The 277,174-nt window shown below is 40.2% G+C and overlaps 9 protein-coding genes and 5 non-coding genes across 15 annotated transcripts; 7 read left to right on the forward strand and 7 right to left on the reverse strand.

The window, feature by feature from the left end:
• The first annotated feature begins 18,787 nt into the window (after nucleotides 1-18,787).
• On the forward strand, nucleotides 18,788-31,579 carry xpc (xeroderma pigmentosum, complementation group C). Its single transcript, XM_053317465.1, has 14 exons — nucleotides 18,788-18,877; nucleotides 20,698-20,988; nucleotides 21,127-21,223; nucleotides 22,243-22,327; nucleotides 22,423-22,580; nucleotides 22,685-22,805; nucleotides 22,916-23,005; nucleotides 24,479-25,333; nucleotides 25,888-26,048; nucleotides 27,032-27,113; nucleotides 28,687-28,818; nucleotides 28,999-29,168; nucleotides 29,663-29,756; nucleotides 30,018-31,579. The coding sequence occupies exons 2-14, from the start codon at nucleotides 20,880-20,882 to the stop codon at nucleotides 30,351-30,353; spliced, it is 2,490 nt and encodes an 829-aa protein (XP_053173440.1). The 5' UTR covers nucleotides 18,788-18,877; nucleotides 20,698-20,879; the 3' UTR covers nucleotides 30,354-31,579.
• A 1,108-nt stretch (nucleotides 31,580-32,687) lies between these two features.
• arih2 (ariadne homolog 2 (Drosophila)) lies at nucleotides 32,688-51,224 on the forward strand. The gene is made up of 15 exons (XM_053317669.1): nucleotides 32,688-32,800; nucleotides 38,327-38,872; nucleotides 41,608-41,675; nucleotides 42,040-42,112; nucleotides 42,638-42,779; nucleotides 43,865-43,986; nucleotides 44,410-44,519; nucleotides 45,165-45,282; nucleotides 45,463-45,513; nucleotides 45,860-45,881; nucleotides 46,839-46,990; nucleotides 47,533-47,676; nucleotides 48,155-48,223; nucleotides 48,383-48,508; nucleotides 49,163-51,224. Exons 2-15 carry the CDS (start codon nucleotides 38,606-38,608, stop codon nucleotides 49,232-49,234), a joined length of 1,536 nt encoding a protein of 511 aa, XP_053173644.1. The 5' UTR covers nucleotides 32,688-32,800; nucleotides 38,327-38,605; the 3' UTR covers nucleotides 49,235-51,224.
• A 2,031-nt stretch (nucleotides 51,225-53,255) lies between these two features.
• Nucleotides 53,256-65,312, forward strand: impdh2 (IMP (inosine 5'-monophosphate) dehydrogenase 2). Its single transcript, XM_053317792.1, has 14 exons — nucleotides 53,256-53,682; nucleotides 56,360-56,408; nucleotides 56,845-56,946; nucleotides 57,052-57,126; nucleotides 57,433-57,639; nucleotides 58,069-58,156; nucleotides 58,824-59,023; nucleotides 59,382-59,472; nucleotides 59,810-59,905; nucleotides 62,597-62,740; nucleotides 63,021-63,165; nucleotides 63,414-63,557; nucleotides 64,566-64,649; nucleotides 64,903-65,312. The coding sequence occupies exons 1-14, from the start codon at nucleotides 53,585-53,587 to the stop codon at nucleotides 64,922-64,924; spliced, it is 1,545 nt and encodes a 514-aa protein (XP_053173767.1). The 5' UTR covers nucleotides 53,256-53,584; the 3' UTR covers nucleotides 64,925-65,312.
• An 8,557-nt stretch (nucleotides 65,313-73,869) lies between these two features.
• LOC128357542 (uncharacterized) lies at nucleotides 73,870-75,600 on the reverse strand. The gene is made up of 2 exons (XM_053317906.1): nucleotides 75,014-75,600; nucleotides 73,870-74,452 (listed from the first exon to the last, which is right to left on the reverse strand). The coding sequence occupies exons 1-2, from the start codon at nucleotides 75,531-75,533 to the stop codon at nucleotides 74,136-74,138; spliced, it is 837 nt and encodes a 278-aa protein (XP_053173881.1). The 5' UTR covers nucleotides 75,534-75,600; the 3' UTR covers nucleotides 73,870-74,135.
• Nucleotides 75,601-77,011: 1,411 nt separating this feature from the next.
• On the reverse strand, nucleotides 77,012-80,838 carry LOC128356766 (uncharacterized). Its single transcript, XM_053316892.1, has 3 exons — nucleotides 80,777-80,838; nucleotides 78,315-78,821; nucleotides 77,012-77,434 (listed from the first exon to the last, which is right to left on the reverse strand). The coding sequence occupies exons 2-3, from the start codon at nucleotides 78,814-78,816 to the stop codon at nucleotides 77,127-77,129; spliced, it is 810 nt and encodes a 269-aa protein (XP_053172867.1). The 5' UTR covers nucleotides 78,817-78,821; nucleotides 80,777-80,838; the 3' UTR covers nucleotides 77,012-77,126.
• dalrd3 (DALR anticodon binding domain containing 3) lies at nucleotides 80,702-87,998 on the forward strand. Its single transcript, XM_053316891.1, has 13 exons — nucleotides 80,702-81,031; nucleotides 81,932-82,239; nucleotides 82,720-83,039; nucleotides 83,159-83,217; nucleotides 83,371-83,472; nucleotides 83,571-83,635; nucleotides 84,016-84,074; nucleotides 84,212-84,294; nucleotides 84,561-84,687; nucleotides 85,465-85,523; nucleotides 85,636-85,752; nucleotides 85,858-85,926; nucleotides 86,266-87,998. Exons 1-13 carry the CDS (start codon nucleotides 80,798-80,800, stop codon nucleotides 86,383-86,385), a joined length of 1,722 nt encoding a protein of 573 aa, XP_053172866.1. The 5' UTR covers nucleotides 80,702-80,797; the 3' UTR covers nucleotides 86,386-87,998.
• A 34,605-nt stretch (nucleotides 87,999-122,603) lies between these two features.
• Nucleotides 122,604-226,677, forward strand: celsr3 (cadherin, EGF LAG seven-pass G-type receptor 3). The gene is made up of 37 exons (XM_053316886.1): nucleotides 122,604-128,331; nucleotides 147,781-148,118; nucleotides 149,838-150,126; nucleotides 167,352-167,574; nucleotides 172,375-172,490; nucleotides 173,211-173,299; nucleotides 173,625-173,639; nucleotides 174,022-174,179; nucleotides 176,991-177,154; nucleotides 178,083-178,208; nucleotides 179,369-179,538; nucleotides 179,851-180,036; nucleotides 182,331-182,441; nucleotides 182,631-182,799; nucleotides 192,658-192,799; nucleotides 194,756-194,876; nucleotides 196,829-197,012; nucleotides 198,232-198,333; nucleotides 198,434-198,528; nucleotides 198,943-199,152; nucleotides 204,334-204,532; nucleotides 206,688-206,876; nucleotides 206,963-207,149; nucleotides 208,147-208,314; nucleotides 209,300-209,426; nucleotides 210,682-210,888; nucleotides 213,694-213,868; nucleotides 215,361-215,473; nucleotides 216,282-216,361; nucleotides 217,309-217,435; nucleotides 217,715-217,834; nucleotides 219,970-220,067; nucleotides 221,334-221,425; nucleotides 221,655-221,828; nucleotides 223,520-223,714; nucleotides 225,135-226,206; nucleotides 226,650-226,677. The coding sequence occupies exons 1-37, from the start codon at nucleotides 122,619-122,621 to the stop codon at nucleotides 226,675-226,677; spliced, it is 12,072 nt and encodes a 4,023-aa protein (XP_053172861.1). The 5' UTR covers nucleotides 122,604-122,618.
• Nucleotides 226,678-236,065: 9,388 nt separating this feature from the next.
• wdr6 (WD repeat domain 6) lies at nucleotides 236,066-243,267 on the forward strand. Of its 2 annotated transcripts, none has more exons than XM_053316888.1 (7): nucleotides 236,066-236,102; nucleotides 236,422-236,533; nucleotides 237,442-237,606; nucleotides 237,699-240,483; nucleotides 241,451-241,528; nucleotides 241,763-241,879; nucleotides 242,253-243,267. In XM_053316888.1, the coding sequence occupies exons 2-7, from the start codon at nucleotides 236,464-236,466 to the stop codon at nucleotides 243,184-243,186; spliced, it is 4,149 nt and encodes a 1,382-aa protein (XP_053172863.1). In that variant the 5' UTR covers nucleotides 236,066-236,102; nucleotides 236,422-236,463; the 3' UTR covers nucleotides 243,187-243,267. The 2 variants fall into 2 exon arrangements, with proteins under 2 accessions (XP_053172863.1, XP_053172862.1); XM_053316887.1 differs by having other exon boundaries at nucleotides 236,074-236,178.
• Nucleotides 243,268-249,449: 6,182 nt separating this feature from the next.
• LOC128357560 (solute carrier family 26 member 6-like) lies at nucleotides 249,450-274,524 on the forward strand. Its single transcript, XM_053317924.1, has 18 exons — nucleotides 249,450-249,828; nucleotides 249,977-250,116; nucleotides 250,749-250,859; nucleotides 251,170-251,318; nucleotides 252,767-252,931; nucleotides 254,551-254,703; nucleotides 256,090-256,172; nucleotides 256,456-256,603; nucleotides 257,993-258,106; nucleotides 258,253-258,330; nucleotides 258,731-258,826; nucleotides 258,965-259,071; nucleotides 260,065-260,134; nucleotides 262,962-263,051; nucleotides 263,461-263,619; nucleotides 265,329-265,383; nucleotides 270,148-270,269; nucleotides 274,486-274,524. The coding sequence occupies exons 1-18, from the start codon at nucleotides 249,683-249,685 to the stop codon at nucleotides 274,522-274,524; spliced, it is 2,025 nt and encodes a 674-aa protein (XP_053173899.1). The 5' UTR covers nucleotides 249,450-249,682.
• On the reverse strand, nucleotides 270,417-270,489 carry trnar-ccu (transfer RNA arginine (anticodon CCU)). The gene has a single exon. It is a non-coding gene; the product is annotated as a tRNA-Arg (tRNA).
• trnar-ccu (transfer RNA arginine (anticodon CCU)) lies at nucleotides 272,265-272,337 on the reverse strand. The gene has a single exon. It is a non-coding gene; the product is annotated as a tRNA-Arg (tRNA).
• On the reverse strand, nucleotides 273,336-273,408 carry trnar-ccu (transfer RNA arginine (anticodon CCU)). Its single transcript has one exon. It is a non-coding gene; the product is annotated as a tRNA-Arg (tRNA).
• trnam-cau (transfer RNA methionine (anticodon CAU)) lies at nucleotides 274,321-274,392 on the reverse strand. The gene has a single exon. It is a non-coding gene; the product is annotated as a tRNA-Met (tRNA).
• A 2,008-nt stretch (nucleotides 274,525-276,532) lies between the features above and the next one.
• Nucleotides 276,533-276,605, reverse strand: trnar-ccu (transfer RNA arginine (anticodon CCU)). Its single transcript has one exon. It is a non-coding gene; the product is annotated as a tRNA-Arg (tRNA).
• Nucleotides 276,606-277,174: the final 569 nt, after the last annotated feature.

The raw sequence follows: 277,174 nt of genomic DNA on the forward strand, positions 1-277,174 counted from the left end.
GCAGAAATTCCAGTGTTACAAACTTTGAAAATGTTTCTGTTAAGGATGCAACACACACTCACACACACTGACTAGCTCTGACTATGTGTTTATAAAGTTTTAAATCCTCCACATAAATTTAGTTCAGCCTTGTCCTGGGCTCATTAAAAGTTACCTGCTCTCAACAACATGTGGACCTAGCAGAGGAGAGCCTGTGACCTATTTCCAGTCCCCACCCTTAGTTTAAGAAACTCTGGCTTCACGTTTATTGCAGCCAGGTGTTTAGTGCACTTGAGTTTGACATAATCATTAGGTTGGTCTCAGACAATTAAACAATGAGATAATTAAGCTCAATTAATGACTAATGTCTAATGTCTCAGAAACTGTTATGTTCTTGCCTGAAGCGAAGGTACAGAGATGGCAGCAGGTGGCTGAGTGTAGCACAGCGATGGAGCATCCACTTAGCCAAGTTACACCTACCAACTGTGTGTGTGTGTGTGTATGTGTGTGTGTGTCTCTTCATTTCCGTGAGAGTGTGTCAAAGACTGACTCTAATCACCCGGATTGTGCCACTTGTGTTTGCCATGACAGTGATTGTAATTGCAGCAGCATTTGGCTCCAGTGCTAATAGAAGTGTGATGAGCAGCCAGGCGACCACAGAGGCCGACCGCTTCTTCAGAAATGGACATCAGAAGGTCTTTAATATGACACAGCGGTGGGTTGAAAAAGAAACACGTAATTGCGGTTTGATGTTCTCTTTTTCTTATCTGCGATGAAAGTTCATCTGAGAAGACAAGGTGAAGGAGGCCAGGGGCTTTCAGAAAAGTCCAAAAAAAGCTGCACAAAAACGAATTTATTCAAGATCAAATCACAAATTGGGGTTAGGCAGAGTGTATAATCTTGACATGAATCACTAGAACACATCATTGCTCAACAGCCACTTTGCTTTGGCCAGTTTAAGCTTAAAGGACCATTCCATGCTGCTTCCTTCACAGGCTGTTATGGCTGTTTGGAGCTCAAATATTCAAAATGGGCTCAGAGTGGAACTGTGGAAAAGAACCAGTTGGTAAACTGTAGATTGGGTATCTAATCAGGAAAATGTCTAGATGCCTTCATGTGGAGTTATTCTGTTCAACTTAGTAGAGACTTTGGGGTTGACCTAGCATGCCACAAGGATTAGGTTTCCCATCTGGCCTGGCAACCTCTCAGGATACCCCTGAACAAGCTGCAGGATGTGACTGGGGACTGGACTGCTTTGCTTGACCAACTGCCATCACAGCCCAGACAAGGTAAATGGTGGAAAATGGCTTCATTTTAATGTGATTACATGAACTAGGAATCATGTATCATGTTTTACTGCCAACAATTTTCCAAGGCAGTCATGTTGAAATACGTTTGAGGTAGGCATTTGTTTTCATTTATTTCAGTACAGTACACTATGAAATTCAGCTTGTGTACATTTGAATCTCGCTTGAGATCCCTCATAATTTGATCTGTCATTGGGCTGAACATTATCCTTGTCTGGTAGTGCAGTTGTAAACAGGGACTATTTTAAAAAACATCAACTCTGAACCGCAAGTTTTTTAAAACTAGATTGTCTATTACGTTGTCTTTTTTATGATGTCTGAGTTCGCTGACTTGTGGATATAAATCTTCTTTTTTTGACAGTCAAATCCCAAACATCTGATATCAGTTCTTAATTAAATGCACCACCAAGCACATTTTCAAAACAGTTTTGTTTGTTTGCAAGTGCACAACAATAATGTAACTTTAACACAAATCTGAACTAGATATAATGGCCATTGTAATTGTATCTATTGTCTCTCAATTGTTGTTAATTGTCTCAAGCTAGTTTCAGGTTTCTGCCTCTTTATAAAAAGAAACTGTAATAGCTGCATGAAAGGTTCAAAATAAATCAAAAATTGTGGCATGATATAAAAAATTGTCTGTGATAATATATGTAAGTATACTACTTTAGAGTGGTTCCAATTTTCTTGAATCAAAACTTAATGTGCCTTTAAGACCTATAAACTTGAAAAAGAACTATATCATTTAATTTTTAAAATACTTAGTAGATTCTTTTCTTCTTCTTTTTTCTCTGAGCATGACACAGCACAGGTCCAGGAAATATTTTAACTGCTCAGTCTTTCCTCTGATATTTTATACAGCAGTCTCATGCTGCTCCAAACACTCAATCTCTCCTAAACCCACAGGTTAACTCAGAAATGTCACACAATTTGTTATAACTGCAGTATTATCAATCAAAATGTCGAGGGGTGCAAGCTGTTTATGGACATTTCTTACAATCAATCCCGAGTTTCTTTTTTACAGCTGTTCTTTTCAAGGCTGTCTAAGCGGGGGAGACAAGCCACTTCGGTGTGTCATTCACAACAGTTGAGACAGCGACGAGAGGATCAACGGCTCAACTGACCCACAAAAGGTTAAAAATCTGATTTTCTGCTCTCTTGTAAATGTAACCAATGACTCATACCAGACTGCCTTCAAAGCTGGCTCCCACTTCCAAACAGTTTCTGGGCAAATGACCAATGCTATCAAAGAAAAAAGCTTTGATTCCCATGGCATATTTATTGATCATAACACTGTCTTTTGATATGTGCTGCTAGAAGGGGAGCTCTCCCCTGAATATCAATGACGTCCCACTGACAGGCAGATAGAGTGGGAATATCATCAAGGGCCTATTCATATTTCATGTCTTTCTATTGCAGCCTATTCTCTTCTGTTGTGTTTAATTCTGCATTGCACTTTTCATTTTGTTGCTGTGGATTTTTTTTATTGACTAGTTTCACCTTTTCTTAACCCACAAATGTTTTGCATATAATCACCAACCATGTCACAGTCAGACATAGTCAGGTAGTTTGTAGGAAACATAAAAACCTAATTCTCTCTCACTTAACTATTTTAATTTCCATTTTATAAGCACGACAATACACAATACACATCTTCCTGTTCAGGTCATACATAGACATATAATTAACAATTACAATGAATCTCTCTTCAGATGTTCTTGTTCTCCTTTCTTGCTATTCTCACTCTCTCTTTTTAATTTTACCATGTGTTTGAATACTCATTTAGCTATCTATCAGACATCTTGGAGTCTGATTCACGCTAACCCCTCTCCAAATAAAAAGAAGCTCCTCAGGCCCTGTTGACTAGACCCCTCATGTAGCGGTGGGGTTTCTTCTAAAGGGGATCTGACTTGCAACATGCCTGCCACCTTCTACAGGCTTGGTGGCAGCCTGCAAGTGATTCCCTAACCCAGCTGTTCTGACCTGACCCACCCCAGATCCACCGCTTTGTCCTCAGAGCCCAGAGATGCCCTCCATGAGCAATGTAGCTGTTATTTTTTCTTTTTCTCAGTCTTTCTTCCTTTCATTAATACTGTCTCCTTTTTTGCTCTCTCACACAGAAAACCCACCCACACACGCCACACACCTACATACCTATACACACAGGTAAGAAAATCTGAGCCAAACATTATCCTTTTTTTGCTTCTTTGTTGTATTGTTGTGTCTTATTGTTACTGCTGTTTTGCTTTTGTTTGGGTCTAGTTCTCCCTCTTGTCTTGTGCTGTGTCATATGTGTCTGTAGGTAGCTTCTATTGCACATCTGACCAGTGTTCCTATTTCATACCTCAATTTACAACCACCTGGAATCAATGCAGGACCCCACCTGTATGATCAATGCACTGAGAAACAAGATTAAAATAAGTTTGTAATGTAATTGTTCCAGAATGACTTTACTAATAGTTTTTAGTTTAGAAAGCATAGCCGATACTTTTGTCCAAATGTATATTTCCGATAAGGTGAATTGACCTTCCTCTTTTTAGATTACTTGTTGCAGAAATGAATACCATACATAATCATGTTTTTTCCAACTCTGCTGAGACGTGGGGATATTTTTCTTTGCAGATTCTGAGAAATTAAAATTCCCATCCTTTCCAGATTGACTGCTACGTGTTTGATTACAGCTGTAAAATCTTGGTTATGCTTCAGCGCTCCCTGATGCATCATCTTCACATCCGTATTCACAGTGCAGAGTCACCTTCTGCACATTATGTCTTTTTTACAACAGTTGCCAGTGCATTTGTGCCAACCAATAAGTCTTGTTCAGTCATATACATTTATAAACTCAAAACAAAAAACAGAGAAAACAAAATGAATACATAGAAATGCTTTATTTTGGACATATTTGATCCAACAGATTGCTTGTCTGAAAGTGGCAGTTCACGGAATTGTCTTTTTTTATTATTAGCCACTCCAAGGATGGCAATATTGGTTTATCTATTGGACCCCCACTTGGGTCCAAACTGAAATATCTCAACTATTTGATGATTTCCATGAAATTGTAAAAACTAGTGATCCCTCAATTTTTCATCAGGAATTTTAAATTGCCCAGCAACTTTCTGTTTAGCCCTGATTAGCAAATGCATGCTAAAACTAAACATCTGCATGTTAGTATTGCCATTGTAAGAATGCTAGCGTTTGTATTTAACTCAAAGCATTAGTAGTTAAATGAAAACTCTTGTCTTTTTTCATTGTGTCTAAGTAAAGCACCAATTACCATGGCTTAAGGCTAAAGCCAGTGCAGAAGCACTTTAAAGTGCAATGCCACCCATGGCCGCTAGATACTGGCTCCAAAAACTCCCTGTCTCCAAATGACTTCCTTTCAAAAAAGTATCAACTTCTTTCTAGAAATAATAGGTAAATCCCTTTTTTTAAACAAGTCACTATGGTCTTAATTGTTTAATTTGGGCCCTCTAAGAAGTGTGCTTATGGTCATTTTGGAAATTATTTTTCCATTAATAGGATTTGAAGACTAGTAGGTTTTGATGTCTGCCATGTGGGTGTTGATTGACAGCTGCGATTGACAGTTTGCTCACCTGCTGCTCTCCCCAGCTCCAGGCTATCGCCATCCCACAGCTGCTTCGTCATCACTCCTCTGTCTCCACTGTTGTGGTGCATGGGTGCACCAACGACCTCAAGATGCAGCAATTGGAGAGACTTAAAAAAAAGATTTTGTCTACCTCATAGAGAGTGTTTTGAACACTAACAAATAGTGCATAGTATCAGGCACAGTGCCTACCCCCCTTTTGTTTAAGTAAAGTTTAACATTAAGGCACATCTGGCTTAAGGGTTACTGCTATAACAGAAACATCCCCTATGCCGACATCTTTACCACCTTTTACAACAGAGTAGATCTTTCAAATGTGATCTTCTACACCAATATCATGCAGAATCTTATCTTTTATCTATGAACATTGAACTCTGTACTCCTGCAAGGCATTCAGACAGTAAGTGAGTCAATATTCTAAGCATAAAAATATGATGCATGCATAAAATAGACATAACTGTAACCTACCAGCTAGACCAGTCAGCCATCGGGTTGCTCACATCTTCCTCGTGGTAAACTGTTAGGTCAGCTGCGGCCACCTGCACTCTAAAGCTGGCACTGCTAAATGTCAGATCCTTATTTAACAAAACCTTCATTGTTAATGACATTATATGTAACAACAAACTTGATTGAATTATTCTCACTAGGACCTGGCTGGATGAGACTGGTAACAAAGACCTGATAGAAACATCACCTGAAATTTTCAATTCAGTACAATACAGATACAATTAAGGGACTGAGAGGGAGAGGGGTGGGGGAGAGGGTGGAGGGACATTGCTACCCTCTATGTTGATGACCTAACTAATAATATTTCCTTTGGCAACTTCTCATCCTTTGAATATGTTGCTGCCATCTTTAAATCTGTATCCCCTACCCTATTAGTTATGCTGTATCACCCTCCCAAGATTAAGCATGGCTTCTTTAGAATTTAGTGAGCTGCTCCCCAAAACTTCAATTGGATTTGACTGCATTGTCATCTCAGGGGACTTCAACATCCATGCTGATAACCCCAGTAATTCAGACACAAAACAGTTCACTGATCTGCTTGACTCATTTGAATTCTCACAGCATGATGTAGGACCTACTCACAAAAAGGGCCACATGCTTGACCTGGTTATCTCTAAGGGTCTGAATATTAGAATTACATCCATTCTAGATGTTGCAGTCTCAGGCCATTTCCGTATTTTTTAATATGACCTGGCTCCCTAAGCATGTCAGTGTAGTCAGAACCATCGATAATCATTTTTTTCCATGATAGTACAATAGGTATGTTTACCAATCAGTATGCTGATATGGCACCCTCTAACCTTAAATCTGGTAACTTCAACATCTGTTGAGGGGTCTCACATGGCTCAGTTCCAGGTCCATTACTGTTCTATCTACGCTGCCACTTGGTTCCATCATACAGAAGCACATCATAGCTTACCATTCATATGCTGATGATACACAATTCACCTTCCCATGACAACCTCAGCCTTAAAACTTGTAAACTGTATCAATGACTCTAAAATTTGGATGACCAAAAACCTTGTGCTAATTGCACAACAAAGGCAAGACTGACATCATTGTGGTATGCAGTCAAGTAGAGGTCAGAGAGAGGAGATTCAACAATTCAAAAGTGATCTTGCTGGGTGCTTGCTAGGTGTTATTTTGAAGTCAGAACTTAACAACTACTGTCCTACTTATTATAAGTAGGACAGCATTTTAACACCACAAAAACTGGTTCATGCATTCAGCTTCTCTAGGTTAGACTAATGTAATGGCCTTTTTGCCAGACTTCCCATTAAGACTGTGGGACAACTCTAGCTCATCCAAAATATTGCAGTTCACTAGGACAAAAAACAGAACTTTTTACTCCAATCTTTAATCTAAAAAATCTAAAATACAGAATTGATTTCAAAATACTGCATTCTGTCTACAAATCACTTAATGGTCTATCTCTTAATGGCCTACTCACTGCTCAAAAACCCTTCTTTCTTTATCTCTCTGGGTGTATGTGATTGGGTGTGTTACACAGACATTCGGCATGTCTGGTTATGTTTGTATGGGTTGGGCAGGGCATGATTTTTTTTTTAATGAATTTGTTTTGTTCATGTATTTAAATATGTATAAATTTATTTTATTTTTGTTCAAATGTGTAGTGTGTAAAGCACATCAAGATTATTTGTATATGTGCTATGCAAATACATTTGACTTGACGTGACTTGACTGTCCAAAGATATAAACTCCTTGGATATGCCTGTTTCTGTGCTTTTCTTTCCATGTCCATCCATGTTTGTTACCACATCTCATGCTCACCTCCCAGTTATTCTCTGTCTTCCATACAAGCAGTTGTTGTCATTTTCCTTAAACATAAAACAGTTCACTTGCTGTGCACCATAAAGTGCCTGGATCCATATTACTGGTTGTAATGATAGCAAAACTGCTGGTATCACTACAAATTGCTTGTTTGATATAACATACAATCATGATGGACCATTACAGTGATTAAATCTTATCTCTTCCATGTTCATCCTATTTGCACTTGATCCGTGAAGGGCAACCAAGCTATTCGTTGTGAGGCATATGGCACTATACAGTGTCCATTATTACCGTAAAGAGACGTTTAAGATGTGAGAGAAATTATATTTGCCTGCAGTCCTTCAGTGATATGGAGTCATACCTTTACTGTTGTATGCATAAATATTTCTGCTTGTAACAGCAACTGAGAAAATGTTTGTTCACCAATTCAGACCTGAATCATTTCAGATGCCATAGTACATTTAAATTGGGGAGGGTCTACTTATTCCATGGTTTAACACAATATCAGTAGCTTCAGTAATTGTGAGTCCGTGTGAGTCTGAGGACATGAAGACTGTGGAAATATTTATCTATGCTCAATTCTTCGAAAGGGCCGTTTGTGGATTAAGGATGTGGATTTTTTTAGCACTAGGTTTTAGGTTAGGTTAGACACCCAAAACTATAGGTGTGTTTTACATGTAAAATAGGATCTGGGAAGATGTAGTGACATTATTTGATATTTGGACCTGAGTGGCTGTCGTCACCATGAATCTCTTATCTGATCCTGTCTTCAAACACCTGCTTCTCCTTTTTAAAACTCTCATACTCAAAACTCACACTGTTTTTTCTCATTCTCTATCATTCTTGCAGTTCTTTTCTCCACACCCTGTAGCTCTTATACTTCCTTCTCCCATCCTCCATTCTCTAACTCCAGCCTCACTACACTGATCTTCTTTTTCCTTTCTCTATACTACTCCCTTCCACCTTTTGAACGATATGTCGATTAGACCATATTAAGCCTGTTATAGGTCATCGACATCATGATTTGGTCTAGCATTTAGACCATATCACCATGTTTAAGCTCTGAAAGAGTAAACTTAAATACTTGTCATTGTTTGTGGCATAATCATGATAAAAATGTAAAGTCAGGGAAATGGTATATTGGCCTTCAAAACCAAGATGAGTCCATTTTTAACCTTTGTTCTCATTTATGGAATCCTTTCTTATCTCCCACACTCTTCTAACATGTAGATCAATAAATACCATTTGCTGTAATCTAGTTTACTATAACCCTAGTCAAGTAGCAGATATATGGTTACATATTACAACCCCCACCAGAAGCATGCAACATCCACAACTTAGATCTAGTCCACCTATCATGGCCATGTAGCCCAAAACTGCTCATTAGAAGGATGCCTGTATTTTGTATTAAGTCTGACAAAATGTTGTTCTGTGATAATATCCTGTTTTTCGGTTTCTACATATTTAAAGAGTTAGTCAAGAGTTGTCAGTGGTCAAAAGTTGTTGTAGGTGATTCCTACTCAATAACCTAATGTAGCTGTTAGCTAGCTTTAAAAAATATATATTGCTTTTCATCTTTCAGAGCAAACTGTGCCTATTTTTCTTGGGCAGGAGGCATGTTTAAATCAAAGCAACTTTTTTTGATATCTTAACTCCAGGCTGCAAAATATGCATGAGGCAACTCAGAGATGTTCATGTGGATGTTTCTTTTATTCCTGCAATGAGCACATTTATGGTTGTTTTTGTCTCTGTTTCAGACCTGCCTTCTGACAGAAAGTGACTCTATCAACTAACTTGCTTGATAGGCAGGTCGGCATTGTTGAAATTTGGAAGGTGGCACACTGGTTCCTCCGTGGCCAACAATTATGTAAATCTTTGGAGGACCACAAATCCAGCTTTAATGGTTTACATTATAGTGACATCCAAATGCAGTGAGGGTTCTTGGAGCTCCCTGTTATTTCTGACAGACCTTAGGACAAGGGCAACCATGTTCTACTGAGAGTTACAGTGTGCTGAGTTTTATTGCAACTGATCACCACTGCAGGCAATTTAACTGATGAGTTATTCTACTCTACCTCAGGGAATGCTAATCTTTTTGAATTTTAGGCTTGTTCAACATCCTCAGAAATGTTTTTAAAGAAAGGTTATGTCTGCACTTATGCTACATTCTGTTCATTGAGTAAAATGCTAATGACAGCATGCTAACATGCAAATATTTGGTCATAAACCAAAGTGTTAAACACATTTTTTTTTAATCCTGATGATGATTATGCTAGATGAAAAGTTAAGAGATAATAAGAAACAATGAAGTGAAGTTTGAGCTGAGGAGCAAGGGTCCATCACCAGGCCTTCAGAGGTACTCAGCATCTAGGAGGAAGACACCACATTCCTCCTAGCTTGCTTGGGGCTGAATGGAGAGAGGCTCCAGCAGCAGGGAGACTGTTGCTGCCTATGAGGCGTCGTCCATGTTCAGGGGTCCAGTCCCAAAAAGCATTGCATTCCCCTAAAACAGTCTTCCAAGAGCTGTTGCACACACTCTGGGCTCTCCCTCACCTGACGCTAACAGTACAGGGGTATCTCCCTCATCTGCAAAATATTACTGCTGTTGATCTCAGTCTTTACAATCAGGTAGGCCTGTTTCATCCTCATCGACGACAACATTTTCTTCTAAATCTTCCTGACTAGCTGTCATTGCTGCAACATGGGCTAAAGAAGACATTCGATACAAGGAGCAGCAAGAAAAGTTTTACTCAGACTTAGCTGCAGGAATACATGTTAGGACAAGCTGGTCCACCAGGAATTGTGCAAGGAATTGCAAGGAATTGCCATGCATTGCGCAATCTAACATGGAGTGATTCACCCTGCGAGGATGTTGGTAACATGTAACGATAAACCTACGCTTTCATGAGAGCCAAAATATATTTTACACACTCATAACTATTCACAGGTAGACACACACACACACACACACACACACACACACACACACACAGACACACACACACACACACACACACACACACACTACATATATTGAAATATACTGCTCATTGAGTTCTTAAGCATACACTTTATGTTAACATGGGGGACAAAATAGTTCAAACTGTTAATGACTGGTGTCGATCTGGTGTTTCCCCTCTATAGTAGTACAATTAGTACAATTGCAGTCAACATAGTTGTTGGGGAGCAGCAGTACTGAGAGAGGAAATAAACACTCTTTTGAACAAGAGAGCAGTATGAGTGGTTCCCAGCAAGGCGAACAAAGGTTGGTTCAGCCGTTATTTCATTGTTCTGAAGAAAAGGGATAGGATTTCGTCCTGTTCTAGACCTGCAAGTGTTAAACAAATACCTACAGACTACAGACCGAAAAGTTCTATATTGTGGACGTTTTGACGTTATTTCAGGAACTGCTGGATAAGTCTCTCTCTCTTTCCACAATTAAGGTCTATTTGTCTGTCATGTTGGCTTTGATGGAATGATGCCAGGCACTCACCCACTTGTGTTAAAGGGAGTCTGCCAGCTAAGGCCTGTGGTTAAGTCCAGCACCCCCTCATGGGATTTGAATTTGGTGCTTGAGGCTCTTCATGGTCTCCCATTCAAGCCAATTGAATCTGTAGATATGAAATTTCTTTGATACAAGACCACACTGCTTCTCACTTTGGCCACCACAAAGTGGGTGAGCGGTATCTATGCTTTGTCTGTGCATCCCTCCTTTAGAGAGTTCACTTCGGATAGCTCCAAGGTTACATTATTCATTGAGCTAACCCCCTTCTTTTGTATCTAAGAGGCAGGGGAGGTTGCATTCCCTACGCCATGTGCATGTGCTTTACATCTACGTAGACCCCACTCATAGTGTATATTTATGTGACCAGTTGTTGTCTCTGTGGCTAATCCAGCTAGTGTCAAAGCACTGTCTAAGCAGTGGCTTTCTCATTAGATTGTGATGGCTATTTCCCTGGCTTACAACAACAGCAAAGGTCTTCTGTTGCCTCATGGTGTGAGGGCACATCAGTCATGGGCATGGTAACATCATGGGCTTTGTTTAAAGAGATATCTATGAGTAATATCTATGCTGCAGCCAGTTGGTCTTCACCGCACGCGTTAACCATTTACAGTTTTACTGTTTCGATATGACAGTCCCATCGTCAGCTCATTCTGTCCTTTCACCGGGGTTTATGATGTGCAAGAGTGCTGGAGGCTTGACTCTGGTTCGGTGGCTGCTCTGCAGGGTAAGAACACATGCCATACCAGATGTGTTGTACCAAATAAATCAACTGCAAGAGAACGAAATGTTATGACTACAACTTCTGTTTCCTGAAGGAGAGGAACTACGTACAACACCATGTTGACTCGCTTCAGCCGGGCTCGGTGAAGATTAGCTATCAAACTGAGGAATGACTGTGGTGACAGGAGTATATACAATATGTGCAGGACCTCACAAATGTCACCAAGGGTCATTTGCCTTAAAGGCAGGAATAGAGAAATCCAATACAATGTGAGTTGTACCTCGTTTCTCTCCTTCAAGGAACAGAATTTATAGTCATAACATTTCGTTATTACAATTCATGCTGTGGGAGACATGAATATGTGTACCAAATTTCAAACCAAATTCATATAATAGTTTTTTTTTAAATGTAATTTATTCGTAAAGGAAAAATGTACAATATTAAACATAAATGTCGCCATTTGATGTATTGTACCAGAGTTACCAGAGACATTTCACTCAAAACCATAAATTAACCTCATGGTGGCACTAAAGGAAATGTCAAGAGATCCCCAAAGACATCAGTATACATCATCTGGACACCATGGATATTTGTACAAAATATTGTGCCAGTACACCCATTAGATGGTGAGATATTATTTAAAAAGAAAGATATTGTTGGATTTCAGACAGCTGGGGTTAAAAGTTGAGTAGTAGATTATGAAATGGGGAAATAATCAATCATTTTTATAAATAACACTAAATCTCTTTTTTTTATTTAAAAAGTGATATAGTGTAGATATATTTTCAACTGTTGCATTCAAATGTCAGGCCAGGTAAGACGTAACCCACTATTCTGGCCTGCCTTGGATCATCTTAATGTTCCATGGTGTCGTATCGGTTGGTATCACACCCGCCTGGTATTGCAAACATTTTAAAGCAAACTTTCAAAATATAATTAGAGCCATATACTGTATGCTGTGTCACTTCTCATTCTTCTTTATTATCCAATCTTTCTCTTTCACTCTATTTAACTCTTGTTTTTTTAAAAAAAAACATGATTAAATCAGGGAGTTCAGAACAAACCCATTGGACTTTTAATGGCCTCCAGAGAAGCAAATGATCCTTAACAGTGATTTTACTTTTAATTTTGTAATCAGGAATGAGGACCGAGGGCAATACTCAATGGTGTCTCTTTTGCATCTCCTTTTCTTAGTTTTTCCTCCCACACATACTCACTCCTCCTTTTTCTCACCCCTCTATCCCTCACTCTCACCAGCTCCTATCTTCTTACATATCTAGGCCTTTTCTCTCATCTGCCTCTCTTTGCTTGTCTTTTTCCTGTACCATCATTCCTTCTCTTTCTTCTTCCCCTCCTGTGTTTTCTGTCACCTCCTTCACCTCCTCTCACCACTCATTTTGCTTTTCCTCCCTTTCTTTCTACTATCCTCCCCTTCTGTCTTAACTGTCTTTTCCTCTTTGCACTCATTCTCCCCTGCCCTTTCCCCTCTTCATCTCCCCCTCGTCTCCTTCCTCTCATCTCTCCTTACCCCCGTTAACTAGCCCTCCTTCTTACCCATTTTTACCATCCATCTTGCACTCTCCCCCTCAGGCTCCCACCTTCACCTCCTCCTTCTTCCCTCCTCCTCCTCCTTCTTTGCCCAGCCTGACGTGGGACCAGATCAAGGCACTGTGTTGCCGGGAGTAACGGGGATTGAGAGCGACGCGTTGGAATGCAACTCCAGCCGAGCCCCTGAGAACAGGAGGAGGAGGAGGAGGAGGAAGGGGAGGTCGAGAGCATGTATTTCCACTTTATCCCTGTGAAGTGTTTCTCCCAAATAGTCTTTCTTGTTCTGCCCTCTTTTAATTTTCACCTTCATCTGTCACCTTTTTGTGTCTCTATGTTTTGTCTGGAAACATTTTGGGGTCCTTCCCCTCCTCCATCTCTAAAGGGACGTTGCCAAGAACCAGTATTGGTTGGTATTTGGCTGTCTCTCCTCATCTCCTCTTTGACTTGTTCACCTTTCTCTTTCCTCATCTTTTACATGTTTATAGCTTCATTTGTTTTTCATTGCTTCCTTTCATTATTGCTTAATTTGATTTGTCTTTTCCTCTTCTTTTCTTTGTTGTCTCTACTCTCTCGTTTGACTTTGGGGGGCTTCTACAGTATTTACCGTCTGTCGGTCAGGCCGCACACCCAGCCGTCTGTTTGTCTGGCTGTTCGCAGTGTAAATGCCAGTGAGAGAGACGGAGGGAGAGACAGGGAGGGCAAATACATGCAGATGCAGATGGACGCACACTCAAACATGCACACACACATTCCCTTGCTCAACCGTGCCACCACACACACACACTCACACACACACACACACACACACACACACACACACACACTCTCTCTCTCTCTCTCTCTCTCTCTCTCTCTCTCTCTACTTTATCAGCAGAATGAAAGTGCTTTCTGGCGGTATTTGAATGAGACAGAAAAGAACCCTATTCAGCCCCTCTGCCCGGCTTTTATTAACACTGCCCGTCACTGAGGCGACATAAGCCTCCCCTCTCTCACACCCAGCCTCTCTGTCTACACACACACACACACACACACACACACATAAGCAGAGGGAGGTCTCCTGCTCAGGTATGATGATGCCCCCTCCTCATCTCCTCTCCCTTTTCTCTCTCTCTCATCCCTCTTTTTCGTTAGCTCCTCCTCACTCAGGGGCTTTTGTTACCTCACCCCCCTCCTCCCCTGCTTTTTTTTTTCACCACATCTCCCTCCCTTCTCTCTCTCTCTCTCTCTGTCTCTCTCTCTCACTCTGTTTGCCTCTGTCGCTGAATGGAAATACGCACAGATGCGTAAAGGGGCGGTCAAACTTCACATATCCACCGGTGGCAGCAGCAGCATCACCGAGCCCCTCTCTTTGGGTAAGAGGACTGAGCAGAGGACAAACTACTATCTTGGACAAGTGTTGAGGCCTCAAGCAGAAGTGGCGAGAACCCCGAGTACAAGCCTGGAGCCCACCTGTTTGAGGTCGGACCCTGAAGGCTGGGATCATCCGGAGCCCCGGCAGACCCGGCCGGAGGACTTAGGGACAGAGGCTTGGGAGGACCCTGCGGTGTCCCGGCTCGGATGCTCGGACGGATGCTCGCTTCTTTTTCATCCAGTTTTTTTTTTTTTTTTTTTTTTTTTTTTTTAAATCCAGGGCTGCTGTTCGTCTGTGGCGATCCAGAAATAGCAGCAGCCTGTCTAGAGGTTGTGTGAGGAAGCGTCTGAAGAGGTTTATTTGCGGTAGTTCTTTTGTTTTCTGCGACGAATTTGCCAGTGTTGTGTCATTTTTTTTGTGTGTGTCTATCTCGTCGCCTCTATTTTGAGTTTCCAGCTTTGATGCCACTTAGTCTGCCGGAGTCGTACTACTAATTAGCGGCTTGATTGACAGCTGGGTAATTGGATTTATTTCATATCCGCTCCTTGAAGTTGTGAAGCCTCTTAAGGCGCGACAGGAATGGCTTCTCAGGCTTTATTTCTGTAGAAAACAACAGGAACATACCTGCTTCTATACTTATGGGAGTTTATTCTAATTTTAATGCAGTCACTTGCCAAATTCTCAATCCTTTTCCAAGTCATTCCTGGAGCCTGTGAGGCCCAAGAATGCAGGACAGATCAGGTTATGCAGTTCAGACAGAGGAGAAGGATTATTTAATATTTCAGTTGTAACCTCCACTGCAGAAATGTCTCTCTTATTGAGTCTGGTATCATTTTTAAAAATCTTCTCTCCATTTCCTTCAAGTGCACCGCCACTTGTTTTAGGAATGTTCCAGAAAATGTGGCAAAATGAAGAGGATCAGCGCCCTGTATCAAAGACTCTTAAACCACACTGCAACAAGTTGGTTGAAACTGTTCTCACTCTCACCTGCAGATTTTTCTAAATTGTTTTTTTTTTAAACATTCATAAAACTTAATCTGGTTGTACGTGTTTGCAGCATGTGGTTCCTTACCGAGAGGACAACAGGTGCCACAGAGCTTATTGGTGGAGGAGTTGACCCCTCCCCTTTAAGAACACATTTTTAAATGAAGGTTTTCATTTAATCCTAATAATTGGCTTTACACCAACACAAAATGCCTGATTTTATGTTTTTGTGGCACAGGTCTGGAAAATGAAAATTGTGCATATGTTTAGAAATGTCGACATTCTTCAACATAAGTAGAAAAGGTGTTACATACAGGCTTCAAAGTTTATGTGAATGTATGCACAGAGCAAATGTTTTAAAATATGACCAAAATCTTGGTGTCAATATTAACTTTTTTTCAATACTTACAGATACTTGTTGCCAAGGAGGAAACAACATCTCAGCTGACCAAAATATATTTTAAATGAATGTCATCGAAATGTACTCATGTCTAGGTATAGACATCCATCAGGGGAACACGTATGTGGGTTCTAGGTTAAAACATTTGCGTTAACAAAGGGTTCTATTTGTGACCTTGGAAAAGCTAAAGGGAGGGAGAGTGAATCTGAGTCATGCTCTGGTAGCAGTGGAGATGGGTGGATGTTTAGATAGGGAAAAGGGCAGACACGCTCTAACCGTGTATGCAAAAAAGATTCAAAGTGACTTTCTGTACTATCCAAAACATGGTAGTGTGTAAAGGTTAACAGGTCAAGACTCTTCAGATTCATCCTATAGCAGGATGTCTCAGTCTGATCATTGTGGGCTGAGAGCTGTACTGCTGCCTCGGAGACAACACTGTGGGGAAAGAAAGCCCATGTTCTGTGCTCATTGGGTGGACGTCACACCCGTTGCCACACCTCAACAGCAGGTGGCATCACTTGTCCTTGATGAGGCTTCACGTGCTCTCCCTCTGACTCACACAGTGTCTGTCTGCTGGTCAGTCACTCGATCAGTCCTTGGCCTGCTGTGATGCTGTATTTCCAGTATAGCGAGTATATAGGTCCATGTGTCATTTCCTATCAGCTCTGTCGTCCTTTCTAGGTGTCCGTGTCCTTTGCCTGCTGTTATCCTTTTTTCCAGTTTTGTGGGTCCTGGGAGTTAGTATTCGGATGTCTTTCCATCTATCATCTCACTGTGCGTGTGTGTGTGTGTGTGTGTGTGTGTGTGTGTGTGTGTGTGTGTGTGTGTGTGTGTGTGTGTGTTTGTGTTTATGTGTAAATGTACTTGCTCTTAAAATCCAGTCTTCCCAATGCCCAGTGCGCTGTATGGCTTTTTATTCCTATCTGACTGTACTGATGGTTCATATAGGGATGGAAGCCATGCACCGCGCTGGAAGCACAGCGCACTGGACCATGGATTTAAGCCCTGTCACCTCTCTCTTTCTCTCTTTCTCGCTCTCTCTCACATACACACACACACACACACAACACAGGATGCATGTATAAGCACAGTCTCAAGAGCCTACATGCTCAGAGAAGGCAATGAATGGATGCACACGTCCAGGAGGCCATGAAGCGAAAACCTGTCACACATTCAGAGAAATGGATGCACATGCACTTCACACATAAACATGCTTTCATTTATGTGTATGCATGCAATAGGTATGCATATGTATGGTTATGGTGCATGCATTACGCACACACACATACAGGGCACTCACACAGAAATGGTCCCCTGATCCCATCAGGTCCGTACTGCAGCGAGTCAGTCTGAAGCTGTCTGACTGTATCAGCTGACAGACGGCTTTCTGAAGTGAAACACACACATCTGCCACAGAATCGCATCAAGATCGATACGGATGACAACAGAGTCCAATGAAAATTAAATTGAAATGAAATGAACACAATTGATCCGGACTCAAGACGCAGAACTCGATTCAGGGAAACCACATAATCTTGTCAAAAAATAACAAGATAAAGAATGAATTTAGTCATGGTCCTCTACCCACTTAGTTCTTTTTCGGGGCCCAGTGGAAAGAAGACATTTCCCTGCATGCACTGTGTGGAGGGCAGTAAAACATCCAGGGCATGGCTCACACAGAGAGATAACCATAACCACATTTTCACATCCAAAGCCAATTAAGAGTTTGAAGTCCTTACACAATTATGACATAATTATAAGGAAACATGCAAATGGGATGGGAATCTAATCAAGGACTCTTTATTTATTTATGAAGGTAGACTAAGACATTGTGAAGCTCAAGTTTCAAAAAAGTTAAATATATATCGTGGTGTGAAATTACCTACTGCAAATCAGGAACAGATAGAGACTTCAATCTATCACATCTGTTTAGGGTGACCTGTAATCATAAGTGGAAATTTAGAGTGGCTCCTCTGTGACTGTGTATTTTCAGCCATAGCTACCAAAAATCATTATTAGCTAGGTGATTTTATCAGATAGGCTAGATAAAGATAGATTGACCAGAGTTGTCTAATGGTCTTACGTTCCTGTTCAAACTCCATTAACTCTTGTGGTGAAGTAAAACCTGCACCAGAAATCATAAATTATCCTATTCTTTTCCTGTTTTTGTCTGATTATTGCTTAATTTCCAACACATTCTACCAGGTCCACAGACTCTACACAAGAGAAAGTGACACAAACCACTGATAAATTAAATATCAAAAGAATACATTGACACTGAATGTCTCTTAATTTATATGTTGTAACTTTTTTTTTTTTTAGAGTAAACTTATCATGGGACAGTAGCCCTGACATTAAAATTCTTAAAGGACATTACTGCTTGGCCTTCCATCGTTTCTGTCAAGTGTACATTACACCTCACGTAACATAAAGCATACTATACTATTTTATATTTTCAAATCTTTCATTATTTTATACGGGCACTGATTTTCATCCATAACAAAAATCAAAGCACTGATGTGTGGCGTTCATGTCCAAAAAAAACAACGATCAAAGCTCAAGATGAAACTTTCATATCAGAGGAGCTGGAATAGAGTTAATGGCTTCACATGTAGCACAACAACGCCCCTTAGTGTTAAAAAGTGGTATTACGTTGCTCCAACATCAACCTCTGTAGATGTATATAATGCTTTAAAGTTTTAAGTTAGCAGCAGAGATATTAAAAAAGTAAAAATAATAAATAAATAGTTTGGGAGTTTAAGCAGAAGACAAGTTTGGCAGTAAGGGGCCGAACGGTCAGGGCCTGCGACGACCACGAAGAAGAAAAAACCGGACGTGACGTTAGAGTCCTGTCGCCAAAAACAACCGGTGCTCAGTTTGTGGTGTTATGAAAGCTTCTGAATGAAATGTTGGATAACTGCTATTTCCTTTACCCTTATACAGCCCGTGTGTACATCACCATGTGAAGAGTATAGGGACTTCCGCTCGTCAAACTTAGCCAAAATACTAAGAAACAGGAAAAAGTGTTTTTGATCGAGAACAGTAACAGAAAAGACACAGACGATATGGGAAAGCGGAGAGAGTGTGCAGAGACACCAGCCGATACAAAGAAACTAAAGCAGGGGCTCAAAGCAAAGAGCAATGGAGCGAAGGGAAGAGCGAAGAAGGCAGATGCAGGTAAAGTGAGGACTGATGCATCGCGCTAACATGTCACTAATGAATGCAATATGCCACCACAGTCTGCTGCAAAGCGAGCCTGTGTTTCCGTTTAATCAGTGACCGTGTTAACTGGTGACTCTCAAGTTGTCGTAATGACGACAGCTGCTGAAAACACCAACAGGGCACGTAGGTGACCCCCCTAAAAGTACGAATATGTACTTAAAATATACTTAACACTGATATAAGAAAACTTAAAGGGCCGCTCTTTGTGTTTACTCAGCAGATACCATTCATTAAGAGCAACGCGGCGCCTTCTGCTCATAGTCACCAGATAACACGGTCACTCGTTCAACCGAAACACCTGCACGTTTTGCACCAACAAAATAAAGCAGAGATCGAAAAAAAACAAAACAAACGGGTGTTAAACAGTGTAGAAGAACTCTGTATCTGACCCTATGGATAGAGTTGCAGACTTGTATTTGATAAATGACAGTAACAATAGAAACCTTTTGATACCTTTCCATCATAAATATTTATATATGATCATATTGAGATCAGTTGACATAGATGTAGAAAGATCAATAATAGATGATCAAGCGGATATTTAATGTAGTGACCTACTCTGTTGTCTTACATGATTTTAAAAAGACAGTTCACATGTCAACATAAAAGCTTAAGTCACTAATGTAATGTTGCAGTTTTTTGGGTTTTTTTTTTTTTTTACAAGTTGCCATGAATCATCAATTTGCAGAGCAGAATTTTGTGAATATGATTCCAGTAAAAGTGAATAAACAGCCCTAGTGAGGGATGATTCAGTTTACTTTGGAGATAATTTACCTTATTCATGTCATTATGACCTCAATATGTATAAGTACTGTCAAAATGCCAGGCGCCTCAGTGATTACAAATAATAGTTGTTGTTTTTTTTTGTTATTGTATCTACCAGGAAGACACTTTTACAGTGAGCCATTGTTCAGGTGCATGGATGGATGATGTGCATGGTTACTGGAGTGGATACGTTGGCCTACATGCACATCTGTGCTCCACTTCATCAAAAACATGACACGTTATATGAAAAAAGTTTCTCCATAGGTGTGATTTTTATCTGTTTAACATGGGATAAGTCACACAACAAGCTCAGTAACTATTTATGCATCGTCATCTTCCTGCTGGTTTGTCTGCCTTTTGTTTTGCTGTTATTTTGCTTAATTTGAATGTTTCTGATGATGAGTCTTCCTGTTGTTGTCACAGTTTCACAATTCACGGGTTGCTGTTCCTTTTTTCCCCTGAAATTAAAACAACAGCATTATCGCAGATGTGCTTTTTGCTGCTATTTGAATAGCAGCATTATTGTTACTTGGGTGTGTTTCAATACAAACAAATGAGACCATGATTGAAAAGACTGGTAGTCTGTTTCATGACTGGTGAGTCATAAATTGAGATAAACCTTACTGCTTCCTGTTGTGAAGAGGACCCCGACCACCATCAACACTATTATGCTGTGGTTTTCCTCTTGTACATAATCATCTTTTCCTGTGGCATTTAGAACATTTTCTCTGGATAAAAGCAGCACAACATCACTATTTGTTTTAATTTTATTCTGTTATATATCACGCTGTTGCTCATGATATAAAAGCATGTGCAGAGGCTGGTAGAGAGAAGATACTCTACCAGTGATCTGGTTCATTTATACTAAATATTAAATTAGAAGGATTTCAACTATTATAAGCCATAAAAAAGAGAAGTGGAAGACTGAAAGTATAATTTGACGCCTTTAAACGACTAATTTTTAATCAGTATGTAAGCTAACCTGCTAAAAAACATTTCTTTGATCACAGATGAAGATGAGGAGATCAAGAGGAAAGTCAAATCCAAGCCTCGTTCCTCCACGAAACAAGCTGCAAGAAACACCTCTTCTACCACATCTACCACCACCACCACCACCAGTGCTGTCAAAACCAGTAAATACTTCCAGTCACCAGTGAAGGAGGAGGAAATTGACAGCGAGGATGACTTTGACATGGTGACTTCACCACCACCTAAGGTCAAGATGACTGCAAAGAAACCAGAGAAGGAGGAAGAGGAGGAGGACAGTGAGGAAGACGAGGATGATTGGGAGGAAGTGGAAGGTAAGCGAAGGGTCTATAGAAAACAGCATTGCCTGTTGTCGGTATGAATTTCAGTCATAATAAAATACTGAACGTTATAACACATTGGGAAAGAGAGTTGAAAATAAAATGTGTTTTTTGTGTGTGTGTTTTGATTAGAGCTGGCTGAGCCTCTGGGTCCAGTTGAGCCAGCAGAACCTGTCCTGCCCTCTCATCCAGTAGAGATTGAGATCGAGTCTCCAGAAGTCAGGAAAAAGTGAGTTAAACTCATGATTTCATTGTGTTTGTACTGAAAATACACGGGGAAGATTGTAAAGCAAAGATATTTATGTCTAAACCACATAGTTAATGTAATTGCAATGTATTCAAATATAGACCAGATTTAGCTCATGCCAGCTCATGGCAATTTGAGTCATGGCAGAAGAAAATAAAGACTGGCACAAACTGAACAGGGTTTAAACCCTAATAATTTAAAAAAAAGTAGATTCGTCACAAATTCACAAATATACACAGCATATTACTGGAGGTTTTTAAGTAGCAGTTAAAAGGTGCTCAGTTTCAGAAAAATATTTGCTGCAGTAGATGAGAACTGCATCTTGAAAATCGGCAGAAATATGTTGTCTACATTTGTGAATTGGACTTGACCCGATTTTGCAAACTGTTCATTCATTGGATGAGCTCTTTTCTCCTTTTCCCAGCAGGCCGTGCTCCATTACACATTTTAAGAACAAACAAATTAATTAATATATTGCAGTTATAAGTTTTAAATATACAACCATGGAAGTTGTATAATACTGAAATAGGAGTCGATTTAATTTGCAGTGATAAGAAAGAACTGGACCACAAGAGTGACCATTACTGAGAAATTCACAGCAAGAAAGTGGTATAAATACATTATGGATTATTTTAAGTTGACATTTAAGTCATGAAGTTTTCTCAGTATTTTGCGGCATCAATGTCATCTGCGTACATTGCATGACTGATATTGACCGGCTCATGACAGAGAAGGGAGAAGGAGGGCCGCACACTCGCTTGTGACGGCCGGCCTACCGGGAATTGCCCCGTCCTTCCCGATGGCCACCCCGCCTTTGCTAGAGAGTACCCTCAGGGTTCATGGATTTATTTCATGTGAAACTGATTGAGCTCTTAGCCACTGCTTACATATTATTAAAAACATACATTGAGTTGCAATGGATGTACAACTGTATATATCTTTTTAAATGTGTGTTGTCTGTTGATTTTACTTATTGTTTCTAATCATTGTTGATTGACCAGGCAGAAGAGGCAGGCTGAGTTTGAGGCATATCTGAGGCGAATGATGAACCGATTCAAGAAGGACGTGCTGGTGGACACACACAAGGTGAAAACACACACCTGTGCTGTAAACAATCTTCCGTGCTGCTTCTAATCCTTTGTGTGATTTTGGTCACTACTCACTTCTGATTGGTCTCTCAGGTCCACCTGATGTGCCTGATAGCCAGTGGGATGTTCCGCAACCGTCTGTGCAGTGAACCAGACCTGCTGGCCATCACTCTGTCACTGCTGCCGGCCCACTTTGCCGCAGTGGCCAAGGAACGCATTGACCAAAATTACCTCTCTGGACTGCTCAAATGGTGTGTGTGTGTTAAGCATATTTAGTATATTCATGTCAGGATGTGTAAAACACTGTGGGCATCAATATCCAAATCTGCTTTTTGTCTCTCCCTCTCTCCTTCAGGTTTAGAGCAACATTCACCCTCAACCCCAGCCTTACCTATGAGGAGCGTCCGGACCCACGGGTTCTGCTGGAAAGGAGGTTGGCCAGCGTCTCGGCGAGAAACCACCAGGAGATGACTCATGTTGGTAGTTTAATTCAAGACTACTCAGTGCAACACAGCCTTGGCATGTTAACACAAAGGGAGAGTAAGTTGAAATAATTCTTCTCCTGTGTATTTTATGTTTCCTGCAGCTGTTCTTATTGGTCCTGAGGTCTTTGCAGCTCTTCTGCCGGTTGGTCCTTTCCCTGCAGCCAATTCCTCTCAAACCTCCATCAATCAAGGTACTGACAGTCTGTTACACAACTCTTAAAAGGATACACATGTAATTTCAGCAGCCATATTTAGTCGAGGGCTGCAGTTTAATGCTTTGCTTGATTGTTAGCAAGTAATTGTAATCGACTCTTCTAAAAGACATGAGAAAACAGCAATCATCTATTGAAAGGATTCCACAGGCCTCTCTGCACTTTACAATTGAGATCCACATACAATATGACCAAATGGGCCAAAGGATCAAAGCTTCAAAGTAGTTTAATGTGAAAACTACCTTAAATGGAGCGCACAAATGGCTTTGCTGATCTGTATTGGTACCAATCCTGTGCTATAATTAGATGATAAAAGGATGAATTATTGAACACAGAGAAAAGATTTTTGATGCAAAATCAAATTGAATCTTCTTCAAAGGAAAAGTTTCTCTGATATGGTCAAAGTTTTTCTGTGTCTGTGGCCCATTCTTTAAAACATTTTGTACGTTTTCAGCACTGAAGATGCATTTCCCAAAACAGTTCATAAATGCAGCTAAACACTGTACAAAAAACTCACCCAAAACCTTTAAGCCATGTTTCAAAATTACAGTATTGTGTCTGTGAATAAGTCATTGCTACCAAAATTACAAGTTTCTTTGCGATTATGTTAAACCAAGGTGGTTGAAATGTTTAGATGTTTTGTCAGAATGACAGGGGACTCTGAAGCAGTGTTTCTCATCATCTTTCCAAACAGTCTTGTCCATCATGTTTTCACTGACACTGAATGCTTAATGTACCAGACTGTTATTTTTCTGAAGCTAAATGACTGCTATTGTGAATGAAAGTGAATACTCAATAATCATGAGACATCCACCTCCCCTGTTTGGCCACAGATTCTCATCCACCACCACTCATCCAACACTCTTCCTTGCAATACATGAAGAATAGTCTTTTATGCCGCAACCATCCTTTGCACACTTCTTCTGTTAAGTCATCATAGCAAGCAAAGACATTTGATTGATTGATTGATTGATCACCATCCAGTGTTTATCTAAGCAGGTGTCTTACACAATATAAGAATTCTAACATTTTTTGAGAGTAAAACTATTCAACTGAGGGGTAACAATCTATTCTGATCACAAAAAACGTATACAACCAATAACCTTTTAAAATTGTAGAAAATTGTACATAATAAATTTGTCTAAATGTGCTAAAACATTTGCAAGTGGTAAAAAAAAAGAGTGAGAAAACCTCTCTGATGAGCATAGCTATCAACTTTTTCAAGAACTTCACATATTATTTTGATGCATTATTATTATTGCATAGTTTCATTTCTAATCATAGCCAAAATTGCAAAATTCATCAGGGAAACGTCTGAAATCCTTGGTTATTCTACAAAGTGTACACATATTTCCCCAGCATATGTCGGTTCATTACAAACTGATTACAAAACATTAGCTGAGTCTTGTGTTTTTACAAATAAACATACTGTAAATATCTTTTCTTCTCCAGGGCAAAGGGGCTAAAACATCTCCCGGTGCCTCAGGAAAGAACCAGGGGGCATCCAAGGCCAGCCCACCGGAACCAAAAGTCTCTCCCGGCACCAAGAGACCAGCTGGAGGCGGGAAGACCAAGGGAGACAGAGGAGGAAAGAAAGCTAAGAGGAAAGAAATAAAAGAGGAGGAAGAGGAGGAGGCGGCTGCAACGTATGGCCGTCAAAAGCCAAAGAACTCAAAACGTCGGAGTGTCGCCTCAAAGGTCAGCTATAAGGAAGAGAGTGAAAATGAAAAGGAGGATGAGGGGCTCAGTGATGAGGAGGATTTTCAGCTGACCAGTGAGGACGACAGCGATGATTTTGAGGACGGGGCCGGATTCACAAAGGCGTCGAAGGGGAAAGGGAGCAGCAAAGCCAAGAGCACCACAGCCTCAAAGAGAAAGAGCGGCGGAGGGAAAAACCAGGTGAAAGATGAAGAGGATAAAGAGTGTGAAGAAGAAGATGACGATGATGATGATGAAGAAGAAGGAACGAAGACCAACCGAACAAATCGAAGGGGCGGGAAAAGGAGAGAGGGGCCTGGAACAGATGAGTGGTTGGAGGTGTTTGTGGAAAAAACGTCCTCCTGGGTTTGCATAGACGTGGAGCACGGTGTAGCCATGCCTCAACTCTGCTCCAAGAATGCAACAGCACCGGTGACGTACGTGGTGGCAGTGGACGGGGATGGTTTCGTGAAGGACCTGGGGAGAAAATATGACCCCACCTGGATGACTTCGTCCAGGAAGAGAAGGGTGGAAGAAGAGTGGTGGGAGGAAACGCTTGTGCCGTTCCTGGGACCGGAGGACGAGAGGGATGTGAAGGAGGACAAGGAGGTGAGACAGACGCATGAAAGGATCTACTGATTTACTTCACACTGCATCAGATGTTTCTCCTGCCCAGTAAACTATTGGCACTGGTACTTTATGTAAATGTTATAACTTAAATTATGATAATTGAAGGTAGAAACTATTATTGACTGCAAATTGAAAAAAAAGCTACTACAAAACTAAACGATTTGCTTTCTTTATCCAAAAAACAAAAAAGTGGATCTTTTCTGTTGGACAGACATGATACAATAACAGCACATTGCTTTTAAATAGTAGAGCTGTTTAAAAGCTGGTTAGAGCACCCGCCTCATATATTGAGGCTACAGTCCTCACTGCAGGCGACCCCGGTGCGAATCCCGTGCCGAGGGGTCCTATCCTGCATGTCATTGCCCCCTCTCTGCCTCCCATTTCCTGTCTTTCTCTACTAACCTGTACATTAAAGGCAAAAAGCCCCAAATATATATATATATAAAAGAAATTAACAAAATAAACCAGATAAGCTGAGTTGCTGAGCTGGAGATGTATTTACACCATCCATCTTCCCCATGTTTCCCATCCAGATTGAGAAAAGGCTGCTGAACAAACCCCTGCCCATCTCTGTGGCGGAGTATAAAAACCACCCACTGTACGCCTTAAAGAGACACCTGCTGAAATACGAAGCCATCTACCCCCCAACAGCCACTATACTGGGATACTGCCGAGGAGAGCCAGTGTACTCCAGGTCAGTAGTGAAACAGTTGGGTGTGGATCTTAATTAAATTACTCCTCAGGATACATTGTAGGACGTACTTCATACACTATCACCTGGGATAAACTAGTTTATTCTCATTGTGAATGCTACTTTGTAAAGAAGTATGAAAGGGGTTGTTTTTGGGAGCAAACTGGACATGATGTGTATCACAGAGCGTACATGGAAACATTTGCCATAAATGTGTCAGTTTGTCTGTTTGCTACTTATGGGTCATGGGTTAAACTTCAACTTATACTGGAAACTGGGGTATCATTGAAGTTTAATGGTATTTGGTATGTATAGGTTGTTGGTCATTTGTAGTCAGATCTGTAGTCAGTCAGATAATCTCATTGTGAGAGACAGAACAGGTTCAGTCTGGACTACTGGTACTCTGAAGAACTGAAGATGTCATTTATAGGTGCTTTGGTAGATGAGCTAAATTGGGACAAAGCAAACACTGACCTGCATGTTTGATTGAATTGTGTTAGTGAGTATCAGTGGCCACCTGGTGGTGCTGTTTTATTAGATAACCTATTATGTGCTTTAAGCTGTTTTCACCTGCAGATTGTGATCTTCTAGCTGTGAAATACATCTGCTATTGACTGCTGATGTTTGTTAGACCCTGTTCACAACACAAGTGCTTTAATCTTGAAATCCACCAAAAATGCATCCAAAAAACAGTTTGGTAAACACTGAGGTAAATAAGATAAGATAAACTTTAATGTCCTGAGGGAAATTTGTCTTGGGCAAAAGCGCTACACAGCTGCAGTCAAGTAATATATGACAATACAAAACAGTTGAAATAATAAATAACTGACAAAACAATGCAGTGCTACACCCAGTGCAGTCACAGTGAAAGATATTGTACATGACCCATAATAAAAGAAGTGAGAATTTATATTTTTGTAAGAATCTCAGTGTGATAAAGACATTGTCTCTTATTCTTATCTCATTGAAATGTTCCTTCTCTGCAGGGATTGTGTGCACACTCTCCACTCCAGAGACACATGGCTGAAAGAAGCACAAACTGTCCGATTAGGAGAAGAGCCATACAAGGTAAGAGTGAAAACTTTTCTCAGTTTCATTTTTATTGTTTATTTCTTTCCCCTTTTTTCTCCACCAGCTGTGATTTCTCTTTTCCGTTTGTTAGTTTCTTGGTCACTTCTGTTTCCCCTTGGACATTATCTCGCACTAACGTCACTCACTGTAGCCAAATCAGTTCAGCTGTTTTATAATTTGCATGATCCGTGACTGACACCAAAAAAAGAGGAACATCAGGAGCAGTTAAATTCAAATCAAGACTCTACTCATGTCCATATAACCACAACACACAGATAATCAAAGTTAAACACTACCTTTTCCATTATGACAATGAAGTGAATGAGGCCTGATTGCAGGGTGCAAATTTAACTTTTTTTTTATCTGGCAAATGGCTAGTAATTGTTCAAGTTTTACCATCCACTGAATAGATTACCATCTAATTTTTTGTCTGGTGAGGGATGGAAATCTTGCAGCCACTTACATATTTTACCAGCATTTGGCAGGTGGCAAGTGCTAATTTTGTGCCCTGCTTGGTTGATTTTTGCTGTGTGTGATGTGATTTCTAGTATGAGTGCAGAAGATAAATGTTTACCCCACTATGTAGCACATTATTCAGTTTCATTTAGTTCTTCTTCATCCAGGGATTACCCCGAAACACCACTCATGACATGAATGTTTTCCCTCTAATGGTCAACTACTGTAATATTCCCTTTCACACAGGGAACAGAGTGGATGACCTCTGTGGAGAATTTCCACAAATTGATTTTACTAAGATGTCTAATGCCTGGGAGATATCACCTCAGAGTGCCAAATCTGATGATATCACTTGTTCAGGACAGCTTCTCTGACAAAATTCCTGTCCCAAACAAATGACCATGTATAACTAAGTTAATTTTGTGTCTGTCGGTTACTTCCAGCTATACTTTGGGGAGCAATGATGCAATTAAATCTCAGTTTGTTTTAATCTGATCTATGAACAAAGTTGCTGAGAGAGAGTGAGGGTCATGCATCTTGATGTTATAGCAGCTAAGCACAGATTTAGATTGTAAATGGTTGCATTTTTATAAACTTAGGTTTCAGTATCTTGTCCAATGACACTTAGACATGTGGACAGGAGGAGTTGTGGCTCTAACCACCAAGCAGATGCAAACATGAACATGTAAAAGTTTGACTTTGTAGAAAGAAAGCAGAGGAAGTAATTGCTCTACTTGCATTTTCATATGCTCTGACAGTGAAATGATCTGCTCTTAGTTTAGTTTTTGATGTTCAGACTAACCTGTGTGTAGTGACAGGACGACATATGAGGTATCCACCCTTATTTACTTCTTTGAAATGCAGATCTCTGCACAGCACTGGATGCTCTATATACTCTTGACTGTTAAAAAAAATCATGCATACATTGCAGAAGCCAGTAGTAGAGAAGGCTTAAGCAGTACATGCTGATAGATTAAACTCTCTATTGGCTGGTGACTCATAAACAGAACAGCCCACGGCAGGAACCGTGGTATGAAACTTGGTGGTTGTGTGACAAAAAAGTAGGTAATGGCAGAATACATATAATGTCTTCCATTGTGTCTCTCTCTGTCAGATGGTGAGGGGCTTCTCTAATCGTTCCCGTAAGGCCAGGATGATGTCTGAGATGAAGGACCAGAATGACCTGGCTCTGTTTGGAGAATGGCAAACTGAACAGTACCAACCGCCTATAGCTGTGGATGGAAAGGTAGCTCTTGTGTATTAATTAAGAACACTGAACTAGGATGATAACTGTGAGGAAATAGGGTCATTGAAGCCCTGACAGTGATACATTTATGAAAGTATAACCAATTGATAAATGTTACAAACAATCAATTAAATATAATTAACAGTCCACTATTGTTTACGTGCTATTTGCTCCATTCAGGTTCCCCGTAACGACTATGGTAACGTCTACCTGTTCAAGCCCTGTATGTTACCGGTGGGCTGTGTCCATGTCAGGCTGCCCAACCTGAACCGTGTGGCCAGGAAGTTGGACATGGACGCCGCGCCCGCAGTCACAGGCTTTGACTTCCATGGAGGATACTCACACGCTGTGTAAGACAACGCTGTGACAATCTCACTGAGACAATCCCACTGAGACAGGATTAGTTAAACACAAGGAAGACTGGGAATGTTTTCCATTTGGGAGCACATCAGTTGGTTTAGTCCCATCACATCAGGATCTATGCCAAAAATGTTTACAGTGTGTAGAGAAAATTCATATCAGGCTCTTTCATATAATTTACTTTCAAGTATAAAGTGCATTATATATTATCTTATAGATGTATTATCATGCTACATGCTTAGGAACATTTTCCCTCTTTGTTTTTGCTCTCTCAGGTAAAACTACTTCATCTTAAATATTTGTGTAATATTATCAGAATAGTTAGAATATAATTATTTGTCAAACACCCCATCCTCTGCATTTTGTGAAATAAACTCTCAGGAAGTTAATTAAAAAAATGCAGTTATCATAAAAATATGTTAAATATGGAAATGTGAGAGATTTTTTTTTTTTGTTTAATTCACATTTTGTTTGTGTGTTTCAGCACGGATGGTTACATTGTGTGTGAGGAGCATGAGGAGGTGCTCAGAGCGGCCTGGTTGGAAGAACAAGAGCTTCAGAAACAAAAGGAGAGAGAGGTTTGTGTGTGTGTGTCGTGTGTGTGTGTGTGTGTGTGTGTGTGTGTGTGTGTCTGACGGTGTTAATTTGTTTAATTGCAAACTAATTGGTGAATTTATTAGATGCTAATAACTTTATATGACCATGCCTTGACTGATTTTGCAGTCTGTGTGAGGACTAATAAATAAGAACCACACTAATTTTATGTATAAGCTAAACCAGTTATTAAAAGTCCTTGCAGCACTAAATCACCACATTATTTTCACTCCTCCACTTTTTAGAAAAGAGAAAAGAGAGCTATCTCCAACTGGACTCTGCTTGTGAAGGGGCTCCTGATCAGAGAAAGGCTTAAACAGCGTTACGGCAAGAAGAACCTGGATCCCGTGAGTCTCGCTCACACTCAAGACGGTGGAGACGAGAATGGTGGACTTTCCTCTGATGAGGAGGTGATTGAGGGTGGAGGTTCTGTAGCTATGACGGCATCTGAAACTCTGGCAATGTCCTGGCCCCAAAACAGACAAACAGAGGAGGACAGTGGGAGCGTCAGTGGGTTGAAGAGGACTAAACGAGGGAAGAAAGGGCAAGAGAAACATTTGTTCCCCTTTGAGAAAGTGTGATGTCACAAATCGAAAACTAAAAGCTAGCAGAAATAATTCACGAAACAGCTTGAGAGACAGGAGACATTTCTAATACTCCGCAGCACTGGATTTACTTAAATCAAGATTATATGATCATATTCTGACATCTGCTGAAATTTACTTAGAAAGATGTTGACAAATCTTGAAAGCACTGTGTGCCATATGTGGAACAGGTTTGAAATAATTGTTGCAGGTTTGTTCAGGACTGAGACTTTTTGGCAGTAACACTATAAGGAGGAGAAGAAGAGGCAAAGATGGGAGGATGACATAGGAGATGAATGATTTCAGTGAACTTATCTGTGGATCTGTTTCCTCCATTGTGAGCATTCTGTACATATTTCCATGTTCTGTGTTAACTCTTTGTATGAGAGCTTAATGGAAGTACACAAATTAATTATGTGTATCAAATCCAGCACAGATCTGTGTTTTAAGGGTGTCAACAAAACAAACTTAATCTGAATGTAAGAACAGGGATGTGCCCCTTACAGTTCCAGATGTGTATTTGACATTGCATGAAGACACACCACTTATCACTTCACCTGGACAGATGTGATACACTCAGCCCTTCTGCAAGTATTCATTGGAAAAAGGTATAATACTGTCTCTGCCAACATTTCAAGGCTGTAAAAGATTCAAGCTTCACAGAATCTCCACTACATGCTGCTAATTCATTATAAGCTGATACGAACTCAGTATCTTATCTGGCATCTCATATGTTGTCTCAACTCCAGTTAAGCACGTTTCTTGCCCTTGCCAATGCTTAACAAGTGGCACAAATTTGGAGCACAGCCATTGTTACTGGCTGGAATGTACACCATGTAAACTGACTCCCTGAACACAGAAACTTGTATTGTAAATCCAGGTTTGTCACATTCCCAGCCATGTCTTTAGCTTGCTACGGTTCATATTTGACTTGATATGACTGATTTGGGGTTATAGATGGTTGTCATGAGTGCTGCACTTCCTCCTTTTCTCTCTTTCCTTATTGGGCTTCCACATCTCTGGAGGTTCAATTGTTGTATTCTGTACTATTTATCACGTTTAGCATCTACAACTCTCAAATCCTTTTCACACTTCTGTGACCATTTCACACCTTGTGTCTGTATATGTGATAGTGAAAAGCAGATGATGGCTGTATTTAAATTAGTAAACCGTTTTTGTATGAATTGTATTTTTGTAAGAAATGTTTGAATACCAGTAAAATGCCGAACACCCAAATTGAATGTTGTAGTCTTTTTTACTATCAGTGTGTTTGTGTTTGCAGTAGATCATAAAATACCTCCGAGTATGTCAAAAAGTAAACCCCAACCAGGGTGCAGCAGCCTGCTACACACACACACACACACAAATGCCAGAGATGGTCCAGTTACACCCTCATCACTGAATATAAATAGCACCTTCTGAACTTTGCATATCTCATATTATCTCAAGATATTTTTGTATAAGTGTGATTGTGTTGTAACTTTGGTTTACATAAGTGTAAAATCTAAAATTTAAAGCCTCAAACAAACAAAACAGCAGCTCATTGTCTTAAAATTGAAACCGCTTGTGTTCCATTTGCCTATAAGTGGCCATTTAAATATATCTACAGACATAAAATATTTAGATGTACGTTACATTGCAGTAGGAATTATACACTGTCTGCAGTATGAGCTGATAACATGAAAAAGGACTCTTTATAATGACCACTTAAGTATTAGTATTGATTTACAAAAACAATGTAAAGAGAATGTGCAAGTGTTCACAGTTGTGCAATATAAGATTAAAAATCTTATGTTAATATAATATGTAGTGTCTATGGATGGGATAGAGAAAGGTGTGAGGTGTTGTTGATGGGGTTGGCTGCAAAGTGTTAGTAACATACAGAGCTTTAAAAAAACTCAAAATAGGGTTATTCAATCCTCTGAATGTCTAGATTTAGATGTGTAATTTGCTTGAGATAAAAGTGAAAGAAAAAGGTTGCAACAGTCAAGCAATGTTGAAATATAGATGGATGTGTTTAGTGTGAGGAAAGGGCATTGGGGATGGAGAGAGTTTGAAGTATTTTCCTTCTGTTTTTGGCACATTTATATGTGTGTACATTTACTATATGCTGGGAGTATACAGTATATCTCTAAGTCTTTTTGGGTTTTTTTTTGCTAAATGCAATTTCAATGAAATAAAACCAATCAGACCTCCTTCCGTACACATGTATGTTAGTAAAAAAGTAATGATGTTTCTTATTGTGATACTGTTGAATTAATGGGCTGCATGGACTGAAGAAAGCTTGAGAAAAGCGGACGTGACGTCAGTGATAAGTACCTCTGTGACCGTCTATCTTCCGCCTACCACACCAGCGAGCAGGGTGTAAATCGCTGTTTGGATTTCCACACATACTGAAACACTTGTGGCTGTGACTGCGGGCCGAACTGACGCTGCTCCGAGAGGTAAATACCACCGACTTTAACCAGGGGGAATTAACGCAGCTGTTGTTTGTGTGTGTCTGTGTACCCCGGAGCTCCGGAGGGCCTTGTTTACATCTCAATCCCCGGTCTAGAGTGGGCGAGAGGCGGAGGCACAACGAGAGGGGACGTTTAAATGGAGGGTGGGTGGGGGGGGTGCTAACCATGCTAGCTCGGGTGTTGTATATTCTGTTTTTTAGAGAATAAAAACTTGCAAATGTCTTCATAAAGTACCCAACAATGTAAGTCGGCAGAGTCGCGGATTTGGCATACCGTTACCAGCTGCCAGCAAGCTAGCCAGAAAGCTAATCCGGCTAACGGTAAATTAGCCAGCCGTTTGGTGGATTTGACTTTACGGCCGTTTATAGTTACACCGACACGCCGTTATCCAGCAAAAACCAAGCTGCTTTTTATGTTGCTTAATCCCGTCGCGAACCCCTTACCTCCCATCCCCCAAGACGTGCTATCAGACCTGTGCTGAGTCGTGGTGATACATTAGCCTAGCAAGATGTGTGTCACCCAGTTTTCAGCCTATTTTTAGCCCAGACCGGGCGTCAGTCGCCGGGCTGGCACTGGGGCCGGCTGGCTGGCTTTCCCGGCTAACCTTGTTTTCTATCCAGGTGGATATTTGCGAAGTCACATTTGAAACACGGTGCCAGCAAACTGCTTTGATCGGTGACTTTAACTCACCGGCGTGGTTAAAGATCTTGATGTAGTGTGCACTATGTTGTTGGTACTGTAGCACTCACAGGTTCATCATGAATGAAAAGTGCGATCCTAATTAAGTTTATTATTATTATTATTATTATTATTATTATTATTGTTATTGTTGTTGTGTCGAAATAAACGTACATTGTAGTTTGTATCTTTTACAGACTATACTTTCTGACTGAAGTTACATGATTCCTTAAACTCCTTTTTGATGGTGGGGAAACTTTTGCACAGGATATCATAATTAGCTATCCCTGTGCATTAACCAAACACAATGTGATAAAACTGTATGTGTGTGGAAGGGCAACCCTATTTCTGACCAGGTCTTGAAATTTGGCTGGACACTGGTACTACAAAGCCATGCTGGAGAATACCTTCCACAGTTCATAGGACATTCACATCATCTATGTCGGTATGGGAACATCCTGTGTGATTTGTGAAGCTGGAGTGCAGAATTGTTGTCATTTTAAACTGACACTTTTTAAGTATTTTAGGAATAATCTTAGGAATATGAAATCAATCCCTCCAAATGATCACAGTTGTGGACTGAAGACACACAGATATGTTGACCAGTTGCAATTTATGTCATGGGTAAAGTGTCTTTTATATCGGTAATCCAGTCATGCAGCACTGCTTTGTTGCTGTGTAAATGTAGTTATCTCCACCTAAGACTATCTTTCTTATGCCCTTCTGTGAACGATGTTACTCTCTGGTTTGCCACCTAGTTAACTGCAGGTGGGGTTTGTGTGTCTCTCCGTCATCACCCAAAGCGAAAGCATCCTCAGCTAATCCTCTAAACTGTGAGATTAAGCCTTAACCCATGTTGTGTGTCCCGCATGTGTTCAACAGAGGGGTATTGCACAAAAGTAGAATAAATAAATCCAGGATAACTGAGCAAGCGCAGCTTGATCTAGCCTGCCCGGCGCATCTTGGCTTAATTGGTTGCACGTTCGCCAAGCCAGGATGAAAAGGCGCGGCTATGTCAAGCCAGGTGTAGATAGCTGGGATAAGTGCATGTTCACGGCATTCTCAAATAGACCCATGGCATCGATCACAGAATCACAGATTGGAAAATGGAAAGGTGTCGCGCTTCATTCTTCACGGCCGCTGAACAACAGCTCCTGATGGAGTTTCATGATGAGGTTAAAGAAATTATAAGAAAAAAAGGCAACACAAGCACTGTAATCAAGGAAAGGGAGAAAGCCTGGCAGACAATCGCGGACCGGCTCAATACGTAAGTAGTGCAATTAATGTGCAATTAATGGGTTAAGTATAGCTCAGTGGGTAGAGCACCTGCCCCGTGTGTTGCGGCTACAGCCCTAGCTGCAGGTGACCCCGGTTCAAATCCCGCACCAAGCACTCCTATCCTGCATGTCATTCCCCCTCTCTGTCTCCAGTTTTCCTGTCTCTCTCTACTAACCTGTACATCAAAGGCAAAAAGCCCAAAAATATACTTAAAAAAAAAAAAGTACAATTAATACAACAGTGCTCCACTAGAACTGTCAAAATTACAATTAAAGGACTAAAGAAGTTACTGTCCAAGCCCACTAATCAACAGTTGTACACTTTGATTTAAATGTGGCAAGTAAAAGTGCATGCTACTCAGGAAATATAATTAAGTGCAAACAATTATTATAATTAGGTGTAGGGCAGGGGGAAGGCACATCTGCAGCTGCAGGATGCACTTCTGCAGATGAGGGGACGGCGTTGCTGGACTCCAGGCTTGAGGTATCATGTCAATTTTATGGAACTGTCTTGCTCATTTAGCCCATAATGGATATGGAGTCAGTGATTAGGTGCTAATAGAAAATAACGTGTAACAGGACCCAGATGCTGCTCAGCCTCAGAAGCAGCCAAGTAATATTGTGAGTATCGGCTAGTAAATAGTACAAAGTAAATCTACTGTACATTATACACAATAATGATACCACATGAATGACTATAAAATGACTGTTGCAATTAAACAGTCAACAGACTTTAATGAAACTACAATATAATTTATCTGTAATATTTTAATGCAGGATAATTGAAATGATGCAACATATTTAGAAAGACCGTGGAAATGCTGTAAAACCCATTAATTTGTCACATGATTGACAGTAGAACTGCCAGATGAATCCCTGAGAATAATCTTAGCCTGGTTGTTAGCCTGGTCTGGAGCAGGCTAGCTGCAGAGAATAAATTACCATAGTAACTGGGCCAGGATAAATTTAACCTGCTTTCATGCAACCGATTTGAGGCTAAATTCAGCCAGGATACCTAATTTATCCCGGCTTAATCCCTTATCCTGGTTTCGTGCAATACCCCTCAGATCTTCAATGTAGTAGCATAGAAAAATACAGGCTATGTGAGTTAGAGCTGATGTTAAAAACTAAAATCCTGCCTTTGTGAAGCAGAGACAGGGAGCACAAGCAGGGCTGCAGACTTGACCAGACAGAGGAGTGGATCCTTAGGAAGGAAATAAGGAGGAGGATTTTAATTGTTTACATACAGTAAAAAAACAAAATAGTGAGTCAAATGGTGAGTAAGATTTTTGTAGCTGTGATCTAATCGAGCGTGCAGGCTAGGCTGGAGGGAGGGACCTTGGACCTAATCATGTCTAGTCAGCCATGTAGTCTGCAATGACAACTATCAGTTTGTCCACAGACCGCACTGTCTAGCAAATATGTCATGCAGAGACCTTATGTTTGAGACAACATGTCCCATTTTGATAATTTTGATAATATGTAGTGTAAACCTTTTTTTTTATTTAACAATTATATCAGAAACTATTGCATGGTCAACTTGCAAAGGCAAATAGTTCAGGTTTTTAAAGATACGTGCACGTAATCTGTGGGCAGAACAGGAAGCCTTTGTTATTCTCCACAGAGTGACGGCTGGTTTTTGAACACCACCAGAAAATTTGCAGTTTTATTTATGGAGAATGAAAGGAACTCCAGACTCCTAGCGATTACCTGCTGTGTTAGAAATTGTACCTTTTTTATTTATTTAGAATAAGCAAAAACATGAGCACGGCTTGATACTTGATATCCTGCTTCTGTTTTACTCAATTGAAAAGAGTGGTTTGACCTTAATAGAGTAATGATTCACTACACCGTTAACATGAAATTAAAAAGGACGGAGTGATATCAAAATGTGGATGTATGCAGGGTGGGAAGTGCATTTTTAAAAAATGGGAACATCTACCAGTGGCTTTAAAAATTCACCAGCCAATCAATAGTAAATCAATATTTTGTGTCTGAAATCTACATGCCACTTTCATGTTTTGCCAGCATGTGGCTGGTGCTAATTTCCCACCCTGAATGTGTATTGGAGAAACTGGAACCCAGAATAGTGAAGAGATCTTTGTCATCAAAGCTGGCTGGCTTTAGTTAACAAGCTCTTTTTTTAATTGACATGCCGTAGGAACAGATGAATATTAAAAATCATCAGCTACTAAACTACTTGCCAGTCAAACATATCTCCCAAAAGTGCTCAGTGGAGTCAGGCGCAGTCTAACCTATTTTAAGGAAGTCACCATAGTTCATTACTCAGATAATAAAGTATATTGAGCATATTTTTCTTTCAAAGTAAAAGAACTGGATCCAGATAAAAAGAAGTGAAGCAAATTTAAATGTGCACAACGTAACTATTTTTTTAATAGATACTGGCGCTGTAAGAAATACTGCACATACATGGCCGCCTTCAGATATTTTCTACACTGACCTTTTGGATACAGCTCTGTGTGTGTGTGTGTGTGTGTGTGTGTGTGTGTGTGTGTGTGTGTGTCTCAGCAGTTTCCATTAACCTCCGCAGTAGTGATAATGCAGATGGCTGGGCTTCCTGTCAGTGAATGAGTTAGTAATTGGTTCTCTCCAACAAATAATAAACAGCGTTTGGAGGAGGATTGGTTGAAAACAGTGGAGATTCATCATGTTGTTAGTATCTCTGAATTGATGCTGCTTTGTTCTGTAAACGCATCTTAATGTTGTCAGACTACGTCGATATGTTGATATTGTCAGGACACTATAGATGTTATACAGCCATGGCACAGTGCTCGGTTTGACCTCATCTGTCACCTATTACATTAGTGTTTCCTGATTATTGATTTATTGTGAATGCAGCTAATGTGCTGTAGCTGTCTTGTAAATGTACTGTACTGCAGTGAAGTATATAAACTGATTTGAAAAGTGTGGAACTAGGGCTGGGCAATTAATCGAAAATAATCGAAACTCGACTTAATCGTGCTCATGTCATTTAATCGTGGTGTTCACTGTTGCCATGACAGTAAAGTTTGCATATCTTTAAGGAATTTGAAAACTTGTCTCCCGTTATCATTTTAACCCAAACCATGATCTTTACATAGTTCTAATCAAGTAAACTAGACATTAACCACAGCGCCACACCTTAAAACATCATTATTTTCACTCCCTAAAGATACTATTACAAAATATCATGTGAGGGCAGTGTAAAATACAAAACAAAAGAAACTGAAAATACATAATTGGTCATCAACGGTGGAGATAATCGTTCATTAATCGTAATCGAGGTTAAAAGTTCAATTAATCGTGATTTTGATTTTTGCCATAATCACCCAGCCCCATGTGGAACATTTACAGGAAATGTGGGCCAAATGTAGAGAAAACATTTTTATCAACTCCAGTTAGTCATACAGTCTAATCTAACAGAAGACCCACTGTTATTTGACTTTTCTCTTTGCTTTCTTATGTTTTTTTCCATTCCTCCTTTTCTTTATCACTTGTTTCTTATTGAACTCTCACTCTTTTGCATCTTTTTCTCTGTCCCCTCTCTCTCCCCCAGTCTTTTTTCTCTTCAGATCACTCAGTAACCAACTTCCAAATGAGTGACGGCGAGTGCGACTTCTTCTGCTTCTTCCGCTGCTGCTGAGCGCGCTCTTAACGCGCCTCAGGCCGACAGGAAAAGCCAGGGTGCCTTTTGAACAGCGACACGACCGGACGGGCAGTGGCGAGGGCAGGTGAAGGTGGAGCTTCGTACGAGCCATTTCAACCGATAGGACCGTTGGGATCCGACAGGTAGGCGGGCCGTCTACCTGTGCGGGTGGTTGACTCAATTGACTGGATGTCTGTGGACATGAACAGCCAGGCGTCGGACAGCAACGAGGAAGACTTCGGGGTAAACTCTGAAGAAGAGGAGGACGAGGACGATGGAGGAGAAGAGGACGACCAGGGCGACATCGCCGGGTACTATGAGGGCGTGGCCAGCGACGTGGAGCAACAGGGCGCCGACTCCTTCGATCCGGAGGAGTACCAGTTCACCTGTCTGACCTACAAAGAGAGTCAGAGGGTGCTGATAGAGGAGGTGAACACTGTGGCTGCTGCACTGAAGGTGAGTGTGTGTCTGTATCAGGACTATGTGAAATATAATATAATAATATAATAATATAAATGTTTCCAAAAGCAGGATCAGATAAAAGGACAAACACCTTATTTTCTCATATATTGGTCTTTTTATGCAGCCCCTTCAGTTCAGCCTCTGTCTGAAACAGGCCTTATTACACCTGTCATTGATCTTAAGGGCCACTGTATGCTGACTGAGTAAAACAATTCAAAGCAAAAATAATGTTAACCATTCTTTTTGCTGTATGTTGCTTTATTTAGGACAAAATAGGAGCTACCACCACACTGATGCAGTTTTGACTTAGAAAAAAGTCGCACCTGTTCTCGTTTAAGTTGAATGTGCACTTTAGTTCTTCTCACCGACATATTTTTGTGCCTCTGTCATCCGAGGATGGCATGAGTGTAAGATAGTGATTTGATTACAGCTCATTAATGCTAATAAATCAAATCATTCTTTCATGCTTGCAAAGTAATTTCACAAATTAAATGTAAACGCTGAACGATGACCTCAGTCTACCTTTCAGGATAAATGACGACAGATAAATGTGGCAACAGAAAGTAAGATTTGTAAGATTTCTGTTAAGTTGCACCACAGTGTGTTTGAGGGCATATGCCGCTGTCTTACTAAAGCTCACTTTTTTCTGTTCACAATGGATTGACAACTTTTAGACATGTCAATGTATTTTGCAGTTTTGTGGCTGTAGAAAATGCAAACGTAGCATGAATGGAAGGCCATGACAAAAGTTGAAGATGCCTACCTCCTATTTATACATTGTGTTCAGATTTGTACCTTTATATTTTTGTGCATGGCTGCACTAAATTGAGGTTATAGTTTTTATAATTATCAGCCTGAAACACATGAGGACAAAGTAAAAGCTCACTAATAGTAATCTCAGTTTAAGAATATGTTTTTTTAAGTGGATTCACTGATATTCATGCATCATTATGTAATCAACAGTAACAGTAATCATAAGGTTATATCATCTTGAATTTGGACTTTCATGCTTACACTGAGTTTGTATGCCTCTGTGCCAGCCAGATGCATTATGTTTTCAAGTCAGTCTGTCTCATTCTTCTGAACGTGATATCGCTGGGACACCTTGAGAGAATCCCTTACAATTTGGTCGTCCACTTGGGCTCAAGGATGTACTGATTACATTAGTCGCAGATCAAAAGTCATATTCTCAAGAACACTTTGTCCCAGAAACACCTAAAGGGAATTTCATTACATTTGGCACAAATGTCCACTTGGAGTCAAGGATGAACTGATAAGAATTTGGTGGTCAAAGGTCACACAAATGTCTAATAGGAGAAAATGATGAAGTGATGACATTTTAAAATCCAAAATGTCAAAGGTCAGTCAAAGGTGTCACCATCATCTTGTGCAAGAACACATTTTTGGCCATTATTCAACTCAGCAACAGAAGGGGAGACTGACCATATTTCACATTTAGTCAGATACTGAATTGGTGATGCTGATCTTGGGTCCTATATACCTATATGGTTCAGAATTGTTTTTAAGGTTCTTTTAGTTGTTTATAAAGCCCCAAATGTCCTGGCCCCCTCCTATATCACAGACTTTCTAACCCCTTATTCTACGTCCAGGTCTCTCAGGTAGGCTGACCTGGGGCTCCTGGGGGTCCCCAAGATCTAAACTTAAGCTCAGGGGTGATTGCACTTTTTCGGGTTCCAGCCCCTAGACTGTGGAACAGTATCGCCCTCCCTATCAGATCTGCCCCCCCCCCAATCGAATCTTTTAGGTCCAGGCTCAAAGCTTACTTTTATTCACTCGCCTTTTGCTGCTGCTGCTGTAAGGCTTTACTTCACACTGGCAGCTGCACAGAATCACACCTCCAGCTCCCCGTGTGCAGAAGTGAGCAGCTCCCAGAGGAGCAGTCGTGTGTTTGTTGATGGCAGTAGGTGAACGAAGGGAGCGCTTATCAGTCATTTTACTTCATTTGAATCATTTACCTCCAGGCTTTTCTAACAATACAAGGTCTGGCTTGTGGTGCTAATGTAATCCTAAATACTCCCGAGTTAACTTCCTGCCTCATCGAATATTCACTGCACAGTTACAGTGGAGAGAATACATCAAGTCATCAGCAGGAACTCTGTTTTTCTACTCTGATAAATTGAAGCAGAGAACCAGAGGGGCGTTAATGGAGTCAGTTCAGCCTCTAAACCACTATATTGTATGTATAGAATATAAAAAAACTATTAATTATTAGTTTATTTAATTTAGTCAAAATGAAGTCCAAGATTCATATGGCTTATTTTGTCCCTTCAATGATCAGTAAAACAAAGTGTGTTTGGCAGTAAAATGGAGAAGAGGAGACCAATCTTCACATTAATCAAATAATTGTTTTAAGCAGTCCATATTTTCTTTGATTATTTTATTTTACATTTTTTAAATATATTTTGATTTTTAAGGTTACTTGGTATGCAGCCAAAATATATGTACTTAGGAAACTGTGTTATCAGTGGTTGCAGTGGGCTTAGGTTTCCTGCTCATCAGCAGTACTGTCAGCTTTTCATCAATTAAAGTCAAAACAAGCCAAACTGTGGAGAACTGAGAGCTGTGCATCATTACAGACGAGCTGACTGAAGTGAGTGACGTCTGTCTTGACACTCATGTAACATTTCAGTGGTCTCTCTCTTTCTCTCTCTCTCTCTCTCTCTCTTTTGTTTTGTGACTTTCTCTCTCTTTCGCTCTCACTCTCTCAGGTTTTACCAGCAGTAGCAAAATTGATCCTGGTGCATCTTCACTGGCAGGTTACACAAATACTGGACAGGTATGTCTCTTCTCCTCCTCCCTAATTCCTGCCTCTTTCATTTTCCAGTCCTGCAACCCATCTTTTTCATCACCATTCATCATTCATCATTCATCATTCAGCCACCCTTCCTTCCTGTTTTGCATTTTTATTCATGCCTTTCTCAAGTGTGTATCACCTTTTTTAGCCGTTTTCTTGTACTTCCTCTTTCTTTCTATCTTCTGTTATCTTCCTCCACCACTTGTTTTTCTCCTATTCTTATTCATTTATTTGTATATTACCTTTCATTCTTTTCTACTGCAATTTAAAATTTTCTCTCTGTCAAACACACACACACACACACACACACACACACTCTCCTTGACTCTGTCCATGTTTCCCACAGATATAAGTCCAACTCGTCTCTGCTGTTGTCAGACGCGCTGGTTCAGCCCAGCAGCACATGCAGATCAGTCACTGTGAGTAACAAACAGGAACAAACGCTCTTTCACATGACTTGCTTACATGTTTTTATATCACTCACATGTTATTTCAAAACTGCTTATGGGTGCCCTTTGTCCTTTGTGTGGACACCATGATTAAAACCTTGCAGACCATACACATGCATTAGTAAACATTGTGTAAAAGCCATAATAAAGCCTTAATGTCCTTTTGAGACAGTGTTTATTGCAGGTATAATGAGTAGTTTGAGCCTGGAATCAATAATCAGTCATTGCATGTAGCCACTGATTCACTGCTGTATTCACAGAAAAGTAACTTTAAGGCCACACAGTCATCTGGTTGCTATGACGCAGCAGTACTGAAACAACTGGTTGATTTTAGCTGAGTTTTATGTAACATGTCTCTAATCTTCCTAAATATTAGAGCTACAGATGTTATTTATCTTTGTTTTTACTTTATTTTGAGTGTGTTTGTGTATTGAGCTCCCCTCCAGGTTCTCCAGTACAGTGTTTGCTAATTATCCATGTGTTTGTGTGTTTCAGGCCCCTCAGTCCCTCCAGTGTGGTGTGTGTCTACAGGTCGTACGGAGAGATTCCCTGCTGGCACTTCCCTGCCAGCACTCCTTCTGCAAAGGATGCTGGGAGCAGCACTGCACTGTACTGGTCAAAGATGGCATGGGAGTGGGTAGGTAGAGAGTGTGTGTGTGTGTGTGTGTGTTTGCATGTGTCTGTGTAGTGATCAAAGCTGGTATGAGAGTGGGTGACTCACACTTGGTTTGATCTGAGCTCCCAAGTGTCTCTTCATGTATCGTTACATCTGTCCTTCTTGTGAGTGTGTGTGTGTTTATTCACTCAAGGTTTTTATCACAGTTTCAGTCTCTGATCTTTTTCGAAAAAGTTTATTTTAGCCTCCGCTTTCCTCCCAGACTTGCAGTGTTTGCAGACTGGTGTTTAATTTATCATGACGAGCTACGACAGTCACTTAATTATATTGTTTTTACCGTCAGCAAAGCCTGCACATCCTGGTGGGGTTTTTAATGCACAGGTTCATATCTGTTTACGTGTTTGTGTGCGTGTGTGTGAGTGGGTGTGTGTAAAATCCAAGAGTGACATTTGACTTTGAAGATAAGGAAGGTGTAATCTGAGGTTTTGGTGGCTCCTATCTGGTGTAAAATTTAGCAGGCAGACGAGCTCCTACAGCAGCCTTATGATTATTAGACTGTGAGACTGTGTGTGCGTGTTAGCAGGAGAGCAGATGGATGTGTGGGTGTGTTCACAGATCAGTAATACGTTTTTGTGCAGTATGCTCTATGCTGTATGTGTGTGGTAAAGTGCATACAGCTTACCAGACTTCTTGTCCGTTAGTTGTGAGTGTGTGGGAGCACAAGCACTTTATTGTGTGTGTGTGTGTGTTGTATGCAGCAAGTCGTGGTATGTCCCTGTGCTACTTTCAATGCCTCTGATAAAGTCAGAGCCCTTCTAAGCCTGATAAGTGTTTCTCTATCAGCTGGTTGAAGGACACTTTTATAATGAAAGATGACCCCAATATGATTTCTGGGTCACTGTAACACTAGAAACCAGTCCACTAAAACCAAACACAGCCACAGTGGAATGTTTCCAGTCATACGCAAACTTTTAAGTGACGGATGTCATTTTGTAAAGAAATGCAAACCGTAATAGTTTCAGCCTTTTGTATGTGTATCCTCTATGTACATTTTCAGTTTTCAGGACTTTTATAAAAACATTGTGTGTGTGTGTGTGTGTTTCCAGGTATCTCGTGTATGGCTCAGGACTGTTCCCTGCAAATGCCAGAAGATTTTGTCCTGCCACTGCTGCCAGGAGAGGAGCTGAAGGACAAATACAGACGCTACCTCTTCAGAGACTATGTCGAGGTGTGTGTCTGTCTATGTGTGTATGTGTGTGCTGAATCTGCATGTATAGCGAAATGCGACGTCAGAGGTATGTGGAGAGGGAGTGAGAAAGGGAGAAAAAACTCAGTAAGTCTGTTTGTTTTGACAAGTGAATCTTTGATACTCATTCACACGGCATTAAAACTGAATCATCACTCTCTTCACTGTCTGTTTTGCTAGCTGGGTTTTCATCTAAATGTATTTATGCAAATGATTACATTATATAAGTTTTCATCAGAACAGTTTTCCTGTAGAAAGCCAGTCTACCCAGCTGCTTTTTATGTCTATTTTTTTTATCTTTGAAAAAAACCCTGACCTAGCAGTTAACTTGTCCATCCAACAAAATCAAAACAAATTATCTTCTGACAGCCTTGATGTATCTTTGTCTCTCTTTCCAACCTGCAGAGTCACTTCCAATTGCAGTTGTGTCCGGGTGCAGACTGTCCCATTGTCATCAAGGTGCAAGAGCCGCGGGCTCGCAGGGTGCAGTGTAGCCGCTGCAGTGAAGTCTTCTGGTAGGACACATGTACACACACACATACACACACACACACACAGCATGCAAATATACAGGAGCTACACTGATAGATGCATAGATATTTGGTCTAAATGGTTTCATCTTTAACTTGTAATATTTATGTCACAACTACAACTGCGGGAGTAATCATTTTATTTTTGCTCGCCTTTTTAACCCAATTTAAGCTTTGTCATAGTCAGTCTGACATGATGAGGTTCTGTGGCCTGTCTGCAGCCTGTGAAATATGGTTGTATTTGAATATCGCACTGAATCAAGAATTGAATGTGTAATTGCTATCCTGAAGCAGTTATTTTTCTTTGTACTTCCCTTATTTAAAGACTTTGTGGTAACATCGGTATGCTCCATGACATTTTATACAGCCCAAGAACAAGTTACTTTAAGTGGAAGTAAGTGGAGTAAGATTTTTAAATAAGGAACTTGTTGTGAAATTTGGCGTGCAGTTGACAAAAACAGAAAAAACTAAAACAACAACAAAGACTGAACAGATATCTGCATGTTATGTTATTTTCTGACAAAAATGAAGGCATTTTTTAAATGTGAATAATGAGGCTGTTACGTTGTGTCCTTGTAAACTGTACAAATGTGAGTCCTTTTTTGTGAATCATCTTTTCTTCTCTATCAGTTTTAAATGCCGTCAGATGTACCACGCACCCACAGACTGTGCAACAATCCGGAAATGGCTGACCAAATGTGCCGACGATTCAGAGACGGCTAACTACATCAGCGCACACACTAAAGATGTATGATGGATTTGCATGCACACACACACACACACACACACACACAGTTTCATACATCAGTTTTATACACACATAGGGCAACAGACAATCTCACACAATTTGAAAACACTGTAAAACATTATTTACATTATTAATCCTAAGCCATCTGTGAAATGTGAATTGATTGTTTTTCTCCCTCAGTGTCCTAAGTGCAATATCTGCATTGAGAAGAACGGAGGATGCAATCACATGGTGAGTCAGAGCTGAAAAGTCACACTTTCCCAGAACACAGGATATGCTAAAAATATATTTTGATTCTGTGAGCTGAAGTCTGCAATTTTATAGTTTGACACTTTAATTCTTTGACACTGAATTTCTGGAAAGATATGTTATCTGTTGTTTGCTTCTCTTAACATATTTTCTAATTAGTATGTGTCACACCAGATGAGTCACAGCAAGCAATTTACTGTTTTTTCATAAAAACATTTAGTTGCGTATTTGCTCAGATTCATTCACTTGTATTGATTTGACGTGTTTAGTTGTTTTCAGGTTTCTGGTTCACTAATTTGACATCCTACTATGTCTCTTTTCATTTCAGCAATGCTCCAAGTGTAAACACGGTAAGTAGTGCATCTCAGAATTTTGTACCTCCAGTATAATCCAGTGAAGCATGAAATCACTGTTCTGCGAGGCACTTTGCATCCACCTAGTGGTGTGATATATAAGAGGAAAGACTAACAGAACTTAGAACTTAAAATTTCAAAGTGAAAGATAACACATAATGCTGCCTTCACATGGATTCAAGCAGACGATAGACGGCAAATTGGTTATCATTTTAGTGGATGAGAGCAGGATGGTAAAATTATGAGGCCAGCAGTGAATACCAGCAACGGTAATCACAGATAGCATTGCTGTCAAAAGTTGGAGTATTTTAGCATTTGCTGTCCTCTGCAACGGAACTTACAACCGGATGTTATTTACAAACAAGAAAAACTGACATATGGCAGGCAAATATGTCAATTTATTAAGTTTTAGTACATTGGTCAGTTTATTGCTTGTTTATTTGCTTGTTGGGGAGCTGCTGGCCAGGTCCTGCCATTCTTTCGGACTGTTGATTTTTTCCTGGGTTGTCTGTCTGCCTGAATCCATGTAAATTGTAAAGGCTTTTCCTCGTCTTTGAATCTTTGGGCTGATGGCAGCTGAGTCATAAAACAGCATACAGTTTAGTCAAATACTCAAAAAAAACCATTTGGAATAAGTCGTAAATATGTCCCTCAAGTCACAAACGTCTTCTTCAGTTATCATATTTTGTAAATCGGACCACAGATGTTAAATCCAGCTGTGTTTCATGGTCTGGAAACATTTTTAAATACATTACCAACCACAGTCTATTATCAAGCAGTTTAGAGGGGCTGTAGACTATTTTGTAGAGAACACAGCTGATGTTTTAGGCTGTTGTGTAAAAGTAAACTTGTAAACAGTGTTAGTTACTGTACATGCTGTGTAATCCTTGTTACCAGTAGGGAGAAACAGTTGAGCTTCCATACATGCTTTATATGTGTTTTGTCCCCTTACAGACTTCTGCTGGATGTGTCTTGGTGACTGGAAGACTCATGGCAGTGAATACTACGAGTGCAGTCGCTACAAAGAAAATCCTGATATAGTGAACCAGAGTCAACAGGCTCAGGCCAGGGAGGCCCTCAAGAAATACCTCTTCTACTTTGAGAGGGTGAGGGTGTTTGTTTTTTGGATTTCCATTTCCATTTTGATTGAATAGCATCAAATAAAACATATTTAATAGCACAATGCTCAGTAAAACTTCCTGGATAAAAGTAATTGACAAAACCCTATTGGTGTTTTTGGTGTGTCAAAAACCATTTCATCCTTTACTTTTGTATACCTTTCTACACTAATGCTGAAACTGGAGGAGAAATCTGTTGATCGTTGGTGGAATTCCAAGCCTCAAAACCCGGTTTTAGAGATACTAAAACCAAATGAACTCACAATTGTTATTTCAAATGTCTTTGATCAGAGGGAGATAAACGTTAAACAGATTTCCTCCTGTACTCTTGTATGAAAGATTTGAGTTACAGTTATGTAAAACAAAAAATGTTCTCAGGACCTCAGACACTACGCTCACTTTGCTCATTTCTAGAGAATTTTATCAGCACAGTTTCAATCCAATGTAGCGCTAGATATTCAAGGAAAAATACTCTTTATCTGTCCCATCTTTCATTATTTGTTTTATCTTTTGTCCTTTTCCTCCACTAGTGGGAGAATCATAACAAGTCTCTGCAGTTGGAGGCTCAGACATACCAGAGGATCCAGGAGAAGATCCAGGAGAGAGTGATGAACAACCTGGGAACTTGGATCGACTGGCAGTACCTTCACAATGCTGCAAAGCTACTGGCTAAGGTACTCACAGACTGAACAGTGTCTGCATGTGTGTTGTCGATGCACATAAGATGAATACATAGGTTAACTGACAAATTTGTTCAATTTCAATTTAAAACTTAAGATAATTCCTGCCTGCGGAGAAACAAAGAACAGTGGGCCTGATGGCTGACTTAGCTGCTAACGCTCACACATTTGAGGAATTCTCATTACCACAATAAAATCAACTTTATCACACCTCTTTTTTTGTTAAATGTTATGGGAAAAGGACAGATCACCTGATTCACTTTCTCTCTCTTGATTGGATGATTATAAAACATTGCAGTGAAGATCTGTCTTATGATTTGTCTGTGTCAATTTACACACTGACTTCATTAAAGGTTTAATATGATTATTCAATTCATATTGAGTGAACATTTTTCAAATATTTCCGCACTAAATACAACATTTGTGTGTGTGTGTGTGTGTGTGTGTGTGTGTGTTGTGTTTTTGTTTCCAGTGTCGCTACACACTGCAGTATACATACCCCTACGCCTATTACATGGAGTCCGGCCCACGCAAGAAACTGGTGAGAAACACACACACTGCCTATTCTCTATTACAGGACACACGTAGTTCAATCCTTACCTCTCCTACAGCCTGTTTTGAGTCCAATAATAATTGTCTTAAATTATGCTTTTCTTTTGAAACAGACTAATTTGATATGTTTATCTGTCCTTGTCTGCAGTTTGAGTACCAGCAGGCCCAGCTGGAGGCAGAGATAGAAAACCTGTCGTGGAAGGTGGAGCGGGCGGACACCTATGAAAGAGGAGTGGTGGGAGCCGAGGGGGAACTCAGTGCCAGTGACAGAGGGGTGAGAGAGGATAATAAATGATAGGAGTGTAAGAGGAGACTAGCTGTAAAATGACAATAGCTGTGACAGATGACTAAAGGTCAAAGTGTGGCCCTGTTGATTAAAGTGTGTACCAAGTGAGCATTAGCCTGTTGTTGCATTTTTTTTGTATAAATTGTACCCAGAGAATAGAGACATTTAGAAGCTAAATGTCATCTTTAATATGTGTGCCTAAATTTGTCAGTTTGGTTTGGAAGACTGATAAAAATATACATTAATAGAAACTTCTGTTCTAAGCAAACACAGGTAACCTTTATCAAGTGAGGGGAATTGGCAATTGGCTGTGGAAAAAAGTGCCTTCTAAATAGTGAAATAGTATCACACAACTCCTAAAATAGAATCAAACACAAACTCTTTCTAGATTAGTTATATTTCATTTAAAAGTATTCAAAGCATTGTGGATGGTAAAGTCTCTAAAGCATGGTTTACCAGTGTTATGCTCACATATGATTTAACTTTTCCATGTGCTGCAACTCTTTATCAACTTCTAATAGAACAGCCAATCAAGACCATCTTCTATAAAAGTTATTTTATTTAGGAATGTAGATATGAGAAAAGTTTGGGTCTTAAAGCATCACTGATTTTTTTTTTTTTTTGTATTTGATGTTTTTACAGGATCTGGAGAATCAGATGCACATTGCTGAGCAGAGGCGACGCACGCTGCTGAAGGATTTCCACGACACCTGAAGCTCCAATCGCGACTGCAAAGCACCAGCATCTCCTTTCTTCCTTGTCTCCCACTTTTGCTTCCTTCCATGACCATCCCTCGGTGCAGTCACCCTGATCTCTCCTTACGCTTCTCTACACTCGCTCATCAGCTTCTTTCTTTCTGTCTCTCCCTCATCTCACTCCTATAATGCTGCAGGGTCACAGAATGGCACGATTGTATCTCCCCTCCCTCATCCTCATTTACATGTTTTGGCTTCAGAGCATCACATTCACCATGGTTACACTTGTCGCAACGTTTCAGAACTGATCGTGAAGGTCAATTTTTTTGAGGTCTCATTTGTCTGAAAATAGTGGGTATGCCCATTTCTCACATGAGGAGCTGAAGGCAACCTGTAGCCTGTTAAATGTCAGAGCTGTTACAGGGACCAGGAATAATTTTCCTTTAAAGGACCAGTGTGCAGAATTTAGTGGCATCTAGTGGTGAGGTTGCAGATTGCAACCAACTCAGTACCCCTCCTCTCCCTCTATGGTGGCTGTGAAACTGGGAAAAACATGAAAAGCCCTCTCTCTAGGGGGTTGGTTTGTCCATTCTGGGCTACTGTAGAAACATGGTGGGCTCCATGGAAAAGGACTCACTCCCTATATAGACAAGGGCTCATTCTAAGGTAACAAAAACACATCAATTTTCCGATGACTATATACTAATTAAAACATACTTATGAATATTATATTCCATTTCTGACAAGTCAGTCCTGCTAGATGCCACTAAATTCTGCACACTGCACCTTAAAGGAGATGGCGCTGATAATGAGTTTGGTGGTTTTATGAGACCATACCACCTAGCAGCCACTTGCTGGTAGTATTAGCTGTATCACTTCCTGGATTGGCCTGAACACACACACAAAGTTGAAATTCATAATTTTCTACACCTTAATTTTCAGTTCTTTCCTCGGCTGCAGTAGGTTGATGTAAATCAATGAATAAAACGTTTCACTACGACAAATATGATGGGAGTAATTCTTGAAAGTTGTACGGAAACAGATGTTTGTTTACATCAGCTATTGCAAAAGTGTGCCGGCTAGTAGGGTGTGATACATCTGGGTGAAACATGTCATTGCCACTGTTCTGGCTCTGTTTTTAACAAACTGTATCAACCAGGACATGTGCAATGAACAATTAAATGGCAGATTATGAAGACTTTTATTGTAAAAGTGCTTTTTTTTCCTGATATTCTGCCACGTATATGAATATGGTGTGTTTACTGTGAAAAAATGGTGACCCCCCACAGCCCCACATACTCCCTAAATTACTTGAAAAACAAACGAAATATAGTATTTTCCTATGTATGATGCATGTTCATTTACAGAAGAACCTAAAGAATAAGATGTGTGTGTGTGTATAAATGACAGATTTTGTTGCCAGTGTTTCACAGTACACACACCTTCCCCTCCTGTGTTTGTGTTGGTGCCAAACCTGCTCCGACCAGAACTGCCAGCAAACCGTTGCGAGTGATCGTGATCAAAGTAAAACTGCTGAATTATTCAGTTCCATTCTTGTGTCTTTTTATTCTCATTATACTGGTATTGTTGCTTGATTGTGTTCGGCTAATGTAAATCCAAACCGGTGTGCGCCTGACCTGTGCCGGCAGGGTGAGCAAAACCTGTTCACCTCCACAGATCAGATGATGGTTGTTTTTGAAGCAGCAAGTGTAATCTCATCCACTCACTCATGCACACTACAGCACCACCCACTGACATAGCATGCAAACACACACATTCACACACTCATGCTCAAACACTCCGCAGCAGAAGATAAACATTAACTGTTAATTTGTCTTCTCTCTCTCTCTCTCCGCCCCATCTCGTGCTCTTCTGTCTTACTTTACATTCATCCCCTCACTTTATTTCTCTTGTTTTTTTTTTTCTTTTCCCCCCGCTCACATTGTTCATGTTTCTTCTGGAAAATGGCTGTTGGTAGATAGATCGTTTAAAAAAAAAAAAAAAGAAAAGAGAAAAAAACTACCAAAAAAAAATTGCTGTAATTTTCAACGGTTGTACATTAATACAGAAATAGAGTTACTGAGAGTTTTTAAAACCGGACCCTGTCTCTTGTGTATTCATTACACATATACACACTGACACACACACATACATACACAACAGGGACAACATTTATAACTGAATTGAACTTGTATAATATTTGGGAAAGTGCTTGTTTCAAATAAAAAGTAATAGAGTTAAAAAAAAAATTCATAGGGTATTTGTCTCAGGTTTTTCCCATTTTAGCTGAGTTAATGTGATGAATTAAAAATCCTGTAAAGAAATGTCTCTTTCTTGCCCCCTTAACAGAAGTTTCATATGACATGACATGACATTTTTTGTTTTTTGTATATTAAAAAAAAAATGCAGCTGAGATGTGAAAGAATACAGTACCAGTCAAAATATTTCATATATCACCAACAACCTTGTTTTTGTAAACAGAAGCAGAACTATTGGTCATAGAAAAACTGCATTTGACTGCTTTAATGCTGTAAGAGGATCAGGGTGTTGTAGGAGAAATTACAGGGATACAGTCTACATTCAAGCAATTTGGGGCAATAAATATATACAATAAAGGTATTATTTTAGTTATGTAAGGTGCAATTCTACGGTCTGCATTTGTTTTATGATAAAAAAGATAATTGTATTTACACTCAATTTAATTTTCTGGTACATACTGTATATAGTTATAGAAAGAATTTCTTGTGATTGTTAAGATAGAGTTCCATGTTATTGCCTGACCCTTTAACATGTGCTGAATAGACCATTCATTTATAGGGATTACAGATCTTTCACACCTGTGCTACCAATGTAAATGACAGAATGATACACACTGCAGGCCTTTTTGCCATGCACCTGTCATGCAGTAGTTACTGCAGGCTTTTCCAACAACAGCTCCCTACAAAAGAACGGCACATTGAGTGAATGTAAAGAGAAGTGGAGGGATTTTGCCTGGGTTTGGGGGATTTAGAAGGATTTGAGTGCTTCTCAACAGTCACTGCAGTATTGACATGTGCAGCAGAAAGCCAGGCCACCTCTGACATTATCAGATTGGCACGTTTTACACAGGGCTAAAGTGCCTGCAGCCTAATATAGTTAGTGTAGACTTGTGCCAAGACAAAATTAACTGCTCCACTGCTCTGCATGGCCTTCTGTTTGTGACCCAGTTTCACCATCTCACAGTAACATGGAGCATGATGAGGACTGCACCCTCAGTGTTTATTCCTATATTAAGAATGCTGTATGGGGGATGTTTTGCAAGTAGCCTTTGTAAAGTATTTAAAAAAAAACGTGAACACATAAAAAGCACTGCAGAATATTAGCAATAATATACTTTATGTGTACAATATATACAACAACTAAACCATTTCAGGCTTTCTTTATGTTCCACTGATTGCATCGTTATCATCATCTTCAGATATGACTGTAAAATAGTATTTTTCTCTATGTTTTAATCATTGATGCATGAACAACTGTCGTATTCTTATAATATACCCATGTTTTAAAATCCAAGGACCTGCAAGGAGAACGCGTCACAACCATCTGCCCTCTGATTGGAAAGATGTACTCTACGTTTGACCAATCGGATTCAGCTGTAGAGAAACGGTGTCAAAATTCGCACCTGTAACTTTAGTGTCACATTCATAGAGTGGGAATTTAGAGTTCTAAATTTCGCATGCTGTTACTTGCTATAAATCTGTATGGCAGGTGTACACAAAACCACGTTTTTGTCAGTGTCTTTGTGTGACCTCACTACAGATATAATTTGTTCACAGATTTTATTCATATATTTGTTTTCTTTTTTAACTTGGTGCTTGCCCTGTTCCTGACGGTTTAGAGCGGTCACGTGAATTTTCCTACTGGGGAACTAATATTTTCCGATTATTTCGACACCGCACAAATGCCCCATTACACCAATTGGGGGGTGTGGGTGTGACCTATGGGTGTGACGGTTAGGCCGGACCTGACGTCGATATCGGAAACGCTGTCAGACAGGAACACACACGTGTTGGAGGCAGCTGCAAGAGAGCATGAGTACACAGCTCTTGCTGGCAGAGAGGCCTGAAAAAGGAAATATAAGCTTTCATACCGACATCTCCTTGGTCAGTTTGTAGCCGCTAATAGATACCAGGAGTCTCCTGGGCTAATACAGACAGAGCAAGAAGAGGACGACGTCGGCCTGGTAACCGACCGAGAAAGCACAACGAAGAAAGTTGTCTGTCTGCTGTTCCCGGGCCTCTGTATGTGTGTGTGCATTGTGTCGCTAGCAGCTTTCAGTTTTTAATAATTAAATAGGCTGAGGAGGACTTTGAAGCGTTATTAGCACGCCATGGCGGACTACTTAATCAGCGGGAAGAGCGGCTACGTCCCTGACGATGGGCTGAGTGGACAGCAGCTGTTCAATGGAGGAGACGGGCTCACATACAAGTAAAGACACCATGTTCATTCACGCCTACCAACAGCCACGACAAATGAGTCACTTTCTAATTTAGCTCCTGTGTGCTGACAGAAGCATCTGTTTTAATCGTCTTAACGTTGCTTGTTAATGGTTGCGGCGTGTTTGTCGGTTGCTCAGCGACCCGTTTGGCACGTTTCTGTGTTGCGTAAAAGTCAAACTGAGCTAACGTGACACTGACCGACAGCTTCCTACTGAGGGGGTGTTGACTGAAAAACAGTTATCAACATTACATGAATGAATGATAGTCAAATTTGTGGTAACACGTGCCAGCCTGCCAGGGTGGCTTCATTCAAAATGGACGTTTGAATATGTTCTAGTTGAGAAATATAAAAAGAGCCTGAGGGCATGCAGGAAGATGGGATTGCGCATACATAGCAGGACATAACATGCATGTCTTTCTTGGGAGTCCTCAGCAGGTTATCATGTTACAGCATGAGGACATGTGACATTAATGCACAGAACAGAAGAAAAAATGCATTTGAAGCTGCACTTGGATCATAAGCAACCTTTACTAAGTTAGCCCCTAATATAGATCAAGTTCAAAAACACTGGATCCTACATTTCCCATAATGCAACCAGTTGCAGTTTTCTTGATACTCTCCCTGTCTTTCAAACACTTGCTTCATTCACAATGCTTTGCTTTCCAGTGCAAGCTTTCTGTTAACTTATATTTCAAAATTATGAGTTTGCATATTTATTTTAAACTTGAAAGTTCTCTTTAGAGCCACAGAAGGTACAGTGCAACTGTTTATGACAGGGTGACTTGTTACTCCACATGACAAGCATGCCGTATGTTTAAAATGTGATGAACTGGCCCTTTTTAAATGTCCAAACTTATCAATCACACAATTAAGTTAGTTACCTTAGATCCGTGATGTCTTAAAATATTGTAATAATCATTATTATAAAACCAAAATCTTAATGTCATTAAAACAAAAGAAAAATGTCAGAAAACAAGTGCATAGTTCAGTTTTATTATGGGGACAAACAAGTGTCCCTGTGTTTATATGACCAGGTTGGTCATTCATTGTTGACAGTAAAATAGACAAGTTTGTGTGTATTTTAGCCTCCAGTTAAGCTTTATGACGATTTTTATCTCAGGCAGTAACTGCTTTCACCTTTGAAATTATATAGTGCCAGTTAAGAAAGGATTGCTTGTAACCAAAGCAGCATGCTCAGAAATGGAGAACAACACTGACATAATCTGAATTGCAGCCTCTTGGAAATGACGTGTTTGAAGGGAACATCCCTCTTGTAAAGTCACTGGTCCCAAATTTAGGACCAGGCTTACATGTTCCTGTGTTGTTATGCTGGACTGTGAAGGCCGGCTATATTTAGAGCATCTCTCATCTTGGTCATCCTCTTTATAACAAAGTGCAAACAGTACTAGTGATGTGTAGTGACCTGATTTTGACACAATTTCATGTCCAAAATCCAAGATAATATCTTTGGTAATATAGAGACATTAATATATTATATAAAACATCTACCAGCTCTATAATGAAACATCTTTAAAATATGTTTGTATTAAATGTTGAAACACTGAAAGGATCTGTCCATTGATTAGTCAATAGCAAGAAATTTGCAATTTTTAAAGGAAATCACAACAATTTCAGATCAGGTTGTTTTTTTAAATTTATCAAGCACAAATGTTCAAAAAGTATTTGCTAGTTAGAGCTTCTCAGATGTGAGGAACTGTTGCATTTATGTGTTTAATATTTTATTTGGAATATATTTGAGTTCAAGCTGTGGGAATCACTTTTCTGACATTTTATAGACGAAATGATTGATCAATCAATTGATAAATCACATCATGGCAGTGATATAATTATAATCTTTATTCATATAGTGCCTTTCAAAACACAATTACAAAGTGCTTTACAATAAAGGCAGAACACATTTAAAACACAAACTAAAAACCATAAAAACTAATCACAATATATATAAAAAAAAACTAAAATATGAAAATCAGTAAAAGGGAGACAGAGTTCATAGCCCTGATTTCCTCAAGCAGGTCACTCCAAAGTCTATGAGCTCTGTTTGCAAAGACCTTTGTATATCAATCTGGACCTTGGTACAAAATTAAACTAAGTATGCAATTTACAATTTGGGTACTTAGTCCAAGCGCTATTTAATGAGTAAATGCGTACTGTGATATCAGAGTAAATGTGCAATGACTCCCCTTTGACCCACTGACTCCATTGATTTCTTTGATCAGCGTGTTAAAGTGTAGCAATGGTTAAACAGACACTCGAGCTGCTGATTCTTTCTGTTTTCTTTCTTGGTCTCACTGTGAATCGCTTACGCTATAAACAGCAACATGTTTTTCTGCATAAATATGTCCCATGTCCTCGTAGTGTAACGTGATAACTTGCTGAGGATTCCCATGTTATATCCTGTTCAAGAGTCAGTGCAGTCACATTTGTCCCTGCATGATTTCTTGGTTTTTCTGCTTCTGAACTAGAAAATATTAAGTTGGAAATGTTTACTCAGACGTGCTCACTGATAGCAGACTTGGACTACATGTTTACCTCATTGTTTAAAAAACCCCATCTATAAACATTCTGTTACCAGCACTTTAACGAGAAATCTGATGATGTAATCTTTATTGCTCTAACCCTCTTTTCTTTCTAATCTCTCCCTCAGTGACTTTCTGATACTTCCAGGCTACATCGACTTTACATCAGACCAAGTGGTGAGTGGTGGTGAGGGTCAAATAACATGCGAACCACAAACAATCTCATTATCGCAGCTGTTGTGGTATTAAACTAATCTGAGTCTGGGATAGTTTTGGTGGTGGGGGGGGGGGGGGGGGTAAGGATTATCACTCCTCCCATCACAGATATTCCCTGAATCTGACTCATGATGCATCCACAAACCACAGCAGGGAATCGTAGCATGTATGTATAAAGCTGAGCCTTTATACATACATTTCACCAACACCTAATATACAGTAAATGCTGCACCGGCGTAAAACCATACAACAACAAGCCATGGATTTGAATTTACTTTACTTTCAATGCTAACATTAAAATATTTTAAACCTTTTTAGGTGGTTGATTCACTAATATATCTACTGCATCAGTAATAAATAAATAGAAATATCCATGTTGTGCCGTTTCTTTTTACAGGATCTGACGTCAGCACTCACCAAACAGATCACCATGAAAACTCCCTTTGTCTCCACTCCCATGGACACAGTCACAGAGGCCAACATGGCCATCGCTATGGCAGTAAGTACAACAAAACAAACACACACTGTCCGTGGATGATTTGGTGGGTTGTCGTTTCATACGTTCACACCGTGACGCTCGCACTGATGCACCGTCTCCTCCCAGCTAACAGGTGGCATCGGCTTCATTCATCACAACTGCACTCCAGAGTTCCAGGCCAATGAAGTTCGCAAAGTCAAGGTAGCAATGATGACTATCTGGAATATTTATTTTCGTTCTTTCCTCCTCTTTCATTCTTTTATTTCATTCATCTCATCGTTTGCTATCTCTTTCTGTACTTCAGGCTCTTTTCTGTATTTAAAGTCATTTTGTATGTTTATCTTCCTTTTCTTCTTCTCACATCATCTTCTTGTGTGTGTTTTTATGTCCTCCTTTAGTTGCTGCTTTTAGTCAGTTTGGGTTGTAGTTAGATCCAGTAGACCTGCGTGATTTTTGTCCTTCCCCACATCCTTCCTTTTCCTCACCTCCCTCCCTTCCTCCCTCCAGCGATATGAGCAGGGCTTCATCACAGACCCCGTGGTGATGAGCCCCAACGAGCGTGTACGCGACGTCTTCCAGGCCAAGGCTCGCCACGGCTTCTGTGGCATCCCCATCACAGACAACGGTAAGATGGGTGGCAAGCTGGTGGGAATCATCTCATCCAGAGACATTGACTTCCTGAAGGAAGAGGACCACCACCTGCTGCTCAGCGAGGTGGGTGCAGTTTAGAAATAAAAGTGTTTTGTTTTGTTTTTTTTCCTTTTAGAAAGAGCCTCTGTACATCACACGTAGGTACAAGGCTGTTGGAAATCAGCACAAAAAGTGTCTCGTACACTTGCCTACTGATGCTAAACCACACAATGATTTAAGTAGACAACATTTCAATTCCATGACAAGCTTTTAAAATAAGTGTGTGTTAACATCTTTTTTTTATTTGTGCTGGAGAGAAGAGAAAAGTGTTTGATTTGCTGATCTCAGGCAAATCCAGGTCTACATACAGAATACAATTTTGTTTTTTTAGATAGAGGATCCTCTACATCTCAGAACCACCAGAAACACTAGAAATGTGTTCATTCTCGGGACTCTTCTCATCAGGTTCAGATGTGTATTTTATTTTTGTCCCGTGTGTCGCTGTCTTTACAGGTGATGACAAAGCGGGAGGAGCTAGTTGTCGCCCCCGCTGGAGTGACGCTGAAAGAAGCCAATGAAATCCTCCAGAGGAGTAAGAAAGGTGAGCAGGAGGTTTGTTTACAAAATAATTATTTAGTCACTCAGTTAAAAATACCAATTGATAACAAATTAATAGAGAATTGAAGGGAAAATTGACTGCTGTGAACGTGATGGTTTCTTAAAACCAGGTCACCTATATTATAAAAATAGGCAGTTATTTTTTAAATTGGTCCCATATGACAACAAGGTTGTTTATACTGCTCTTAAGGGAGAGTCCTACAACAAACAGAATGCATTGCACAATTCACATTCACACTGAATAACCCTAGTGTGTTTATTCCCAGCAGAGAGGCAAAGACAAAGTTAATGAGCAGATACTCTTTACTGAGGCTTATTTTCATATATAAAACATTTTTCCTCACCAACTCTGGATATATTGTACCAGTGTGAAAGATCACACAACAAACGACTCACAGGACTTAATTATGTTGATCAATGCTAACTTACTATGAGCTGTAATGTTAGACAGGCCTGAATGCTGACGCAGCTGCAGGTGTACAGTCAGCTGGACATTTTTCAGCTGCACCTCAGACAGAAAACATTAAACTGATGTTGTTTTTCATACTACATCTCTAATTCAGATAGTGATATAGTTGAAAATCTGTGTTTTATCAGTGATTTTTTAAAAAACTGCATCCAGGTGAATTTTTCCATGATTGCTCCTACAGGTAAACTTCCTATAGTGAATGAAGAGGGCTCCCTGGTGTCCATCATCGCCCGCACAGACCTGAAGAAGAACAGAGACTTCCCTCTGGCCTCCAAAGACTCCCGCAAACAGCTGCTGTGCGGAGCCGCCATCGGCACACACAATGACGACAAATACCGACTGGACCTGCTGGTGCAAAGCGGGGTGGATGTGGTCGTACTGGTGAGGAGGACTTGTAATGATTTACCATGGAGGTTAAAGAGAATGAAGTGGGACTGGCATCAGACTGGTTTGTGCTATTTCACTGGGATAGATTTTTGAATTTGTGGTGCAGATTAGGAAAGCGAGCCATTACACAGATGTGTAATGGATTAACTTAAATTTGCTCCCACTGGATGTTTATGAGAGATGATCATTCTGATTAAGAGCCATACAGGACAACAACTTCAATCTCTCTTCAGCTGTGGGAGTAAATGTAATGGTGCGCAGACCTTTGATTTGATCTGGATTCATGCCAATGTTGGACTGCAAATAAAAAGTAGTGATGTTTTTAGAAGAAATGTCTCCTCTGTACCTCCAGGACTCGTCTCAGGGCAACTCAATCTTCCAGATCAACATGATCAAATACATCAAAGAGAAGTACCCAAGCCTACAAGTCATCGGAGGCAACGGTAACTACCCGTACACATACATGAGCAAAATAATGAGAAGTATTTTCATTGATGCCAGCTGTAGAGAACTGGCTTTCATAATGATGCTGCGTGTGTGTGTATATATATATATTTTTGACGAGATAGAGCCACACTGCTAATGATCAAACAGTGAAATTCATAATTCTTATTAGTAGGGAAACGAGAAAGCATGCACATCTAATATTAGTCATTGAAATCAGCTGGGTTACATTTCTCATCCAACAAGCTTTTCTGAGCACCCAACAAAACTGGCTGAGCTCCCCAATGGCTCCTGTGCTCAGCTAACAGCCTCTCTGTCTCCCTCTGTGCTCTGCAGTGGTAACTGCAGCTCAGGCCAAGAACCTGATAGACGCAGGTGTGGACGGACTGAGAGTGGGGATGGGCAGCGGCTCCATCTGCATCACACAGGAAGGTGAGTGACTGACCACCAAAAACACACTATCAGACTCACTGACAGCTCCCACCCAAAATGAGCCACTCTAGAGCCTCTGATCTGGTTAATATAGACACCAGTCAAATGGAGAAAAGGAACATCTGGGTGTCATTTTGTCCAACGAATGAATGAAATGCTGAAGTGGTTTGATTGATTGCATTAGCTACTTTTAGCTTGTTGTGCTATTTAGGTTTCGGGGTTGCTCGACTGATCTTCATGCGAGTGCACTGTTTAAACTCAATTATGGCAAAGCAGTATGTGTACTCCCATATAGTGTGCCATAGTGCAATTCGGCATAGATGGAAACATGAGCATCTCTAAATGATTTTGCCATCTTTTGTTTACGTTCTCTGTGATACTTTGGATGCAGTGGTTGTTATTTCTCTGGACTCTCATGATAATGTTAATAATTGTTTTGGGCTTCAGCGTCTGGATTTAAGAAATAAAGTTGTAGGTTAAATGATGCAGTTCGGGTTGTTGTGAATCAGTTAACAAGAAGAACAAAGCTGATTTTTGTTTTTTGTATCCGGCGTGAAAACGACTAGATTCTAGATTGGGATACATTTTGCTCTGATTCTTCTGGCATTGATAAAAAGTTGAGTTATTGTTTGACTGTGTGCTTCTTGTCGTCTCTTCATTTTGTCAAAGATTCTTCTCACATCATGAGAAATATTTGTTTTTTATCCTATTTTTTCCTTCATTGTCTGTCATCTTCATACCTGCCTCCTCCTCTTCTTTCTCTTCCTCTTAAATTCTTTCCGTCCTCTGTGTTTTGTGTGTGTCTGTGTGTGTGTTTGTGTGTGTGTATGTTTTTGTGCGTCCGTGTTCAGCTCCCCCCAGTATACCACCAGCAATAAAGCTCCACAGCCCCAAACACTCAACCACTGTTACAGGATACTGCAGTAAGTCCCCCCCCCACCCTGTTTGGCCTGCTCTCAGCTCACATTGGCTCCACTATCAGTGTGCGCCCCCCACTCCCCCACCCCTCTCCCTCCCTTCACAGCCCGCTGCATTGATTGGTTAACGGCTTTGCATCAGTAGAAGTAGTGGCAGTAGGTTTGTTTTTTGAGAGCTGGCCTCGGGTGTTGTGGGGTTTTGGGGTTTTGCTTGTTCCTGCGTCCTCACTAATCTGTCAATCATCCAGAGTGAATGTTTACTGACCTCCTGGTCTCTGGTCTTGATGACACCATGAGAACAATTAGCGATGAATACCATTGTATTCATTTCGGCATTGATTCTCGCAAGATTTCAGTGCAGTTTTTAAAAATTTGAGTCACATAGACACAAAAAAATGGGACAAATAAGGTCCAGGTTGACAAATTCCAAAGCTTCCTTTTAAGGTAGCATGTGAGTAGTGCAGCAGCTTTTAGTCATCTATCAGTGTCTACACAGCAGGATGCGTTCAAACATGGATGACCTCCACACGCTGCATGTTTTGGCAGCACTAAAAGACACAATCACTGTAGTTACACAGAGAACAGAAGAAAACGCACTTGAAGCCTAAAATGATGATTTATTTATGGATTACAGACAAAAAACAAAATTATGAAATTCAAAAACACATCACCACAATTAAAGAAATTAAAAAATAATGCCCATATAAATTGACAACAACATAAATAAAGTGTGAATCCCCTCCTGTGTAGTTGAGCCCTGTCAGTCAGTATAGCGAGTCTGCATTTGGACATGTGGATGCATGCGTGCATAAATCTGATGTTAATGTGCTGCCAGCTGTGACTGTTGCACTGAAAGGCGACACACTATCTGAGATGCAGCATGGATGTGTGAGGGGCTCACCTGCTCTGTGGATTTTGAGCAGCATCGTGGCTGAAAAAGGACGAGATGACTTTTTAAAAACATTTTCAATTCTGATTTGGTCCCATGGTTTCTGAAATGAGAGCTGAAGAGGAGTATGACAAATATCACGACGTGTAGCTTGAACTTACTGAGCTGTTGTGATCATTCCAGGGTTCTCTCCATCAGTGATGTGTTAGTGTGGTAAGTACCGGGCAGCCCCGAGTTGACGGGAAGCAAAACAACTGTAGCGTTAAAACAGGAATTTTCACGTTTCTCCTTTTTGCTGCTGGTATTGGTGTTGATTGTCAGCGTCCCTTACCCTGATGTGAAACATTACTGGTTTGAAATCTTTAAACTCGGTGTTTCGGCTGAGCAGAGGTGGCACAGTATGAGAAGAGAGTGGAGAACTACTGAAGTGTGGGGCATTTGTCTGCTGATGTGGCAAGTTTAACTTCCTCTTTCCCACTTTTCTTGAACAAAAATCACTACAGAAACCACTGTGGTTCACTTCCTGGGAGTTTCCACTACTGCACGCCTTTTAAAATTTCTCCAAATCTCTGAAGTCAGTTAGGAAGCTGTGTTTGTTATGTAAATTATCAAATGCTTCCACAGCTCATCTGTACTTCAAGTATTTGTTAAATTCCTACTTCACGAACAACAGGTTCTTATTCAGATTTCCAACATGAACCTGTAAAGCCTCGTGTGGTGAGCTGGGTTAGCATTTTGCGAGTGTCTGCAGTGTATTTTCTGATATAGTGTGCATAGCTAGCAGTCATGAGACCAGAAACCTGTGGTTAAGATGACTAACGTCTTCAGTCGTACACATTGTGTCACATTGTTTTGATCATCTGTGTGTCTCTCTCCTCCTCACAGTGCTGGCATGCGGCAGACCTCAGGCCACAGCCGTCTATAAGGTGTCAGAGTACGCCAGGCGCTTTGGTGTACCGGTCATCGCTGATGGCGGCATCCAGACCGTCGGACACATCGCCAAAGCCCTGGCGCTGGGAGCATCCACAGGTACGGATAGTCTCAGAGTTCATAATGAGTTTATTTCAGAAGATAAGTTGCTGTCATGTTGTGTTTTTTCAAATGTTACAGAGAAGATTATAATTTGAGCAGTTGGTTTTTAGATTTAGATTATAGGTATTTACTGCTCTGTGTGAAACCATGGTTACGCTGGGAGAGCAAAAGAAAGAAAGACCTTTTCCCCTCTTTCATCCCATTTTAGCCTTTCAGTCATCATTAATATCCAGTCCTTTAATTTAACTGACCAATTTCTCTCTCCATCTTGGTTCAGTAATGATGGGCTCCCTGCTAGCTGCCACCAGTGAAGCTCCTGGTGAATATTTCTTCTCTGACGGTATCAGGCTGAAGAAATATCGTGGCATGGGTTCCTTGGATGCCATGGATAAGAACCTGGGCTCCCAGACGAGATACTTCAGGTACAGACGCACATGAACAGGCACAGGCTAATACTTTTATATCTGCAGGTTAGAACACAACAATACAGTGGTCTCATTTTTACCCCCAGAAAACAAAACAAGATCCACCTCCATCTACACAGCACCACTCATCCTCACTACCATGCTGTTAGAAACCACTAGGTGGCAGTACACAGGCTGGGGAAGGTCATTTGATCCTCTGCACCACTCATTTCTTTCTCTTTTTTTTCCTCCTCTCTCTACCACAGTGAGTGTGACAAGATTAAAGTTGCTCAGGGTGTTTCTGGAGCAGTGCAGGACAAAGGCTCCATCCACAAGTTTATTCCCTACCTACTGGCTGGCATTCAGCACTCCTGTCAGGACATCGGATCAAAGAGTCTCACACAGCTCAGGTAAAAATCACAATCGCATCATTATCTGTGTGCACTGAAGCTTCGGGACCTCAGGTAGAAAAAAAACTATTGATAGGAATGTGAGTGTAAATAGATGAACAAAAGCTATGAGCAGGTTTATATTTTGTTGTTGTCATGCGAGTAAGTCAGTGGCCCACACTAAAAGAGAAGCAATGGGGCAAGAGATAAGCAACTGTAACACTAACTAACCATTACCTAAAGGTAAACAAGAACAGGCATGGCATGCAAAGATAACTGAAAATATAAAACCTGGTAGGCTAAATAACATCAAAAGGCTACCGTTTCAAAATCAAATGCATTTAGTAAACGGAGCACTCATTAAAATCAGTCTATCAGCAGCTCTATCTCAAATAAACTAGTCATGTGTTGTATAAATGAAAGAAAAACGGTTCCCTTTTGGACTGGCCGACAGGATACCAATCCTCACTTAGCATGATGCTAACAACATATTAATGCAATAATAATCCCATAAAAATATCTAAAATAGCAGAGTTAGCTTTACTCTGTTTAACTTAAAATAATTACTAGATGTGTACACAGAACAGTCTTTATGATCCATCATTACCAAACAAATGTGATAAGGAGCCTTGAATTAAGTATTATTGTTCCCACTATAAATCAAAATATGAATCGCTAAACAAACACTCATGGCTATGGTTGCCTTCTGTCCCAGTTAAGTCTTAACCAGTGATTGAGCCAGCTAACCTTCCCTCTGCCTAGAGACAACAACGAAAAAATCTGATTGGATAACTCTATTTTCATGGTTTAAAGACAGTTACCTTTGGATATCTGAAGCAAACCTGATAGAAACTGGGGCTAAAATTTGAATTAGAAGAGAATGTGAACATGTAGCTCAAAGGGCACAACCTCACAGGGCTGTCTGAGCTCCACAGAATTCATCTCCAAGCATTTACATGATTTTACTTTCCTACCATTTCTATAGAACAGTATTTCTTCCCTTGATGTGTGTTTCTTTCTTCCCGGCAGAGCCATGATGTACTCTGGAGATCTGAAATTTGAAAAGAGAACAACATCAGCTCAAATGGAGGGCGGAGTCCACAGCCTGCACAGGTACACACAGACACACACAAACACACAGCGCAACACAAATCTGTGCTTCTTCAGCTCAGATCCACATTGTTCTGTTCAGTTTCATATTCCATCGTCTTCAAAGTTTTTAGTTTCATGTCTCGCCACAACTACACAAACCTTCAAGTTAAACTTCCTCTTTAGCGCCGCTGCTGCGTCTGTTCTTGACAGGAAACCTCAGGGAGAATCATGGATTGTCGTGTGATCTTTTCCTTCTCTTCTTTTTCTCCCACAGTTACGAGAAACGTCTGTATTAAGAAGCCAGACGGAGAAATCCTTCCAGCAGGCACATTATGCAAACACTACTCGCCAGTCCCTCTTACATCATCATTCTACACACGCACAACTAACTTCTCATACAAATTAGCCTGTAAGAGATAAGCGCGCACACACACATAGACACACACACACACTCTTCCAAGGATCCATCAGTCTTCCTGCCAGTATCATCTATGCATTGTCTTTGTTTAGTATGTTTGTGTGTAATGGAGGGGAGCTAAGCATTTATCAGTCAGTGCACGTGTGATTGAGTCCTCTCCAATGCCTTCCATGTTGTGATTAAATCAATTGTCTCCAGTATACTGGTGTGTCCACTGTATGGCAGAAATGTTGTCAAATAATAAAAGCTTATGTGTTTTTCCACAAGCTGCTGTCATCTATTTTTGGTCAATGGTGCAACTTTTATAGTTTGGGAATGAGAAGTTTTTAAATAACTTTTAGTATCTAGTCATGGATAACATTTAGTGGTAAGGCTGGGCGATATGGACAAAATCAAATATGATATTCCTGATCTAATGCCTCTATTGATATTGCAACAATATTGTAGAGATGAAAATTATATATTTTACTGTAATGCAGCATTTAAAACCAAGAAAAGACAACTAACATATTACGATATACAAAATCTAAGACAGGGTTAGGGTTAGGGTTAGGGTTAGGGTTATCTAGTCTCATATGATATCAATATAATATAAATATTGCCCAGCCCTATTTAGCAGTGTTAATGCTTTAGATAAAAAATTCTACTTGGTTGATAATCCATGAGATTCAAAGTGCTAGATTCTCATGTTACCAGAAGAGAAGCGTATCCCGAGACAACGTGTTACAGCTTGTGTATCTACTGTGAAACTGTCACTTCAACAACCCAACATATAGTTTCTCTTCATCTGATGTAGAAAATCCAGTTTGTTCAAAGACCTGACTACCATTCATGTATATTCTCCTAGATTGAATCTGTTATTAAATCAAGCATTCAAAGTACAGTGCAAGACCAAGTAAACCTCTGAAATTAAAGGCAGCATTAGGTTAAACCTTCATACTATACTACTGCTACTACTACTAAGAACATGCTATCCTATTTAAACCTTCATACTATACTACTACTAAGAACATGCTATCCTATTTATTTGTAGGCAGTACTGTAAGTGATCTTGGAGTTTTTAAGTGTTTCTTAAACCAACATTCAGCTACCCAAATTAACAATATAGGTTTTACTCATCATTCCTGCTCATACTGGACATCTAAAGATCCCCTTCAAATGCATGTTCATGGTTAGTGATAACAGATACAAAAATGTATTTAGAATTAGATGTGAAGCTTATATGATTGATATATGATTTAGTCATGTCAAGTGAGTCTCTGAGTCTGGTTCTGAGGGTTCTTCCTGTTAAAAGGGAGTATTTTCTTGCCACTGTTGCTCATGTGGGAATGTTGGGTCTCTTTAAAGTTAAAACCTGAAGAGTTCGGTTTAGAACCTGCTCTATGTGTAAAGTGCCTTGAGATAACTCTGTTGTGATTTGGCGCTATGGAAAAAAGGAAAAAAAGAAAGAAAGTGGCTATCTGACACATTTACAGTCTTTTAAACATCAGAATCCCTCTTTGTGTTTCCCTGTTGAGCTGTGGTGGAAGTATCGTAACAAAAAGAAGGACTTTGGCACTAAAAAGAGTAACAGTGAAACGTATATACCTGGTTTTACTCGTTTGGACAACTGAAGCTTCATATTAGCTTTGGATAAACTTTTAAATACATTGCACTAAAGGAGAACTGTGGATTTTGTCACTTACATTAAAAGCACATTTGGAAATAATTCAGTAATTGATCAGTATGAACAGGACAAATGATTACAGCAAGAAAAAACTATTTCAATGTTCATGTGGGCTCCTGACTGTTTGAAGACCGATTTGGGGAAAAAAAGTGATTAATTATTTTCAGGGGCCTTTCTAAGAATTTACATTTACATATCAGTTTGTTTATAGTATATTACCTACATGACCAAATCTGTTCAAATAATCACTTTGTGCCAATGCTTATCAGTTTGAGTTTTGATCATTTCATCTGGTCACTACGCATCAATCTCACATTCAACTTTAAGAGGAAGAAAAACATTTAAAGATCATTTCAATTTTTTTCCTAAAAAATAAATACACCACCAGTCAAAGGTTTGATCTTCTCATTCTCTTGAATTAGAAAGGCAGCCAAACGTTTAACAGGTACTGTGTAATGTTAATATAAAGTATAGATTTAAAACAAAACTGTCCGTTTCACGAGGTAACTTGACATCATTTACTTCAGTTTTTAATTTAGAGAAGTAGAAACCCAGTTTGTTGACAGACTGCCAAAACCGCTAATTATCAAAGTACATTCAAGGACAAAGCGTGGGAGGGAAACCCATCAGTTTCCTCCATCACAGCACAAACAACCACCTTCCCTCCACCTACCACACCTTCAGTCTGCCCGCTGGAGGTCTCCTGGGAGGATCAGATACTCCGCCAAATGCACCGGACTTTCCAGCCTGAAACCCAGATGGACTGATGGGAATCCTCCTGTCACAGTCTGTTGGTCACACCTGTCTCACCTCATCCATCATGTCTCATGCAGACGGTTCTAATTAACACACAAGAAAAGAGTCCATTTACAGGTTTACATGTGAAACTAAGCACTGATCCATTGAATATTATTGCTAACAGACACCATCACCATTACTGCTACCTCTGTTCTACTACAACACCCCAATATATGCTGCTCAAAGGAATGTAGATGTCTTGATTAAAAACCAACTAAATTTGTGTGAAAGAGTTGTTTCAGCAGATTTCTGACTATATTTCATTAAGAATAACATGAAACACTGAAATATTGTATTGATATGGAGATCAAAAATTGACCAAAATGTCTAAAAACAACAACTTTAAACCCCAATTTTAACCCTACACGGTTAGATGACGTTTCACCTGCAAATCACCAGATAAATGCTATTGCCATTATAACTAGGACTACTATTACTCTTTTTATTATAATATACCTACTATCACTTTGTAGTCACATTCATATTTATTCTTTATCTTTGCACTAAATGTCACCTGATTTATATTGTTTGATGTACTGTTGTTGTGTTATATGTGCTTTGTAAGGTGACCTTGAGTGCTTTGAAAGGCGCCTTTAAATAAAATGCATTATTATCATTATTATTAGTATTATTATTAGTAGTAGTAGTATTATTATCAGCCACTATGATCACAGATGCTTTTTGTATGACATCTAAAAAGCCGACTTTATGATAATTGCACTTTACAAATGAAAATAATGATCGATTTAAAAAAAAAAGTATTTTAAATATGAGACAGGTAGTAATTAGTAGTAAATTCAGGGTAGTAATGAGTGTTTTTTGAGATGGACCGAGCAAACTAATTTATTTCTAGGCCAAAAACATAAACACTAAATGCAGAATCAACCCAAAACTACAGTACACGAACAATATTAATCAGGACATGCTTTTCTAGAAAAGTCTCTGTACTGTTGTATTTGACCACTTGTCTAACTTTTCATAACACTTAATTTTATACCAATTTCCTGCAAATCTTCTATGTCATTTTTCCAGGTATTTCCCGGTTAACTTTTTGAACATTTTACAAAAGGGGTAGTGCAATTTGGAAAAAAAAATAGATTCATGCATAGTTTTGAATGAGCAAAATTCCTTAATAAAATACATTTTTACCAATTCTTTAACAGACAGAAAATACTTTTCAGTGTGTAGTGTTGTGTGCAGGAATCAGTTCAACAATTACACATCATTTCTCTCTTTTTTCCCCATAATTTGTACCAAATTGCACTCGTACGTACAATTAATTAAGTAATTAATTAAATTCCTGCTAATTACTCTGAACATTTCTAGTCCCTATAGTATGAAATTAATGTACCAGTAAAATAAAGCATTACCTATTTTTTTAAGGTTATTTATCCGGGGTAAAAAAAAATCATTTTGTAAATGAAATTGTGAAAATTTAACACAAACAAAAGAATTTCACAGTGAGAATTACATAAAAGTTTAAGTTAAAGGCACTTACCTGAAGTCTGGTCTTTTTAACCTGAGGAACATGAATGGGAGCGAGGATCTGTGTAGATAACAAAGAACTAAAAGATCAGAGAGGCAGCGAGGAGCTTCAAGCACAGCACATCTTTAAAAATGTAAGGGTCAGCTCACACATATTAAAACATATAGATGTTCTCTCCTTTGTGGTATCTAACCACACAGAGAGTTTAGTTTTATTTGACCAGATTTTCAGATATTTTCTAGATTTTAATTTGTGGTGCTCACAGCAGTCAATATCCAATCTCTCCAATATCCAAATCCTTACTTGTCTGAATATTCCTCAGTAAACACTGTACACAGTTTCCATCAGCATCAAGTATTTTGGAGTGATAACTGCTCACATGTTTAGTCTTGTTTGTAGAAAGACATGCCATGGCTGAATGTTTATCTCTAAACCTCAGCAGATAAAAAGAAACGGGGAAAAAAAAGCAACTGTAAATACTACCACAACAGGCCGGTTAGAATGTGTGTTTGTTATTTGAGTGAATCGGTCCTTTAAAAAAAATGCAACTTGCAAAAGAAAAGAAATAAAACAAATAGTCAAGACTTTAAAGTGCGTGCAGTCAAATCACAAAGCCATTAAAATGAACAGGGATCAGGTTACATAACTAAAGAGTTTAACTTGATATGGAGAACATATACATGTCTACATTTATCATCATATATGAACACTGTTAATTCAAATTTGACCTTATCTGTGCAGGTTTAATTATTAAACTGAGAGCAAACTTCACATGAAAGCTTAGTGCTGAATTAAAAGGCATTTTCTTCACAATCTATAGCAGCTAAAACTGTAAAGATGTGAACAACCTTACAAACATGAGCATTTATTTATTTTATTAAACATAAAGATTTTGAATTTTTTTTTAAAAGGACAAGATAGTAGGTGGCCAGCAGGGAGAGGAGGGGACAGGGAGGGAGTGGATAAAGGAAGGAAAGGAGGAGTTTTGTCTCATCAGGAGAAGTGAAAGTGAAATGAATCTCTAGAGTATTTAAAGAGGAAGTTTGGACTCCCGGAGCTGTTGGCAGACGGGACAGCAGCACAGAGGACACACACACACACACACCGCTCACTGATGTTGGTAAGCTGCACTACTTTTTTCACAACACTTTTTTTTGCTCTAATTCTTTCTAGTCTAATCTGAATAATTCATAAAAAATGAGTTATGGCAGCTCTTTGTGTACTTTCACTTTGCTTTTGTTTCTTTGTTTCCAAGTGACAGTCCTCACCGGCCTTCCTCCTTCTCCTTATTCTAAGCTTTAAACTTTGTCCTCGTAAAAAAAAAAGCTTTGTTTTACTGCTTGTAATAAACGTCTTTGTTTCATCTTTCCTCTCATTGTTAGAAATCCAGAGAGAGAGAGATTCTGCTTTTCTCATCGAGGTTTTGATGGTTTAAACTGGACAAACTGAAAGTATAATGCAGCTTCTGTCATTAATCAAAGTCTTCTTTTTTTTCCAATAACTTTATCCTTTAAGATTTACTTTTCATTTACAACATTTTTTTTTTTTTTAAAGCTTTTGACAATGTGACAGTTTTCCCACCAGCTTTTCAGATCAGGGTTTAAAAACCTTTTGTACAGCAGGAGTCCTTATATGTGAATCTCTTCCTTAATTTTTTTTTCAGCTCTCTCCTTCCTTTTATCGTTTTATCAGCTCTTCCTTGTCACGTTGACCTCCCGTGCTCCTTCTCAGTTGCGCTCTTTTTTCTCTCAGCAGATAATTCACAACAGGTTTTTCAGGATAGAGCACAAACACACACACACACACGCTTATTTATCTGTGGTTTACATTTCCTGTTAAAATATTTGATGGACTGTCTTGGAGGGAATAAAGTAGATAAATGTGTAATAGGAGTATTTTAAAAGCAGAAGCTGTTAATGTGGTGTTAAATATTTGAGCTTAGTTGATTTTCCTGCATCATGAAGAAGCTGCAAGGTTTGAGTTTTTAGAGCATTTTCTGCTAAACAAACAAAAAAAGAAAAGAAATTCCTTACTGATTCGCTTCATCTCTCTTGTAAACTTTTATTACTTTATTAGATTCCATATTCAATAAGGTTTGACCTGAAAATACAAGAAAACAGTATTTTATCTAGATTAAGAAGATAGAATTTGATCCATTCTCCAAAGACTAAAGTATCAAGTTTTATGCAGCTTTGCGTCATAATCATTTTACAACATTCAATAAAAAGGTTTTACTACTTTATCTTTTTATTTATTTATTATTTTATCATAAGCATCTTTCTTTAAAATCAGGCAGTTTTTGGAGAACTCACACAGTACTATACATACACATATATAAAGGCCTGTTTTTACACTGATAGTTTTAGTTTTGATTTGTAATTCTGTGGTTAACATTATGAGTGAGTGATAGATTACATATCATTTGGATGGATGCCTTGTTTTATGTCACAGTGATACAGTGAACGTGGACTCCTTCAAACCTGTTAATCATTTCTGCAGCTGTTGCTAAGTAGCAGAAAAGTGACACAAATAATTCACGAGATAAAACTTATTAAAAAAAAGCATTTCCTTCTTCATTGAACATCCACAGTGTGAACAATAAGCAGAATGTAGACTAGTCACTTTGAACTGTATACTTTTATATTTACTACTCAGCTCAATATGAGTATTTGAGTTTGTAATTAAAACCATGTTGCTAGGTATGATTGATGTGAATCTTTACCCATCATGTGAAATAAGGTTGTTTCAGGACATTAAAAAACAGAAGGCTAAACAAAGTGAGCAGGGGAAGTTGATGCCTTATTGTAGCCACATTATCATTTAACATAATGACTTACTGAAAGTGGGAAGAGAACCTTTGTTTTCATTATAATTCTGGTTTATGGTCATGCAACATGTTTAGGCTCAGTTACTGCTGCATTAAAACAGGATTTAAAGGGTCAGTTTATCCAAATTACAAAAAACTAAAATTAAATCATTTTTTATTTAAGGTTTGTTTTCAAAATCAAACTATGAAGTTATTATTGCAATATGGATATTGAACAGGAGAGAACGCTATTCTGTATCAATGAAACACAGGAAGTACTGTCTGTAAATCACGATTTAATTCTTTCCATTCACATTTTCAAACACGTCATTTGTCTCATTATTCCTTTGAAAAGCTGTGACTGAAACTTTTGATTTTCCTGCAGATACAGCAGAGATGTACCATGTGTGTTTTTCCCTTTGCAAGTCAGAAAATTCTCACCATCTCTCTCTCTCTTTTTTTTTTTTTTTAAATTTATTTATTTATTTTTATATAAATTGTTTCTAATCAGGTTTTTTCCCCCCTTTTTTAGTTGTGCTGTCCTGACCAGACCCCCCCCAGCCCCAGACCCAAAGCTCATTTTGGTGGGTGGGATTGTAACGGAACCCATAATGCAGCTGTGATTCTGAGCTCCAGCTGGTTATGGGGTCCGTTTCCATCCCACGATGCACAGGACATCCTGAGGAGACGGGCAGATGGCGAGCACTTCTCCCTTCGTGTCAACGAGAAGCTCCGTGTGCAGGGCGTCCCCCTTGTCCCCCCCGTCCCCCCCACCCCGCTTCCTACCACGACTCATTCATCATCCTCACTTTAACTTCAGATCACCCTGATAAGTCGATTTTTCAGTTTGAAAATAACTTCACGTTCTGTCCAGTGAAAACTTTATTGTTCGACAAAGAAAAAAAAAAAAATACTTAAAACAGTAAAACACTGATAACAGTAATGTAAATATCTACAATAAAAATACACATCTCAGCTCTTTAGCCTGTAGTGTACCCACTTTGATTCAGAAAAGCTACAGTAGTGTTAACTGCTCATCGCTTTTAAATCACGGTTCATTTAAGGTGGAACTGAAGTTTTGTTTCTGTTAAATACATGAGGAAAGTGAAACTAACCCAGTAAGATCTTTGAATGTGTTGATGCCGTTTTGAAGAGGGCATATTGGTGTGGAATGACTGATCGGTGAGTATTTGACTGATGTAGGAGGTGTTTTTCCTCAATGACACGTTTTCTCCCGGATTGCTGACAACAGAAAAACGCAACCGGGAATTCCGTGTCAGCCAAGAATGACACCGATAACAGCATCTCCTCCTTATTGTTTTTTCTAACTGTAGTAGTATTTGTATATGTGGATATTTCAAATAAATATTAAAGTGTTAAAGTGTATCTGTATATCATTCTTCTATATCACTATCTTGTTTCTTCTTCTCCTCCCGGGGAGCATAGACTGAATCATTATTTACAGTAAAGCCTTTCTCTAAACATCATACTCTAACAAGGTGCTCTGTTCATTTCACACATGGACGCTGAGCTCAGGTGATAAGAGGAATATACTAACCCATATGTCAGATACTCTAATACAGTTTTTGGGACTTAGTTTTCCTCTCTAATGTTAACTGAAGGTTTTATATTTCTAATTTCAGGTTTTTTTTAGCCTCACATGGACACAGATATGATGTTTTTTCAATCAAACCTGTACAGAAAGAGTTTGATTTCACTTCTGATCCATCACACTCTGAACCTCTGAATACTCTGGTCATAAATGAGTAAATTGACGTATTTAATGATTTTAAAGCAAGATTTAAGTCAGTGGAGTTAGAAAAGGTGTAATATGTAATATTCATGTCTTAAACTTATTTGGTATGTTTTGATATTATCTACACAATTATATATCTACTAATTCATAGTCTAGCTATCTGATTAAAGTGACTTCATCATTTGGGCTTTATAATTGTTGAATTTAAATTTGTTTTGTATATTGCTGCTATTAAAAAAAAATGCAATGATAGTAAGACTACTAACATGCATTGCTCCATTTAAATGAGTGTTTTGTTATTGTTCCTCTGCTCCACTGATAGTGATTGTATTAGTAATTGTATGAGCAACGAATCAGAATAGAGCATGAAGAGCTGCAGCATGAGTAGTGTTGAGGTTAAAGGCAAAGACAGATGATGTCAGTTCATTATGTTTCCATACATCGTTAAGAAATACAGTGAAAATAAAAGAAATGTGGGTTTAGGCACTGGTCAGCTGGAGGAGGAGAGAGACAGAAGTGTTCCCTAAACCTGATTAATCCTGTCGTAGGCTGCCGTCACTCACACAGGAAGAGTCAGTCAGTGGTCCGAAGGTGCTGAAGGAGCTGAAGGTGCTGAAGGTGGTGAAGGTGAGGGGAACCTAGAGAGTATCCTGTCCACCAGCTCCAGGTGTCTCTCGTGGTTTTCTCGACTGATCCTTTCGTGCATGTTTACGAGCTGACTCATTAGACTGTTCTGCATTTCCTTCTCGTGGTCCATTAACCTCTGCAGCCGTGCGTCTTCCTGAGCCTGCATGGCGGCGTCCATCTCTTTGAGCTGGGTGACCGTCGCCGACACCAACGTAGAGACCTGCTCCATCACCGTTGTTTTCCTTTTCTTTGATGGAACGGTGCACACTAGAAGGAAAAGGCATAGTGTTGCTTATCAGTAAAAAAGGACAACAACATATTTCATTGCTCTAAACCAGTGGTCTCCAACCCTGCATCGCCCCCACTCTAACACAGCTGATTCTAATTATTAACACTGCTCTAAACCCTTTGGACTTGATATAAAACAATGAGTATGTGTTAAGTGTTAAGTGAGAGTCAGAATTATATATATATAGCATATATACAGCATTAATGTCTTGGATTGTTGCTTCTTTTTCATGTCAACCACCCCTAAACAGACATTCATTACACCACGGACCCCCACTTGGTAACATGTTGTCTCAAGAGTCCCCATCTGATAACAAAGTGCATGAAACCCATGACCAAAATAGTCACACAGTCTGTCATTACTTTAATTATAGGTCAAATAAATGATTCCCATTTTTGCTGGGGTGCCCTGGAGCCCCCCTCAAACACCCCTTGGGAGTCCCCACACCTCGCTCTGAGAACCACTTAACTAGATTCTGTCAAACTAAACAAATGCTATTCATCTCTGTTGTGATCACAGTAATAAACTAGCACACTTACTGATGGGCTGTAGATGTTCTGATGAGCTGTACTGCTCCTCGTCCTCCTCCACCTCCACTGGCCCCAGCTGTTTCTGGATCTCTCCGTCATCCACTTCATCCCAGAGACTGACTACAACCTCCTGATGCTCATCACCCATAGCGGGCTGTGGTGGAGGGGGCGGTGATGGAGGTGTGGATGCAGACGGGGGTGTGGGACTCCGCTGCCGCTTCACCGGGTTTGCAGAGGGGGTGATGGAGATGGAGAAGACCTGGTGGCACTGCTCGTAAAACGGCCAGTCGACTCGATCGCTCCCGCAGCGGATCTTCAGCTGGTGGTATTTGAGGTATTGCTTCCTCAGCGCCTTTAATTTACTGATGACCTGCATGTGGGACCTGTACACCCCCCTCTCCGCCAGCAGTCTGGTCATCTTGTTGTAAACTACAGAGTCCTTCACTGTGCCTGTGATCTGGTTTCGGATCGCCTCAGACCCCCGGATGGTCAGAAGTTCTTTAATCTCGTTCTCCTGCCAGTTGTGCATCCTTTCTTTTTGGGGAATAATGTACCTCTGAAACGTCTCAACTTATTATAAACACCTCCCTTGTATATTTGCGCCCCAGACATCACATTTCTGTGCCGGATATGGACGCGCTCAAAGATCGTCTATTGTTGATCGCTCACTCTATAACTAAAAAATAATTGTAATGTAAATCTTTAAAACAATAATGTATTTAAACCTTTTGATATATTAGGTATCAGTACGTGATCATAATGTTATATAAATTGAATAAAAATAAAATAAAAACAGCAATAAGTAACATTGTTTAACAGTGTAGATTAAAGGACAGGCTCACAGTTTTTCACATCTGTCTTAAACAAGTGTGTAGCTTCAGGTCTTCATCCACTGTGATGCTGAATTAACTTTTTTTTTTTTTTACATTTTATGCTAAATTTGCATTATAATAAAATGCATTTTACAGCTTAGTTTTGGAAGTGGAATGATATGCAGTTATAGTATTATTGTTACATTAGACTATTATAATGCATTGCTGATTGAAAAGGCTGTACAGTGAGTAATGTTGAGGTTAAAGGCAAAGAGGAGATGAGTGAAATATTTTTCCTTTCACTGTTGAGAAATAAAGTCAATATAAAAAAGGAATGTGTTTTTTTTTCTTCAACTTTATGTTTATTGGGTAAAGTTAAATGCACACACATTCCCGTTATTAAAACTTTTCTTTTAAATTCTACCAAATTGAAAACCAAAACGGGACATCTGTGTAGATTTCCTTTACTTGCCCGTCCCTCTTCTCCCAGTTTTACACCACTTCTCCAACCCATCAACTTTTTGTACTCAACTCTTTGGTCATTCATTCAACCCGTTTGCCTGCACCCTTCACCTCTCACACATTCAAACACACACACACACACACACACACACACACACACACACATTTCTTCATCTCTACCCTCATCCATTGCCCTCCATCCTCTCATGAAAGCATCACTTCTACTTATGGGACAGTACTATTCAGAAGCAGTGTGTTTATAAAACCAATTAAAAAAAAAAAACAAACAAAAAAAAAAAAACACTTACCCAAGAAAAAAAAAGACAAAAAAAAAAGAAAAGTGAAATACAAACCAAAAATATAGAAATTGTAACACTGAAATTAGCAGCCTCAGTTACCCATCACCAGAAAGATACTTACAATATAAACTGATGTAATGCAAAAGTTTTTCGAGCCTGCCTGAACACATCAAGGTGATCATTGGTCTGTGAAGTGTCTCAGCAGGAAAGTCTTTATTTCCCCCCCATGGTGGAATTTTCATTAACTACTGACTGTCATGTGTCATCGCTTGTTTTGTTTTTTTAAAGCCAGTTCAGTGTTATTGTTTTCTTGGCTGGTTCAAGAAGTAGATACAGTACGTGTGTATTGTTCCTTCTCATCCCTGCTTCTACAATGACCCCCCAAGGAGGTCCAGCCCGGCTCCCAGGGTAGTAAAAAAACCCAAAGATCAAGTAAATGAGGAATGTGGGTTTAGGCACTGGTCAGCTGGAGGAGGAGAGAGACAGAAGTGTTCCCTAAACCTGATTAATCCTGTCGTAGGCTGCCGTCACTCACACAGGAAGAGTCAGTCAGTGGTCCGAAGGTGCTGAAGGTGCTGAAGGTGGTGAAGGTGAGGGGAACCTAGAGAGTATCCTGTCCACCAGCTCCAGGTGTCTCTCGTGGTTTTCTCGACTGATTCTTTCGTGCATGTTTACGAGCTGACTCATTAGACTGTTCTGCATTTCCTTCTCGTGGTCCATTAACCTCTGCAGCCGTGCGTCTTCCTGAGCCTGCATGGCGGCGTCCATCTCTTTGAGCTGGGTGACCGTCGCCGACACCAACGTAGAGACCTGCTCCATCACCGTTGTTTTCCTTTTCTTTGATGGAACGGTGCACACTAGAGGACAAAGACAGTGCAGCCCATCAGTGAAAGGATTGACCTGTGATTTAACAGACTGGGTTTAAAATAAAACAATAACTAGGAGCTTCAAGTGTCAATTTACTTTTATTTGATAAATTACATATCAATATATCATATCAATGACATAATGTGTATTTAAGCTACATTACACATACATGTGCATGTTCTCAACCTGACTTAAAAACTCCCACTTCAAATACATCACAGGTTGGCTGTGGGTCATCCATGGGTGTTATATTTTATATTTCCATACAACAACATTTTAATGAATTGTGTGAGCTCAGGTAAGACCAATGATGTGAGCTTTTTCTGGCTTAATAAAACATAGGAAGCTTTTATAAGTGACATCAGTTCTTCATGGATGTATCTTCATACTTTTTATCACCTTCACTACCAGAGTTGAGTGCTGCACCTGCTCACCGAGTGTTTTTGAAAGTAACTGAAACAGCACAGAAACACATCAGAACTAACATTAGGCAAGTTTGCCTTTATGTTGGTATTTATGTTGGTATTTATGTTATATAAGGCTCATTTTGACTATTATTTAGAGTCTCAGTCCCTATCAAGACTGTCAGCTGCAGCCTCACTGGAGAGAAGAGCATCAGATGAAATGAAGAGTTCAACCTGTTATCTATATTTATATCTTCATGAAGCTGTACTTTAAATCATCATCATTTTCTATGTTTTGTGTTTTTATCCTAATAAAATATTTTCTGTAAAAATGATGCACGTCTTGTATTTACTGAGACACTTCAAATGCTGTCAAATCTCCATCTGAGACTTGAAGACACATGACCCTGGGTGTGATCCGGGTCTCACTTCAGTTGTGAACACAGTAATAAACAAACACACTTACTGATGGGCTGTAGATGTTCAGATGAGCTGTATTGCTCCTCGTCCTCCTCCACCTCCACTGGTCCCAGCTGTTTCTGGATGTCCGCTTCGTCCACTTCGTCCCAGAGGCTGACTACGACCTCCTGATTCTCCTCTCTGTTAGCAGGAGTTGGAGATGTGGGTGTAGATGATGTGGGACTCCGCCGCCGCCGCTTCACCTTGTTTGCAGAGGGGGTGATGGAGATGGAGAAGACCTGGTGACACTGCTCGTAAAACGGCCAGTCAACCCGGTCTGTCCCGCAGCGGATCATCAGCTGGTGGTATTTGGTGTATTGCTTCCTCAGCGCCTTCAGTTTGCTTACAATCTGCATGTGAGACCTGTACACCCCCCTCTCCGCCAGCAGTCTGGTCATCCTGTTGTAAACTACAGAGTCCTTCGCAGTCCCTGTGATCTGGTTTCGGATCGCCTCAGACCCCCGGACACTCAGAAGTTCTTTAATCTCGTTCTCCTGCCAGTTGTGCATCCTTTCTTTTTGGGGGAAATAAAAAGATCCAGTGCTAAAATGTCTCAACTCAATAAAGTGTTGTCCTAACTCAAACACCTCCCTTGTATATTTGCGCCCCTAACGTCACATTGCTGTGCCGGATGTGGACGCGCTCAAAGATCGTCTATTATACATCCCTCACTTTGTAACTCACAATTATTTCAATTCAAAAGGCAAAAGGGGTTAAATGCAAAATTCTTCTTTACCAATAAGTTATTATAATGTGTTACATAATGGAATATAGCATTATAAAAATGACAAGTGATGTTTAATGATATAGATTATTAGAGAATAAGTCTTAAAGCAATATTCAGGTTCCCAAAGGTTTTTGTTTCTGTGATTATTCCTCTTGTTCATACTGACCATTTAAAGATTTATTCCCAAGACAGTATCCATGGAGATGATGGGGAACATTTCTCTGGTGCAAAACAATATTCAAAACTATCTTAAACAAATAAAACAAGAGGGAAATTTGTACTAAGAAAGGTTGCAACTGTGGAGGATATCTACTTGAAGACTGTGGATTTTGTCCCCACACACTGTAAACACATTATAAAGTGATCAATGGTCTGTATCAACAGAGGGAATAACAGATACCTATCAACCTAACCACATCATTGATCATCTGTTATCTACTCAAACTGCAACTAGTGATTATTTTTTACTGTTGACGGTTCTGATGATTCTCATTTAATTGTCTGGTCTTTAAAATGTGCAGCATTTATTCTGTATATTCCTGCAACAATCAAAACCAAATTACATTCATTTATTTACAATTGAACTAAGAAACAGCAATAAAACTAATACCAGATTAAATCAGTATAATAAGAATATCATCATCATCATCATCAAGGAATATTTAAAAAACAAAAAAAACAACAACACAACCCCAGCCACCCCATCCATGGAGTGTTTCAGCTGCTACCATCTGGACAGCCTTCTACACCAGGCCAACGGGCCTATTAACAATGAACACTGACAGCCTGCAGCCTGTCTCATACACACGTATATAAGCACAGACATATGTACATACACATACAATACATATAGATATTTAATGACCTTAATTGACTAACCAATCAATTCATCTGCTATAGACCCAGCTCTTTACACTGCTATAGAGCTATTATTATAATAATTATTAATATCAGTGATATTAGACTACTCATGGGACCACTTTTAGTGAGTTTTAACACTGATGTCAGCCTGGCGATGAGGCCTGGCTGCAGTGAGCGTTACAGTCCATCCTAAAAGGCATCAAGATCAGGGATCTGTACAGGTAAAGGTGTTGATGTTGAGGTCAGGGATCTGAGAGGATCTATACAGGCTGGTTGAGATCTTTTGCACCAACCCAGGGAAAAGACATTGCTTTGTGCACAGGGGTCATATTTTTACATCATAAAAAGTGCCTTTCCCAAACAATTCCCACACAGTTGTAAGCACACTGTCTAAAATATCACTGTGTGCTGTAGGATGAGGGTAATTGTTCATTATGGGGTCCAGCCCAAATCAGGAGAACAGCACCAGACCATAGACTATATATTAAGATCTGCATGCTGTGATCTGAACAGACATGTATCTATGATATCTACATATGAGGCTACTTTTAGCCATTAAGTATAATTAAGGTTGCACTTTACTCTGCCACACACTGGATGGCGCTATTAAGCGTGATCCACTGGTCCAACACGGATATTCACCTCGGAAAGAAACACATTGCACTTCACTGGTTCCGCAAAGGAAAAAACAGCCAATGCAGTCCTCCTTTACAGCCAATATCTGACATCGATCAGTTATCAACCTTTCGCTGCGAAATCGACTGTCACTCTGCAGCGTTAACGCTTAGTGTAGCCTGGATCAGAGCACATTAGTGTGGAGGCATTTGAGCAGGAGACGGGAGCATGGCGTGGATGTGCTGATATCCTGGTAGCGAGCTCACCTGTTTGTGTTGTTGGTGGTGATGGAGAATATCGTGGAGTCTTCGCCCCTCCGGATCACCCCTACAGTCCGGGCGCTGAGCTCCGCACTGCGGGGGAAACGTGAAAATGTCCCCGATGCCAGCGAGGGGAGAGGCGACAGGATCTTCCCTGACCCGGAGAAGCTTTGGTTCAAGGAGAGCAGCGCTAAAAATCTCCGAAACAGAGACTTCTTGTCACCGACCACGATGCTTCACACGCTGTACGCGGACGGACAGGTCAGTTCGGCTCATACCTGTTGTGTTTGTCAGCATTTTAGTGGCTTTAATTCACAATTATCGCTGTTTTACGTCGAATTGCGTTCAATTAGATGAACCGGGGGGAAAAATCCATAACATGTGTCGCCACTGAACTACACTGTCATTAAATTGAGATTTTAACCGTTAGCTAGTTAACCTGAGTGACAATCTTTACAGAAAGTCAACAAATAATCCTTCCGCCACATACTATAGTTCCTTGACTATAGCTAAAGGTAGGGTGTGATGTTGCTGTGGACATTAATATTAACAATTTATAACGTGATTCAGCCAATGAGAACAGGGGGCCGGAACTATCTGCTTTATAACGCCCAGCTGACTCCAATCTGCTGCTAGATAAACCAGGAGAAGGCTGTTTTGAATTCACCTAAATTTGAACAAAACAGACCTAAAACCTGAAGCCATGAACACGTTTGAATGACACTGAGACAGACAAACCGTTGGACTAATAGAGGCCGCATCATGATCGACCAGACAGTCAGCCTGCGGCAGTAATTATTAACCCATGAGTGACAGATACAATATGGGGCACAGACAGCTGCAAACACGAAGCTGCAACTGTGGTGGCATCAAACACACGCAATATGGTCTGCAGTGTAATATGCAGCATGCAAAAGAATGCATGATATTGTTGGGTGCATTGAGTTGCAAGACAAGAAATGCACTGATATGAATGTCTGAAGCAGACACAAATATAATGTTTTCCACTGATACTGACAGTATCTGTTGTAGTATCAGTAACTTGTGAGAAATAGGCAATCACTCACTCACTCACTCACTCACTCACTCACTCACTCACATATAAACGTGTTCATGCGTTCATGTGAGTCTCTGATGTTTCTGTCCCATGTTTCCACATAGGTCCCTCCAGCAGTGATGTCCAGAGTCCTGTCCCTCCATGGCAGTGGGGTTCTGCCTGTGGCTGGTGGGGAGGTGATGGGTGAAGGGCTGAGGGTGAGGGTGGACCGGACTGCAGCGTTCAAAGCCGTCCTGGCGGGAGGAGCCACGGAGTACCTGACACCATCAGGTCAGAGGCAGGGCTGTGTGGTGATCAACTGTCCTGCCCTGCACCCTAAACCTAACACACCCACTCCTGACACACTGACTCTGGGCCAGCTGAGGACTGTTCTGTTGGCTGACCACATGGGGGCACTGCTGAGAAAACAGGGGTGAGTCTGGGGGTAAATTCCAACATGACAGGAGGGTCTGGTGAATGAAAGCAAATCGTCTTATAAGTAGTGCAGATATACGTAAATGTCTGTTTATAATAAAATACAAAGCATAGATTTACACTTCCTTTCATTAAGCTTCCATATCTATTTCCTTTGATTCACTCTTATCCCTAACAAGGCCTCATTTCTTTCTTGTTACTTGTGTGTTGTTGTATTTCAGCATTGTTGAAACCATAAATCAGTCACCAAAAATTTAGAATCCCCATTAATTGTTGTTTTATCAAGGAAAATTATCAAAGATTTGCTGGTTTTAGCCTCCTAAACATTAAGATTTCTGTTTTATAGAATATTTCACCTTGGGCGTTTTCCAGTATATTTGGATATTTTGTACACTTCTAGATAAATCAGTTATGAAAATAAATGTTAGTTGCAGCCTTAGGTGAAACATACTTATATAAATCTACTTACCTGTCTCAGGTTTTCAGTGTCCTATTGCCCCATGCTTCCCGAAGACAGCGACATCATCACGTTCCTCCGAACTCTGGGCCTCGATTGGCCGACAGCCCCAGCCAACTGCACCAATGAGGAGCGTGAGGAGAAGATCCAGGAAGCGTTGGAGAACTCTCCGTACAGAGAGAGGGAAACTGAGAGAGGCAGGAGGACCAGCGGAGGAGGAGGAGGAGGAGGGAGGAAGGCAGAGGAGGGGGAGAATGAGGGAGCGCTTAGGATCAACCTGAAACGAGTTTTCCAGGAGGAGGGGCTGCTGGGATATGACCCCAGTCTCGGTACCTGCACAGGTGAGACCACCAGAGGCATGTTTTACCACAGCTTTTAGGTAAGAGGGAAGTTTGAAAGGATAACAGATAGTTGGTACTGTCTATTTGCTGGTAACAGATTGTTGATGTATCTGTTTCAGTGCACAGAGACAGCGTTTCCCACCTGGCACAACTGGACGCAGCCACAGCCGACTGCACAGTGAGATACACACAAATATGCAAATATGCAGAAAATAAACACACTGAACACATACACATAAATAGCCACCTAATACCATTATGCAAAAAAAAAAAAAAAAAAAAAGGACAAACAAAGCATTGATTTGGATACCCTTGCTGCCTTTTTCTATAGGTAGCCATGGCAACAGCATTACATGTAACTTCTTGTCAGGATGAGTTCCGCCAGCAGCAGATAGCGATGCTGTGGAGAGCCAGTGGAGCGACACATACACAGGTATCCACACAGACGCACAAACACGCACAATCATGTAGACTACTGTATCCCTGTTTTAATCTCTTCTGCTGTGTGTGTGTGTGTGTGTGTGTGTATAGAGACATCTGGTGTGTGGGCCTGTGAAGACTCCTGGTTCTCACCTCACTGCTGCACAGTACCTGCAGTAAGACTTTCTTTGTGATATATCTTTATTTTTTTCTTCTCCTCTCCCATCTGTTGTCCCGTTTATTTCTTTGTCTTGTAGGCTTTCTCTCTCCTCTTCCCTCGTTTGTGTCCACTTCTCTTCCCCCATTTCTTTTTCCATCACTTTCCCTTCCTCCATTCGCCCTACCCAGCTCTCCACCAGACAGATGTTTATTCTCACAAAAAGACACTCACTGAGCTCTACGCCACACTGTAAAACTGCAGTTCTAATTAAAATTAATTAAGGCGTCGACAATGCTTTCCTTCATCCTCATGTTATTGTTGTATATTTTAAATCTTGTTGTCTGCATAAATGAGGCTTCTATCTTTTTTTTTTTTTGTCTTCCCACTCTCCTCCAGGCTGAGAAGAGGTCAAATGAAGGAGGCCTCAGAGATGAAGTACGGAGATCAAGTAGAAGGTGTGTGTATGTGTGTGTGTGTGTGCGCATAAAAGCAGCGTGCATGTGTTGAAACTGACCCTACTGATACAGATTACCATTAACTATAGATGAAGGGAAATAATTGGGGCGATTGCTTCCTCTTCCTCCTCATGTAGGTCAGACATGGGATGACATCATCAAGGTCATGACCTCTGCCACTGTCAGATTTGAGCTGCTGTCAACAGTCCACACCAGTCCTGTGAGTCTTCCCTTCAGCTCTGTGTTTGCACCACGATGTGTCACGTAGCTGCTGATGTGTGACGTATGTGTGTGTGTGTGTGTGTGTGTGTGTGTGTGTGTTCAAGAGTGTGTAACTGTCCCAAACCCCCAAAGTGATTATAACATGACTTCTCAAGCTTGTCAGTTATGAATTCTGTTCACGTAGAAACACCCCTTTTACACCAATGGCAGTCTGTTATGTGATGTAAATAGCTGGGTCAGGATGATTGACAGCTGTCTGTGTAGGTGACACTGGACGTCCAGAGGGAAGGGAGCGTGTCCACCAAAGGGCCAAGAGGAGGGGTGTTTGTGATGTACAACTGCGCCAGACTGCACACTTTGTTTGACAGCTATGAGAGAGGAGTGGGGAAGGGTGAGAGTTGCACTTTACATTTCACACATCAACAACATTACAAATAATTAGCTTACTGTTGCCAAAAAGACAAAAAGAAACTGCAGGCCAATCTTTTCTGCATTAGACTCAGTTATTTATGGAAATTGTACTCATGTCTCAAACTAACATGATGTTAAAATATATGTTAAAATGCCACAGAAATGATAAATAATACACTTTTCTAATCAAACAAGAATGATACATATGTATTAAAGCGTAAGAGTATTATTGGAACTACAGTTAGCAAAAGAGCTACTCTTGTCTCGTTCTAAATTTAGCATTTTACACTAAGAAGTAGGCTGAAAACTGAAGTCACAGACATCTCAGTGCTGTGAAAGACATCCTGATCATTACATATCAGAAGTATGCATGTGTGTTGCAGACTCACAGAAGTATAAAGCTGCAACGATCACCAGCAATTTTGGTAGTTGATTAATTGTTTCAGGTCATTATATATTTGATGGTTCCATTTTCTCAAATGTTAAGTTTGAAATGTTCCCTTTTAATATAGGACAGTTAATTGAACATATAATATTTCATAGTCTAAATGATTAGTCATAAAGACAATAATTGGCAGATGAATCAATGCTGAAATAATCATTAGGTGCAGCACTGCACTGAAGTACGACATAAAGTGAAAAAATAAATAGCGTTTATTAAGATATTAAGATTATTATTTACTTTATAATAATAATAATAGTAATTGAATTGTGGATCATCTTGTGTATTTATGTATTTGTGACTATTTATCTGCAGGTCTGTACCCAGAAATCCCTGATGGCTCTGAGTTGGACTTCTCTGCTCTCAAAGAAGAGGTAGCATTTCATACTGTTCTGTGTGTCTCCTTTGATGTCCTTTTTTAGTTTTTCTTTCTCTTTCTTTCCATTATTATACATGACATCCTGTCTCTCTGTTTTTCACTGCCAGGGGGAGTGGCTTCTCCTGTTCAATTACCTCATTCCGTTCTCGGAGTTGCTGGACCAATCAGGACAGGCGTTAGACTGCGAAGGGGGAGGAGCCAGAGTCAACATTAAAACTGAACAGGTCGGAGGACTATAATGAACACACTGGTAATCAGTAGTGACTTAAATCAAAGTCTGCTGTTGATGACATGTTTATATAACTCATATGTGTGTTTGTGTTCCTCAGATCTGTAAATTTCTGGTGTCTCTCAGTAAAGACTTCAGCTCGTACTACAACAGAGTGCACGTGCTCGGGGTGAGGACATATTTATTATTAGCATACTTTTTATTATTGTGGGTCAGAGTCTGTACAGTAAATATATATTTGTCTGTGTGTGTGTGTGTGTGTGTGTGTGTTAGAATGTGTGTTCCCTTCCTGTTGTACACCATGTGGAGATTAGTGTATTAATAGCCCATTGCCCCATCTGGTGACTTTTTTTTAATCACTGACAGAATGTGATTACTGATGTTAAATAAACAAAAACACCATTTCACTATGAGGTCAGGAATATTTAATCTGTTTTTTTTTTCTCTCTCTCTCTCTCTCTCTTTCTATTCTCTTTCTTTTTTCTCGTCTCTCATTCTGTCTTTCCAGGAGCCATTGCCTCATCTCTTCAACCAGATGTTTTGTCGTCTGTATCTGTTGAGAGCGTTGAGAGAGCTCTACCACAGCGCTCTGGACACCCTTAACCTTCCCCCCATCAGGCAGCTATAGCCTTGACTTGACATACGTCTATCATTCTGTAGTCACTGTTAGTCTTACCTCCACACCCGCTCACCCTCCCACACCTACACCTACACACCCACACCCATATTTTTCAGTTGTAGCCTGATTACATACACACTTCATTAAGCAATTAAAATGTATCCAACTAAGACACACTCACCTTTTTCCTCTTTTAAGCAACGTCACATCTACAGTCTTTAATAATAAGATCCCTTAACTTGCCCACTTATGAAGCTCCTACAGCTCGTTTGCAATGACTCCTACAGCTGGACTCACTGTAACTGTTTGAATATTTTAAGGATGTCATCATTAGCCATAAATCATGAAATATGGCTTCAGTAAACTGCGCTTTTTATCCAAAATGCTTGAGCGATAATGTGTGAGGTCAGCTTGATCTGGATGGAGTGATTTTTCCTGGAAAATTTGATGCCTGTTCGTATGTTGTTCCTCACTTTTGGGTTAGCTGCTCAATGGGTTTGGGAATATATCAATCATTACAATTTTAATAGCCAAATGAGCTAAATCTGCAATGTCAGAGTTAGTGAAAACGATAGTTTTCTTTGTTGAAGCCCCACTTTGTTATTTTAAATCCCACTTATCACAGGTCCTTCTCCTCTCTTAATGACCGTAGGTAGCCCACAAAGACTTTTTAGCATGATTTTAGGTGCCAAAATCTCACTAGTATCTTAACCAGAGTGCCCAGTTTAAACATCCCACAAAAACTTAATTAGTATTATTATTATTCTTATCACAGCTCTTTCAAAATCATAGTTGTTTCACTGTCTGAAGAAAAGAAATCGTACTTTTTAATGAGCCTTGTTCAACTGTTCATGTGTGTTATCCGACTTGTATTTATAAATGCCATACAAATATTTATTGTCAGTTAAAAAAACCAGATGTGTACAGAATATATATATTCTGCATATAAGTCTTAATTACTGTGTTCATATGATTATTTAAAATCCTCCGACTAGTTACAGTTGTCCTGCTTGACACCCGATCTTCATTATCAGACATGTGCCAGAAAATAACCAATGTTTATAAGTTATTGACAGAGAGAGAGAAAAATCAGCATTTAGGGTGTGGTGCCACCATTTTTAGGAAATGCATGAAATGGCATGAAAATAATATATATGAAGAGTTTTATGCCAAAAATATTATTTATACGTATTGAAAGGGGCTAAATATTGACCTGAAATTGATCCTTGAGTATCCCTGAAATGTTATCTGCTATCTGCTAAAAATGTGCCATAGATGGTTTGAACTTTCTGCTGTACATTTGTTTTTTTTGTAACTTGGTGTTTTTTGAATTTCTTATTTTGGAACAAATAATTGTATTGAACACAAATATCTTTCCCATTCACCTCTCACTGCATGAAATGTTCTCTGCAAATGTTGCTTGTCCCTGATTGGTCTATGGACTTTTTTAAAAGTTTTTGTTTTTTATTTTTTACTAGCTATAGAAAAGGCCATGAGATGTTTACGATATACTGATTCATTTATAGTAACTGTCTTGGTAACTTCCGCTGTAATTATCATAGTATTAAAGCAGAAGATAAGAAGAATTACTTTGCATCTTTTTTTTCTCTTTCTCTCATACTGTACACACATAACAGTATTTTGAGTGTAGCTATTGGTGGGGTTCTCTTTCTGCCATGATCCCACCCTTAGGCCTCTATATCTCTGACCTTCTGCTCCCATCTCTCTGCTTAGAGCCCTCATATATCCTGTTATTCTGTGCTGGAATATAAACTCACTGAATCCTAACAAACGGAGCTTAAGCTCACTTGTATTCATTTTAGTCCTGCTTATTTTCTAAAGGAGATTTTTGAAAACCTTGAAAACCAAACAGCTACAAGATGACTCAAATGCTTTAAATAATGGACTCAGGCCAAGGACACATGAACTAAAAAAAAAAAAATCATTACCCTGTACAGATTAATGGTGTCATCATTTTCCTTTCTCTTGTTTAAAAACCTCTCCATGTCCGTCTATACTCACTTTCAAATGATTCAGTTCTTTTTCTTAATTGCAAGAACTGCTGTTAGAAATTTCTGTCACTTTGGTTTCAAAACATTTAGTTTATGTATGTTAATTTACTATTGACTCACACAACATCTATCCTGCAGCTCTCCGTGTGTCTCTTCCATTATGTATATCTGCTCATCAGAATCTAAATAATACTGTCAGACTCTCTCCTACACACATCTGTCCACCCACAGAATCTGCATATTTCCTGTCTGCAGAGTTAAAATAACTATGAGACTCTGGCTCCACACACACACACAGTCTCTCCTCCCATCACCCAACAGATATACTGTATATACTGATATTGTTATTCTATAGATAATTCTGCTCCTCTCTCTACTGCTGCACTCTGCCTTCAGGCCACACAGATCCAACAATAACACCCACACTGCCTGGATATGAACTATATTCTGTTAACAGTGGTCCATCACTGAAGATACAACCGTGTAATGTGACATGCCATTTGTCTCTGACCTTTTTCTCTCTTCACATCACTCCCTTTGCCTTCACTCCTAACTTGCTCTTTCCTTCACTCTCATCTGCTGATCATCACTTTTGGACCTAATACGTAAAAAGGAAGGTGGGTTCACATTTCTGTTCAGATTTTCTGATTAATCACAAGCTAAAACTAATTTGTTCAAATGAATTATCCACACTGTTAATCCTGTAAACATCAGATTTTTTTTGTTCTTATGAAATGGTTGTACAGTGTACTCCAGGACAAAGTTAGACACTCTTTTTATATTTTATAAATGAGGCCCTCTGCTGACTTCAATGAACGATACACTGTAAGTTTGACTGCAGTGCAATCTTGCAGCTTTTATTTAATTAAGAACAAGAATAATCAGTATCATAACAGTTAACTTTGCTGCAATCAAATTCTAAATCCCTATTTATTTAACATGTAATTACACACAGCTGCAAATATGTGGTTATGAGTACATGAAACATGGTATATTCTGTATTATGATGCCATCCATACCCAGCCTTTTTACAAAATCATTTGTGTAATTGCTTCCAAGCATAATTTTTCTTCCTTCCTTTGTTTTTATGTGCATTGCCTTGTTCAGTTTCTAATTTCCCAACTGTCTTTCTAATTTCCCAATATTTGTTTTCTTGGCTTGTTCATTCCTTCCATTCAATCAGAAGCAAAGAAACAAAGAAACAGAAAAAAGATAGAAAGGTGGAAGGAAGGGAAAGGGACCAGAAGATAGCTGTGTATTCTCTCTCTCTCTCTCGCTCGCTCTCTCTCTCTCTCTCTCTCGCTCTCTCTCTCTCTCTCTCTCTCTCTCTCTCTCTCTCTCGTGCTCCTCTATAATGTCCTTTGCTATTATATGTGGATAACACCAACACAGAAAGTCAATGCTCATCTGCACTTCATCAAGCTATGCTACTTGTAGGCATCTGGAATAAAAAAATATCAGACTACACCAACCTATAATATTTTTGATCTGTATTAAATGTATTTACATGGGTTTGGATTGACACAAAGAGTCAGAGTCACAAGTTAACAGACATAATAGTTGTATAATAGGTTCAGTGGAATAATTGGTTCTGTTTTAATTAACTGAGCAGCACAGACAAATCAGTTCATTGCCTTAATAATAATGCTATTAGTGGAAAGTTTCACCACAGTTAAGGTCACCAGCAGTAATTAGCATGTCGGCCGGATAGGAGACCATGCAAGCAATCAGTGGAACCTCTAAATTTCATGGAGAAAATGATGATAACTGAACGTCATTGGCTAATGTCTACAGTAATCCTGTTGTGCAGCCGATTTCTAATTAGCTCAACTTAACAATGAAGAATGTAAGATTTTAATTGTCCATTAAAATATCATTATAAGCTACTTAAAATAAATATAAAGGTGATTATACTGTAGTGGTATTTTTCTGAATAATGAGTGTAATGGAAACATCTGTCAAAAGCCATTTGAGTGTGCATGTTTATTATTTTTAGTGCTTGGTGTTGTCAGTAGTAAATTTCGTTGTCTAAGAGCTTCAGTCATTTTCCACATAGGTATACATCTACTCCACTTGAATTGCCTAATTTGTCCTGACTATGAAGAAATGTCCCGTTGACCCATTTTTAAGCATAATACAGAATCCCTACTTTATCAGGTATTGTTATTACAAAAGGTGTTAGCACAATAAAGTTAACAATCTTATATTTCAGAGGGCTGAAAGTTACTGTCAGTAAATTAGCTATAGGGCTAACTCTGACCTAAACATGTGCAGACTGTTAAAGAACATCCTGTATGATTGAAATGTCTCTTTTACTTGATTTATGGTGTTCCCAGGGACGAGACACCTTCTACCTGCTCTGGCTGTCAGCTTTCAACATTTCTTCCACTACAGTCAGTAGACAGAGAGAAACCCACGCAGTCAGGATACACTCTCCTGCCAAGACAGCACATATACCATTTCAAGATCCAACATCCCAACAGCGCTTATTATCATGAAGTACTGCTGGGCACTTTGGAGGATTACAAAGTAGCTCAAATATCATTAGGGTAGTCCATTTTTACATTTAAAAGAATAGAGCAAACTCCTGACATTTACAGCCCTAAATGATGGGCAAGAACCAATAAATGTGGGAAGCCTGCAGATCAGTTTAATGATGTGCTTCTTCCTTCCCACAACCTGTCCTGACCTGCAGTAATGAGCTGCAGTCGGCCTCATCTTTCACAAATTCAGACACACACACACACACACTTGCCGGTTAAAATTTTTGTAAGGGTACCCTTTGGAGTGTTTTTTTTTGTTTTGTAAATGAACAATGTATTGTGGATTCTTGAGGTCTATTATTGTGTTAAATGCATTTCCTTCCTTATAAAACAATAAGGAAGGAATAAGGAAGGAATAATATGATAAGTATTTTAAATCCTGCATTGTTTACATCCACGTTTACTAGTTTACGTTCTTCTTCCTCCCTGTCTTTCCTGGAGCAGGTCTGCATTTTCTTGGCACCATAAAGCCACCTGTAGATCACTGGAATAATGTGAGACCATTGGCAGGACTGTGTACAAGGACACAGATGCATAAGACAAACAAAATGAGGACTAACAAACACTGATTCATAGCACTGCTCGAGGTCAGAAACTCCACAAGGTACCTTTAAAAACAACTCTCACTGTGTAATACTATAAAACACACACACACACACAGTACATGCATGCATGCGCACACTAATACATACACACACATGCTGTTCCCTGGCAGCTGTAGTTGGAGACAGGTGGTTGGTTTAAATCTCAAAGGAGACTCAGACTCAGCGTGTGTGTGTGTGTGTGTGTGTGCACATTTGTATGTGTCAGGTGATGAAGAGGTCACTGCTAGATTTTCTCATTTGGGGAATCATCTGTTCTACTCCCAGGGTCTGTTGTCTGCTCAGCAAGAGAAATTTCACAGCTGTTTCAGAGCTTTTCATTTATAGATTTTACACATTTGTATGAGTTACACACTGAGGATTCTTCAGTCTGAATATCTGATTATGGAGCATTGTTACACTGCACATATTTACATTGCTGTTTGCTGCTCCCTTTGCTCTGTGTAAACAAATATGTTTGTGTGCATATATTCTCAAACAGATGTTTGTATTACGCAAAAACACACCTTATGTCAGCTTGTCATATGAGTGCCTGAGGCCTGTATCACGAAGCAAGTTCATCTTAGTCCGGCTGTCTGTGGGTTAGCTGGCTTCATTGAGCCCATCCTGGATAACCAGCATCATGAAGCTGGCTCAGTCTGCTCTGTTTTCCTATCCAGCTATGAGCACATTCATGCAAAAGAGGAGGGTTTATTAATTACAAGCAACATTATCAAAACCATGAATGAAGTACTTCATATGATATAAGATGAGATGGTGACACTAAGTTCCAGCAGAAATGAAAAAAAAGTCACATTTACTGAAGTGAAATGTAAATAATATAATGATACCGCAGCAAATAGTGGGAAAGTAGTTAATGACTGATGAGGTCTATCTGACCCAAATGTTGCATTTATAATCATGGGAGCCAATTAACATTTTGTGTTTTTTCTAATAAAAGACAACTGCTTGAGTTTTTATTTCCATCTATCATCACACAGTTTTCTCATGTAATTCTGAGCTGCAGTGAGTGTAAAATAATCCACACTGTCCACTGTCATCTAAAATAAACTTTGCACAATTAAAATGCAGCTAAAATCATCATTTATGTGCTTAGTGTTGTAAATGGTCTCTATATTTGTTAGGAGATTTGTTTTAAAACCAGACATGCGTTTCCATGGTGATTTACCCCTGTTAAAAGTGATCCAGTTAAATCCAAAGATAACTGGTTAACACACTAATGCTCTCAACTCATGACAATAAATACAGCTCGAGCAGACAGGAAAGCATGTGGAGCGATGACGTAATCTCACTGTAGTGTTTGAGGTTCACCATGCGGTGGCGATGTTTGGACAGGTTTTCAACAGGGAGCCGCCAAACCCAACCAGACACACTGCAAAAAAAAAAAAAAAAAAAAAAGCCTAAGCTAAAAGGTGCAGTAGTCTTTTAATAAGAATCATTCAGATTTTAATCAGATTTAGTTTCTGTTGATGTGGTCAGGTAATTCATGTTTAAAATGCAGCCAGATGAGTTTCAACACATTTTACAAAGGCTTAAGATAATGAAACTATACATTAAAACATGCAGGATCATTCCTCTGATTTTCATCATGAGTTCAAATATTTCTAGAAGCAATTTGAATGATCATTCATTTGTGTTTTGGTAACACATTTGGTGTGAGTGTCAAAAAGAAAGAGTTCATTTCCTTTAACTGCAGCTAAGCGTGACAGACTTATCAACCCTCTTCTTCTGTGGTGTTCAGAACAAATGAATAAGTAGCTGCATGTGAGCATCTGTGGTTCATCCTCTGGTTATTTGGTTGTGCTCAACTTTCCGAGCATGACAAACCGCTGGCTGCCAGATGTCAACATCTGTCTTTTCATACCCACAAATTCTTTGGTTTTAAAGTTGTTTTTTCACTGTATAATTGGTTACATCATCAGTCCTAATTAACTACACCACAGCTGTCTTACAGATGACCCTTCTCTCAAGTGTTGTGTGGTTGTAGTTTTGGAAATTAAAAACTGTGTCCTCATTCAGGTGTTTTATGGTCAGAACTCAGATGAACTATTGATTTACCATTTATAGCAAGGCCTAGTGCTGCAACTGACTGGCTAAAGCAAGAACAGAATTGAATTGAATGCTGCACTGATTTAGCAACGTGACATTCAGCAAACAGGAAAACCTTTTGCTGTGCGCATGTCAGACTCACCGATTTGATTGGCCATCATGTGAACAGTTCCTGATAAGAACATTTGAGTAAATCACAACTACTGGTGGATAAAAGGAGGAAAGCTAATGTTAAAAATGTGGAATTTCATTTGGTAATTCTTTGTGCAAACAGTATGAGCACAAAGTGCACAAAATCACATAAAGAAGGTTTAAAATAGCAACTATTTAGGTTGCAAGTTTTTAAGCTGCATGCCAAGCTATTTAATTTTGAGTTGACTTGAAGTTTCTGTTCATCAGTTTTGAACACTTCTACTTCTACTGTTCTGTGTTTTTTCAGGTGTTCATCTGATTGATTTTCTCACAACAAACTAAAGCCATAAACTCCTCTGATCTCAAAGATGCCAATTCAAACCTGCTTGACCTGAATGCACCTTCACACTGATAAATTACAATAAATCCTGTTTTTGTTTTTTTTCTTCTTCTTTTTTTGCTGTGCAGGCAAGGCAGGTCCAGAAGGCTTTATCCTTTTTATCTCCCTCACCACCAATCAAAAACTCCCCTTTACAAGACCCCCGCTTGCTTGTCAATCACTCCCCTCGGGCGATAGGTTGGATCGAGACAAAAGAGTGAGGAGAGCGAGAGAGAGAAAGAGAGGATGGAACGGGGAGGGGTAGGGGACGTGAAAGTGGTTGAGAAACACAGGGATGTTAGAGCAGAGCATGTAGAGTAATCGCTGAGAGCGGATCCACTGTCTTGAAGAGAGATGAATGAATGAGGTCAGGGACGCCCCTGAGAATAAAGAGAGAGGGAGAGGGGAGAGGCACAGAGGAAGAGAGGAGCTCGATAGAGTGAGAGAGAAAGGAGCGATAACAGAAGGTAGGATGGAATAAGAGGTTGAAATGGACTGAGGGTGACAGCAGCGAGGATTAAATAAGAGAGAGAGGTGGGGAGGTAATGTGGAAATGGTAAAAGAAAGTGTGAAAAAATCAAAAGAAGAGGGGAGCCAGAAGGAAAGAAGAAGAAGGAAAAGAAGGAAAGGGGTGGGAAAGTGTGATGAAGTGCAACCGGAAAAGGAGAGTGGGAGAGATTAAGTGGGCAGTGAGGAAGGAAAGCAATATAAAATAGTTTAGCGAAGAAAAGAGAGAGAGAGAGAGAGAAGGGAGGAGACGGAGGATTTGAGAGGAGGCAGCGGAAGAGTGAGGAAGAGAAACAAGCTTACAGGGGAGAGGGGAGAGAGCGCAAGAGGAAGGGCTACTGTGAGTTTAAGTACCTCAGTGAACTTGGCTTATCCACACTAAGGAACACAGTGACTGTACTGGGGAGAGAAAGCAGATAAATGATGACAGGTGCTGTGAAATGACCAATAGACTTTACAGAGCTATTTTCTATCACTACAAATTCATCAACTAAATCCTCCATTTCACAGGGGGCACCTAGATAGTTTACAATACTATATCCTCATTATATTTCAACTTTGGTCTTGAGAAATATATAATTTGAGCATTACAGTTTCTCAATTCTTCCAAAATGTACCCAAAATCTGAAGGATTACTTTAGGATCTTGTACCTGTCCTGTACGTGTGCCTTTGTGAGTCACAGACGTTGATGGTAGCAAGCGAAACAACAAGATTGTTGAATGATGTAGAATGATGACAACGCCGTACAGACTGTAAAATATTCATAGCCTCCGATCTCACCCAGCAGTCAACAGGCGGCAGATTTATCTCCCCTCTCCACGCGAGGAGACACGCAGCCGGGTGAGACGTCCGCTTCTTTAAGGCCTCTGACACATTCATGTCAACGGATTTAACACACTTCTCAAGATTGCGCGCTTCTCATAACCTAGCGGTGTGGAAGCTAATGCACTCTATTCTAGGCTGATTTCATCCTCCACAAGCCAAAGAGTTCCTTATTGACTCAGCAGGAAAGCACAGAGAGAGAAAGAGGAGGATGCTGGGAAGGCTGGGGCAGTTAGGCAGGTGGTGCACCACTGCTGGTTTGGATGGCAAACACATTTCATAAGATAAATGTAGCGTATGACTCGGGATTATCTTGATTTACATTGTGACTCATTCTTCGATATACAGCTTGTGTATGTAAGAAGAAATACTACGACACTAAAATACAGCCTTATAAAACTGTGATGAGGTAACCTCTTAACTATGGTCATCACTGAGACTGAGCGTTACTGATCAAGCTACAACTCCATTTATGGGGCAATGTCAAATCTGATTTCATTAACTCAAAAACAGCTGGTAATTAAGTATAAAAGAAGGATGTTTAAGTCAAAAAACATATAAATGAATGTTTGTACAATATGATGTGAAGGCCAGGACATCTCTGCAACATGACAATATTGAATTCAAAATGCTATTGTGAGGCATATTTAGCCTTGAACAAATATTGTCCCTCCTGGAATTTGAAATGTGCTGTAGGCCATACTGCAATATATTCAATAAAATGTTGATTGTTCAGCCCTACTATAAGTGGTATTGCATCATATCATTCTACATTGTGTCATATCTTATTGTATCACATTTTATTATATCTTATTGTACCATACACTGTATAGTATTTTGTTTTGTTTCACTATGTATCAGACCATATGTTGTCCTGTAATATGTCATATTGTTTATAGTATGATAATGTTTTGTGTTGTGTCAAACTGAGTTGCATTGTGAGATATCACATCATATTATAAGATATATTATTTGGTGTATTTATACTGTATGGTACTGTGAGTTATTAATGTCAGCAGCTGGTAATAAGACACTACTGAATACCAGCCTTTTTCTTTAAGATTACTATGATGTTGCATCATTTATAACATTAAATGATCATTTATTTAACTGAACTAGAAAGCAATGCACACAGTTCCTGCTTTCAGGTACAGCAGAGTGCTGAGAGATGGTTGTTTGGAGTCAGGTTAAAGCTGCATGACACAGACCTCCAGCGTGCTCTAACAGCCATGACTAAAATTTCTTGGAACAAGCACACATGGATTGAGCGGAAGCAGTGCTGCGCTTAAATTGATTTCAGTACGAGGAATAGGGTGCGACTGAAGGTAAACTGCAGATATGACTGTGGCTGCTAGTGTGGAATAATCTCTGAACAGCAGAGACTCAGCATTCTGCCGGATTCAACACGTGGAGTATTTTCTGAATCGCGGCCCCCTTCAATTAATTTTCAAAACAGTTGCAAATGCGCCTGTCAAGTGCAGTGGCGATGTAAGTGACAGGCAGGAGGTGGGTGGGGGTTCGGTCACAAGAATGGGGGGGTGGGGGTCGGGGGGTAGCAGAAACAGGGCCTGTGTTATTCAATAATTGAATAAATTGAGAATTGAATTAAATTAAATCGTATAAATTAGGATTCTGGGTATACCTAATTGCTGTGAACTGTAGTTGCTTGCCCAAGGCTACAGCTCGGTGGAGATGGGGGCTGGGTGGAGGAGCATTGCACTGATGCTTTGCCCTTGTGAGAAAATATTCTGCTATTTTTTTTGTTCTTTTATAGACAAGAAAAGGAAAGAAATAGATTATTGTGTGCCCCTCAACATTTCAGTGCCTATTTTGCTGTTCAGCATGTGTACACAGACAACCTGATGTTGCTTGACAATAGAAAACATGTCTCCTGAGTTCTCTGGAGTTTGGCGAAAGAAAAATACTGCAGACAGCAGATTCAAACATCAGATTTTACCCTTAGAATCAAAGACCGAGGAGCTTTCTAAAGATGCAACTTTGCTCTGATGTTTAAAAATCATTCAGGAAGAAATCCATCAGGAAAAAAGGCAGGTTGTGTTACAGGTAAGGGATAGTGCCTGATGTACTCTTTCAGACAGCCTTTTCTTAATATAGTAACATTTTCACCCTCTCAGTGTAAGTATAAACCAAACTGAACAGCAGCAGAAGCTGTCATGGTCTAAAGAAAACAGACAGAAAAAAGTGGATTGAAGAGGATTTTCTTGCCAGGGTTCAGTCCATCAGTGGCCACAAGCATTAACTGAAATAAATTGGTAATTAAATCAAATTAAAGAGAGAATTCATAACAGGGTGCTGATGTACTGTGGCAGAGGGAGATCTGGCAGTATGCACCCTGAACATAACCTCCACCCATCCTGATTTTATAATGCACTAACCTCTAAGGCCTAATCTGCAGCAGATGTTGTACTGTAGAAGCAAACACTGTCATCATAGCCCCACATAACAGCAGCAAAGTCATTATTTGTCTGATTCCATGGGAAAATACAAAATCTCAAATAATTCTTCTTGAGCTCTGAGCAGCATTGCAGCAAAGCTTCGTTATTTATGTATGACACAGCAAACAACATCTTAATGTATTAACTGCAGCAGTAGTGAATCCTAGACTTTGACTTCAGCATTTAGCAACACTGGATAATATTGTTTAGCAACTGCACAAAGTGTAGTTTTAAAAAATGAATGATACTGATATAACTCAGAGCTTTATGGGAGACAATAAATATGTAAACCTTTTTTCTGCTGATGGTGCTGCTGATGGGGCATCTGTGCTCTTCACAGCTGTTAACTGGGTTTTAGGAGAACGCCATCCTTTAACCAGTCCGACTTTACTGGATGCAGCCAACACTGAATGATGCAATCAGCCAATTTCAAAGATTTCATATTGGTGGTGAATGCTGCATTAAATCGATCGGTGCACCTTGCTTAGAGTGAGGCTCTCTGTTTGAATTTCGATGACATATCCAGACACTGTATGACGTAATGTGACGTTAGCACACAAATCTCATCTTGGAGGGTAGAGGCATAAAGGTTTATTATCATTGGTGAGTCAGACGTTCTTTTTGAAAGAGTCTTGACAAGCTGCTGATTAGGCCAAAATAGAACAGTTTAAAAAGTGTGTGTTTGTGTGTGTGTGTCTTTGGGGCATCAGTTAACTGGGTCCCTGCGTCCCACAGCGGAGATGGTCAGATTTAATCTGATAAACTCTCGATGCAACAGCTGTCACCCAGACCTGGCCTGTCTATGACCCGATCTCCCTCTCTCCCCCTCATCCTCTCCTTCTTTGCTTAATGCCTTTCTCTGCCTCCATATCTCTTCTCTGTATCCGGGCCCCTTTCAGTATGTCAGTGTGTGTATACGAGTGTACTTAGGAACAGAGGACAACTCATGTACTGTCCATTATCCATCTAAGTCCCTAATCCAGCAACTGAGGATCTGGTTCGATAAAGCTTTTTTTTTAAAACAAAGGAAAACAAACAAACACAAACACACACACGCAACACACACACACATGCTGTCTATACATATTGTTATTGACCCATTAGCAGATGTTCTGATAGAGATTGAATTACTGTGAGTGGGCTGCATTGGCGTTCAGTGTTCTGCTGAAGGACACTTTGGCAGCTGATGAACACAACATTCAGTGTAGTGGAGAATGAATCTTTGACCTTTTCATTATGGCAGAGTGTCACTGGGTGACTTGCCTCCCCATTCTCCCAGTAAGCTTTGCTTATCTGTGCTGCTGGATTACTGGAGCTAAATACTACAAACTGCACCTTTAAGTAATCTCTGACTGTTAGAAGATGGGTGAAGAGCTTATATTCTATAACAGCAAAAAAGCCATAAATCACAGCTTCTTTAGGACACTGATGTACATGAACAAATACACAAGCTCCCTATCAACTTATCTTTACTGCACCCTTTAAAAGGTGCAGTGTGTAGAATTTGGCGGCATATAGTGAAACGGACTTGGCAGAAATTGAATATATTGATCAGTGTGTTTTCATTTGTGTATCATCAGAAAATAACAAGTGTGTTTTTGTTACTTTAGATAAGCCCTTTATATGTTCATAGAGGGTGGGTCTTCTTCCACAGAGCCCACAATGTTGCACCGCCATGTTTCTACAGTAGCTCAGAATGGACAAACCAAACACTGGTTCTAGAGAGGGCCTTTTAGAAGGTGAGGGGGAGGGGTATTCTGCAATCTGCAACCTCACCGCTAGATGCTACTAAATCCTAAACACTGATCCTTTAAACCTACCGGCTTCTCAGCTATTTTTAAAAAATGAATTTGTTTTAGTTGAGTTCATCTGAACTTTTAACCCAGCCATCAGGCAGTCTTTTATGCAGCTGTCTCTTCTACTAATATTCAGGCACTGACAGATGCTGTTCACCTCTATTATCAACGGTTGTACAGTCTAATTGTTCTCAGTAAGTGCATGTAAAGACTTCAGAGTCTTCAGAGCTGTAAGAAAAGTCCAATATGTGCATTTAAAAAAAAATGTATTCCAGCCTCTGTAAAAAGGAGTAAAAGTCAGTAGGAACAAGACCGAATACGTGGGTTAATGGGAAGGAGGACAGCGGGATGGTGAGGATGTGAGGAGTGGAGGTGGCGAAGGTGGAGGAGTTTAAATATGTGGGGGTCAACTGTTGAAAGTAACAAGTAGTGCACAAGAGAAGCGAAGAGGAGAGAGCAACAAGGGTGGAGTGGGCGGAGCAGAGCATCAGGAATGATCTACGACACAAAGGCTCCAGTAATAGTGAAATGGAAGATTTACAAGAGAGTAGCTATATTGGATGGATTGGAGGCGTTGGCACTGATGAAAAGATGGCAGAGCGAGAGAGGTGGAATGGATTTTTTCATTGGGAGTGATGAGGATGGACAGGATTAGAAAAGGAGTATATTTGAATGACAGTTCAGTTTGGAGACATAGCAAGAGAGGTGAGATAGTTTTGCACTTGTGTGGAGGAGAGATGCTGCTTCTATTGGGAAAGGACGATGATGATGGAGCTGCCAGACAAGAGGAAAAGAGGAAGGCCAAGGAGGAGGTCTATGGATGTATTGAAGGAAAACATGCAGGTGGTTAGCTGACCTTATTGGACAAATACAGACGCTGGGGCTTCCTGGTACCCAGACCACTTGCTGTATGCACAAATCTACTAAGTTGAAGGTGAAGCTGAACAATTTAATGAAACATAATAAGGTAAATTAAAAAGGTAAATGTTGTAATTTACCTTGTTTGAGACACCAGCGAGATAAAACAGACGATAAAATTCAAACTGTGTTAGTGCATCAGAGGGAGAGGCTTTCCTTAGAGTGCCTTCATCACAGGCACATTAGTAGCAGTTAGTGAAAGTATTTTTCCACCACGACGTCCGGCTGAATGCTTTTGTTCTCAGCAGCCCTGCAGAGGAGAGACCATTTTTTTTCCATTTCACTGCTCTGGTATTGATATAACTTCCTAAATTGACTCTGAAGTAGCATTTAGCCCAGGATTGCATGTCATTAAGCCATGAAATTGCATTTAGCCTAATTTTGCTCTGGTTCACTGGGATACTCCAAAATCTGTCTGTGTCACAACTCATCTTCAAAATGTCTATTGAAGTCCTTTTATGATGCTGTATCTCAAAAAATGCACATCCAAGCCCCCTGCCGGCACACCCACCCACACATATATACATGCACATACACAATCGCTTTAAGCGTGCGAGTTGACACACACACATATGCTAATACACTGGTTTTCTCCATCTCTTTTGCCATCACACACACACACATACATACACATGCAATCCTATCAAAGTGCATATCCAGCATTGGAGACTAGGAAGGAGCAGCGGGGAGTCGAGGGGTGTGTGCGAGTGTGTAATGAACCCCCATTGAGCTGAAAAGACTCCGTAGTTGTGCGCGTGTCTTCAGATACTGGCTTGAAACTGTGGGATTTAGTCCTCCTAACACTTACACACATTATCAGACACCCACTTCACTCAGTCCAACACCCACTACGCAATGTTTCATCTGAATTTACCACAGCTAAAACATAAATGCTGACAACATCAAACTGGAAAAAGGGGGTCCCCCATTTCCGTTATTAGACATAACAAGACGGAAATTTAATTTATATCAAAAAACTAGAAAAAGAGAAAGGAGGGATGATTGATAAAATATACCTTAAACAGAAACTGAAATGTGATCCTTGTTTTGTTGTGGTTACTAAATCAAATAAAAACTGCAGCAGATATAACTTAGACTGTCAGGCAGCCGTACACATGGACTGATGACAGATACTGCTGAGATATAACCAACAGGAGCGACTCAATCAGTGAGACTTATGACACATATGAAGCATGTCTGATTTTGACGGGTAGTTTCAGTTACATCTCCCAAGAACAGCAGGGCGCTAACGTTAACACAGCAGGGTGGAGACAAGACCCTGACAGATCCTGTGTCTGACCATCAGACTGTCAAGTTCCACCTGAAACTGACTTGACACAACTCTTACACACTAGCACGCTCTTCTTTTTAAAAAATCTGCCTGCTTGCACACACACACACACACACACACACACACACACACACACACACACACACATATAATTGCTGGTTATGCAAAACCAGCAATTATATAAAACAAGAAAAGCAACAAATCTTGAAAAGCTGGCAGTTGGGATTTTTTGCTCAATAAATTGTTTAAATGATTTTTCAGTTGTCAAAATTTGTTGGAATTGGACTAATCCATTAAAAGGCAAATTGTTTCAGCACTTACAGACACTGATATACAAACATCAAACCATTTTTCCCCTTTCTCTTCCTGTCTTGTGGCCACACACACATGCACGTACGCACGCACACACACACACACACACACACACACACACACACACACACACACACACACACACACACACACACACACACACACACACACACACACACACACACACTACATTGATTGCATTCATTTTCTGGGGACTTACCCAAACCATTACCATTACGTGCCTAATCCTAACTTTAACCACTGACCCAAAAGTCAGTCTTTTCCCAATTGGGGACACGGCTTTTTTCCCCCAATTACACAAGCCATACCCAATTAACTGGTACCCTGTCTGAAGTTCGTCCCCAAAAGTAGCCTATGACAGAACGCATACACACGTCAGATCATGCTCACTTTTGAGGACATTACATAAACTTACATTAATTTCCTGGAGACTTATCCGAACCCTACACATCACCACTACTTGCCTAAAACTAACCCTTACTCTAATCTAAAACACAGACCCAAAGAAATCAGCCTTTTCTCAAAGGGGGACACAGCTTTTGTCCCCAATTGCACAAGCTATCCCTAATTAACTGGTCCTAAGTCTGAAATATGTCCCCAAAAGTAGCCTATGACAGAGAAAACACTCACACACTCACACAATAACCTTTCTATATTAGTTTCTATTAGAGCCCAACTCATTAAGTTGAATATTTAACCAGAACATAATTTCAGGACTGGGGCGCAGGGATGTGATTACACCTGTCACAGTTCATACACGTCCATTTACACCGGAGGACAGCGCAGGACATCAGTGTGAATCCAACTGTGAGCACTTATTCATCTGCTCAGCCGCTCATAACGACCAATGACTCACACAGCCCTTTACTGCAGGAAGACAACACACAGATTCTGTACATCCACCTAGTTTCAGCAGTTATTTATAGGACAGCTGACTGCTGGCTTTGTGGCCTATATAGAAAGACCAGTATGGAGATCTTTTCAGTGATCAGTTCAGTGTGTATGATTTAAGGCAATTTTGTAGTTGGTGTGTCTTTTCACGATTAAATTCCCCTCAGTTAGTTTACTTTGGGTTTTAGTCTTTCACTGATTTCTGTCCTCTCTATTCCACATTGTTGCTGTCATCCTCACACATCAAACCAAGCTAAAAACAACAGTGGCCAATTCATCAAATACTTTGTATTCCCTCATTTTGCATCATGTGTTTTGTGCTTTACTTGTCAGCCAGGGAGAGAAAGAAGAGCTAGACTTAAAAAGTGATGAAGGCCACCACTAAATACACTGAGACGACTTTCTCTTAATCAGCATGCTGAATTGTCTGAATGGATGCTAGCAAGGAGAAGCGTGTCCAAGGTGTTGGACACTGAGGAAACCACAGGTGATTGTCTGCACTAAAGCTACATCAGTATATTAAAGTGGATTGAATGAACTACAGCTGAGTTTGACTGCTGAACCAAAAGAAGACCAAGAATTGCTTACTGAGACAACCCTCCCTCACATACATATGGAGATGGCCACAGAGGTAGTTAGCACCTTTTACCTCTCATGTGTCATGTGATAAAAGGGAGGTGAATGAGTGATAAATGAGGCCACTTTCCATCCACATTTCCAGTAAAGCTCCTTCCTGCATCTGAACCCCAATTGTCTCCCTGAAAAGGTTTTGCACTAACATGATAATCTTTGGATTCTCACCGACTCCTCCTGACTGCACTTATGATAAGTGGCTGTGTGCTGTAATGGGGCTAAAATGTAAATGTGGAAATGTAAATGTACCGGGATGCCTCGCAGTCTACAGATACAGATAATGAATACAAGATAATGCTCTAATGCATGTCTCAAAGCCTTGGCATGTTCACTGATTCAGTGATTATGTTAAAAAGTCTATTGCCTCTGTTTCCCTATAGGGTCGGTATTCAACCAGAGAAAGATCCCTGGAATTACCTACAATCAGACTGTCAACTAAATGATTGAAATATATATGTAAATTGTCTGCTATAATTGGTATAATAGGTGGCCTATTATAACAGTTTAGGTTTTCATCATATCACAAGAAGCACAGGTGCGACAAATGGAGGGTTATTAGCGCTTTGCATAATGGCAGCTTGTCATTGGCTGTTGAGTAAAAGCATATCCTGCCCTATCAGATCTGTTATACACAGACTTGAACATCAGGTTTTATATGTTTTTGTTTGTGTCAGAACAGCTGAAGAGTTTTCCCTCTGCTTCCGGACACAAGGGAGGGAAATAACAGTGATACAAACTGCATTTGAACTGATGCGACACCAGGCACATCTAGCGTCTATAAATGTCTCCTCCTAATGTGTTACTGCACACATGCATGCGTGTGTGAAATAATGCTGGCAAGCCAGTTCTCTCCATCTGTCGTCCAGTTTCAGTCTTTCAACATGTGGAGAGTTGATAGAAAAGATGTCAGGAGGGAAAGAGAGATGCAACAGAAATGCCTGACTGCATTCAAATCAGGAAGTTATCATTTGCTGTGTCTGTTGTGTGATTGGCATTAAAGCCTTGTGGGACTGCTAGTGTGGCTGCAGACTTAAAGTGTGTTTAAGTTTTTAGAAAATGTATCATACTCTGTTTTTTTGTTACCAGATTTTCTGTAATCCTGTAATCCTATTACACAAAATCAGTAACTTCCAAATTCTGTCCAGTTAAAAGACTGAGTCATCGAGCTGGATTAAACACTGATCCGTTACAGTCGGATAATCACCTTTTGCTTTTTGTCTAACCGTGTGAGTAAAACAAGCTGTTGGAGCGCAGTTACTTCTTTTCTCTATGCATTCCTGTAATCTTATAGTAGGTAATCAGGAGCCCAACTTTCCAACACTGTGCCGTAATAAGACACAGCTCCCCGTGCTCGGTTCAATATTGATCCAATTTGGTGCGATTTCCATCTGAGCTCTGGCTGCAGAGTGACTCGCCTGATGCCAAACAGACAGACTGGGTAATGAAGGAACCAGAGCCAAAGCTGCACAAAGCTATGCTGATCTGAATACGAATGCAGTCTGACTCAAGTCCAGACCGAAACCGATCGAAATTGAATGGGTTCCAGTCATGAGTGGTACTTAAGAGTCAGATTACAGATTTGGTTTAGAGGTTGATTACCAGTTTGGTTGTTTTATCTCGCTGGTACTACTGTGTGTGCTCCAGTAGTAGGGATGTAAAGCAATGTTGAATGAAATCCAGACCGAGTGAGGTACTGATCCAAAAGGGATTTGTGTGAGGCGGAGGCACAGACTTATTGTGAACTCTAAACAATGTAATAAAAATTAAAACACTTTGTACATCTCTCTTCTTATCCATTTTTTATCATGTACTACGAAGAGAGACTGGCCTTAGCGGATTGTAAATAGAATGAACTGAATTAAAAACTGGGAAGAAAACATCAGATTTCTGTGCAGTTCTTTGATGTAAAGGGGGGAAGGGGCTATAGAGCACACAACATACAAGAAACTAGATTTTGACACAAGAGACATATAAATAGTAATCAAGGGAACCAAGGCAAGTTTATTTATATAGCAGCTTTCATTCTAGACAGTGTTTACAAGCACAGAGCACTGAAATCATAAAGTCATAAAATCTTGACTGATCAAAAGAAGTGTCACAGCTGCGTATTTTTTAATTCATACCTTATGTTTAAGTTTTTTTTAATGCAGATATGTATTCTAATGCACACAATGTCTACTATTAAGGAAAATGGTTGCATGGTGTAGTATAAAGTCCATTGAGCATCTGAGGGTGTATTTTCAGAGCTGGGCAGAATATCAAACTGCATCACTGTCATGAGCATAACTGCAGTAAAGATTTCCTTGTTGAGTGTTGTTGCTTTGTCCAACAATGAGCTCTGTCCCTGTAACCATGTGTAGCTAATTTACAACCAATATGGGTTCCTGGATGTCCTACTGGCTAAGTGGGATGTGATGCCTGCTCCATAGATTTAATGTGATGAAATGTGATGAGTAACACTTGTGGTATTATTGGACTTCATATTAGATGAGTACCAAAGATGTATCGTTGACAATGCATGACTGCAGCTATTATTACAATATTTTTAAGCTTGGGTTAAAATGAAAGGAGAATCATAGTTAACGTTAAAAAAAGGTTATATTAATTATCTGTAATAGGACGTGACCTTAGTTTAATCTGACAACATTTAACTACTATTGCTGTAATTGATTTTAAAGGGGCTATATTATAACTGTTTCACTGTTTATGTAATCATATGATTGGCAATTAAATTAAAACGTTATTTAAATTAGATTTTGTTTTAGTGGTTTGAAATCCATCTGTGTTCAACAGCAGTTTTGGACAAATTCCATTCAACGCATTACACAAACTGGACATGACCTCAATTGTCTCATTTCAACATTTACTGAAATCAGTCCAATTAAGTTTCCATTATTCCGTCTGCCTGTCATAAGTTGTGGAGCAGGTGGATAGGAAGACACTGGGAGCGGGGGCAGGGCTGACGATACCGACACAGGACAGGTGTGAATATAACAGCTGGCTGGGGAAAAATACTGAGAGTGGGGCAGGGTGCAGAACATGATGCAGGGGAAGCGTGGGGTGGGGGGGGACATGGGCTGGGGAGGAGTGCGGCAACACAGAAGGGGAACACAGAGAACACTGAAAACCACAACCCAGAAAACACAATGAAAACACATGAATATAAACCCATGTACACAACTCTATAAGCTAACTAATAATGCAACACATTCCTTCCAACCACCAACCCCAATATGATACAGGCAAAACCAAATAACAAATAAGAAACAGAGAAAACAAAAACACAAAGAGACATACAATACGGTTACTAATGTATGGAGGTGAATTCTCCAGTCAGGTGACACTGCAGTAGAAGAGGTGACATAATTTAAAGTCAGATCTCAAATGATGTTAAAACCATGTAAAAGATGTGATGAGAATATGGCATTTATGTGTCTCGTATTGCTTTTAAATCATCAGTCCACACATAACTGATGTTTTACATGCCTCTATTTTTGTCTCCTTGGTGGAGTAGAAGCTTGAGTAAGTATACGTCAAGTTTCATGTACATTGTGATTTGTTCATTTAATCCCTTTTAATTACACTGTTGTATTTTGCCTCTATTGATGCAAGTTCCAATTTCCAGCATTTCCATTCAAGATTTTTTTCATTGAACAAATTGATAATGTTCAAAAAAATTGGTAGATGTAAATGCACTTACATTTAGTTACATGGATTTACAAAACACGCTGAAAACACTGTTCTTATCTTGAACCACAACTGTATATTCTAAAATCAAACCATGCAGACTTACTTAATATGAGACCTTAACTGTTACATGCTTCACAAACTACTTCTTCCAATAAGGCCAACAGCAGACACTGGAAGAGTAAAAAATTATCAAAAAAATGTTCTTTGTCTGTTGGTCTCCATCATCAATACTATGCCCCCCAACATTTAAACCATGCCTGACTACTCAAATGGAAACAAGGCAACGCTCAGCAAAAGACAGTGTGGATTATCATTGTGGTTGCCTGTGAGCACTATACCATAACGCCTCTCACATGAGTGCTCATATATTTTTTAAAGATTTTTTTTCAGCATAGACACCCTATTCGAACCGGGGTCAGCTGCGTATGTGGCATGCGCTCTAACCACTCGACCACCTGCGTGCCCAGCGCTCATATTCTTAATGCTGTTTCAAACAGTGGCACAGGTGAAAAAGAGTGTTTCAACATTGCATAAGAAAATCACACAAAACATAACAAAAGAAGCTGATCAAGCTTTGGGTTTTCCAACCATCTCTAAGAAAAACCGTCATATCATTGATCTGCCATCAGATATGCCTGATGGCAGATCAATGATATGCCTAAAGAAGATCTGAAGAGCTGCGACTCAATACAACAAACAGCAGTGAACGAGACAGTGTGCAGGAGGGTTTTAAAAATAAAATGATTGCACTTTCCTCTTATGCACCTGCCACTACTCAGGTGTGCAAAGATTTCTATCTTTAATTTTTGAAGATAAACCCTGCTGATTAAGCATACTCTTTTTTTCAGTAACACCTTTAACAGAAAACTTTTCAAAATCTTTTAAAGAGCCAAAAAGAGTCATACTTCGTTTTGAGTCATGCATTATTTAACTTTCTTTAGTATTAACATTTTCCTTTAAAGATGTACAAGACAGCTCTTGGTGTTAGAGAAATCACGAAGAAGTAACCAGATTCGAAGTTGAACAAACCAACAACCAGAAACCTAAAAATAAAGGATCTGATGTTGTTAAAACCAGCACACTCTCTGGTTAACTGCTACTTATATTCAGACTTGAAAACCTGCCACTGTTCCCTAACATGAATCCATGCTGACTGCAGATTTTTCAAGGAGCAGCAAACTACAAACTATTCACAGACACCTTTCAAGCCTAAAAGGGGGCGAGTGTCTGATACTCAAAAGGTGGGCGTACTGCTTTAAGTAACCAAAAAAAGTCTTTAATTCCAACTAAAATATTTGACATTTTCTTTTCTTTTTCTCAAGATCAGAGCAAAATCTCAAGCTGTGCCTGAATTATCGGTTTGGCACAGTGGTGCTGAAGCCCCGGCGGCACTGTGGTCCTGAGCTGGCGGGGCAGCAAGCAGATGTGAAGCCTGAAAGTGATGCTAATGGATTCTGCCCTTATTTCTGATCCCTCTTAGTGAGCTCGCCTGCTCTGAATCACAAATGTACTTATTTGACTATGATAATATTTACAACATGGGGAAATAAAGAATGTAGTTTGCTGCTATAAATCTCTGTTTATAATGAGCCCCAACAATAACTTTGCAATTTAATTATTTAAAAAGATTAATTTTTTCTTGAATTTTGCAACACGATGATAAATTCTTAATGTGGCGTTTTGTGTCAAGGGCGCTTCACCATCCACACACGACTAATTATCCCAATCTATGTGTTGCATTTACAGCTTGGCATGCTCTGGATGTGTTTTCTTTCATTATGCATGTTGCGTTGTGATGCTGTGTTCAGTTCATGGTCGCAGAGAAAGAACGTCGTGGCTGCAGGGAGCGGCTGTGTGTTTGTGTAGTGAGCCAGCGTGGAAGTTATTTTTTTTGCTCTGGAAATGTAAAGCAGGCAAAGAATAACAAGCCCAGATATTTATATCCCATGGTGCATAATTTCAGCTTCATAAATGTCATCTCTCTTTCACTCTTCTCCCCCAAACTCCTCCTTCTCTGTCAACATCGTTTTTTATTTTTTCCTAATTCCTTTTTTATCCTCAATCTTTGTCTCTTATCCTTTATTTTCCCCCCTCCTCCATCTCTTTTTGTTTTCTGCTTACTGCTTAGGTTATCTCCCCTCCATTTGCGTGTATCTACAAACCCCCCATCTTCCCCCTTTTAACACTCTCTCTCTCTTTCTATCTTGCTTTCTCCCTCTCATTCTCCCTCTCTCTTTTTATTCTGTGATTTAGGTCACTGACTGAGTAAAAGACTACACACAGCTGGCCTATAAACCGACCTCCTCTCCTCTCCAGTCCTCTCCCCTCCCCTTACACACACACACACACACACACACACACACACGCACACACACACACGATGATGAATCACAATCTGGCCCTGGCACTAACTGACAGGGCCTGAAAGACATTTGTTTCTTCTGGCTTATCATGTTGTGTCTGTGCTGGACTTTACACCCTGTATCTCTCCCTCTCTCTCTCTCTCTCTGTATGGATTTCCTCAACTGGGCCTGTCTTTCATTCATTTTTTCATTTTTTTAATACTATAACAATCTCCTGTCCTCTCCTCTTACTTCCTCTATTACTGATCGTCCATCATCTTTCTCCCTCATCAGTGGTTTCATAAACAAAACTCTGTGACCTGAATAAAACAACGCGAGATGGAAATATTGTGTGAGAGCTAGTGATTTAACCTCCTGCTCATTTCTCATCTCAAAGATCGCTGCAGTTTATTTCACTTTTTATTAGATTCTGTTCACTTATTGTCTTTATGCAACAGGGGAGATTTTAAGGAGGCATTAAGCATTTCTGTGATTGTTTGAATAGCAGTAGGTCAACAATTTAACCAGAGCTTTGCCCATGCATCCAGGCTCTCTGTGCTCTTATCTGAATCTAATAATATGGCCACCAGATAGAGCACACAATCACACATACATGCAAACGCACTAACCGAGGCATGTGCATGCACACACAAAAGGGCGGACACACAGAAGCTTAATCACATAATCTCTACCCAAATAATTAATGACATCATTTTTGGTTGGCGCTACTACAACGCCGGCCAATTGGACGCCAGAGGTAATGAAGAGAGAATGAGACACTGAGAGAGACAGAATAGGAGAACAAGAACAAAGAAAGCTAGTATGAAAGAAAGAGAGCGAGAGGTTGATGAGAGATCTAACAGACCACAAAGAGAAGATGTGGGAAATGAATGTGTGAAAAAGAGAGACAATACAGAAACGGGAAGGGTGGGGGAGAAGAATAGAGCTATTTGTAATCATTAGAAAATATAATAAGCTGCTTTGGTCACACTGTTAATTTTGGGTTACAATATTACCTGATATACAGTATAACCAAGATTTAAGAGCATTTCACACACAGCAACAGGGGAAATAATGCACAACACAAATAGAAACCGAACCTGAAAAGCAGCAACACAAATTAAACCTCATTAAACTATTTTTGAATAGCAGCTGGCGGGAAGTAGACTCCAAAACAAACTCACAGTAGAAAGCCTTGATATGTACAGTACATGTGTAATCATGTTTCTATGAATAATAGCGTCACTTACACATCCAGCAGAAACACTCATCTCGACATGCTCCCATGAAATCTCATCCACTCTTTCAACATTGGCAGGCAGATTCACTGGAGTGAAACAAGTGCATCCCAGAGGATTCCTCAGTCTCACCACCTGTTGGAATACAAGACCAATGTTCACTTTGTGGTTTGATTACATTTATAATAATCAATATCATCATATGAGCATTTCCTGCATAACAGAAACACACAGTGCACAGATTATCAAAAGGAGACAAACTATAGTGGAACAACTTAGATATACTGTATGTTACACTAAAGATATAGTGGTCAATGGTTACACCTGAATAGCTAATAATAATAATAATAATAATAATGACAATGATATTAATATTAATAATAAGAAAAAGGAATTTGTAGACTGAACTTCTTGCAGAGTTTTGGATATCTACTAACTATTAAAAGTATAATTTTAGTATTATGGTAACTTACATGGCAAATTTAAGTTTTAGCAACATGGGTAGTTGCATTTTATTCCCTGTATTTGCATTCAGCAAACGTATTTAGTTTTTATAAACATGTTGTGTTGCTTGCTAGCTAGGCACTTACCTAGCTTTTATATCCAGGAATTATGTTAGCTGGTGAATTCTGGGATAGTTTCTGGGAAAAAGCACTGTTAAACTACATTACTCTCTTACTCTTAGTTCTACGTACAACCATAGACTGCGTACAACACATGAACAAGTGTGATATAAGTGCATACACTTACACTTAACCATTGACTATGGGCATCATGACGGCTCCCCCAAAGTGAAGCCAACACAGTTTATTCGCCCCCTGGTGGCCGGTGGCAGTATAGGTCTTAAATCCTACCTCCTTCATGTTAGCGGGTTTCTTTTATACAGTCTATGGGTGGGACCGTGGGACACGACCTATGGACACGACCCAAACTAAAAAATCAGAGCACATGTCAAATACATTTTTCCTAACGATGGTTTCTGTCATTTTAGGTTGCTCTTATCACGCTGATGTTTGTCCAAGTGCTCGTTTTTCTGATAAGTTTGTTTTTAATGAATTATTAATGACGATATAGAAAAAGGGTTGTGACGTTATGATTGACAGCTGTGACAGCCACTCTTAGGTCTCCATCAGACGGCGGGAATGCTGAAGGGGCGTATCCTGCGCCGCCACAGCTTCCGGAAAGGAAGTATTTGTCATAATATGACAAATAGTCAATGGTATATCCATTGGAGAGACGCGTCGTCCATATACAGTCAATGCCTTTCACATAAGCTAGCAGTTAGCTGGTCACCAGGGACTAGTCCAGATGCTTTCACAACATTAAAAAATTGACCGACGTGCTAACATGATTAATATTGCTCATTCTAGACGGGGTTTTTTTGTTTTGTTTTTTTACCAAACTAGCAACTTGAAACTGCATTATTGAATGTAAGTATTTAAACTAGTATCACTTTATTCTCACAGATTTATGTTCAGAGGTCGGAAAAGGGAGCAAAGGAGGAAAGGAAAAGTTCACTCAGTTTGGCTTGTGACTGTGACTTTACAGTATTTGCATCTATTTTTTGCAATAGAGTATTTAAATTATCCACGGATTGCTCTGAGCTTCTGATCTTAAAATGTGGAACTTGACTTTGTATTTACTTTTTGTTGCCTATTCGACAATTAAATGTAAGGACAAAGTCAATAACCAATTTGAAGAAGAGAAGAAGTAAATGTTCATTTCTGTACCTGACAGCACCATGATCCCATCTGAGCATATTTTCACTGTTAATTCTAAAAAGTATATGTTGTGAGAGAGTACTATTAAGTGGCAGTTATATATGGTATTAATCCATATTTATTTTGTAACATTGTCTCAATTTAAGGCTGCATAGAAGAGAAGCAGATTGACTACACTGAGCAAATTCCAACAGTTGGTCAAGACTTTGTGATGTGGTTGAGAGCTCCGGGAAAAACAGGTAAGTATACCATCAGTAAGAATTACCTAAAAGATAATGTCAAAAATAGACTTTTTCTCTTGCAGCGTTACAGGCTTTGCAGAACAACTTTCCCCAAAAGTGTTGACAATCAATGGTAAAAATGAATCTGAAAAAAAGATCTGTCTCAGAGGTCACTTATAAAAACTGTTTGAGGTAACCAACCAAAATGGTTGAGAGCCATTCCCTTTATATAATGACACTGGGGTTTTCAGCCTAATCTCTTCTTGCAGGGCAATCACCTGAAACCATGTTCAAACTGAATTGAAATGAAATGACCTTAACTCAGCAAATGTGAATTGAATATGAACAAGACAGAGGGTGAGAGAAGAGGAGCTAAAGATGAAGAGTTTAACGATGAAATGAATAGCCAGCTGTTAAATCAACAGTTATGGATCACAGGAGGAAAAGCAGCTCTACAGGAGGTTTTTTTTCCTCTTTCCTTCTCATAATTCTTTCATCTTTTCATCATGTGAGGCGCGTCCCCGTGGAGAGGCGAGGCTCATTATTCATGCGCGCACCACGCTGCTTCTAATTCACACAATCACGACACGCGCCGGGCAGCTGCCGCCATATGCCATACTCACTGTGTGTGTGTGTGTGTGTGGGGAGAGGGGGGCTTTTCCGGCAAGTGGCTCTTCTGTCATTGACTGCCTGTCTGCCAATGACAGGCAGTGCCCGCCTCTCTCTCTCTCTCTCTCTCTCTCTCTCTCTCTCTCTCTCTCTCTCTCTCTCTCTCTCTCTCTCTCTCTCTCTCTCTCTCTCCCTCTCTCTCTCATTCACACACACATACACAGACACAGAAATGCAGACACACACACACACCCTGTCCCACCTCTGTCACCCTCGCCCCCTATGTTGAATATGCATCACTGCTGCATCATTTCCAAACCGGACAGATGAGCAGCAGGCCAACGGCCACATGCTGGCCTGCCGCTCAGGATCTCCCCAGGTTTTTATGAGGGGGGGTTGTTAGGAGGGAAAAGCTTGGTTATAGACAGCCTGTGGCCTGCCCTTCTACATCCACACCCCCTCATACCCCCTGTGGGATGGATCAACAGAGAGGCAAAAGGCTGAGGGCAGCGTGCAATTAGAGGAGAGTCCTATGCGAGAGGGGAAAAGCAATGAGGACACAAGACAACCTTATCTGTAAAGATCGTCTGTCTTTTTTTATTCCTGTCCTTTTTCTTTTTTCTTTTTTCTTTGTCTCTTTGTGTGTGTGTTTGTGTTTCTGTATTAGTGTTTCGTTTCTTCGCAGTTTTTCCTTTTTTGTCATTTGCTCACAACCTTTATGCTCACCTTTCTTCCTCTCTCTCTCTCTCTCACGCACACACACACACACACACACACACACACACACACACACACACACACACACACACACACCAGCAGCGGTAGTAGTAGTAATCCACCAGTCCCAGTGTATTGCTCTCACACACACATGCACACACACTTTCACTGTTCCCATGGAAACCCACACCGACGGAAAGCACGCGGGCCCCTGCCTGGAGGCTCGAGGCAGTAAGGAGACTTCCCGCGAGGAGTCAGCCGGTTATTGATCCCTCAGCACACAGAAGCCAGTCGACTGACCAAGCGCGCATACACACACACATTCACACACTCATGCTGCTGCTCTCAGCACAAAAACAAATCCACTGAAACAGGTCCCAGGTTTGGCAAGATGAGTGACAGTTCAGACTGCAGTTTGGCAGGGAAACTGTACAAATGATCATAGCAACACTAAACATGTGTCATACCTGATAAAAGGTAAAATCCCATCAGAAACAGATAACCACTTTGATTATAATCTGCAATTGTAGTTCAAGCTTGAGATTTGAGCTTTTATGACTGAGACACACACACACAAAAGCAAAGCCCTCAATGGGCTGATGTTTGCTTTTTTGAAATGTAAGAACACAGCGATGAGAGGAACCATTTCCACAAACTCCCAACATGTAAACAAACATTATAATGTTCCTCAGCCAGAAAATATCACAGCTGAGCAATAAAGTGAATAATTCCCTGAGGGTTTGTGAAAATCCAATTCACACAGCATCACAGATATTGTGTGTGACATTAAGAAAACTGCATAAATGTTTCACTTCCCCTGAGCTGAGCGGTTTTACAAATGCAGGCGAAACTGTGGCGTCCACCTCTTCTAGTTTAATGTGAATGCACCATTACAATATGTCACACACTGACATGTCTATTTAAATTGCTCTTTTAGAGCACTCATAATTTTCATCAGCTAAAGCACCAAGAAATGAGAATGAGGGTTATTCGTAAACAGTTGTTTTGCTTCGTTTACCAAGTAATAGTTTCCATTAAAAGCAGCAGGCCGCAGAAGTTAGAAAAACATCTGGTCATTTCAAGCTTGTCAAAAATTGTCAGATACAGCTGCATGGAAGCCGCATTATTTTCTTGTTTAGAAAAACAATATAAGATGTTCTGTTCGTGTGTGCATAAATGCAGCTATTAATGGATTGCAGAGCAGACGGCAGCAGAGTGGATCAGCGGCAGGATCCAGCTGTTACTGACCCACATTACCTCTACCAGACTGGGAATAAGATTTTCTCATTGGAATTAGGTTCACTCATTTCTGACTCCACGGCGAGCGGTATTACAGGCGGCACACTGAATCATGAAATTGATTGCAGTCCAAAGTCAGTGAGTTCATTTTTTCCGTTCAGTCAATGCCACGCGTTCTGCCATGATGTATGTTTTTGCTTATCAAATTAAACATAATTTTTCTAGACATTACAGTGGACGCTGATCTTATTTAAAGGAATAACTATAAGTGAAGGTGAGCAAATATCAGAAACTACACACACACACACACACACACACATCATTTTACATTGCAACCATTACATTTGAAAAGTCTTTGCAGCAGGGTGTTGTCCATGGTCCTGAAAGAGTCGAAACCAAGCTAGTTCACACCATTAAAAAACACCATTGTCATGTCAAAATAATACTGGTTATTGACTGCAGAAGAGGCAGATTTTCACACTTTTTTCCACCGACATGTCGCTGAAAATACACCTTAGATGTAATGAAAAGTAAAGAATACATCCCTTTTTGGAAAAAAAAGAACCCTCTGCTACTGCTATCACTCTCCTTCCATGCTCCACAGCTAATGGGGGGAACAGATATATACCAATTCTCTGGAGGCAAAATTATGGGTCAGATGTATCAATAAAATTAAACCAGAAACAGCTGACAAAACATGATTTACATAGAACTAGCTAAGACAACTATGGAGGAGTACATGCAGGGTCAGATGGAAATATTTAAATGTCATCCTAAAATAATAATGTATGTGTTTAACCTCCCAGGTGACTGTACTTCTAGTGTAGATTTTTTATTGAAAGTGTTAAGACTGTGCTTTTCGTTGTTTTGAAGGGGACTGAATGACATTATTATCTTTGTCTTTAAATTGTTTCTCTTCCTGTAAGTCCTCCTTGCTTGTCTCTTTGTCTTATTCTAACATTCTCTGTCATGTTCACGCTATAACCTTGTCTGTCCTTTTAGCCATGCTAGTGACCAGCTGGTTTGGTCCACCAGTCTAGACTTTGGTCCAGACTGAAACATGTCAACAACTATAAATGGATTGCTTTGAAATTTGGTATCTATGTTGCCCAGAGGACGAATCCTGATGACTTTGGTGATCCCTTCCTTATATGCCAGCAGCAAGTCCAATTTTGAGTGAAATATCTAGTGAAGTTTGTCAACATCTAATAGATGGATTGGCACTAAATTTGGTACACGTATCTATGTTGTCCAGATGATGTTTCCTAATCACTCGAGATCCCTTGACTTTTCCTTGAGTGCCACAATGATGTTGACATTTATGGTTTTGAGTGACATTTCTCACCAACGTTTGGATGGATTATCATGAAGATATTCCTTTTCCCCTCATGATGCATTTTGTCATATAAAGTGATTAATTATCTTTTCTTGTATCACCATTATTAGGTCAAAATTTTAAAGATGACTTATGCTCATTTCCAGCTTGACATTTTTATTTTTGGACTCCACCAGAGTTTCTTTGTATGTTCAAAAAACACCTTATTTATCTTATACTGGCTCTTTATGCAGCACATCAGTATAGTCTTTATCTCTTTATAGTCTGTTTTAGCTCCTGTCTCTTTAAGGCCCCTCCCGATTAGCCAATGCTGTTCTGATTGGCCAACTTTAGAGTTGTGTAAAATTACCACCTATGCAAACCAAATGAAACCAAAGGAAAAGCTTTTAAATGACTAAATAACGAGAGACTTTTCTTGACCATATAAAGAAATCCATCATGAGGCAATGTTGGCTCTGACTGAAAATAGACAAAAATGTTGAAAGCCGAGCATGCAGTCTGAAGCTGGTGAATTTCCCTCACAGGGATTACCTCTACATACATTTACCTCATTATTTGACACGTCAGCCACTTTTAACGTGAACTTCTGATATTGTAACATTATTTTTATATATATATAAAATACAGTTAGCATAATAGGTCCTTTAAATTGTCTAATACTTACCTGCAAAACTAATGACATTCTCCTCAGCCTCAGATGCATGTATTTGGTGTTAAGCAGCATGCTAACAAGAGAAACTAAGATGGTGAATACTGACATTAGCATTTTAGCTTTAGAGTACAGCCCCTAGCATGATATAGTCTTTTTAACCTATAGTACCCGATAATTCTCTCTTTGCATTGTGTGTTAACTGGAGCTGGAGTTAATGTCCTGGATAATGCATAATAATGCAATGTACCAAATCAGGACTTACTGTCGTGACATCTCCAGATGTATTAACTCTAACAATCCAGGCTTGTACACATTGAACGTTATAACATTTTTTTCATTATACATAAAACAAATATAGAGTCTGGGCCAGTGTACTTCTTTATGCAGATTGTTCACAGCAAGCATTTGTTTGGAGCACTGTGCTTAGTGAAGAGTGGAGCACAGAGTTTGCTCATTTTAATTAGCTGTTATATAAACCAATTCTTATAATTATTCAATTGTGTTCCACCGTTTAGTATTATCATGTGTGTTTATAATGCACTTTGTTTGTTGTCTTATAGAACTGCTATATAAATGAAGATTGCTTTGACGTCCAGCTTATGTGAAAGATCTCACAGACAGTAGCCAGTAGAGAAGAGATCAGCCTACAGCAGCCAGAAAAAAATCACACTACAGCACTACAGTTTTTCAAGTTTCATATGTGTCATGTCTTTCTTTTGCACTACCTTCTTATCTCTCTCTCTCTCTCTCTCTCTCTCTCTCTCTCTCTCTCTCTCTCTCTCTCTCTCTCTCTCTCTCTGCTCACACCCCTCCATCTTCCTCCTCGTCACTCATCTCTCCTCTTTTCCCACTCTTTTCTCTCTCTCTCTCTCTCTCTCTCTCTCTCTCTCTCTCTCTCTCTCTCTGTCTGATGCCCCACAGGGTGCTGTAGTAACTGTCTGTCAGTCAGTTTCGTTTAGTGTTTATAGTCTGTCCAGCCCCTCTGATCCATTATAAATAGCTCTAAGTGGCACAGCACTCCCTCCGCGCTGTCAATCAACACTCCGTCAATTAGACTTTCTACTCACCCTAATTAATCTGACCAGTTAGTCAGAATAAAGATTAAGGTGGACATGAAACAGTTGCATCCTTAATCTAAAAATCTATTAGCCAATTATTACCACATTAAAAAAAGAGAACATAAAAGGAAAAAGTCTAATATTTAATATGTGTTCTTGCTGAATCATTTTGTTTACATAATTAGAGCAACACAGGCCTCAGTCAGAAGTTCATCTGATTTGACACACTGGGCTGTTAATATTTCAGTCATTTTCAATGGTGCTTTAGGGATTGTTCAACATTTATGATGTAGTCTGCAGCCAGTCTACTCAAATTCCAATCAGAATAAATATTATTTAGGGCAGGCGATCCTAATGGTAATGACTATATTTTCATAGATTTAAGGTGGGTTTGACGGATTAATTTCTCTTTATTGGGGTCTCTAGCCGATTAGTCCATATGGATGCTCCAGAACATCCACTTAATTGTATTTTATTTTAATTTTATTTTACAGTCTGGGTCTTTTTTTGTTGTTGACCTCAACAAGTTTCTAATGGGATATGGGGACTTGCCAAGTTTTTCTCGTATTATTAGAGTTCCCATTCAGTGTAATTAACTGTCCATCTTCCAGCATAGGAACCAGAATTACTTCATGGCAGTAATTTTCCCTGGTGGATTCCCTGCTGTCTGGATGTTACTTGCCCTGATAGACCAAAGGCTATTAATATCTCAAAGACTTTCAAGGGTATGAAAGGATTAAACTAGTTTTGATTTTCTGTAATGCGGAATGGAAATATTTTTGATATGAAATATGCTGCGTAATCCCCACTGCCTCCTGTATTTTTTTTAATTTCTGTTATGTGTGCCACATGTAGCGTTGTAGAGGTTATTTACTGTACCATTTGTCACGCTACATGAACATCACACCCTAAATTGTTCTCTTGCCTAAAAATCAGGATTTTTCAGTTCATCCCGCCCATATTGCAAATGCTCTTGCCATCTTTTAACATGATAAAATCATGACACAATATTTCCCACTGGGAAAAAAATCTGAAATCTGAAAATCATTTCAGCTGCCAACATGGAAATTATACTGCAGTTTTTGCATTACTCACAGTGCTGCTCTCAGAGTTAGAGAGATGACTATGATAAGATGTGTAATTTTGCTACAATCGCTGAAATTGAAACAATATTTAGCTAAAAGTGTTAATTTCCCTGTGAGATGTGTGGCAGTAACATACTATTTCTGTTCTAGTTTCAGTCATTTCGGGGACAAAGCAGCAAGACCTTCGATTCAGCATGAAGAACTTAGATCCAAGCTTGGCAGCAACCACCTGCTCCGATGAAGTGCCCTTGTTCCAGACAATGAATCCCTGCCAGCTCCCGGGGAAACTTTGACCCTTGACCCTTGATGGGTGGCAAAACATAAGAAGGCTACTCCTACTTGACTGAAAAATGGTATTATCACACCTCTGCTATTATCACTGAGTAAACGGAGTAATACTGTCACACTGTTTCACACGCTGCCAAGTCACAACTTGTCTAGACGTTGCATGCTCCCCCGACATGCACCCATTCCAAATCCTGTTACCGCCGCCAGCCTGCACCACAATAACCTACATTCCACAGTAATCACACTGACTGACTGAGGCACGTGATGGTATTGGAGCCACGTTCGAAAAACGGCAGCAAATCCTTGTGACAGCGTACGAGGCTGCAGACATCCAGAGAGGGGAGAGCATTTTTTTTCTTTTGTGCATTCAAATCTTATTTGGAAAAAGAGGATATGCATGTTGGAGCACCATATTGCCGTGGCTGTGCTCCAGGCTTCTACCAGCTTCTGTTCAGGCTGACTGGGACACACACACACACACATTGTCATACCATTGCACAGTAACAACTGTCTTTCTCAACATTTAGTTTCAGTTTATTTTGACTAGAAGGTGAGACAGCGGTGGTTACTCAACATAACGTGACTTTTTGTATTGTGGTTTGGGCAGCAATATGCTACCAGCAATCATTTTGCCTTAGGATGAAAACAATGTAAGACAGAACAATTTAAAGACGGTGTTGAGTGTATTCTTTTAGGAAACACAACCATATATAGTGCTGACAAAATAACTGATTTCAGGTACATACCGAATCAATACATTTTTGATATTTTGAGGAACATAGATATGTTGTTGTTTTTTTTTTAAACAAAGCCCTTTTTTGTCATCAAACATAAGAAACCAAAATTCTCAAATGTTAAATGTCTAAAGATGAGCAGTCGTGTAAGAAATAAAGTCTAAAAGTGGCAAATGTATGATTAAAATTAGAAACAGTCTGATAAAGAATGTCCTGCGAGGACATGTTGCTGTGCTCGGAAGCACTGACACAGAAAGTGTATAGAAATCACTTCTACACGCACTGAGAGACACACAGCAGAGAGAGGGCCAAGCCAGAGAGCAGGAGGGATGACGACGTGCACGCGCATGCTCGGCTACGCGGCGCCGGGGCTCCGATTTGGCAGATCCTCGGCTTCTCCGGGCGCTGATGCACGGCGTCCCCGGCTGACACGCCTTATGTATCTCCTCCCATCAGCCACAGGAAGAAATCATTCAATTCCAGCCGTATCATTAGAAAAACTACACCGCCCAGGCAGAATTATAAATTGGTATTGAATAGGAGATGGTGAGTGAATGTTGGAGGAAATTTGTAGCCAATATTTGCATAATATGATTTTTTTTCAACAAGTATCAGGAAATGAATCTGCCCATTTAGCCGTGCGTAAATTAGTGTTAAATTGGGATGATTGCCGGATTGTGCACACGAGCCTTACCCCTAAAATGAATCACACTAATCCTATAAGAAATTTTAGGAGGATACTATAGGTTACTACTGCAAATGAACGAATCCCCGTGGAAATATTACAGCTTATAAACCGTTATAGTTAATCTCTCTAGAGGAAAACATACACAATAAAGCCAACGACTTTAAATTTATATGGATATTTCTTGTGTTGCTGTGTGTGTCTGTGTGTACGCGTCTGTATGTGAATTACTCACCGGGGATATTACGGAGAATGACGTCACATTTACTAGAGCTATCCCGTCTATTCAGAGCTTACGTCACCCGGCTGGAGTTTACTGCGTGTAATTTGAAGTAAGATGATATCACAAAATAAGAAAATTGGTCCCTATTTCACAAATGACGCTGCGGAACTGAAACTTATTCAAGAAAGAATTTAAAAAAAAATCAGTTTCAATTATCTACTTGGCACTTTACATCTCTTGGTAAAGTTTTTTTTTACGCTTCATCCAAAAACCTGCCCCACTGTTGCAATATTTCATTTTGTTTTAGATTATAAGAAGGATTTTTTATTTCTAGGCAGCATTTGGTTTGTCTGTGTAACTCTGGTAAAGCGTAACAAAGCTGCTGGGATATTTGTTAAGGTGAATGTCTTTGAGATGATACGGTGATGACGGTGTGATTGTGTAAGAAACAGGCTATAATGCCCTCTTCCTATTCCAGTTGTGGATATGGCTGCCGCGGGTGTACAGCCCTGCGCACCGGAGCCAACCATTATGAGAGAGAGAGAGAGTGAGAGAGAGAGATGCAAGCAATAGGGGGAGGGGAGGAAAAAAGAGAGGTGGAGAGTGTGATTGTGTGTGTGTGTGTGGATGGATGGATAGTAGCCTACCACCGGGCTAGATGAGCGCACACACACACATACACACACTCAAGATAGTGTGTGAGCCAGCCAGTCAGTCTGTGTGTGTGTATGAGCCATGTTGGATGTGAATGAACGTGAGGAGAGATGCTGCTGCTGCGCCGCTCCTAACGCTCAGATCTCAAGCTCCACGGACCACAGCGGGTAGATGCCAACTCTTCAGGCCGACGGAGAGACGGGGGAGCCTGGGGGAAGGTGTCGGGCGGTGCCGGCGGTCCTGGAACTGGCCACCTAGCCGGAACGAGGGAGAGAGAGAAGTAACGGGGAGAAGGGAAGACGCACTCGAAAGAGAGAAAGAGAAAGAATAGGCAGAAGTGGAAGAGGGAGAAAGGAGAGGAGAGACAGAGAAAGGAAGAGACTAAATGGCTGCACCGCTACCGGGCTTCACCCCGCTCCTGCTCTCGTCTCTGGTACTCCACCTGCTTCTCCTCGGCCCTTTGTTCGCCCTCACCCCGGGGACGGTGAATACAGGAGGGGATTGCAACCGATGGACCCCGGGCCTCTGTTACCGAGACACCGGTAAAGTGAGCCAGCAGCAGCAGTGCGAGGAAGCAGGGGAGTCGCCGAGGGGCAGCTGGAATCTACGCCCAAGCAGGTGGACTGTAGAGCGGATACAGACTAGGGGATGCTCTGGAGTGCAGCACACAGGAGGGAAGCTGGGGGGATATCACCGGGATGGGACGAGGAGGACACGGAAGGAGAGACTGAAAGGAGTCGGGACGTTTTGGAGGAGCGGAGACGGCCCCCCGGCATCGCCGCCACCTCCTCCTCCTCCTCCCCTCCCAGGTATTAGGAGCAGGTCGAGCTCAGATGGAGTCGGCGCAGGAGAGGGAGTGGAGAAGGGGATGAGGAGGAGGAGGAAGGGCGTTGTTTCACCTCCCGCTTCACCTGCTTTCACCTCCTCACCGGTTCAAAACGGTAAAAAACGGGCAATACAAAGGACTAGAGCGTGCGCGCAACGATGGCCGGCGTCGGGGCCACACCTCGCCAAACGTGGCGCCGACAGAGCCTTTGTGCACGCCTCTGGCCTGTGCAGGGCACCCGGAAGAGGAGGGAGGAGAGGGGGAGAGGTGTGGGAGGGGGTTCATGAGGTGAGGAGGCTCCTTGCCACATGCTGCTCCCCGACACCCGGGTATCTCCACCGGTCAAGCCCCAACAAACAAGCCCCTTCCCCGGCCAACAACCCCTCACCTGGCCACTTGCCAACCGTTTCCTCTTGTTGCATGCATGCTCTTTCTGGATACAATTCACCACATGTTGAGGCTTCAAATTACACCTTTGAATTTAACCCCCGTTTCACTAACAATTCAGATTGTATCGGAGCATCAAAATTGGACTACGTTTTTAGTTTTTCAACAGGTTATTCCTTCCAGAGTGAGTACACAGATGAAATTCAGCAGCATCCAGGTTACAGGAACAACAGCAGGGCTTGGGATGCTGATGTGGGCTCAGCCAGGCTGGACAGGAGGGCTGGTAATTGTTCTCATTTGGGCAGGCACAATGTTATCGATCCCAGCAGCTACAAAGAGGGGGGTGATGATAGCTGTTTGACTGGATGCATTAGGAGCAGAGATGGGGAGGAGGGGAAGGAAGCGTATGGATGTAGTGCACCGGCAGTGATTAACCCCGGTACCGGGGCGCACCTACGTTGTTGCGGACCCTCTTTCAGTGATGCGAAAGCAATGTATTACCGTGCCAGAATTATGGATAAGATGAGGGGGAGGGATGAAAGGGGAGATGGAAAGGATGGAAGAGGAGGAGGGGTGAGCCAAGGCAACAAACACATTAATTTATCTAATTATCCGGATAATGATTTGGCTTTTCCGATTCTGAAGCTCCTATGTAGGGCTGATAATGAGCGCCGGCAGGGGAAATCAGCACCGGCAAACGGGGGGCAGATCATGCAAACACGGGGAGAGAGCAGGGAGGTTCCCGGTGGTTGCTTTGGTTGTTTGGACAGAAAAGAAATGGGGGATGGATATTTAGCAGAGTTTATGGTTCTCGAGGGAGGCCTAGCTCAGAGGAATCCCCCCATCCAATTCATCCCCAGCAACATCACTGAGACGCCCGGCCAGCGTTTTCTATCCAACAAAAGCGCCATTCCTGAAATCGCATCAAAATATCCTGGCCCAGTGCTCAGTACGCCCACTCAAACACAAACAGGCGATTATGCAGACACTGAAAAACTATCCAAACCGCTCCGTCTATCCGCTGATAAAGTAAAACCAACTTCAGAGACAGAGTTTACTAGTGACTCAGGCTTTTTGCAAAGTCTGCCTGCGAAGTTTCCCGCTACATTCCCCAGAGTTGTGTCTGCCACGTCTCGCTTTACAACAGCAAGCAAGCCACATTTTCTCACTCAGCCTGATTATATTACAGCAAAGCACCTATCGTTTTTCTTTGAAATGAACTCAACCACATGGCGGGATGACTCTCCACTTTCGCTTCACTTACCCTCTGTGGAGGACGTGATTTCAGCACAACGGACAGCTCCACCAGACTTTCAGCTAGTATTACTTTGGAGCAAATTCAACACCAACAGTAATAATAACAACAACCAAGAGGAGACGGGAAGCAGGGAGATGGAAGGATATCGTCATGAATCTAAAATAGAAAAATCACAGTGGCAGGGTCAAACACAGCAACAAGACCTGTGGGAGAGCGCACTGCGAGAGTTTGGCCAAGCAGGGTGCGCTGACAGTGTTTCCACCGACTGTTCAGCCACCGAGCAGGGGGACCATCCACATATGCAATTAAAATCTGGTAAGCAAGTGCCATTAGAGCCCGAAGGTGTCAGACAGTCAGATAGGCAGCAGATGGGGACTGAGGGAGAAAGGGAGAGGGACGGAGAGAGGGAGGGAGACCGCGTGGAGGGTTCTGCTGCTGTTGCTGCCGCTGTTGGGGGAGGAAAATTACAGGTGGGGGAGGGCAGCGAGAGAGAGGCGCGGTTGATGGGAGGGAGAGAACCAGGGGGAGAAGAGGGAGAGGAGGAGGAGAGGGAAAAGGGAATAACAAAGGCAAGCCAGGCAGAGGGAGGGAAGGGTCAGGATAGCAGCAGTCACACCACTACCATCACACAGCCAGATAGCGAAAGATGGAAGAAAGAGAGCCGGGAGGATGAAAGCCACAAGGGAGGAGAGGGGGGTGAGAGGGAGGTGGTGGAGGAGAGGCACAGTTCAAGGGGAGAGAGGAGCCTGGAACGACTGATAATAGTGGCAGATGATGAAACCTCACAGGGAGAAAGGGGGAAGAAGGTTTTGATGCCATGGTCCCGCTCTCGACGTGCAGCCAACAGGCATCCTCATTTCTCCCAGTATAACTTCCAAGTACAAGTAGCCGAGAACCAGCCCACCGGCACCTCGGTCATTGTCATGTCTGCTACAGACCCAGATGCAGGGGATGCAGGCAAGGTGAACTACTCGATGGTTGCACTAGTAAATTTTCGATCATCTGACTATTTCCACATCCACCCAGATACAGGTCTCATCACCACCACTCAGGTTCTAGACAGAGAACACATGGATCTGCATTACTTCCGGGTCACAGCAACTGATCATGGCGTCCCCCGCCTCTCTGGCACCACAATGGTGGCCATTACTGTTTCAGATCGGAATGACCACTCTCCTATATTTGAGCAGACTGAATATAGAGAGACTATCAGGGAGAACATAGAGGAAGGGTATCTCATCTTACAGCTGAGGGCAACAGATTTAGACTCCCCATCCAATGCCAATATCCGTTATCGGTTTATCGGTGACACAGCTGCAATAGCAAGAGCGGCATTTGAGATTGATCCACGCTCTGGCCTCATTACAACCCGTGGAGTAGTGGATCGGGAAATAAACGAGCACTACACACTACAGGTGGAGGCCAGTGACCAGGGGAAGGAACCTGGGCCACGCTCTGCCACTGTGAGAGTTTTCATCACCGTTCTGGATGAAAATGACAATGTGCCACAGTTCAGTGAAAAGCGTTATGTAGTAGCAGTGAAGGAGGATGTGCGGCCTCACTCTGAAATCCTCCGTGTAAGTGCCACAGATCGGGACAAGGACAGTAATGCTGCTGTTCACTATAATATCATTGGCGGAAACAGCCGTGGACAGTTTTCCATCGACAGTGTGACTGGGGAGATCCAGGTGGTTGCACCACTAGACTATGAGGCTGAACGGGAGTATACACTCCGTGTTCGTGCACAGGACAATGGCCGACCACCTCTCTCCAACAACACTGGCATTGTCAGTGTACAGGTGACAGATGTCAATGACAACCCACCCATCTTCGTTTCCACACCATTCCAGGCGTCTGTGCTTGAGAGTGCTCCAGTTGGAAGCTCCATCCTCCACATACAAGCCATTGATACAGATTCTGCTGACAACGCACGGCTGGAGTACAGGTTAACTGGCACCAGCTCTGACACACCATTTGTCATCAATTCTGCAACAGGCTGGGTCACTGTCAGCTCCATTCTTGACAGAGAATCTGTGGAGCACTATTTCTTTGGAGTGGAGGCCAGGGATTATGGCATGCCACCTCTTTCTGCTACAGCAAGTGTTACAATAACAGTGATGGATGTTAATGACAACCGTCCTGAGTTCCTCCAAAAGGAGTACTATTCTCGCCTGAATGAAGATGCGGTGGTAGGTACCAGTGTGGTAATTGTCACAGCTGTGGACCGTGATGTCAACAGTGCTGTGACCTATCAGATAACAGGAGGAAACACCAGAAACCGCTTTGCCATCAGCACAGCGGGAGGGGCTGGACTTCTCTCCTTAGCCCTCCCACTGGACTACAAACAGGAGCGACGTTATGTTCTAACAGTTACTGCCTCTGACCGCACACTCCATGACACCTGTCAGGTGCACATCAACATCACTGACGCCAACACACACCGACCTGTATTCCAGAGTGCCCACTACTCTATTAGTGTAAACGAGGACAGGCCGCCTGGGAGCACTGTAGTCGTCATCAGTGCAACAGATGATGATGTTGGTGAAAATGCTCGAATCACATATTTCCTTGAAGATAATATCCCACAATTCCGCATTGACCCTTCCACGGGGGCGATAACACTCCAGGCAGAGCTCGACTATGAGGACCAGATGACTTACACTTTGGCTATAACTGCAAAAGACAACGGCATACCACAGAAATCAGATACTACATATGTTGAGGTGAATGTCAACGATGTGAATGACAATGCACCTCAATTCCTCAGCCCCAGATATCAGGGTACAGTGAGCGAAGACGCCCCTCCATTTACGAGTGTCCTCCAGATCTCAGCCACTGACCGTGATGCACATGCCAATGGTCGTGTTCAGTACACTTTCCAAAATGGTGAGGATGGGGATGGAGACTTTACCATTGAGCCCACATCCGGCATTGTCCGAACTATCCGCCGTTTGGACCGTGAGAGTGTACCATTTTATGAGCTCACTGCTTATGCTGTAGACCGTGGTGTGCCTCCACAGCGAACCCCTGTCCACATCCAGGTGACAGTTCTCGATGTGAATGACAATGCCCCTGTCTTCCCTGCTGATGACTTTGAGGTTTTAGTGAAGGAAAACAGCGTTGTGGGCTCTGTGGTAGCCCAGATCACGGCCACAGATCCAGATGAGGGTGCCAACGCTCAGATCATGTACCAAATTGTGGAGGGCAACATCCCTGAGATCTTTCAAATGGACATCTTTTCAGGGGAACTCACTTCACTCATTGATCTCGACTATGAGGCCCGCAATGAGTATGTCATTGTAGTCCAAGCCACCTCAGCACCTCTAGTAAGCCGGGCCACTGTACGGATCCGATTGGTGGACCAAAATGACAATGAGCCCACTTTGCAGGACTTCCAGATTATTTTCAACAACTTCGTGTCCAATCGGTCCAACAGTTTTCCCAGCGGGGTTATTGGGAGAGTTCCCGCCCACGATCCCGATGTGTCAGACCGGCTGTACTACACTATCGACAGAGGGAATGAGCTTCACCTGCTGCTCCTGAATCACACCAGTGGAGAGATCCGACTGAGCCGAAAACTGGATAACAACAGGCCACTGGTGGCTCCCATGCTGATCTCCGTCACAGGTAAGAGAGCATGGAGGGAGGAAAATTGGGGGGAAGAATGGGAGGGTGTGTGTGTGGGTGTGGGTGTGTGAGTGTCAGTTTAGATTTCCCTGCAGCTTTATTCACTGTGACAAATATGGTGAAGATAAGGACTGGGACTCCACAGGTTTGTGTGTGTGTGTATGTGTGTGTGTGTGTTGGGTGGGGGGCCCGAGGTGGGTGGTAAGACTGGATGGTATTAAGTTGGGCATTGCTTCTACCTTTTTCATTTGTCTTTTTTTCTTGACTTTCTTGACTAATTCTAAATAACATGACATGACAAAACATGTTAGAAAATCTTGAAAATTCATATTCCGGTTTTGGTTATCGATGGGACAAGTAATTGAAACTAACAAAGAGGCTTCTTGAAAAACATCCAGCTGATTGAATGAGTGGAAGGGAGAGAAAGCGAGAAAATGAGATTTGTTACCCGTTAGACATCTGCTATCTGTACCCGAGTCTCTTAAGGAGATGGCTCATGGGAGAAATTGTGTGTGCATGTGTTTTTGAAAGAAATATACACAGTGACAGAGTTGTTACTCAAGTCATATTTACCTGAAAGCATGTGAGGTAAGTGTTTGAGAAAAAGATGATAAAAAAAAGCATGCGTGATGTTTATTTTGGATTTTCAGTGAGAAAACATGACAATAAATATTACAGAGGGGAGAAAACCTGTGACAGGTGATATAGTGAATATTTGAAGGCGCTCCAATGTGAGATAACTGACGGTAATTATTAGTGGGTTTTAATATTAGTCAGTGTGTGAGTTTATGAGATATGCTGTTACAGGCACCTGGTGTAAAGCAGATATTTAAACTTCAGGAATGGCAATGTGTTGGTGTGGTGTGACCAGTATCATAGGTACCAGCCACATGGTTTGATTGACAAGTGATCTGAGCAGTTCAAGTTACCATAGCGATGAATGCTTTGTACTTCTGTAAAATTGAAGAAATCTATTGGAAACATGCAATTTCCGACTGGCCAGATCAACTACTGTCACTAGCTGTTACTGTAATAATTTAATATTTTGGGGCATATATTTACTTGATTTCCTTCCAAGAGTTCTGCTAAAATGACAAGTTGTTGTTTTCACATTCTTTCTTTTATTTTTGTCCAGAATAAACAAATGAGAGTGTGTTCATTTGTGAGCTTTAAAGGTGCCTGTAGTCATATTTTTGAACTTTGGAAGGCTAGTTGTTTCCCATTGCTTCCCGTCTCATCTATTCATCATCTATTTGCTTGCTTTGCTTCCAGGCTTCCTAAAAGCTTTACAGACCTCTTTGCTGTCAGTGATCAAAGCCCCAGAAACCAAATAAGGAACAAAAAAAAGGAGAGCAGTATTGTTGCTTTGAAGGCCTGGTTAGTGCTGTGTTTTTATTCTGTCAGAAAGCTTTAATGTAAGAGTGATGGCTTGGGAGTGCATGTGACCCGCTACCCTATTTACACTGCTTTTAAATTAGCCTCATGGGTGATGAACTCGGCTTATACATATTCATTTAGGTGTAATTTCGAATGTGTGAGTGAGGAACGAACTGTGTGAACCCATCAAGTGAGCAAAGAAAGAAGTGGGTGAGCGATGAAATGAGTGAGGCACCGAGTGAGTGATGAGTGAGTAAATAAGTCGGACAAAGAACAGTGGACAAGTGAGTGAAAGATCAAGCGAGTGAGTTTATATGTTAATGAGTGAATGCTGAAGTAGTGAGTAAACAAGTGAGTGTGCTTGCAAAACTGAAGTAAGTAGTGAGGTCATAAGTGAAAAATTGAGGGAAATGATAAAAAAAAGCAGTGAGTGGGTTAGCAAGTGATTGAGTGTATAAACGAATGAGTTTAATAGTCAGACTTAATGATCAAGTAAGAGAGTGACTGAATGAATTAGTGAGTGAGTAAATGATGTAATTTTAATATTAGAGAGCCCATGATGATGTGAGACAGTGCCTGAGTGATTACATGACCAGTACAGTGAGTAAATGAGTTAATGAGTGACTGAATGAAGAGCGAATGTGAGCAAATGGGTGAATTTTATTTTATTTTAAGGGGAGCAGCGAGTGAATGAATGCCTAACTTAACTGAGTGAACAATGCACTTGTGAGTCTATGTGTATCATAAAAAATGTTTGTATGCATGTGTGTGCCAACCTTTGTCTCCATCTGCCCCTTCCATTGAGTATTTAGCTCAGTTGAGCCAGACGTGTGGATTAATTTCTAATTTTCTCGCTGTTTCTCCCTCACTGCCAAAGTGTTTTACTCTCTCTCTCTCTCCCTCTCTCCAACCCTCCAGGATTTGACAGTTATGAGATTATAATGAAACAACAGTCAGCCAGAGTCATGCTCGGAGCAAAGCTGTCACTTTCATTGTGTGCTGTGTGTTATCTGCGACTACACGTCGCTCCTCTACCCATCACTTGCTTCTTCTCCTTTATTCTGCCTGTCCTTGGATAGATGGGTGAATTAATTCTTCTCAGTCAGTTTTATTGCTTAGATTTCTCTTCTTTTTATTCATTCATTCATCTGTTTATTTCTTTTTTTCATTCCCTCTCTACCATCTCCTCTTTCTAACCATCTCTCTTCTCTTATTTCCTACTTTGTATACTATTTTCTACTGCCCTGCTAAACCACCTCTGCTTCCCCTTTTTACCTCTCTCTCCTCCCGCCCCATCCCTTCTTCCATAATTAGTAATTCATCCCTCTCTGCTCTGACTCTTCTCTTTCCCTCAACACCTCCCTCTAATCCTCATATAACTCTCATGGGCTGCTTCTCTTCCATGGCATATTGTTTTCAACTCTGCTCCTCCTTCCTCCTCTTCCCTTTTTCGCTGTCTTCTCTCCTTATTTCCTCTCCTTGTGTGTCTGAATGTCAAGTGCCTGAATGCGTTGTGTATTTGCGTGTGCCTCTGCAGACGTGTGCATGCCTGATGTTGCATATTTGCGCGTGTGTAAATGTATACTTGCAGGGATGGTATCATTTGGTGTTTGAACAATGTTTTTGTTGTAGGAGAGGGTTTTTTTCTGTATGTGTATGTGCTCGTGCATGATTTGTATTCATAAGTGTGTGCGTGTGTTTGTATGTGTGTGTGTGTGTGTACTCTCAGGTGGCTCAAAGCATTGCTCTTGAGAGTGTATTCATGTCTCTTCAATGAATTATATCTGTGCATGCCAGAGTGTGCTGGGACTACACTCCTCTCTTTTTCTGTTTGTCTTGCTTTCTTACTTCCTCACACTTTCCTAGATTCTTCCCTCACTTTGTCCCCCATTTCCCTTCCTCTTAACCTCCCTTACACTCTCTATCTATTCTCTCTCTCCGTTTCTCTCTTTGTGACAGTTAGTTCCAGACTAGCGATCCTCAGCATAATTCCCATTTTTATGGTGCATTGAGATTAAACGCTATAGCCATGCTAGTGCTGCAAGCCGTTTAAGCACACGAACATTTACACACATGACACTGGCTTTGGGGTCAGCTGGTTGAGGGAAGTAATGGGGGGAAAATCATTTTAACCTGGCACCCCAAACAGCCTCAGCTCAAGGTGCCCTTGAGCAAAGCAACCCCCAACTGTTCCAGTGGCCTAGAGCAGAGAACTGTGGTCATACTAGCCAACTCCCAGTTGCAAGTATGTGTAACAGTTTGAATGTAGAGCAGCGCTTTGCTGGAAGAGAAAACATGTGCCTAACTAGAGGTCCCTGGGTAAATGAAGGTCGAGGCAAAGACTCTTTGGCGTAAACATGTTAGAAAGACTTTGTTCAGTTGGCCTTTTTCAAAGAAGACATTTTGACATGTTCTAGTAAGTGAAGCACAGGTGTCAACAGTACTTATTAATGGCTAATTCCATTTAGCTGCTTCAGTTTCAGGGTTCTGGTATTGTGCATGCTGGCTCACCATCACACTGATTGTCACACTTTCATGGCGTACTGCGACACTTAAATAGAAGAGAGCCATTGTCAATGTTATAACTAACACCTGTACTTATCCTAGAATAAGTGCTGTGAAAAAAGCGGATTGACAGTGCATATAAAAAGTAAAAAAGTACTAAAAGTTGTATGTAGAAAACATAATTGAAAATATAAAAATATAGAGGGTGTGAATCTTTGTCAAATTTGGTTTAATTCCAACTTCCAACATCTGTTAATCCCCAATATACTGTAGATGTCCAACGTCAATGTAATCTGGTTGGTTTAGGCACAAATGTTGTCATCTGTTTGGATCACTGTCTCATGGTACTTAAAACTATGTAAAGTATCAAAGAGCTGAATGCTTCACCTCTTTCATGAGGTCATGCCAAATACTCCTGATTGGTCCATATAAATATGGACCTCCTGTGTGACTGCAGTGTTTCTGACCCTGATTACATTAATATTTAGTGCATATATAAAACTGCATATATTTAGTTTATTGACCAGTTGGAAGAAGTACTGATATTGCCTGTCTACTTTTAGTGCTGGGTAGGCAGTGTACAGCCGGTTTATCAGAATTTTCTTTTTGCTAAAAACACCTTCCTGCTGCTGGTGCTGTTGAGAGCGCTGAGACTAACCCAAACTGTTATGTCAAAACACTGAGCTGTAATAGGTCAAGAAGCTCAGCAGTGTTCTCTGTGGGTTGGTTACTATGAGCACAACCTCTCATAATACTCTTATTTCAACATCGTTTAATTTTCGAAATATTGGTCACCAGAGGTTTACAGATTGAATTGAATGAAGATTAAAGATAAAAATTATAGTAATGTTTTGACATTATAGCATTATGTAAGACTAGCAGTTTATTTGTGCATAGTCACAGAGGATATAAGTTGCAGGTCTGAACAGTGCTTTGGTACTGTACACTCAGTCATGATACAGTTATCGTTTTTAATTGTGACGTATTTAATTGTGTGTAAATGACTGTGACTTATTCTACCCATGTACATTTTTTAAGGGCTTTTAATGAATAGATTCGATATAGATCACTTTATCACACATAGATCACAAAGAAGACAAATGAAAACAAATAAAAGGTTGAACCACATGTGTTGAACAGCAAATAAAGCACATACTTAAGCATAAAATAGTGTCATTTGTTACAGACGCTTGTAGAGCAAGTGTCAGTACACAGATGAGTGAGCAATCCACACAACCATTTATACATCCAACGAGCCAAAGCATAATTTTGTGAATATGCAGGGCACCGATCTTTACTCTATATTGATTTGAGTTAATTGGCTTATGCGTGGGCTGGGGCTTCTGGGAGTTTAGATGGTGTTGAGAATGATGACTCACCACCAATAGACTCATACACTGATTTACTCTTCATTGTTACTTACAGTAAGCGTAGACACAGGTCAGTGCCCCATGAATACACTAACAGTGCATATAGGTCATTGCACTAATGTTAACAAGGACCTTTCCCTACCAGTGCATTGTGGATGGGTACACTGATGCTGCACGTGTAAGACAACTAATGCATTTACATCTGGGTCAGACGAGAAAGGTCGACACCCACGAGCAAATAAATTCTGAATAATGTTCATGTAAAATAATAATGTGCTTTTTTTCCGCAAGGAATGAGGTAAAATGAGGCAAGAGCACAATGTGTACTCTCTTGTTTTATCCCTGTTGTCTATGCCGTGGTGACGGTTGATGCCACACCTTAATTACTATATTTCTACCGTGCCTTTCTATCACAGTACCTTTATTTATTGCCGTCAGTCACCAAAGACAAGCACAAATTATACACTTCATAACAAAGATAGAGGAGAAGGAAAGAGAACTGATCACAGATAGAAAATGTCATGCTTTGATGAAAACATGGTTTGCCCTCTGAACCCCCAAGATGGCCCACAGGCGTTGTTTCACCACCAAAGAAAGTGGCTTTATATTAAAGGCCTTTCAAAAGCTCTCAGACTGTGTGCAGTGTAGCTTGTCTGCTTTTTCTCCTGTGATTTGTCTTTATTCTCTGGTTTTTTGTAGGTTGCTGTCTGTCTGTCTTCTCAGTTCTGATAACATGGATTGTTGTGCATAAGTAAAATGATTACTTTACTATAGTATTGGTAGTTAATCATTATTATTATCATACATTAATTTCATGTAGTGCAGTAATTACAACTAATACCGTCACTACTACTACCATTATGACTACTGTTACTACTTCAATCATTTTTTTCATACTATACTCCCACACACTGGAGGTGTCTTGAGAATGTGAATGAATGATTTTATGGAGAGCTGATGAGCTGACATTTATTCTTATCTATTTTCTAAAAAAACAAAAAGTAAAACAAAACAAACTAAAAACAACCATATTCTTAGTTGTTTGTTTGACATAGACTCACCTCCTTCTTTGATAACATGGCATGATTCATACTGAGTTTGAATTAATTTATTGTAATCACTTTGGATGAAAGTCTGCCAAATGACTATAATGTAATGTAAAGGGTATACTCTGGTGCGCTGACTCATATCAATTTGCAGTGATGTGCATCATTGCATTGGGATTTACAAGTGCCTCATTTTTCCAGCATTGCCATATGTAAGTGCTCTACAAAAGCAAGGAAATTGTTAGCAGCTAACCTAGCTCTATCACAAGGTTTAAAAAATCCACTCAGTAATACCTTTACAATTCTTTGATTAACACATTTTTCTCTTTCATCTTGTTTTTTGTGTCTGCACATAGAAGTGTGGTGCAAAAATGATAAGTTACCTCTTGGACTCTCTGCTTTTGGTCATGAAATGAAACAATGAAATGACACATACGAGATAAAACATGTTAATTAGTGAGCTTTAAAGGTGCTGGTAGGCAGATTTTCTTTTTAAACCTTAGGACAGACCTAGGCTAGCTGATTCCAGTCTTTATGCTAAGCTTAGCTAAGTGGCTTCTTGCCATAGTGTAATATTTACTATGCATATGTAAATGGGGTTTCAGTGTTCTCCCCTAACTCGTGTAAGAAAGCTAATAAGTGTACTTCAAAAAATGTCAAACTACTCCTTTGATCATCAGAAACTGTTAGCTGTACATACTGATTTAAAACACAGTAGATATTGAGGAGAGGAAGAATGAAAGAAGTGCCCAAACAAGGCTCAAACCCACAATATCATGAGCACGCAGCACTTACTACAGCGTACTTAGCAACCACAGTGACCTATATATATACTGTACATGCTGTAGCAACCACACTATAGAGGAACCTTTACCAAACCATTAATCCATTAGACATCCCCCTCCCCACCCCACATCTTTAGCCTGTTGTGGTTTGATGTACCTACCACCCATCAGGAGTTAAATGGTTCAGGCAGAGCAGAGAGGATCACAGACTTTGACACAGTTTTGTCTGTCCTCAGAGGGCCCGAGAGCCAGATGGCTGGTTTCTTTGCTGGATAGTTAGTGTCCTCTAACCATGACACTAGCACTGGGACCAAACCTGTGATCTCAACTGGTTTTTACATTGACCAGTATTTATCCTCTATTTGCCTGCATATTTTTTTTACTATACATCCAAGAGCATAGAAATGAGACGGCAGGTGATGCCGGGGTGATGTCAGAGTAACACCATGGCATATTTAAAGATGCTCTCCTGATATATACTTTGAATAATACCTTTTTTTTTAAATTATTTTTCCACAACAAAAGTTTTATTACTTTTTGTCTATCATAAAAAATGTGTACAAGTTGCATCCTGGACCATGATTGGCTCTAATGTAGTCACAAATGATGTCATTAATCATGCTTGTAGGTACGTGCCTTAAACTCAGATTTAAGGTGAGCACTGAGAAACGTTTCTCCTGCATGATTAATGTGAAAACAGCCTTCAACCACCAAACTCATCAAATAATCAAAAACATCATTCTGCTTAACGAAGCTCAAACATTCAAGTAACAAGAAAATCAACAGTTTTAGTGGAGAGGGACTTTAAGTGTTTGATAAATACAAGGCTTGTGTTAAAAGGAAAGTGGGCCGTCCACCAGTCTTAAGTAATGGGTTTTGCTATCTTACGCAAATAGATAAAAGTATGAACAGGGAGAGAGAGAGAGAGGAATCACATTAACAGCACTGATTAGATAAGTACAGCTTTTACTTATTCAGGATTTGTTGGATTTGCTCTCAAGTCTCCTTTAAATGCCAAGTTACTTTGCATTCATCTGGGAACTGTCTTTCACAAATACAGTCCACTCGATATGTGTGTCTGTCTCCTGGGTAGCGGTGTGGTTTCAGTGACAGAATGACCGCAGAGATAAATAAGGCAACATTCTGAATTTGGAATGCGGTGGGGAAAAGGCATAATGAGCCACCATGAGCCACTATTTTGGCATTTTGGCAATTTTTCAGAGATTTGAGAACATAACAAATTTATGCTCCTGCTGAGACATTTGCAGGTAATCTGGGAAGCTTCTGTTTTTTGACACTCTAAATTAATACTACCTTATTTCACTGTAAGCATATAAAAAAAGAAAACTTAGATTTTATGATAAACTATTACTTAACAAAGTTTTACAGTGTAGGCTTGTTGCTCATTCGCAGCGTCAGCATTTCTCTGTGGACCCTCAAAGCAAAAACTTATGACTCTCATGTTCCCCAGAAAGAACTTCAACACATGGTTCTTCACACTGCTCCGCTGTAGCCTGACAGAGGGAGTCATGAAACTTTCCGTGCCTATTACTCAGTTGTATTATGCAGGTTGGATATGGTATAAGCTCTAATAACATATTCAGCCTGCATAATACATCACAGAGAAAATATTCATACTCTTGGTGGCAGAAAGTTTTATTACAAGCCGTGCCTGTCAGATTTGCTGCATAGCTTGTCTAATTAGTGTTTGTAATAAAGAAAAGGTGATTTATTGAATGTCACAAATTGGAGAAAATGTATGCATCTTTTATTCCCTCTCTCTCTCCCTCTCTCTCTCTCTTCGTCTCTCTCTGCCTGTGCTACGCTCCAGCACCTAGCTGGATGTTTTTTTGTGCTTTGTCTGTTTCTTTAATTAGGAAGGCTGACATTCATCCATTGCAATTCCTTTCCCATGAGCAGTCTGAAACAAACACACATGGCTGGCTGAGTATTCAAATACCAAAAATAAAGCAAAAGATAGATAATGGCGCCAAATGAGTAGAAAAACGGCAGCTGGGACACTATTATGCAATAGGCATCTGGACAATGATTGGAGCCCACCAGGATGTTATTCACTTCTTGCTCAAAGTCTTGATCCTATTGGGGTCTTTTTTAAATCTATAATAATGAGTCTAATAAGCCCTTTATGCAAGTAAAGTTTAAATTTCATCAAGCTTGCAACAATTGCTTTAATCTACTTTAAAGAAGGAAAAAATGAGCTACAGAGCACATTAGACACTCCAGTACATGACAAACTCCAACTTACCCAAAGATCAGATGTCCAATCCTTTCAGACATCGAAGGGCTAAACGGTGGCTGGCAAATGGACATATAAATGTTCATGAATAACATTTCAACAACTCATTTGTGCTGGTCTGAGGCTAAATGAAAATGAGTTCAGTCCAAATCTGCCACCAGGGAGGCGTAAGAAGCACAGTGCAGGGAGAATATGAAAACATGTCAACAGACTTGAACTTCCATGCTATGTTTAGCATTGTATCATCAGTAAATCATTACCACATTAGCTTTGTGACATTAACATGATTACTGTCAACAGAGAGAGAGAGAAGCTGGACAGCAGTCCAGACTCTGAGACACTGAGCTGGATTTGATGAGTCTGTTAAAGTCTGGATTGCTTTATGCTAAGAGAAAGCAAGAATATGATGCATAAAGATCAGTGTTTAGACAGCCAATATGTCCTTTGCAGCTCCCAGGATCCCAGGATCTTTTATGTTTTGGTCAACCAATCCTCATCAATTTGTAAAGTTGGGAAATATCTTGTGACTATGTTAGTTTCACAAGGTATTTGAGCTCAGGTGGTCATGAGTCACTGGTAAATGATGAAGAAACTTGGAAAAAAACCCACAGAAAGTTTTAAAAATAAACTTCCCTGTTTGTTATTTTCATAGCATTCCTCTTAGACAGTTCAGGAGATTTTACATTGATGACAGACATGTAACGTAACTGAAACACCTCTTACATGATGCGGAAGCTGTTGAAAACTTATGAGGAGAAAATGGAGGCCTGAGATTTTTGCTGGAACAACATTCCTACACGTCTGCTTCTGATCTCCAGTTCCATATGTATTGTTAGAATATAGAAATATAGACTGATGGGGCAGCTACAAGCCACCTTGAACATTGCCGTGAAGGGAGTTTTGTGTAGTGGACACACTTGGTATTGCAACTTCGAGGGGCATTTTCTGCATATGAAATAATTAGAAAAGGATCAGCTGTGAAAAGGTGAATTCTTTTTTCTGAGTGTTAACTTTCAAATGATTGAACAGGATACCATTTTGAACACAGTGTCCAGTTCTCCTTAATACATCAATGGACATCCCTCCTGCTCTACTAGTGATAAAAGCACGAGATAGAATTTAAGGACTGATTGCCAAGTGGTTGTGTGGACACAACCTGGGCCCCTTTTCCATCAATCTGTTGTTGTCGCAATGTGTATTTGTGGATTCATTTGTTTATCTCTCTCCATTGTTGTGGTGCATTATCGTACTTTTATGTGTTCAGCTGTTTCAGTGGTCTGTCTATGTGGTTTTGTTTTGGTAGTGTGAGGCAGGGACAAGGGAGGGAGGAATGGTCGTGTTCATACTTGCGTTCATGCTCTACTTATATCGTAATGTCTCTTTTTGTTATTTCATTTGAAAAATCTGAATCTAAAAATAACAAAAGAAGAAACACGTCTTACTACAATGATTGCACAGGAAGCAACAAGCACCATGTGATTTGCATAGACAAGTAGACATCACAGGAGTCATTTTTTTTCAACATGGACCTCACTGAATAGACTATTACTGCTGCACTATTACACTGTCCTGCAGGAGCAATTGTTTGGAAAATTTAAATTTGGGATCTTTTCAGGCGACAGAAGGCCCTCCCAGTCATAGATGAAACGATGAAAGCTGCTGAAGACACACCCAGCCTCAGGTGCTGAAGTGACTGCAATGATTTACACCAGAGAGTATTCAGCCTGTATTGTTATGCTCCAAAAATGCCAAATCATTTAACACAAAAACAACAACAACAACAACAACGTCTCACTGCTGATAAGGTGAAACCTTGTGTACAGCACCTGCGGATAAAAAGAAGCGTAATCTAGTTCTGCTTTACTCCTGCACAAACTTATTGTCTCTGTGGTTGCACACTTGAAGGATAAGACAAGCAACAGCAAACACAGAAGACAAACAGAAGACAGATGCGGGGTGGAGGAAGATGACTGCTGCGAACAGCTGCTAACCGATGTCCTGTCTGCATGTCAGAGAGGTCAGAGTACGGATTTGTGTTACACTGTGGATTTGCTCATAAGTACAATAGACGCAGGGTGTGTATAAATGAGATATGGGTTAAAAGTGAGAGGCTCTACATGCAAGAGGGCTTATTGTGTGCAAGTTAAGTGTATCTGGTTTAATGTAAAGGATTAGAGCTTCTGTTGTAAAAGGGTGATTTAAACCATTATGTTGCTGTGGCTGTGGCTGTGGCTGTGTGTGTGTGTGTGTGTGTGTGTGTGTGTGTGTGTGCTGTTTTTTTTTTCTCTGTTCTACTTTGCACTGAGTGTAATGAGTGCTCAGACCTCAGGGGTAGAAAGGCTTTAAAAAACAAACAGAGCAGAAATCAGCTGTCAAGCCAGCGCCTCGGCTCTGTGTGTGTGTGTGTGTGTGTGTGTGTGTGTGTGTGTGTGTGTGTGTGTGTGTGTGTGTGTGTGTGTGTGTGTGTGTGATTTGTAATGATGCGTAGACAATATTTTTAACGCTTGTGTTATTTTACAGGCATTAATTTACGGCCTCCCTCTCCCTCTTGTTCCTGATTTCTCTGTAGCCATCCACTTATTCGCGTATTTGTAATTATTGGTGTGCGAGTGCTACTTTGGCTGTTCATAGTGTTGCTCTCTCTTAGGGAGTTGTAGCCATTATTTTCAGGCGGCCTGTCAGACGTGGGCTCCGTTAACAACTTCAAACAGTTTGTGTGTGTTCAAAATGGGCAAAGAGTTTGCTCACTGGCTACAGTAGCTATTTATTTTCCTGACCTGGGGGCATATTTCACAGCTGAAAACATGAAACATAGAGTCCTTGCGCTTTGTGTTACACAGCATTTTGAAAAGTCAGGCTGCTCATGTATTTTAGGGCTTTTCGGGGAAGGTGAACAGAGAGGAGAGGCAGGAAAATGCCAAACAAAGGCATGTGACAACACAGTGTGAAATGGGATTTAAACCCATGTGATTGTGGCTACATGGACTGTGAACTAATGGGCTGAAGGCACCATGACAGAGTTTAGTGTTTTTCAGAGCAGCAGCATACGGCTTTTGTTCAGTGTAAATCCAATTTTACTGTTTTTTTGGGTTTTTGTTGTAATAGATCTCCCCTTTTGGGCTTTTCCCTTTAATCCCAACCCCTTACATTATCAAGAGAGCAGACATTTGCAGTGTCAATGCCATGTCTGACAGAACCATGAAGGGATTTGAACTGTTAACCCTGTCAGTGCTCTGGCCGATCTATACAAAGCTATAACAAATGAAAACAAAATCAATTTTCTGAGGATGCAACAAATTCCAAACAAATTTTCAATCGACATTGGTACCTGTTGGCAAGATACAAACTTTGATTAATTCATGTACAGCTGACTTAATAGATATTCAGGCTTGTCCTCCCACAGTAACTGTGGGAGGAATTTGAATACAGGATCCATTTGAATGCTGGAGCTGAATGCACTGATTAAAGATAAGAACAGCTTGCTTTTACTTTTACAGCAAGCTGCACCTTCGCTGAGACTTGGAATCTCATGTATGGTGAATAAATGAAGTGTATCTCAATGACACTTTCAGATAGGTGTATCTCAGTCTGCATCTGAAGCAGGCAATATAATAGACTGTCTTGACACCTTCACACAGATCTTGTAACTGTGTCCCCTTTCCATACTAAATAATAATCATATACACTACAGTACATACTACACACTTGCTGTTTTTTGCAGCGAGTAAACAAGAAATTGACTTTATAACAAGTTTTTGTGCCAAGAATTCAATACTGTGTGCATGGATGGACTTTGATCAAAGTGCAATATAGAATATAGAAAGCCTCTGCCCTTTAAAACTTCTCTCAAGAGAGAGAGAAAGCAACATGTTAAATTGATATTTTTTGTTTTTCTCAAACTGTGACTAACATCTGCAGACTGTTTTTTATTTTCACCACCTCTAAGCAGCTCTTGTGATTGTGTACCTCCTGTGGGATACAGGTTAAATCAACACTTTTACAGTGTGAACACACTATATTCAAAACCTCCAATTCAGGACACAGCTGCTCATTGATATATATTTGTATGGCAGTGTCCCTTAAAATTTAAGCAGGAAACCACATAGGTGTATTTTTTTTAAACCAGTTCCACTTTAAATTGAAAGCATCTGTGATCTTTGTTATTGTATCAATTTTAAACCAGCGACTTTCATCACAAACACTGCAGTGTCTCCAAACATTTGATTGCCTTGCAGTGACAGTCTTGCTTTCTTCTTTAAAGGAAAATGCCAGGTCTCTGCCTTGTGACCCATCCTCATGCCCTGCATTGCAGCGCATTGAAAAACATTTCTAGAGCTGTTTTCAGCTCCAGCTGTGGGCTTCTATTGTATGCTACTTTGCAGACTATTTCCGTGCGGATTTCCAGGAAGCGAGCTGGGGATGCTCTGACATTCAAGTAGCTTTGAGTGTGCTATTAGTCAGGCTACCTGCCGCAGCGAGATAGCACTGAACTCCTGCAACCCTTTGAAACGTCAGGGACCGTATACCCACAAAGCATCTTAGAGCTGGAGCACTGATCGGAGGCCAGCCTCCGTCTCATGGCATATAGATGTTAAGGCATCCGCGGGAACTCGCTGATGATTCCAGACCGGTGTGTTTATTCTTAGAGGCTTTATGCATTCCTACCCCTAAGCCTCTCCTCCCTCCTTTGAAGTGCGGACACACGAATGGGGAAAATGAAATGTTGGCTCGAAGCCCACAGGAGCCATGAAAGCTTGCAGTCTCCGAGTTGTTATTTACAAAATGCTTTGTTTTCCCATGATGCTAAAGATGCCAAAATAACCTTCCATTTGTGGGATTTGGAGTTTGGAGGATATTAATGTTTTATTGTTTCCATGCACACTAAAGCAGAGAGGCGAGGAGAAAGGGCGATGCATTAGTTATGACTTCCTGGCTTAATCGGAGGTTATGGACAAGATTACCTTTACTCACTTCTCATCAGGAAGCAAAAGTCATTCAGAATTTGCCCATGCTTTTATATTCCACTGAGATAGACCTGATACTGTTGGATTCAGAGCCGGATGTGAAGGGTTTTCCATTTGAAATGACACAAAGATATGATATATGTTCTGACGAAATGATTGACACTTCAGCATCTCTCAAGTTATTAAAGGCATTGAAAGTGACTTATGTCCTGGGTTGATAAAATAGCACTTTAACGTGCTTGATCCTCTCTGTTTGATGAGCTTCATTGAAGTTGTGTTTTAAAGTCAAAACCTTCATTTACTGAGTTTTTAGCAGCTTTTCTTCTTATTGAGCCTTATGCACATTTTGACATAGCAGGAAACATTCTGACAGATTTGTGGTGAGATTTTTCCACTATCACAATCCTCAGTTGGCTAACTAGTGACAAAAAGAGTAAAATTCTACATTAACTGGAGCTGCAGGCATGTTGGGTAATGGCCTTTATATTTCTGCAGACATACTGGTTATGACTTGTGTTTTCAGCGGAACTATGATTGGACATGACATATACTTGTGTAAAGTTTGTAGCTGAGCTCAGAGAAGGACATGGATGAGTCATTGACCAGTGGGAAGAGTTTGGTGGTCTTAGATGGCCATTCTAGCTTGACTTGTTCTATTTCAAGCCTCAAAATGGTTTTATACGTGGAGGGAGGCGCTGATGCAGGTCAGCAAAACTAGCTGGACTGCAGCCACACTGGAAAGCAAAATGAAGATATTTCACCATGCATGTTTATTTATGTGTGCATGCTGGGTTTACTGTCAGAATTTAATTGCTGCCCGGGGCAAAAAAGCCAATAAAATCACAGTAAAGTTAAAATCCATCAGGGAAAACTGGCACTGACACTTCAGTGTACCATTTTTTTTTTTGCATTTTAGCCTGTTACATGTTAGTTGAGTTGACAAATATTCTTGTTTGAATGTCACAGTTGTCCCTCATGGGCCACTGAAGAGGATTCCTGGGAGCCTGTGACTCAGAGGAAACATTTTCAGTGTTTTTTCAATTTTTAAAGCTTATCAGAAAACAGTGGAGCACACAGTCTGCAGAGGGCCAACATGCCCACTGTACATAAAAGAGTGTGTCAATACAATAATAAAACAATCTTGGTGCAGATGGACTGGATGCACACAGAGAGGAGAAAAACAGCTCCATCTTCTCCTGCTGCCAAGCAATCGCAATAAAGCACAGTGTGAATGGTTTATCATCCTTTTAAAATAAAACAAGCCTCAGGGGTGCAAATTCATTGTTTGTCTGCCAAAAAAATACAAATTAAATTCAGCAGCTAAGGAATGCAAACAAATTTCCAAATTTCTTTTTAAAAAATTGTACGTAATCCAACTTCCTTAATAAGATTTGTTATAGCAGTGTGTGTGGGTATATGTGTGTGTGTGTGTGTGTGTGTGTGTGGTTGGGTACAGTGCATTCCAAAAACAACAGGTGTTGTTTGTAAGGCACCTGTGTGTCATCTGTCACATGTTGAAGTTATATCCCAAAGCCTAGTCGTGGGCTAAAATGATAAATGCTATGTACAAGACATAATCTGAACCTCCCCCACTCTCTCTCTCTCTCTCTTTCTGTGTGTGTGTGTGTGTGTGTGTGTGTGTGTGTGTGTGTACATCTTTGTACATCTGTCTTTGGTCTGCTTACATATTAAACAAATGAGATATACTATGTATAATAACTGAGCTTTAGGGGTGCTAAATGCTATATTTTCTTACATTTTGGACAGAGCCAAGCTAGCTGTTTTCATCTGCTCCCAGTCTTTATGCTGTGGTAATGGCCTGCTGGCTTTATGCTATGGTAATGGCCTGCTGGCTGTAGCTACACATTTATCACACAGATATGAGAGTGGCTTCTCATCCAAGTCTCAGCAAGACACCAAATAAGAGTATTTTCCTTAAATGTCTGACTGTTAATTTAATGTAATATCAGTTTTAAATTAGTGTGAATATGTGCGTTTGTAATTGTGAGTATGTGTGTGTTGAGATTGAGTCCTATTCCAGCAGATTATCCTGGATCTTTTCATAGATCCCTATCTCATTTTAATGACAATAGTAGATCAGTGTCAATTAGTGTTGCGTCTTTGCATCGTGATCCAGAGGGCTGATCATAAAGCTGGCTTTTAGCCCCAGAAGACGAGGTGACATTTAATTACCCCCCCCCCCCCCCCCCCCACACACACACACACACATATATATATTTATACATATATGTCTTCAGTGCAATTTCCTGGTGGTTTTCTGTGGGTTTTTCTTCTCTGTTCCCTTCATAATGCCACTCCTCCATCTGGCTCGTCATTTATTACGAAATGCTCTAGATTTTAGAGTGTGTGTGTGTGTGTGTGTGTGTGTGTGTGTGTGTATGTGTGTGTGTTAGAGGTCAGTGGGGAGTGAGCTCCTCATAATCCGGTAATCAAACCAGCTGCCACTGGACCCAACCCCCCATCCCTCCATACATCCCCCTTTCTCTTTTCTCTCTATCTCTCTCTCCTTCTGTTGCTTTCTTTTATTCAGTTTTTCACTGTGATTTTTTTTTTTTTTGCCTTCCTGTCTACATCTTGCTCTTTATCTTATTCTGACACTCTCACATTGAATCTTCCTTCTCTAACATTTAATAATAATCACAAATTACTTTATCTTTTCTTTTCTGCCCTTTCGCTTCCTTCCGTCCTCTTAGCCATTCTTTTAATCGATTTAAATTGACTTTGGTCAAGCTCCTTTAAATTCAGTCACAACATTACTGTTAAATTAATTCAACAACTCTCAGTTTTACTAAAACAAAGGAAGCTTACATATAATTATAGTGCTTTTTCCCCCCATCTTTTTCCTTCACCCTTGGTAAAAGCCCCCTCGCTCAATTTCTCATTTCTTTTCTCTTGTTCTTCTCCATCATGTCCTTTTCTCCAGTTTTTAATAAACCTCCTTCACCCTCCATCGCCTCTCTCTGTTCCTCCCTGTGTCAACATCCTCCCTCTGTTTCCTCCACCCTTCCCCTCTCATCCATTGCTGCCTCACTCTTATTCTTTCTTCCTATTGTTCATCCTGTCTTTACACCACTTGCTGTGCTGTTTTTTTGCATCCAGACCACAGCACTTAATGTATTTTATACTCTGTCTCCTTTTCTTCCTCTCTGTCTCATCGCTCACCCGGCTTCACCTCCATAATGTCTCAGAAAATTGCCTCCTCATGCCTCTGCGGTCATGTGCATTTAGTAGCCGGCTTGTTGCACCGAATAGCTCTATACAATCCACAATTCAGCCCAGCACTGGATTGCGTCTGTATCCAGCAGAGATGAAATGTGTCTTGTGTCTTTTGTTGTAGCAGTTATTGTTCTGTTTGTGAGGGTTGTGACCTGCTACGATTCATATGAACTCATTTTGTAGCAGCGGGTTTCAGAGAGAAGGGGAGCGCTGTGTTGAATTTGAAACAACACTGAATGTGAGGAGACAAGAGGGAGAAGAGAATGATCTTTTCGAGTTATACATCACTCTTTCTCTTTCTCTCTCTCTCTCTCTCTCTCTCTCTCTCTCTCTCTCTCTCTCTCTCTCTCTCTCTCTCTCTCTCTCTCTCTCTCTCTCTCTGTCTCTCTCTCTCTGTCTCTGTCTGTCCCTCTGTGTCTGTCTCTTTGTCTTGTTCAATCTCATGCACGAGGCTCGAAACCAGACGTCTATGTGTGTGTGTGTGCATACTCATCAGCCAGCTCTTGGCTTACTTTCATTACAAATGCTCCAAACACATCATCACTCCACCCTCCACCTAAAATTTCGGTTCTTATGTGACCAATTGTATAGTAATGCAAACATGTACATACTGAATGTACCTGCAAAACACTGACTGTCAGAGTGTTTAGGCAGCTCAGGATTGTGGTGTTGGTTAAATAGAATGATGGGTGCATATCATTTAAAATCAGATGGGGTGGGCCTATGAGCAGGATTTGTGACATCACAACTCGTCCAGGAGCCAGAAGTGGTCCATATGAGTTAGTTAGTTTTTAATTAAGTAATTGTACTTTCTTGTTTTTTTGAGGAAAACAGAAATTATTATTCCAAGCATTTTTATATCTTAAAACATGGCTGGAGGAGATCTTTAACCAAATGTTTTAGCATCCTCAAACTAACCACACCAGGAATACAGGCAGGCCAGTCACCAATAAATTTACATCCCTTACCCTGCTTCTACATCCCACCATCCACCTCCTCCCACTAAAAAGGAATCCAGGAGGCAATTTCGTTTCCTGCAGAAAAAAACCTATTTAGCAAAGCAAATTCATAATACATAGAAGTATTTTGTAGGAAACTGGGTTGGCTGTGGACATGAATAATTTGACAGTTATAGCAGTCATCCACCTCAAGTGGCAATATAAAGCTGCTCGCCAACCTTTACGCTTATGCACGAGGCTCAGATCATGTTATGGGTCGTAGGGTTTCGCTTCAACAACAAAAACTCCTACGGAAAATTAAATTCCCAATAGATAAAATCTTACAGAATTTGTATAAAGAACTGAATCTGGCTTCAAACCTCAAACTACTGGTGCTACTTCAATCACTTGCTCCTCTTCCTGTTTCAATCAATTCAAATTAAACTGTACATGGGTATGCACACTATTTTTGACAGTTGACACATGAGATTAAAAACTCTTTTCTGGAGGTTAATAGCCTCCAGGCTGAGTTTGTTCACTTCAGAATCATAATCTTCTTTTAGACTTAAAGGCTGCCATTACACATTTCATCTTCTTTGTCAAACACAAAGCAGCTTCAACAATAATCCTGGATTTTTCTTTTGGAGATACGTTTCTTTTATATTTGTTAAAACCTGTGTGTAGATGTGAATGTGTACAATGTGTTGTACAACTTTCTTTACCGTCTTCTTCCTACTCTTTGCTGTTTATCCATCCTGTGTCACTACTGCCTCCTCCCCTCTTCTATTTCTTTCTTTTTACTCAACTCTTCTTACCTTTATGTCACTGTCTGTCCTCTTCCAAACTTCTTTATGTCCCTTGTATTTTTCTCTTTCACCTCCTCTGTACACTTTAATTCTTAATTTATCTTCTCAATTTTTTGTTCATCTTTCTAAACGTTGTTCCTCCTCTCTCTCCTTCTCCTCTTCAGACGGCATTCACAGCATCTCAGCTCAGTGCATCCTCCGCGTCCTCATCATCACTGAGGACATGTTGGGCAGCAGTGTCACCGTCCGCCTGCAGAACATGTCCCAGGAACACTTCCTGTCGCCGCTGCTGGGGCACTTCCTGGAGGGCGTGTCGGCGGTGCTCTCGGTGCCCGTTGAGGACGTTTTCATTTTTAACATCCAGCCGGACTCGGCGCCTGGAGGAATTCTGAACGTGAGCTTCTCTGCTGCATTGCCGGGCGGACACTTCTTCCCCTCTGAGGCCCTGGAGGAACAGCTGTACCTGAACAGGCCGAGGCTGACATCACTGACACAGATGGAGGTTGGTTCACATGCACAAATATAAAAACAAACATGAGAATCGTGTATCATAACATATGAATTATGGTGTTATTTAGTGTTAATTAGTGTATTAAGTGCCTGTTTATTGTTTTGGGACTGATGGCAAGTTCCAATCTTGTGATTTTCTGTTGTTGGTAGGCCTTCTCTTTACAATATTTATAGATAGTACTATGGTTTAAAGCTTCTGATTCTTTTGGTGAAAGTAGATGTTTGTACACACAGAACATGGCGGAAATGTTGAGATTTTTCACATGAAAAGTCAGTGAAAAAAGTCACGTGTCACACAGTCATGCACATATGCAGCAGCTGGCTCAGGATCACATGTAATAGTACATAGGAGGCATGAATAGGAGGAATAACATTATGCAAACACACAAATCTTAAGATAGTCACCTGAACATGTGAGCCAACTAATAATACAGTAATCTAACCCAGATGCTTTTCCATAGCAGCCATATGGCTTTATGCCACAATTCACAGATATGGCCACTATATGTTTTCATGCATGAAATCACCCACACCTGAACACAGCATGCACATTAGTTACATACATGCTTACCCTCTGGGCATTTCTCAACATGCATGATAGAAAGAGATGTTTTTCGATAAAAGGGAACAAGTGAAACCTAAAGGAGGAAAGATTTATGAAGGGGTGAGAGAGAAAGCACAGGGGAGTCAAGAGATACATAGTTTAAGGGTGAGTGTGTTCAACCTTGAAACTGAAACTATGCCTTCTTCATATCAAGGAAGACACAATCTTGCCAGCACATCTGATCCAATGACCTCAACATCAAACTGTAAATGTAAATATCCTTGTCTGGAAAATAAATGGTTTTACAAAGAAAAACCATGGCAAAAAAAAGAAAAAAAGAAGGGAACATGACTGCAGGAAGGTGTTTTTTCTGAATTATAGCTTATTATGCCATTGGTTGGTCCAGAATTAAATAGATGGATCACCCTGGATTGGAAAAACAGCTGCAACAATCAAGCTTTTACTAATCAGAGAGGGAATGGCAGCCTCTGTAGCCTGTGAAGTGAAACCCAGGGTAAATAAAAACACCATCAAACTGGAAGGGTTATACTATTTGAAAGCTACTTATTTTCCTTTTACTTATCTGTTTTATCAACCCAAAGCTTTTCTCCTGTGGACCGTGGCTAACAGTAAGAGGGTGAAAATCAAATTGAAACTGAGGGGTATGACTGAGGTGGATTTATAGGGATTGATTTAGTTTTCTAAAAGTCTCCTAAAAGGTGAAACATGATTTTTTTGGGGGGGTATATTATAAGCTAACTTTGCCTCTCATGTATCAGCATACACTCGAGTAACAGAGTTAAACATCAGTTTCTCTAAAAGATAATTAACAGATGTGGGTACCAGATGTGCTCAGCTTGCCAGATCTTCTCAGGGTCCTGCATTTACAGATGAGGTCACACATTAATATTGGCTTTACATTGGAAAGTGTACAGATGCTGCCAGGTGTTCGCTCTTACATATAAACCTATTGCATATGTCAGCTCTGCAGAAAGAATGCTGACAGAGTTGAAAGTTGTCTATGATGCTGAGCAATGAAAGATAGCAAACAATGAAAGTAAATTACTGTTTGCAGGTTAACACATCAATAATTCATCACTCTGAAAGGGAACACTCACAATGACTCACCAATATCTTCCCCCTCTCTCTCCCCTCTCATCGTTCCAGGTCCTCCCGTTCGATGACAACGTTTGTCTGCGGGAGCCGTGCCAGAACTACATGAAGTGCATATCCGTGCTGCGTTTCAACAGCTCTGCCCCCTTCATCTCCTCGCCTTCCATCCTTTTCCGGCCCATCCACCCCATAGCGGGCCTACGCTGCCGCTGCCCAGTGGGCTTCACGGGCGACTACTGTGAGACAGAGATCAACCTGTGTTACTCTAACCCCTGTCTGAACGGAGGGGTGTGTGTCCGCAGAGAAGGAGGGTACACATGCATCTGCCGTGAAGACTACACTGGTGAGCGGGGAGGGGAGTGTGTGTGTGTGTTGTTGTTTTTGTGGCAGATTTGGTTGGTTTCTGGTAAGCTTTGCATATGTGTGTTTTCAGCAATTTGAGAAAAAACCCAGCTTTAATTCTTCCTTCCTTCTCAAATTTTGTCACATCTTGAACACCCAATGGTAGTATCTTTGGAGACTTACCATTGATGCCTTAACATTGAGGAAAGGTGAATGTTCACTTTACTGGAAATCCCCTGCATCTGACTTGATCTTTAGCTGCCTGTAGCACACAACATACTACATACACAGTATTGGTTTAACTGGTTGGTATCTCCAGTGCACCTGTTAAGCTTATTTTAGACATTTGCAGGGCAGTGTGGTATACAGTATTATAAGGCTTCTGCAGGAACTATGAAGAACTTTTAGACCTTTAGAATTAGACTTATAACTTTACATTTGTAGATAATGCTATGATACATTATAAAACAAATATACAGTATGCTGTCTGTAAAATCCATAAAAACAGACACAAAACCACCTTTTACCATTTCCTATTTGCATTGAGTGAATTGCTTGAAACCCAAGCACAAAATGCTCAAATATGTGGAATTCAATCAAATCTGGCTGTCAGTTCAAATATTATATTTACATCAGACTTTATTAAGTATTATCAAACAATAAGTTAAATGACTCACAACACTGCCACCTGCTCCTGTTAAATTTCACATTTCACAGTAAACAGGGTCATCTTTGTGCAGTTTTATGTGCCAATTGAGGCATATTTGGTGTCTTTGGAAACTTTAAAACTTTTAAATAAAGTGCTTCAAGTTAGTTTGATGTACATGATAAGCATTCATTTGTAATGCCTTTGGGATGTTTAAGAGAAAAAGCATAAATGAACACTTTTCTGACAATTGAATAGATTTACCTGTATGTTAGTGAATGTTTTATTCATCTGGTTTAAAGTGGGTGGCCACAGATATGATAGATGGTGTTTGTTAAAAAGCATTTGAAAGGAAAAGGATGCGATGGAGCGTATGTGTCTGTGAGTACGTCTGTGTTTTGGTGTAGTTTTGAACTCTAGCCTGGCAAACTTAAGCTGCATGAGCGTGTTTCTTTGTTCATGTCTCATATCTTCTTCTTTTTTGATCTGATGTGCTTCCACTCATTTGTCATGTTGAGGTAACAACACGAAAACACATGTTCTGCCTCGTGGGAGAACGTCACCGCAGCTTACTACCTGTTATTTAGTCTTTTACTCACACAAACACACACACACACACGCACGCACGCACGCACACACACACACACACACACACACACACACACACACACACACACACACACACACACACACAAACTACCCAGTACCACCCAAAGAAAGACTCTTTTTTTACTGTCACCAAACTAATTTGTTCCCTCTCTAAAACACACATGCACACACATTTCATTCTTTCCTACCTTTCCCAATATCCCAGCCCAATTTCAAACTTTCTCCCTGTCCACCTCTCACTCTTTACTTCCTCTTCCAACTGCTGCATCGCTTCAGTCTACAAGCCATTGAGTTGATGTAGTAGAGGATTGATGCTATGAATGTGTGTGTGTGTGTGTAAGTGTGTGTCTGGAGGATATTTCACGTTGCCTTTTATTTTGAATCAAAAGAGCACTAGGGGAGTGAAGCAACACTTCTTTCATGAGAGAGACAGAGTGTTTTTCAGACTCCCACTGAGACAGACAGAGAGAGAGATAAAGAGAGAAAATGTGCAAAGGAGAAATAGAGGTGGGGAGAGACATGAGAGAGTAAATGGGGGAAGAGAGATGCGAAAGTCAAATTAACTGGCAACTTTCATCATTAAATGTTTTCTATATTGTCTCGTGTCTTCGAAGACATCTGGGTTGCAACATCTAGTATCTATAGTAGTAGGGCGGGAATTACACCACACACAGCGTTATACCAGTGAATATCCCAATAATGTCCCTTCTGAAATTAACTACCCACACAGCCAGTTTGACATGACCTGTTTTGGACCGAAAATTGTGCCCTTAAAAGAAAATATCAGATTTCTTCATTTTAAACTACATGTGATGCAGCAATTTAACAAACTTTTCCCAGCTTCTCTGTTATCAACAGTAGCGTGAGATTTCTTCCTCTCCTGCAAATATATGCGCCACGTTAACCTAAACATTAACATCTGTGACTTCAAATTATGTAACAGTTACTGTGATAAGCACAAGCAGCTAAACACTGTATGGTGCAAGTATTAATACAGGATATTGTTGCAGGGTGACTGGCATTAGAGCTTATAAGCTTCAACAATCGAGGATCTGCTGCACATCACTACTCACAGTTCTAAGCTTGGATGGTTTGATAGGGAAGCTGCAGTAAAAAGATGTTGGGATAGCGGAGTAAAGAGGTGTACAAATGTTCAGCGTTGTGGACCATGGAGTCGTTCTGATATAGGGAACATGGGTTATTTGTGTCATGAAGCCTCTGTTTACTATCTTTGGTCCATAAAATGACATAAGTGAGACAAAGTTAGGAGAGGAAAAGAGAATGTTGAAGGGAATGAAAGAAAAGAAATCACCAGGAGATAAGGTGAAATCTTTGATCTTCAGTCCAAAATGCTGCAGCACCAATGGCTGAATTGGAGGTTTGGTGTTCAAATTTTAGGATTAAATTCTCAAATGTGACAGCTACTACAAACCACATCTAAAATTCATCAGACTGTAACTTGAAATAATGCAGAATACAATGGCCATTCCAACATTGTAAGTTTATTTTTAGATAATAAAACCAAAATGCTGTGTCAGAGCTATGGTGAAAACTTCAATGATGGACAGTGCTTCTCATTTGAATTTTTATTTCTGTTTACATGCTATGATTCACCAAATATTCATTGCACACGCTGACTTGCCTTAAACCTGATATCATACAGTTTGACATAGATGCTTAGGTTTTTATTAGATCCATGTAGCACAGTATGATATGCAGTGAACCTACAAGATTGCTTTTAACGCACAGTGTGGATTGACCTTATGGATGGAGACAGAGAAGACAGTAAAGATAAAAGCAGGGAAACTATATAATTGATAACAGCGGACGAGAGAATAAGAGCATTAATGGTACAGTAGAATAGAAGGAAGAAAGAAAGTGAAAAACGAGATGGAAAGAGTGAAAGATGGGACAGAAGAGAGAAAGAGAAAACAGCATTACAGATGGAGGAAAGGACAGAGAGGAGACGGGTATGACAGCAATATGAGAGATGAGGGAGATGTGTGAATTCAGAGAGAATAACATGGAAGAAGGGCTGCAGGGGAAAAATGGGGCAAGAGACATCCGTGAGCAATGAGTGAAAGAGGGGTGGAAGATGAGAGGTGAGGGGGTAGAGCGAGGGAAATCAGATGGGTTCTGGGTAGTCGGTGTTGTGCTTTTCCTGCGTAGGCGTCGAGCGTTGCTGTGCCTTGTCAACGCCCGGGGCTACGGGAGGAAGAAGAGGAGGAGGAGGAGAAGCAGAACAAATAAACAGGGACGAATTGATTCTGCAACACAGAAATCTCCAGACATCATCCAACCAAGTCTGCTCTCTCTCTCTCTCTCACTCATTCTTTTTTTTCACTTTTCAATCCAACATGCCTTCATCCATCCCCTCGTATGCTCTTTGTGACTTTGAATTGCTTTTCCCTTAAAATCTATGGATTGCTCTTAAGGGCAGGAGCTGAGCCGGGGGTTTTGACACAGACTGGAAACTTTGTTTTTCCGTAGAGTGGGTATTTTTTTGAGAGTGGGTATTTTTTGTGTCTATAACAGTAGTAGAACTGACTCAAATGCGATTTGTGAAGAATTGTCTTCATTGTTTTGTGCCACATTAGCAAGATTTATGTAAAAATGTGAATGACAAGACTTCCCAATCACCCCAAATGAGAGTGAAGATAACCATATTTGGTTCTTAGTTATTTGGTGGCATTTGATAATAATAATAACAATAATAATAATAATAATAATAATAATAATAATAATAACAATAATAGAGAGCTTATAATAGTAGAGCTAGAATATATCAAACTGGACAAGATTAAAAATAAAATAGAAGCTTCTCTGAGAATCACTCTGATTAAAGAAGTAAATAAAAGAAGATATTGACTCAACTTGTCCCAGAGACTGTAAAGGGTCTGTCCCGTTCTAGTTTTTTCTACTAGTTCAACAACAGCAGGTGAATGCTTCATCCGTGTGAAAATGGACTCTTTAAGGATGACTGAGCGTCTTCACTGCCTCCATCACTAAGACAAAGACGCACAATGGCTGTCACAGTGAAGATAACCTCAGGCTAACCCCCTCTCTAAACCCCACATTTAACCCCAGGCTAAACGAGGCTTGACACTGTGAAAGAGGTTAAACCCTGCTGTGTAGAAGGGTAAATGGTACCTTTACGGTGCCAACACCAGAGACTTGGTCCGAAGAAGAATAATGCGAAACAGCAAAGAGCGCATCAGATGAGGTCATCCAATCTTCACCTGAAAACTCAAAGGCCAGCTTTAGCCTAGAGTTCACATGAAACTAAGTCAACCCAGAGGCGTTACATGCCAGGGTTAACACATATTAAACTAAAAGCTCTAAAAGAAAGCTAAACCCATATTTAGTTTAGAATAGGTAAAACAGCTGTCACTATGGCGCAGTAAAGAAACACCTGAGATAACCACATACGCCATTTTCAACTGATTGCCTCGGAATATAAAGGTCTAGTTATCCAGATTTCTCCAACATTTTCCTAACACAGTAGAGACGTCTTTCCATACTGCAGTATTGTTGTGCAAGAATATGTCTATTTCATCATGGGGAATTGTGAAAACTGTGGAACTTTCTGTTTTGTGTCACAAAGAAAGTCACTAGATTTCCTCTGAAAGCCAACAACATGCCTCATAAAGTTGGATGCGGTGTAAAGCCTGCTTGAGGCTGTCATGCTTGTGAGTGAAGGGCTTTTTTGTTTGCCTCACACTGTAGATTTGACAATACAAGTTTAGGAGATTGTTTTAGGATGAGTGATAAAAAAAGAGTTTCTATGTAGAAGATTATTGTTCTTCTATATCCAGAGTACATTGTTTCAGAGTTTATGAGATGTTGGAATGAAAGTTGCAGTCTCAACCCCCCCCCCCTGCTGCTACAATGCTAAACTCAGTTGGAGCTCTGCACTCTTTTATTCATAAAAATTTAAATATTTCTAACCTCTAGCGTTTACTTCTCTTCTCTGAAACATGCTAAGCTTGCAGTGCTGATGGGAATGTGTTAAGTCATTAACCCTGAAAACAAGAAGAAAAAAAAGCTCAGTGGGATAAAGAGAAGCTCCGAGTACACAGTCAACCTTAAAGATGGAGATAACAGGAGACAGGAAGAGAGGATATCAAAAACCGAAGGAAAATACACTCCGAAGTGAGATTCACATTATACGAAATTGTAGGAAGATATAATATAATGGATAACTCAAAGTAGAGCCAAGAGATGCAAGGAGGAGATGAGAGAGACTGCGAGACAGACTTGGATGTCGACTAAATGAGTTAGTAAGACGATAAAATGGGAAGCATTGAGGAGAGGACAAAGGTAGAAATGAAATCTTTTGGTGATCTGCATTTTATACAGAAGGAAGCTGAGAAACAGAGAAAGAGAAGAAATGCAGCAGGCAGAGATGAGATTAGTTTTGGATGTGATAAAGCAGATATGCACATTAAACTGAGACATTTAATCCAGCTGATAGGGGAAGGGAAACAGATCACACACACACACACATACAGCAAATTAGCCTGAGGTAGGTACGGTGATGTCTTGTGAGGAATGCAAGTGTCTTAGTTACTGTAAAGATTGTAGCTTTTTGAAGAAGATGTTAACGGTTTGAAAGTCAGAGACAGAATTGGGAGAGTCACGAACAACCGAGAAGGAAAGAGGGAAGAAGTTTAGCAGGTTGAAGTTAGATTGAAGGATGGGCTGCGAGACTAAATGAGTTTGGTTGAGGAGAGACAGACAGAGAATGAATGAATCCAGAGAAAGAGAGAGAAAGGAGAAGAGTGAATTAGTCTGAGGGATGGGATGGAAGAGTGAGACTAAACATAATTTAAAGACTAAATTATGTTTGGCACGTTAGGTTGGAAAGTATAGAAGAGGTAGGGAAGGGATGTGAAACCCAGAAGTTGCAGGGATAAAACTATAAGGGACATCATCTATCCTTTAGCATAGTTTAACAAAGTCAGATCACAGTAGACAACATATAGCAGACATGCTGCCACAACAATAGTAACACTAAAACACAAACTAGCATTATTCTAAAAAAAAAACCCAACAACACAAAAACATGCAAGACATATTAAATGAAACATCTTCTAAATACTGCATCTTGGTTTCATAACCAGTCAACCAACAAGCTTTTTTCACTAAAAAATACCAAAGAATAGATGATAAGACTGGAGGATGATGTGAAATCTTCTCTTGGTTCATTCCTCTAAAAGGTTTTCTAATGATGAGGCTGATCAGATAAGGCAAACTAATCCCGATGGCACAAATATGCAGAGAACACCCAGGTGATCTGCAGAATCAGCAGCTACGCTCCCTTACATACCTGATTCACTGTTTTACAAAAACACCAGCTCAAGACTCAACGGATGCTAGAACACAAAGGTTCAGGAAGCTGAACTGGTCCATCTGGTGATGTTAAACTCATTTAGCTTGGTGATGGGGAGTTGTTGGGAGACAGAACTGAAATCTATTTGCAAAATTATTAGATATATTAAACATATGCCCAATGTCAGAGCCATGAAATCAGCGCTAATTATTGAGCTAATCTGAGTTAATTATGTAATCAGCAATTTACAATTCCCACATGAAAGTGAAGAGAATTGATTTTCTTGAAGCTTCGTATTCTCTGACAGTACAAGTATTTCTTATTCCAACCAATGGACATTTTATTTTACTTAATTTTTGAGAATTAAGGACGAAATGATAAATCGCCTTCTATTTCATGCTATGTATCATCATGAACAATGATGCAGCTAATTACTGTAGCATTTATCATAACATGACAGCAAATAATACAACTGTAACAATTTCTACTGTGTAAAAAATGAAGTAATTTAAAGTTAGCGTAATTCACAGAGAAACGATAGAAAGACAAATGGATACTCAATTACTTTGACAATGATAAGACAGATGATAAGAAGATAGGAAGTTAGAAATTCAAGGAGAAGTAAAAAGGAAACGAGTGTCAGAGACGAGCTCTGCAGTGATGAAGCGGTGACAGTACTTGAGAACAAAGAGATGAGAGAGGTCGTATAAGGTGGAGTAAGGATCATTTTTCAAAGTGTAAAAGTGGCATGGTGTCTTTATATCACGATATATCATCCAAGTGATGGAAGTAGGAGGAAAAAAGACTTTTAAAATAGCTGAAGGAAAGTTAGGTATAAAGTAGTTGACGGTTCGGAGTGAGAGAGTGAGAGAGTGAGAGTAGGGGACGAGGAGGGAGATGAGGCCTGATGTGTGGGGGTTGGAGGTGGTGTGTGTGTGTGTGGGGGGGGGGGGTGTAGGGTGGATTCAGATGTCTCAGTGACATTAATTTTAGAGGTCATTAATAGAATGTGTGTGTGTGTGTGTGTGTGTGTGTGTGTGTGTAAGTAAAAGAGATAGCAAGGTAGCTAAATTACTTTTGGCAAATTGAGTGTGTGCGTGAGATAGAACAAGCTTGTAGGACACGAATAATAAAAATGTAAAAAACAGTTAGTGATGCAGGCAGCCAGAGCAATGAGACCACTTAGTTTTTGGGATGAGTTTTGGGAGGAAATAGAGACATCTATATATGTAACAGACATGATTTGGAAATGTGCACGTTATATGAAAAAACTGCACTGCAGGGGACATGATTTGCTGACTTGAGTGGGATAAATGCATTAAACAGCACAAGAGGAAGGAAAGAGGCTAAATTAGTTTCGAGGGGATAAGTCGGAGAGCGCGGGGTGGGGGGGTGGGGGGGGGGGGGGGGTGTTGAAGACAAACTTGTACTAGTAAAAGCACCCCAGGGCCCTCCGGGGTGTTTATGCAAGATGTGGTTGTCAGGTGGAGAATTAAAAGTCAAGATTCTTTTGAGGTATTTTGTCTCGTGGATACAAGTGGAAGTTTACACAATTACAAATGTTTTCCTGATCTTCTCATTAATTTTCACCACATTAATTTCTGGCAATACCAATACTTCAATTTGTTGGCAAAGCCACACATATAGCATTAATACCTCTTATAAGAGAAGGATTTTTGATCATGAAAAATTGGGGCTTTACACTTATCGACTTAAGCAGCAGTCAGAAGAAAGACTGACCTTATACACAATAAACTATAGTCTGACTTTCTCTTAGTCTCTGATGTCCTTGTTTAAGTGCAATACAGTATATATAACAAAACTGAGTATGACCATGATGTGCCTCGCTAAAATGTTAAATGATTCAAAATGGTATAACCCTACAAAGTGTAGGATAGTTGATCTTATTTGTAATCAAAAACAAACAGGTTAGATAGACTACATTAAAAACACCAGCCTCAAATCTCAGTGCAGCAAAAGCAACACTTCTGACCACTGGAAGAAAAGTGAGTACATCTGTTACTTCCAGTTAACACACATTGCCTGAACAAGGTAATAAAATAACCTGCGAACACTGGGTCTGGATTGTGTTTAATGCAACAAGGCTTCACATGGTGAGGAATTATTTGAACAAGTAAGAAACCAGATTGTGAGATTTCATAAAGATGAGAGAGGATACAAGATCATCCGTAGGTTGCTGAACAGAAGCTAAAACACAGCTGCAGCAGTGGTTAGGAGGTAGAGGAGGACCCATACTGCCAATAACAGAATGCACAGTGGCCGTCCTCGAAAAATGATAACACACACAATTTGCTAATTACGCAACCTTGCATTGAAAAACAGAAAGGGTGCTTCTGACATGGCACAGAGATTATCTTTGGAAATTGGTGTTTCAGTGCAGACAGTGTGAAAGACATTGTGTGAGGTCGACCTCTATAGATGACATCCAAGAAGAAAACCTAGAATGCAAGTTTGCATACCCAAATACTGAATGAAAAGATTACTCCCAGTCTCAAAAAGGTTGGCAGGAGAGGAAGTTTCCAACCTAACCATGTTTGAAAACATACTGCAAAAGAAGAAAAAAAGTCAAACTGACCTGACAAAGTGTTTCCCCTGACCTGAATCCAATAAAACACCTAAGAGGAAAGTAGAGCAATAAACCCCTCCAGCAAAGAGCAGCTAAAAACAATCACCTGTGAAGAATGACAGTACATCTCCACAGATTTACTCTTCACTGGCATCATCCATGCAGGAGGATTGAATCTGTCATCTGAAATAAAGACATAGGCATATTGAGAAAAGAAAGAAAGGAGTCTTACCAATGAGAAATGTGCTGACTTTTGTTGCAGTTTGTTACTAAATATGGACATTTCATTATAGTTTAATTAGTCAACATTCTGCTTTTCAAGTGAATCGGCTTAATTACTCTTGGTATTGTCTAAAAAGAAATAAAATTGTATTAACCTGAGATGGTTTGACCAGGGGTATACTAAGTTTTGTTATACTAAATTAAACAGTCTACACAGAGAGCACAGAGGTATGTACAGTGAATATCAGGAAGGATGAAGATGACTTGATTTAGTACACTGCTGTTTTCTAGTAGTCTACCATGCTGTTTGGGAGTGTCTGTGTCCACTCCGGTGTTCATTGTGGGATCAGCACCATGGAGAGCTCTTGTGACAAATTAAGCCATTTGCCAAAATGTTGGCTCCATCAAACCCTTCTTGTGTTTTTAGGCAGCATTGTTGACCCTCCTGTCATTAGTCTAGACAGTCTTTATCAGATTATACTTTTCCATGACTACCTGTGTTTTTTGTGAATCTGTGAAGTGACCTAGCTCTGCAATCACTGACATACAGTAAAATCCACTTTCTTTATTGACACTTACAAACACAAAGTGAATATATACAACCTTGAACAAGAAGGGTATTGGACATTGCAATTTTGGGAGAAAACAGAAAAGTAGGACAAAAGGAGGAATAGACAATGAGAGCGGGATTGAAAAGTAAGGAGAACAAAAGAATAAATAAGAAAAGGCTAGAGGGAGGAGAAAGCTAAAAAGAATCGAAAATAAGTGTGGGAGGTGGTGGTTATCAATATCTAGAGCTCGATCTTTTGAAAAAGGCCAAAAAAAAAAACAGGCAAGAGAGGATTGTGATGGAGGCTACGGCTGATGAAAGTGGAAATGAGGGTACTGAAAAGGAAAAAGCGTAAGGAAATGGCAAGGAAGGAAGAGAAGGAGGAGATTGAAAAAGGAGAGAGGTTTGAGGCAGATATGGAAGGGAAATACAGCGAAACTGAAACAGGCTTAAAGAAAGGAAACTGAAAAGCAAAAAAAGAAAATAGGGGGAAATAGGGAGCATATGTCAAAGAGAGAGAGAGAAATAAAGAACCCAGGGCCAAAACAAAAGGAACATGAAGATGAGGTTTAAAGAGACTTCTAGAAAGAGAAAATAACAGCGAAAAACCACAAAAAGAGAGCTGTGTTAGAGGAGTGGAGAGAGAGAGAAAACAAAGAAGAAAAAGAAACATATGGAAGAAGATGGAGGTGAACAGCACAAGCAGGGCGGCAGGGACAAGCAAATAATAAAGAAAAATAACCTGATGGTAGAGGAGTGTAAAGCTGACGTCAGTGAAGGAAGAGGAGAGACTATTTGGGGGAGGAAGTGTAAAAAGTGTCAAAATAAAAGTTAACTAGAAAATAAAAAAGTGTTTTTACTGTATGACACTCAAAAAGATCCACACAGAGCTGCTTTGGAGCTTTGTTGAAACATTTAGAACTCTAATTTACTCTGGAATCAAACATGTAAATATTGCCTATAGATGCTTTTTTTCTTCTTCATATGGGTAATCCATAGCAGTCTTGTTTCCCAGCAGTCACCTGTCAGCTAAACACAGCAGGTGGGAAGGTGATCTTTGCTTTGTTTCTTCTTGTGCCAACTGAAGATGTCTTGTCAGTTTATTTCAAGTAAACCAGAAATAGTTAAAAAAAAAACACTTCCTGTACATGGGAGGGTTTTTCCTCCTATCATGGACTCAGTAATTAAAAACAGCTCATGGAAAAGACCTTTTAGGATATGGTTTAAATAGTGTAAAATTAATTGAGGATAAAACATCACAAATTCAATAAATTAGGAGATTTCTGACTCATTACACACCCACCCACAACTCACAATCTGTAGAATCCTTGAAGGCGTCTTTTCTTGAGGGGGTGTACAAGGAAGAGCGAAAAAAAAAGAGATACAAAAAAGGGAGCAAGAGAGAGACAAGAGGAAGGAGTAGAGGGAAGCAAACTGGGAGTGTATTGGCCTCTAGGGACGTACCATGTGTTAGGGTGGAGGTGGAAGGGGGAGTGATGGGGTAGGAGGTAGGGCGGAGCAATCTAAGATGCCTGGGGGTGGTTGAAGAATACCGGCTTTGATGAATAAAACATGGTCGTGAATGAAGGGGTGGTGTGAATACATTAATACAGGCATAGAGGAAGAAGAGAGGATGGAATGGAGAAAAAAAAGAAATGGCAAGATATGAAGAGAAAGATGAAGACAGGAAGGAGAATGGAAGAGCAAAGCATGGAGCATTTTATATTTAGAGATGTTAAGGTGGAGAGAAGATGGAAAAGGAAGGAAGGAACAAAAAGCTAGAGGAGGAGGATGGAGGGAGTGAGTGGAGGACAAAAAATAAAGGAGCTGAATGAAAATAGAGCTACGCTTTAAACAGTAAAGGCAAGATATGAGCAGCTAAGAAGTTTGCAGACTTCAAAAGTGTTTTAAGTTTGTGTAGCATGGTGTGTGTGTGTGTTGGACTGTGTGTATGAGTCAACATGTCTTTGTGAATGTGTTGGATCTTTGACTTAAATAAAAGCAGCAATGTCACAAGGCAAATTATGCAAAACGTACTTTTTGAAACAGTCATGGTACACAAATGGTTGAATGATAATTACTGATGCATCAACATGTACACAGGCTGGAAAGTGGTTGTAACAGAGCTTATTTTAACGAGCGCTGAAATGATAAGAAGATGTTTTAAACTATGAAACTTATTTTACAAACTGATTGTTTTTTTTTTTATTTGTCTTGTGTAAAATCTGTAGCTAGAGTTGTAAATGTGGAAGTATATATATTTATTGTAGTGGAACAAAAGTATAGAGTTGCAAAAAAACAAAACAATTTGCAAGTAAAAGTACCTCAAAAAATTGTATTCAACTTAAGCAATATTTCTTTGTTGTTTTCCATCAGTGGTATTTGTGCTCTTTTGTTCGACTGTGTGTATGCACGTAATGGTATCTTGCATGTCTGAGTGTGTGCAAGTCCATTGCAGTATGTACATTGTTATGTGTGTGTGTGTTTGTTGATTTAGTAATCACTTGACCTTTGTGTTCATGTGAGTCTGAACACTGTGCAGAATGAGGAATCACACACTAAAAGCAACGCTTTGTCCCACTTTGTTTATCTGTGTCTGTGTGTGTGTGTGTGTGTGTTTGTGTGTGTGTGTGTGTGTGTGTGATGGGCTTCCTATCACTGTTGAAGTGCCACAGTGAAGTGGACGCCCTCATACCGTCTGGGCAAACCACGAGAATAAAAGGAGTATCACTGAGTCACGTCTTCTCTGCTTTACTTCTTCTAATTAGAGTGTGAGCGTTTGTGTGTGTGTGTGTGTGTGTGTGTGTGGAGGGGGGGGGGTTGTCTGTGTGCATTAGGTTTTTGTCTGCAGCTTTTAATGCTCACACAGATTGTGTGCATGCATATGAGTATTTTTTGTTTTTCTATCTGATTCCTGCTGTCAATTTATTTCGTGCCAGTCTTTCAACCTGTGCACAACTGGGAGTGCATAATGAACCAGTCGATGTGTGCGTATTCGTAAGTGTGTGCGTGTGTGTCTGTATGTCTGAGTGTTTAAGTCTCACCAGACGCATTATTCATGAGTGTTAATATCTATTTATTTATTTTAATATTAATGAGAAGGTCTGTACGGGTGAATGGGTCCACCAGACAAAGGCATGGAAATTGTGCTGTGTTAGAGTGCATATATGTTTGTAAGAGTGTATGAGTGTGTGTGCACATGTGTTTCCCCTATTTAATTGGTTCCCTGTTGTGTGCACTTACATATAAGTATATTTAATGGGAGAAGGAGAGGATGAGAGAGAGCTAAACAAGGACAGACAGATGTGATAATTTGAATGTCCTTGGGTTATTGTTAGCTGAGCCGGGTGTGAGCGTGTGTGTGCTTATGTGTGTGTATGTGTGTGTCCTCGGGGGTGATTTGGTGGTTTTGGGAGAGTATGCTTGTCAGCTAAAACTGGCAGATATCAACTGCCCAGTGGGTAGAGGAGGGAAGTGGAGTGGGAAAATGGGGTGGTGAAGAGTAGGATGGACAAACTGATAAACCGAGTGATCAAGGGAGCGAATAATGGGTGGAGAAATTAAAATTTGGATGACATGAAGGAGAAGAGAATTAGAGTAAAGAAACATGGGTGGAGGGTCATTGGATAGATAAGTAATCAAATGAGATTTAAAGCATGGACTTGTTTGTGAGTGCAGAAAATAAAATAAAAATAAAAGCGTCCTTTGGCTCACTGTCTTCAAAGTTGAGTGCTTTCAGTTTTAGCAGATTGTATTCGTCACATGGAGGAGGGAGGAGGATAGATGGATGATGAAGAGATGAAGGAAAAGACAGATGGAGGGTCATTTCAAGCAGTTTATACCCTTGATTCTCGTACAAGCTCTAGATGTTTTTCTACTTTCTACATCACACTGTGCGGCTCTGTTCGTGTTGTACGTGCCACAGATAGTCAGTATCAGAGTGTGTGTCAAGCATCACTGTGTGTGTGTGTGCGTGTGTGTGTGTGTGTGCGTGCATTGGCAGCCTTTCCATGAGTGTGTCTTTGTCTGCATGGCTTGTGAATTTGTTTGTGTGTGTGTGTGTGTGTGTGTGTGTGTGTGTGTGTGTGTGGTCATGGCTTGCCCTCAGGTGTGTGTGTGTGTGTGTGTGTGTTTGTGTTTTGACTGCGTGTGAAAGATTGTCAGTGTGCGTCCGTGTCCTGTGTGTGTCAGATTATATTTGTATCTATACGATCATGAGGAAAGGTGAAGGCTATTCTATTGACTTACAACTGCAGTACGTCATTTGTGTTCATGTGTGCGTGTGTGTGTGTCAGTGTGTGTGTGACTGCTGAGATGTGAGGACTCCGCCAGTGGGTACTTTGGCATCTAAAAGCTGCGCAAACAAAGTGCCAACAGAGACAGCTACAAGATAAAACCCGACAGCCTCGAGGGCAGGGGCAATGATCCATGTGTGTGTTGATGTTTTTGTATGTGTGTGTGTGTGTGTGTGTGTGTGTGTGTGATAGAGAGAGAGAGAAAGAGAGAGAGTTTTTGAAACTGTGTGTTATGTCTTTGTTTGATAAAGAAAAAAAATCTGTATTGTGTCCACTATTAATGAGTATGCATTTTGGTTTGTTTATTATCTTGTGTGTGTGCGTGTGTGTGTGCTTCAGTGTGAGTTTGCAGCCGTCAGCAGGTTCTAAAGTGGGTCCTTAAGGAGCCATCTGTCTTAAGGCTAGTTTCAAACCCTGTCTGCTCTGTTTATGTGGAGGGCACCGGGTGCGGGTGTTTTTGTGTGCAGCTGCTAAATGTCAGACAATGTGTGTGTCCAAATACGCTCAAGGAAAGGTGAAAAAAAAAAAAAGTGAACATGTACACCAATATGCCATTTTATGTGGTTTATTTTGTGTATATGTGTCGATTTGTGTGTGTGTGTGTGTGTTACGTGGGAGTTTCAGCCTCTTGAGACTCTTCAGACTGGCGCTTGTTTGACTGGCAGCAAAATCTCAGTTTGTTCTCGTCTGCAGTTTTGTTTGTTTGTTGCCTTTTTGTTTTCCCCACACTTCTAAACCAACAGAATCTCAGTCGACAGAAAAATATTTTCCCCCTTCTCTCTAGCGAACATGATTTAAAATACTTTACACTGACTATCATATTGCTGTCGGGTCAAATCTTACAACTCTAATTTTGTTTAGTTTTTTGTGATCATTTGATATATGGGAACTGCCTGGTGAGTCCTCTGTAACAGTTGCTCTCACTCCTGCTCTTCAGGATCAATCAGCACCCGCTGCTCCCACAGTCTAATCAAGAGCTAATTTGCATCCAAAGCGTCTAGTGAATGCAGTTGACTGCCTGATAGAAAAGAAATACAGTCTGTTGGCATGGAGTAAAATTGTGTAAGTGCTACTGCCTTATAGAATGTGGCAATTTCAAGATCCTTACCTTAAATAGCACCCTTAAACGTCGACAGAAGTCTTGCTGAAGGACCTAGCTGATTGCATTTCTGTAAACTTCCATGTCAAAATAACTGTAACTCTGCGATAACTACATGAGATATGCTCATTGATGCACAGATTTTGGATTGTATTACATATGTCTCGCCTTCATACTGTCCTTAGTGTTTCATGACCAGCTCTTTTTACGTAAGATTTTCAGGGTTTTACTCATCAAACACCCTGCTGGGTTATCAAGCTAAGCTAACTTCAGCAGTTAAAAATTTAACTCAAAAGTTCAAGCTAACCCAACAGTTTTGAACCTAACCAATGTAACAATTTTGTCAGTTGTCAAGCTAACATAAGAAGTCAAAAAGCTATCCCAGCAGTTGCCAAGCTTTCTTATGAAGTATGTTAGCAAGCAAGCAAGCAAGCAAGCAATGTGCTACCCAAGTGCATAGTTCCTGATCTGAAAAGTGGAACCGCTAATGGCTAGCAGAGAGCTCCAAAAATCAGTTTAATTGTATAGAAGTCAATGAGAAAATGAACCTGACTTGATTTATTACCTTAGTAAATCAGTAAAAAGCAGTAGCATTATCAAAGTTAACCATAGGTCTTAAATGCATCATATTAATCAAGCTAGCAGCTAGACGCTAGTGTCAGGGTTAGCTCCAACCACGCCTCCAAATATGATCACTTCTGGCTCTAAATATCCAAGATGGTGATGGTAAAAATGATATCCATGAACAAATGGGTGATGTCACGGTCACTACGTCCATTATTTTTATACAGTCAATTATGCTACTTTTACTTTACTCTTGTTTTTTCTTAACTACCTAATGATAACCTAAACCTACCAGTTGCTTTAATGTTTTGGAGACAATAGACAGTTTTGACTATGCATTATTTCTGGTGTATTTGTTCTTAAAGTTCTTATCAAATACACTCTGTTGTTTGGTTTAGGGAACAGTTTGAGCCTTTTTTAGTTTGAGCTGCAACATTCACCATATGGAGAGATGAGAGTTAAGGGAGTCAGGTTTGTGCAACAGCAGATGTATTTTGACCCAGGTTCATGTGTGTTGTTGTAGTTTGGCAGTAGCAGTGTTTTCTGAGTAGGCAATGCTATAGATGGTGGAAATGTAATACCTTGCTCAAGAAGAGAATTTTACCAGCGATAAAAATATTGCTCAAATCACGTGCTAGGGTTTTTCCCATCTTTACCACCCTGTCAGTAATACTGTCTATTACATATTCAGTATCCACTTCTTCCAGTGTATCATTTAACTTACAGTATGTCATGCTTATAACTTAATGAGTAACATATTAAAATCAAAGCAATATTTTGTCTCAACCATCATTTGAATTCAGCATATAAGCTCTGGGATCTGGACTAGAATTCAAAACAAGGCTCTGTGGGTTTGGGTTTGCTTGGCTGCATGTGTTTGTTTTGATGGACTTGCCAATGAGTGCATTGAGGTCAGAGCTATGAAAATGAATTGCCCGAAGTCTCTGTGGATCAAGGACCAAAATAGCAAAACTGTCCAGATACTGATTGGAAAATCTGCCTTTTTTAACCTCAGACCTTTTGTTTATACAGTAAAAGATGCCTTTAAATGACTCTAAATGTTCATATCTACAGGTATATGTAAACTGTTAAAGTCTAAATAAATTCTGTTGTTTACTGGGGTTTTATTTGTAAAATGAATATTGTCTGCTCAGTCTTATAAATCACTGATTAAGTGATTGTGACAATTTGGGCTTTCCAGTGTAACAGTTAAATGTCTGCTATTATGAAAATGTGATTGTAATTTCATTACAATCATTATTGTTGCAATTCCTATAGAGATACTTAAAGTTAACTCAATGATTTGTTTTTTTACCCCTCAGGTGACCGATGTGAGTTTGATCGAAGGCAGGGCAGGTGTGTGCCGGGAGTGTGTCGTAATGGTGGGACGTGTCGGGAGCTTTCAGGCGGGGGTTTCCGTTGTGAGTGTCCTGCAGGAGGCTACGAGCGACCATACTGCACTGTCACTGCACGGTCCTTCCCACCCAAGTCCTTCGCCATGTTCCGGGGCCTCAGACAGAGATTTCATCTCTCCATCTCATTGACGTGAGTAGATGTAGTGAATGGAAACTTTTTTACAACTTGTCTCTGCTTTTCTACTTAACATTACTAAGTTTGCCATATTCCTTTTTTTTATTCTGACCTTTGCTCTTTTTCTTCTCTTCGTTCCTTCATTTCTTTTAGCTCCCATCCTTCTTCATCTAGTTTTCCTCACAGATCCATAACCACACCTCTTTGATTCTCAGTTCTCTCCCTCTTACAGAGTCTCTCTCCCCTTTGCTTTAATCTATTTATTTCATCTCCTTCTCAGAGATCGATCCTATTATTCATGGTTTCTTTCACTGCTGCCTCCATCTCGCTCTTCAATGAAGAGTGAGATTTTTCCTGTCTCTCCTCTTTCATCTGTCAATTTACTGGTTTCAGTAACATCTCCTTTGCTCTTGCTCTTTCCACTCTTCTTATCTTGAAACTTGTCACTCCTACATTCTCTTCTCTCAGTCTTTTGCCTCTTACAGCAAAGGTTGGTTTCAGGTGACCTCACGGTTTCTCTAAAAGTCTTCCAGTTAACCATCCAGTCTAAAAAGAGGCTTTTAGTTAGAGTTAGCATTAAAGTAAGTTCAAATGCCAAATCTATTGCAGCTTTTCCTTCAAAAAGCTACATCAGTGTAGCAGAAAAGGACAATTTTGGCAGGCTCACTCTTAAATCTTTTGCCAGGTCTTTTCAAGCATTGTGAGGATGTCTGAACCCAAATTATGCTCTTTTTGCACCTCAAATTAAATTCCCCAAATTGTGTCTAGAGAGCACTGAACGACAGATGGGGAGGGCAGATGAGTGAGATCAGATTTACTTTACATACAGTCTCTAAGCTCGTTGTGTTGGTTTTACTTACTAGTTTTTATACCTGGTCATTAATGTATTGTGAATGTTAATGCAGAGGTCAGCTGTCGTCGCTTACTTTAGCTTCTTTGTCTCCCTTACACACTGCCATCATATCTCTGCTGTTCCTTCGCCTTGTGACATACTGAGTGGTGGTCCATGGGAGATCTGAAGTGGTCCTTAAGAGTGGTCAGGCAGGGGTATGAGATGGTTGCCATGGGCGATGTCGACTAATGGTAGTTGCTAAGGTGACGTTGCCCATGGGGTTGTTGCTAGGCTGATGTGGCCACCATAGAGTGGTTTCTATGAGATCTTTCAGACATGGTATTGCTGCCAAATGAGCTTCTGTGCATCATTGGCGTGTAAAGGCACTACATGGTTTAAGTCCCATTGATTTGTGACCGCCACTTAAGTAGTGATGGTGAGTCAAGGAATCAAGTTTGATGTGATGGGTTCATTTTGAAGAGAGGCTCACTTACTGAGTATTTAAAAGGTTTTGTGGTAGAATTGTAGGATTTCTCTTCTGGAAGGGTAATATAGACAAATGTTGGGAGAAGTGATGTAGTTTTACCTAAAGGAAACACAACAATTATCTTATCTTGATGGTGCAAATTCCTAAACTGGTAGGTAAAGTCTGAGCAAGGCAAGAGTAACATTTTCTTTCCTTTCAACAACTACAATAAAGGTGCCCTTGAGGAGGGCAAGGATGTTGTTTTTCAGCATCACCTTCAGTCAAACATACAGTATTTACATCTGGGAGCTTTGCAGGTCAATCTTTGTCTAATGGATCAACTAGAGATGTAATGCCTTGCTTGGGGGCATCACAAGACAATCAGATACATGTTGTTTAAAGTATCGATCCTAATCCCATCCCTGTTGCAGGATACATTTATTTTTATGTTGTCTGATGGTGACTCACTCCAAAGTGTTCAACTGGAGATACACATTACTCTGTCAGCCTTCTTCCCCTGACGTCAGTGTTTCATTTCGCATCCTGTTGGCTGCTAGCCACACTCCTTGGCCTGATTTCCACATCAGGGCTGAACAGGCCTTAATCATTATTCATGTCACTCAATTTCTCCCAAAGCATTTGATTTTTCCACTGCAAAAAATGTAAACATGCACCTCAAAGCTGCTTCTGAGGTTTTTAGTCAGTAACTGGAGTTGAGAAATATAATGGTTAAATATGGCTCCGTTCTCCATGGCTGTTACAGTATATATATATGTTTTTAGTGCAAGTTTGTAGTGTTTTTATGGGTATTATAGCTGGGGAGAGCGTTCATGAGGGTGCTGCAGCTATGTTTGAAATTGTCATTAGCTTCTCAGCTCTAATGTAAAAGCTTGATAAGCCTTCATGAAGTTCATTGCCCTCAGGAAAAACAGATATCACATATATTAAATATAATGTGTTTGTTTGTTTCACTGTTTGTTCACATGTAGTTCTTTGACTTAAAATAATATATTTATACAACACATAAGACATTTATGTAACATCACAATTACATAATACAACAGAATCAGACACATTGGGTATATAACATTTGCTATTTAGATTTATTTACTCCTTCAGCTTCTCTGTGTTTACGGTTCAGTGACTTCACTCTCAGTCTCTATTTACACTGCCAACGCTCAGGTTACTCTACTATTTCTGTCAGCTTGAAGAGGTTGGATCTGCATACATCAGCTCAAGACAGGATGACCCAGTGTTGCTGGAAACTATAGCAGAGCCATGCAAACAAGACACGTGCCCGCTATTGAATAACCCTGTTTATTTTTGACCACATTCTTAGATAACAAGAGTATAGTATATTCACATCTTTTTTCATGGTACATTTCCACATACAAACAATGCAGCTATTGTTACATTCATATCAATCTTTGGTGGATGTTTAATGAATGGATTTATAATTCAGGTATCTAATTCAATGCAAAGTAGGAATACTGTTGTTCAAGGACATGAGCTTATGCCAGGAGTTTATAAAGCACGGAGCAAGACATTTAAAGCTCTTAGCTCCAGGGCTGCTGCTCTGTAGCTGAACCTGACCTCTGGCATCTAGTGACCTACTCAATAGTAAGGTTGAATTCAGTTTTGATGCCTTTAAATGTTCCTGAAAGGAGAGAAGCCTGGAAGGAGAATTTACAGAGGCCAGCAGGACAACATGATGATAGCTCTGATAATGTGATAGCATAACTTCTCAAGCTCAAATGAATAATGTATGTGGAAGAATCAGTTATTCATACTCTGGAATTTGTAGTTTGAGAGCACAAATTTCAACTCTTCTTCAAAAATTGAAAATTTCTAAACCAGATGTAAGTACTTTTTAAAGTGGAGGTTTACAGCAGTGGGAATTGTTACGTATCTTGTTGCCAGGAGAGTAGATTTGTCATCTGTGCTGTAGTATCAAACAGTCTTTTGATCAGGCTGTGTTAGCATGGCACCCTTGGCATCAGTTCATCCCCCTGGTCTTGCTATAGAATACAGACTACTGTATAATTGAGCAGCTGGAGGCAGTGGAAGGCTGGAGTAATATGGTTTGTCAGTGTGCCTCACTTTAGACATTTTTAGCTTTTTAATTTTCATTTTTTTTCAATTATTTCTTCTTTATTAATGCATACACCATGAATTTTTATTTTTTATTTTTTTATTGTTTTATTGTTATTTTTTATTTTGGAAGGTCAACCTCAGTTCCTGTAATATATTTATAATAAACTATGTAGACATAGACATTTGGATCCTATCATATATATTATTTATCCCACAGCCATTACAGCTTATTACAGCAGGCTGTAGAGCCCTGACTTCAAAATTGAGGTTTTTACTCTTATCCACCAGTTTGAGTATGTATTTGTCCCTATGGGACAAATACATGCTATTTGTTTTCACCAAGGACATTACTGCTGTATTATGGAGCACATGTATATACAATTAAAGGGATGTGTGTGTGTGTTGATATGGATGTCAGACAGTGGTGTGTTTTTGTGCAGACACTAAAATTTCTATGGACAAAAATGACCTAATTCACACCATAAATTTTGATCCTGTGGCCATTAAAGCATAGAATTATGCATTCTATTATATCAGGCTTTCAATCTAGAGCCCAGGCTTCGATATCGTTTTAGAAAATTTTAGCTATTTTCTTCCCTATGGGACAAATATGTACTATTTTCCTGGTTTTCACTAGGGGCATTGCTACTGTATTATGGAGCACTGCAGGCCAATGCAGCAGCTAAAAAGATGCGTGTGTTGATATGGATGTCAAAGAGTTGTGTGTGTGTGTGTGTGTTTGTGTGTGTGTGAGTGTTTGGGTGAGAGAAGGATATTTTATGCCATTGAAGGTCACAACCCCCCTCCCTCTCTCTCTCTTCCTCAAAAACTGACATTTAAAGGGTTAACATTCTGAAAATGAATGAATATTTGGTTGTGGCAGAAGTTAAAAGATTTAACTCAGTGAAAGTGGAAAGAACAAATATTTTTATGGAAGGTTTGTGTACTAAGCCCCTCAAGGGACATGGTGAAAAGAGACATGTTACCAGTTTGATCTGAGATTTTTTTAATAAAGCCTGTTGTTAAATTTGTTAACTTGAAGAAAATACTTACATTTTAATTGGTTTCTCTTTTTTCTTTTTTGCATTCCATTATTTTTGTCCTCTAAAGACATTAGTGCAATTTTTTAAAGAGGCACGAGGGTTAACTGATATACAGTTTGAAGACCTTTGTTCTCTTTCGCTTAGCCTCTATGAGGAGGTTCTGAGGAGTCTGTTTTGTTTTACTGTTTGAATCAATTAAATGCTGCATTAACCCAGCCAAGAGTTACAGTAATAAGAATCTCACCTGAACATATATTGATGTGTCATACAAAATTACTGGAATTATTTGTACATTTTTCATACATTTTACGCAAAAATGTAAAACACAGCTTATACATCAATAAACTTATTATGGACGTGTGTGTTTTTGCATTTTGTAGTTTTGCTACCCTGGAGAGCAGCGGTCTTCTCTTCTATAATGGACGCTTCAACGAGAAACATGACTTCATCGCCTTGGAGATCCAAGAAGGACAAGTGGTGCTTAAATATTCCACAGGTACTGCATCTGTGTGTGTCTGTGTGTGTGTGTGTGTGTGTGTGTGTGTGTGTGTGTGTGTGTGTGTGTGCACGTGCGTGCATGTGTGTGTATTTCTGCTTCCCTACTTTTCTATTTATAAGATCCTTTATTCACAAAGGGAAAGAAAGATGAGGACAACCTTTGAACATTTTCCTCCTAAAGGCTGTCTTCTTTTTTAGGTGTAGGAATAGTTTTGGGATTCATTTAGGATAAGGATTAAAATTAGATGTATACTGGAGCGCATTTAGACAGAAAATACAGCGCTGTGATAAAAATCCTGGTATCCCTCACTGTGACATGACGTCTGTTTGTTTAAATTTATACTTACTTAGTTTACACAGACACCATCATTTCCCACCAAGTTTGAGGCTGAAAATAGTTAGGTACATTTAGAAAACAACCGTATCACATGTCATTGTTGAACAATTCTAGCCAAATTAGGGTCTAATTATATTCATACCCTTACAGTCTAGATTAAGTCCCTGGTTAATTTCAGTCAAAGCACTTATACAGTATACATATTGTACATACTTGTGATCTCAAGGAGTGAATGCTGTCAATCAGGGTCCTCACAATATATATGTATAGTGTTTTTATATAGAGTGTGGGTGAGTTTCATTACAGAGATTAAGAATATAATCATTATGAACCTTATTACCTGCTCATGCTCTGACACAAACTTCATCCATCCGCCTGCAGGTGAATCTTCCACTCAGGTGAGTCCCTTCCTGCCTGGCGGCGTCAGTGACGGCAACTGGCACACAGTTCACATCCACTACTACAACAAGGTGAGTTTACATCTCAATTTGCTTGTATGTTCCAGACCATTTTGATCTTTGATTTTTACTTGTGAGCTCAGATCTTGCCTTACTGATGATGACGAGTTATCTCCTGAAGTGTTTTCAGTTGTGATAGTTTGCATTTCACTTATTTGAACTCCTGATGCGTCTGCAGAAATGTTTCTCAGCCTTCATGCCAGCAAAGCACTTTGAATTGATCTGAGATGTTTGTGCGTGCATACCATTATGTGGGTGTTTACTTGTCACCATTTTATTCATGCCTATTCACCGCACATCTCCTTTAATTTTCTTCATATTCTTTCATTTTCCTCAGCCAGCTACACGCTATGTGAGTATGAGTGTGTGTCAGAGTGCACATACTGTACACTTCCCTCTCTCTTTCTTTTTCTGCATCTCCTTCTGTCTTCCTTTTCTATCCAGCAGACAGTAAGAGAAGAATGAGTGTGTTGTCTGTCTGTCCCCTCCACTATTTTCTTACCTATATGTGTGTGTTATTACTTGTCTTACTAACTAAAATTTTCCCCTCTTCTTTCTAACATTGCATAAATTGTGGATATTGAATATAGTCTGATATGTTTAGTAACTTATTAGCTGATGCAGTGTATGATTGTAGATTTAGCAAGTGCTGCCTTGCATGTCTAGTGTCATAGCGTCTTGTTTTTTGCTTCTTTGGACTCTGTATTCAACCTTGCATTTGTGTGTGTGTTCAGCCTAAGCGCAGTATGAGTGGCGAGGCCCAGGGTCCATCAGATGAGAAGATTGCTGTGGTGAGCATTGACGACTGTGATACAGCACTGTCGCTTCGCTTCGGTACGCAGCTTGGAAATTACAGCTGTGCTGCACAAGGAAAACAAACCAGCAACAAGAAGTGAGTTTATTTTCTCTTACAGCTCTTCTTTTCACCCTGTATTTATACCTATGGCTTGTTTAACCTTAAGACTACTGACTGGGGTACCGACAGACCCCAGAGGTGTACTTTTTATAGTATCTCACACATGCTTTGTTCTAGCAGTCCAATTTTTCACGACTGTGTCAATCAAGAATTGGGGTCCTGGCAGACTCCAGTTAAAAGCATCCAATTCTGCCTGTGCAGTTTTAATAAACAGAAATATTTTTTGAGTTAATGTTTGCCATGGCTCCTAATTTAAAATAGTTGCTCACATCACTAAAATGACAAATCCCCATTATGACATGCAGCATAAACACAGATCCTGGGTCTACCAAAATTAATCACAACATCTTTAAAAAACTGCAGGAGCTATGGCTCTATTAACATAATATAGCTGATGATGACCAGGCTGCGAAATGATTTTAAACAGCCAGTTTAACTATAATTCAAAAAGATGTCAGTGAAGTAAATTTGCCTCATAAATCTTTCTCTCAACAGTGAAAGTCTTTGAACTGTAACTGACTCCAAGCTGTGGTTGGCTTTTAAACAGGTTGTGCCAGTTTTTTGCAAAGACAATTTTCATTAAATATCATCTGTGAATAATTTAACAGATATTCAAAGGCACCTTTTACCAAGTAGAAAATCATTAAAGCACGTTAGTGTGTACAGCAGCACACAGGCATCCATTGGTAGATACAGTACAGTAGGGGCTGCTAGATTATAGGTATACAATGGTAAATAAAGTGGAGTGATAATTGAAGAATAATGGTGGCATTTCTATACTGAGATATATTAGCTTTATTATTAAATTATATTATTATTTATTAGCGTTGATTAGAATACATGTCAGCCAATTGCTATAGAGGTTTGAAATAACTCTTGTTGACTAACTCTAGACACTTTAGCTTACAGAATGTTCTAATTTATTTCATCTAAACTGAATGGGATTTTTCCCACCAGTGTCTCATGTTGATCTTTTCCTCTCCTCATAAGATCTAAGTCATTTTGTCATGTTTTCTGCCGCACATGTACATGTACCATGGCAGTTCCTTGTTATAGTGAATGTATATTGAATTAGAACAGAGAGAGTGATCCCCCGCTGTCAATGCTGACTTAAGATGCCATTCCCCTACAGCTAAAGTCTCACCTTCACAGATTGTTAACACAGGCCTGTAAGCACATCACTGATGCAAAGTACATGTAACACTTGATTTAAAACAGATTTACACAGTCTAATCTGTTAAAATCCCACTCAAACTTTGACTAGGACTGTAGCTGTTGGAGAATATTCTGCTGAATGTCAGATCATGGTGAAGAGGTGACTAGAGGGATAATCTGTGGGGACCTTAGGCTTTAATGAAGCATGTCTGTTCCACGTCTTCATGCTCCTTCATGTCCATATCTATTTGATGGTCTTATTACTCATCGTCTCATTCTGCCTGGTATCGTTTCTTACTCTCTGCCTGCTTCTCTCACACATTCTCCTATATACAACCAAAACATCTAAATTGACAGCTTTAAATCCATCCAGTGCTTTTAAGTTTTGTTTGACCTCGTCAAAGTTTTGTTGCCCACTCTACTTAGTGTGTGACAACTAATAATGTCTCCATGTACGCCAATAAGTGTATAAAACATACACACACACACACACACACACATACACATACACTTGCATGCATTCAAGAAGCAGCCTGTCATAGCGTTGATGTCTGGCCTCGCCTCTGTAAGCTGTAATCACGTTGGCTGTGTTCTGTCAGCGCTAAGTGAGGCTGAGAGAAGAGAAGACAGATCAAAAGACGAAGGCCCAAGACTAACGCTTCAACGCTCGCTTCCTCCTTTTGCTTCCCATTTCTACATTAACATCGCGCCCTCCTCTTATTCAGTCTTGACATCCCCTTCTAATGGTGCTCGCTGTTGATATTCGCTGTAACTTTCACTTAATCTCTTGTTTGTTCATCACCACTTCTGTCTCTGAGTTCCTCCCTGGTGAATCCTCCCTGTTCAATTCCACTCATATTCCACTACCGTTTATAGACGTGACGCGTTGCATGTGTCGCCAAAGCAACCTGAAAAGGAAAACCTCAACCCACATTGGAGGGAAAAAGATAGTGCTCACCAAATGACTACACAGCCATTTCTGTCTTCTCATAACTGTAATGTGCCATCCCCATCATCATCTTCCTCACATTTCCCCCGTTTCTTTCCTTCCGCTCATCTTCCATCTGTCCTGTTGTCTGCTTCTACGCTCTTCCTCTCTTGATATTTGCTGTAACTCACATTTAATCTCCTATTTGTTCATCTGCCTCCCCGGTTGCTTCCACATCTCCCTTTTGTCATTGCTCTTTCTCTCTGAGTGTAAGCTTGCTTCTGCTATTTCTCACCAACCATCCCCTAACATCTGCCTCCATATATTTGCTGCTCCTCTCTCTGCTCTTTTTCTGCCTTGTCATCCACCTTTACCTCTTATCTCCTGATATTTGCTGTAACTCACGTTTAATCTCCTGTTTGTTCATCTATCCCTTTGTCTGTCTGTTTGTCTTTTCAATTTCTCTCTTTCCCTGCTGTTTCCATTTCTACTGTCATTGTCATCACAATCGAATTTCTCCTCAACATCCACCGTTATTCTCTGATTCTGGTTTCCTTTTGTCATTTACCTCTGATGACAAATCTCTGGGTCTTTTCAATCCCTTTTCCTTTTGCATATGTTCCACTCATGTTTTCTTTTTCTTCCTGGTTCATTTTTTCCTCCTCAAATTTACAAGCCTTTCTCTTTATCTCCTTGTTTCTCAGATCTCTGGACCTGACTGGTCCATTGTTTCTGGGCGGAGTTCCCAACGTACCAGACAACTTCCCATTTGGCACCAGGGAGTTTATCGGCTGTATGAAGGAGCTGCACATTGACAACAAGCCGCTGGACTTGGCTGGGTTCATTGCTAACAATGGAACACTTCCCGGTCAGCACTGCTAAACATATTGAGAGGAAAAAAAGACTGATGAAACATGAATAACATTTAGGATGTTTACAAAGGCCCTTGATTTTATTAAAGAAACTAATACAAATCATGTTTAATTAAATGAGCGTTGTCTTTAGGTGTTGTAAATGTACTATAAATATAGACTTCAACTGTAAAAAGAATAAAATTCATAGCCACCGTGAAGTCACCCAATTGTTTGGGAACTCCTGTTTTGAAGCCTTGAATGTGCATTTTGACCGTCACCATCTTGAATTTTTTTGGGCCAGAGGTGACCATATTTGGACGAGAGCAGGGAGCAGGCCCTAACGCTTGCTGCTAGCTGGGTTAGCACAGTGCATTTACAGTCTATGGTTAACCGTGATAATGCTAATGCTAATTTTTGCCAGTGAAGAAACAGGCTTTAGGCCATTAAAACAAAATGTACTTGCCAGAAAAAACTGAATATCCGACTCCTCAGAGGGTCTTTTAGTACAAACAAATGCTGAAAAATACTTTTGTAGGTGACTAAAATGTTACAATTCAATTTCATGGACTGAAAAGACACTGAAATAACACAGCTACGGCCATGACTATACTCCATAATTTACTAAATGTCATACATCATAATGTATTGAAGAAGATGATTGACACTATAAACTCATTAGGAAACTGTTTATTGAGGTAATAAATCAAACAAGAATAAGCTGATTTTCTCTTAAACATTGCCAGTGTAGTCTCCCCCTACTGGCCATAAGATATAATGCAGGTTTAAGTAATTTCCACATTGGCTTCAATTTTCAGACCCTGAGCTAACTTGGCTATACTCCACTTGTTAAGAGCTTCAGAATGATAAAGTTAACAGCAAAGTGTTCAGTTTGGCTGCTGATTAATGCTATCGATGACTTACCTGTGCTATTGCTTTTTACAGGCTGCAGTGCCAAGCTTCCCTTCTGTAAATCCAATCCCTGTCAAAATGGAGGTACCTGCAGGGTGAGCTGGGAGACTTTCTCCTGTGACTGCCCCCTAGGATACGGAGGGAAAGACTGCAGCCATGGTGAGAACCTACAGTATATGAGTTTATTTCATATTATGGTCCTACTTGTTATGGTTTTAACCAGTGGCAACCTTTTAACAATGTCACATTTACTGTGTTAGTTTGGTATAATTATCAGTCACAAATCGGGCTGAGATAATTGGCACTTTTGGGGTCAATATCAATGGCGATGACAGTCATCATGTTTTTAAAAATGTGGCCAAACCATTTTGATCTTCAGTGGCCTTGTTTGCCGCCACTCATTATGCCTCATTAGGGAATAATTTATGGATGTTAAAATGCCCCAGGTAATGTTCACACTGTATTGTGCTGTATTTACACATTACTTTTAAATTGGTTAAATTATAGGGGGGAAACTGCTAGAAAACTGTTATAATGGTCTGCATCAAGTAAATTACAGTCAAGTCAATTTTATTTATATAACGTAAAATCAGAAAGTTATCTCAGTTCACTTTTCACACAGAGCACGTCAAGACCGTACTCTTTAATTCACAGAGATCCAACATTTCTCCATGAGCAAGCACTTGGCGACAGTAGCAAGGAAACACACTTTAATACTTCAAAAGATCACATTCAGGAGTGCTGTGTCATTCATTAAAGTTCACACCTCTGTCTGCAGTTTGCCTTTATTCCTCAGATCAAACGTATAATGCATGTTTATGGATGATTGGATGGTTTGATGAGTTACGACCTCCGCGGAGGTACTGACAGAAGAAAAGTTGATAGAAAAAATGATAGATGGGTATGCAGAGAGATCTTCCCATTAATCTTGGATATTTACTGAATAATTGCATCTGCAGCACACTGAGACCAATAGTATCATGACAAATTACTACATTTATTTACTATACTTGGGCTTGACTAACATGTCTTGATTGGGAGCACAGACAGTCAACCACTGGGGAAATCATGTAGCAAAAGGCGCTTATGGGATAAAATGTAAGACAGAAGAAAAATGTTTACAAGTTCTGAAACTTATTTATAAATCAGTCAATGAGTGATACACGTCCAGATTTAGTCCCACATAGACTGCACAAAAACCACACACACACAAACTGATAATTCACAAAATCACATCAGAGCCCGATTAACTAGTATGACATCCTGAGACTGCTCGTGATACCTTTTATGCAATTTCTTTCTCTTACCCTCCACCTCAGTGATGCCACACCCTCATCGTTTCCTGGGTAACAGCGCCCTTTGGTGGGACCTGAAGAACGACGTGACCATCTCCACGCCCTGGTACCTGGGCTTGGTGTTCAGAACCAGAGCAAAAGAGGGGACACTGCTGCAAGCCCAGGCTGGCCAGTACACAAGCCTGTTGTTCCAGGTGGGCACCCCATGGTTAATGTAGGACTGTTTTGTCTTTATGGTGTAATACTATATAATCATCTTTCTGTATGTTTAAGACAATCATATCATCTGGTATCTCAGTTTAAATTTTCCAAAGACAGTCTTGAAATAGCAGCATGTAGGCAGGAGTGCAGCCAAGATGTTGGATTTCACGCCCCACACAGACACTACCTACCAAGCAGGTTATTTTCAGTGTTAGTGAATCATATTTTTTCACCTCATTTTTTTCTCAATCTCTCTCTTCTGGTGTGTGTGTGTACGTGTGTTTGTGTTCTTTGACCTCCCGCAGGTGACAAATGGTCAGCTGGTGTTCTCAGTGACCCGCGGTCCGGCCAGACCGGTGCGTTTGCGCTTGGATCAGGTTCAGGTGGCAGACGGCCGGTGGCATGATCTCCAACTGGAGCTGCGAGACGTACGCAGCGGTCGTGAAACTCGCTATGTGGCCACGCTACGGCTCGACTTTGGACTGTATCAGGTAAGAGATGAGATACAAACAGACATAAGATTTCATTTTTAAGGGCAGTACATCTGCAGATTATTTATTTATTTAATCATTTCAAAGTTTAATTAAAGGACAAACCCCCTCGAGATGCACCATATTGTTTTCGAGGAGGTCCTCAGGCACAAAACATAGAAGTAACAACATTTAAACAAAACAAAATACATTAGTAATAGTAAGGATAATAAATTAAACAATACAACAACACAAAACAATCACAAGTAACATCAACAGGGACATGCACCATCCCAAACCCCATCTGCTACATCTGTTACACATGTCAGCTGTACAAAAAATGAACACGACATAAAATTAATGAACAATGTTAAAAGCAATTATCTAAATATAAGCCCGATTAAAGTATTAAAATACAGCACGTGTAGTTATTAGGTGACTCGTTTTTTCTGCTCTTTAGTAACTAATCTTTTTCTCTCCAACTACAGATTTAAGTTAATAAAGGTTTTCCAAGGTTTTCATCATATCTGCTTGGCAAATCAATAAGACTTAATTTCCCTTAACAATTAATTTCCTGGTGTCCTTTTTTTTCCCCAAACACTACTCAGTACTGATTCACAACGTTAATTGACCGTGTTCAATTAGAAATAGACAGTTCTAGTTCTTGGATTGATTTAATTTGGCTGTTAGAAATCTGCAGTTAGTGTGATGAACAACATTATTCAGGCTAATCAGCAGTGAACTCTAATTGGAATTGTAAAGGATTTAATATGAATGGAGGCGAGAAATCCTTTTTGCATGTAATATCCTGTAATCCGAAATCTGTTCATATAAACAGACTTCCTATCTCTCTTCCTGCTATAAGCTGGTGTCTGTATTTTGAAACACAGATTTCCTCAGTCTCTCTAAGATGTGGGCTGGTTAATCCTGGTTTTCTTAATCTCCAGTGTATTAATATTTCAGATTGTACTGGATAATGTCTCTTTGATATGTGTGTGTGTGTGTGTGTGTGTGTGTGCGCGCGCTTGTGTTTGTATGAGGTAGGTACATATGACAGGAACATGCACTTAGAAAAGCATACACGCTTTTATTTCATCTTTGGCTTTGTTTAAAAAAGAAAATACCAGTTTTTAGTTTTGTTTTCAAGTTGATTTAATTCTTAATGTGTCTGCTGGCAAGTTTTGTGTCATCTTTTTTATCGTAGTACATCAAATAACCCACTGAATAAATATAGAAGAAAACCTGAATTAGCTGCCAGTTAGACAGTAAGTAGAAGTCCTTTGGCATGTGTGCAGCAGTCATCAAGGGGGGCGGCTGTGGCTCAGAGGTAGAGCTGGTCACCCACTAATTGGAAGGCCATTGGGTCGATCCCTGGCTCCTCCAGTCTGCATGTCAAATTGTCCTTGAGCAAGATACTGAACCTCAAATTGCTCCTGAAGGCTGTGCCTTTGTGTGTGTGTGTGTGTGTGTGTGTGTGTGTGTGTGTGTGTATGTGTGTGTTTGTGTGAGCATTACTAATGATGAGCAAATGGTTACCTTGCATAGTAGCCTCTGCCGTCAGTGCATGAATGTGTGTATGAATGGGTGAATATTGACATGCAGCGTAAAGTGCTTTGAATGGAAAAACTAGAAAGGTATTATATACTGTAAATACAGTCCATTCATCAGCCAGACCTCACCCTCCATTATACTAAATCACTGATATATGGGGCTCATCGATTTTATTTTCATGGTTGTTGCGAGCTAAGTTTCTTGTCAACATTGCTTCACAACGCTGCCAATGACATTATTGGAGCATTGACCTTCCCCACCTTGATTGTATATTATTGTTTTTTTTATTAAATAGTCAGTCGTTCAGTTTATAGATTTAAAACATTTACCTTGATGTCTACTTTCTCCTTCTCCCACCTCTCCTCTTAGAAAGACATAAACTCCATTATAACCTGACAACTCTAAGATATAGCAGTAAATTAAAAGATAGAAAAATCATGACTTTCAGTCGATGATCTGAAAAAAAGAAAAAATCAATACCATCCTCAGAAATGAATTTGTATCTTTTAGTTTAGTTGTAGTTTAAAAAACACTTTCTGGTTTATATAATTTTGATGGTGGACCTTTATATTTTCATATCATAAATTACTAAGTTTATCAAGTTTGTGTACATAGTCAAATAATGGCATTCAAATGGGGGTTAGGGTTAGGGTTAGGGTTAGCCCTCTGTCCAGGTATTCAGTATGCATACAGCTATTAATAATAATCTTTGCCCCTCTTGTCTCCATCTGTCCCCCCTCCTCTGTCCTTTCTCTCCCTATTAGGGAACAGTGATAGTGGGAAATGAGATTCATGGTTTGAAGGTGAAACATCTGCATGTGGGAGGAGTGCTGGGCTCTGGAGAGGTTCAGAATGGGATAAGAGGATGTATACAGGTAAGAACGAATGGACGGATGGAATTTTTAATGTTTATTGATGTAACGGTGGCGTGAAGCTGGGAATATTAACAAGTTAGAGATGAGAAATGTGCTAAGAAATGAGTCTTGGGGTAGCTCAATAAATGCATGAAGCTGTCAATTTCTTGTTTCTAACTCCTTTCCGTAACATAAACTCTTTATCTGCAGGGCGTTCGATTGGGGGTGCGCCCAGACGCCCCCGCCTTGCCTCGCCCGTCCAGAGCTTTCAAAGTGGAGACCGGCTGCAATGTCGGCAACCCCTGCGTCTCGTCTCCTTGTCCCTCCCACAGCCGCTGTTCTGACCAATGGGAGCGGCACTCCTGTATATGTGAACCAGGTGAGTGAACAGAGAGATGATGCTGGTGTTTTAGACATGGCTGAAGGGGCTGTGACAATTTATATCATTCAGGAAGGGGGTGAAAAATATGCACCCGGGTTTGGTTTAACAAAAGAAGTGGGACTGACTTTTTGTTAAGAAAATAAGGATATGTTGATGTTGATATCCTTGTTTATAAGTGCATGGTAACATAATAACTATTGGCTGTAGTGAGAACAAGGACAGTGAATTAAAGATAATGACAATGACAGGTGTTTGATAAGAAGCTCAATAATATACAATTTGTGGAAAGCTGATTTTGGCCTGGTAGCCATTCTAGCACTGTAAGTGATTTGGTTTTCTCTTAATTATAATGTTGTAGCTTTGTGAATGGCAGTGTGATTGTGTGCTGTGTCAGTTTAAGTGTTGCATTTTATCCTCCAAAACATGTTAAATATGTTGTTCAAAGATAGCAATGGAAGTACAATTGCATGCATGCTACCCCCTACACATTGGATGTGAAAGAGAAGACTTGTGTGAGAAGGTGATGAAAGCAGCCAGCTGACGAAAGGGGAGTAATTATAATATGGCCATGTCTGCCTAGGTGCCAATACTCTAACTGGGTTAAACAGATATTTAGGAAGGCATAATGAGTTCCCATCCACCTGAGACCGAAAGAAAGAGACTGACTGGAGGCTAACTTCCAAAATCTCCTTAGTCAGGTGAATATAATGAGGCATAATAAATGTGGAGGAGAAGAACCTGATTAAAGGGCGAGGAGAAAAGTGGAGAAGTAGGGGAAGAGAGGAGAGAAAACTGATATAAGAGCAGCAGAGAAAAGCCAAAAAGAGAACAATCGGAAGATGAAAAAGAAGCAGAAGAGGAACAGAGAGATTGAAAATGTTAATAATTAATGAGGAGAAAGAAGCAGCAGACAGAAATGCTGTATGATAAACACTAAAAGTTTGGAGGCAATAGGAAAGAAGAGATGAAGAAAAGAACGAGGGCATGAGAAAGTCAACTCAAACAGCCTGAAAACACTGGTGACACGTTTGGGAATAGATCTACACATAGCTGGCATATATATGTACATAGACACACACACAAATCATAGAAGTGAGATCAAATGAACATGACAGACCTAGAGTGATATTTGACACTTATTTGGAGCTTTATTAGCAACTACTGATGCAACACTGCAGTTGAGTTCTACAGGTATTGATTAAAGAGATGAGACCAACTGAGTAGAGATGATTAAAGGAGATTATTTATGATTGAAGCAGAGAGGAGACAAGAGATTGGCAAGTAATTTAAGAAAAAAAAGAACCACATGAAAGACAAAACTAGGAGAGAGAGAGACCGAGAGAGAAAATAAAATAAAATTCATTTATCAGGACATAGATACCCTCTGTCTCAGTATCACCTTCCTTCTCTGCATCTTGAGCTGCAGTATACGTATAGATTTCCTCTTATCATCTAGACTCAAGTGGTTCTAAAACTACTTTTCTTATTTTCTCATGAAACTCAAACGTGTCTCGCTCATCAAGTGCAGAATAATGTCATGTAAAATAATGTACGGGACTCTCCAATGCCACATCTGCAGGAAACAGAGCATAATGAAACATATGATGAATGCTACAGGGTGGTAGCGTTCATCATAAAGCTATAACATTAAGCTAAAACAACACAAAGGAAAGAAGAAAATGGATCACTCCCTTTTCTTTTATTGTTAGTATTTGTGCATGTTGGTGCCTTAAGATATGTACAATCATCAATCCACTGTGGCCAAATCAAGTCTGACTGTAATTAAGCAGGAAGGATTAAAGGACAGGTTCACAGTTTTTCCAAGTCTGTCTTTAAATAACAGTCTGGTGTCCATATGAACACTGAGACAGGTTGTCCTGAATGTAATCACCCCTTCTCTTCTTACTGGCTATTTAAAGATTTCCTTAAACTGTGCTTTCAATATAAGTGATGGGGGTCAAAATCTACAGTGTGTCCACATAGCCATTTAAAAGTTAATGTGAAGCTTATATGAGTCTTAGCAGTCTGAGTTAGACATAACAAGTGGATATCTGACACATTTACTTTAGAGGGACTTTTATTCTCATTTTATTATTTATACACTTACATTGTAAGGGCATTATGAAGGGATTGTCTGATAGGATATTAGGAACAGGAGGATTCATCATGAAAAGAAAGCCTGTTTCAATCTTAATTTGGACACTTGATTGTTGTTTTAAGACAGACTTGAAAAATTGTGAAGCATTGTGAATCCTTTGAAGGAAGAGATTGAGACAAAGCTTTAAACGGTTCACTCAATAGATAACTTGGGTTTGTCCATTTAGACTCAGGATTTGATTGAAGCTTTTGCTTTTGGTCTGACAATGCGGTTAAGTCTAAACATTCAGCCCTCCCTGAATTTTAACTAAATTAAAAAATAATAATATTCCATTAGTCAAAGTGGTGCTGCTTTGCAAGGCTAATTTTCAAGCCAAAGTCAAGGTCATTGATTAAAGGTCTGTTGTGCCTTCAGCTGCAAATGATGTCAGATGATGGAAGAAAGTGAAAGAGAAGTTGGTAAGAAAAGAAAAGTTTGGAAAGAAGAGCATAAGTTTTGAGCAGAGATTGCAGAATGAGTGAGTGTGTATTGCGTGGAGAAGATACTGTGTTAAAGTGAGAGAGCCTCAGGTCTAGCAGCATGGGGGAGGAAGCACAGAGGCGCCGCTATCCCTGTAGCATCCTGCAACAGCCCGCAAGCTAATGCTAACACCTTGACTTATTAACGTGGAGCGCACATTCAGAGAAGGGCACACTCACACACACCCTTACGCCTTCACACATGGACACAACCACACACATACTCAGAAGATATGCACAAACATCCTGTGCATGCGCTTATTTACTGTAAATACACACAGCTGAACTCATTATCATTAACTTTGAGCAGCACAATGAGCATTAAAAATGGAGAGTGTTTTACAATGAGTGTCGCTTAGAGACAAATCAAAGTTTAATAAAAGCAGAGAGAAAAAAAGAAGAGAGAGATGCACTCTGAATAATTCTCTTTCATGTTTGTGTGTGTGTGTGTTTTAGCCTGGTGCTCAAACTAGCCTAATGGGTCTCTCATGCAACTGACAGTGCGTCTGATTCATTCAGTACAGCATCCTGGAAAACACACACACACACACACACACACACACACACACACACACACACACACACAGATAAGGTTTTGCATGACAAAGCACAAAGACATCTGCTCGCTCATCTCCTTACTTAGTGTGTTTGTGCATTTGTGGGTAAGTGTACTGTATGTTAGCCTGTGTGTGTGTCTGTTTGTGTGTTTTGTGACAGTTGCTGCCATGTTGCTACGGGCTGATTCACTGCAGTGAATATTTGAATTTAATATGATAAATTACAGCCATGTTGATTTATGTCTGCTTGAGTTCCCTGAACTGTTTAAAATCTAACATGCAGAAAGCGTATGTTCATAGTTTGGTAACCAGAACTCTCGTAACCTCCTTTTACTGCAGTGATGAGTAATTATCTGTTTTTATTATTCAATGATTAGTTATTGAAGACAGCAAATGTCAAGTAAACATTTCCTCAGATGGAGTTTGTCAGAAAAGTGCATTAAAGTAGTTTTCTTCCGTTTGGGTGGAGGGGTGTGGTGTGCAGCTGCAGTATATTAAGCTCAGTCCCTCTGGGGAAAAAAAAAACACACTGAGAGATTTATGAGTTTCAAGCTGTATTTCCTGTGTTCCAACCTACAGTACACCCATATCCTCAAGATGCTGAATCAGGGCAAAGTCATTCCCTGTGACAAATGACTCTTCACCTAGAAATGTCATTTATTGATCAGGTTTAATATCAAAACTAGAAATATATAGGTACTCTGCGCTGTTGTGCTGCTGTATTAAAAGAATGTTTGGCATAAAGTGAGGTTTGTCTAAAAATGAACAATTTGCTATTTGAAGAAAGTGTTGCCTACTTGCAAAAAAAAATGGACTCTTTCACACTCTCACAGATGAAGTTTTCTTTTAATTAAAAGTTCTTTATGAGTTGCGAAAGTTCTGCAAATCTCTGGTTCAAACTAACATAGAATACATTATTATTATAAGATATAAATAACGCCATTATTCTCGCTACCATTATTCTCTGGGTTGTTTGAGACATTAAGCTTCAACTTCACACCAAACCTCCTATTTCTTTTATCCAACATACACGACCATCAGTTTAACACATTTCTCAAAACAAACTCCCTAGATGAAACCATTTAACTGGATCTTTAAGTCTTGAACCCTGGACATGATGGTGAATACATTATTACAAGCCAGTCCTTTATTCAGATGCACTGTTCATTAGTTTCGATCCCAATATTTTTAAAGATGTAAAATGAATCATTCTGAATTGTGGGTCATTTTTATATTATGATTTAGCTTTATAGCTGCATCATTAGGGTACAAAAAGACTCCAAAACCAGCTGAGCCACACCCTTGACGTATTGTCATGCTAAAATGTTAGCTATAGTATAACAGTCACTCAAACCAATTAGCACCTATTAACAGATCTAATGCACAAATGAAGTATTTTATGGGATGGATGCTAAGTTGATTCTAAGCTTCTTTTATGAGCCTCCACCAACTCCTGAGAAAAATATCCTACTATGTTCCTCTTTCTTCATCAGCTAGAGCTTTATGACTGAAAACTGCAGCCTTCTGCCTGAGACTGGTGAGACTGAACCAAGGCCATAAATGTACTGCAATACAAAAACAATGGCTTAAAGATGCCCATCAGCTCTATAGGACAGCATTTAATTGGGCGTTACTTCTCACTGCAAGCGACCACATTTCTACTGTATATCACACACTTGATTCAGTGAACAACGCTTTCACACATCATTCAGTTTTTTTCCCACCAACACATTTTTATTGGATATTTTTGACATCCACAGTGTTTCCTCTGTCAGAAAGAAGATAGTTGGATACACTGCAGATGAATTGATGGTTCAGTAACCAAATGACTCATCGTCTTTTCCCGACTGTAGTCTTGAGGAGAAGTCAAGCTGATGTTGTGTTACAGTAAAGTGTCTAAAGCCAGTTAGGACGCTGTGAGTCACACTGTTGGTGTGTGTGTGTGTGCGTGCGTGTGTGTGTGTGTGCATGCATGCGTGTGTGTGTGTGTATGTGTGTGTGTGTATGCGTGTTTGTGTAGCTCGAGAGGCCTAAAAACTTTTCAAAGACACTTCTTGACTCTGAATGTGAAAGTCAAACACATACACATGCACACACATGATGGAGCACTCTTTGTTCTTACAAGCACAAGCCTCCCTTTCTCTCTCACTATCCGTGTGTATTGCCTCTTTTCTCTCCCATATTGTTGTGACAAGGCCAATGTCATTAAGAGCATCTGAAAACTGCCAAGGCCGTTGTCGCCTCTCTCTCTGTCAGTTGCCATGGTGAAAGTGTAAAGATGTATAGGGCCGATAGAAGATGATTGAATGTGTGTGTGTGTGTGTGTGTGTGTGTGTGGTTGTGTTTGAGAGAAAGCGACAGAAACGGAGAGTGGGGAATCATGAGATAACAAATAAGCCACAATTTGTGTGTGTGTGTGTGTGTATAATCATATGATCATACCTGTGTGTTTGCGTGTGAAAAGAAACTGTGAATTGAATAATTGAAAACTGAACAATACATGTGATTACCTTCACTCTTTTGTTTGTGTAATGCCTGAAATATTTTCAAGCAAGAGGAAGACAGAGAAGCATTAGTTAAATGAAAAAATAGTGTAGAAAGGTATTTTTTATATATTTTTTGGGGGCATTTTATGTCTTTATCATGACAGTGGAGACATGACAGGAATTGAAAGGAGAGAGTGATGGGGAGTGACATGCATCAAAGGACTACAGCTGGATTCCAACCGCAGATGGTGTGCTTTTATATTGCATGCATCTTAACCAGTAGGCTACTGGGGCATGTCATGTGGAAATGTTAGAGGTAGGAGGGGAAGCAAAGCTGAATGTATGTGCGTGGTTTTAGTTTCACAAAGAACAGAATGAGCTGGAGATAGAAAGAGAGAGAGAATGATATTTAAAGAATAGGAGTCATTGGAAAGCTAGTGTGTGTCTAAAGCTGCAGCCAAGGCCACAGGCTTTATAAAGGCAGAGTGGTTTCTCTATTTTCTATAGACGGACACTTAAAAGCATACCTCACACAGGTCTGTCAGCTCCAGAGGGATTGAGGGAAACAGACCTCAACAAGCTGCACACATACTTCAGTCACACTTCAATCTATAGAGACGTCCTTCTCGGTGCTGTGAAATTAAAAAGGTGGCTTCAGAGCAGAAAGCGCTCGCTGAAGGGTGAGAGGTTATTGTATAGAGTGTGAGACAGATATTTTTATTGGTGAAAAAAAGTGAGAGTGATCAGTGAAACAAAATGGAATATCTTGTGTTGTTATTTTCTGTTTTAGTTTTTTTTAACTGATGGTTACTATCAGTGTGTAAGGAATTGTTACTCTTAAATAGTTTTATGATCTAATTATTATTGTGCATGATAGGGCGGGGCAATATATCAATAGTATATCAATATTGTGATATGAGACTGGATATCATCTTAGATTTTGGATATCATATTATCATGATATGGCATAAGTGTCTTTTCCTGGTGTTACAGGCAAATGACGAATGATGAACTTACCAGACTGCTCTAGCTCTTCTATTATTTGCTTTTATCCATTTAGTCATTATATCCACATTACTGATGATTATTAATCAAACATTTCATTGTGTAAATTTTGTGAAAGCACCAATACTCATCCCTACAATAATACATTGACTCAAATTCTGTGTGTGTGTGTGTGTGTGTGTTTTCTGGTTAATACTTTCTGTTGATGGTTATTATGGCTTCCATCAGTTCTTTGTTTGGTCTTATTTGAGTCTTAATAATCAAAGTTTGCAGAGGGATAAAGGTTGGTGTCAGTTAGTCTCTGTGGATGACAGTGGTGCTGTCAGCTCACACTAAGGTGTGAATTGGTCTTTCCATGTTACTTGCTCTCTTGAAGGTCAAAGGTGGCAAGGTAAGTGGTCTGGTTTTCAGGGCCATGCAGGAGATGAGGGTTTTTTTTTAATCTCAGTCATTGCTGTTTGCATGATGTGATGTAGGCTAGATATTCTGGTGAGTGAGACGTTTGGAAATGTCACCGCTGTCTGTTGTTGTTTGTACCATCTGCATTTAAACCATGAGGACACTTTTCATCTACAAGTCATATAAATGTGGATCTTTGCAGCGCTTAGAAGAATATTTATATTATGGAAAGTCTCAAAAAGAAAGAAATTGGAAAATATGAGTGCTTTTCTGACATGCTGAGCATAAACCACCCCCCCCCAACCCCTCCCGAGTTGTCTCTTTATATAAAAATGACATTTTCACGACTCTAATACTAGCATGATTGCAGACATGAAAAATGCCAAAACGTGACCACCGTCGAGAAAGCACAGGCCTTTGAATTGAAGGTGTTTTCGTGTAAATGTGTCACAGTCATGTTTATGACCCAAAGTGAACTTGTTTGATTATATATATATCTACAGCACTGTAGTATAAACACAAACATCATTGAGAAGCACTGTCAATAACAGATGGCTGTGTTCATGTATAAACATTTCTCATTGAGTTTTAAAAATGTTTTATTCATGGGTATAGCTGTTATCATCCACATCTTTATATTGTACTGAGATCATTTGTTCTAATGTGTGATGCCTATAACAGTATCTTGGAGTCCCCTGATAGGATATGCAGTATATGATCATGAATATTGACATTTAACCCATATAAGAGTAAGGTTACTCCAAAAAAAAGGGAGTTGTTCCAGTCTCTAGCTTTTGGCTCCTGATCTTTGTTAGTTTCTTAGTTTCTTACATGCTGTAATACGGTCAAAGTCAGTTGAGGTGTAAACATCTTGTCACTAATGTTATTGTTGCATTTTCTCGCTCTTTTAATAAATCATATTTGATGCAACAAATACCTACATTCCTGGGATCTGCTGCATTATAAGGATTCACTGTCATTACATTATTATTAATACCAGCCAATCATCTTTAAGTCTACTCATACCTTCTTAGCCAGTCTGAATGTGATTTTATTGGATTTACCATATTTATTCCCATCCCAACATGAAAGTGGGATCTTGTGGTGTAGCTTAGTTCTAATATTTTAATCCAACTTTTAATACAGGTACATTAAAGACTCAATACAACAATTATCCTCCTTTTAAATTAAAAACAGGTCTGGGTTGTGAGGCCTTCTTTATTTGTGTTAAATACACCTCAAAGAGTGTGTGAAGCATTCTGCTTTAGTCATTAGATTAAAGAGAGGTTTTATGTGCTGGCCAGTATTACCATATAAGAGGCTGGTGTATTTGTGTTGAGTATCTGGGGATTGCATTGAAGTGTGTGACGGCGTCGTTTACCGTGTCAAACATGTGTGCTGTACGTTGTTGAAGTGGCTGGTTTAGCAGCGTTGAAATGTGCTGTCTCGGTTTTTATTGAGTGTTATGTGTTCTGTGTTATTATGGTAGAGAGGTTTTTGAACTTTTTGTCTCATGGTTTCATTTTTTTTTTAACTCGCTTCTTCTTCGGTTCCACCTGATTTGGATCCCTTCTTTTTTGTAGCATGCAGGCTTTGTAGCACTTAGGGTTATTTACAAATCTACAGTAACCCTAACCCTAACCTGAAAATGTATGGGCTGTTATGATCACACAGAGGTTTTTATGATATTAAAAACACATTTTGTTGTCGTTAAACTTTTCTTTGAGGTGACTTATAGGTTTTCGTGTTTTTCATTTTCATGTTTTCTTCATGCTCAGCCTGTTTTTTGGAGATATTTCTGCTAAATTGAGATAGATTACAATGTGGTTTCCTTTTCTCAAGCAGTGATGCTAATTTTCTTTCAGAGGAAGCTTTGTGTTACGGTGGATGACAGAATTGTAATTCACAGTTGTGGCTTGTTTTTCAGTGGCTTGCCCAGCTGGAGTAGTAAGGGAGACGTTTGTGATAATCACTGTTTGATGTTTGAGATGTGTACTTGGAAAGTGACAGGTTATTATGTCTGCTACATGGAAGGGAAACGAGAGATGTTTTGCATAATTTAATTTCAAAAGTTGTTGTGCTCTCGTATTATGATTGTGTATATATAAGGGAAATTCTTCAAGGACATTTTGACTGCTCAGGCTTTATGTGCTGTACTACCTCTGACTATTTTCATTTTCTGAAAGTGGAACTTTAAACTGGAAATGTTCACATTTGATGTATCTGTAGACTTATTATTACCAAGATAAAATGTTCCTATTGAACATTTCTGCAAAACTGCACTGTCAGCTTATTTCATTTGTACCTACAATATCTGTCCCTTAGAACTAAAGGATTAACATTTTATGGTTGTGGTTTTGTCATTTAGAGTAGGTTAGGAAAAGATCAAGACTTCAGATAAATATAGAAAAGGTGCAGAAGCTTTTATAAAAATTATGTTTATCTTGTGATATATATTTATTATTATAAAGATCTTTCCCTAAGGAATTGAAATGCCAGTCTCCAGTGTTAAAATCCTGACATTTGTACTGTCCAACCATCCCATCCACCCACCTCTCTGTGACACTTCTTGGAGAGAAACATTCAGTATTTTGCCAGTCAGTATAGAGCAGGCAGCAATTACATTTCCTCCAACACGTATTTAGCAACTGTTGTTTGTATTTGACTTGTAGGATGGCAACCCCCACACAGATCCACTACAGCCAAAAGCATTTTCAAATTATTTTTTCTCTCTCTCTCTGTCTCTGTGTGTGTCTCACTCTCTCTCTCTCTCTCTTTTTTTTCCCTCCCAGGTTACTATGGGAAAAGCTGCACTGATGCTTGCCATCTGAATCCATGTGAAAATGAAGCTCAGTGCCACAGGAAGCCCAGCTCTTCCCATGGATACATCTGTGACTGTGGGGACAACCATTATGGACAGTACTGCCAACACAGGTACACTCACACACACACTCAATCACTCACTCACAATTGAACTACAGTTCACCTATGAGAGATGCCAGCACGGTATAAAGCTCTTTGATGCTGCCTGTAGCCTGGCTAAGCTCTGTTCAAGTGTGTGTGTGTGTGTGTGTGTGTGTGAGTGTATGTGAGTGTATGTGTGTGTCTTGCCAGCTTTAGTTCAGCCTTGTTGTCCCACATCTCCAGCCTTGCATGTAATCCACAGTGGGATGAGCGTAGACTTAATGTAATATCGCACACACACACACACACACACACACACACAAAAAACACATTAAAGTTACATGTGTGTGCGTAAACTGTGCAAAGTGAGCGTGACCCCGACCTGACCCCGTCCTTCTTTCCTTCCTGCCTGTGAAATCCACAGAGCTTTACTGTGATCTGTTCTGTGTGTGATTGTGTCTCAGATGTTCTCCTTTGATCCGGTGAGTGGGTGTTTTTCGCAAAGACGCACGCTGTCGGCTGCTGATGTAATATACTGTCTCTACAAGTCTCGCTATCTCTTAATTTCCACTGATGTGCCCCACCCTCCCTCCACAACTCTAATTTGACCTCTTTCTTAAGATATTAAAGTTAGAATATCGGGCTCATTAATCAAATTCTTTGATAGGTTGTTGGAACGCAGGCGCCTGATCAATATTTACTCAGCAGACCTTAGATTAAGTTGCTCCCTGCTACTGTAACTCTAACATGAGAAATAGATGATAATATTAATAATGCATTAATCCTATTTTTTCAAGAAGTAGGCACACATTTTCAAAATGCAGCTTGTCAAATGTAATGTGCTCATTTAAACTGGACTTCATCTATTTATTAAGAGCAAAAAATAATTGGTAGCTACAGCTCTGCTATACGTTCAGGTGCATCTCAAAAAATGAGAACTTGTATCAACTCTGAAGCTAAAATGGTTATAAATGATATGGTGACAATTATACTAGGTTACTTTCCCAGCCTGTATTTCTATTCTTTCCCTCCCATAGTTATGATGACAAAGAATTTGACTTTCTGGATGTACTTGTCCCCTTTAACCCCTTTAAGCAGACCAGCAGGGACTGATGCTTCACTCGGGAAAGCTGATTCTTTTGGGTGATGTAATATAAAATCTCTGGAGACACAGAGTCAATCCTAATATTTTACCAATATCACTGATATCTAAATCCTCTCTGCAAAATGCCACATAAGGAGTGATAAAGAGATGCACACAAGAATGTCATCTCCTCAGTGATCCATTAGACAATGTGAGCAGAAGGAGAGCAGATTTAGTGAGATGTGAGCAAAGGGAATAAAAGAGTGAAGTGACTTGTACAACCAGAGTGACAAAATCGGAGGCGTTCTTCACAGGAGCGGAAATTTAGCACTTTGACAAAATGAATGAATGAAAATGTGTTAAGCTAGAATCAGTCAGGTGTGGCTGCAGCAGCAAAATTGAGTTATTGAGTTTTGCTCTTTTTACTCATGAATATATTACAAAGCATTAAAATATGTCCTTCATACTTTTGTTAGATAACTGATAATTCTCTATGGCTGTGCATATGATTTAGTTTGTGTAATATTTATCTAGGAATAAGTGTATATTCTTTTGTAGTGTGTTTCATTGTGTATATTCGTATATTTGTGTCGAATATGAGTGTATTTTGTTAACCCCTCAGTTTCCCTTTACTATTTTTCTTTTACTAGTTTTTTTCACTCCACCTTTCAATATTAATGTTTTCTCTGTTTAATCCCCCTCCTTCTTTTCTCCCTTACTGGTTCTCTTTGCTTTCATCTCTTTGTTCCCAACTCATTAGTTAGTTAGAAATCAGAGGGAAGTATGCCCCCTTTGAAGAGTTTAAAAAAACATTGTTGAAATATTCTCTCACTCTCTCCATACTTATTTCACTTTCGTTTGTGTGTGTGTGTGTGTGTGTGTGTGTGTGTGTGTGTGTGTAGGATTGATCACCAGTGTCCCAGGGGTTGGTGGGGGTCTCCGACCTGTGGACCATGTCACTGTGACACCAATAAAGGCTTCGACCCTGACTGTAACAAGACCAGCGGACACTGTCACTGCAAGGTAAGAAAACACACAACAAACACACACTGCAGCTTTGGTTTGTATTTCAATTTGCAACATATAAAAAGTTATTTGAGCATGTTTTTACATGAGTATCTGATTATGACAATGACAGTGCAGTAGCTACTTTTTGTATTTTTATTTTAACAGGTAACAAACTCTCTGTATAAGTGATATTTTCTACACACACATTGACCAGCGATACTGTTTGGATTAGAAGGACTTCACTGGTATAAATCTATAGACCAGTTTGGTTTAACTCAGACGCACTGTAATCAGCTCACAGTCCGATAGATCTGCAGGCTAATCCAGACATACCAGCTACATCAAACATGATACAATGATCATCCCCATGTATTGACATTTCTACCTTGTGTGAGTGTGTACAGTATATTGAAATATTTGTGTGTAACCAGTGTGTTTTTTTCAAGGCTTAGTCTGACATTTGACCCTAATCTTTAATCTCTGATATTGACCTCAGATATAAACCTGGCACACACACACACACACACACACACACACACACACACACACACACACACACACACACACACACACACACACACACACACACACATATACACATATACATATACACACACAATAAGCTCTATGGCCTTCCTCTATAAAAACTGATTGACATGAAAGCTTTCTCTCATCGTGTTATGCTCATTCTGTAAGACTCAGTGTTCTCATTTCGCCTACATACATAATATTCTAGTGTACATCCTAATGGCAGCTAGCCCTCTTTCATGCATTTATTGTTCCTGTACTGAATCAACACTGAAGTAAATGATTTCTTATCTGCAGTTCAAAAATATATCTAATTTTTAAATCATGATGACCAGCACAGGGTAATTAAATGAATTGTGTTAAGCTCACATTTCACAAACACTGTTGCTCATTCTCCTGTTGTTCTTTTGTGAAGTGTTTTTGATTTTTCTTCCACATGTTGTTAAAGAAGATTTAACTGTGGGAAGGGGCTCTGCATTTGCACATTTGTATCTGTAATTTGTTTTACACCATAAAGTAACGTCAGATTAACTGTGCAATTCAACTGTAAAATGCAACTAAAAGCATCCTCAGACTGACAGTCTTGTCAGACATAATCTTTCGTGCTTTTTAATTAGAAGCTTTCCCCTTAAGACATGTTTTAAGACAAAATACTCTGCTTTGAATAATGATTTGTGTTGATAAGGTTTTTTCCATTAAAAAAAGTTAAAATGACCATATTCAAATGACATGTAGCCCTTCTTCCTCACTCAAAAATCTATGAATATGCAAATAGTGAAAAATGAAATTTAACTAGATAAAGGATGGCTGTTATTTCACTTTAAAGTCCATTTTCAGAGTGTGTGCACTGCAGGCTTTAAGTTGTCACATCACACCTGGTGTTAGTTGAATGTTGGAACATGATGAGCTTTGAAACTGCCAGAAGTCATGCTCATACATACACATCTTAAACTGAGATATAAAGTGAGCACAGATAAACTTTCCCACCTTCAGTAGATTGATTTGAAAACAGTACCTCAATCAGCACAGAGGGTCACAGCATCCGAATGAGGTAACAACAAGCAACACCATATTTTTGAAGTGGGAGAACAAAAAATGGTGGTGCTGCACCGTCGTCCCCTGCTGTAACACCATCATTCATTATTTCCGAAGCGCAGTGTTAAATATAAATATTCTAATGCAGGTTCAGCAAGCAAATAAATAACTGCCCTACTTTTTGCCTCTGCCTCTTTTACACATGGCGCATGCATGATTGCTCCTTTATTCTTGTCTCTGTCTTTTTTTATTCCATTGTATAAATCTTGCCCTAATGCATGTGGTGATGTAATCGCTGGCACTATTCTTGGCGCTGTGATATTTTACATTCGTCTGACAGAGTTTGAACTGTGTGTCTACTTGTGCCTAATGTGCCCTCCGTGTGTATGTGTGTGTGTGTTCAGGAGTTTCACTACCGTCCGCGGGGCTCTGACACCTGCCTGCCATGTGACTGCTACCCGGTCGGCTCTTTCTCGCGGTCATGTGACTCAGAGACCGGCCAGTGCCAGTGCAGGCCCGGTGTGATTGGTCGCCAGTGCAACGCATGTGACAACCCCTTTGCTGAGGTCACAAATTCAGGCTGTGATGGTGAGAAAGACAGACTGATGTTTTTCAATGGATTTTTTATTCTTTTAGCATTCTTGTTTCCTCATATGCTATGCTATTGATCACCAGGTCTAGCTGTGACCTAGTAATTATGTATAAAATCATTTCCTGGGTTTTAGACCTGAGGTAATGATGCATCTCACTGCTGCATTTAAAAATTACTGGTTTACCCAACAGGGAGGCTTCTTTGTTCATTCATTAATGTGTCCTTGTGCTCAGCATCAAACATGCAGACAGTGCAGATGGGATTTATTAAATTAAAAAAACTTAGAGAAATGAAGCATCTCACTGCTGCATTGTGTTGTTTCCAGAATAACAGCGAGTTGCCCAGCGGGTGGTAATTATGGGTTAAAACAACATATTTGTTATTGACTGGAAGACTGACTCATTGGTGGAAAATTACTTGTGGCAAAAACTGCTAACAACTAACACTGTGCCACTACCTTGCAGCTCCTTTGTGGTTCATGGGCAAACATTGTCAGGTTTTCAACAGTAGCCAAAATCATTTGTTACATTCTTTGTTTCTTTAGCAGAATTGCCCCCAGGCCAGTGGTAGACTACAGAAATAATAATAATAGTTCTTAGTGGTTCTTTTATATTTATATACATATTTATATGTATGTGTTATGTGTTATTTCCTTTAGTAACATATTTATTCATATAAGTTTTTTTTGTTTTTAACTTAGCCCTAGGACCTGAGTACTGTGTTCCATGTTCTGATAATAATTTCCAAGATGGATTTTAAAGCAGTATTCAATCAGAGTAAATCATCCATAAAGACAAACAGATATGTATGAAAATTCATATCTGAGCTCCCACCCATTTAATCATCTCTGTTTAATAACAGATTTCACATTCTTCTTTTGGCTTTCAAACTGGTCTTGTTGACTTGTGCCCAAACCCAAAATAACAAAGAAACCATTAATTATATTCAGTGTCTGTTTAACATCCTCACGTTAATTCTATGTTTCTGTTTTTCTCTTCTATGCTTTGTCACTTTCCAGTTTCCCCACTTGTAATTACTTCCTTTAATACATAGTTGCTGTTTTATTCTCTCGCTCTCATTTTCATCTCCATTTCTGCCTGTCAAAAGAAAAACATTTCCACCTCATTAGTGACTTTTTGTTATGTTTTTAATGGAAAAGTTCAGTGAACTGATATGAATGAGTTTAAATGATTTTCTATTTCTCTCTCTCTGCAGTCATTTATGATGGTTGTCCAAAGACCATCACTCAGGGGATCTGGTGGCCACGAACCAAGTTTAGCCTACCTGCTGCAGTGCCATGCCCCAAAGGCTCTGTGGGTTCGTACAAACTCATACCCATATACATTTAATCAATATATGCCATGTCCTTCTGAAAGGATTTTCAAAATTTAAAACTTCTTGTTTCTCCTCCTGACAGGTGCGGCCATCAGACACTGTGATGTAGAGAGAGGATGGTTGGAGCCAGATCTTTACAACTGCACCTCCCCTCCATTTGTGGAGCTCAACACTGCTGTAAGTAGACCGATATCATTGATACCACTAAACACATGTCTTCATGCTTCCCACAACTTGTTCCTCACCTGAAAAGCGCTGAGTCGGAGCCAAATCATAGATACACCGTCAATTTGAGAAAAAAAATAATAGAGCTGAACAAAGATATCAGCACCTGAACCAGAGTCCAGGCATAAAGGTTAAAATTTCCGTTTGCCTTCAGTTTGTTTGAGCTTTCATGTCTGTTACTTTATTCAACTCCCAACTATTATCAAACTGTTCAAAAAGCACACAAAATAAAAGTGCAGTATATGGAGGAATATTGTACTTGTTCTCTTGTTTGAAAATTTAAAGAATTTGTAGGACAAAATGTTTGAATTCACATATGAAAAACTCACATGCAAGAATGGTCCTTTTATGTCTGTGTTGGTTTAGCTTGACTCTCTGGAGCGTAATGAAACGGAGCTGAACACCATCATAGAGAAGAAGCTCGCCCACCAGCTCCGTGACGTCACCGAGGCAACTGCCCGACTCTACGGCAATGACCTGCAGATCGCACAGAGACTTCTGTCCCGCCTCCTGACATTCGAGACCCAACAGAGCGGCTTTGGACTCACCGCCACTCAGGACGCACACTACAATGAGGTAGAAAAATGCACTGCTACATTTTAATTTTCATTCACTCTTTTTCTTTTGTCCATTACAGCCATTAACAGTTACTTGCAAATACTATTTACCAATAATTGTTAATGGCTGTTATGATTCACCTTGCTGTTCAAATACAAAACAGTTTTGGGAAAAGAGCAGGCAGTAGCAGGAGACACAGGAAACAATGAGATTCATGGGAAAAGGTCTTTTTCTTTTATTTTAAGAAGCACTATCACACATACAGAGTCCAATTATTAAGGCCAAGTTATTTCTTATAATTCTTATGTGTTGTCAAGGTTAATCTAATTTGGTTGCATTGATCTTTTGATGATTAAAAATGCAGACATTTTGATGGGAGGTATTTAAAATTCTGTTGAACACACAACAACTGTGCAGGTTGTGAAAGGTTGTTTGAAAGCCAGGTCAGATAGCCAAGTGTGAAAGACAATAATCAGTGTGTGCTGTTGATTTTAACTTGTGAAAATACAAACATGCTGTGAAACTCATCACTGCCACCATGACGGCTCTGTTTATTAGTGTTGTCAGAAGAGACAAGTGTACCCTTAGAATCAACATTATGGAATAGTTGATTATTATATCCAACCATGCTAAATGTATCTGTTTTTGCATTTTCTCCACCATCACAAATTAATGTGCACTGTATTAAGTTATTTTAAGACTATAAACCTCTACATCTGCACAGAATGTAGCAGAAAACATAAATATCTGCTGTTATTTAAAACAGATTGATTCATATAGTGTACCTTCATGGCATACAGACCCACTGACTAGATTGTACAACGAGATAGCTTTTCTCTGAAATGGGACGTAATGTTACTATGGCGATATAGTGACAGTAGCTCATGAAATATTGCAACATGTCATGTCTCTATATTACCTGGTGCCAAACGCAGGAGTAGGGGCTGACATGTGATAATTTTAAGCATGTTGGCGTTTTGACATACGTAAAGGCGCCAGCAGACATCTCCATATCATTTTGCTCTAAATATTTAGCTTATACATCAAATTTAGCTGGCAAGAAATGAGCTGTCCATACAACACAATTAATTAGAAGGAAATTCACACATGCATTTACCTCTTAAACTTCTGTTTCAGTTTACTGGCTCATGTGTCAGTAAATGAAAAATTGCTTATTACTGTGGTAAGGGTGATTTATCATCAGAATATTAAATCGCTTTTCACCTGTTATTCAAACACATACTGTCACACGTTGCTACAGTACATTGTATTGTTACTCTCAGTAGCAGCTTAGTGGTAGTAGAAATAGTGATGAGGGATGTTCATTGTGATGAATTTTACACTAGCCGATATTTTCAATCATTTATCTTCAGCTGATGATTCAGTTCCAGCCCATTCATGCAGCTGGAAGCTGATTTATTCATATTTAATAGGGGCCGTGGTGGGCAGTTAAAAAGATGTTATTTTGGTTCTCATATCTCTCTTAAATATCTACAGTTGACACAGGGAAGCATTTAATCATTTATGCTAACAGGGAAGATTTTAGCCTGCTGATAACAACAGTAGCAGTCGTAGGCACACCCTGCTCTGCTGAAACAGTTTAAGCCATTGATAATGTCATTGCAATCCAGCTAACAATGGGTTGCTATAGAAACTGAGTGGCTGTGGTAGTAACATCTGGTCATCTAAGCAAAAGAGTGGCATCTGTGTGTTCTTGTGATGCTTGTGACATGATCTTTGATAGAAAGATTTTTAAATTTCCAATTTCATGAATACATATACAACTCGTAGAATTAAAGAGACAACCTTCATTCTTTTTCTTGGGGTTCTACATAAGCAGCAAGTACTTATCCTAATTTATAGGTTTATACGGTGCTGTTGTCACATTTTATCTCCTGTGTTGTGGTTGAAAGTGAAAATAGTGTACCTTCTCCTCTGGGGTGCACTCACATTCATCTGATTTAATGCTCACTTGTTGCACATCCTGAATTCACAGATACAAACTGTTGCTCGAGCTATGAAATTATGAACAAGGAGAAAAAATGTCAAAACACTGGAGAATGATTTATCAGGGTTTTTTTCCCTTTTGTTTCGATAGGACCCTCAAAAGCAGTACGCCAAATACAGGTCATTGCTTTACGTGATCAGTACATCATTTTTGACTTGGATAGTTGCTATGGCAACAAGGCAATAGCATTAATGACATCCCACAGTGACTGAACCTTTTCCTGCCTGACATTTCACTTTACTGCTTCACCTGGTAGTAATTTAGAAACATGGCCATCAGGATTTAACATTTAGTTAGTTAGATTACAGCAGCTAAGAGCTGCAATATGTTGCTGCCATAGTGCAGTAATGATTTGTATTGTCTTCTTGCAGTTTCTGTAAAAGAAAGACCTCACCTCACCTCACCTCACTTGTAACCTCAGCGTCTGGCTCTAAAACAGTCCTGCCGCCTACATCTCCTCATGTCAAGTTAATGAGGCAGCTCTGGTTTACCCTGCCAGCACTGGAGTGGTGCTTTTCTCAACAATGAAAAAAATACAGTATATAATATATCCAGTAATACCTGACAGCTCGCTTTAAACTGCAGCTATCAGACCAGCTGAAAAGGTGATGTAGAACACAGTTACTATAGTAACCCAGCGGCGGTAACAGAAGCCCGTGGCTGCAGAAGAAACGAAGGAAGGCAGACAGGGAAGCAGGGTTGTCATAAGAGGAATTTAGTGATGAATGGAGGAATGGTGGAAGATGGAAACCTTTAATGTTCAAGCTGTGATCAAAATCTGGTGCACTACTACACCTCCAGACAGATGTGTCACCACGTACCTAATGGCAAAAATATATCAACTTTTATCCAGTGAGGGAGAGACCTTTCTATATTCTGTTACAATCATTAAAACAGCTGGTGTTCGCAATGTGCTGCACAATAGTCTTAACAAGGTGATGTAAAGGATGCTAATTGTTAATTCTCCACTGTATAAAAAAGGAAAACTATTTAAATAGTTTTTAATAAAATGTAATAAAAGTAATTTGTCCTAAATAAACTGCATATGACAACACATTGCTGTTTTAGCGGTACAAAATCTGTTTGTCTGACTGATCTCTGATGTAGAAATATTCTCCAACCTGCCATTCCATGCTGCCTGTCTTTCAGCCTTTGTGTGCCCTGTGCCTCGCTCTCATTCTGTAATCCTGTCATCTGCTGCCTCATTAAAACGATTCTCTTTCTGTTTGTTAGCCTTGCTTGATTTTCGCCCTCTTTTTTCTCCATAGGTAAACACAGCTCATATGAGCTCTTGCAGCGCACAGCCTGCTTGGGCATAAAGCCTAAGATCCCCTATAACGTGTTTTCATGGTGAATTACTGGCTTATTTCCAATCTGCGTAACACAGCATATTTGAGCTCCTGGTTCTCTCCAAACAAAGCCACATGTTCAGAGAAAACCATGAAAGGAAACTGGACTTGGCGTGTTAAATGAGGCTTTTTGAAAACACAGCAGGCATGAATGTATGTTTGTCCTGAGAATGATTTATTCATAGCAGCGTTTTCTAACCTTCTTTGGGCTGACATGCTTCACTGTCCAGTACTGTATCTCTTCACCTGCTACGATGGCGAGACAGAATCAACAGGCGAGACATCCATTACTTGACTTTTATTGTCCATATGAGGTCAACAGAGAGGCCATCTCGGTTAAAGAGTTAAAAATGTCAGTCCTAATTGGGTGTGAATAGACACAGATCATTAAACAACTCTATTTTTAAAGAACAAATGCAACATTAATTTAATATTTAAGTGTGTGTTTTTTATGTCACCAAATCATCTCATTTCTGTCCCATCATCTTTTTCCTGTATCTCTCCATGACTTGTCCTCCCTTCTTCCATTCTTATTCACTTACTTACAAAACCCTTTTCTTACCTTGTCTTTCCCCTCCCCTATAGTTTACTCCTTTCCTCTTATATTGTACTGTATATTATTTTCCAAGTTTATCTGAAGGTTTTCTGTGTATTTCTTGTCCCCAGAGCATTATGTGAGACTGCAGTGCTTTATTGGGTCTGGTGCAGTCTGACTGCAAGGAATCATATTGAGCAATTTTCCTCTCTCTCTGTCTCGCTCTCTCTGTCTCTCTCTGTCTCTCTCTCTCTCTCTCTCTCTCTCTCTCTCTCTCTCTCTCTCTCTCTCGCTCTCTGTCTCTCGCTCTCTCTCTCTCTCTCTCCCTCTCTCTCTCGCTCTCTCTCTCTCTCTCTCGCTCTCTCGCTACTGATCCTTACTATTACTCTTTGTTAAGAACATTTTGAAAGCCCATGCAGTCTACACTATCAATAAAACGCCTCCATACAGAATCACAAATACCCCCTGAATAGCATGTAAATGGAGGAAAAGTGCATAAATGACAACATCATGGTAGAAAATCTTTATCATCGGGATTGAGATTTACTTTCTAATTATATGTACAATTTTTTCAAATTTCTGCTAGTCACTGTCATGGCAGTCTGACAAAAGGTTTTACAATGAGACTCTCTTCAGATTTCTCCTCTCCTCAACCAGGATCAGTAATCAAACTCAAATTCTGTCTGTTCTCCCAATCAGTCTTTATTATCTGCATCCTTAAAGTATTAAAATATACAAGCCTGCAGTGCATCATCCATCCTTCTATGACGAGTACCCACCAAGTCTCTACATGAAGTTATCTTTTCACTTTTCCAGCCTCTTTGCTTCCCTGATATTCTTTGCATATATTGACTTTATTGAGTCTGGTTGATGACTCTGCCCTGAGCAGCAGACATCTTTCCCCTCCCTCTCTGGTTTAATCATAATCTTTACAAAATAAAACATTTAATTATTTGAAACAAACTAAGAGTGGTCATTTCAAATGTTTCTTCCTCATGTTCAAGACTGCTGCTGACTTTCTATCTTTCTATCTAACTGTATCAGCTCCTCAGTAGTGCTCATCTGTTCCTCCAGGTATGAATCAGTAGTTTCAGAATAAGAGCATCTGTGTCAAAAAATCTGAAGAAAACATTGCAACTGATTGTTCCTGGTGAAACTCTTGTGGTTAAATATCTCCCAATAGTATTACACTGTTATAAGAAATATTTCTTATTTTTGTGAATAGTTGTGGCTGGACTTGGTGCATGAAGGCAGATTACCATGACTTACTTCAATCTTTTTCTTCCCTTTGCTATCTTTACTAACAGAACATTCTGCGGGGCTGTAGCGTGCTGTCGGGTCCTACTGTGGCAGGGCTTTGGCGGGCCCTCGCTCAGAGTCAGAACCACATCCCCGGTGGTGGTCCTGGCGAGCTGACAGACCTGCTGGAGCAGTACACCCAGAATCTGGCCCGGAACATGAAGCTCACCTACCTCAACCCTGTGGCGCTGGTCACTCCCAACATAGGTGGGTTCAGAATGACTACATGATCTCACACACACACACACACACACACACACACACACATAGCTGATCACTAGTCAGACCCAATAGAAGCAAATAAGACTGCAATAAAATCTTAATCCTCATAGGTGATTTTCAGCGGTTGTCTCATAATACTGTAAATCACTGCTGTGAAATCAGCTAGAATGACTCATTGTAAACCGAGAGATGAACAGCGTTAATGCAAATGATGGTGGCACAGCCTGAGAACTGGCAGCAGCACACAGAGATGAATTTCACACTCCCCCACACACACACAGGAGCTAATGCTTCCAGCACATACACAAATGCACAAAAAGCCTGAAGCGATGTAGCTCTAGCCAACATACATCACTTAGATGTACAGATGCCAAACACACACACACACACACTCATATCTACAGAGTAATACACGCAGGCACAAGTACACTCTCACACAGGGATGCACACACACAAACACACACTCCCTTATATATACTACACACCTGCAGGTTTGGCCATATGCCCTGTGTCATATAATTTTTTTTGGCATCCTGTCACTTGTACATTTTGCTCTACTTCACATTTTTGTCGCTATAGCAATGTTGAAAATACCGTTAACTAATCTGGACCACATACAACAACAAGAGGCGTCGAAATAGCAACAGCAGCAGCTCTGGTGGCGAGGAAGCCAGACAATAAATTTCACACTCAGTTACTGTAATGCTCTTAGCTCCACACTCAGATTGAATTTCTATAAAACAGCCAAAAACTCATGAAACTCTTCAAAGGTACCAACTATATTGAATCTTGCATCACCAGCTTATTCCTGTGTATTTCAGTAACACGCCTAACATAATCTCAGATCTGAAGAAAAGTATAAAATAGTCTTGCCCATTTTGGCCGATTTTATAGCTTTCCTGCGTGTGTCTCATCTTTCACTTATTTTTACTGTATTTGCTCCTACTATGGAATACATCCAGAATGCTGGTAAATAATCTTAAATGGACAGCCTGATGCAGATTGCCAGGCGGAGAGCAGAGAATTTGCAACAGCAGTGAAAGCAGAAGGAATAAGAAACACAGCCAAGGCTAAATTTCACACTCCTACACATAAACACAGACAGTTAATGCTCTTAGCCAAATTGGATGTGATGGATAACATTGGAAGGGATATGGATGGACAAATGCCCATCTGTTAGCATCCAGTATATGAGTTCATTTAAGATTTTTTTGTATGTATCAATGTATTATGTATGTTCATTTCTCTTATTGTAGACTTTTAAAATCAGGAAACACCTTTTCTACCTCTCACATATGCACACACATGTGCGCGCATGCACATACACACAGGTTACACATCAGTCACAGCATATTGAGTGATTTCTCTCCTCTCTCTGTATTGCTGTATTGAGTGCAGTTCCACTTCTGTTTGCTGGGTCAAGTGGTCGCTCATTATTGAACACTACACATTGATGGCGTACTTTCTGTTCACCACCTCATTTCCTATAATATGACGGTCCCTCTGCTTCTGTGTATGTGCATGAGTGTGTGTTTATGGATTTTGTATTGGCTTTTCACAAACCCAAATCCACAGTGAATAAAGTGGCTTATTGATAGGTTTCCCCTCAACTCTTAGAGTATGTAAAAATTTAAATGAGTTGTATTGTTGAGCTGAGAAGAAGAAAACAACTCTCTGCCTACACATAATAACCCAAATTTGAATCAAATTTCATCTATAGGAAAACTGATAGCCACCTTGTATCTGTTTAACTTTGGTTCTATTAAAAATAGTGAGTGTTGTATGTTGTTGTTTATGCTCTAAATGTCATCAACCATTGATTCAAGAGGTGTAAAATGTGCCAGATGTACCAGACATTATTAGTGTATCCATAATAAAATAGGGAAGTCAATGAATGTCAGTGTGCAGTGGTGTTACAACAGGAAGAGAATGTAGTCTTGACATTGAGAAAACATTGGTAATGCTGCCTATAATCTGCCAGTTATTTCAACTATATAGTTTTGCTATATTAATTACAGAAAGGGATCATTCTTATTCGACCAATACTGTTTTCATTTTTAATTATACTTCACATTAACAGGTACCTGTGACTTTATATGTGAGTTCTTATATGTGTTCTCTCTGACTGTGTGTGCTTCAGTCATGAACCTGGACCGTGTGGAGAACCACACCCATGTGAGGCGGCGTTTCCCACGTTACCACACCACCCTGTTCCGTGGTCAGGCATTGTGGGATCCCTACACCCATGTGATACTGCCCCCTGCTGCCCTGGTGCCACAGCGACAGCAGCAACACGGCTGGAAGGAGAGGGAGAGGACAGAGAAAGAACGTGAGATCAGATGCACAAATAGATACAAAGCCTGGATTATTGTTAGGAGCTAAGAGAAAATACTCACTCACGCTTCTCTCTTTCAGCCTTGACCCCTCAGAACGGTGCTCAAGCTCCCATCAGTATATCAGCCAATCAGACGGGAGAATACACTGCAGCCAGACGCACCGTCACAATGCCTGAGCAGCCTATCACCATTGTCATCTTGCTGATCTATCGCAGCCTAGGCGCCGCCCTTCCTCCCAAGTACCACACAGACCGCCGAGGAGTGAGGTGAGAAATCAATCACACGCAGAACAATAAAAATATGATTACAGCAGCTCCCAGAAGCCTTTAAGAAAGAACACATGCTCAATATAGAAATCTGGATTACCTGTGTGGCTTTTATTCAGTAGCAAACAGTAAACCAAAATTGCTTTTATATAACATGAACATCACATCTTTGGAGAAGAACATTTGTACTCATCCTCAAATTTAACCAGTAACTTGCCAGGATTTGATGAAAAACGTAAAACTTAAAAATAATAATAAATGGCAAAGGACAAATGATTGTACCAGTGGTGTGTTTGACATGTGTGATAATAATGATAATACATTTTATCTACAGAGCGCCTCTCAAGATAATAAAAGATGCTTTACAGCTCTTTAGTCTATTAAATGTGAAAGAAATTTAAAAATACTGATTGCAATACCCCAGAGCCCAATCTAACATTTTAAATGTGTTTATTTTATCTAACAAACACTCAGAGATACTCTATTTCCTGTAATATACAGAAAGAAGCAGCTTATCTTCACATTTGAGAAGCTAGAGATTTGGAGATAGAGAGCCATTTCTGCTTGATAAATGCTTTTAACAATTAATTGAGAATCAAAATTGCACAGTTAATTTTACATAGTTGACTAACAGATTAAATGTCTACTTGTTTCCTCTATAATCCTGTTTATCTTATTTGACATCAGTTCATTTTCTCTCACTTTCTCCCTGCTGTTTTAGCTTCTTTTCCTCTCCCTCTCTCCTCCCTCTTGTCTCCTCCTCTGCTCTTCCTCATCTCACCTCCAGGCTTAATTACCAAGTAACAAACTGTCCACTTTTCAGTATGTGTCAATAAACAGTCATTTAAGTCTCTCATCTAATGCAATAAACTCATTCCTCTCTGCTCCCTATGTCTTTGCCTATTTTACCATCTCAACCAGGATACCAAACTCTACTATCTGTCTGATGTAGCAAATGTACATAACTTTGCACTTTCTCTCTCTCCCCTGGCCCCAGGCTTCCCAGACACCCAGTAATGAACTCCCCAGTGGTCAGTATCTCTGTCTACAACAACCAGACATTTGTTAGCGGACACTTAGACCAGCCCATCCTGCTGGAGTTCAAGCTGCTGGAGACGGCCAACCGCAGCAAGCCGCTGTGTGTGCAGTGGAACTACAGCAGTCAGTGAGTACCAATTTACACATAATATAATGTAGTCATATAAACCAACACAGATGTGAATACACAGACAGACAACATTGTACATTAGGGCTGGTTATTGTCAATTACACCATGCTATGTGGAGAAGATTTTGTTATCATGATGTATTACTTTGATACTTAATCTCATAAACTGTGCAAGAAATGCAGATGTCTGTGTGGCCCAGTGCTTCTGTTGCATTCTAATGTGGAAATATTCACAGAGAGCTGAGCACAAATATTCACATGAGTATGTAAGCTTATGGTGTTGGGAAATATCTGAGTGGCTTCTACTAAGTTGTAAATGTGTGCATGTGGAAATGTACATTAAAATTACATATAAAGTTAATTTGATGAGTTTCTGTTTTGAAAGTATGAAATATATTCAAAAGCAGGTTAGACTTCTCTGCAAATTTGTCTTAGCAGGAAATGCACAGGTGTAATTAATAACAATAACAATGCCTGTCTGTTCTCAGTAAGTCCTTCCAGTGAGCCAGCATGCACGATAACAGGACACTGAAACTGGCTCACCTACAGTGACTGCTGTCGTTACTAATGGAATTAATTACCCCTGTGCTTGTCCTGCTCAGACATGATTAAAAAGTCAATTGTAAAAAATATTCAGTGCAGAAATGTGCTTTCAACTGCATATTTAACATGTCACACATGTAATGTTAAGTGACACCAAAGAAAAAACAAAACTTGTCTAATTTTTAATTAGAAAACATAGTTCCACCATTAATTGGGTTGTCAGTTCTGAATCACAAGTTATTACCTGCAATATATTAGTATATTCAGTTTTCACCAGTGCCGCACTCACACAGTATCAACCTGGTAAATGTTGATGTAGCATAAACACATACACTGTACGAAAAGCCTAACTGTATACTGTCTGCCCTGCTTTCATCTATTCAAATTTGACCTTTGATCTGATCATGTTTGTCTGCCTGTTCTTTTCTCTGTTTCTTCAGGTATGAGATAGGAGGCTGTTGGACAGTGAGGGACTGTATGGTGGTATACAGGAACACCTCTCATGTCCGATGTCAGTGCCAGAGACTGGGCACCTTCGGGGTGCTGATGGACAGTTCACACAGAGAGGTTAGTGATTATTCAGTGGAAAGCCACTCATATTTATTTAATCATATTCGTATGCCTCTTAGTGATTATGAAGCACATATGTAGATTTCCCATCTGTCCCACCTGCTTTTGCTAGTGTGTTGATGTTCCTTCTTTTCTTCAGTTTAGCCCCTCAACTGATAATATCTGAATTCGACAAATGTAAAAGTTGCTTGTTGTAAATGTTGTAGATTTAATGCAAACCACAGCATACTAAATTATGATGTATCAGATCTTGAGACAGGAAACCGTAGGGATCAGAAACCTGAAGCCTCCAAATATATATGAAATTTGAAATTAAGCACTTTTTCAATTATATTTTTGTCGTTACCACCTGTTAGAGCTGCATTTATGTCAAAAACACACCTATGTCATGAGTCTATCACAATAAGATGAAGAGTGTCCCATTTCCATTCATTTGCAATGCTGTAGATGTGCCCAGTCTTTCTGAGTAAAAATTCTGGTGGTGCCTGCAATGCTTTCTGGCAGTAAATGTTCTCTGTGCATGCACAAGCTGTGATGAATCGATTTCATGCTTTTGATACTCTGCTTTCCCATGACGGATCAGATGGGTCTGCTAATTTGCTTGGTCTGTTGTTTGATTCATCTAGATAATTTAGATTTTTTTTTGTGTATGTGTGTGTGTGTGTGTGTGTGTGTGTGTGTGTGTGTTCCTTCTTTTCCTGTCTGCTCTCTTTTATAGCCTTTTTGAAAAACTTTCAGACATGCTTACAATGAAGGAGTATGAAATATACATATTACATGTATTTTGCATCACAAACCAGCCAGTATTTGCAGTTAGATGACATCATATCTGAGTATTTGTGGGTGTTGATGTTTTGGGTTTTAGTTTTTTACGTCAGACAACATTGTGGCCGGTGCAGCTTCACTTTCTTCAGCTCATTGACTCTCTTTCCAAATAATTTAACATCTCTGACATAAATGTAGTCAGTTTGCACTCAGTGAAGCCAGCCAGTCAGTGGAGGGCAGACAGTGACCCAGACAGAAGTTGCAGCATTTCAACAGGCCGAAATTATTCATCACTTTGACTTCTTTCAACTTGTGACATTTCATCTTTTGCTCAATCTTTCTCCTTTCTTATCTTCTCATTTTCACTTTCTCTGCAGCTCTCTCCACCTTTTCATGTACCTCCTACCAAATTGGTATAAATCTAATAACGTTGTCACTCTATCTTCTCTCCACTTTTTTTTCTCTCCCTGTGTCTCTCCATGAGCAGCAGTTGGAGGGGGATCTGGAGACACTGGCGCTGGTCACCTACTCCTCTCTGTGTCTCTCCATGCTCGCTCTCCTCCTCACTGTTTTGGTGCTCTCCTGCCTCCGAGGCCTCAAGTCCAACACCAGGAGCATCCATTCAAACACAGCGGCAGCCATGTTTTTGTCTGAGCTGGTGTTTCTGCTGGGTGTCAATCATACTGAACAACAGGTAAGCGCTAGTGGGTGGAGGGAATTTGTTTTGTTATGAATGCCTTTTGAGATTAACCAAACAAGAGAACAGCATGCAGAAACATATTCTGACTGAAAAAAATATTCATATTCCTGTTTACAGCCATGTTGTGCAGGTTCAAGCCTTCCTAATATGCTACAAGTGGAAAACAGGACTTTTACCTCCTGTGGAGCCATGTTACAATTTTATTATGATTGAAAAACCCAAATATATCTCAGAATTGATAATTGTCAATAACTTTAATGACAAATGAGCAATTGGAGAAATACAAATAAAAAAGGAATTGATTAATCAATTATCTTTTTTACTGGTGACTTGAAACAACATTAATTGAACTTATCTTCCCAAGTAAGTTCAATTAGTGTAGGTTCCCAAAATAAATGATATCCTCATTCTCTGGTGCAGCACTAAATGTCAAATCAAAATATGTTTCAAAGCAATATTATGAAATGTACTTTCTCGAATAGTCTGGTTCTCCTACTTTGTGCCTCTCACATGTTTTTGCTGTTTGTTTAAATCAATGTTCCTCCTTTTCATATCACACCTAGTGCTTGCATTTCTCTTCTCCCCTTACCACTTTTTCCCTTGTTTCATTCCTCTCTCCTGACCACTCTCTTTCTGCTTCATTATATATCACAAGTGTGTGTAAAGAGCATCGAGTATTGTTAGGAGGGTACTGAAAATATGTGCTCACTCAGCATGAAATCCAATTAATTAAGCTGTGCCCCCCACACAGTCAACTGTACGGCTCCTACAGTGTGAGTGGTTACTTGTAGCTGAACAATATGCTCTCTAAATCATGTACATTATGCTTGTTAGAGCGTGTTAGTGCTCGTAGCAGTTGTGTGCGTTTGTGTGTGCGCTAGTTTTTACATATTTATGCATATTTCGTGTAGTGTTAGTATTCGCTGTGTGTATATGTGGGAGGTGGGAGTGTGAAATTAATCGTCTGGCTGTATTCGTGCCAAGGCTGCTGCTATTTCTGTTTTGTCTCAGGCTCCGTATTCTTCTAATCTTAAAGACTGGGACTTACAAGTCTGCTTTCCTTGACGTAAAAAGATGTGCACTCAGATGTAATATTTCTTTTAACTTTTCCTTTTTCCGTAAGAGGTCACAAAAGCTGAAAGAGAGGCATATTTACGTTTTCATTTTAGGTGCTATAGCTGCTTTCTAGAATAACTGCAGAGCTATGGTGCAATCATGTTAATGGTTGGTTTTCCCTGAGCCAAACTGAAGAGAGAAATTTGATGTGTTTTTGTAGTCATGCAAACAAATGAACCTGAGATGCAATGCCAACGTGAAGCTTTTTAGACCTTCTGTCATGTCTGCAGGGTGCAGTGAGATTTCTCAGGGAGCCAGAGCTTATAAAAACTCACGTGGACTCAGAAGAAGCTCACTCATTATTTAGTCAATAATCCTTAAAGATTGTGGCAACAAGAATGTCAAAGCAAATCAGTACTTGTCATTTTAGATAAAATAGGACTGCCTAAGCATTTTAAGATTTGATATACCTTGCCTAGTGTTTACAGTTGATAACTACAAATGAACATCAGTCCAGACACCTGTTGGCTTTCGTTTCATTCTCTTGCACTTCATGACTTTGAATACTGGCTGTCAGTTGCCAACTTTTTAAACTTTCATACCTTTGTGTTTTAAAGTTTAAAATCTTAGTTTAGATCTTGTTTGTACTTCTGACAAACAGCAACACGGTTATCTTGGAGGACGGAGACAGCTTTTGTAGATGTTTGTATAGTTGTGCACCACTTGAGTTTGAAAGGCGCCTCTCTATTCTAGCCAAATAAGCGAAACAGATTGAAGGCTGCAGAGTTCAAATAAACCAATCCAGACATGCTTGAATACAGAGGCTGAGGGTGATTCTTCAGAAAGCTTAATTGCTAATATTCTGCATTATTCGTTGGGTAACTGCCAAACCAAATAGCATCACTTAACTTACAAAAGGGAAATATATCTAATACTGTGAGGAAAATCTATTAGAATTAATTCCTAATGAAATATGATATTGGACTGAACTCAGATTTTATTGTTATAGCAGATTGCACCTTCTGTAAGCACTGATTGACATCTTTTCAGCATCAATGCAGCATTGCATCTATGGCAATAAAGACAAAGTTCGCTATATGCATCAATAGTGTGTATATATTATATTTCAAAAGATTAAAATAAATAAATCAACCATGAATTAAGTTAAATGTTTCATAAGTGCCTCTTCTAAATGTATGCCTCACTTTTTTTCACTATTTATTACTATTGTAAATACAGTATGCCAAATAAAGGCTTTTAAGGGAACATACATTCTTCAGTCTGTGTATTTCTTCCACCAGTGGTGCTTAATGTTGTACCACTAATCACAGTTAAGAACGCACTCTTGGGTGTTATTACTGTAATTCAGCACATTAACAATATCATTTACATTCATATCCATTATTTCATGTATTTCCTGGAGTTACAATCTACCACACTGCCATAAACTCTGCTCATTAGTTGCATTGCCAATTAAATCATGCACGCTCGTCACTTCATTGCTGACACCTGCTGTGCTGTAATAACGATTTACTCTACCACTGTCACAAAATCAATACAAAGGATAATGTTTTTATATCTCACCTTTTTCTCACACTGCCTCCATTTCTCCATCTGTCTCTTACTTTTTCTGTCTCCCTCCTTCCCTTCTCATTTTTCATCCCTACTTTTCATCCCTATTGTTTCTTTTTTTCCCTCCTTCCTTCTCTTAATCACTGTCCCTTTCTCTTACTCGCCCTCCAGTTCCTGTGTACAGTCGTCGCCATCCTGCTGCATTACTTCTTCATGTCCACGTTTGCCTGGATGTTCGTGGAGGGCCTTCATATCTACCGCATGCAGACAGAGCAACGCAACATCAACTATGGAGCCATGAGATTCTATTACGCCATCGGCTGGGGCGTGCCTGCTATTATTACTGGTAACTAACACGCATACACACACACACACACACTCACATTCAAACACCTACACACATGATTTATGTTGGAAATGTGTCTTTGCATCCATGTACAGAAAGCCAAAACATGACACATTTAAACATTTTTGCCAATCTCTCACAGACACACAGACACACAGACACACACACACACACACACACACACACACACACACACACACACACACACACACACACACACACACACACACACACACACTGTGAATCTGGCTGAGTAGATAAGGTCTGCTGCTGACACTTCTATTAAACAGGTTTCAGTGGCATTTTAATATGGAGATAGTCAAGCACAGACACACACGCATACACAGCTGTGGCTCTGGAGGTAGAGCTGGTTATCCACCATTCAGGAGACTGGTGTTTTGATTCCTGGCTCCTCCAGTCTGCATGTCAAAGTGTCCTTGGGCAAGATACTTGACCCCAAATTGCTCCCGAAGACTATGCCATCAGTGTGTGAATGTGTGTGTATGTGTGTGTGAATGATTAGATCCTCCTGATGAGCAGTTAACTTGCATGGCAGCTTCTATCATCAGTGTGTGAATGGGTGAATGTGGCTTGTAGGGTAAAAGCATTTTGAGTGGTTGGAAAACTAGAAAGGTGCTTTACAAATGCAGTCCATTTAGCATTTACCATTTTACACACACACACACACACACACACACACACACACACACACACACACACACACACACACACACACTTTTTGGCCCCATAAGAGAGGCGAGTCCCCACAATATCAGGAATTCCTGGTCCCTATGCACACACATACACACACACACACACACACACACACACACACACACACACACAAACACACATACACATTTGCAGTCTTCATACATACATGCTGTCAATCAACTCCCCTCTATCTGTTAGTGTTTCTGTCACTGTCTGTGACTGAACGCTGTGTCTCCTCTCCTCTCCCTCCACCCCCAACATGTGTCTGTCCTCCAGCCCAGGGGTTTGTTTATCTTCCTGCCTGTCTTTATTTAGGCTTTTCTCGTCTCTCTTACCTTTCCAATTGAATTTAAAATTCTTTATATCCGCAACTGTCAAAACCTTGACAGTGTTGTTCAAGGACACACAAGGACTTCACAGGTGATGTCACACATCACTAGTAGCAACCACGACTGGACCATTGTGGAGATTCACTGGTGAACTGGCTGTGCATAAATTATGGATGGATATAAAAAACAACCTGCCATGATAAAACCGATGAAAATGGTGGTGTTGTGATCGATAAAACAAAAGTTGATCAAATATATGTATACTTTACAGACTAATTATTAAAACCACTGATTAAGTATTAACTTGCCCTGTCATTCAGATAATGACACACTGTCAAATACTGCCCCACATCTCCCTTTTCTGACCTTGGGCTCTCTGTGATTGACAGAAGAGGAGATCTTAGAGTTGATATTTCCGTCTGATCTGACTGTTTGTCTCTTTGCTGCAGGCCTGGCAGTGGGCTTGGACCCAGAGGGTTATGGGAACCCAGATTTCTGCTGGATCTCCATCTATGACAAACTCATCTGGAGCTTTGCTGGTCCAATTGCCATCGTCATACTGGTAACTGTCTCTGAAAGACTCAAGATTGAAGGACTCCCTTAAAATCACAAATATTGTTTACACCTCAGTTTTCATTCAATTTAAAAAAAAATGTATTAATTAATGAGCTATAGTGGTATTGGTTAGGCATATTTTAAAAAAATAATCTTTGGACATATCTAGGTTAGCTCCAGCTTCATATGATACAAACATATATGAGAATAGTATAGATCTACTAATGTAACTCTCACTAAGAAAAAAATATTTATGTAAACAAATATATCGTCCAAATACTGAGTGTTATTTCAGCTTGCCTCTACGCTGCAGGCTTAAAATCAGCCTCATCTTCCCTGGCTGTAAATCTCTGGCTTGGCACACTCCCAAAATTAGGAGACTCCACACTCCAAAAGATTACCACACTTGAACTCTGTTGCACCATAATTTTAATTGCTGCACACATCAAGCTGACACCAACTACACTGCAACATCTTGCAATACTGTGCCAGGTTTTATAAGTTATTACTTGTTCATTTATTCAGCAATTTAATTTCTTACACTCACAGATTTGTCTATTTTCATACAGTGTTTGAACAGGGGAACGAAACCAAAGCAGAATTAATGAGCAATTCATAGTTTCCTGCAATAGATATAGATGGCTTAACCTTTTAATAAATCTACCTTTTTTTCTCGGGAAGATGATTATTTCATCCACATTGACTTTATGTCACCTTCTCACTCTCATCCCTGATGTTGCTAACGGCAGTATTGGATTAGCTGAAATGCAATAAAAATGTTGCCTTACAGTGTGTATTGATCTCCTTCTGTCCAGATGAATGGAGGGATTTTCATGATTGTAGCCAAAATGTCCTGCAATCCGTCCCAGAAGGAGACCAAGAAGCTTCCCGTCATGTGAGTACGCTTAACGGTTAAATGACTTAACTGTTAATTGCTATTTTTCATATGTATCCCTAATGTCTGTAATTAGTGCACTCTTTATGTTATTAGGAAAACTCAAGCTTTGCTCTTTCAGGCTAAATAGTAGCTACTAATGATGTTCATGTTTTAAGTTTTAAAAATGAAATCTGTGCTTAAATGCAGTTATTCTAAGAGATCCTAGTGATAATCTAGCTGTCATATGACATCCCAAAACCATGGAGAGTGTAGTTTTGATGAATAGTTTGTGACTGATGAGCAAACATTGAACAGAGGTCAATAAGTCTGTGTTGCTGTCTGTCTCATTCTGTCAATTTTGATTTGGTAACAATAATCATGTCAGGCTTTGTTATTGATCAAATAATTTCTGCTTAAATGACCTTGTGTATATCACTTTAGTAATATAGTGTGTGTGTGTGTGTGTGTGTGTATGTGTGTCACTCTGTCTCGGCTTTCATTGGAGGGTTTAACCAGTATATTTTTCCTGCTGGATCTCACTTCCTGTCACTCTTGAATCTTGTATTTACTGTTTCGCTCCCATCATGAGAATCAATAAAGAACTGGCCTTTGTGTCAATAATGTGTGAAGTTATAATGGGCCGCATTTTAATAGTGTTACAAGTGTATCGTGTGATGAGAGACAAGAAGCATATCTGCTGTGTTAGACACGCATGATACAATGGACGACTATGTAGACACAGTGTTAGAGATGCATCATGTTGACATTGTCTGTTTCCAAAGAGCTGCAGAGCCACCAGAGTGTGTGTTACATTAGAGATTCATCCTGTTGAACCCAAATCTAACCTTTTTATCCCCTACTGCCCTCTGTGTTTCTCTGCTCTGTAACACTGCAAATTTCCCCGCTGTGGGATTAATAAAGGATTATCTTATCTTATCTCTTTCTGTCTCTCTCTCTCTCTCCAGTGCAACAATTCGCAATGCTTTCCTGCTGTTGCTGGTGGCCACCTCCACCTGGCTGTGTGGTTTGATGGCTGTGAACAACAGCATCCTGGCTTTCTATTACATATTCAATGCTCTCTGCTTAGTTCAGGTACTGGTCAAGTGTATGTGATGTATCTGTAGCTGAGTATTTTTTGCTTTGTACTAATCCTTTCATTTTTCTGTCATATAAATAATGTTGGTTTCCTCTTGCACTGATTCAGTCGACGTTCAATAAACCAATGCTTTCCCATTTTTAACGTGCTGTATATCATATGTTATTGGACATTTTAAAACCTTCAAACACATTGCTCGTGTGCCAGTGCAGTTAATTTCATCTTCTCTTTCTGTCTTTCTTATTTCTTTCTACCACCCTCTCTCTCTCTCCCAGGGTCTGTCAGTGATGCTGGTCTTCACTGTATTCAACTCAGAGGTTCAGGAGGCCTGGAGAGTGGCTTGTTTGGGTAAGAAGAGCCCTGGAGAAGACCCACCAAGACCACCACAGAACACTGTGAGTTACACAGACACACAGTCTCCAGTTGGGTATTTATGCTGCTGCAGTTCTACTGTACAGTGATGTGAGGGCGCTTTCACACCTGCAGTATATCTACTACCATAAACCAACAGTCCGTTTTACTTTTACACCACAAACAGAGTCTGCCTGTCTGACAGTTTTCCCATCAGCCAAAGCAAACTGAACTTGTGACTGTCATTATTGCAAATTTCTACTTGCATGATACATCCTGAGGTGAAGCTGTAAATCAGCTTGCTGTTTCACTCCAGCAATATTTAATTCTGCATGTTCTGTTCTGCAGTATTGTTTTCAAGATGCACAAACTCACTGTGTCCATTACTAGACAGCACAAAGCTCTCCTGCCTCCATACTTCCTTCCTTCTATCCATCCATCTTTCCTGTCCTCTGTCCTCCTCTCTCTCTGCCTTCAGGGTTTGTGGCTGACCCAGATAAAACAATATACGACCAGTGCAGCCCTGCCTGCTCTTTAGCCCACTTTTACAAAAGCACTGTGCATTGCCTGTCTAGAGTGAGTCTGTGTCTGTGTGTGTGTGTGTCTGTGTATTTAGCTGTATCCATCTCAGCCATCACTTATTTCCTTCACTCTCTCTTCTGTCTTGTGTGTCTGTTTTTTTAATAGTTCATAGCTCACTGAACCTGAGCCCATGTTTTCTTTAACCTGTCTTTTAAAATCACTCATTATCTCCTCTGTGCTAGTGCGTGTGTGTATGTGTGTATGTGTGTGTGTGCGCGTGCATGTTTTTTAATCTCCTCTCCTGTCTAGTTAAGTTCATATGTAGTTTGGTGTGTGTATGCTTGAGACTTTTGTGTTTACGTGCATGTCTGTGTGTGAATGTGTTAGTTCATTCCACCCTTTTAACCCTCATTTTCTCCAAAGCTCTTCCTATCCATCACTAAGTCATTTGGGGTGAAATTACTTTACCTTCCAAATCCGATTATTAGAAACACAAGCATGATCCTGTTTAACCTCTTCCACCACAAACCCATATTTGTCTTTTTAGGGGGGGGAGAGCAGGTCAACAGTATATACCACATAGAGGTGGTTTACAGCATTCATTTTATATGCAGCTGTTAAGTTTTTCTAGTCATAAATCTGTTATAAACATTGTGTTTTGTTTAGCCCTATTCAAAGTTTGAAATACTAGACTGTATAAGAGTTTAGAGCATTATGATGGAAGTATATGAAGGTTACTCACCACTCAAGAATTGATCAAAGTGGTAAAAAAATACCACATTAAGACACCAAGACCTTGAGGAGCACCATAATAACAATAGGTCATTTTATACAGTGAGGTCAAGTATTAAAAAATGGTCTCTACTAACGTCATCACACATGAATACAACTGGGCTCATTGAACCAACAAGAGTCTCTGCTTTCCAGTCACACCAATGTATGCAGTTCCAAGGTGGTTTAATGACCCCGGTATGCAGAAATATTCAAATACATCATTTTTAGAATAGGAAAATAAAACATTTATACTGCATGCAAAAAACTGGATCTCCACTGTAGCTTTAAGACTGAGCCTGCTACAGCCTCTAAAAGACATTCATGTCAGCCGAGGAAACTGGCGTCCTTGGGGAATTTAATACGTTAACCTCTGATGTACTGTACTGTATGAAAATTGATTAGCATCCTTTAGCTCTCTGACTCATATTATATGATATATTATTTATATCTAATACAGTAATGAAAGCTGAAGTCCTGCCCTAAGTCCTGAATAACTTCTGCTCCACTTAGCTAGCCTCCTTTTGATTTATTTATTTATTTATTTAGCGGTCAGAATTCAGAAGCCATAATGGCTCCATGGGTCTCAGGGAAAACAGGTGAAAGCTGATGGGGGGAGGGGGGGTTATTTTTTGAGTGGTAACAAAAAAAGTGGGTTTGTCTTTGTTGTGACAGGGTTCTTACAGCAATCATAGTACTTAATTATTATTAGGATATGGATGGAAATCACTGACTGTATCAGAAAGATGCATCATGCAAAAAATGCATCATAGAACAAACTAACTTTGGCCCTTTACTAAAACAAAAGTAGAGGAATGGAAAAATTGGCCTGCTCTCAGGGTAATTTAACCTCACTCTTCTAACCCCTACATGTGTGTGTGTTCAGGCGCAGAACCCCTATCACAACGCATCTCTGTTGGAGCAGAGTGGGCTGCACCGCATCACCCTGGGAACCTCTACCATCTCCTCTGTCAGCTCCGCAAGGTATGTAAACACACAAATGCTCACACGGACACATCACAACTTTTCCCAGTGAAGATTCTCAGTCACCCAGGTCATGGTTATATAAGGAGGGTTGATTGGAGGACCAGGGAACTTGGTTGTCTTAGCTGTTGTAACGACAGTCGTTGCAGTCACCTGAGGCCAAAACATTTCTCCCAATATACAAGTCTGTGTGTTCCTCACTGCATTGGACTGCATATACTAGATTGCTTCTCTTGTGTTTGGGTGCGCTGTCTTTTCTGTCTTAATATGTTGCAGGGATGCAGTGAGGTTGTCCTGAGTTTCTCAGATACTCCAGTCACATAAGGAATAACAATGTTGTTGTGTTTATTCTTCTTCTCTTCCCCACCTGCAGTTTTAGTTTTCTTCTTTGATCTTGTAGCTTTTTTCACAAAGGTCCAGTTGGGTTATCCACAGGCTTCAAGTGCAGACTTCAGTTGTTAGTGCTCTTTCTTTTTGGCATGGGCACTTGTTGATACATTATGAGCTCAGTGGTACAGGGTTCTAATAACTCCTAGCTTATGCTACAGTGTGCGGTGAGAGTTAAAGAGTAGCTATTGGTTTCTGCGTGGGGGTTTCCTGTATACTCCAATGTGGATGCTCCTGTCCTCTTCAGTGTATAAGGCACAGTCCCAAAAGGTCAAGCTGTTCTTCATGACACCTCCTTGTGTAAAATTGACGTTACTGTCCACTGAGTTAGTCTGTGTCCTATGAAGGCGTTTACTTCCTGGGTTTTAATTTTGACCCTTGTGTCGTCCACATATCTAAAACAGTGGCTCACTGCTCTTCCACTGAAGGAATTCAGGGCTCTGCTTTCTACTAATTCCGTAAAGAGGTTAGGGTTAGGGTTAGGGTTAACTAGAATTAGAACTAGCTTGAATGAATAACACAGTAAGTATGATAATACTAATTAAAATGAGACTAGACATCATTTAGTTAAAGAGGAAACAGGTGAATACCAGCAATATACAAATGATAGATCATCATTCAGATACGAACATGTCAGGTTTCATTAATATAGAAGTTGGATTCGGGATAAATTTGCCCCAGGCAGGAAATCCCTTTACTGTCATGTATTTTGTGGGTCAGTGGGGTAAAGATGAAGAAGATTGGATATAACAATGTACTGTACTGTATGTAGAGCAACACTAATGTACTTTGAGAGTGGCTATTTGTGTCTTTATGGCTCAGTGATTGTATGTCTTTATATGTGTTTATATTGTATTTCCTCTCCTCTCTCCCTGTTAGAGAAAACCTTTTGGCTCGTCAGACTCTGGAACAAAACATCGTTCACACTGGGGCGACAGACCTGGATGTAGCCATGTTTCACAGAGACGGAGGTAAGAATGCACACAGAAACCAGAATAAGCAGACACACACACACAAACACACACCTAAGTAGCTGTATTAGGTCCTTATTACTCTTTGTCCGTGTGAATTTAACCAAAGGTCAAGCACATGCCTACAACAGCCCATGGAGAATTATAATCTCCCTCTTGATTATTTTTATTCTTTCTCTCACTTGTTTCCCCTCTCTTTCTCCCACTGTATTTGCCTCTCTCCTTCCAGGTGAGGACTCAGACTCAGACTCAGACCTCTCCATGGAGGAGGAGCGTAGTCTCTCCATTCCTTCCTCTGAGAGTGAGGACAATGTCCGCCTCCGTGGACGTATCCAGAGGCGCTTCAAACGCTCCAATCACAGCGAGCGTCTGCTCACTGAGCCGACCCACAATGGTACCAAAGGTAGGTCACCACTTTAGCAGTTATCAAAATATTATCCTAACATTTCCCCCTTTTTGCTTTTCGAGGCATTTCTTCTTAAAGTTAAAAGCCAGTAATGATCAAGTGTTGGGTGAGAGGCAGGGTGCACCTGTCTAGGTCTCTAGGCTATCACAGAGCTAACATTTTTAAACAATCAATCATTCACAATCATATATGGTATACCTGGATACCTCTGGGTAATAGAGAGTTGCCTGCCAATCTAGCCTGCATGCCCTTGAACCAGGTGAGGAAACCCATACAAGCCCTGGGAGAACATACCGACATCACACAGAAAGGTCACAGTTGACCAGTAGAGTCAAACAATTAGCAGAAAAGTGCACTCTTTTATCTCAGACACAAAAGACACACACAGCAAGAGGGAATGTCAGTACCAGACAGATTAATCAATAACTTCTTTTTTTTCTGATGCACATGCAAAGCATGCATAATATTTACGCACTTGAAAGTATGTGATATAAATGTCATGCATATACAGTGTTCAAAGGCATGCACAAATCTATAAATCCATATAAGTAATTAATTCCTAGCATAATAAGCCATCTGGATCACATGAACTCTATTCAGAGTGAAATATGGACCAGAGCTGTCAGTTTAATGGAGGTGGACAGGATCCAGATGGCCGGTACAGTCCAATCAATTCATCAATGCAGTCAAACTGAAGGGCCAGAGAGGAAGTAGAAGAAGTACTTTATTGATCCCAGTAGGGAAATTGATCCTCTGCATTTGACCAATCCTATATGCGCACACCAAGAGCAGTGGGCAGCCGCAGCGCAGTGCCCATGACCATCTTCAGTTCTGAGTACTGACAGGAGTGTTAACCGTATCATACAGTACATGTCTTTGATGAGCAGTGCTGAGAGATGTGGGCTTTTTAATGAAAGGTCACATCTTTTTGAAAATGGCTCGCTGTTTTTCATGACGAATTCTTAAACTAAATTAACAAATCTAAGACACTAATGATCATGTTTTAATAGAAATATGGTTGAATGATAGATCTCACCACTTTATAATGGGATTTTCCAAATTATGCCCAAAGTGCTGAGGATGTCACATATGAGAGCAAACAAACATGCTCCACCATCATATATTCATCTGTGAAATTTCATACATGAACCACTTTGTAAACACTGATGTTTGCCTGTTCACAGGATTTCCATTAGTTTGATATATTCTCTTCACCTATGATATTTTTAATTTGCCCATGATGACATATTGTAATGAACATATGCTATTAGTCTGCTAACACCTGCTATTTGGTACAGACATCTGTTTTGTGTGTCACGATGCACATACTGTACGGCTACAAAATCTATTCAGAACACAATGCTTGATGTCAATTTAAAAAGATGAATATGAGGCATAAAATATGTTGGCTCCTTTTCATAACTGCTATTTACTGGCTTCATGATCAATTACTTTCAGTTAGTCCTGACAGTAATAATAGTAATTTTGTCCACTTCCCAACACGTCTACTTTTTCATATCTTTATCACAAGTTTAAGGAGCTTTTTCTTTTAGCTTTATAGCACTTGTGTCATGAGTTACTTGACATGAAAACATCTAGAGTATGTTGGGAAAGTTCTTAGATTTCACTTCATCGATTGTTACTGAAAATCACAACCCGGACATGTTTGTTCTCTCTGTGTGTGACAGATCTAGATGGAAATGACCTTCTGTCTTACTGGCCAGCATTGGAGGAGTGTGAGACACACACCCTTCAAAAGTGGGGCTCAGAGCGCCCCCTGGGGGCAGATTACAGCAAGGATGCTGCCAACAACAACCAACCTGATGCAGCGCTGACTAGTGGGGATGAGAGCGGCCTCACCCAGCCACACAGGCACCGCAAGGGTGAGAAGGCACACATATAAATAACATAGGACAAGGACAAATTGGCATTTTGGATTTGCTTTTGATATTTTTCTAATATTTGGCTTCTCCTTCCTGTCAGTATAATGAGGAATCAGGTCAAATTTTTTTTTTTTTAAACTTGCCCATTGCTTATAAATTACATCTTAATTAAGACAATATGAAACTTACCTTTTAAAAGATACGATGACAAACGTACAAAAATGATGTCTACAAATTCTAAATCATTGTAGTTAAAACAATGATCAACAGATGGGTACCTACAGTATTTTTTCTTCTTTCTGGTTGCTATAAATATCCACTTATAATACGTATAATATGATTGTTACATTTGTGTCTTTGAGGGTTCAGTTTTTGATCATGCTTCTCTGGAACTCAGTGTCTGGCATATACAAATCTTCTTTATTGTTGAACAAAAAAATCTGCGGATATGCTGATGACTGATGCAGCCTCGCTCATCAGGATTAAAATGGGGCATTTTGCCAGCAGGAAGATGGAGGAGATGTCAGCTGTGTGGGCTGATTGAGCCAAGCATCATTCAAAACTCAGTAATAACTGAGACTTATCTGCTATATGCACAGATTATCTGTTCAACATTTTAATTATTTCAATACACCCTTGATATGACCTAGCGGTGACCCTCTCCCATTGAATTTATCCAGATCCTTTTTGTTTATTTTGTTTGGTTTTTTTTTCAAGTTATGATTGTTTACCTCCACACAGCACTCCAGGGCTGGGATCAGCTGGAGTCAGCAGTGCAGGCAGAGCAGATTTGGAGTGGCCCCGTACATAAAAATAACTGAAACAACACAGCATGGCGCTTCCGTCAAGGTCTAAATCTGGCCCTAAAAGCATTGGTGACACTATATGTCTACTCAGAATACATACATACAAAATTGGCGTGTGCCGAGGTGCGACACACATACAAAGACGCTCTGAGTGACTAAGAAAAGCAGGCAAAGTTCACTCATGTTGCCTGAAAGCATGAGTGACATTTTAGGGCACAAAAGCAAGAGGCCACACTTCAACAGCATACAGTATGTATTTGAGTTGCATGATTTATTTTTAAGTCTCCTTCAGGACATCCAGATTACTCAGACCCAAGATGGTATTTTGATTCATAAAATGTTAACAGTACATGTAGAAAGGCCCAGAAATGTCATTAATAATTCCAAAACATGTCTTTCTCCTGCTCTTACGCTTTTCTTTTTCTTCTTCTTCTTCTTTATTTTCTCATCATTCCCTTCTTTCATCATCACTCTACTTCTACCTCCTGCTTTTCCGTCCTCACCTTCAACCCCTGTATCCCTCTGCACTTTTATACTCCTGTCCTGTTAATGGAATTTCATCCCTTATATAAGTTTCTACTCTCCTTCTGACGTTTCTTATTCTCTCCTCCCAGGTATCCTGAAGAATCGACTTGGCTGCCCCCCAGCACTCCAGGGTCTTTCCACCGTGGGCCGGAACCCTAGTGAGCTCAACTGGTACCGCACCTCTACTCTGGGTCACCGAGGAGTTCCTGCGGCCTCTTATGGTCGCATGTACTCTGCCACGGCTGGTGCAGGTGGAGGTACAGGCTCTCTCTCTCAGCCAGGTTCCCGCTACTCCTCCAGGGAACATCTGGACTCGCTGGCCCGAAGGCAGCTGTCCCGGGATCCTCTAGGGAGGCAAACAGTTGGGGGGTCGAGGGACCGGCTAGACTCCCGGGGTTCCAGGGACAACCTGGATCTCTTACCCAGGAGGAGAGAGCTGGGGCTGGGGCAGGGAACAGGGCTTGGGGGTCTAGGGCTGGATCACCAGCGAGCCTCATCATCCAGGGAGAACTTGGCAGGATCCAGGGACAGACTGGACAACCACCACACGGGCAGCGTCCACGCCTCGAGGGAGGACTTGAGCGGAAATGGGGGAGCTGTCGGAGCAGGAATGGAGGGATACCTCAGCGGATCCAGGTCGCAGCTGAACACGCTAACTCGACGGCAGGCCTCATCCCGGGAGCACTTAGGGGGAGCGCTGATGAGCAGCAGATCGCGAGAACAGCTGGAGACCAACGGAGTCGGAGCCCAGGCCCAGCCATGTCGGGAGTGGCTACGCACTCTGCCTCCCCGCCAGCCCTCGCACCCCGAGCAGCCTCCCTCCTCCTCCCCTCCTCCGCCGATCTCCGAGGAGCCCCAGCAAGAGCAGCTCCCTCCTTCGGCTCACGTTAGAGGACGGCTGGACTCCGCACCCCCATGTAGGTACCCCGGTCAGACTGTCCCCCAGGTCGTAGGTTCAAATCCAAACCCTCTGGGCCGACAACCGTCCAGTGAACACCTGGATATTTTGTCCTCCATCCTGGCATCCTTCAGTTCCACTGTCCTCACTCCTCCCCCCGCTGCCTCTAACCCTGGTCCTAATGGCTCCGCCCAGGGACCTTCACCCTCCCCATCCCAGTCTGCCACGTCCCACAGCATATCTGAAGTCTCCCCTGACTCGGAGTAAGTCTTCACTAACTTTCATCCTGTTCCTTTCTTCCCATAGTATTTTACATATTTAACTTCTCCTTATCTTGGACTTTCACTTTCCTGCATCTCCCCCCTTTCATCTTCCTCAGACTGATTTCCTCTTCCTCAGCAGTTTCATGGAGATCATCTCCACTCCAACTCTTATACTGTTCCTTCACTATGTTTTCTGTCCTGTTTTTCAACTCATTTCCCTCAGTTCCACTTTCTACCTTTTAAGCTTCTTTACATTTTGTCCCTTGTGTGTTAGTCTCTTATTTCTGTCTTCTAGCTCTGTCTACTTTGTCTCTCTTTTGACTTTTTGGTTCTAACAGCTCAATTACATTTTGCTCCTGTATTTTCATTGTCATTGTGGAACAAAATAAGTGGAGAAAATGTATACAGTTATTGATGATTTGTTTTCCTTTCCTTTACCTCAGAGCCAACAGAAGTGAAGGACAGTCTTGATGATAGCTTCCATCTCCCTTTTATGCATTGTGACATTGCTTGGGGCACCTTGGACAAGTTCAAAGGTCATGGATCATCCTGCACCACTGGGGCACCCTGGGATATCAGAGGACTAGAAGAAAACTTGGGACAGAGGAGACAGAAAGATGGATAGAAAGTAAGGCAAAGAGAACATTCACTGAGGATGCGAGTGGGCGGGTTGTACTGTATAAATTAAGTTTTTCGAGACCCACCGCCTACAATAATCTTTGACGGTTCTTTGGACGATGACTCAACCACCTTGACTACCTAAAAACTGTTCAAGACAAACACAAACTCCTCAGATTTCAAACACAAAAGTTGGCCTGATCCAGTTAAGATCCGTCTAAAAGAAGAAAAAAAAAGAAAAGACTGTAAATAACATTTTTATACATTTTGTATCTTTTTCATAGGAGATGAAGAGGAAATCTCTTGTGATGTTTTCTTTCTTTTTTTTTAATGATTGTGTCCGTGTGAGGTTGTGCGCAAGGTTGATGCGAGTGCAGTCTTGTTCGTTGCTGAGGGAGAGATTTCCCCCACTAAGAAAAAAAAAATCCCCAAATTTCTCCCCGAAAACCATTTTCCTCAGAAACTTTTCCTCATGCCCATCAACTTTGTGTACAGCGACAGGGGGTCCGGCAATAGTATCTGATGAGATTATCGAAAACCACGAGACGTGGTTGAAGGGAAAATATCAAAATAGCCAGAAGTGATTGTAAATAGAGGAAGGGATTATTATAAGAGATTTTGATGGAACAAGATGATTGTGTGGAGAAAGATGTCCAACTGAAAGCTAAGATACAACACAAAGGTTCAGAGTTGATGGGTCAATTGTTAAAGCTAAGTCACAAGTGTCAAAGTATCACCTCTTTTAAGAGATTGTGCTGTTTTGTGATCCAAGTTCCGCTGTATATGAATGTGACCTTGTCATCTGTCCGTGTATCTTTGTACCTGGTGCTGTCTGACCCAGACCATATCAGTCGATTGATATTACAAGACCATATCTATAGTGTTCTGGAGACCTGGTGGGTGAGGGTAGATATCTGTCTGCCTCTCTCTGTGAGGCTGTATCATATAACAACCATTCTAAAGCCCTCATGGTGCTTTGTACTTTGATGCATCACGACTAAACCTGCCTCAAGAGACGCCACAGGAGCAAGCCGAACCTTTTCCGGCAGCATCCAGGAGACTCATTTATAAACACTTCTCATGCAAAACTTCTGTGCAAATTCAAGCCAAAGGGACAAACTGCTTCAAATCAGTACGAGACGTCAATGTTCTCCAGTTTTCTGGGATGGAAGAGAGTTGTGCAGGATATGAACGCTGTAGATGGAATTCCCAGTTTTGTTTCAATCATGATTTTTTTATTATTGTGCCATGGAAACAAGATTAAAGTGAGATATTGGTTGTGTCTGAAATGACTCTCTATTTACTATATAATGAAGTAGTACAAAAAGTAGTGTCCATGGCTTGTACACTACTTTCTGCGAACAATCCCACAATGCAATGCTCCATATTTTAAAGATGTGAAAACTACCATCACACAACTCTACAGCTAAAGGTGATGACACAAAATGACGATTAGTTAATGTCTGAACTCTTGATTTGCTGCTCACTATTGACTGAACTATTTGGTGTCTATTATATAGTGAGCAGTGAATGAGTGAATAAAGGATTGATTTCGGACACAACCATTGTTTTCATAAATGAGGCCATAAACCACTGTTAGCTATTTTATTTGGCTGCATATACTGGATGTATAAGCAAGTGGATGTTTGAGCTCATGTCTGTAGCACAAAAATCCCATGTTAGTTTTTTTTTTAATTGCAGGGTTGAACACAATTACTACAAAATATCCTAAAAAAGAAATGTCACAGAAAAGAGGCACCTGTTCTAAATCTGTCCACTCCTGACTTCACTTTCAGGCTTAAAATCATCCAATGTGAGCTGTCCTCAATGGAGAATTTCACAGCAGAACACATTAATCCAGATTGTTTTCTTGTTTAGGTTGCATTAGAAAGACTCAAGCAAAATTCAGCGTAGCTTCTGCAGCAGCGATCCTGTTTGCAGAGGAGACGATGTCAGTTGTGACAGCGCTCAAGGCCTGTAAGTGGGTTTGAGATGCAGGTCTTTCCATCAGCAGCTGTTCCTTTCTCACAGCTGAGTTAAGGTAACAGCGCGAAGGCATTTGTAAGCAAAGGAGACAGACAGGCGGTCTCCACCAGCCTTCAGAGGGATTAAAGGATTGTGGATAATATAACTGCTTTTTTTTTTGTAGTGAAAAAAAATCGCTGTGGGTCGCATGAACTGAAGGCAAAGTGGAGTTTATTGCAAAAAATGTGTTGCCTGTTTGTCCTCAAGCAGAGAGCATTTGTAAAAACAGAAAAAAGAAGGAAGTGAATACAAAAACAAGAGGGCAGGGAGCTACAGATTGAAATAGAGCACAATGAGAATAAATCACGATTTACAAAACCAGACAAGGTTGGAAGGAGAACAAATTGGGTCAGAAACCATGACTGTGTGCAAAATGTGACCACAGGGATGAAGGCGTGGATGTTACTCATCGCAGAGAAAAAAAAGAAAAAATACACACAAATGGACAGAAATTCAGATAAGGGAAAAACACACACATCACACACACTCTCCCAGCTCTGACCGCTCGCTGTGCTGTCATTCTCATGTCTCCGGGATGTGACAAACAAAACCAGTTAACAATACTATTGCCAAAAACAAAAAAAGTGCTCCTGCAGGGGAACGCTAACCACAAGTCTCTTAAAGGGGTAGTACACCTAAAAAAAACACTTTTATTCCTTATCATTCTTTCATAAAGCTGCTCCGTTTGTTATTTCATGGATCCTTTTATCTTCAACTGACAGTACCTTTAACCTGTACAGACATGAGATTTATTTTATTTATCAATGATTTATTGACATGTTATTAATTGTTTATGTTGACATTTTGTACAAGAGGTTGTTGTTCATAAGCTTTTTTTTTTGTCCATATGTTCCTTTTTTATCCATATGTAATGTTTCTTATAATCGGAGTCTCTCACTGCAACAAATCCATGACAAGAAAAGAGGGGAATGTGAAGATAATTATGTCTCTTTTTACAACTGGAATTAAAACCTGATGCTAAGAAGATCCTTATGAGGACACTGAGCTTTTAAACATTTAAACGCTGGCATACATGCAATATATAAAGTGATTGAATTGGTTTTCTTTATCTAAGCATAGAGGTGAAATCTGACCAAACACATTTTATTTCCAATCCTTTGCGAGTACATTTATCTTCTCCTGACAACATATCTAGACATATCTTCACTGAACTTTTTTTTCTCCCCCCCGTCCACTTTTTGATGATTAACTGGTCATTTATCATCTTGTACACTCAACAGACAGCTGTCAGTGGCGATTAAATGACTCCATCTTCAAGGTTAATCTGGTTGGGACCAATAGGAGCCACACAAGCAAGGGGGGGTGGGGGGCAAAAAGACTGACACACAAGTTGTGATTTGCCCAGTCAGGGAAGAGGAGGAGGAATGGGCGATTGTCTTTGTTAGCTTGTGTGTTAATTATGGGATGCCTTCTTTCCCGCCGTCGGCAAGGGGACGGCGGCATGGAAACAGCTGTTCCCCTGTTACCGCGGAAACAAGAGAAATGTTTGACATTAAAAAAAAGACTTATTCCTACAAGGCTGTCTGTGTTTGTATTTATTCTGTGTGTGAGACAGAGACAAAGGTTTGCTCTTTCATATTCATGAGAACAGACATTTCCAGGTGCGAAAAGCCGAGCAGAGAAAACATCCTGACAGAGGGACACGGTTTTCTGGAAGCTTCTCTGACTTGTTTTGACTCTCAAAGTATTCTCTGTCACATTCAGAAGTGCCAGAGATGGTAAGCTGCCACCTTGATACATTCAGCTCAAGGCAAAAGCACCCAGCTGCTACCATCAGTCCTCAAATAAACCTGCAGAGGCTGAAACAAAAAAACTGATTTGTGCTCCAGTTTTTACCACGTCTTGATCTCAAGTCCATGAGAACATGCTGTTTCAATTAGTAAAATACAAAAGACATGTTTGCTCTCAAACATACAGATGAGGGACAGATTGAATTACAAATGAATCACTCTCATTTGTCTGCATTAAATGTGACGCTGGAGCCACAACTAGCTTAGTTTAGCTAAGACTGGAAGGACAGGGAAACAGCTAGCCTGTCTGTGTTCAAAGTCCAAAATAGTTAAAAGCACACACTCTACTACTCTATAACTGCTGTTTTTAATTTAGCATGTATTGAACAATGTACATTGAATAAATTTAATGTTTTAGGGATGTTGTAGATGTATTTTTGAGCTTTGGGGAGAGTCAAACTAGCTGTTTCCTCCCTGCTTTCAGTCTTAATACTAAGCTAGGCTAACTGCTTCTACCTCCAGCTCCACAAAGTGGTATTGATCCTCTTGTCTGAGTTTCAATAAGAGAGCCAAAATGCGTAGTTGTCAAAATGTGACAATTTATTTAAAGAAACAGAAGGCCCACCGCGAGCCTCAAGAGCAGCTTTATAGATCCTTGACATTGAGTCTCTTCTTGTTCTGCCCATAATCTTGTACAAACTCTTCTAAGAGAGTGGAGGCTGTTACAGTGCGTATTAATGCCCCTGGTTTTTTTTAATGGGTTCTTCAACAAAGGTCCACATATTTTTCTCTGTGCTAATCTTCCACTTTGTACTAAAAGCAGATCTCGAAGCAAACAAAACAAGCTAAAGCATACATATTGAGGCTAACATGCACAAGCTAAATGTTTTCATTTCTGTTTAAAAGTTTCGTCCATTTAGGAATGCCATTACTTCATCTGCAGATGTAATCTCAGTACATTCTTTAAAATAATGTCCTTACTAAAACAGACATTGACCTTTACAGAAGCTGTCACTTGTCTCACATAATCTTAAATGTCAAAGAAGATCATATGATTTTAGTGGAGCTACATAATGATAAAAAACATAAAACCGACTGATAATTATGATTTTGATCTTAATTCTTTCACATCGTTCAGAAGCATTTATACAAGATGAGCAAAGGAACTCATTACTGAGAATATATTGTTCAGTGAGATCAGAGAGTTAGAAATTTGGTAGTTCTTGTACCAGGTGGAAAAAAGTCCCTACTAGTTAGACTTAAAAATACTTGCTTTTGTACTTTTTAGTCTAATGGTACTTGATGACCTCAACAGAATCAAAGTCATCTAATTTATCTAGCACAAGTACTTTTCCCTGTTTGTATTAAAAAAAGCACAGCTGAAATGAGGCTACTTGCATTTGAGTACAAAAAAAAGTACAAAAATACTAACAGTTCCATGGTGTATGAACACAAAAACACAAGAATGAAACAAGCTTCTAAAATCAGTTCATCCTGTCGGAGCAGATGTTTTTTCATCTTCATCGCTGCTACTAGAGGAAGACGGCGGCACATCCTCGCCCATCTTCTTTAGCTTGGCCTTGTAGTAAGCCTTCTTCATCCTGAAGGCCTTCTCCTTCTGCTGCGTTGCTCTCCTCTTCTCCCTCATCAGCTCCTGCTCCCACGCCAGCACCTTCATCCTGTTCTCCCACTCCAGGATCTTCATCTGCTGCTGCTGCTCCAAAGCTTCTGTTCTGTGCTGATGCTCCAGCCTAGACAGGTCTATGGTGTCATGCTGAGCTGGGCGGCGGCCCACTTCCTCTGCCTCGCTGCCTGGCGGGAGGAGACGTTGGCTGATGAGCCTGGAGGTACCTAGAAAATTAAAAAAGGGTCAGTGAAGTGAAACTCATCTCAGACCTCAATTTATAAATGCATTAAGCTAGTAATGCCACTTTTGCCCCAAATCCTCCAACACTTCCACTATGTTGTTACATCACATGCACATAGGCAGATGCTCCAAACAACATACCACTGCTAATGTGTGTAGACTATTCAGAAAACACTACTATATAGTGATACAATTAAACTATATTAAAGACCACTCCAAAGAGACATGGTTTAATACATATAAAAATACTCTGCTTAGTATAATATATGTCTGATATAGTTTTTCATAATCCTTAAAATCACATCTACTCCTCCAGTACTGTTTACATAAGTTTCTCAATTGCATTTCATAGAACCACATTCTGTTAAGAGTCCAGACTGCCACTGATATTTGCCAACAGAAAGTTCATCTGCACATGTTTCTAGGCAACAAGTGCAGTGGCAGCTTGCAGAGCTTCATCTGTGGCTACCTGGTGCTGTGAAGTAGGAAGCAGGAAATGTCACATCTTGCAGCTCTGCATTGTGGGAGTTGGAGTTGGCCGTGGGGCTGTGATGCAGATCTGACCATTCGCTCCCTGTGATTCTGTCCAAGGCGTGACGCTGGAGGCAGATGGCCACTTGCTCCTTGCTGTCTTCAGCCTGAGGAGGAGACAACCAAGAGTGTTTTTGAAGTGACTCTTTCACACTGGTGAAACATCTGTCATCTCTAGCATTCAGTGTCTTAGTAGTCTATGAATATTAGCTGTTCACACTGAGCTTAATCTTTGGTTTAAATTCTGCTCATGTGAAATTCTGTTTTTAATAAATGAAAAAGCAAAATGATAACTTTGATATATTTACCTGATTATTTACCTGATTCACACTGCCATTTACATGCCCGGCAGCATTTATCATCATAAAGCCGCCTGCTAATAAGAAAAAAGAGAGGGTTAGGGTTAGGGAGAGAGAGAAGCAGACAGACAGGGAGGGACTGCAGGTTAATGAGTTAGGAAAATAATCAGAGGGCGCCTCCTTCTGGTGAAAGCAGGTACAACACATACACAAAGCTGCAACTAAACAAACACTTCAGCATGCATTGACTGCACCTTATAGCATTATCTTTTAAGCAATGAGGAAAGTCCACCAAGTCAGCCTCAAATTTACAGAGACAACAGCTTTCAAAACAATACTGTAAATCATTTAGAATCATTCCTACATTATTATAACTATACTACACTATACTATAATATTCAATCTGTTGTTTTTTTATTTAAAAGTTTAACAAATTGTTGTCACATGTTTGACTAACTGCACATGTTTTGGGCAGTAAGGGTGATAAAGTGAGATGGATTTCATTTCAGGCTCTCTAGGCAGCAAGTTTCCCCTCTGCTGAAGTGTCCTTGAGCAGGATGAATCCCATACAAAATTCCACCGCTGCAGTTTTTTTTCTTTTTCTGATCTCAGATTGCATCTTGAGAGGGGGAAGAGGAGTTTAGATTTCACCCTAGACTCTGAGTTAATCTTACTAATGAACATTAAACAAACCCAAAATACTTTAGAATTAAGCAGGGCTGTTCAAAGTTAAATATTAAAAAGAAATCTCAAATGTTATTTAAGGCAGTGAAACAGAGATAGCCTCTGTATTCTGCTGTAAATTAATAGCAATTTGTTTTTCCCCAAATTTGGATTAAGCCTTTTAAATACATCTGGAGGATTTAAATAGATAAATCCCCCCTTAAGATTTATGGATGCATTGATGCATTATGATATATTAAGAATTTATAAAAGGGTTTTCTACATGGATTAACAGTTTTATTGATTAAAATAAATACTTAAATCAATTGATTCTTCCTTTATTAAAAACCACTGGTCGTTTAAGGTATAAATTAATGAATGACAATTAATCAAATGATCCAATAAGCATTCCCTTAAAAGTACCTTACATTATTATGATGATTATTAAATGTAGGTTAATTGCATTATGAGGTAAAATAATAAATGAGGGCTTCAGTATTATAATGATGATGCATTATCAAAACAGCTGCTGATGAATCTGATTAATACTCCAGAGAGGAACACAGAGGCACATCAGTAGCCTGCAGATGTTCAACTAAAGATCCAACAACAAAACTTTCCAACATTATATATACTTATTATAGTATATATATTATATTACACTACGATATGTTTTTATTGTTGCCATACATAAATCTAAACATACACAGAGAGTACATGACAGTTTGAAACCTGAAACTGATGTTCAAATACTCACACATTCCCACTGCTGTGACCAAATACACACATACACACACTCACACACACATACACCAGCAGAATGAACCACAACGACTCCATTAGAATCACATGCACTGAGCTACTTCTCCGTTTAACCTGTGTTTTGAAGTGAAGCTAGGCTACCTTCCACCAGCTTGCGGACCGCTGCTTTGTGGCCAGCTCCCCCTGCGTGGCTGGTGAGAGCAGCCTCGCCCATGGTCTGAAGTTTGATTGATTTACAACAGGCCCTGCATCGGGCGAAGTGAATATCTTGGATGTCCTTAACCAGCCACTGCTTATAAATGTCCTTAGAGAGCCAGGAGTCTTGAAATTTACATTTTCCAGGCATAGTCAGCTGTGAAGTTGACTGGACCGCTTCTTCACAGCCAGCCGCAACCTCTTACCTCCTGACGCGTTCAAGGTCTGCTCAAAAGCTCCGGTGGTCTGACTTTGTACCACTGCGCAAATGGTTTGAAATGAGTTTACTATATTTTCTTATGAAACAAATTGACATCCTCCCAGTCACTTCTAACATAAAAGACTGAACTGGAATAACATGTGGATTTTGTGAGAAGGATACTGAAACTGTAGAACATATTTTCTTCAAATATGAATATGTGCAAGAAATACTGGCTTTTACAGTACAGCTGCTTCAATCTTTAGATGTGATGTTGATTAAAGCTCGAGTACTTGTGAAAGAGAAAAAACTTGCATTGTCTGGTAAACAACGTGATTTTATTGGGTAAACACTTTATTCATAGATGTAAATCTCCTCAGTGCATGACAGACAGAAACAACCTGATTTTTTTTCTTTTATTTGACCTGTTTGTGCTGTTTGAATATAATCATCTCTCTTAGTTAACTTTAATTCAATAGTTAAAAATGTTTTTAAATATTTTTTGTGTCATTTGTTTGTCTTTAGTAAGCCTACTGTTTCGACGCAAATACACATTTTACATTACTGAAATATGCCATAAAGGTTTGCTTTTCGGTGTTCTTTTTTTTAACAATAAAAACAAAGCAAAAACTTCTTAAATAAATTATAGAAACAACGTTAAGGTTAACGCAGCATTGGTGTATTGAGCTACTTCATATGACATCTTGTGCTTTACTTAAATATCCCAGAGCATATGAGATAATCTGTAGAAACAGCATGGTTGCATCTGCTGCTGTGGTTGAATAATCTATCCAAAACAGTCCATCATTAATTGTAAAACATGTCCAACGTGATATTTATTATAACCGAAGACACTTAAACGCAGCACAACTCAACGGCGCTCTGTCACGTGTATCGTTTCTCGTTCTAACCAATCAGCGTCCAGGAAGTCAGCAGCGTGTGCTGATTGGTTTGAACGCGGCAGAGCAGAAACACACGAGGACTAGGTGAAGGATCGTAGATGAAAATAAAGATGTTTTAAAGCAGATTTGACACACCCTTATGTGGCTTCTGAGGCATTTTGTAAGTGAATCACGTCACGGACTCGTTATTTACCTAAAAAACTTGCTTTCCTGGGGTTGCAGCCACTCAGAAGCATGATATATGTCCTTGTTGTTAGCTGTGTTGGCTAAGTGAAAAGCTAACTAGTGGTGACTGTACTCAGCACATACTTCTGACACCGACCATGCTTGCTTTATATAATATTTTCTGACTCTACCATCTGTTTTTTTTTTAAAAGCTTGTGTTTTACTTGCTGTGTTTCAGACACCATTGATGATGTATCCTCACTAAAAAAGTCATTAAGAGATGGAGACAGCAGCTCTGGTAGCTCCTGTCACAGCTCTTGAGTTCCTTCAGGATGCATTTCTGCTGTCAGGTAGGCAGAAATGTTCAGACAATCAACATACAAGTCATTCATTCAATGATGCACTGATACTGCTGTTCACTGACACAGAGACAGCTGTTTTCCTGTCCATATTGGTCAATATTGATGTATTCAGGGTCACTTCTATTTTGCTTTTTTTTAAATTTTTGTTATATGTAAATGTAAAAAGGTTGCTCCTCTCCCCTTTCACTTGTTTTGTGTGGTTATTTTGAGTCAATATTTCCATTCATTTGTTGGTTAAGGTTTTTAAATAATGGAATGCATTGGTTGATATGTGTGGTTTATCTTTGTTTACAGGTTTATGGTCTGTTAAAAGGCTCAGCCCACTTTTCATATATTCTTTCAGTTGTTCTGCCTGTGTTGTTGGGGGTAGATCAGCTGCTCAGTCAGGGATAGTGTCACAGGTTTCCATCATTAGGTCCTCTTTTAACAATGGGGGATTGTTGAGGTTTGGGAAGATAGGTAAAACTGTTCTGAAGTCAATTACATTTGATTTAACGTTATGCACATATGAACTGTTGTTTTCTGTATGCTGTGAAAGCCTAGTGTCTGTAGATCAACCCCCACACTCATGTTAGCAAGTGATAGGTTCCAGTTAGATGAGGCTGAGAGGGTAAAATATCACAGGGAGTAGGGTAGAGAGTCTGTGACAGTGACAGTGAGGCTGCAGATTTTATTTGTTTGTTTGTTTTTTATGTCCCAGATTTTCATTTTTGTCTGTTTCATTCATATTTTTGTAAATAAATATCACAGTTTTGTGCACATTCTCCTGCTGCCAACCTACTTCTTTGACATCCCTTTAGAAGTTTATATTGCTAAATGACCTCTGCCCTTCACTACAGTAAACTTAAAAACTTCATAAAGAATTGCACAACCCACATGTCCTCCTTTTCTGGCAGGTGAGGGTCCAGTCTTGACAGTGTACAGTCTCCAGCCTCATCCAAAAGCCTGTGCCTCACTGAGCGTGCTCCAACACTACAGAATCCACGGGATAAGACCAAGACACTCATCAGCTTTCCAACCGCACAGCTCTGTCACAGGATCTTACGGGAAGAAGAAAGATGGTTCGATTTTCAAATTTTTAAATTCATTTTCTCTCATTTTTTAAAGGAGTTTGTTTTTTTCACACAGTCCCCTCTCATCTTTTAATCTCCAGGTCTGAGCACCACTGTAGAGCCCAGCTTCTGTGACCTAGCAGTGTTTGGAGGCAAGGCTGTAAGGCTGGTGAGGCTCCATGATGGAGAGCATCTGCGCTTGGAGATCCTGGGTCCTCTCATGGAGCTAAAGGACTGGGCCCTGGATGTCCGTTGGCTCTCTGGGGACAAACACTCACTTCTCTGTGTGGCTGTAGCCCACAACAGTGTTCTTCTCCTGGATGTCAGTACAGGAAATGCCCTGGTTCAGCGCTCCTGTTTGGAGGGGTGTCTACTATACTCTGCCCTGCTTCTAGTACATGAATCTTGGGAGGACACCGTCTTTGTTGGAGGGACTGTTTTCAACCAGCTGATTGTCTGGAAGCCTGGAGGAGGAGGAGAAAGTAGTGATTCTGACCACAAAGCTCCAGTTGAAAGGCGTCTACTGGGCCACAGCGGGGTTATCTTCAACATCTCCTACCTACAGGAGAAAGGATGGCTTGCTTCAGCCTCTGATGATCGCAGCGTAAGGGTGTGGGGTGTTGGTGCTTTAGGGGGTCCTGAGGGGGATTGTGGGGACTTGAACCCGGCTTGTTTACAGGTCCTATATGGACACCAGGCTAGGGTATTCTCTGTGCGTCTCTCCCCAGGGAAAGTATTCAGCGCTGGGGAAGATGGGGCCTGTTTAGTTTGGGACTGTGCCAAAGGTGGGAACGTGGTTCGCAGACTGAAGGGACACCGAGCAGGGGGGGTTCGTGCACTGGCGATCAGTGAGGGAACAGGAGACGAAGCAACCCGAGAGAGATGGGTGGCTACAGGGGGAGCGGATGGTGGGGTGAGGTTGTGGAGGGTGGATGAGAGTGAGGAAAGAAAGGAGACCATGGAGGACACAGAGACAAAGAAGCTAACTGATCTTAAATTTACCGGCCAAGGTATGCCTAAAGTGGTTTGTATAGCAGGAGGAGAAGATAAAAACACAGGCTGGAGCCAGTGCAAGATTGTGGTTTGCACCGATCATGGAATAGTTTACCAATACAGTGATGGGCAGTGGGAGATGGTGTGGCAAGGGTCTCCTGAGTTTCAGTCCTATTGTGTGATGGAAACAGTAGCAATCAGTGTGAAAGACTCAACTGTTAAAGCGAATTTGTGTGCTGTGGGAAACCTCAGTGGGTCCATCCAGGTCTTCCCCATCTCTCATCCTCAATCTGGAATCCTTCTCACAGCTGGATCAGGAAAGATTCACAGTCTTATCTGGCAAGAGGGAGGAAAAAGCATGTATTTGCTAGCATCAGGCGCTGAAGGACTTGTTTATCGCTGGCGTATAGAGGTGATATTAAGTGAAAGCTGTTCGTTGTCACTTAGCGTAAATCCCCTTCCTTCATTCCTCCTTCCCCCCTGCGCCAAACGCTGGTTGACAACTTCAGTGTACCTCCACTCCACGTCAGAGGGCTCGCTGTGGGTGTGCGGGGACAGGAGAGGCTCCCTGCTTTTGTTTCAGGAAGGAGGAAAAAGTGAAAAAGAGAAGGGGGACCAGGGAGAAACTGATGAAGGTTTTCTGAAACAAACTGAGGAAAATGGCAGCAGTGGAGACAGAAAAAGTGAAGTTACTGACCTAACTTTGGAGCCACTGAGCTGCTTGTTCGGGGTGCACGGAAAACAGGGTGTAACCTCAGTGTATGAATACCAGGGACTGCTCTACAGCACTGGGAGGGACGGCTGTGTGAGGGTCTTTAGAGTGCATCCAACATCACCAGAAAAAGGTGAAGAAAGTAGAAAAAATTGCAACGGAGGGAGCACAGAGAACAGGGGAGGGCTTCAGCTGGAGGTTCTAAGAGTCCAGCGGGCCTGCAAGGGGATGGAGTGGCTGGAGAGGGTTTTGATTCTGAAACCTGAAATCCCTGAGGAAGAGGAGGAGGAGGAGGAGGAGGTCACAGATGAATGTGAGAATCAATATAAGGCAAAGCAACACAATTCAACAGAAAAGCTGGAAGTTACTTTAGAAGAGAGTTTTAGAGGTGAAGTACAGATGGGGAACAAGGGAAGAGAAGCCAGGTTTGCCATCCTCGGCTTCCACGCTGTCCATTTTGTGGTATGGGACCCAGTGAAGCAGGAGAGACTGTTGGCGGTGCCTTGTGGTGGGGGCCATCGCTCTTGGAGTCTCTGGCCGATCCACAAAGGGATTTGGCAGGGATATGGAGCCCTGGTCTTCATCAGGCAGGGGGCTGTACTGGCTTCCCAACCCCCTGGAGAGGCACTGAACTTGGCTGGGAGTGCAGGAAGGACTGGAGGATTGTGTCTGAGAGAGGGTGTCCATGGGAGGGGGATTGGGTGTGTATGCAGGCTGGGGAGGATAAGGGGGACCAGGAATGACATTGAAACAGGGATGACAGAAAATCTGAGTGAAGCTGAGGGAAGGGATAGATTTAAAGATGAAGTAAGGGGGATGGAGAGAGACGTGGACCAATGGGAGATAGTGGTAACAGGTGGAGAGGACACTAGCTTAACTCTCCTGGCGGTACATCCTAACTCCGGCAGTGTCAAAGTTCTCTCAGTTATTACCGACCACATCTCAAGCATCCGGACGGTGACAGCGGTAACGCGTGAAGCCCAATTGCATTCTCTCTCCGCCCTGCTCGTGTCAGCCGGTGGCCGTGCTCAAATGCAGTGTTACCGTCTGGTGATCAGCTGCGACAGCCACAGACTGGCTCCTTCCTGTCAGGTGATCCAGGTGGCCAGTCACCGATTGGATGAACAGTGGGAGCGGAGGCGGAATCGACACAAGACAGTGAAAATGGACCCTGAAACAAGGCAAGTTAATGGTTACAGTGGAGGAGAGGAATGAAAAAGATTATATGTCACTTAGAGGTGGGAATCACCAGAGGCTCCACGATATGATATTTAGGGCTGGGCGATATGGACACAATTAAATATCACGATATTTTAGACCAAATACCTCAATATTGATATTGCAAAAATATTAGAGAGATGACTTTCACTAAATATTTATACTATGACATTTTTGATAAATAATCATCAGTAATGTGGATATAATGACAAAGTGGGTAAAAGGTCATTAACAGAACAGCTAGAAAAGTTTGGTAAATTCAGAAAATTATATATTTTACTGTAATGCAGCATTTAATACCAGGAAAAGACACCTCTGATGACATATCACAATATTACAATATCCAAAATCTAAGACGATATATAGTCTCATATCACGATATCGATATAATATCAATATATTGCCCAGCCCCTAATGATATCACAATACTTTTGTCACGACATTGATATTGTGATTTTAAATATATTGCGATATATAGCAATTCATTACCTTTTTTCACCTGCAAATTATGTCCCCAAAGGAAAAAAAAACTTAAATTTTCATTTGCAATTCCTATAATAAAAATTTGATACTTGGCGTCCGTGTATCGATACAATATTGGCATGCAAAATATTGCAATACTATGCTGTATTGAGTTTTTCCCCGACCCCTAATGCCACCCCATCATCTTCATTATTTATGCCTAATATCTATCTACATGGAGAGGCTTTTTCTTGCATCGCTTCCTTCTTTTCTCTCTTCTAATCTTTATCCTTTACTCTAGTTTCCATCTATATTAAGAAAAGAATACATTCTCAAACAGAATACATTCTCAAACAGAATACATTCTCAAACAAGCCTTTTTCAGTTGAAGCACAATTCACTCTTTACTTTCCTCCTTTTAAACCTACCTTTGACCCAGTCTTACCTGCTGTGCCTGTGTGTTTTCAGGTACATGTCTGTAGCAGTGGTGGATGACAGAACTGACTGTGTTCTTCTGGCTCTGGCCTGCAGCGACGGAGCTGTCAGGTTAGTGTCTGTCATAGCATGTTTTCAAGAGCTAGAGAGAGAGAGAGAGCTGCAGCAATATAAAAACAGAAAGTGTTCCTAGTGTGTTAATGCTCTCAAATGAGTATTTTCTTCATAAAGTGGTAGCGTTGATGATTGTTACTGAATGAAAGAGGAAATTAAAATGTGTGGATAGCTTGAATGGGGCTTTAGATTTGAATTGTCCTTCATGTGTGACATTATTGTGTTTTCCAGATTGTTCTCAGTCAGTGAAGTTAAACATCAAATTGATTTGTTGTGGGAGACCTTTTACCACCAGCGCTGTGTGCTCAGTGTCGCCACCTGCAGCCTGGAAGATGGAAAAGGCAACAGGTGAGTTCATTATTAATAATGATAATAACAATAATAATAATAATAATAATAATATTACATTTATTTTATAGATACTTTACAGAATCAAAGACAAATTAAAACAATAAAACCTTACAGAATAAATGAAAGCATAATCAACAAAAGCAATGGAGGGATATTATATTTAATCTCTTATCAGACACCCCTTTTTGTGCACAAGCCCTAAAACAACAATAAAAATGTTACTGTTCGTCATCCTGGTCTCATTTGAATGGTAACTCTTTAAATTTACAGCCAAAAAGTCCAAATTAATATAAGTAATTTATATAAGTTTAACTTTTAGTTTCCAGCAGGAACATATGGAGAATACAGTGATGCTTCCCCTCTTTCTTAGGTATAAGCTGCTTTTCAGTGCTGCAACAGACGGGAAAATTGCAGTGTGGGATCTGACTGCAGCTTCTTCCTCATCGACCGATACTCCACCAATCCCCTGCCTCGAGATTCCCGCCCACCAGAGCGGCGTTAACTCACTGGCTGTTTGGGCAGAGAAACTGGGACAACAAGGGGGCGGTTGCCTGGTAACTGTTGCTAGCGGAGGGGATGATGGGCAGCTGACAGTGTCCACAATTAGGGTGCAGTACCCAGAAGATGGTAACACTGGGGGCAGCAGTGGGCTTTTGCAGATTTCTCAACAGAAACAACCCCAAAGCAATCTTCGTCCTCATCTCAACTCCCAGTTTCACATCCCGTTGGCCCACGCTTCCCCTCTGACAGCCCTGAAGCTCCTGAGCCCGGGACTCATGGTCTCCACTTCATCAGATCAGAGGGTTTGCCTGTGGAGTGTCTGCAGTAGCGGGATCAGCCACAGAGGGGCGCTGTACTCCCATGTTGCAGATGCTGCAGGACTGGCAGTGTGGGAGGGGCAGGCGACGCAGGGCGATGAAAAGAGGAAGTCATGGTTTGAGTCTGAGCAGGATATTGCAATTTGGGGAGGGAGAGGGTGTCAGATGGGATTAGAGGCGATGGGTAAGACAGTCGAGGGCAAGACAGGTGGGAGGTTCAGTGAAGATAAACAAACAGCTGATGAGGGGAGAGAACCTGATGAAGCAGTGAGTAAGACAGATGACCTCATTTGTAAGATATGTGATGAGAAGGAAGAAGAGACAGCGTCTGAGTGTAGAAATCCAACAGAGACTGACAGCAGGGGGACAGGAGGGAGGATTTTTAAGATTTCCTGTGAGAGAAGGAAGATGATAGAAAAGACAAGATGGGTGCTGGTATGCGGTCAAGGCTTCCAGCTGTTACAAGTCAGAAATACAGAGAGATGAGGACAGAAAGAAAAAAATGAATCACAGAGTTAAAGTGACTCAACATAAGTGGAATCAAAATATCCAAACCATAACTTTCTCAATGACTGATTATATGAATCTTTGAGTAATATTCTGTAATTGTAGCTTCATGTATTGATATAAACTGATTTTATTTTGGACATTTTTAATAAAGTTAAATTATTAATAATTGCGTTTGGGTGCAGTTGTTTATTACCTGTGTGGTTTAAGATTTAATTATAAAGCAAAAGCAAAATTAGAAATTCGATTTATGAAACAGACAACAGCTCCAAACAGGGACATTACCAACAAATCTGTGTTTAATCTCCCATGTGGAGTTATAGATTGGTTAAAATTTGTTTTGAAGTTCTAATCTATTAATCTTGAAAAAAAAAACTGTGCAGGAATACATTTCTCCCCGTAACAAAGCATCCAAAGCATTTGTTGCTCACCCAAGAAAAAATAAAAATGTTCACGGCTATTTGAGGAGAATATTAAAACAATCTCTGATGTGTTTGTGCCATCTGTGGCCTCCTTCAGGGAATAGCACCACATTGCATAAAGATGGCTGAAATGACAGGAGTTATTTTTAATACAGTATGTTACATGTCAGCCAGCCAGGAAAGAGCCTCGTACTTGAGGACAGCCTTGGCACTTCGTTGTTGGCAAGAACACCAAAAAGACACCAAATGTCTCCATGCAGAAAAATCCCAAATCAATAATGTTTTTGGGGAGATTTGTGGATACAAACAACCCCTGAGTTGCCAGTGTGCAGCTGATTTTTCCACTGTCATGACAGGCTTAAATCTTAAAATGAAAATGAAAAATGTATACAAACTGTTAGACGTCTGTGCCAGAATCTTTGCAGGAGTTGTTTAGAGAGTAATTAAGCCCTGCAGAGAGGGAAGAATCCCTGAGTAGACCTGATTAATCTTGTAAAAGAGTTATTTCCAAGCAGGGAGTCATGAGTAAATAAGAATGCATATTTCTGCTGCACAGAATTATGTTGAACAGTTTATCTTCTAATTGTATTCAAATGAAACCCTGAGAAGAAGTCACCCTGGTTGATGTGTTAATAACTAATGTAGCTTGTGCTTAGGGATCATTTCTCATTTGTGTGTCTCTGGCCACAGGGTTATGAAATAGTGTTTGATGACTAAAGCCTCAATTATCATGCACAAACAAGCCAAGAGTGTGCACTTTGAATGTGTGTTAGGTTAAAGGTGAGGATTTGTATAAGCGTGCCCACTTTTGCTGTGATTATGTTGTGTACATGTGTTCTGAAATGTTAATTCATCACAGTTAAAACCAATGTGTTGTAATATGAAATGCTCATTCTTCATATATTTGTGTGTGTATGTGTGTGTGTGTCTGCACATGTGAGTTTCTGTCTGGTATGTAAATGTCACTGTGATGAATGAAGTGTGTGAGACGGCTAGCAGCATGTTCACCAGAGCCACGTTAATAGACATACACAGTGTAGATTAGAGTGTGTGTGTGTGTGTGTGTGTTGATTCACAGTCACGTGCTTGGAATTTAAATGTAGATTGGGTGGGTGTGTATGTGTGTGTGTGAGAGAGAGAGAGAGGTGACTTAAAACACTGATGTTACTCAAGACGTGAGGTAAATTAGATGTGTGTATACCTGCCCGTGCTTCTGTCAATACCTGTCTCTCTGTGTGTGTGCGGGGGGGGCTGCATGGGGGTCAGTGCCCATGAAGGGGCCAACTGCGGGTACCCATGAATATTTTAATATTTTAGCCTCGTCTCACATTGCCTTTTGTCAAGCAACCATCTCCCCATCTGCCACTCACAACGGAGAGAAAGAAGGAGGAAGAAAGGCAGAAGGAAAGCTAATGTCACTCTAAAATATAGTGAAGAGGGAGAAAGAGAGAGGGGAGGAGAAATTGGAAAAAAGGACAGGATGTAAGCTCCTATGTTCCTTAACCCTGTCACTCACAAAGTGAAGAGAAAGCCAAAGAGGGAGGGTAACATAAAGCGCCCTTCTCAAATTTGTACCAAAGAAAAGAAGGAGGGAGAGAAAGCTAAAGCCAAACTACCCGTGTAATCACTTACAAGGGGAAGAGGGGGTGAGAGAAAAGGGTGGAGGGAGAGTGAAAGCACTGGTGGTGACAAGGTAAAGGTGAGGCCGGTGAGGAGGGAGGAAAGGGGGGAGATGGAAATGGAGAAGACACTTGCTGGACTGAGCGTCACTGCTGGTGTTTGTTAGGTCGTAGCAGAGAAAGAGGGAAAGACAAAAAGAGATTACAGGAGAGATGAGAGAGAACATTTAGGAATAAGGCAGTGTTAGCTGAAACACAAAGAGGATGATGTTTTCCAAGGCTAGCGTGTGCCTCTGATGGATACTTTTTATGTTTTAAGGGAAGACTTTGGTATTTAAAAAACTTGATCTGAATGAATCATCTTGAGTCTTCAAACAACATGTGGAGACGTCGTAAGTGACTTGTGGAAGCCAGCTTGAGAGATCATCAACATCTGTACTGATGATGATTTAAATGATGAAGAAGAAGTCAGAGGGAAGTTGTGCCTGCGCCTTCCTGTGTGTGAGTGTGTATCTGTGAGAGATGCTTTATTTGACCCAGGAGAACAAGGAATAAGAGTGCTGCAGTCAAAGTGCAGAAGAAGTGACGTTTTACACCCGTCAAAGAGGTATATACTGTACACACTCTCTCACAGCTTTCTTTCATTACTTCTATGTGCCATTCACAGTGTTTATTTCCTGTCTTTTATCTCAACCCTTATCTGAAATTCTGAAGCACTAGTATTAAACTTCAAAAGGTTAAGAGGATGTCCCTCAGTTTAGAGGATTTTTTCTCTCCTTATCAGGACATGTGGTGCAAGGACGCAGCAGTGACTGTTCCTCATTTCCCATTTCAGACTGTCAATCACAAAAGAACTGAATGTTCCATTTGAAACCCAACAGAAAAAATAGTTATGGGAAAGATTGCTGAGACTGTAAAGTACATCCTGAGCATGCACATGGTGAAATAGAGGGAAATATTTGAGAAATATGGTGAAACATTTGCTATGAAAAGGGGAAATATTTGCTCTGCTTGTGCTTTAACCCACATCATACCAATATATTTAACATATAAGGACTACAGAATTGAAACATAGAAAAACTGATTTCAAAACATATTTCATATTTCTCAAAACATTGTTCGCTATGTAATTAATATTGTCTAAAAGGTCCCCTATACACTGGTACTGTTAATTACTGTAGCACTAATTATAACAGAATTCATTCAGAGCAAATTGATTGACAATGTCATAAAAATGTGAATGAAAGGATATAGCACATGATATACGACAAAAAAAACATGCACCATAAACAGTAAGTTGTTTTTTTAATTACACCCTGTGAATAATTTGAATGTGTGTCTACATTTGTTATGTATCTCCTTTTTGTTCTAATTCATTGTTAAAGATTAAAGTTAATTGTTCATTTACAATTTTACACACCTCCTTAAGTTTGGTTTGGTTCCAGTAATACTTCTTACTGATTTTTCAGTCCTCCATGTTTGTTATAAGGTTGTCTCAAAAGTGATCAGTGTTTTCTGCTCTTAGGCTCCCAGATTGGTGATGTCACGTGAACGGCTGCCTCTGATTGGTTCATCTGGGACTAAAACAACAGGTGATCCACTTAGGACCCGCTCACCTCTCTATGCTGAAAAATCTGCAATAAAAACAAATGATTTACCCTCAATAATTACAAGTTCTCAGACTGAATGCAGTAATTTAAAAAACAAAACAATTATTATTATTTTTTAATTTTTGAATATTGCATTTCTGCCTGACCGATTTTTAAAATAATCATTCCTCAAATACAAAAGTTTCAAATAGTTGAAATAGGAGTTTTAATGTAACTTTTGATTCTTTAAAGAAATAAAATACGAAGTATCAATGTTTTGCAGAACACACCTGGTGCCATTTACTTATGGATTTTACACTGTATGCACATGTGTGGATTGCAATAAGAAATGTAAAGCCTAGTCAAGATTCATTAATTTCACTAAACAGATGTTACACAAACATACACAATAGTTCAAAAAAGTGATTTCTGAAGTTAGTATTATCAATTCAAAATCAAATAATGTGGTCATTTATTGATTAGGCATGTAGTGGGAAAAGATCACTTCCAGAGAGCTCAGATATGCTGAACAACAGAGTCAGGAGCGAATCAGTGTGGCTTGTTTTACAGTTATCTTCCAACTACACTACCCTTTATCTTTTTTTATTTTTGCCTCTTATCTCTCTGTTCAAAGCCAAGCCACCTATCTCCTCCCCGGCTCTCCAGCGCCGCCACCAGGATGATCACCGAAAACGCAGCCAGCAGCAGGCATCCCCTTCCTCCTCATCTCACCCTCATCCAGGGCCTTCTTCCATCCTTCTTTCAGACACCAGCATGACACCTTGGGGAGGCCTAGCTCTTTCTGAATCCTCCTTTACCTCAATCCCCCCACCTCCGCCTCCACGACCCCCTCAACCTCCACCTCCACCTCCTCCTGCTCCTCAGCCCACGCCGTCTACCCCCTATCATGGGAGACAGAACAAAGATGAAGAAATTTCAAGTTTTAACTCTCAAGTCCCATCCCCACCTGTGACACTCCCTCAGGACAGTGCAGGTATGGTTGGCACAATTAGGCCAGTGATAGGCCAGTGATGTCTAACATCACACATAACAAAAAATAATGTCAAGCTGTAAGTTTAGTTTTTATTGTTTTAATTTAAATGGAAAGGAATCCATACTATCTCATAGAAAGAAGACTTGTTATCTGACAAACAAAAGTGATGGAACACACCCATACAAATGCTTTCAGTTATTCTGGTGGACTAAACGAGCTATGCCCAGACCAGAGAAGAGGTCTGATCAGGCCAAATGAGTAAAAAACCTGTGAGTGGGTCATGGGCGTATAAACTGAGTAAAGAACTTTTGAATTTGAGTGTGAAAATATAGGCCTGTCCTTGTCTAACACACACTGGGCTTTCACACAAACACACACAATCTTAACTAAAGGTCCACTAATAGGGACAGCTTACGCAATTGTCATATTTTAATTTTCTAAATGTTTTTAGATCTTCCTTTTAAAACATCTGCTCTCACTTTACCCACGTCTGTCCCTCTCTTTCTCTGCAGGTGGAGGGGGGAGAGAATTACGGGCGAGGCGGAGGGTGTTGCCCCAGCGCCGGGTGCCTCGTCCTCCCCGCCTCCCACCACTGCGTCCGGTCACTAACCTCAGTTTCTCACGGAGCTTCACCTTCTCTTTCTTTGAACTACCACTGCACCAGTCACCTCGCTGCCGTGCTGAACGCATCCGAAACCTCATGCTGCTTTTGAGACAGATACACTTCTGAAGGATCAGTGCTGCGTGGACAGTATTTTCCTTTTCATAGGACGCCAATCTGCTTTTTTCAAATATATAATTTTGTTTATAAGTGATAGGCTACATGTAAGATTTTTATCATTGTTAAACTACCAGGGGGTTAGGAGTGAAGTTTATATCTATGAACAAATGAAACATCCTGGGCATCCTGTTAAATCTTTGTGTATGAATTTTTGAAACAAAACATACCGTGTTTATTTGACATCTTTTTAATTTTCTGTAGCGTGCATACCCTATTTTTTAATGAGCTGAGGGTCTGGAGCCCTGTTTTTTCTCTTTTGTGGTGAGATTAAAAGAATGATAAAAAACATTTAATATTCATTTTGAGTTTCTGTAAAGACAGTATCTGTAACAGTTTCTATTCATGCACTCTATGTGTTTCCCACAGTTCTGAAAGTCCCTTTTTTTATCTGAATGTGCCTCTCATTCTTCATTCTCAAATGTCAGTTTCAATAAATTCTATATTTTCTTGTCAAAAATGATCCATTGTACAAAGTGGAATACATTCAAATAGACTAAATTAGAGAAATATTTCTCTTTCTCATTTGCGGTCTCTCTCTCTCTGTTACTTTTTCTCTGTCTCTCTTTCACAGACACACACACACACACACACATTCAGACCATGTGTTTCTGAAAGCTGAGCTGTGATAATAGAGGTATTCAGAGTTACTGAATGGGGGCGGGGGGGGGGGGGTGGTGAAGGGGAGGAGAAAGGGGGTTGTAAACTCGCTGTAATGTGCAGAGTTCAAGGCTGTTCTCCACCTTCCCTGACTCACGTGTGAGCTTGGGGGACAGTGTGTGAGTGTGAGTGTGTGTGCTTTACTCTCATACTCTCGCTTTCACTTGTGAACTCTTTGTACTCGTGCGGCCTCGCGCTGATACAGAATAGGTCAGCCTCTCTCTCTCTCTGACTCGCTTGTTTATCTGTACATTCACTACTACTCTTCTTCTGCTTTGTCATGTAACTTCATTCACATATTTGACACATAAAGAAAAGTCCACGAGACGCATTAAACACAGACCCTGTGTTCCAACAAGAACAAAGTTAAAGTTGGCTAATCTGCCAGTAATCATTTAGACTTTAGATTTTAGATGGACAGCATTGACCGAAATGGCCTTCCCCACTACAGGCAGTCTTATCTTGCTGTCGCCTTGGACGAAACACAGCTGGATGTCCTTGGGCAGCGGGTAGAAAAGAAGTCCCTGACGTTTTTGGAGAGGGTGAAGACACAGTGTTGGTGAGTCAAAAGATAGGTTTTGTTTTCGGAGTTGCTGCATGTCAGTTTGGGCCTTCTACCACACTTTAGGGCTAACAGATGATTTAGGTCCTTTATCTGAAGCCCTTTATGTGTGTGTGTTTGTATATGTGTGTTTGTGTTCTTCCAGGTGTTCTGGTCCAAGGCTGAAGAGCATTCTACTGGGCTTTCTTCCTGTCCTGTCATGGCTGCCTCACTACTCCATCAAAGAAAACGCCATCAAAGACGTGGTATCTGGAATCAGTGTTGGGATCATGCATCTGCCGCAGGGTGAAGATGCAGCAACAGATAACAATCACATATTGCCTGAATAGAGCCATGTATATTTGACCTCTTCTTATCATATTCTCCACATAATTTAGCCAATTGATTTCTTTGAGGATTTAGGTTATAATTTTCAGTATACATGTTGAAGACAAAAACATGACAAACATTCATGAAATCTTTTTTTTACCTGACATGGCAAAGACATTTTGAGCAAATGGTGCAAGCAAGTTTCTTTCCGGAACCATCACACCTATAACTGAAATTCAACAATGCAATCCTATATAATGTACATGCTTCTGCGCATAGATAAATGTTCCTTTTTTCCTTCTTCTATCATTTTCCATTATTTGGCAGTTCTTGTAAAATCGCCAATCAGGGTGTCGGTCCTGTCAGAGAAACTTGTACAACTTGACCTTAAGGTGTCTGCCGTCCTTTCAAAGTACAGAATGCTTCATGAGTGCAGAGACCCTGAAATCCTCCAATAATCCTCTGATGAGTTTTTAAAAAAAATGCACAGCCATTTCTGAGCAGTTGAGTTCTTAAAAGAAATATGTTTTTAATTTGCTTTTAGTAATATACACTAGCTGTTCATTGAAGACAGGCTTTTCATCTCCACCTTTTCCTTTTTTCCCCAGGCATGGCCAACGCCATGTTGGCAGGAGTTCCTCCAGTGTTTGGTCTGTACAGCTCTCTCTATCCTCTGATCATCTACTTCATATTCGGCACTTCCAGACACCTCTCTATTGGTGACTATCAAATGATGTCCATATCTAGAAAGTATCCAGTGTAGAGTCTTTCCAGGATCAATGCCTTGCTTATTGGCACCTCTGAAAATGTATTACTGAAGATATGGTTTAATATTGCACAAAATATCTTTAAAAAATCCCACACCATTTAAAAATTAGCCACAAAAAATTACATGTAAAAAGGAACGCTCATTAGTAAGACTTGTATGCATTCATACCACTGTGTGATTACCAAATACTCTTAAACCCAACACTGCATTACTGAGTTAAGATCCTCTGTACTGTTTGTGTGTCTGTTTATGTGTTACAGGAACTTTTGCCGTCCTGGCCATCATGATTGGGTCTGTGACAGCTAACGTGGAGTTGCTAAGCAACGGCATTGAAGAGAGTCAGGTTGATGTGGAAGCAGCCAAAGTGAATGTGGCTGTGCAACTCACCTTCCTTTGTGGCCTCATACAGGTACACACACATGCACAACAGACAATACATTGGTAAATAGTATGCATAAGCACTCACTCACCGCTGTGCTGTTGACCTCTGACCTCTGACCTCTGACTCCATTATGGAGATGAGCAGAAGAAGAGAATTTCCCAGTAGACTTTCGCTTAAGCATCACAATTGGTTTCATCATTGTACCTCTATTGTTGTGCATACACAACATGCTGTGTTCTCTAAAACACTCAAACTGCATTGTTGCTTTTGTACCCTTCTTCATGACAGGTCAACTTGAGGTATTAAAGAAAATATCTGCCCTAAAATGTTTTAAAACAATGATGTTCATTTTGTTGTTTGGTATATATTTTTATTCCTCTATAATGTATGGGAATTTTATGTTATTACACCATGCCCAATCCTCTGCATGCAGGTTCCCCTTGCCAGTTGATGTCACAGGTACAGTACAGAGAGAAGTGGGTGATCCCCATCTCACCTCCTACATTGCCATGAATTTAAACCTCTCTGTATTGACAGGCATGTTGCCCTTGTGTAACAACAACTATACAGGGAGACATGAGAAATCAAGAGATACCAATTTCTACAGTACACATTGGCAACAATGACCAGAGTGGAAAACAGCCACATCTGTTGGATTTTCACTTTTCCTAAAACTGCCACTTTCTCTTTAGTCATTGCTCACTCTCCCACATATAAAACTGTCTCCAATAGTGTTATACCTATTGAAATGCCTTCTGGTAAGTATTAGGAAATCATATTGACACGCAGGCTAAAGGATATGGCTAATCATTTTCTATATTTTTCTTATTGTTAACAACTCTCATAGGCAGAGCCAAACCAACAATGAACTCATCATACTTACAAGTATTGTGTGCATATCCAAAGCCTGATATATTGTGTTCCTTTGTGCTGTAGACCTCTGTTGTTGTCCAAAAACTACTAACATATATAATTACTAACAAATTAAATCACATTATTAGTTGCTTCACCACTAACAGTTTAGGCATGTCAGTTTGTTCAGAAATGGCTCCAAAGACTAATAACAGCGATAAAGATTTTATTCTCGAGAAATTCTGTGTAAGGCGTATGCAACTTCACATGTGCAGGAATGCACTTCTGTTTACAGAGTTGCATGTTGTGCTACAACTACCTCTTGACTTTATACTCATGTTATTTACAATGTACCATGTAGTACATAGTCACAAGAATATCACCCAGTGCAACAGTGTGGATCATCAACGTGTTTTTAATAGTTTTTGGAGAAATGGAGCTCTACAGCACAGGCGAATATGACATACCAGGCTTTGGGTATGCACACAATACTACAACACATGGTGTCATAAAAGCATGACAGGTCACTTAAATGAAATAATGAAAATACTCTGTATAAACCATGCACCATGCCAAAAATCTGTAATTTAAGGCTGTGTGTGCATATGTGTGTGTTCCCTCAGCTCCTGCTTTACCTGCTGCGTGGCGGTGGTGTGTGTCGCTGGTTGTCCGATCCTCTTATTAGAGGCTACACCACAGCAGCAGGCCTGCATGTGATCGCCCTTCAGCTGCCACTGATGACTGGAATACCTGCACAGAGATACACTGGACTGCTGGCTTCAGCTTGGGTCAGTTGAAAGACTGTAGTAATGCACACGCACACACACACATACGCAATACACACACACACGCAATACACACACTCATGTAAGCAAGATTTCACACTGCATAAGTGTCCTCAGGCAAGACTTTGAAGCTATACAAGCTCCTGTATGACTTTTATGTGGCTGACCTCAAGGTTCAAGAAAAAAGAGCTGAAGTCCTCTCTCAGATAGCCTCCAATCCTTCAGCTTCTGGAATTAAGTGAGTTTCCTCAAAGGGGTCCACTTCATATGGAAAGCCACTTTCTGTCTCCTATTCTTTAAGCTTAATGCATATCCAATACTGTACTGGATGGTCGAATTTTGGCATCAGTACACAAAGAAAAAACATTTGGTTGGCATTCAAAAATTACCACTCTCACAATGTATTGGGTATTAACTGTTTTTGAATGTTAACAAGAGATTGTTTTAGTCCTTAATATGTTAAAACACTAATAGAAAATAAAATTTTAGCATAAGATATAGACCAAAAATGTTGCAACCATGTTTTAGTTGTTCAGAAAGCCTGATAAAATACGCCACCTGTGTAAGAAACAGATGCTTACAAACAGAGGGGGTGGACTATCTGCAATATGCATACTTAAAATAAAGTTGTAGTAAAATAGAATAGTAGACATAATAGCTGACCCTAACCTGTAACTGCACCAAGAGCAGAAAAAAATACCTATATATACAGTAAGTAGAATATTATTAACATTATTATATAATAATCACATGTGCTTGGAATTTGGTAGATCAAAGAGTAATGAGAAGCTGATTGAGATATTATAGAGCTTAGCAGTGGAAGTTGAAATGTGTTATGTAACATCTCAACCGGAGTGCCTGCCTGAGAAGTTGCTGTGGCCTCAGCATTGTCCTCAGGTACAACTGGGGTTACCTGGGGTCATCTGTAGATGAGACATTCAGACCACATGTTGATGATAATAATGATCTGTGGCAGTTTGATCAAACTGGATGTCAGGTGGACATAATCTCTGTATGTGTCCTGCATTATTTTCATGGGAGGTGCTGTGAGGTTATGAATTGCCAGGCTGGGCTTATGTGGATCCTAATTGTGTCTGTTATCTCATAACTCAAAGATTCTAATAATCTTGGAAAAAGCTCCCTTTCTGACTGCTGGGGTTGTGTATATTAGCAATTTTCTTCTTAGTCTTGGCATTACAGGGAAAATTCAAGCTTGGCATCAAATTTTCCCAAACATGAACCTTGTCACCACTCCATGAACAGCATATCAAGGTGTAGGCTGAGTTTGGAAAGTGTCAAGGCGGGTCATGTTTGTCAATGGTGGTTTTCTTCTGGCATCACTGGACCATAACCTATTGTGCACTGGAGCGGTTTAAAGAAAAGAGTGTCTAGACATATCTGACAGGGAAGTTGCCTCAGAGCATGAGAAAATATTCTGTTAAGAGTTGATAAATGAGTGTACACACTTTGCTAAAGTCATTTAAAAATATGTATGGTAATTGTTACTTGTTGATGTGTGTATGGTTTTACAAGACATACAAAAACTGTGTGTGTGTGTGTGTGTGTGTGTGTGTGTGTGTGTGTGTGTGTGTGTGTGTGTGTGTGTGTGTGTGTTCTTCCAGACTTTAAAGGATCTTCTGTATGGAGTAACCAGCACTGTACCAGGAACTCTGTCAGTCTCCTTGGTTTCTATGGTGATACTCATCGGAGGCAAGATGCTGAATGAGCGCTTTAAGAAGCAGCTGCCTGTCGCTATACCATGGGAACTTATACTGGTGAGAGATACAAACTAACAAACACACAGAGAGACAGATACACACACACACACACACACACACACACACATGCACACACACACACACACACACACACACACACACACACACACGCACACATGCACACATGCACACACACACACACACACACACACACACACACACACACACACACACACACACACACAGTAGACTCATGCCCATAAGATGTACCCAGATGGACAGATGCCACAGTGATGAGCTGACAAATGACTCATAATTATATAAAAATCTGTTGATATCTCCAGAGTCCCTACATACAATACATTTCTGCACCTGGTCACTGATTAATCATCATTCTGTCTTTTGATGTTTTTTGGGGTTTTTTTTTTACATTATTCTTTTTATATTATTTATTTTTTTCTGCTTATCAGTTATTTTATTTACTATATACAATGTAGTATCTCACAGTGAGTTACTTTAATTAACTGTAACTAAAAGCCTAAAATAGAATAAAAAACATACATTTCAATTGATATAAAAACTTATAAGGATACTTGCAAGAGTTACTTAAAAATTGAAAGCAATTTTATTTTGTTATTCCAAAAATAAATTACAAAAAAATTAAAAGACCATTCCATAGGATTTGGTGATATCAGTGGTGAGGCTGCACATTGCAATCAACTGCATACCCATCCCCTCTCCCTCCCCTCCCAAGCATGTAGGAGAACTTACGGTGACTGCAAAACTCTCAATAAACATGAAAGGCCCTCTCCAGAGCCAGTGTTTGGTTTGTCCATTCTGGGCTACTGTAGCAACATGGTGGGCTCCATGGAAATTGACCTGCTCCCTTTGTAAACATAAAGAGCTTATTCTAAGGTAACAAAAACACATTGATTCTTATTTTACCTTGTTTAAGTGTCATAATAGTAATCGTATGCCATAAACCACATAGATGAGCAATATATATATATATATATATATATATCAACCTCCAACCCATATTATACCCTTAAAGAGTACGGTTAACTAAGATGCTGAATGAAACACATCCTGAAAAAAGGGCAAAGGCAAACTTGCCAACATTGACACTGAGCTTGGTGCATAGAGTGATGGAAAGAACCCAAACCAAACACCCACAAACTAGAAAAGAAACATCTGATTGGTCATCTTTAAATCTTTTAGATGTATATGTGGGTTCACGTGATGATCTGTTTAAGTATGTGAAGTTACAGTGTTAATCATGGATCTAAAAAGACAACCTTAACACCGTGTTTTTGTGTACATGTGCATGTGTACAAGCAGACTGACTGATTTGACATTTAGATGCAGAATACTGTATATAGTTCTTTTCCAAACTGGACATTCTGCACAGAAAATGTCACGTCTATTGTTTTTCTCTCACAGATTGTCCTCGGCACGATCCTGTCAGTGCAGATGGATCTGACTGGACAGCACAGAGTCCAGGTGGTGGGACACATACCCAGTGGGTCAGTAGAACTGTGCCATTGTCTGTTTTTCCTTGTCATTTAACTACTGTGTTGATTATTACCTTACCTTAGTTCACCTTATATTTGAAGTGATATAGCTTTGAGGCTTTTAGATTTAACTTATATGTAAATCTTTATATTTTAACTTTATTCACAGTATATTGTGACATAGTGAGTAATGTGTGAGTAATTCAGTCACTCAATTTAAATGGTTGGTGATCATTATTTTTAGATTATTACTTATTTCAACCTTTCTTTCTTTCCTCCTCCTCCTCTTCTCCAGTCTGTCTCCCCCAGTTCTTCCATCGTTGTCGCAGGCCAGAGAGCTGTTCATTCCAGCTCTGTCTGTCGCTCTGGTTGGCTTCAGTTTCCTTTCAGCCATGGGCTCAGTGTTTTCCCACAAACATGGCTACCCCGTGGACTCCAGTCAGGTAAATTCACAGTAGTTTTAACTCTTTCACGTTTGTTATAAAATCTGCTTTTTGAACGATTGCTAAAAAAAAAAGATGTAGAAAAGTTCGTATTATTGTTATACAGATACATAATCATTTAAAACATCTAAACCGTTTTAAACAAAGTACAAACTTAAACAAAAAAACCAAAAAATATAAATCCTATCACAACTGATTCATAAAATGTGTAAAGAGAGTTTAAGATGAGTTTAGACTTGAAGTAAATCATCCTTTCACACAGAAATAATCCAGTGTGAGCCCAATTTTAAAGTAAATGAGTTATTTTTGTGCTTATGTTGTTAAGCACTTTCTCTGTTGACATGCTCTTGAGCAAGATACTCCTTAGGCACTGCTTCTTAAAAAAAACATTTCAGTAAACTACATGCAGCAATATACTGTTAGCTTACCATGTGACTAGTGTAATATATAGTGCATAGTGCATCTAGAATTGCCAGTAAATAACAACATGTCTACAGTGTTGCTCCAGTACAATATAGCTTACTCATGTTAAAATTGTACTTGGACCTTGTGGGAATTAAATGTGAGCTGTATCTATGTCTGTGTTATTGCAGTTATTACTGATTGCCGATAGAGATAGATAGATGTTTTATAAAAAGAATGCCTCAAGATTGAAGGGAGTGTCCAGAGAATTCTGCCAATTAATAACCCTAATAAAGAAATAATGATGCAGGGCCACGGCTCTGTTCTCAGCAGTGATCAAGTGGTGCAAAGCAGCTTGATGGTTAAAAGTGGGTCTGACTTTTCCTCACCAAAGGTTCTATGAGCCAGATGAATTCCATTTGTAGCTTCACTGAAAGAAAGATGCTGCAGAGATATTTCAGTCAAACCAGTAGAGCGAGGCAAAATGTTCAATTGGGATGTGTCACATAATGTGAGCCCCTCAAGATTGGAGCATATGTAAATGAAGGACAAACAAGAACAACAAGCTCTGGTTAGATGACATCCATACAGAACTAATCAAACATGTTGTGCAGGGCTTGTCAAGTATGAATTAATTGGGAAGAGTGACGCTTATTTCTACAAATTGATTTCAGTGAGAAGAAAGTTGCTAACAATGTATCAGAGTTGATACCCTGCACTTGAAGTACCAAACTTACTACTCAAGATTTATAACAAGTTCTTGATTACATTTTCAGGCTTTTGGCTTATTAAGCTCTAAATTTAACAGTACCATTACCAAAAATCTATGAACCTTATAAATTACCACTGAAGACCATTTTCATTTAACCCATTCAAATCTCAGAACAATATTTTTATAATAAGATCTAATCCTAAGATATTATTTTGGAGTTGAACAGATGAAAACATGATAACCTTTCAAATTCCTTGGGTCTGTCGCTGCTTCAGGACCTGCTGGCTCTGGGTCTGTGTAACACCGTAGGAGGATTGTTCCAGTGCTTCGCTGTCAGCTGCTCCTTCTCTCGCAGTATGGTCCAGGATAGTATCGGTGTCAAATCACAGGTATCCCATTAAACCCAAAAGTCACCTTTGTCTTTAAACAATGTTGAAGATGTCTTTTTCTTTTTCTTTTTCTTTTTCTATTTATATTGTCCATATTTCTCATTAGTCCTTTTTTCCCTCTGTGGTGTTTTTATCTACTTTCTTAGATGGCAGGTTTGGTATCAGCTCTGGTGATTCTAACCATTTTGTTGGAGATTGGTCATCTCTTTGAGCAGTTGCCAAAGGTAAAGTGAGTCTGTGATAACAAATATCATATATGTTTCCCATAAAAGTTGTTAAACAAGGCCTCGCATGTTCTGAGGGTTAGGGCTCCCAAAGATATGAATGTGTCATTCTTGAAGTTTTTAATACTGTTGAATTGTAAAAAACTTGAATGGTGATCTACCATTCTCTTTCTATAGTCATAAGCAAATCTACAAGTCATGAGGTGAGAACCTCTAGCATCACCACACCTCTGCAAGGTTATTGTCACACAGTGCACAAGAAAAAAAACAAAAAACAATATACAGAAGAGACTGTACAACAAAGTTTGCGTTGACAGTTCTTATGAAAATATGGCTTCAAATAAACCACCATCATGAATTATAGAGCTTATCAGTGAAGATGTTTTACTCTGTGTTCCAGGCAGTGTTGGCAGTGATCATCGCAGTGAACCTGCAGGGGATAGTGGTTCAGATCAAAGATGTGTGTGTGCTCTGGAAGTCTGACAGATTAGACCTGGTGGGTCACACACACACACACGCACACGCACACACACACACACATCATTGTAGTTTATCATTATTCAAGCTCATAACACAGAACAAAAATCCCCTCTTGATCCTGCACCTTTCATCTCTCCTCCAATCTCTCCTCTAGCTGGTGTGGGTCACATCATTGATTTCTACCCTGGTCTTTAATCTGGACTTGGGTCTGGCCGTGGCAGCTGTCTTCTCTCTGGTCATATTCATCTACAGGACACAACAGTAAGTACTGGATATTTTACTTGTGCTACATGGAACATTTTACATTAAGAAATCATTACTGCATTTGAGAAATTCTAATTATCATCAAAATCAGACAAGGGTCTGATTTCACAGGAAATATCCTGCACAAATGAACTGTGAATTGTCCCCCATCAACCACACTAAGCTGATAATACTTTCTAACTTGGAAATAATATCATTTCCCAGCCAGTGGGCTTCCAACTGAGGTACCATATATTAAAAATGTGGGAAAAACTAACAGACAAGATAAAATAAAATGAGAATACAAGTGGAAAACAGACAACTTTTAAATCAACGATCATTTACTGTGGGGCCTGTTAAATTAGAAACTCAACCGTTACATTGATATTTAATTAATTCAAAAGACTTTTGAATAACATGACATGTCTGACAATGTATCATTCACATTTATACTGTACATCATAAAGACGCATTGTTTGGTGGCACAAAACAAGAGATCATTGAACTTTAAGTTGAAGTTAACTATTTTTACTTTGTACAATTGTAATAAATACATAATAGGTGAAAAAATGTTTTGTAAAGTACAACAAAGACATAATGATCTTTGCAGTTAAATGCAAAGGAGATTGTGAAACTTTGACTGTATTTTTGAGACACAATAGAACAAATTTAACAGCAGTTTATAAAATGCTGCATTTAATGATTATTGTTTCCAATCATACAATATGTTTTCTTGTTTACTTGTATAAAGAGACTATTAGGGTAACACAAGGGTGAGAGTGTTCCTTTTTGTTGTTCTTTTATGATTTTCATTTAAAATACAAAGAGTCTTTACTGAGTCAAAGACTGAGTTGATTTGTCTTGTCGTCATTTATTTATACATTTTTTTCATACATCTTAAAACTTTTGTATCTCTTTCCCTCCTCTCACTTGTCTCCCAGGCAGACTTGCATTCTCATTAATATTCCCCTCTGTATCTCTCCTGTCTTTCATCTTGTCCTCATCTCCCAGCTCCTCCACTGTTGTTTTGGGTCGTATTCCTGGTACAGACTGTTACAGAGATGTGGGACTCTACACTGAGGTACACTCAATCTGTCTCACAACTCTCACAAAAAAGCTCTTGAACCTCAAACAGTTTGATAAAGTTTGGTTGAGATCAATTGAGATGAGGCCTAAGATCATTAGGAAATTACATGAAAGAGCAAACACAGTCCAACCAAAGACTTTGAACACTCAAACTTCTTGTCATCATCTGCCATCTTTGTTCTGTGTTCATTAACTTACAATTACTTTTGTCTGGATTTAATGATATGAAAACTTTCCGAAGATGCATTTAATTCATTTGAAGAAGAGGCTAATTTTTAAAAACTTTTAATTAGCTGACAGCAGCGATTTCTGTCCATGAGCACAAACCAAGAACTAAGTCAGTATCTAATTAAGAGCCCATAGGTTTTTTATCTGAACTCTTCTCTGACTGTTTCCTTATGTATTTAGAGTTTATATTTTTCTCCACCAGCCACCACTCTCATGTCTGTATGCTAAATATAAGACTGTAAACAGAGGGACAGAGGGACATAGCTAGCTGGGCTCTGTCCAAAAATCCACCCACCAGCATCTCTAAATTTTGCAATTACCATGTCTTGTTTGTTAAATCTGCACAAACAAAGATGTAATGTACATGTTACGTCACCATTTCCGCTGAGGACAAAAGTCCAGGAATTATGTCAGTTCAATAATTAGTTACCACATGTATGTAACACACCTTTTTTGTGTTTACAGATGAAACAAATAAGGTATGACCTATTAATTAGTGAGCTTTAGATGGGTGGATTTTGTTGCCTTTGAACAGAGCCAGGCTAACTGTTTCCCCCTGTTTCCAGTCTTTCTGCTAAGCTTAGCTAACTAACCATACAAGCATGACAGTGGTATTGACCTTATCTAACTCTGGCAAGAAAGCAAACAAACATATTTCCCCAAACTGTAGTACTATTCCTTGAATTAAGTTGTTTCTCACTTGGTTAAACAATTACTGAATTATAAAGAAGGCAGTGTTGTTACAACTTTAAAACATTCAACTCTCTATTTGAAATCACCACCATATTGTCATTTTTTTACAACTAGCTCACTTTGAACTTTTTCTGTCTCCACTTTCCTGTCATAATGTTCCTCTGCAGCTGAGCTACCAAACTGTTTACAGAACTTGTTCAAATAAGTGTCAGAGACATGTGGCAGAGAATTCACAGAAGTTGCTCGAGATATTTGACATTTTATCCCATTAGTTTTACTTTTGGACTTGAAACTTGAAAGCAAGTTTAAAAAATACTATGCTACATCACAATAATACTACATTTATAGTGAAACAAATGACTGCTTTCATACTTATATCTAATATGGAGCCTGCCTGTATAATTATCTGTGTAATGGTTCATGAATCTAATGGTTCGTAATTGACCAGCAGACCATTATTCACCTCCAATATGCAAAGGACTGACTCACACTGACCTTACATAATTGCTGCTATTGCAGGCTCTGGACTTGCATATCTAAAATGTCATCAGTGTGAAACACAGTCAATAATGGATTCTCCACAGCCTGTCTTGTATGCATATGAAACACACCCTGCTTTCAACCGGATCACAGCATTTGAAATGCAAATGCAAATCAGCATGGCAAGCACTAGATGGGTACCAATGTGCAAGATGTAGATCAATGTCAGTCTGAATAAGTGCCAGTTATTAATGGAAAAAAATATGACAATCAAAATAGATCTTAAAGTTTTATGTTTGAAAATGTTGGAATGACTTGAGATTGCCAAAGTATTTCACTGTACTTTCACTCTGTACATAAATTGGTTTTAGAAACTGCAGGAAACCATTAGATCACTGCATTCTCAACATGTGCAGCAACACTCATTAACACCAAATTCTCCGCTGAAGGTCAGTTTTTTTTATAAACGTAATGAGGTACTCTGAATGGTGCAGCTGTCATGCAGCCAAAACACGCTAAAAATAAATCCCTGGCTGAAAACCTCCATCTGTCACCCATCAAAACACCAAACTGTCACCAAAGGCAATCTGCCTGAGCTCAGAGCATCAGTGGATTCCTGTCAATGTCTTGCTCTCTCTGTTCCCTCCACTTCATTCTCTCTTCAGTCTGTTACACTGGTGGCTGAAGCACAACTCCCCTCTGTGCATTTTGTCAAGTACACATCGTGCATTCATAATGGGGTGTGTAGTAAAAGTCCCCCATTATTAATTCATCTTGTATACATGACCCTATTCTTTCTTTTTTTTCTTTCTTTGATCGTACACTGTAGAAGCAGATTAGTTTGGTCCGTGTTCATCAATAAATAAAACAGCCAAGCTTTGTTTTGCCCAAATGCAGTAGATCCTTTATAGGTTGGCACTAACTCAACAGCACATACACAGTTTGCTTGGTGGAAACAAATATGGGTTGAACAGTAGCTGACAATGATTCATCATTATTCGTCTGTTTTGATTTTTGTTATCAGGCTACAATAAAATACCCCAATCATGAGATGGGCAGCATCTCTAAGTCCAAGTCTCTAAGTATCTAGGTCACAGTTTTAAAAACCATTGAAAATAAAGTATTTGTCATAGCAACAAAAGGAATTCACACAAATGGAAGATGACGTAGTCTTTAAAAAGTGAGGGATAAAAATACAATTTATAGCAAAATGGAGTGAGTTAGTATGCCTGTTAGAAGAAACACAAGCACAACACAGTTACAGTAAGTGAACCAGATTACTGTTGCAAATTTTGACCCTCTGTCCGGACAGTCACTATTGTGCTAAGTTGTCACATAAAGATGGGACATGCTTTAAAGTTATTTTTTTTAACATTGAGCATGTAATTCATTAAACGTGTGTATGTGTGTGTTTTTAACAGGCGATGCAAGTTCCTGGCATGACTATACTCTCCTGTTCCAGTCCAATTTACTTTGCCAACTCTGAGCTGATCTTCACAGAGATCAGAGAGGTGCCAACAAATGCTGCACACTCACACATATGCACACATACACACACATAAAAAGAGCATTGTGAAATGAATACAGATTAGGCTATTAGAAAGAAGGAGAGGATGAGATGAAATGATTTTGAGTGCAACAGTCCAAGATTGAGAAATGGGCTTGTAATTGTAATTCAGAGAGTAAACAAGGCTGCATTCCTTCCATGTGGAGTCCAAATATCTGGATATATTTTTACAAGCTGCATTGCTGCCAGCTGCTTTGTACAATATACAAGGTGTGTATATTCAGGTGGCATGTGTGTGTGTGCATGGCTGATTTTTGTGCTTGTGATTCCTTAAGTTAGAAAAGGAAAATCTCTCAAGGATGTTTGAAGAAATTCTTAATGTATTTTCCACAATTTTTTCAATCAACATCCAGACAGTGAGTCGTGATCAGAAGGAGAACCCAACTGGAGTCCATACCTCTTCCTCCTCTCCCTCCTCCTCAGCCCAGTTACTGACACACACTCATTGCTTGGTTCTGGATATCAGTTCTGTCAATTTCGTGGACTCTGTGGCCATGACAGCACTTTGCAAGGTGAGAAAAAAAAGAGCTGTCTGGAGCGCAATGTGTAAACTCATCTTCACATTGATTTTCATTCTTTTACCTTTATTTTGCTGCTTGGCACTCATTATTTTGGTGATTCTGCATTAAACTTCCCAAAGATCATCTGTCAATCAAACAATGAGTTACGATAATAGGGAATTTTCTGTTGATTAACTTTCTGTAGGTAGTGCTCTTTATGTCTGTCAATGGCGTCTGTCCTTAATTACATTTTTTTCTCTGTCATCCAAACCAGGAGGTTAACACGCATATTATCTCTCATGGCATGTCATGATTCATTTATTTGAAAACTCAGCATCACTAATACCATATAAAAACACTTGAATAATAAACATTCAGTCAGACAACCACACAACCAGCAAATTACGACACAACCACACAAATACGGCTAGACAACCACAAATCACATAACAGTGATATTTACTTTACACTCATCCACCCTTGTGAAATGAGGAGCAAGAAAACTGTTATTAGTGAAGTGTAATTCATTGTGACTAACAGGGTGTAACTGCTAAAGTGATGATGAGGTATTGTGTCAAGAATAACTCTGTCATTCAGCGAGGGCATAAAACTTGACTGAACAATAGTTTCAATGTTTAGTCCTTTAGTTCAATACAGAAAGCCTAAATTAATTTTAAATGCTTGAGTCAAATATCTTGAATGACAGTCTGCTGTCAAATATTTGTATGACTCAACAGGAGTAATGTGGGTACCATTTTTCAAAAGCAATCATGTGATAGATGTGGAGAATAGCATGTACTTTATCTTATCTGTATTTCAAACAAGTCTATGATTAAGAAGTAGTGAGTGGCAAGCATAAAAGGAAGACTGAGACTGAGTCTGAGTTGGACAGGAGCCAGATTTATATAACAAAGTATGATTTGCATAAAAATGGATGTTGAAGTATATTGTACATAGTAGTGGGCTTGATTCACCAATATCAGCAACAACAGTCTGAGTTTTCCCAACTGAGCGTCATCTAGACTGAAGACTATATGTTTGTTAAATTGGATTTAATGATCAGCAATATCAGATGCTTTTGAGAAGTTAATAAAGAGAGTAGCAAATATCTTTTTTTTAATCCAGAGTGGAGACAATGTCAGTGGCTGCAACTGCACTTGGTTTTATGATGTGACTCGGGCAAAAACCATACTGTTGTAAATTCAGTGAGTCATTGAGTTAATGACATCTTATGCAACTCTTCCATGGAGTTGTTAAGAAAAAACAAGAAGTGTGGATAAATAATAGGGCCTGTAAGATGAAGATATTTTTTCAGTTTAATTTGATCTTTTAAGACGTGAACAGCAGTACAGGTTGATTTCAAACTTAAAATACATTTTCAGATCAAAACCTTCCAATTGAGGTTTTTTTTTAGTCATGAAAACTGCTTCAGTGATTGACTGTCCCCACATTGACTTGTTTCTGCTGACCAGAGACATATCCAACTAATTATTATGTAAGGCTAGATGAGATGTCCAGTAATTGCATATTATATAATGAAATGTGATACGCACCCTTTTACTGATATGACTTTATCTCTTCCTCCTCTATGTCCTTAATGATAAAAGAAGAATATTCATTCACCAGCTTCATAGTCTACACGTGCTTGAATATGATGTGTGTGTGTGTGTGTGTGTGTGTGCGTGTGTGTCCATTTGTGTGGGGTGTGTGCTATTCAACAGGTTGTAGAGGACTTGGGAGTCCAGGGAGTCAGTGTGTATCTGGCAGCGTGCCCAGGTCAGTTTCATGTTTCATACTCATTTATCTCATAGTGTGGCTCTGTGTCTTTGTCTCACACCCATTTGTTCACTCACTCATACACCCATGCTGTGTTTTTCCAATGCTGGAGTGTGTGCGTGCATTTGAGAGTGTGTCCTACTATTTCCACAGATCACTGACAATCACACAATAGTTTATACATGATGTGTGTGTGTGGAGGTTTTTCTGTTACTGTTACCACAGGTCAGACCACTCCTCCCATATCGTAGCTCTGTTTGAAATGTTTCCCTTTCTCATTTTTCCTGTATATGTAGTTATTATCCAACCTGGGCTAAGTCTTTATCTTTTTTCGACATAAAAACATAATTTCTGTCAATTAGGAAACTATCACACTTCATTTTAAAGACATCACAGCAACATCATCAAACACAGCTCTACAACAGAGAACAACAACATGCAATTAGACAGGATAATACATATACTGTATGTATAATAATGCACTGCAGAATGCATCAAGTAAATACTGTTTAAGCAGAACATAGAGTTTTTGAAGCTACGGTATTCTTGGTTTCCACAGAGAGAGTTTTATTCCAGCTCCAGACTCAGGGTTGTATACCGGATAGTCTACCCAGCTCATGTCTCTTCCCATCAGTCCATCATGCTGTTCAGAGATGCCTCAGCACCCTGCCCAGGCCTCTGGAGGTATGCTGTGTCCTGCTTTCATGTCAAACCATACTGTAGATATACTATAAGGAAAAAAAATGTTTGAATTAGTTTTATTCTTTTTTCTTTTTTCTAATTTAGGAATTCAATTAAAAAATTTATTTTCTATATGATTGTCTGTGAGCACAATCTTTAAAAAAATATATCCTCAGGAAAAGATAATCATGTATCTATTTTGCCGAACTGGTTCAAGAGATTTAAACTGTTTCTGCAGGCACATTAATGCTTTTACATGTCACTTCATATAACAAGTGTAAAATAGATTTCAAGATATTTTAACGGTTGTATAATGTATTGTCATCTCTTCTAAGGAAATCAACCCAAATGTGACTGAATGTTGAACCTACGACTCGCCTGGTGCTTATAAAACAATACTACTGTATAATCTTACTGTAACAAGAAGACAGGAATAACTTCTTAAGGTAACAGTCCAATTTTTAAGGTGGCAGACAGAACCATCACAACTTCTTTTTTTCCCTTTTATTTTCAAAAGAAAGTAATTTACATCTTAACAGTGTGTATATGTGTGCACTTTCCATATATTTTCATTTTTAAACAATAAATGTAATTGTTCCCCAATTTGCACTAATATTGACCTCTCTGTCATGATGTATTTAATTAAGATTTAAGATTTATGATTCTTTATTGTCATTGTACAACCACATACAACGATATTCAGGTGCACTCAAGGACTGGGCTCAAATATCAATAAATAAATTAAATAAATAAATGCATCCATTCATCATGGTCTCATCTGCACAGCAAAACATGTGCCAGTTGTTTTACCATAAAGTACAGAATAGGTTTAATAGGACAATTTCTGTCCCAAACAACAGTCAAAATTTAAAAGTTTTAGCCATCCAAATTAGCCAAACAAGGTTAATATATTTCAAAGTTACTGTCTTTTTTAATCCCAAATTCCTTTTCTGTTACTATTCTTCTGCTGCAGCTGAACAGGACTGTCTGTTATGACACAGAAAGTAAGGAAATTCTTACTAAAATGACTGTGATTATGGAAGATACCCAGTTTATTTTACTAGCTCCCATGGCTACAGCTTCATATCATCAACATTTTATTTGGACAGGATCCTCAAATGATCATCATGAATAGGATGAATGATTACAGCAAGAAAAACCTGTTTTAATGTTTGGAGGGACACCTGAATGTTGGTTTAAGGCATACTTGAATGGCAATCAGCTGCCAGTAAAAACAGTCGTCACAGGATAGGTTTTGATCTTTCGTCCTCTGAGTTATGGTACCAGGATTCTTCCACTTCAGTCACACCCGATAGGATTCCTTGGTTAAGGAGGCCAGTGTCTTGTCCATCAAGTGTTCTGCAATAACTTAGTTGGGATATAATAACTTTGAATGTAAAAAAATAAAGGTACTCAGTCTCCAGAGTGAGAGTGCAGAATAAGATAAAAATATAAGTACCGGTAGATGGGAATTGGGTAGTGTTTTCATAATTACGTCACAGGCTCAGTCTTACCTGTTTGTTTTGGATTAAGCAACAATAGCAGCGTTGTCTTACTGTAGGTTACTGTGTAGAAAAATATGCAATTCCCATCCCACTTTTTCTTTTGTTTGTTTTTATTTTCTTTCACTTTTAGAGAAGTGTACACTGTACCTTTCACCTCCACACAGTTTTAAAGAGGGCTTTTCAAGAATGTACCAATTACAATGAAACAATGTGTTCACCATATGGTCTTAAAATCACAGTCCATGTGACTGTAATGTGAAGAATGACTTTGGATATAATGTGAAGTAAGCAAGTGATTCAACAAGTGTAACAATCCTTCATTTGTGTGATAGGATTGTGTTGGGATTGACAGTGTAGTCTATATACAGTATATATAATGTATATATTTGTAATCCAACATAAAAACTAAGCAACCAGTGTGTGTTTTTTGTGGTTTATTACAATAATTGACAACTCCGACTTCTCACAGTTTTCCTCATAAAAATGTAAAAGCCACAGGTATTTTAATTACTGAAATGGGAAAGTTAAACAATTTTGTTTGGAAAAATATGTTTTAAATGTATTTTCTGGTTTCCTTGCGTCTTTTGTCCCATAGTGAATGCTTTCCTTGCTGTCTTTTGGGAACATAATTGTGTTGCAGTTCTGCCAGAACCCTCTAAAAAAGATTTCAAGAAACCTTCCTAGTTAAGTAAATTCCAAAAATACGAAGTACAGTTTTTAAAATATAATTAGCAAAGATGTTTCATTTACTGCATGTCCCAGAAAATCAATATTACAGCTGTGTCATTAATGAAAAGAAAGGCTCTCTAATTGATTCAAGTAATATTAGTCATAATCAATCCCTCCCTGTTATTGGCCTCATAAATAGTAACCACTTATCTGTTACCACCCTTGTGTGTCATACTGAGAAAATGAATAGGAGGGCAGAGGCCAAAGTTTATAGAAAATACACTGCTTATGCACTGTTTTATTTAAATACACGTCATCATCAAAGTCTTCTTTCCCCGGTGGAGTAAACTGAACTGTCTTCCTGTTACTTGAAGCAGACAGAGAAAGTGCTGTGAAGAACCTCAGAGGTTAAGAGGCTGTATTTGTTTCTGAGAGTGAAACCAAGTTTTATCAATAAACACAGAGGCCACGTTCAGGGATCTCAGAGGAGTTAATATCCTCTCCGTACTGAAAACCGATTTTCATCTTCTGAGGATCAAACCTTACCAGACAACAAGACGCCTGTCTCTTGTGCCTCCTCTGTCACTTGTCCTCTGTCTTTTCCTCTGATAAATGAGAATACTGAAAACAAGTGAACATCTAAACTTAAAAAAAATTTATAAACCTGTGCTGACAAAAGCTTTGAAATAAGAAAATGAAGCTACACATCAGTTGACAGTATCAGATCTATACATGAAGTGGGAGATGTGATCAAGGACATCTTGCTGACAGTTAAAACCGACTATTAGACGATGGTTTTGATCCAATGACCTCTGCCTTATTGGCCCAGCCAAGGTCTATCATGTCCCCAAGTTGTTTGTGAAGGCCTGCCATTTCACAATTAATTATAATTTAGCTCTAAATAATAACATGTCCTGTCTCCCGTCAGTCACATGATTACGTGCCCGAAAGGTAAAGTTAGTAACGGAGTTGCAGCTGCGACCAGGGAGGGAAGCAGCGGGAGAAATAACAGTGATTTGGGATTTCATGTTGCTCTAAAAAGAGAGAACTTTACTGCAGGTAAGTGGGGTTTGTAGCTGTATTATGTGAGCATTGTAACATCAGGCCTTAACCACCAGCTAACCACAGTGTGTTCCTTGAGGTAAAAAGTATGATAGGCGTCTTGTTTGTGTTTGTATTAGTTAATTTCTTTTGTCATGGCATATCGTATTTCTGTTCACCATTTTAGAGAATATATAGCCTAATTGTAATTTTAAGTATGCTAGTGTTACTGCTAGCTGGCAGCTAATTTACGTCATCCTACTTGAGGGAGCTGACTATATACAAACACCCGTTAACGCAAATTCGTTTTAACTGTTTTTTTTTAAAGGTGATATAGTATAGTGTGATTTGTTTGTAAGATTACATGTTACATTCTGTTTGAAAATGGGTTGCTACAATTTGACAGATTATGCTGTACCTTATGTATATGTATGATGTTTTGAAGTTTTGTTCCATGTGATCCTTTTTAAATTTGAACACCTGCCCCTCTAAAGGTCTCTGCATGGCCCTGTTCCCAAGCAACAACAAGTGAGCAAAACTTTTCCTATTAAAAAAAAGACATCAATGACACACTCGATACCATTGGGTGGCAGTAATTAGCTAGCTTGGATTTTGCCAGCCGCCAAAAAACATAAAAAGACAAAGACGAGGTAGCCACTAATCACGGAAATAAAACAGCCACCATCAACATGAGTGTTAAAATGAGGTCAGGATTAGGTTTGTGACCTCCAAATCATTTACACTCATTGACCCATTCAGAGAAAAAAATGGTCACTACATCAGTTCAAAGGCGGTATAGGAAACTAGTGCCAGTAAAATGTTGTGAGCAGAGGTTGGTTCACTCTGTAAACCTTTGCTGTCTCTGCAGTAACCGATGTCTTTAAGGCCAACCAGCCAACAGCACGCTTCCGCTACGCCACTCTGCTGTCAGTCACCCCAGATGGGACTCGAACCCAAGACAAGAGCAGAGAAGCAACAAGGCTGTTGTTGGTGCACATGGTCGACAGATAGACTTTGTGTTGACCTTTTCTGTCTTTTCAATGACTGGAGTCTTTAAAGCCAACAGGACATAATGATTTAGCAGAGGATGGTTTCGATCCATCGACCTCTGGGTTATGGGCCCACTCTGCTGTCAGTCACCCCAGATGGGACTCGAACCCACAATCCCTGGCTTAGGAGGCCAGTGCCTTATCCATTAGGCCACTGGGGCTTCCGATACTCTACCCGTAGAGCGACGATGTAGACAATGTGTACGGGGACATCAATAGGGAGCAAACATGTCACAACAAAGCCATGAAACCATGGGGAACCCAAGACAAAAGGACTGACGCGATGACTGGAGTCTTTAAAGCCAACAGGACATAATGAGTTAGCAGAGGATGGTTTCGATCCATCGACCTCTGGGTTATGGGCCCAGCACGCTTCCGCTGCGCCACTCTGCTGTCAGTCACCCCAGATGGGACTCGAACCCAAGACATGAGGAGAGAAGCAACAAGTCTGCGGTTGGTGCACATGGTCGACAGATAGAGTTTGTGTTGACCTTTTCTGTCTTTTCAATGACTGGAGTCTTTAAAGCCAACAGGACATAATGATTTAGCAGAGGATGGTTTCGATCCATCGACCTCTGGGTTATGGGCCCAGCACGCTTCCGCTGCGCCACTCTGCTGTCAGTCAGTCCAGATGGGACTCGAACCCAAGACAAGAGGAGAGAAGCAACAAGGCTGTTGTTGGTGCACATGGTCTACAGATAGACTTTGTGTTGACCTTTTCTGTCTTTTCAATGACTGGAGTCTTTAAAGCCAACAGGATATAATGAGTTAGCAGAGGATGGTTTCGATCCATCGACCTCTGGGTTATGGGCCCAGCACGCTTCCGCTGCGCCACTCTGCTGTCAGTCACCCCAGATGGGACTCGAACTCAAGACAAGAGGAGAGAAGCAACAAGGCTGTTGTTGGTGCACATGGTCTACAGATAGACTTTGTGTTGACCTTTTCAGTCTTTTCAATGACTGGAGTCTTTAAAGCCAACAGGACATAATGATTTAGCAGAGGATGGTTTCGATCCATCGACCTCTGGGTTATGGGCCCAGCACGCTTCCGCTGCGCCACTCTGCTGTCAGTCAGTCCAGATGGGACTCGAACCCAAGACAAGAGGAGAGAAGCAACAAGGCTGTTGTTGGTGCACATGATCTACAGATAGACTTTGTGTTGACCTTTTCTGTCTTTTCAATGACTGGAGTCTTTAAAGCCAACAGGATATAATGAGTTAGCAGAGGATGGTTTCGATCCATCGACCTCTGGGTTATGGGCCCAGCACGCTTCCGCTGCGCCACTCTGCTGTCAGTCACCCCAGATGGGACTCGAACTCAAGACAAGAGGAGAGAAGCAACAAGGCTGTTGTTGGTGCACATGGTCTACAGATAGACTTTGTGTTGACCTTTTCTGTCTTTTCAATGACTGGAGTCTTTAAAGCCAACAGGATATAATGATTTAGCAGAGGATGGTTTCGATCCATCGACCTCTGGGTTATGGGCCCAGCACGCTTCCGCTGCGCCACTCTGCTGTCAGTCACCCGAGATGGGACTCGAACCCAAGACATGAGGGGAGAATCAACAAGTCTGCGGTTGGTGCACATGGTCGACGGATAGAGTTTGTGTTGACCTTTTCTGTCTTTTCAATGACTGGAGTCTTTAAAGCCAACAGGACATAATGATTTAGCAGAGGATGGTTTCGATCCATCGACCTCTGGGTTATGGGCCCAGCACGCTCCCGGGGACTCGAACCCAAGACAAGAGGAGAGAAGCAACAAGGCTGTTGTTGGTGCACATGATCTACAGATAGACTTTGTGTTGACCTTTTCTGTCTTTTCAATGACTGGAGTCTTTAAAGCCAACAGGATATAATGAGTTAGCAGAGGATGGTTTCGATCCATCGACCTCTGGGTTATGGGCCCAGCACGCTTCCGCTGCGCCACTCTGCTGTCAGTCACCCCAGATGGGACTCGAACCCACAATCCCTGGCTTAGGAGGCCAGTGCCTTATCCATTAGGCCACTGGGGCTTCCGATACTCTACCCGTAGAGCGACGATCTAGACAATGTGTATGGGGACATCAATAGGGAGCAAACATGTCACAACAAAGCCATGAAACCATGGGGAACCCAAGACAAAAGGACTGACGCAATGACTGGAGTCTTTAAAGCCAACAGGACATAATGAGTTAGCAGAGGATGGTTTCGATCCATCGACCTCTGGGTTATGGGCCCAGCACGCTTCCGCTGCGCCACTCTGCTGTCAGTCACCCCAGATGGGACTCGAACCCAAGACAAGAGGAGAGAAGCAACAAGGCTGTTGTTGGTGCACATGGTCTACAGATAGACTTTGTGTTGACCCTTTCTGTCTTTTCAATGACTGGAGTCTTTAAAGCCAACAGGACATAATGAGTTAGCAGAGGATGGTTTCGATCCATCGACCTCTGGGTTATGGGCCCAGCACGCTTCCGCTGCGCCACTCTGCTGTCAGTCACCCCAGATGGGACTCGAACCCACAATCCCTGGCTTAGGAGGCTAGTGCCTTATCCATTAGGCCACTGGGGGGTTCCGATACTCTACCCGTAGAGCGACGATGTAGACAATGTGTACGGGGACATCAATAGGGAGCAAACATGTCACAACAAAGCCATGAAACCATGGGGAACCCAAGACAAAAGGACTGACGCGATGACTGGAGTCTTTAAAGCCAACAGGACATAATGATTTAGCAGAGGATGGTTTCGATCCATTGACCTCTCGGTTATGGGCCCAGCACGCTTCCGCTGCGCCACTCTGCTGTCAGTCACCCCAGATGGGACTCGAACCCAAGACAAGAGGAGAGAAGCAACAAGGCTGTTGTTGGTGCACATGGTCTACAGATAGACTTTGTGTTGACATTTTCTGTCTTTTCAATGACTGGAGTCTTTAAAGCCAACAGGATATAATGAGTTAGCAGAGGATGGTTTCAATCCATCGACCTCTGGGTTATGGGCCCAGCACACTTCCGCTGCGCCACTCTGCTGTCAGTCACCCCAGATGGGACTCGAACCCACAATCCCTGGCTTAGGAGGCCAGTGCCTTATCCATTAGGCCACTGGGGCTTCCGATACTCTACCCGTAGAGCGACGATGTAGACAATGTGTACGGGGACATCAATAGGGAGCAAACATGTCACAACAAAGCCATGAAACCATGGGGAACCCAAGACAAAAGGACTGACGCAATGACTGGAGTCTTTAAAGCCAACAGGACATAATGAGTTAGCAGAGGATGGTTTCGATCCATCGACCTCTGGGTTATGGGCCCAGCACGCTTCCGCTGCGCCACTCTGCTGTCAGTCACCCGAGATGGGACTCGAACCCAAGACATGAGGAGAGAATCAACAAGTCTGCGGTTGGTGCACATGGTCGACGGATAGAGTTTGTGTTGACCTTTTCTGTCTTTTCAATGACTGGAGTCTTTAAAGCCAACAGGACATAATGATTTAGCAGAGGATGGTTTCGATCCATCGACCTCTGGGTTATGGGCCCAGCACGCTCCCGGGGACTCGAACCCAAGACAAGAGGAGAGAAGCAACAAGGCTGTTGTTGGTGCACATGGTCTACAGATAGACTTTGCGTTGACCTTTTCTGTCTTTTCAATGACTGGAGTCTTTAAAGCCAACAGGACATAATGAGTTAGCAGAGGATGGTTTCGATCCATCGACCTCTGGGTTATGGGCCCAGCACGCTCCCGGGGACTCGAACCCAAGACAAGAGGAGAGAAGCAACAAGGCTGTTGTTGGTGCACATGGTCTACAGATAGACTTTGCGTTGACCTTTTCTGTCCTTTCAATGACTGGAGTCTTTAAAGCCAACAGGACATAATGATTTAGCAGAGGATGGTTTCGATCCATCGACCTCTGGGTTATGGGCCCAGCACGCTTCCGCTGCGCCACTCTGCTGTCAGTCACTCCAGATGGGACTCGAACCCAAGACATGAGGAGAGAATCAACAAGTCTGCGGTTGGTGAGGTAGCAGAGGATGGTTTCGATCCATCGACCTCTGGGTTATGAGCCCAGTACGCTTCCGCTGCGCCACTCTGCTGTCAGTCACCCCAGATGGGACTCGAACCCACAATCCCTGGCTTAGGAGGCCTTATCCATTAGGCCACTGGGGCTTCCAATACTCTACCCGTAGAGCGACGATGTAGACAATGTGTACGGGGACATCAATTAGGAGCAAACATGTCACAACAAAGCCATGAAACCATGGGGAACCCAAGACAAAAGGACTGACGCAATGACTGGAGTCTTTAAAGCCAAGAGGACATAATGAGTTAGCAGAGGATGGTTTCGATCCATCGACCTCTGGGTTATGGGCCCAGCACGCTTCCGCTGCGCCACTCTGCTGTCAGTCACCCCAGATGGGACTCGAACCCAAGACATGAGGAGAGAATCAACAAGTCTGCGGTTGGTGCACATGGTCGACAGATAGAGTTTGTGTTGACCTTTTCTGTCTTTTCAATGACTGGAGTCTTTAAAGCCAACAGGACATAATGATTTAGCAGAGGATGGTTTCGATCCATCGACCTCTGGGTTATGGGCCCAGCACGCTTCCGCTGCGCCACTCTGCTGTCAGTCACCAGAGATTGGCTTAGGAGGCCAGTGCCTTATCCATTAGGCCACTGGGGCTTCCGATACTCTACCCGTAGAGCGACGATGTAGACAATGTGTACGGGGACATCAATAGGGAGCAAACATGTCACAACAAAGCCATGAAACCATGGGGAACCCAAGACAAAAGGACTGACGCAACAAGGCTGTTGTTGGTGCACATGGTCTACAGATAGACTTTGTGTTGATCTTTTCTGTCTTTTCAATGACTGGAGACTTAAAACCAACAGGACATAATGAGTTAGCAGAGGATGGTTTCGATCCATCGACCTCTGGATTATGGGCCCAGCATGCTTCCGCTGCGCCACTCTGCTGTCAGTCACCAGAGATTGGCTTAGGAGGCCAGTGCCTTATCCATTAGGCCACTGGGGCTTCCGATACTCTACCCGTAGAGCGACGATGTAGACAATGTGTACGGGGACATCAATAGGGAGCAAACATGTCACAACAAAGCCATGAAACCATGGGGAACCCAAGACAAAAGGACTGACGCAACAAGGCTGTTGTTGGTGCACATGGTCTACAGATAGACTTTGTGTTGATCTTTTCTGTCTTTTCAATGACTGGAGACTTTAAAGCCAACAGGACATAATGAGTTAGTAGAGGATGGTTTCGATCCATCGACCTCTGGGTTATGGGCCCAGCACGCTTCCGCTGCGCCACTCTGCTGTCAGTCACCCCAGATGGGACTCGAACCCAAGACATGAGGAGAGAATCAACAAGTCTGCGGTTGGTGCACATGGTCGACGGATAGAGTTTGTGTTGACCTTTTCTGTCTTTTCAATGACTGGAGTCTTTAAAGCCAACAGGACATAATGATTTAGCAGAGGATGGTTTCGATCCATCGACCTCTGGGTTATGGGCCCAGCACGCTTCCGCTGCGCCACTCTGCTGTCAGTCAGCCCAGATGGGACTCGAACCCAAGACAAGAAGAGAGAAGCAACAAGGCTGTTGTTGGTGCACATGGTCTACAGATAGACTTTGTGTTGACCTTTTCGGTCTTTTCAATGACTGGAGTCTTTAAAGCCAACAGGACATAATGAGTTAGCAGAGGATGGTTTCGATCCATCGACCTCTGGGTTATGGGCCCAGCACACTTCCGCTGCGCCACTCTGCTGTCAGTCACCCCAGATGGGACTCGAACCCAAGACATGAGGAGAGAATCAACAAGTCTGCGGTTGGTGCACATGGTCGACGGATAGAGTTTGTGTTGACCTTTTCTGTCTTTTCAATGACTGGAGTCTTTAAAGCCAACAGGACATAATGATTTAGCAGAGGATGGTTTCGATCCATCGACCTCTGGGTTATGGGCCCAGCACGCTTCCGCTGCGCCACTCTGCTGTCAGTCAGCCCAGATGGGACTCGAACCCAAGACAAGAAGAGAGAAGCAACAAGGCTGTTGTTGGTGCACATGGTCTACAGATAGACTTTGTGTTGACCTTTTCGGTCTTTTCAATGACTGGAGTCTTTAAAGCCAACAGGACATAATGAGTTAGCAGAGGATGGTTTCGATCCATCGACCTCTGGGTTATGGGCCCAGCACACTTCCGCTGCGCCACTCTGCTGTCAGTCACCCCAGATGGGACTCGAACCCACAATCCCTGGCTTAGGAGGCCAGTGCCTTATCCATTAGGCCACTGGGGCTTCCGATACTCTACCCGTAGAGCGACGATGTAGACAATGTGTACGGGGACATCAATAGGGAGCAAACATGTCACAACAAAGCCATGAAACCATGGGGAACCCAAGACAAAAGGACTGACGCAATGACTGGAGTCTTTAAAGCCAACAGGACATAATGAGTTAGCAGAGGATGGTTTCGATCCATCGACCTATGGGTTATGGGCCCAGCACGCTTCCGCTGCGCCACTCTGCTGTCAGTCACCCCAGATGGGACTCGAACCCAAGACATGAGGAGAAAATCAACAAGTCTGCGGTTGGTGCACATGGTCGACAGATAGAGTTTGTGTTGACCTTTTCTGTCTTTTCAATGACTGGAGTCTTTAAAGCCAACAGCACATAATGATTTAGCAGAGGATGGTTTCGATCCATCGACCTCTGGGTTATGGGCCCAGCACGCTGCCGCTGCGCCACTCTGCTGTCAGTCACCCCAGATGGGACTCGAACCCAAGACATGAGGAGAGAATCAACAAGGCTGTTGTTGGTGCACATGGTCGACAGATTGAGTTTGTGTTGACTTTTTCTGTCTTTTC

The sequence above is a fragment of the Scomber japonicus genome, chromosome 4, assembly GCF_027409825.1.
Source record: "Scomber japonicus isolate fScoJap1 chromosome 4, fScoJap1.pri, whole genome shotgun sequence".
In the NCBI taxonomy this organism is placed as follows: Eukaryota; Metazoa; Chordata; class Actinopteri; order Scombriformes; family Scombridae; genus Scomber; species Scomber japonicus.

Coding starts and splice junctions, on each gene's coding strand:
- LOC128356766 (XM_053316892.1), bottom strand. CDS start 78,816: ATGCACAACTGGCAGGAGAACGAGATTAAAGAACTTCTGAGTGTCCGG. Junction 77,435..78,314: donor TGAACATCTACAGCCCATCA/GTAAGTGTGTTT, acceptor TTTGTCCTCTAG/TGTGCACCGTTCCATCAAAG.
- arih2 (XM_053317669.1), top strand. CDS start 38,606: ATGTCTGTGGACATGAACAGCCAGGCGTCGGACAGCAACGAGGAAGAC. Junction 42,113..42,637: donor GCACATGCAGATCAGTCACT/GTGAGTAACAAA, acceptor TGTGTGTTTCAG/GCCCCTCAGTCCCTCCAGTG. Junction 45,882..46,838: donor ATGCTCCAAGTGTAAACACG/GTAAGTAGTGCA, acceptor GTCCCCTTACAG/ACTTCTGCTGGATGTGTCTT.
- dalrd3 (XM_053316891.1), top strand. CDS start 80,798: ATGGAGAATATCGTGGAGTCTTCGCCCCTCCGGATCACCCCTACAGTC. Junction 83,218..83,370: donor CAGCCACAGCCGACTGCACA/GTGAGATACACA, acceptor CTTTTTCTATAG/GTAGCCATGGCAACAGCATT. Junction 84,075..84,211: donor GTACGGAGATCAAGTAGAAG/GTGTGTGTATGT, acceptor CTCCTCATGTAG/GTCAGACATGGGATGACATC.
- xpc (XM_053317465.1), top strand. CDS start 20,880: ATGGTGACTTCACCACCACCTAAGGTCAAGATGACTGCAAAGAAACCA. Junction 28,819..28,998: donor CTATAGCTGTGGATGGAAAG/GTAGCTCTTGTG, acceptor TGCTCCATTCAG/GTTCCCCGTAACGACTATGG. Junction 29,757..30,017: donor AGAAACAAAAGGAGAGAGAG/GTTTGTGTGTGT, acceptor TCCACTTTTTAG/AAAAGAGAAAAGAGAGCTAT.
- LOC128357560 (XM_053317924.1), top strand. CDS start 249,683: ATGGACAGCATTGACCGAAATGGCCTTCCCCACTACAGGCAGTCTTAT. Junction 258,331..258,730: donor TCTTTGAGCAGTTGCCAAAG/GTAAAGTGAGTC, acceptor TCTGTGTTCCAG/GCAGTGTTGGCAGTGATCAT. Junction 259,072..260,064: donor TTCATCTACAGGACACAACA/GTAAGTACTGGA, acceptor CTCATCTCCCAG/CTCCTCCACTGTTGTTTTGG.
- LOC128357542 (XM_053317906.1), bottom strand. CDS start 75,533: ATGCACAACTGGCAGGAGAACGAGATTAAAGAACTTCTGACCATCCGG. Junction 74,453..75,013: donor AGAACATCTACAGCCCATCA/GTAAGTGTGCTA, acceptor TTTTCCTTCTAG/TGTGCACCGTTCCATCAAAG.
- impdh2 (XM_053317792.1), top strand. CDS start 53,585: ATGGCGGACTACTTAATCAGCGGGAAGAGCGGCTACGTCCCTGACGAT. Junction 56,409..56,844: donor ACTTTACATCAGACCAAGTG/GTGAGTGGTGGT, acceptor TTCTTTTTACAG/GATCTGACGTCAGCACTCAC. Junction 59,906..62,596: donor CATCTGCATCACACAGGAAG/GTGAGTGACTGA, acceptor TCCTCCTCACAG/TGCTGGCATGCGGCAGACCT.
- celsr3 (XM_053316886.1), top strand. CDS start 122,619: ATGGCTGCACCGCTACCGGGCTTCACCCCGCTCCTGCTCTCGTCTCTG. Junction 215,474..216,281: donor CAATTGCCATCGTCATACTG/GTAACTGTCTCT, acceptor CCTTCTGTCCAG/ATGAATGGAGGGATTTTCAT. Junction 217,436..217,714: donor ATGCTCTCTGCTTAGTTCAG/GTACTGGTCAAG, acceptor TCTCTCTCCCAG/GGTCTGTCAGTGATGCTGGT.
- wdr6 (XM_053316888.1), top strand. CDS start 236,464: ATGGAGACAGCAGCTCTGGTAGCTCCTGTCACAGCTCTTGAGTTCCTT. Junction 236,534..237,441: donor GGATGCATTTCTGCTGTCAG/GTAGGCAGAAAT, acceptor CTTTTCTGGCAG/GTGAGGGTCCAGTCTTGACA. Junction 240,484..241,450: donor AAAATGGACCCTGAAACAAG/GCAAGTTAATGG, acceptor GTGTGTTTTCAG/GTACATGTCTGTAGCAGTGG.